Source organism: Calonectris borealis, chromosome 21, assembly GCF_964195595.1.
Source record: "Calonectris borealis chromosome 21, bCalBor7.hap1.2, whole genome shotgun sequence".
NCBI classification, from domain to species: Eukaryota; Metazoa; Chordata; class Aves; order Procellariiformes; family Procellariidae; genus Calonectris; species Calonectris borealis.
This window is the reverse complement of record NC_134332.1, coordinates 1,530,020-1,752,597: the sequence shown is the minus strand read 5'-3', so window position 1 is coordinate 1,752,597 and position 222,578 is coordinate 1,530,020. Positions and strand designations below refer to the sequence as shown.

Genomic DNA, 222,578 nt, shown 5'->3' with positions numbered 1-222,578 from the left:
CAAGCTGTCACTACTGATACAATCCACTGTCCTGGTAACGCTTACGTGAGAGCAGCTTTGCTACCGAGGCCCCAGGAAAGACGGTGCTCCGCCAGCACGCGCCACCACTGGATTAATGGAGTTGTTAAACCGGGCAGGTGATGCGAGTGCTGCCTGGGGCTGAGGGGCTGAGGACAAGAACAGTTCTCGGCCAGAGCAGTGAATGACACCGCGTTAGCTAAAGCCTGAAATATCTGAAGAAATGGAGCTCGAGTTGGGTTAATAAGAACGCGCAGCTTGTTCTTTAGCAACTTGAAGTCAACCGCCAAAACCTGCCTCTTGCAAACAAACCCCGTCACCTCAGCAACTGCAGAACAGCTCGAAACGTTCCAGGAGACGTTAACGAACACCCTCCCCCAGGGAGGGGATTATTCAGTGTCTAGACAAACAGCTCTGGTGCTGCTCTGGCAAACCCACGATTGTACTTTTTGTAACCCTCTGGCCGTTAAAACACTCAAAGCATCTCTATTTCATTTGAAATCTGACTGCAGCCTTGCTGTTCTCCGACTCCTGCAGTAGGCAGGACACACAGCACGTGTCTCAAACGCAGCGAGCTTTGGGACCCACTGCCAATGTAATCTACGTTTCATAGCTGAGCCCTTATCAGTTCTTTCTGCAAATCACTTCATTTTCCCCTTATTTTATCAGGTCCCTTGCAGATTGCAAAAAAGGGGAGATGAAAGAACTGTTCATGCATTGGACTGATGGAGCCAACCTCAGTATTTAGATTATCTGCTTCCCCCCCATCTTCCGGGAGTACTGGGGAGTTCAGTTTACACGAGCCGCTCTTCTTCCCCCGACTCCTCTCGTGCCCAGACTGCGGCCTCATGAACAGCCTGAGCATTTGGATGCAGCTGAGCTGCGATGCAGACGACAAGCACGCTGCACTCACGCTGCAGGCGTCACATCTCAGCCCCCGGAAAGGGGAACTGGCTCTTCCCCCGGTGACGCAGGGCGCAGCCGCACCCCACAGCTTCACCTTCGCTCACGAGGCCACAGCCTCGCTCTGTAGCCCCTGGTGCCGGGGGCACATCTCCACCCTCCCGTACGCTCTGACATGTTCACTGACACAGCTGGCATCGTAAAGCTCATTTTATTTTCTTCCCAGTTATTGCTCAGCTTGGCTTCAGCTGCCAGCCCTCAATCACTCATTTGGTTGTGCTGTTTCTATTTAAAGTTAGCAATGCTAATGCTGCTTAAGATAAATCAAAGTTGGAGCCAGCGGACACCCTCTCCTATTCACCGTTGCCCAAAAATGCAAAGACTAGCAGACTGTTTATAACAGTACTGATTTGTCCTGAATCGACAGGGATGTTAATTAGTGCTGGCAAAGAACAACTGAAATTGTTAAAAAAAAAGCAATCTGAACTTAGGAGAAGGGAAGGAAAAAAACCCACCTCTCTATAGCTGCTTCAAATGAGATCATCAGTCAGGTATCAACTGCTACGAGCCGTTGCAGTACAACTGCAAATCCTCACGGCTCCTGCACGAGGCTGTTTCCAATGCACCGGACTCACAGGTGATGCGAAGCTGTCCAGAAGCTAGCCGGCGTTTTTGTCTGGGCTAGGGAGACACGCTATTCACCAACCCTGCCTATTAAAGTGCAATTGTGAATCTCCTCACCCAGAGTGACAGAAATGGATCTGGTTTTCAGATTATCCAGTGAAGGGAAACATTACCGTGCTTCATACATCTGCATGTTCACGCATGCATGTATGTGCATGCATGCACAAATGCATTATTTGCTAGGCTCGCAACAGGTTTCGTTTTAAAGTATAAACGATCAGTATCAAAAACATCTGCCGAGACTTCCCGTTAAACCAAAGCGTTCGCTAAGGGCGTTACAAGGTTCAGCGCTCCGTTAGAGGAAATACTTTCCCCAAGCTTCCAGTTATGGCCGCCTGCTGAAGTGGGAAAAGGCAAGAACCACCCGTCCTTCCCGAGTACACCAACAACCCCAACCGGAACAGTGCATTTTTCTTTCTCCTCAGATGACCAAATAAAAAACCCCGAACCACTTCAGTCTCTCTTCAGTGCCAGCTGGAAAGGTGAAAGTTTGATAAAATTGTGTCTCAGAGTGACCTGATGGGAAGTAGCTATGTGGGACAGTCACTCAAAGGTACATATTCCAAATATCTGAAAATTCCAGTAGGAAATAATATGAAATAAAAAACAAAATAAAAACCTCAAGTACCATAAGTAAGAACATGTCATCATTCTTCTGAATATAGCAGCTAGGTACAAGCACCGCACTGGAACAGCCTCTTTCTGCTTATTCGTTGTAAATATTACAGCTGGACACAAACCCCAAATCCATCCCATAGCCAAGGAGAATAATGAGGAGTACGAGAGCAGCTTAGGGGAGTTTCGGGCTGTAACACTTATGTCTGGCTGAAACGGTGAAGTCACAGCTAAATTCCCATTCTCAACTGGAAACGCTTGTGGTAAGGCAGAAAGCTGACCGGAGAGCAATGGACACAGCGCCTCGACAATGAGAGGAGCCCCAGCAAAGAGGCATAGCCTTTTTTCTTGGGAAAGAGAAGCGACAAAACCATTTTTCTTCTTCTCTGGATGATCAAAACGGTCCACGGAAACTGTATTTCTGGAATTAAATGTTTATTTAAATATGTGGCCGACTTTCCTTTCATTGTTACAAGGTCAATATTCGCTTTCAAATGGAAGCGCTTTATTTGGTTGAATTCTGTCTCCAGAAATGAATGGGCAACACCAGAACCTTTTACATTGGCAATGAAATCACAACACTGAGATGCCACCAAAATCTAGAGATCAGTGCTCAAACACACATACACACACATATACAAATAAAAAAGTGCTCAACATCATCATGTTAAAATAGAATTTGGCTTCATTTAGGTCTTTTGACACTTCAGGCAGGAAAACAAAAAACAAAGAACAATATGCATCAAACTAAATGAACTTCTGAAAAATACTCAGCATTAAACACAACTTTCAGTATCAGTAAATATGTTTCTTCTCTATTTACAGGTGTTAAGAAAGGGCATTAGAGACTTTTGCTGGGATAATGAGATTTCGTAGGATGTACAGTCCACGCTTCTGGGCGAGATTAGTAAATTCAAGCTGAGTTTTTATAAACCAGTCATATTTAGTCCTTCAGATTTTGCAAAAGGTAAATTCTACAAAAATCACTCATTCATTACCCTGAATAAAGGCAGCAGAATAAAGATGTGTAGGCTACAATACATGACTGTCGCTATTTTTTTCTTGCAGTAAGTTTTAAGATCTGGGCTTTCGGGAACTAGTTGCCAAGTTTATAAAAACTCCATACATGGTCTTTTAATAAAACTTCTGAAGAAAATTAATCAGCTAAAGCTAATGCTCCTTCTAAAGCGCTATTTAGCAACACAGACATTGCAATTGTTCAAATGTTCCACAGAGGCTGACAATAATATACTGTCCACCTAGATTAAATATATAAAAGCAAACTTTTATCTAATTTTTACATGGATGGCACAACAAGTGAAAATGAATTCTTCTAGCTGCTGATTCAACAGTGCATTGGACATGAGAATAAAAATACTGCAGCTAAAAATATTTTTAAGATATTTCTGCACACCTGTTAACTGCTTAACCATTTAGAGCCCCTGAGGACACAACAAAGCCTTTGCACAAGTCCTTGTACACAGCCGAAAGTGCCAGCCGTGTGGATCACATTCCGCTATCGGAGGCTCATGGATCTAAACAGTTAAGTGACCACAGTAGCAGCAATGACAAGGATGGTAATTTAATCGATTATGACCCTTCCGACACGGCTAACACTGTAGCTGAACGGCCTCAGTGCTGGTATCGCCTGCTTCTCAACGCAGGCTCCTGAGCCACTTGAATTAGATTAAAACACATAACCTTTGCTGGTTGATGCTTGCAGATATTAAGCACCATAACACAACAGCTACAGTACTGACTGTAGGACTGAGGGACTTTGTGCTATAAAAATAAAAGTTGGTATCTTAATGGAGAGAAAGGGCCAGAGTTATGAACACAACACGTAGCCTAGCTCAAAAATTACTTCATCCTGAGTGGGGACGACCGAGGCAATCCCCAACATGGAGAGTACTTGATTCTTGGACACATTTCTATACGCTGACCCTGCACAGGAGCACAGCAGGCAGCAGAACAACACACACGTTTGTCTGCAAACTAAACCTGAGAGGTTCCATTTTAGGGTCACAGCCCGTCGTGGCTTCCATATCCACTTTCTCAAAACTTGGGGATTTGAGAAAAGATGAAGTTCCCAAGGAGGGAAGTAGATACCCCCAAATGAGGTGTTGGTCTGTGGATAAATTGGGCCCTCAGGAGCTACTCAGTAGCAACTGACTCTTACAGGGCTGAAACGTGTACAGGATGACTGTAAAATCCTAGCAATGGTAAAGATTCAGGGGAAACCAACAGCTGGAATGTAGATGTTTAGGAAGCAATTGACCCTTTTAGGCAGCTGAGGTCCAGATCATGTGATGTTTGGAGATACTACAGCTCTCTCTCCGCTGCGTGACATGAAGTGCAGCATCACTTATCATGCTACTTCTGCTTCAAAGAAAACCATGTGAGAACAGGATGGCTGACGAATAATCACAATTCCTGTCTGGCTTCTGGGTCGAGGTCCAGTCCATGACAAGGTGGGAGAACGAAATAGAGCGCGGTTTCTTTTTTTCTTTCCTCTTTTTATTTTTCTAAAAAAATTCTGTTATTCAAACATTAACTGATGGGAACGCACAGGAGGTCATGCAAAAGGAGAAGGCAGGTCTGAAATGCTGAAAAACAAACCAACAAAAGAAAACTGCAAAGAGATTAACAACAAAGAGCCACAAAATAACGTGACCCTCAGGAAGGTGGGCGCAGGCAAGGCAACAGGGCGAGCATGCAGACTGAAACGAGAGCAAAACGGAGGTCTTTGTGACAAGCAAAATGGGGCTTCAAACCAAAATACCGGTGTCTCTGTTTGTGTGTGTCTGTGTGTGTGTGAGAAAGAGGAGGGAGAGAGGAGGGGGGGAATAAAGAGGAGGGGGCAGAGAGAACAAGAAGGAAAACAAGCGTACATACGTGAGCTGGAAGGCTTTCAGGAAGCAGCAAGGTCATAGGGATTTAATACTTGGAATGAGCATCAGCCTAGATTTAAAAAAAATAAAGGCTGACAAGTATTAGTGACCTTTTGGGGAAAGCAGAATATTGAATAATGCATATGGATCAAATTTAATATCTGCAAATTCAGAGCCCAGTCCAGCTGCTGTGACACTGTTCCCGGGGGAGGCTCTCCACGCGTATGCGCCTCCTTGCCAAGCTATTTGATGAGACTACCTGCAGGATCAGCGCTGAAGGCACCATGCGAAGTGCCGATGGACCAGTGCACACATTCAGATGGACTGAGGGACAAGGGAGGACAGAAGATAGACCAGTGCATGCTTGGGACTCTCTGGTTCCCCTTTGCATCAAGGGCAGCCAGCAGTTCTTTGACTGGTGTTGGGAGGAATTGGGTGGGGGGAAAGCGATGGTTATGTTTTACGGAGGGGCTGTGCCAAGCTGGCAGAAGAGTGGGAAAGGCTAAGTTAATCTGAGCCACAAGTAGCATGCCATGAAAAAGAGCAAGCATCTGAATGGTACTGGGATGGAATTTAGGTCTGAATTTTTCAAGTGGGAACTCCAGACAAGACTGGGAGTCTGGCTTTCCATGGGTGTGTTTTAACTGCCTGCAGGGTAAACAGACCATTTTGTTTCTCCTTCTGTGACAAGCTCGCCCCGAGGTTCTTGCACCAGCACAAACACCTTTAGGAATCTAAAACATAAGAAAGACAAAAAGAAAGAGAGTGGATTAGAAAGAGGCTGGGGAAAACGGGATCCCTTAAGAGTAGTACTGCCTGCAGGAGGTTAAAGGAAGGAGAGCATCCAAGCGTCTACCAGGTCACACAGGGTTAAGGAAGGCTCCTGAACTCGGGCATACATTGCCAGCACCCAAACAGTAATCATCCACCCTCAGCCCTCCCCTCCAGCCTGGGGATGAGCATCACTGGGGCACGGCTCTTCTCTGGGAGGAGGATGTAAAACCCAGGAGCAGGACCCTGCCAGCACTTCTAGCCCAACAGAGAAAACAAACGGCTTTTTAATTTTCAATCTGCAGCCGAGTACTGTATCTGTTCAAGTGACGGCTCCAGAGGCCACGAATGATACTGAAGAATAACAGAAAGGCTTTGGCAGACGAATCCAGACTAGCTATCCTTTCCACAACAGGCTGCAAAGACCTTTCATTCCTGAGGGACGTGCAGAAATAAACGGGTAAGCGAAAGCAGTCTTAGCCTCTAAGCCCATCCTTTGTCGCGTTCCTGTACCCACAGACTTCTGGCCGAGGGTACGTTTTCTCTGTGGCCAAGTGAAGCTACAATCCAGAAGCGCGATTTGGCCAAAGAGACTGCTGTATGCAGGGGAATACAGGATGAGTCCGAACTTCCCTCGCATTCGAGAGAGCAGAGGAAACCTTCCGATCTCCTTCGCACCCACTTCCATAAAAGAAAAAAACTCCAAATGACAGCACAAAAATGTTTTCATAGAGCCACAACAAAATATTTTTCCTGAAAAGGAATTGCATTTGTACTTAGTGCGGGAAGCAGGTGAAAAACAGCTCTGGGCCATTTGCTCTCCCTTAGTAAAGTTAAACTTAAATGAATTGCCATTAAAAAAAAAAACCTCACAGGAATGAGAAAATATAATGTTTATTAGAAGAAGACACCATGGTACATCAAGCTATAAAGAGATTCCTGACAGATGATGATTTTTTAAAAAATAAGAACAGAAATGAAACAACCACACTGGCCAGATTTAACAAACCTTAACACAAAACAAAAGTTTCTATGCAAGTCCAACCAGATGCAGGCGGTTGAGTAACCAAAATGCTTATCAACATGTGGGACTGAGGAGTTATCAACAACAGCTAGGTTAAGCAGAAGAACAGCCTATAAAACCATTTGTATTTATACATATATAAAAGGATAAAAACAATTCAAATTCAAGTAACTTTAGTTTTTAAGTTATGTTATATATACAATTTTTTTTTTTATACTGGGAGAACTAAGGGCAAGTATTTAACAAAAGGATTTAAAAAAAGCCACGGTCCAGTTTATAATTACTGTTTCCTAAATAATTTGGCAAGCATTAAATAATCAGATATATCCTAGATAAAAAGTGCATCAGCATGGTTAACTTTTACCTATTTATTTATATAAGTCAAGGCTCTGCATAATGGTTACAGCACACAAGCAGCAGAGCTGCAACACTGAGAATCACAGAGCTGTCTAGAAGGATTTATTCCTATAATTGGAGGTGAGGAGGGACAGACCCACAGCGGCAAAGGAGCTGAAATGCTAATCAGCCCGTGGCTCCAAAAGTTTTTTATCAGGAAGCTTAACTTCACAGAACAGCCTCTGTTACTTGCAAGTCACCCAAACAGCCACTCTTTCTGGTGGAAGCGAACATGGCATTTTGTTGGGTGCGATGGAGAGTTTCTATAGAGCTGGTTATTTCATGCCAGTTCTTTTGTGCATCACGCTATTTCCCAACATCACTCGGTGAAAGACAGTTTTGTTCCCAAGAGGATTATGAGGTCCCATATTCAGTAACACAGTATGGTCAGTCTTGAGCAAAAAGGCCCAACTAGTTCCTATATTCGACAGTTGTCAGCACCAGACACCTGACAGAGGCAGAAAAGCCCCGCAAGAAGCTACACCCAGGTGTGCCCAGAGGAGTTTTCTTCCTCGTCCCCTAGCAGTTAGAGGTTGGCATAAGCCCCAAAACGTGAGTTTACATCCAACAGATCCAATTCTTAGTCTGCATGGTTTTTAGCTTTTATAATAGTTTCCCGCATGCATCACAAAGAGAATGAACTGTGTTTGCTCTCATTTATGTTAGGAAGGACAATAATGCTGTTTACAACTAAATCCATACAGTCGGGCCAGTACTTTCATGAGTGGTGATGCACATTTAAATTTCAAGAGGTGAACTTATACATGCATCAGCTGAGTGAATGGTACCTAGCAGAGTCTTTCATTGCTGGAGATAGGACATGTGCATTCATCTCTTCTAAAGAAAACCTTCTGAAACAGAGCTCATAAAACAACCGTAGCAGCAAACCAGTAGAATAAAAGGTGAACAGGCCTATGTAAACCTACTCAGAGATTTTCTGAAGTGATTTGTACACATCTGGAAAAAAAAAAAAGGCAAAACAAGATAGACATTACTGTTCTTTTTTGTGATAGGGTTTGCTAACACCCTCTGACCGGAGGTACCGTTGTAAACTTTACAAACAGCCCTCACAGGTATTTGCGGGAGCACGCAGACCTAGCTTGGCTCCCATGAAGACTACGATCAGGAGGGCGACTGCAGCACACGACTTACCTGTCCTACTCAGCTCGGGTTCGGCAGCAGAGCCCCGACAACACAGGCTTCAGCTGACTGAAGCAGCTCGCCAGCTGCCAAGCGGCTTTTCACAAAGCATTGAGCCGTCGCCCTTCTCAAGCGGAGCCTCCGGCTCACGGCACTGCCACAACCTGGTCAGGCGGGTACGCCCGAGCCAGAACGGAATCTGCTGGCTAGAAGAGTCACAAACGTACTCAGAGCTGGTGTGAATGCTCCCACCCTTCATGCAACTAGCATTTAGAGGTACCAGCTGCTCAAGCTTCTTTCCAAAAAGAGGAAAGGACTGCTGAAGTTTGTGAATGCTTTAGTATTTACAGTGTCGTTTTCAGGAAATGTCGTAGCTTCTGTTTCAAGGATTGAATAAAGTAACTTCTACTAATATATTAAAAATCAAATGAGAAATTTGCAGCTTGCAACAAAGTTTGTCTTTTATACACAGTAGCACTTCCCCCAAATCTTTGTACTGCTACTGGGACATTTTATGGAAAGTTCTCTTTTAGCTTTTCTTTTTAACAGAGAATTGAGAAATAAAAGAGTTAATATTATAGTTCCTCTACATCAGATACGCACAGATACATTTGACTTTGTTCCGGAAATCCAGCAAAATTAATGCAAAAACTTAAAAGGATCTGAAAAACCTCCATCGTTGGTACAGAAGTGGCTGCAACTTTATCAGCCTTCACTCCCAGCACAGACTGCATTTTTACGATCATTCAACATCATCCTATAACTTACCATTACCATACTAATATGATTTTCTGGCTGATATTGCACTACTGCAATATTCTCTCCAGAAGGGTAAATTAAAGACAAACTTTTGCTAGTTCGGTTAGCAGGACTGTGCCAGCATTTCTCACCCCACCAGAGAGATGCTTTGCTTCACTTGCCATCCAACCTGCTGCTCTGCTCCTAAATAGGTGATTTGCTGTAACATTCCACCGACACGAACCATGCTGCGTATCTGAGGGCAGGAGGGCCATGCTTGTTACTTAAGACAGATTTAGATGCCACACTAGCTTAGCTGTTTCAAGCAGCCTACAAACAACAAATTTTCCAGCAGAATAATCATCTTGCTTTCAACTTGCCACACACAAAGCAGTCGGTCTCCATAGGAGAGAACAGGGATAAGAGATGGGATCTCCCATTCTGTGCTTTCTGCCTTGCTCTGAATATGAAGTAAGGAGAATGTACAATCCACGGTCCTCTTTCAAAGGTTAATAAAAGCCGACAGAGGGACTGAGCTTTTTGCACTCTTTTGCATCTCAACTGACCCTATATTTGCCAACAGAAACATAAAACTATCGTATTATGGCAAAATAAAACAAGACCCCAGACTTTCATCTGCAGCAGACAAGGCACCGCACTGTTTCATACTGAATCCAAGACAGTGAACTGATCAAGTTATAGCGTGTGTTTACAGACAGTCCTACTCCTCTCTTCCTACTGTCCATGAATCCCAATGAGAATGGTTCAGTTTTCTTTTAAATTGGATGAGGCAGCTTGTTTCACACCAAGAACTCCAAAGTCTAGGGAACACAGTAAAAATCTGAAGGATTAAGTGACTGAAAAAAACACGTAAATTATTTAACAGTGGACTTCAATCTTAATTTGAAACAGGCCTAAAATCTTTTGATTTCTCGGTGTATTACATCACCAGGTGTTCATGGTGCCAGCATACATTCCATCCAGGATTCCCCTGTAGCACTGCTTGCTTACACAACGCACCTATTTATGAGGAGTTAAAAGCAACAACAAAACAGATTGCTGAGTCTAAGCTCTGAATGTCTGCATTGGTCTTGTGTGAGTAAAACCATTAGTTATGGTCACCTGAAACAGCAAATACATCTTCCGAAGTGTATCAAAGTGGGAAAGAATAGAGGATCTTTCTTAATGTTTTACCAACTAATCAAGGACCACAGAGTGCTGCGTAGACAGGTTTTGGCAAGATCTCTCCTTCCCCTTCCAAACACACTAACTAAATGACGACGAGGTTTCAATCCAAAAGGTCCACAGAACACATTAGGCTCTGAAAAGCTACCACACTGAGACACAAAACAGCAGTCTGAATATTTCCTATGTCACATTCCATTGAATCAGTTTGGGACCAACAGCTGACTTGTGAACGTGTCTGAGATGCCACCTGGCTATCCGAGGAGAGCTCATGTTATTCCAAACGGCTTTGTGTTTCCTGCACTAAGTCGGGTGTGCAATGGCAGTGACAGTTGAACAAGCACTGTCGAGGAAAGGCTGCATTTCCCCTCTAGTTTTACAGTCTACCACACTATCCTCCTCTGATCAATAAAAAGCGTGTTCTGCAGTACAGCAAGCCATATTAGTCCATGTACGACATAATGCACCTTGTGGCATTGTACAGACTTTTAAAAGGCTCCATCTGCAACACAGAGCAGTTTCAGGCTTGGATATCTCTGTGAAAGCAAATAAAGTAATAATAATAGTATTAAATATAAGTCATAGCACCTTTGGCATTTTTGTCCAAATAGACTTCAACATACGACGTAGGGACATAGCCCTCCTCATCTTCGTTCCTTCGGATTCGTGTCCACCCATCACCTTTGTCTTCTTCTATTACATAGAGCATTTCTCCTTCTGCTACAGAAATTGTTCCTTCATTCTGACCTGAAAGACACAGTAAGACAGAGTTTAGGCTGTCCTGCACAATGTGAATCACAGATGCAGCGGGGCACACTCGGACAAAATGCTGATGCAACCTTTGTTGCATCACTAGCAACACGAACAAGAACATGTGATTCTGGAGACAACAGTGTGTGCAGGAAGAACCAGATGAATGTGATCCTGATAGAGTTTGGGGTTTTTTTCTTGCAGTCCATGCATAATGAGAGACAAATCACTTAGTGCCTCTCTAAGAAAAAGAATCATGCCAGAGCCTCACTCGCCCTTTCTTTGCCTATTTAAACACTGCAGGGGTTAAATGAAGGTTTCCCACTTGTCCTTGGCACATGAACTTAACAAAACAGTAAGTGAAATGAGAGCAAAGGTTGAGTTATACCTTCAAATGTATAGAGCGCTTTACACGTTCCTATGGTGGGTAGTGGTTCTTCATCATCAAATTCATCGTCAAAATCCGTTGCTGGTACTTTCATCTCAGTCTCCTGACTTTGCTCTTCTGTGTAACTGCCATCTGGGCTGCTCAAGAGAGGAAAATACACAGCAACTATAGCGACCAGTCTCAGGAGCAGAGAGAACGACTCGGTCACCAGACACTTAAGACAAGGTGAGGAACTGTAGCTGGAGCAGCTCAGCAATTCCAAAGCATGCTCAGAACTGCCTGTTACACCAGCAGCTGTCACAGAGCGATGGGTGAGACCAGCCATTTTTGCCATCAAAAGCTGTAAAAAATGCACCCATCTCACTCACCTTCACAGCAGTGAGCGTGGGGGCTATTACACATTTCATCACATTCAGAAAAGTAGCTCTTAAAGTTGGGATCTTACATATGCTAAAATCAGTACGCGAAACACTTCGTGGAGTGCCTGCCTTTAGCCTGGCTACAGGAGTTTCTGAACCGTGCAGAGCTACAGTTTTCCTGATTAACCAGCGAAGGAAAGCAGGTTCAACTACCAGCCTGAACAGGACAGCTCCGTACAGATACTGTACCTCTCCCGGTCCTGCGCACAGCTGTTCACTGCTGACGTGTTCTGGGCTTCATACAGTCCGCTCTGCCGCCGGGCCTGCTCCGTCCGCACCGGCAGCCTGCCCTCCACCTCCGCCAGCCAGCCCTGCAAGGGACAGCACTCTCATGCATCGCTCACGCTCCGACTTGCAAGGGGGTAACGCTGCTTTTACTTTGCTGCGTCACATTTGACGTTCAGACTATGGAACTAAAACCAGATTGTAAACATATTTACATTCTCCTTTCGGTTGCAGTTGTCAGGGGGAATAGATTCTGTACTTTAAGTGTATATTCAATCTATTGGTCTTCCCAAAAAACACTGGAAAATCGATTCTTTTTTGACACTGGGTGCTGAAAGCACTGTGACCCAAGAGGAGCAGTTAACAAAGCTGTTGGGAGATGCTGCTCTAGTCACAATAAAGTAAAAAAACGTGTGGCAGCTTATAGCAGTCTCAGTAACGCCAGAAACACAGCAATCTCAGCAACTCCTGAATGCAAAAGAGGACTACAGCTGGGGAGAATGAACGACCCCATGATTTTCAAATGGATAAGAAAGCAATGGATAGTAAAGCCCACAACTGTAAGAAACATCTAAAATTAACGGGCTGTATCTATTTATGTACATAGCGTAACTTACAGAATGAAGTCTTTTCTTAGCCCTATAATCCTTCTCGTGTAATTATAATGGCTTCATATATTCCAAATACTCCTTATGCTCTTGAGAGTTTATATCTCTAAGAAGCTTCCTGTTAATGGCAGACTATTCCTTAAAACATATTTTATCTGAAGGCTTCTGTCTTGCTGTTAAGACTATAAATGGTGCTTTACATTTATGTTCCTCTGGTTTTCCACAGACATCTGTAACATGATGCTTCAAATTATTTAATTAATTAAATAAGCATCTGAACCCCTCTGGACAGTCCAGAGAGCACTATATTTTCTCTTATCCACCACTTAGCACAATTTGTCTTCTGTGGCAAATTAAACAGCAGGATTGTTGGCTGACTGTCACAAGAGATGGTGCATATTTCTGCTACACAAACAGGCTCAAAGATCTCAATTAATTCAAGTGCTTAAGTAGCACTTACCCATACATGGTAAGAAAATGCATCCGGAAAAGCAATGAAGCATCTGCTTAGAACTGAGCATATGCTGAGCTACGTTTTACTGAAATGTCTCTTCCCATACCTCAAATTTCTGAACTTCTAATCGTAACTTTTCAATGTTCTGTCCAAGTTCTGCTAATCTGTGGTCCACACTCGCTGCATCTCCCATCTGTGGGTTCTTGATATACACATCTTTCATTTTCGTTAAGGCATCTCTGAGAGACAGAAGAAAAATAACACATAAGTGTTAGTGTGGCTGGGGGCAAATGCCTTTCTCTAAATGAAGGCAAATAAAAGGATAATAAACTGCTGCCTCTTTAGTCTGTGGTTCAAGCCTAATCGGTCACAAAGGTAACTGAGAACATCCAGACAGGGGCTTTTGCCCTGTATAGAAGCAGCCATTAAAAAATAACAGTAAAATCACTTGCTAGAAGAGAATTTACTCTGTCAGAGATGGAAAAAAGTGAGTGACCTTTACCTACAATGTGACGTGACAGAGCCATTGTGCACAACCAAACTCCTCAAGCCCCTACATTAAAGGGAGCCCCTCACCCTACAGGCAGCTGAGGGTTCTTCGCGTGGGCGAGGGTGGCAGCAGGAGCCTCACCAGCGGATGGTGAGGCACAGGAGATGTGCTGTGTCGGTACAAGCACACAACACATGTAGACCAAATTATTCAAGCTCCGCGTGCTCTGCTTGAAGAACCTTAGCAGAAAAATGACTGCGTTCTTGGACAGTGGCCTTTTTGCAAGGCAAAAGGAGGAATTTGGGTTGACTTTTAGCCTGACACATTCTCTTATTTAGTACTATGATTTCTACTTGTTAGCCCTGGGGAAAAAAAAAGTCTCACAACCGTTGCAACGAATGACAGCTTCAATGTTCTAGATGAATATCATCTCAGTTTTTGGGGCACAGACAAACAGTTGCATCATTATTCTCCATCATGGGCTGAAATCCAGTTGAGAAACTGGGACAAAGAGCTGGACGTGGACATATTAATAATAAAAATGGAGTGCTAACTAGAAATTCTCACCCTGCCTGTTGCAGTTTGTCTTTTGCAACCCAAATCATTTGCAAGATATTTATTTCACACTGCTTAAAACGAAGCTAAATCCAGATGGTTTGCATTTGTCACAGCGCAGCGACAGATGGACCTTAGGCCACAAAATGCGACCCTGCATCCTGTTAAGTTATACAGCATTTTTACTAGATTCTTTTGGGGGGGCTGTGTTTCGTATCAACCCAGACGCCAAACGCCTAGGGTTTCAGAGATGTTAATTTTAAAGGCCTGCTATGAACGTGGTACCGTAAGGCCAAGATTAACGTAGTACATGCCTTCATGAGCTCCCGGAGGAAAGCCAGCAGTGTGCTGCCTTTGACCCGAGGCAAGTTGAGGCTGAACTTAAAGAAAAAAGTTATCTGCATGATGATGAACGTTTCAGAGCCTAGAGAAGGGTGGACTTATGAGCTGATTTCCTGTACTACTGGCACAGCGATTCAGCTTTTCTCTAGGCATTACTTGGGGGGTAGAAAGGTTAATGTGAGTCCCACAACTCAAGTTAACACTCTTTATATTTTAGAGTTTCCCACCAAACTCTTGACAATTGCAATCCTGTGCCTGCCTTTGCTTTGTGTGTATAGAAAATGGGAAAAAGTGTGGGTGGCAAGAAAGCGGGACTGCTCTGTGGTTGAAGCCCTAAGGGACAATATTGCAAACATATGAGTCATGACTATTACTATTTTTTAACTCTTATTTAACTGCTGGTGCTACTTCCTCACTCATATGCTATCTTTATTTAAAACAACTTCATTCTGCTCTGATTTCATACCCAATTTTAACGTCGGGTTACCTCAGAATCAATACAGAGCAGAAAGGAAAATCTGTACAGAGACAAATCTAAGTTACCACAGAAGAAAAAAACAAAGCAATGAGAAATCATATAATCACACGCAGTTTTCCTTTCTTATTCATGATATAAAAAATAAAGAAGAAAATTTGGGTTACTAGACCAAATAAACAGTTTTTTCAAAAGAAGTTGGCAGAAAATGTAGGCACATCTGTACAAACGCAAAGCAATATTTAGGGATAGACTAGTACCAGAGAAGCTAAGTTTTGAAATCATTCAGGGAAGAAAAGTTCTGTCTCTTGCAAACAAAACATGCTGAATGTTTAATGCAACTACAGAATGTGAACAAACCCAAAATAACAAATACAGGCTGCCAGAATCAATCAAAAATGTGTAACTAAAATAGCCTTATTCTCAATCAGAATGATAAACGAAGCCTTGCAGAAAAAGCATCCACAAAAGAACAGGAGTTATTATCTTTCTGCTGCCAGGAAATGTAAGCTACAGATCAGAGAGTCTTGAGATACACCCCAATCAATCAGCACTTTTGATGATGTTATCATGCTCATAACAGCCTCTCTTGTTGGGATCTACCCATGCCCACCATGCAGTAAAGGCGCTCTGCTCAGTGCTGAGAGCTCTATGACTGTACCTTTGACTGAGGCTGTATTTGCATCCTCTACTTTCCTAAAAAACACCCTCAGGAATGGGGCACATCAAGAAACAAACTTAGTGTATCTAACAGCAGTCTGCTAATCTGGCTCACGATATAAAACTGCTGCTCTCCCGCCAAAGCCCAAGAAAGAAGGAAAAATTGTCTCTTCATTTACATCATTCCTATCCTTATACTAGGATCTTCTCATCTCATGATTCCCAAGACAGGATATGCATTACACTGGGGTGGGAGACTGGAACAAAGAGAAAGCCAGCTTTTGCCCCAGCTCTGACCTACACGAGCCAAAATTAAATAACTGATTTCACAATCTGAGTTGTGCAGAGCCTTGCATCTCTCAGGTGTTTTTAGCCTCTGGTTCTTTTTTTCTTGGAACAGTACCTTAAACAAACCTAGAACCTTGTCGTTATTTGCTCTTTCTTATATATTACTTGTTTCTGTTCTCCTATATAAGACCACCTATTTCATTCTTCATTGGAGGGGATTGACATACCTTTGATCCATCTCCTTCTGAATGTCTTTGTTTAGTTCATCAACTTTTTGCTGAAGTTTCTTTCTTCTTTGCTCAGGTGGGAGATTGCTGAAGTCCTCTGGCCCTGCTCCCTGCACAGAGTGGAATGGAAGAGAAAAGAAGAAAACTCAGAGTCTGAAAGAATCCTTCAGGATTGCATTTTGAAAACAGCTCACAAAAGTCTGTGCAAAATTACAATGGTCTGAAGCATTGTTATTATTTGTACTGAGAGTTATCTGTTAGCAATCTGGATGCCCTAGAAATAATCTCAGGACCACATCCCACTTTCACAGCAAATGGCTAATGGGAGATCACCGACTAAAGAATTCAATGGCAAAGCCAAGAATCTATTTTTATCCATAGTTATCATCAGATTTTATTAACAGAGTTCCATTTTCATGCTGATCTTTCCTGCCTTCCCTTCCTCTGCTAGAAACACATCCCCATAAAAGCAGTTGCTAGCTTTTACTCCCGTGTCACAGTTGCGCTTCTCAGGTACGCTATTAATTGCTGGCTTGGTCTGCATAGTCTGAGTGTTGGTCCAAAACAGTTAATTTATGTCAGGGCTCTCCTGAACGCACTAAGATAACAGAAGCGCTTCCTCTGGTGTTCCGCAATTTAAAATCATGCTGCATACTTTCCAGGATCCACATTCCATGTCAAAGTCTCTCAATTTTTCCTCTCTCACTTGTTCTAGCATAAAAATGAGAAGTTACATCAAAGCCATAGAATCAATCAATTTGAAATCATAATCAAAGAAAACATTTGAAGACCACAGCGGTTACCTTTGTGTGATTCTGCTTGAAAGACCCTTTTCTGCCTTCAAACTGCTAAGCTGCTTCTTGATTGCCTCAATTTAATATAGCAGATAGACGACACATAAAATACATCCATACTATTTTCTTCAAAGTACCACCTATTTTTGTCTTGCAGGAGGGCAAGGGGGACAGTTTGGGTGGGCTATACTGAACACACATCAATACTAATCAGTTGCACCATAAGGGAGTGAGGTTCTTGTACATTATGTTGAATTTGTACAGGTTTTTCTTGTTTTGGTTTCTGCTCATTCCGCATCTCATTTCTAAGGGGGAATACCGGCCTATGGGAGAAAGAAGGGTAAAAACACAGAGCTGAGTAACCAAATTCAATGGCTCAGCAGCTTACTGAAAGCTTGCGAGCAGAGTTGCAACATTAGTCTTATTAAAATGCCAAATCTGTCTGTGAGAGGAGTGTGATTAGTGGAAACTCTGCCACAAAAGCGGCCCATTAGACCCTTTCAGCTCTGCACTGAACGTGCTCTGAGACAGCGCGCTCTTTCTTCTGCATTTGCAGAACAAGCTGTTTACAAGAAAATGTGTGGGTGTCAGAGGGATGGAGGACAACTACAGACAGGTCATCTTCTCCTCTGGTCTGGCCATTTCAGAATAACAGAACAGGCAAACCTAATGAAATTGCTGCCATATTGATTTTTCAGTAAAAGACGGCATATGCGTCTAGTTAAGCCTTGATCATCTGTGTAATAATACACTTAAAATTCCATTTCATGAGACAATGAGAAAGCAAATTTAAGACAAATGAAGGAAAAAACTAAGTTACACTCATTCTGAAACTTTAACCACATGAAGTCTCAGCAGTGCTTACATTACCTGCTGTGCATGGTACAGGAAATATAATAGTATTTTGCTTGATAGTAACTCCCACATCACATTAGACATGAGAGTGATTCAATATATTTTGAATCCATGCATATCTTTTTAAGGTAAAGCATCTGGATGTAGCTTTGCAAATAAACAAGCAGTTACAGGAAAGACCGTGACATATTCTTCTCAATTCTAAGCAGAAGAGACAGATATGCTTGAAAATATCCCCACCTGTACATTAGGAGAATGCAATAGATGCAGTCAAACAAATTTGGAAAAGCATCTTGTTTTTGATTCTTCAATTTCATTCAAAAGCTCCAGGCTGGACTAAATTCAGTATTGTTGTTTACAATGCTTCAGACCAAAGCATTAGTGTTGCATAGAAATGCATGCCTGAGACTAGGAGGTGATCTCACTCAGACTTTATTCCATGCTCAATAATTTCCCATCATAACAGAAGCTACAGTTCCTCTTCCAAAAGGAAGAGTCAAGAAGCCATTTTTGCACATGCTGGGCACGTTTCATGCTCTCAAACAAAAACACACCTGGGCTCTCTCTCAAGTAGTCAACACTGCCTACATTTTTAGAAATGCTTCAATAGTGAGGTGAGGGGGAAATCTGTGCTATTTTTGTTGTGTTATCAAAGGAGCAGCAGAGCCAGTGTTCACTAGATTTCCTTGCATAAAGATACTGGGATTTAGGATGCAAATTGTCCCAAGATGAAGGACTGTGAAAAAAGAGGCCATATTAGGACCAGTTTCTGGGCTAAAGCTACATATGGGGAAAGCACGAGGTTTATCAGCCCCAGTTACGGCTCTTGTACAGCTAGGATCCGAGAGGAAATTACGAACAAGCCGATTTCTTCCGCCTGAGGCGCACATGGGTCTCAGCCCTCTCTGCACATCTTTTTGATTTGCGGAATTCTTGGGGAAAGGCCAGGTCAGCCATTTATTTTGGGAGGATTTATTCCTACATACGAAGACTTAGCTCAGCTACACAACATACTAGCTCTGTGACTAGGAAAACAACAAATGGAAATCCCTGGTATAAATGCATTGGACTACCAGCCAAAAGAACAAGGTTTGCAAGTAAGCTAGAGATTTCCATCATTCCTAAGGCCCACCACAGGTCTTCAGCGAGAAGCAATATCGCTAATGGAGCCCAAGCAAGTCACTGTGTTGACAGAGCAGCAGCAGGACCTGAAACCTCCAGAGCTACAGCAGGTAGCTTTCACGGCCCGTGCATTTCCTCCTAATAAGCTGCTATGAACAGAACAGGTCCACAATGATGTACCCAAGAACAATGTATGTGTAGGGGGGAGAGAGCACCTAAAGGCACTGACTGGTGAGGAATAAGAAAACTTTCAAGCTAATGCAGTTGAAGTGCTACTGCAGATCCTCTGAAGCCCTCCAAAACTGCAATCAGTCGTTTGCAGCTCTTGCATGCTGGCATGAAGTGGGTCAGCAAACCAGTCGCATTCTCCTTGTGACTGGGCTCACGAAGGGCAAAGGAATGTAGACAGGCTGTCAGGAACATATCAAGGTGTGGAGTATCTCAAGCAGTACGGTACCTTGTGTATGAAGTTCAGCACATAATTTGCTTTCCCAAATATGTTCATCCCTTCCCTTTCCAACTCAGTAACATATTATCTTACCGTAGTCCAAGAAACCTTCCCAGCTGCATCCAAGATAGAATTTTGGATTCACATTATACCTCCATTTGTGAATTCAAAACAGACTGAGTTAACCTTGTTGGTTAAGGTTTACAGAACTTTAATTAATATCATTATTAGTTATTCTGAAGGACTACATAGGGCTGTAAAATGTAGGTGATAACGATGCACATTTCCAGTAATACCTGGACACAGAAAGCAAACTTTGCAGCTATGTTACACAAAAGACATGCATTCCTCTCTGGAAAAGGTCCAGAAGCACGGAGACCTTTATTTATTATTTTTTTTCTTTAAATGTTTTAATGTATACTTACACAGTAGCAGAATTACTTGATACTGTTTTTCTACATTTTCATAGCCCTAGATTATAAAAGTGAAAACTAAACTATGTATTAGAGTTAATTTTTTAGCAGCTTATTAGAAAGACTGAATTCTGATCACCTCTATTAGACTCCAGACCTGTGTATTCAGAGTTATCTGATAAATATCAAAAAAAGCAAACACAGAAGAAACAAATTTAACAGTTAATTTCAGTGTCATGTCATATGTGGCACAGTGCACATTAAAACACACACAGAAAATTGTGATTAAAACACAGGACAGGCATGCTGTAAATGTGCTTACCAGCTTGAGAGAAAGCTTCATGTAAAAATTGGAGAGATACAGGGTGGGGGGAGAAAGAGAAAAAACAACAGTGCATCAGTAGAAGAGGAACTTTTTCAGACTGACGTTACAATAAAATGACACATAATCCCCTTGCTGTTGGAAGGCAAAATGGGTAACACTAACAGATCTGTGCAAAAGTTCACAAGATGGGCCAGCGTTAATCAGTCAGCTGCCATTTCCTTGCCAGAAACAGAAATGGAAGTGTTGTACCTCTACACGTGTGCTTTAGCACTGCAGGTGAGAATCTGGCCTGGATTGCCTTATTTACACGGCTGCAACAACAGAGCGTTTTCGCATTACGGTAACACCTCTGAAGTGGAAAAAAACTCAGAACTTGCAAATGTATGCAAGTCACTTTAGATCAAAAATGTGCTGAAACGCAGTCACGAGCATCAGCGCCTTTATGCAAGGGCTTAAGAGAAGGGGGGATAACACCTAGCCGAAGCTCAGTGAAGAGGCAAGGTACTGCACTTGGCCACCAGCTGCAAAGAGCACGACGGGATCTCCAGCGATCTCCAGCGATTTCCTAGCTCTCAGGCCTACGTCCAAAGTACAACATCTCAAACATCCTTGCTGATTGCGTGCAGTGCTGTCCGGGCAGCCACGCAAAGTCATTTCATGTTCTTGAACAATTCAAAAAGAAATACTCAGTCTCAAACGTTCTTTGGCCATACAGTCAGACAAGGTCAGGACCAGGAAGAAGGAAAAAAAACCCTCTTCTCTTTACACCAAATTGATTCTATGACAGCATAGTAAGTCATTATTCAAGCTCCTTAAATGATATACATGATCTAATTCTTCAAAGGTTACCACGTTTCCTGTTACAGAGCCAAAATATTATCTTTTAGTTACTCTGGGGAAGCAGGAGACTGAAGGGAGGTGTATGCTTAAAGGGCTGACACAGCAGCACGGTTTGCCTTTGCCCCGCATCACCTGCACATACAGCTCTCAACAGCGCCGGAGAGCCCCAGAAACTGCCAGGTGAACAAATGTGCCCGGGCAGCCGACCACCACAATTATCAAAGCCTCTTCCAGCGTTGCAAGATGTTACGACCCCTGCAATTCCGCAGGTTTTCCAAGAGATAGGGAGACTAACAGTGCCACAGTGCTGTGCTGTTCTGTGCCAAGCTGCACAAGTTAGCTGCTGTTCAAGATACAAAGCCAGATTTTAACGGGAGAATCAAAACTACTTCCAGCCTCCTCCTCCTGCAATCCGCACGGTGCCTGTCCTACCAGCTCTTTGGGGACAGTTGTGAAATGCTCAAACTACACAGCAAACTTCTAAGTGCATAAACGCACGTGCTCGGTGTTAAAGGCAGTTGAAACGTAGAAGTTGGAAAACGCCTCTCACTCCAGGCAATGATGTGTACTGAGACTTCTGAACCTCTTTCTGTTCAAGAGTTCTCTGTTATTTTACTACCAACAGCTCCTGAATACGATGCTCTCAAACAGACGCTCCTTTTTTAGCAAAAGCACCGTTCTTCAGGATTGGATTTAAAATAAATAAAGGTGGCTCCACACCTATGATGGTTTTGACAGCATGATTTAAGAAATACACATTTATCAAAAATAACAATTACCATTAGTTACCAGAATTTGTACAGCAACACATGCCAACCATTCAAGGCAAACATATGGCCTTGCAATAAATAGTGAAATACTCCATTTGAACTGATGCCTTCAGTGACAACGCAGCAGTTAAACTTCCCTCTGAAGTTCAGTCCATTAGGAAGTAAACACATGATAATAATCACAGTGCAATGAAGAAATTCACTCTCTCAGCTATGAGGCCATTAAAAAAAGCAAACAAACCCAATCCATTTGAGCGAATAATCATACAGGAAGGAGAAAGAATGAGCTAAAATACGCTGCTGAAGAAATTCAGCGTAGGCAGCTTTTGTTTGCATAATTGCTTTAGCACTCCTGTGAACTTTAGCATAGACATGATCAGCACAAATTGAGATCCTTGTACATATATACAGACAAGACTCATGGTGCAGAATAAATATTTACCTACGAAGCACTCTATAAAAGGCACAAATGTATGCTACATGCGCTAGTTTCTAAACACTACTCACTCTAAAGGCACTATACTACTGCGAAGAATCATCTGCATCAAGACTATTCTTTTGCTGTAAATTCAGCAAATTTGAAAAGGATTATAGACACTGTATGCCGAATTCTTACGCTGTTAAGTATGACAAAACCAGAAAACTTATTAATAGCATTTCCAAATAGTACGTCAGGGATTGTTATAACCAGTACAAATAATAAAGCAGATCATAGACTGGAAACAATGAAATGCTGAAATAAGTTATATTCACAGTTTTCCATTTCTGAAATGCATTCATAATTTTACATGAGAGCAATTCTGTTTCTATAAACAAATATAAGCAGACTGAAAATTAGTCTGCATTAAACACTAAATAACTACTTTTGCCCATTCTGTTGGGTTTTCACAGCTAGAAACTTGCTCACAGCTCCTGGGAGAACAGGGGCATTTTTCCCCCAAATAAACCAGATTTCTCCAAAATGAGCAAATCTGTTTCAAGCTGTCAATTTAAAACAAGTCTAGCTTAGTCTTAGAGGGAGAAAATGAAGAGCCTAAGAGCCACAAGCTTCAATAACACATGAGAGAGCATGAAAGCCAGCAAGTCCATGTGTTATTGGACAGTCACGGACACTAACCTCACTTACAGAAAACAGGGTTGAAATAAATCACTGGACTTCCATACAACCAAGAGGTAATTTTCTTTCTTAGTGGTCCTGTAACAATCTCCCCATACTCTGCTTTATCCAGGTATCAGATTTAGAGGTCACATATCTTGATTCCATGAACTATCATCATTACAGAGAGTTCAGGGAAGCTTCAGAAGGCTCCACGGAGTGCTCCACGACCAAGGCACAGAACGTGTCACCGCGCTGCTGTAAATCAGGGGTTGGCTCATGATGCTCAAGACTGCATTCATAAAATAATTTAGAATAAATGCATGGAACCTGTTTGTAGTACTTGCTCTGAATTTCACAGGTCCAGCTACTTTAATTGTGCCAATTTCAGCATTTCCAGGACTAGCAGACATATCTTTCCTGCACATAACACGGTAAGCTGCAACTTGCCTCCCACCAAATTTTCCTTTTATCTTTTACAAAGCACATTTCCACAGCACACTCTAACGGCGTTGTAAGTGGGGTTAGCGACTGTGTAGCAACGGTATGGGCTGATCACACCATACACGGACTTACAACATATTCCCTAGCCTCAACGGCACACGTGGGTGTCCCTAAAGTCCTCTTCATGAGTTCTTTGTGAATATACAAAGACTGTGTCTGCTGGTGAGTCAGCAAGAGAAAACACACATCCGTTACACTGGAGACAAGCACGGCACCTCTGTGTTTACTGCTTCTACAGCAAAAGACAGCTTGGCGTTTAACTAGCCTTTAAGTGCAAAGTGGAAGCTTCCTAGAAACTAGGCAAATATTAAGAGTTTAGCATTCTCACAAAAATCAGAAAAGACCACATTTTTAAATGCTAGCTTAAACACGCAAGATCAGAAAACTCTCTCTCTCTGTGCTAGAATAAACCATGGCTTTAATGACCCCACCCACCAGAAAATCCTGGTCTTGGCAGAGAGTTATACACTTACGTTAGAATAACAAGTATTCCCAGGGGCAGGGAAGAGAGCAGGTACGAGAGGGGGTGGTTGGTTTGGTCTGCTCTTTCTGCATGCTCACAGAACAACAAAGTACTGATCGCCCAGGCAGGCCAACAGCTAAGCGTCAAGGGAGAAGACTGCACAGTATGTCACAGAGGCAAGACAGGATGGTAAGGGAAAACATTAACTGGTGCAATGGAAATAAAATCACATTGTAATGAAGTCAACAACTTCCACTAAAAAGGAAACCACAAAAGTCCCTCCGTGTGCCTTATGGAACCGCCTGGAGGCTGGAACTTGGGTAATGACAGTAATATCTGCGTCCCAGCTCCCAGACCCATCCTCTCTGCTTAATCACAACCCAGTCTCAGAGGTACGAGAGGAAAGGCAAGTCTGCACAACACTGAGTAAAGGTGTAAGTTCTGCCCCTGGATTTTGTTAGTTCAGAAGTACTGCTCTTTAAATAAAGGTGCTGATGTTACTGCCGCTATAGCAATAAAACAAAAGAACACAAAATTAATATCAACTAGCAGAATACTGAGTCTTCTTTGTCCTCAAAATGGAATTAGAAAAAGCAGAGCAAGCATAAATGAAATTATGACTTATGTAAGTGGTTCCTCATTTTTTTGTGCTCTTCTGGCTTTAACTTCCCTAAAGAGACAGAGTTGATTTTAAGTTATACTACTTTTATACTGCTTTCTTAAAGAGTTATTAGAAACAGCACTCACAAAAACTGTGTAAGACTTTTTTCCCCCTCCTCTTCTAGTTCTGATCCATGACAAGTGCTGTAACGGTTTTACAGTATGTTCTACAATGGACATTTCTGCTGTTGGGGTTAGAAGAAAGCAGCTTTGAGGAAAATACAAAAATGTGATTAGAAAACCATAGAGACTGACATGAGTCAGCATCTAAATTTTTAATATTTTTTTTTCTTTTTAAAAACAGACTAGGATTTCGTATTGGCAGTGACCACTGACACTAGTATTGGCGCCTCTACATTAACCTTGCATCTGTTGTAAATTGTTCAGGCATCTGCTTCCTTCCATGAAAACAAGATTCATTGCATTTTTGGTTTGGAAGCAAAATTAAAACCAGACTGGGCACAGGACATATAATTACTAATTATATAATTCATTTTAACAGTCACCAGTGATTTTTCCGCTTTAGTTTCGTAATTTCTCTTTCCAAATGCCACATAAGATGCTAAACCAAAACTTTATAAGGAAATTGCTAAAACATACTGCCTCTCCAGACATGTTCTGATAGCAAAGATTTCATGGAGGAATTGTATAGGAATCCATTCACTCACTTATGTTTCAAGGGTCAATCACAAGGTGCAGTTCTGCTGGTGGTATTTATCCTGTTAAGGTCTTAGTATCTACCGGACTTGTTCACATTAAGTAGTCCTTTTCATGCACTTCTTCCTTAAGCCAGTGCAAAAAAGGAGCCTGATCCAGCTTCCTCTGAAATAACCAAATTGTTACCCTGGCTTTTGTAGGAGCTAACAGCCCAGTTTATCAACAAACCAGGAAGGACCTGCCTGGCAATTCGGTTGAATACTCTAAAACAATACTTAAAATGCCTTGCGGCCACCTTTACTGCAAGGTGTCTGGCTGGAGTGGAATTTTGTCTCTGAACAAAACCAGCAGTGCGGAGACAATATTCAGAGCAAATGAAATTATTCAGTGTCCAAAGCCAAACACCCGTTACATTTTACTGTCCTGCGGACTCCCTGCACGACCTTTCCAAAAGTTGCTTCACTGATGTATTTCTGTACAGATCAAATGTTCTTCTGTGGAGAGGACGGTTTCCCTCTACGTCCTCCTAATTTCTTTGGTAATATCACAATCCAGTATTTGTAACATTACTGCTTATGCTCCTGAGCAAAATTCAAATGCTTTTGGATTTGGCAGGGGGATGGAGAGGAATTGGGAAACAGAAATCTTACAGAACTTAATAGGGTAAAAGCAGAATTAACAGTACTATCTGGCTGTAACTGAATATAAAGTGGGTCATATCAACCACATCAGCTGAAACAAATGCCAACCACTAATTCATCATCTGATAAATTAACAGGATTTGGGGGTGGTTCTTGATTTTTTCTTTTGCCTGGTTAGAATTATTTTATTTTTGAAGGCCATATGGCATTTTCATGATCTTTCAGTCTGATCATTTGTATAACAAATCACTAAGGACCTATGAAATGTGAACTGGACAAGTTTTCAAATCAGACAGAGCAAGCCGCCAGAGCTTTGCAGCCTCTCCTACTCCATATTTCTAGATGAACCAAGTGGCCTGAATTTGCCCCTCTGGAAAAAAAGACGATGGTCTGAACGCTGGCCTCCAACTCTGCAGGATGAGTCAGGCAGGAACAGTATTTACATACAAACATCCTGGTAGCTAACAGGGGAAGGAAGTGAAATAGAAAGAGAACATAGTGAAAGGTTTAAATGAAGATTTAGCAACAGCCTTTCCTTGCACATTTTTAATGAACGTGTCAGCAGAAATTTGAGGGATTTCAGAGAAGGCTACAGGAAATCGTTCTCATTATTTCACTTTTCACACAAACCACTTAAAACCAATACAGTATGCAGGACTCGTAAGACTGGCTTGGACTTCTCAGACAGTTAATACATAAAATAATGGCATTTCTTCAGGAACTATTAAAGGCAATTAGTCATAATTGCTTATACGGCCAAATACTCACTAAGTAAGAATTTGTACATTTGAAATACAAACTTGTGAAGTGCCCATGGAACTACAAACTAGTATTTTTAAACCAAGTTAGAGACATTCAGCACTACTTTCAATATTCTGTTCCGGGAATGGCACTATTGGAGCACTAGCTTGCAACACAAACCCTCACCTTCAGCAGTGCCTTACTCTCCAAAGCGTCTCCCTGCTACCCCCGTGAAGACGGCTGCCAGATGCCCACCCGTCCTAGCGGGTGCCACCAAGACAGCCACTCCCTAGCACACCCCCAGGTTTGCTGCTAGAGAAGCAGAGCTGAAAGACTGTTTTCCCCCCCATAAAAGCCACTGAGAAAAGAGCCAAACTGCACCTGAGGGAAGGAGGTACATTTACAGAACCTGCCTTTGGACAACTTAGAAACTTCCCGCTTCCCCAATGAAAAGCACCAGAAATGTGATTTTTTGGGTTCTGAATGTCCCATTAAATGGCAATTTCCTAGCAAAGAACTGAAAACCACTCTGTATAAAACATGTTTTTTTTTTTTAAAATGTACTGTCTGCAACCAGATGAGACAAAATATTGTTTACAGCACTGTTCTCAATTCTCTGTAACTAACCACTGAAGTTCCCTACTGAAATCGTCTCTACTTTTATAAAACGCCAGCCCTAAATGTCAGTGCAGTCCCTGGAGCAGAATTTGGGCTTTTTAAAGTAGTCACTTCCTTGATGTTACAGCCTGCTCTGAAAAACGTTTTAAAATACTGAACACTTGTGTCTCCTTCCTGTAATTTTTATAGGAGGAAATAATTCTAAGGACCTTAACCTAGGAGCCAAAGCCATGCTATGCCAGCAACTTCTCAGCACAACTGGGTCACGTGCAAGCTTCTGGGAAGATAAAGTCTTCCTTTTATTTGAAAAATGGAAAATTTTATCTCAGGGACCTGTCATTTTACTTACTGCTTCTGAAGACCACCAAGGAGAGCATTTAATTCAACACAAACATTTCAGTATCAGTTTACCAATATAGCCACAGCTGATGTCAAGGACAGGAACGGAGCAGCTGACCTGGGAAACTCAGGCCATGCTTCCTACGCTACCAGCAGCAAAGGAGACAGGGACACTGCCCTTAGAACAGCGGTGATGTGTCACCAAGTACTGATCCAGTTTGATCTCGACCCCGGTGAATCCCCGCGGTCGGCCACAGAGACCTTCAGCCCCCCTGCACTGTGCAATGCATAAACCAGCACCTAACGCACCTCAGCTGCTGGCAGGGGAAAAACCCGAACCCTAATCTCTCAAAACATCTCATCTATGTTTTGGAGCTTGCATGCTAGACTGATAAAGCTTTTGCAGACAGAATATCATTTTAAACTGTGTGCATCATAGCACTGGGAAGTGAAAGTTCAGAAATGAACAAAATCTGTGGACTTAATGGGAAATCCCAGAAAAAGATGTGCTGGCCTACAATTCTGCATGCTAATGTATGTAGGGAAGGCTGCCAGGACAAGTCAAACGACTTGAAATTTTCTTCCCAGCTTTGCAATGCTTCTTCACATAATGTTTATCAAACTTTTAATTAATGTCTTTCCTCCAGTTTGCAGGAATGGCAGCTACTAGTGGCCGTTACAAACAGTTTTTTGAGTTGGTATTTTTGTGAAGATATTTCATTGACATTTAAAGTGTCAAGAATAAAGACTGTGGAAAATACATTTGAAACTAATTGGAAAAAAAGTTAAAGAGCATGGCAGGGTTTTAAATTCTTCTATGGCCACTTTAAAAGCTGTTTAAGCCACATCATCTGTTCAAGGAGGCCCAAACGCAGACATGATAAACAAACTTGTTGGGAAGCAGGATTTCTTAGGCTCTCTACAGGAATCAAATCAAACCTTCCTATCTTATTGAAACTTCGTGCTTCAGGATGCGGTTAAGGTCCTTGAGAAGTGTCAGCCCCAAATATTTAGAGTTAATGGTAATCAATACATCAAGGTAGCTGCAGGGAACATTAAATTCAGTGTCCCCCCTGTCTCCACCATCATGGCAGCCCTGGTTTAAAGCACACATGTACCATATAAACAACTTTATTACCACCTAGAATCAGTTCATCTTTCACATCTCACCTGTCTTTTTATCTTAAGACTCAGACTTACTAAGCAAGCTAACATTGCATCACTTGAAGCACAAGCTGAGGCCGAGTCTCCGGAACAGAAGTCGCACCCAGAGGCGCACTTGGCCATAAAACACGGGGAAGTCATCTTCCCACTACCCAGCAAGAGGTGTCGGATCTTTTCAGGGATATGCCTGAACTTGCACCAACTGCGGTCAGAAGAATTATCGTCTAGAATCCCTCCTAATTTACTCTCCTCATTCTGACACAGATATCGAGCTGAATCCACCCTGCAGAGAGGAAGACTTTTCACATTAAGGTAGACAACATGCAGCATCAGGATCAGATTAAACCTCTGAATGGTGCTCCTCCAAACCTACTCTCTGCCACAGACATACACAGGGCTACTAAATTAATAACTGAGTTGTACGTGAGTATTACTTAATGTTCAGCTCTTCCTTCCACGCTTTGGACAATCCCTCCTCCCCCGAAAACCAGAATGGTTAATTGCCACCAAATTTCCACCAGCAACTGTACTTTTTGTGGTTTCATTGTGGGGTTTTTGACTACGAATGGCTTTATAGGTTGGGATTCCTTGGATTTGTCTGCATGTTATGATAAAACACAATGGATTCATTCACAAAACAAAACAAGTTTTTACATAACAGAACGTGCAATAAAAGCGCAAGAAAGAAAGAAAAGAGAAAGAAAGAGAGAGAGGTATCCAGAGGAGAACTTACCCCGCGCTTTAGGCTCCTGAAGCAGTGGATTTTGGGTTTGGAGGTCATGAACTCGTTGAAGCGATGGGAGAGGGGTTCCTTTTGCTGCTTGGGAGACTGGGGGCCGTTGGGAACAGCAGAGGGTGAGGCAGAGGCAGGGGGAGGAGGAGGGGGCTGATGGGGGGATGTTAAAAGGGACATAAGCTACGTATAAGAGATGGAGAAGTGACAGAATAAAAACCAAAATAAAAAGATAAAACACAAAACGAAAATAAGCATCAAAACCAATATTTGAAATCCAGAGAAAAAAAAAACCAATTAAATAATTAAATATTAAAGGCCATGGTTCAAAGAGGGGGAAAGCAGTATTTAAGAGTTGTGTTAAATGAAGAATGTGATAAATGGAAGTTTTAGTAAGTGATGCAACAGAAGAGTAACACAAAGTATTTTGACAGGAGGCTCATGCAGACTCTTCCATGCAGCGCTATCCCCATAAATTGCCCTGTTCTCGCTCTGTGGACAGCTCAGAATAATGCATATGGATAGAGCTTTCAAATACCTGAATTTAAATGGATCAGATAAGGAAGGTACCTTAGTGCCCAGTAGCGTTTCTATTATCTGGAAAACAACAAACCACATTCCTTCCTGCTTTCAAATCATACCTCGGTAATGTGCATCACACTTCACTTTTACAAATTATTCTATGAATTTGCTCAGGAGTTAGTCCTGGGGTTTTTTTTCTGGCTACATTGATGTAAGCACCAGACAGCTGTGTTCTCTCATATACCAACACAACAGGAATGATCCATTTTGAACTGGTAGATTTTTTGACTCTGTAATGAGTAGAAGTGGTTTGGTATGGGTCAGAGCAAGGGTGAGATCAAAACAACGAAGCTACTCTGGGCTTCCATCAGTGTTACTGAAAAACGATATAGTCCCGTCACCCTGACACATTCTGGTAACCCCAGATAAATGCTGCCATGCATTATGGTGTAAAATATGACAGTGAAATGAAAAAGGTTTAATGGATACATAAGTTAATATGGTCTTTTTAGAAGTCAACTGCTCAGTTAGTTATGCTCCGTTAGTTGTGCTTAAGAAGAATGAATTGCAGTAATTCCTTGTTCCCAGCCACCCAACTGCTGAACCCAGTGCACAGACTGAAAAGATAACGCAATGGAAAGCCAAGGAGAGTTTTAGAAGTGTCAAAACAGTAATGCCACATTAAAGCTTCCCAAAAGTAACAACGTTAGTTAGCACACATGGCACTAGGTAAGTGGTATACAATTCCTTCTCTGAGTTAGGAAAAGAAATGGACCATGGCAGAAAGTGACAACTAAAGTTAAATTAATACAAAAACTGCAACGTAATTAAAGAAATTATACAAGAAAAAAAATTTAAAGACACAAAGAAACTTAAGTAACCAAAGACTACAACAAAACACCATATTAAGACATCAGTTATTAGCTTTCTGAATCTAAAATTGTCTTTAAAAAATTGTAATTGCCAGGATTACTAGACAAGACAGAGGTTATTGACTATACGCATACTAGCGCCAAGCTCAAGCTTGCAAGTCAGTACCTTATTTTTCTTGATGAATGGCCACAACTTGCCCTTGGATTTGCCACCAAACTTCGGCTCAGACTTCCCATCCCCTCTGGAGTTGGAAAGGCTGGATTCCGAGACAGTCCGCTTCATTGGCTGTGTGAAGTCCTCAAAGTCGATATCTCCCGGAGGCTCGAACCCTGATTTAAAGGCTTCTATTACCAGCTGTGAATCCTGAAATGGGACAGATCCAGTACAAGTATAAACATCTCAGATGAGAGCTGTCACAGAAAAACAGTACAAGGACAAGAAAGTTCGCCTATGAAGGAGCCAGCCTTTACAGGGACCAGTCTCATTCCCGGGAACGAACACCCTTCCAGAGCCCAGGATCATTACAAGTCTCTCCACCTTCTACTCCAAGATCAGGACTCTTTTCTTGGACCTACTTTCACTACCATGATGTGCTTTAAAAAAAAAAAAGCCAACACCTAGGCACAGCATACTATCCTACCAAAACAAGGCACCCTAATGTGTAAAATTTAATACTCCCACCTACTATAGTGATAAATGCAGTTAAAAACACAACCACCACCCCCCCAAAAACAAGTTTCCAACCTATGTCAGTCAGAATGTATTACAACTGGGAACAAAAATGGCTACAATCTCAGTTTCATAATAGATCTCTAAATAAACAGTCAATCTATGGAAATAAAGCAGGTGAGCTTTACTCTCACATAGTCCATTTTTCCTGTTATGAAACTCTAGCCCATTTTGCAAAGGAATCACTGAGACCAGTCATTACTCAAAATACCAACAGATAAAAAGCAGACGACTATGGTCTGTTTAGGAAAATAAAAAAATACATAACTATCATTAAAGCATAGGTGATTGTAGTTAACTAAAGAAGATGCTTAGGAAGAGTAAACCCAGGTCTCCTCACTCCAACCTTCCACTGAGCTGCACAACCCCCGAGTCTGACCACAACCTAGCAATGTTTTCATTCCCTTTGTTTTGTTTCCAATGCAAAAATCGAAATTCTGATACAAACATCTTTTAAAGGCTTTTTCATGTCTATGCTAAAAATAGCTAAGAGCTTATTATTGTTAACTTTACTGACTAGAAAAGCAATCATACTTCAGTAACTGAACAGATAACTTAAGTGACTCATATCAAAGATTGAAGGTATAGAATTGCTGGGCATGCAGCTGTAAGCGTACTAGTAGAAAATCCCAAAAAATACTCCTATATAAAGGAGCACTTGAGTGATCACACTGCCACAAGTTGACAAGTTGGAGCTTGTGAACTCAGCTACAGTAAATGGCAGGAATTTATCTTATGAGCTTTACCTAACAACTGAGCAGTCCACGGTCATGCAAGCAGCCTGACACCTTGGTGCAGGCGGTGGCCGGGAACTCCACGCGCTGTCATTAAAGCCACATTCCTTTGGCACTACTAGGAGTGCTAGTGCAAGTCAGCCACACACTGGCTGTATACTGCGTACAAGGGTTTTGCTCTTTTTTTTTGATAAAGGGAAGAGAAAAAAAATAAATCAAAGCAAGAACAATAAATAGCATTTTTCCTAGTCCAGTCTACAGACACAACTAATTATACGTAAGCTCAAATTCAGACTTCAGCTTGCCAAATGCATTTAAATCTAATGGACTCAGGGAAAAATTTTAGCTTCTCATCTACTTGACTTCTTAGGAAGAGAGCTTTTTATGTTATACCGTTCTAACAGTGTTCTTCTAAGATCGTTAGAGAAACTGTGCCACAGCACGCAAATATCTTATTAGTCTCTAAAGAATCACCATCCTGTTCAGATAAAAAAGATGAACTCGTTCCTTTGAAGGCATTTCACAGATTCTGCTTATGTCCGTAGGTAAAACGCTATTCATGAGAAATCTAGTGGGATATAAACATATCCAGAGGCCAGGCTCAATTGAGCAAAACACAGATATAGGAAAAGCTTTGCAAAAGTCTTCATGGGATCGTGAAGAAAATTAAGGTTTAAGCTCCTCAACCTATCAGGTGCACTGTGAAATTCCTACACAACTTTTAGGGACATAGGACAATACTTTCCATTATCTCATCCTAGTTTGACATTAAAACTTCCTGAGATCTAAACATTTGAAGATATTTTTAATAATAGTCATGAAAGTAAGATGAAGAAGGAAGAGAGAAGAAACTATAAACATACACAAGTTTACATTAAATACTCTATTGGTATTTTGTCCTACGTATGGAGCTTTTCATTTTTTCCTCTTAATTTTACAGTGTTCCTTCCATTTAGTCAAAACATCCTTCCACTACAATGGAGCTAAAAATAACCAGCATGCTCCATATATCACAGAGATAATGTCATAACAGGAACTCCAAAGTCCATAACAAATTAATTTTATCTGCTACTAGAGCCTTCTCAAGCAAGTTCACCTAGCAGTCACTACAGCTTACCCTTGCAACATGACCTCTGTGTTGTCCGAGTTGTTAGAAAGAGGACATGAAAAAGAAGCATATTTACAATTGCATTAGAAACACCAGGGCTAACCAGTATTCCCAGCTAAATCCAGACAGTTTCTATCGTTATTAGCAGGAATCCTATACACTTCAGCGAGGGCATAAAGCAACCCTATTTACACAGTTACAAATTTAGTAACTAAGCCTGAAAGACTGGCCATTCTGCAAGTGGGCATGAGGCAGAACTTTGTAATATTTCAGCTGCAGAGAATACAGAAAGTATTAAATCTGTCCCATATGTCATTCTGGTTCTTAACACTATCCAACGAAATAGGGGCCCTAGAAGAAAAGTGGTCTTCCATAATCCTACTAACACCCCCAGAGGGAGGGAAGACGGAGCTGGCCGTAGAAAGGAGGCCTGTTGTTAGCAGTCTGCACTTCCACAGTTTCAAAGTCGCTACGGACTTACATCCTTCCTTCCTATTGTACTACGCAATTCTGATGCTAGAAATCATGGTGGTTCACAGAGGCCAAAGGAACCGCCGCTTCATAGAACAATGTTTGTCATAAACTTACCTGAAGCTGAATATTGATTGTCAAAAAGCTCCGAGATACCTACATGAAGTGCAAAGTTCTGATGCTTTTATTTTTTCTTTTTTTAAACAGTAATTCCTTACCATCAGCTGGTAATGTTTTACTGACAGCAAAAAAAAAAGCTGCAGAACTTGCAGGTTCTTACATCCTTTCAGCTAGAGTTGACACACAGTTTAGTACTCAGGGTAAATTACTAAGAATTGGTGCTTTCTCTGTAGTTTTTGGTTTTTGCTTTCTTTCTGACCAATACATCTTCTATATTAGTTGTGGTTGTTCCATTTAAAACTCTGAATTGAAGTTACTGCACAAAGAGCACAGCTTTCATTTACCCTCTCCCCTTCTTCAGTAACACTATGTCATAGCTGGGTAAAAAAAGTTAAAATAAAACCAAAGATACCAAGAGCTAAATAAGAACTCCAAATGCATCACTGCCTTTTGTCAGTGTCATAGTGTCTGACCTTATACATTTCAAGTTTGGCGATACTGTACGTTTGTTTATGATTACCAGATCCTGGAGATCTCCTCCCAGCTGGAAAACACATGTCTCTGTGGGCCCAGAGTTTCACACAAAGCTTTTCCTGCTCAGCAGGCTCTTGGTTTTGCTCACCATTGTACTAGCTATATTATCACCAGCTGTCCTTGCATTCAACTTTCCTGGAATCTGACCTCATTTTCAAAGTTGACTACAGCTCAGATCTCGTCGACTTTCCTATCCAAAGTTTTTCAAGCTTGAGAAAGATGAGTAAAGCAGACAACCTTCAATTTGAATCTTTCGAGGAAAAGGAGAAACTCTCCTGATGGTAGCCTAAGAGAGCCCCAACTTGCTTCTTAGAACATTAAGGGGTCAGATGGGAAAGGTCTGCTGTAATGCTCTGCATTAGAGGCAAAAGTAGTACACTACCTGGAAATAGAGAAGGTTCAGCTTTTAAATTGCTACTGTGTTCACCTACGGCCACCCTTATAAAGCATCTGGCAGAAGGGCAGGAACAAACATATCACTTTTATCAGAATCAAGAAAGTTAGAAACTACTGTTCCAGAGATGAAAAAAACCCTTGATGATATTTAAGAAGAAAAAAGAACCCTTTATGGACATAACTGTTTTCCAGGTAGAACACGCTAAATCCTATGTAATTGTTCAGATATAACAAATTTGGTTAAATACATTTTTGTTAGCATGGTGTTTACAGGAGATCCCTTACTTATCAATGCTCAAAGCCACCATTTTCTAATGCCATACTTGTGCACATAAGCCATCAATCTGACTTATCTGTGTGCAAGAGAGACTAACTTGAATTGAAAATTCATGGCGATTCAAATACCTAGCTTAAGCCTTGCGTGTGTTTTGCTAAGACCTCACTTGAAGATTCAAGCAGAGTATAGGCTTTGATATGAATCTCCCCAACACGATTTCACCATGCAGCACCAAAAGCTGTACCTCAAGAAGGGTACGTTGTTCTAACGTGGGAATCTGTGCCCCAACTCCCCCTTCGCCCACCCTGAAAGAGTAATTTTCAGATTCCTTGGTTTCCTATGCTGCTCTCTGTGAGAGCAAATTGCCAAGCAGAAAGTAGTGGATTCATTTCAAAACTTCAGCCTCAGGCTTATGCTGCCAATTAATGGCAGTCTCCAGGCTCTGGGCACTGAATAGCTCAGAAAAGATTCCAGTGAAAAAGACGTATGGGAAATTCAAACAGCCAGCAAGACACATGCTGTTTGTATTTGAAGCACTAATGTGATCCATGAGAAGGCTCAAAGAGCAAGCAGAGACTTCATTTACAAAGGGAGCAGATCATTCTGAAAACAAAATAGAAAACACATTTGCCCTTGTGCTAACTGTACATCAGGAAGCTCAACCGAACTCTTTATCAGCCTTTTTATCAGGAAGGCTTCTTTTTATTCCTGCAATGATGTTCAGAAATCAAGATTTGCGAGAGCTCATTTACAGATTGCTAGCAAACCTCAAATCTGCAAAGAAAGATTTTACAGTAAAGTAGAAATTTTGCCAGAGTTGTTTGCAATAATTTACATAGCCTATACTTTAAATACTTCCACTATTATAAAACTAACTGGAATGAAATAATTTCTGCAACATTCAGTTTTCTGACTATTAGACACAGAACCCATCTGAATAAGAATTGGTCATTATTAGGTATCTGGAATTATGTCCACCATCTTCCTTATTCTGTGCAGAAGCCTATTTTTCAATTAGCGTATTTCAAAAAGTAATTATCCTAGTAAAAGGAGAGACTATTCCTAAAAGGAAAAATAAAAATAAGAAGTGTGGCAGTAGGGACATTTCTGGATGTTAAGTAGATTTGGGAAATAATCTGAGCACATCCTGCCTCAGACAAAGTAGCATGAGACAAGAACCTATTCTTTGTTTTAGTTCTATGACTATAAAGCTCTTGTGCTGCAGCCTGGACCCAGGATTTAAGTCTCCATATATAAGCGATCAATACTAAAGATGACAATCAACAATCCAAACAATGCAATACTTACATTCTTATGATCAATTGATTCTGCAGCCTTTGTTATTTCATCCAGACACTTTCCAATGATAGGGATCACTTGGCGGTCAACCTCTGCAAAAGTCTTCATGGATTCACCTATCCTCACAATTCTTCTCTCCTCCATCTCTTGTATTTTCTAAGACATTACATTTCATTCAGATCAAATACCAAGATTAACTTCACAGTTTCAACCAATTTTTCTCCCCAGCATACAGCATCTGCTTTAAAATTTATGGTTTAAATATATTTTTTAGGAACAGACAAACTAGACCAGCTGTTCTCATCACAGCACCAAGTGATACTGTTCCCTCAAACATCAAAATGCCATTCTAAAAGTAATCTCTGTTACTAGTACTGGGAATTTTTCAATTAACTTTTTATGTTAAAAAATGCTGATTTGTCAAAACACCAGCTTTAGACTTTTGTAAGGATGGGTCCTCAGGCTTTTAAGAGAATTTCTGCAACAATAAATTATTTCATTTTCTGTGCATGTTCGGAAAGATCTTATTTTCATTCCACTGCAGAATCCAAGCAAACAAAAATCTTGATGTCCCCCCTTCTCCTTTTCCCTAGAAGGTAATTTGTGGTTTACAGGCAGTCCTATACATCATGTATTGTTCACACCAGGGCTTCTCAACATATGTTCCCTGTTGCTCAGTGGATTCAGTGCCACGATCTCCAGCATCTATTCCATGGACCTCTCGTTTACAACAGAGGGAAACTGGATGTGGCATAATGCTATTATGACAGATTGTAACAAGATACAGAAGGACATGAACAAGAAGAAATGCCTGTTTCACATCAGACTGCAGGAATCTTACGGAGCATTGTCAACTTAAAAATCCCCATTGCCTTGACTGATCCACAAACAACATAAGTTATTTACAAAACAACTTGCTATTTCAATATCTAAGAGAAAGCACTAGAGCTTACTGGTGCACTGGTAGTGAAAAGGCTATTTCTGCAGTACTGCAAGCATGCTCACCTATGAATCAGAGCACTTAACACTAGATCTGGCAAATACAAATATATTGAAAGAATTTTATAATTGATGCCATAATTTATCTCAAGACATTGGTTTGAAATACCATGAAGCAAAAGAAGAGCTGTCCATTTAGCTAAGAAGTTCCAGCTATGGATAAGAAAATGCCTATTTGCTACTCAAATATCCGTTACTTCTCATCAGATGATAAGCATGTGACATTTTCTCCCTTAAGGAGGTTGTATTTTCTGATGCTTATGACCCATTACAATGGAACAGTCATTTAGAACTTCTCTTCTACTACATTGATCTCTCTTTGTTCAGTCAAGCACAAACTCAGATCTTCAGTCAGTATAATCTGATGGCTTTTTTGTTCTCTCTCTACAGTCTTTCTTTAGGCACCCTAAGACATAGTCAGCAGGCTTCCTTAAACCCTTTGACATTCACTACTGCAGAATTATTGTGATTTAGATTTAAACATCTGTGAAGTCTGATTTGAAAACAGGTTATAAAGGGCTGTGAGGCTTTACAGATGTAATGATGCCCAGCTGACTCCTGCCCCAACAATGCAAATAATGGTCTCATTCCCCAGCTGCATGGACACAAGAGTCTAACGGAGCAAGATAGTGAGGATTCCAAAGACTATCGTAATCTGTCATGACAATTCAATGTCACCTTCCTCATATATATTATTGATCACTTGATATCTAGTCTAAGAGAAAGGGACAATTTATCCTACGAAGCTCTCCATCTCTTGTGTTGGCAGACTGCATACAAAATTTGCTAACAGCGACAAAAATCACCAAAAAGTAAAAGACAGGGTCATAGAATTGAGGCGATGTGCAATACGCCCCTCTGTTCTTATCACAAGATTATGGGCTACTCCAGATCAGTGCCAGTGACCCTTACCTGGAAGATGTTTGGTATGTGTGTATAGTAATGATCATGTTGCTCACTGTTGAACTTCTGTAGAGTGGAGGAGTATTCCGCTTTGCTGTCTTCTGCCATTTGATGTCGCAGCTGGGCTTGCTGTCTTGCCTAAAGAAATGCCCAAAGAAATTTATAATTTATACTACACGGAAAGAAATTGCATTGTGTTACTCCTCATCTTACTATCCTCACCAGTAGGCAGCACAGGAACATTAGCATATGGGTCTCTGAACACTCCAGCTTTTGGTTTACTCCTATGTTGTGAAACAGTTATCTACGTCAAGCGCAAGCCTGTGGTGTGTGTGTGCTGCTGCTGTTCTTTTCTTGTCTTACAACATGCTATTTCCATGGACCGTTTTGCATTCCATGAACAGCCTCTGTTCATACTGCATGTAAAATGCTGGAACAAGTTTGCCCCTCTACTAGCCCACTTAACGGGCATGCACGTTTTCTGTACGCTTGTGGACACTCTTCTTGCTCCACCATAGGCCTTGCTGGATGGCACCTGCTTTTCTCTAATGAACTACTTACCTGTTGGCTAGCAGTATTTTTTGGGGAAAGGGAAACGACAAAAAAACCCAAAACGGTTTTGTCTCATTTCACATGCCTTAGCCAACATAATCATGACAAAGCATCTTAACTCGTGCTCCCACTGTGTTCTCTGGAAAGTCCTTTATCTACACCTCCTTGAATAGCGCTGGCATGAAGTGCACAAGGAAAGAGGAGCCTGAGTAGCAGCTGAGACACGACTGCCTTCCTATTTTTACCCACACAGATGATTTGCTTTGCTACCCAGCGTAGCCGAGCACTGGGCACTTAACCTCCCTTCTTTCCCTAGAACAATCTGTCCCTGAGTGACCCTTTCCTATTTTCTGATTCCTCCCCTTACAATTCTGCTTCCCAAGGCCTTCTGTTATCTGTTTCTCTGCCCAATACTATTCCCGTACTGTCTATCCCATCTGTTTATTTTAGTTGCCTTTTCCTTCCTTGCTGTTGGCCTTCACACAGCAGCTCTTCCTTCTCTTCCCTTCCTCCCCAGCTCCCTACACCCTACACCTCCGCTCCCTGTCCTGCGTCCACTTGTTGAAGCTCCCCCTCTCTCACTCATTCACCGGCCGCAGCTCTGCTGCTCGCCCTGCTCCCGCGCAGCCCCACTCCACCTTGCCCGCTCCCAGCGGAGCCTGCTCCGCGGCTGTGGACCAAACGCTTGCTCCAGTGAGAGCTTTGCCATTGATCGGAGCGAGCCCAGGATTTGGCTTTGTAAATCTAAACTATCCTGGGTTTGCGCTCGTTTTTCAGGCACGCACGGAGCCTCCTCGCCCTCCGCTGCCTACCTAGCCCTGGAACAGTGCTGGGAGTGTGCAAAAGTATTATGTTCCAATCACTCCCTCAATTTCAGAATAATCCCTTTAAGGAAGGAGAAAGACTGCTTTAAAAATTATTTAAAGGATTTTTGGGTGTTTCAGGGAAAACAGCACAACAATTAATTTTGGCATATTCTATGCGGGCTCCCATTAAAAACAGTTCAGAACGGGGTTATTCTTTGAACTGTTCCAAGCAGACAATAGTTTCCTGACAATAAATCCATGAAATACCAATCATGGAACATTTTAGTAATCATAACTGGAAGGTAACAAATTCTGCCAGAAGGTTTCAAATCTCAATTTGCAAAGAAATAGGCTTCCCTCCCATTTGTCCAGCTCGCACATCTCACCTAATAATTTATTTCATCTCAATTCAGTTACTCCGTTTGCAAGAGCAATCAATTGTAGGAATTTCCTAGATTCCCTTCACGTTCCTTCTACAAAAATAATTCAAGCACAATGAGAAAATGCTGGGCACTGAGTGCATAATAGGAGATGAAACAGTAGCATCAAATGGAAAAGGCTGCAACTATAACCAAATAAATAAATCCAATTAAAAAAAAAAAGACAGACTTCCAACTTTGCTTGTTCCCCAGCAGTTTTAATTTCCACTAACTCCTGTAAAGGATGCATTTATAACTTAGAAAATTTACCTGCTGCAGTGAAATTCCAAGAAGACATTATCAATCATTTTTTCTGCCTAAGTGCTATACAGCTTATTAACCTTTATCATCCACACACTCATATATAGCTACATTAAATATGAGTGGAAAACAATATAGCCTTGTACTACAAACACAAATTTGCCAGCAAAACAAAGTCAGCCATGGAAGCTGACAGCTGTAAGGGAACGTACGCTTGTCTCCCAACTCCTTCCTCACGTCCCAGCTGCTACAGATCAATATCCATTTGTGAGGCCCATTCTCTTCATCTACCTAAGAGCAACCCATTGTTTGGGCTGACTTCTACAACTCCCCAGTCCCACTCATACAGCTGTGTCTTTTTTTTTTTAATAGTGCAACTCAGGAATTTGTTCCTTGACTCTATTGTTGAGGCAGAAAACCAAGAAATCCATTGTTACACATTTCCAGGCAGATCCAGCAAACATTAAGCCGTCAGAGTTCACCTTCCTGAGCGAGCTCATTGGTCAGATAGGAGTAAAGTGACTCTGAGCTAAATGTATACAGAAGTAGACGCTCGGTTTCCAAAACTATCTTAACTGGCCCCAAATAAGAGGAGGCAGCAGAATGAGTAAGTAAAATTGGGTACATTCCAAAACCAAGATTTTTATATGAGAGTCTCAGTGATGTTTTGTTTCTCCTGGCCATTTAATGCATTTGGCAAGCTTCAAACAGTTTAAATATTTTTCCAATGAGGTATTTGGATATTAAAAATAAAAATAGAAAAAAGTCTAGAATTTTTTTACTACTTCATTTGAGTATGTCACTTACTCTAACATCATCACTTCCAGTATTAACAGAATTATATTTTATAGCTAGGTTTCTGCACTCTGCTGAAGCACGGAATGATAAAAATGAGTCGATGACATTAAGTTTCACATTCAGAGCAATGGATGCAGTGGCCCGGAGCTGTACAGAGTCACAGCAGCTATTTCAGGAGTTATGTATAGTTGAGCTTCACAGAAAATAAATTCTTGCCTTCTTTACTGCTCACTTGTGCGAGCAAACAGCTTCAGAGAAGGGGGTTTTTTTTGGCTTCTTAGAGTTAATGTTAAAAAATTTGCTCTGAACAGTATTTTCAGGAGGAAAGGCTTTGGAATAATTGGTCTCTGGAAAACCAGACTATGACTTCAGATATAAGAGGATGAAACTGTGATGCAGCTTTCAGTCAACATACTCCCTCCTTTAACTGGGCAGGGATGACTGAGCAAGAGCTCACGTTTCCAGCACCACATGTGAAACCACGATCCAGATCTCCTACAGACTGCCAGATTACTTAATTGTAAGAGATGTCAAGGCTCGGTACTCATAATGCAACAAAAAATCCCATCCCCTTTTGAAAGGAAGAAAGAATGAGGTCACCTTTCAGCATCATGAAAAAGCAGAAAAGGGTATATACATTTGAGGGATTTGTGGGGAGAAGAACAAAAGCAGTTTTCTTTCAAATGCGTGCTTCTGCACACATTTGCAAAAGATACACAGATTTTGCATGCTCCCCACCCCCGCCCAAACTTGTCTTTGTAACATCTTTTTGTCCCCAAATAAACACACACAGTGTATACACATATTGCCTCCTCTCCAAAGTCTGTTTTTGTTAAGGCAGTTCTTTACTGAACTCATATGGCAGCAGCAAAACCAAAAGGTCACATACACCAATGCACGTGTCATCAAGAAAAGCACTCCCAAGAATGAACGATATAGCCCAGTCTCTGCAGCACCATTAACCTTGCAACAAGCATATAGGTAAACTTCAGGTTTCCACTGCCATGGCAATCAGATTTAAACACAATCACACCAAAGGAGTGTTTTCTATAACTAACTCTGAAAGAAAACCCTAGGTAAAGGAAGTATAGCTCTGATATACTGAACTAGTTAAAAGCACACTAGCAGCAGGTAAGGATTATTATGCATGACCTCTTCTCTCACAGAACCTATACAGAACTTCCATCAAACATAATCAAAATCAATCTTTTTTCCTTCCTTTAGACAGCCTTGCTAGTTGATGGTGGAGAATGCAGGGCAGTAGCTAACTGCAGGGCAGTAATAACTTTCAAAATGTTGATTTTTAAAAATCAGTAGAACTGTGGCTGTCTTCGGCACTTTTAAAAACAAAAAAAAAAATCTGGCCTCAACAGCACTTACCTTATGTGAAACACTAAACTCATCAGCCATATGAACTGGCAACATGCACTACAGCTTCTATCTCTTCTACAAGGTAGCAGGAAAAAACCAAACGTTATTCTCTCAAGATTATTTTAACCACACTTCCTGCAGATTTTCTACCTAACCACTAAGTTGCAAAAACCAGACTTTCAAACAGTATCAGAAGTTAGTTCCAGATGTCCAAATGACTCCACCAGGAGTCCAGAGATGGCAGGTTTGAGCTAAGTGACAGATGCCAGCGTGGGACATTGATGCTCTAAAATCTTTTACAACTGAAGTACTTGCGGAAGTATTTCCTTCCCTTTTAAAATAAGAAATTAGAAGAAAGCAAACCCTGCAACCCTTTTACTCTGAAGTAACCCATGTTAGGGAGATATATTTAGTCTGAACCCACTTGTCACCTGCTTGAAAAATGCTGCAGTTTAGCAATATGATGCAACTCCAGTAGCCACTGCATATCAGAATGAGACAAAAGAATTACAGACAAGGAAAGTTCTCCATAGTCCTTGCAAACATGCAGCACTAGTAAAGCTTTATATACTGATCTAAAATCAATCCTAGTACTTTACGCCTTTGACTGGCAGTCAGAAAAGGAAAATTTAACAGATAAAGGGGATACGGACATCTTTATGATGGGCTCTGTTGATCCTGAAGGTGTGAGAAAATGTTAGTAAGCTGCTATGCATTACATGCTGCCTCTTAGGGAATTCAAAAAATAAATCCTTGTATAGTGTTACTTGCATACACCTTCTTCCCCCCCCCCCAATCCGGTTCGATATGAAAGGCAACTGGTGATTAAGTGTAGGAGAAATTTTTAAAAAACAAGTACACTTTCTGCCATTTTGGTCTCCAATACAGAAAAGAATGAAGGATATTTTGCTGAGAACAATTTTCTAAGACACATTCCAGAAACAGCAAGAGGGTCAATAGACACACTGTCTTCTGGGTTTACACAGACAAAAAATGCAGCTCCTCAAGGCTGTTATGGTGGGAGTGATATGAATAACTGAAAAGGGCAGAAAAAAGCTTTGGCTGCTATTCAGCTGATCCACACTAAGTGGAACAGTTCAACTTCTCAGCAGTCGCTCTTGTCCAGAATGGCAGAGTTTCCAGTCAAAACTTTGGTGTAGTTTTCTTTCTTCTTTCTTTTCTCCCATTCCCCCTCCGCCTTTTTTTTTTTAAACCCAGACAGCATGTGAGATGCATCACTGCCAGGCCGCTGCCTGCCAAAATAGATCCGTCTTTGGTAAATCCAAGATCAGGCTAAAATACAAACACAAAAAATCACCCCTGCCCCCCCTCAACTACCCAATCCCTTCAAAATAACTTAATGATAAAGGCAGACTCAGAAACACTTCACCAATTTCAGGAATGCTTTCAATTGCTCACAGATTTTTCAGCTGCAGGCTCTGGTCCTCCCTCCCCAGCCAACCTCACAGAGCCGCGCTCTGTCAGGCGCGGGCACCATCACCAACAGCAGCGGGGCGCCTCTCGGTAGCAGCAACACTGGCGGCGTTTGCAGAATCATTAATAACAGTGGGAATTCTGCCATGGACTTCAAAACAGGGCCAGATTTCAGGCTTTGATTTACATAGCCTCCAAATCAAGCTCCATTGTTTACTATTTTACAATAACCAGTTTGGTCTCTCTGAACTGGCAGGCAGAAAAAGGTTTTGAAATCTGTTTTCCTGAAAGCAAGAAGGTAGAATGGGGGGTGCAAAATAACAGACGGGGGGGGAGCAAAGGAAAAAAAAAAAAAGGCGAAAAATCCTTATTTTTAACATTAGAAGAGGTGGGAAAAAATCTGAGAATCTGTGGATCCCTGAAATCCTTCGGCTGAATATAAAAACCACTGACAGGGGACGGAAAAATCTTCATCACCAGATCTCAGGAGTTGTTATCTGGTGCAGTCTCATTGCACATAGTTCTGCCAGACTAGAGAAGTGCACACTAACAAGAGAGACACCAAAGTAACAAAACACCACTGAAGCTCTAACAAGAAAGACGGACCAAATTATCGGAGCTGGGACAGTAACACAGGAAGCCCGCTGCACGAGGCTCTAGCACGGTTCTTTAATTGCTCTGGTCACATCTGCACTACTAAAAAAAAAATAATCAGATAGCAACAACGACTTGCCTAACTGTGTCAGTCCTATACTCATACAACCAGTCCTGCAGCACGACTAAAAGCACAGTTGCTTGCTGATTAATGGAGTCCGACAGCTAGAGGTTACTTGAAATTTTACTTAAGTGAATGAGCCCAAGACTTCAGTTGCCTGGCTTTAGACTTCAGTTCTGCTGCAGACTCCCTTGCACAAATTTGAGTGCTGTATTTCCCAGTTATAAAACAAGTGTATAACTTTTTCTTTTCTATCGCGTCCAATCAATCACCTCAATTTGGTCTGAAAAGTGTTCAGAGCAGTCTAAACGTGTAAAAGGACCATTACAGAAGAATTAAGAACAGCAGCAAGTGCCACCGTGACATGTGCCAGAGAAGCACCTCTCAGCACACTGCTCCAAGGCCCTGGTGAAATAACTGTGCCTTGAATCCACACATTTGCCTCCTTGCACTGCCATTCTTATGTCACAAATACTAAATATCGAAACTTTCTGGGTGACCAAACTGTAAATCCCTGCTAACATCCAGTAGCTTGCCACACAGCTCAGAAAAACACAGTTCCATGAGGATACCCAACAAAAGTTCATTACAAAAGAACGTGTTCACAGTGCATGGAAGGCTACGTAGACTTGAGGGAGGAGGTAGCAAGAAAAGATGTATTCAGAGCAGTGGCCAACAATGTTTAAATTATTTCTGGAGATCTGTTTAGTTGTATTAATATAAGCAATTAAATTCTGCGGTGTATAAATGTAAGTATTGAATATAAATAATGGAAATTATTTCAGGACTGTATAATAGATTGCTTAGCTCATGCTTTGAATACTGGGCACAGTTCTAGTCACCTGTCTCCAAGAAAGACTTTACAAACACAGCCAGTGCAGAATGGAAAGTCAGGGTTGAAGAAAGTTACCAGTATGAATTGCTAGCCTTTAAACCCAACTTTATGGGTACAGCACATTCCCTTAAACTGAACAACTTACAAATAAGCTAAATTCTGAGGTCTTTGCTTTATTTCCCCTTAGTTCTTAAACAGGTGAAGATATCTGTTCTAATATTTTGACAGAATAAGAATGACTATAAACAACCTTTCCAACTGTGTAGCATAAATTAATTGCTTTGCATTAGCTAAGAACGCTGCTTATTTTACACTTCTGATTCAAACTGCAGTTGATCCTTAATTCAGAAGTTGCTCCTTCACACCCCCTTTCCCTCCCTAACTTGTTTGCTCCTTTAGCAATCTACCTCCCAATAGACTTGTGTTGTTACGAAACTCAGGCAAATTGCTACGTAGAGCATTACTGCGGAGCAGTACTGCCAAAAGGAAATGTAAGTTCAGATGGATTTCCTTATCTTACACTAAAACCAACTGGTGCTTCTGTTCATTCTTCATTCATACACCAAACACAGTGTATGCATGAGATACATACGGATATTTATTAAGTCTTCCAGCCACTCCTGCTATAGTCATTTTTGACTAGAAATGACTATATATTTTGACTTTATTGACTAGAAATCAAAACTCCTAAATTAGTCATGATTCCAAAAGGGAAACAGCTGCTATATACAGACGGCAGGTTGTAAACAAGGCTTACTCTTCCAGAAATGCAAATGACTGTCCTAAGGGACTCCCTACGTTCACACTCTACATCATCCATTAGGCAGGAAGCACTTCAGGAAGGAGACTGGGGGTCTGCATAACGCAGAGAAATAACGGTAGTGTGCATCTAACGGCCTTAAATCACATCACCAAGAAAAGACCGCACTTGAATTGATGGGAAATTTGACCCACATCACAAGCAAAGTCAAAGTCAGAGAAGGGTTTAGCCAGCTGCATCTGTGGAGCAAAAGAAAAGCAGCTCCTAATCGAAGTATGTAAAACTCGCCACCACACAGAGAACAGGGGAAAATCTTATGCAATATCTAACTCTCAAGCAAGAGGTCAGGCCCTCTTGCACTTACGCACCTTGCCTGCGTATTTCACTGAGACATTGCTGCTGCACTTTTATAAATTCACAGCAGAGTATAGGAAAAGCAAAGCCTCTGGAACTATTCACTGCAATAAGTATTCGCCATGTTAAATGACACAAACATTGTAGAGCTTGTCCACCTTCTAACATTACCTTTGCATGCCACTATGTTTTCCAAAATGCTGAGAAGTTCATTATGCCAGAAAGTGCCTTGAGGTGGGCAGGAGAAGGAGGGGATACAACAAGCCACAGGGCAGATGACTCAGGATCTCCTGAAAAATTAGGCCCATTAAGTAGTTATGGCCTGCACAAGGCAGGCACCCACAATCTCGGGTTATGCTGCAGAGTTTACTGCTGACAATCTTAATTGACTAAAACCTCAGTGACGCATGATGCAACAACACAGCACTGAGCTGGCGATGTTCCTCTATGGTTTGTCTGTGGGGTTTCAGTGCACGCTGCGTCCGGCTCCGTTGTGATTTGACCGCTGTTCGGACAAAGTATGCTGTAAACCGTGTATGCAGGAGAGTGCTGAAACACAGATCACAGATTTCTCCAGAGCCCAAGTAAAAATAGCTTAGTGCACCCTTCATCGTAGGGATGTGCAAATTCTTAATGAAGAGATTTGCGTCCCGCAGCGCAGCAATCTACAGACTGCAGAAGCAGTTTACCACTTGACAGCATAACTGCGTCTGCACAGGCAGGAAGATCAGCTTATTCCAAAAAACTTTCTAAGTAGCAGTATTTCTACATTTACGTTCAGTAAGACACTGCCATGATTCAGCTCATGACTACCCAAGGCAATGTAAGTGGACGTGTCTTCTATGGCTGAAGAGGGAGATACAGACTCTTTACATTGCACTGAAATTGATGGTGAGCACCCGGGGAACATGGCATAAGAAAAGAGAAAATGAATCTTCAAGCGTGAAACGTCAGTATGTCTCTGCAGTTACATTTACAGACTAGAAAATTAATGTCATGGTGATACTGTATTATGAGGTTTTATGCCTTTATGCAAATCTTAAGCTATTCTGGGACTCCAAAAATCTTGGGTACAGCAGATATAACCTGATCTGAAAGTCACAGAGCATTGTGGAAAGCTCCTAGAGATTTCAATAAACTTGAGATTACTTCTATTTCCCTCAGTTTCTCCACTTCAAAAGCAAAACAAAAGCAAACAAACAAAAAAAGGCCAATACATCTAAAACTCCTAAGTATAGAGGAATAGAACCATCAACTTTTTCATTTGTTTTTAGTTATGACATAGGATTGGGCAGGGAAGAGCGGAAGGAATCAAATGATAATTCTGTAATAATAATTTTGGATATAAGTTTGGATAATTTTGGAGTAATTTTGATTTCAAACTGACAGCTGACTTGCAACAAGCTCAAGCAGCTGTAAGCATGTAAGAAAGCAAATTCAGTAGGAAAACCCCACTGCCCCAGGAAAGATGTCTCAATATCACAGGATACAAATAAAATCTTAGTACAAGCTCGTCCTTTCTGGGTGCAGGTTGAAGACTAAAGATGAGTCAGTCAAAAACCCACAGCAAAACAAAATACCCACCCCATGTTTTTAGCCATGTCAGAAGCTTCTTGACTTATGAGAGTTAAGGTCAAATTTGCACTTTATGTCTTTCTAAATCTACTACTACTAAACTACTTTCTAAATCCACAACACATTTACATTAATCTCAAAACCACTCAAGGTGGAACCCTCCTAATGTAACAGGAACAAAAATCAGAACAAGGTGATGAGCCCCAACTTCAGGACAGCAGTTCTGGGAACTCACGCAGAGCTCATTTTTTACTGCTCAAAGCTGAGGCAGTTTTCTGGCAAAATTATTACCTAGGACACCAACGTACGACCGTGCCACTCTTCAGCAAAGGGACTGATCCTGCCTGACACCGAGTACCTCAAACCACTGCCCTCCCCCTCAACTGCTGTGCAAATCAAGAGGCAAAGCATTCGCCCCTTCCCATGGCTGGCCCCAGCCACTTCCTCTTTAAAAACAGATTCTGAAAAGCCTATGTTGAAAATAAACCTTTAGAAAAGCCAGCTGATTTTTCTTTTTTTTTTTGAATTGCAAGAAGCCTGCAAAGGCACCACGGGGTACATTATCTCATAAAGATGTCAGCTTTTTAGTGATTGCAGCTCTAAAGAGAAGGAACAAACAATAGAGCGCTTCCTTATATGTACACCGGCTCTGCGCTGGTGACGGAGACCATTTCCCCAAATGGTCAAAAAACTGAAGCAGCTCCACTGTGGTTTTTGAAAGAGAACTGCTTTAAAGCACACATCCCACTGCGATCCAAACGAAGCTGAAGCTTACGGTGATACCTACAAGGCTTCCCGGTGTTAGCATCAGCGTGTTGCACCATTTACTTAGTTTATACGGATATTTTCACAGTACAGTTTTCTGCAACACAGTAAGCTTCCTACCCTGACTTTGCTAAACTGAACTGACAAAACCTTTGTGCCAAACTGCACTTTGTGTTGACAAACATCTCTCTGCAAATGTCGGCTGCTGGTAATTTAGAGGCTCAGTGCAAACACAGGAAGGGAGCTCAGGGGCCCTAATCTGCTCTCCTTTGATTCCTGCATAAAGACCATGACCACTGCAGACTGAGCACAGCCTTTTGCTCCATGTTCCTACCACCAAAAAAGGAGATGGGAGGAAACAAAGCTGAACACCCTGCTCTCTCCAAGGTCAGCTACCAGACTGGCTGGCTGCAAAGATGATCACAGAATCATAGAATAGTTTGGGTTGGAATGGACCTTTCAAGGTCATCTAGTCCAACCCCCCTGCGGTGGGCAGGGACATCTTCAACCAGATCAGGTTGCTCCGAGCCCCGTCCAACCTGACCTTGAATGTTCCCAGGGATGGTGCATCCACCACCTCTCTGGGCAACCTGTGCCAGGGTTTCACCACCCTCATTGTAAAAAATTTCTTCCTTGTATCTAGTCTGAATCTACCCTCTTTTAGTTTAAAATCATTATTCCTTGCCCTATCGCAACAGGCCCTGCTAAAAAGTCTGTCCCATCTTTCTTATAAGCCCCTTTGAAGTACTGAAAGACCACAGTAAGGCCTCCCTGGAGCTTTCTCTTCCCCAGGCTGAACAACCCCAACTCTCTCAGCCTTTCTTCACAGGAGAGGTGTTCCCATCCCTTTGATCGTCTTCGTGGTCCTCCTCTGGAGCTGCTCCAACAGGTCCACGTCTGTCCTGTGCTGAGGACCCCCGAGCTGGCCGCAGCACTGCAGGGGGGGTCTCACCAGAGCAGAGCAGAGGGGCAGAATCCCCTCCCTCGCCCTGCTGGCCATGCTGCTTTGGATGCAGCCCAGGACACGGTTGGCCTTCTGGGCTGCGAGCGCACATTGCCGGGTCACATCCAGCTTTTCATCCACCCGTACCCCCAAGTCCTTCTCGGCAGGGCTGCTCTCAATCCCTTCATCCCCCAGCCTGTGTTGATACCGGGGGGTGCCCCGACCCAGGTGCAGGACCTTGCACTTGGCCTTGTTGAACTTCATGGGGTTCACACGGGCCCACTTCTCGAGCTTGTCCAGGTCCCTCTGGATGGCATCCCGTCCCTCAGGCGTGTCCACTGCACCACTCAGCTTGGCGTCATCTGCAAACTTGCCGAGGGTGCCCTCGATCCCGCTGTCCATGTCATTGATGAAGATATCAAACAGCACCAGATCAAGCCCATACTGGCCACAGAAGGCATGTGCCCTCTGCATATCAAACCTGAGCTGGTCCTACAGAAGGAGTTTGGACCTAGGTGCAAGATACCCGTACTGCACATCCAGCCCTGCTCTAAGCACACACCTGAGGCCCTTCACAAAACAATCCTGGAGAAATAAGGAGGAAAGTAATTCTTAATTTGCTTTCCTGCCACTATTCTGGTTACTTAATCCTAGCAAACTGTAATACCAAGAGTTACCCCTTAGGCAAGGCCATGTTAAGTGCTGGTAGCTGGCAGCTCTGCCACAGAATTTCCTGCTGCAGTTGTCAAAGGCGACAACGACTGAAAGACTGAGAGATGCGAGCGTTTCAGAGCCTCATACAGCTTAGCATTAGGGAATTGCAGCTACATATCCTTTTGATTGCATGTGTCATTGTGATCACTGCAGAACTTTAATTCCATTACTTTATAATGCATGATGCAAAAAATAGCTCTAGTGTCTGCTGATATTTGCAGGTACAAGCTAAAGTAGCCAAGGTGTCAATCTCAAGCCAGAGAAATGAGGGCAACCGATCCCATTGCTTGAAGAACACCTTGTTCCGCCTAAGTGAATCCATTGGCTCTGAACACAGCCAGATTGTCTGCTTTCCTGGCCAGGCAGACTTTTGGGAGCTTTTGGGAGTAGGAGCGCAGCAGCCAAGCCATAAGGGGCAAGAGAAATCAGAACCGCTGCAATAGAAGGAGGAGGTAAAAGTCATCATATTGCTTCATTTGAAGCTGAGCAGTTTCTGCATCTCCCTGGAGCGAGTCGGCGAGAGCGGCCCCCAACAGCAGCCCTTGGCTAAACAATATCCTATTTTCCACTCGGGAGTTATGTAAGAGCGGTCCCAGTCACACGGGCAGAGGGAAGCAAAGAAAGGCCATTATTCACAGCCTGACATGGATGAACCCAGTTTAACACATGCACTTGGAAAACACTGTGCTCTCTGTTCAGTAATATTATTTCACATTCCACTCGTTTTGATAACCTCTTCCTTGTCCATCTACCCCGCTGACTGACTGGAAAGTCGACTAATGCCTTCTCCTGAGATTAGCCAACACAAATAACTGCAACAGATTTTTTTTTTTCTTTCACAATACCACTGAGCCTCATTTTGCAATAAATAATTTACAAGTACATACAATAAAAAGCTAGAGAAATTTAGAAGGGAAGCCCCTCTACTTCACTTTATAGGGGAAGACCAGCAGGGTAGGGATTGCTTCCCAGAATTTACCTAACGCTATCAGATTGATATACCACCAACATGCAGCCTTTCACTCTGACCAGATAAGGCCAGTCTTAGAAACGGGTTTTTAGAAACAGATGTAGAAGTAAGGAGTTTCAGCCCTCTATTTCAAATAGGAAGTTATGTCTCTGAATCCCTTTGACATGGCCTCAGCTTTGAAAAAAATCTAGGGCAAGCCCTAATTTTATCTATGAAAAAAAATGTATTCTAAAATCACTTTATACAGATAAAGCAGAGATGATCATCCTCTGTCAGAAAAACCCACATGTGGCGTTACATCTTTAACAATCCTGTACATGCATTCATCTGTGAAGTTCTCTGGCAAATCCAGAAGGCAACAAAGGATCAGATCTGCATGGTGAATTTACAACTAATAAGCAAATTACAAGATCACAGAGGTATTTTTTCCTTTGATATGCAATAGCACTTTGGGGAAATTTTCTGAGCTTCTTTTCCATTTACTGTCCTCATTTCTAATAGCGTCCTTGATGCTATCTGCTACGCAACCTCCATGATGCTCAGTATACTAGAAAGATCTTAATATCCCACAGATGTAAAGAAAAACTTTTATTTGATAGCTTCCCAGGATTAAATTAACTGAGATAGAATGAAGCAGACCTCTTGAGGAGCAAAAGCTACATTTTACAAGGGCTATCTTGGACTAGAAAAGTTCCTTACCTATAATTCAGTTTCCTTTCCTGACCTTGCAACAAAGTGTTTGGTATAACTTTAAGCTTCAGCTTTTTTTATTTTCCCCCTTGCTTCTTTTTATTGCCCCTTTTTTTTGTTAAAGAAACAAACCTTTTCAAATGTTCTGGCTATTTTCTACCTATGCAAATCAGACTCAAGGAAGACAAAACTGCCCTTATGCATTGTAATATGATGTTTCTGATCTACATTATTGCATCTTCTGAGCAGATGTGTAACACCAAAAAGAGAAGCAATTTAAACACGCTTTCTCCCTCTCCATTGCTTCCTTAAGTTACAGGTACATCACTGGACTTGGACATTTAAACTTTAAGCATCCTTCTGCACATCCAATTTTGAATCAAACTAAAGAGAGAAAATATTTCAAGACAGATATGCTGAAACAGAAGTGTATGTTTAAAATTCAGCATAAGTTCAAAAGCTTCACTGAATGGGGATCAATGTATAAAACCCACAAACGACTCTGTAACCAGACAGCAACTGAGCAATAAAAATAAAAGCTATGTGCCATCCGTAACAAGCATGGATTCCAGGATTCTGTGTAACATGAAAAGCTGTCCTGCTGTAAATCTAGGACCATGAACAACCACCCTGGTAATACTTCAGTGCCACCAATGACATCGGGACATCTTCGAAGTGTTGCTCAAAAGGCAGCAAGTTTAGTTCTGGGTAGATCACAGAGCGACCAACAACGTGTGGTAACTGCGAGCACCCCTCAGGGAGCCCTCACACAAGCTTGACTGTCACAGACTCTGGGGTATTAGTTAAAAATAATTTTGCATAAGCTCATTTAGAGCCATGTCAGCTATGTTAAACTCAGACATCACCTTACTGAAGAAATCTAACTGTATCTGTTTAGAATTTTTATGCAAATATAGGTCTCTGCAGAGATCTCCCTATTTTTAATTAACCTACGGACTGACTTAAGTGAGGCATCAAGCCTCAGAAGGTGTAACCTACGAGCAGGACTGAGAACTAAACCTACCACATCCGTGTTTACAAACAGTCTCTCCACCCTCTGGCTTACCTTTTCAACATCTGCTTTTGTAACATTGATGTCAGCATCCATTTTCTCAAAATACTGCTGTGCTCGATCAGCTTCTTTGCAATCACGTTCAAACCGCCTTTTACTCTGAAAAGGAAAAATAGAAGCCTTCATTATGGGAAAGAAACATGATATCAAATCATGTACCTAAAATCAGTACCTGCCCCTAAAGTAATCTGCTGTAACTACTGTCAGATTTCAGGACTCGCTTGCTTACACTGGAATACATTTCCGTATTAAAGAACTTCAAAAAGCAAAGTTACCAGAAACACATTTTTTGTTCCGTTCTTCAGGCTGGTTGGTTTTACCAACATCACTAGTATTTCAATATTTTTCCCTTTTAGCATCTCTTCTGCTCTTGTAGACCAAATCACTCCCCTCCAACACTTAACTCACTTTTATAATGCACAACAAGGGAGTTACTAAGATTCATGCATTTGCAAGTAGGACTTTTGGTTACTGACGTTCCCCTTCTTGATCCTCTCCTCTACTTACAGTCTCACTTTTCATTCATTACACGAACAACAATTCCGATGTATTTACTTTTGAGAAACAGCACCCTGCTCAAGAGATGGTCCCATTCAATTTATTCACGCAGTATGAAGCTATTCAGCTTACAGTGGAATATCTGAATAAGACCCTTAGGGACTCTGCATTTCCAGCGACACTTAGCACACTTTTCAAGTCATATCAAATGAAATGCTACTCATGATAGACACAGATCCCACAGAAAGCCAAACGTACTATTAAAACAGACTTTTTCATATCTACCAGTGTATTTAAGACAGTGGAGTTTTAAAAATCCCGTTTCTACAGCTTTTATACATACACCCTTTCTTTTCCAAACATAATGTTTGGAACCATCTCTATGAAAACAGTATAAAAGTGACTTAAATGTCACATCTGAGGAAGTTTCCACTTACTGCTTCAAGTTGTTTCCAGCAAGTTTCAATATGTTGTTGTGCCTTTCTGCCATCGTGGAAGTGCTGTTTAGAAAAAGAAGAGAGAAAAAGAAAGCATTTTGAACAACAAAAGAACAAACAGTCAATTACGCTCAATGAGTTCCAGAAAAAAACCCAGAAATTATTCTGACAGCTGTGTTCTGCAACACTGGTAAATTGAGCAGGTGTATGATGACTATCTAATGTCTCAGCAGGCTGCAGATGTATATTTGCATCAATTATAGTGGTTAGTTAGACTAAGGCTAATTAATCCCTTTAGCAATTCTACCTTGTATTGTTCACTGCATCTCATAATTATTGGTTTCCCACACCATGAAATCTGAAGCACTTTATCTGAAGAGTATTTTTTTGGTTACTGACTGAACACTAGCTCTAAATTAAAATTTCTCTCTACATGGAATTTACCAAGATGCCCTTGATTGGCACATTCTAACAACTGATGTTTGTCCTGATTTTCATTCAGACTCAACATAAAACCCTCTTCTTCCTAGTTACTGGCTGTGTGTGAGGCCAGCTGTTCATTTCTCTTCAGAGATTTTCAATTCTTTGGGTCCCTCCACAAACCCTCGTCTCCCACACATTGGGTGCATGCGTGTGTGCACACACTAAGGTGTTACAGAAGTTATAAATATGAGATGTCAGCTACATACTAAACGACAAGGAAATTCTCCTGACATGGCTTTCGGAGCAAAACTCGTAATGGCAGTTAGTTTAAATAACCATTCTTAGCCCTTACACAATGCTCTTCATCAGAGAATCTAATATGCTTTAGATACTACTCCCTCTATCTTCCGTATGCCTCAATTTTCCTCAGGATAAGCAATTTGTTCGAGATCATTGCCTAAGTCAATGACACAGCTGTAAATAGGAATTTTAACATAGCCCTCAACTGACTGCTAGAACAGGTTGCTCCCCTTACCAACCACCTTGCATAATAAATAATGCAGCAAACTACAAATAGGAAGAGAGATTCCTTGTTTACTGGCAATTAGGATGTTTTACTCAAATACAGGTATGATTTCACACAGCAAACTTGAAAAATAAAGGTCTGATATTACCAGATAATCCCACTGCAGCTCACTATAATTCATGCATTCTCAGGCCTGCACATAATCAAACATTAGATAGATCTTAAGCAACATGATATCAACAGTCTGTTATGGTAGAAAAGCTCCAACTTCAGAACAGTAGCCTGCCACAAACTGCCAAAGTTAGAAAAGAAATGTGCCTGCAAGCGCTTTGTAATTGGCAGCTACTTGGTTTCCTGCATCTTCCACTAAAGCAACCGGTATTTCCCTGTCAGCGAGGCAGGTTTCTGGAGCAAACATGCGAGTGACATTTCCTAACTGCCTTTCTGGCTCCCCCAGACACGCCAGTAAAAAGCCCCAAAACTGCAATTCTCTGTCAGGCCATGCCCAACAATAGACTTGTATGGCCCTAAAATCACACTAACCTTCAAGTTGTGAGAACAGAACACCACCACGCCATCCTGAGTGCTCTGGATGCTATTACCCATGGTCCCAAACGCCCGCTGTTAAGGAGGGATGCTCACCTATAGTTGAACATAGGGGCACTCTATAGCTTTAACATTTTGGAGAGCGTTTACACAAAAACTCTTGAAGCAGAGAGGCACAATGTCAGTAATGCCTTTAATCCTGGGCATGTGCCGCGCTCAGCTCTTGACTCTACTCCTTCCTACCGAGAAGGGAGAGCGTGCAGCAGCCGGGCCATCGAAGGGAGCGCGGCTGACAGCCTGGCACTGCTGCAGCTGGGGAGAGACACCTTTTGCCACGAGCTCTGATGCTACTCGTGCAGTTCAGACCTCTGCCCACCATGCTAGGCCTCTCCAAAAACTCAGTCACCGCATTATGACATTAAAAAAACCCAAACGTAACTGTAAAACTGCTGGGGCGGTGGGGAAAGGCTCCAAGTTGATTTTGGTTCCTTTTGTAGATTCCCATTTCCTTTCAACTCTGCGTGTGACAGATGCTGCATCTTCCTTACCAGGGGGCTTTGAAATGCTCCTCATTTCAGGCTTGCTTTTGTAATTGAGTTTAGGAAAGCAGTCCCAAGGAGCAACACAAACAGTCCCAAGAACAACTGTAACTTAACACTGCATTTTTCAACATTTTGCTAACGAGCATGGAATACGTGGAAATCTCTAATAGTGAAGTTGCAAGTAAAATTACTTGGCTGTTTTCATACTGCACTTCCAGCCTCCACCAGCCTTTGTTTGTGTGCTTCCCTCTTCTCCGTCTCTGACTTTGCCGGAGTGTAGGAAGGGACTTGATTTGGGAGCAGCTGGCCTGCATGAAACCTAATACTGTCAATGACCCATAAACCTTGGGAAAACAAGATGCCAGTTAATTTAACAGAACACAGTTGTATATAGGGGCTGAAGGATGACTTGGAATCAAAAGCGGACCAGATAACAGGACTACCCTGAACTCATCTTTTTTAAACCACTTTGTAGTTAATCAATAATGTAATTTTAATTTTGCACAAGCCATCCCTGTTATTTCCAAATTTGCCTTCTCTGTAAAATAAACTCTACAAGCTGCTGGAAGTACATACGAGAGAAGCAGTAAGCCTGAGCAGTATCGCTGCATCTTGTTCAGATTTTGCTACATTTTGCTCACACCCCCCCCCCCCCCCCCGAGAAGCTCTTTTACAGAAATGGAGCACTGAGATGTAAAATGGGCATTACTGAGGTGACAGTTTGATAAATACAGGTGCATCACATTTTGGAGATTTCACTGTAATATTGCTTTTTTTTAGTTCAACCATTTTCTAAATATATTTATAACCCCCAATTCTTGTTGTGTTATCCCATATATATATCCTTGTTATGAGAGATAAAGCTACACATGATAACAGATATAATATGTATTGAGAGCACTTGCGCTTTTGCAAATCTTTTGCCCTCAAAGGATGATTTCTGCCTTCCAAAAAACTCATTTTTATACAAAGCAAATAAGTGGTACCTTCCAACTGCCTGTATTTCTTCACTGCCCCCATTTTATGGGTAAGTAAATCGAGACAGTATGGTTAAGTGATCTGCTCAAAGTCATACAGGAAGCCTCCGGTTTCCTCAAACCCTGTACTATCTTCAACTTCCGCAAACTCATTTCCTTTACTTTAAAATCTTCTTAAATAGCAAAAGCCTTTTAGCGCCTCCCCCCCCAAAAAAAATTAGCAAAAATAACTTTAAGATCAACTCTTCCTTGATTTTTTTTTTAATCAAATGAAATAATTAGTTATTCCACACCTGATGATTCAGCAAATCGGAACACAACAAATGATTTAGCAAATCATATGGTAAACTACCATTCTTAATTAGTCACACACGTTTCAGCAGCACACAGTGATGAATTTAGAGTAGTTGATACAATATCGACTTCCCCTCCCCCAAACTGAATGCCCAAACTAATGCACTCTAATCAGGCTTTCTATTTAAAAAACTCAGATTACGAACAAGATACCGAATTAATGAATCACACTTCAAGCGTGCCAGTAAGACATTTGCAGCAGCGGTGGCGATTGTTCACATGCCATGATTTCCTCCAGACATTTCAGCCATATCCTCAGCATTTGAAGCACACATTAAAAACACAGTAAAGTGAAAGTTTTGTTACTCTGTCTCCCTAAATCACCTTTTAATCTATACTTTGGAGTCTTAGACTAGCAATCACCATGCCAACTTTAAGATTTCCCTGAAAAATATTTTATCCAAGCATTAGACCTACTAAATAGCTTAAAACATAGCAGCATTACCCAGACCCGAACCATACTGGCTACATGACCACGACTGTCCTTTTTTCCTGTGTGTTAAAGCACAAGGCAGATAGGATGTCGCAGGGTGCTCTGAACAATCCACCACTGCCCTTGTTTTGACTGGATGCCTCCATCCCCTCTACGCTCACAGGGTAAGACCCAATAATCCAGGGTTTAGAGGATCTCACGGGAGTTGTTAAGACTTGAGAGATTTTCAGCACAGTATTAAGTTGCTTGTATGAAGACTGTGGATTAGATCAACTTTTTAAAAAGCATTCATTATATTCTAAAAACTCCCAGCTCAAGGAATACTCAGCTACAGTACAGGAAGAAGAGTTTCAGGAAAAGCAGGAAATCCACATAAAGACACACTGTATGCGTGAGATTTCTTCCTTTTTAAATCAAATCAATCGATGTGCTCTCCTCATTACCATGCTGACTGTGTTTGTAACAGCTGGGGAGAAATCCTGGCTGCTGCGCAATCAAAGACAAAACTCTCATTGACTTTTGTTAGGCTCAGATTCCACCCATGTTGATCAAAACACTGGGAGCAGCGAGCGAGCTACCTACAATACAGCGCCTGTTACTGCCAACACTCTTACAATACGTAGCAGCGGGATATTTTTGCAAAACTTTCTTGGTATGCAAGAGGGTTTACATAGCCACATAGCTCACAGAGCAGACAACAAAACCTTGTTAGAAGATGCCTCTTACCTTCTTCCTGACCTTTTGAGAGGAGTAGTAGAAAAGCAAGATGTAGTTAAAAGCATCTTATGACAACAGGGCTGCTTATGCTGTATCAGAAACTGACCATGTGAAACATTTTAAGGGTGGCTGTTACAAGACAGCCTTGTTTTTCTTAAGGAAGTAAACAGCAATTGATTGCACAGTTAAATATCTACAGTCTGTTTCTATTAGAAACAGTCAGAAAAATTTATACGCACAGCATATGGTTCGTTTGACAACATCCTATTTAAGGATTTTCAAAAAAGAGATATATGACAAGGCTGCTTCATTCTATTTTCAAACCAGATAATGTAACACACTGAATAAACAGTAACCTTCGACTCCAGTAACTGGCACTCTCAGCTCATATTGACAGTCAATATAAACACAGCTCTAGCAATGTAGTACTTCCTCCTCCAATTCAAACTCTATCTCCATTTTTGTTAGTGATTCCTAAAATAATGGCCAGTGATTAAAGCATACCAGAGACGGAAATTACAGAACATTATTTTTTCCTCAATTTTCTCAGCTCAATTTGCAAAAAGCCTTGTCAAATGTTTTTCTTTTCCTGGCCGAAAAGACAGGAAACAGTCTCCTCAGAAGAAATCTTTGTTTCCAAGAATAGCAACATGCTCTTGAGGTCTTATCGCTCTTATTTGTAATAAGAGTAGCACAAGACAGTCCTGTGAACGTTGACATGAAACACATGACTATCTTCACACACGTTCATCAGTGCTACTTCTTAATATTGTGGCATAACCCTGTTCTCCTTTGCAACCTTCCACGTGAAGGTTGTTCTTAACACATACCTATCAACCAGGTCAAACTTGAAACAGGTTATACAAGTATCTGTTCAAGGTTAATGTGAATTTGACTTGAATTGTCTCCTCCTGAAGTGGTGCATTCCAAAGGAATTCCAGTTACAGACCACTAAGACTAAAGTTTCTCAGGCTTCAGACAAAGACCAGCTCAGCTGCACAAGACAACCAGAACTAGCTGCTCATGCCTACAACAGAATGGTGGTGATTAGCATAAACCTAGAAGACACTGTGGCAGTAGTATTTACGGTAACTTGCCTTTTCACGCTACGTACGACAGATTAAGTCCTTATACTGGGAATCGTAACTTAGAACCGAGTAACTTCTTCTCGGGCAGAGAGACAACCGTGCATCGTGCTCCCCTCTCAGCAGAGCAGCACCGCACTCCTACAGCTTAGCAGGACAACTCCATGGGAGCAAAGCTACAGGGATCCTCGAGAGCACTCTGCCACGCTGGCCAACGCTTCGAGCGGTCCTGCTGAACCATCTGGCTTCAGGGCAGCAGGCCAGACGGCCCTGGATTCAGTGAGCACAAACAGGTATGACAGGTTGTTTGGAGATCATGTACCCTGGCATCCACCCTTGGGGGCTCATCACGTCCTTAAAAGCCTAGCTGTGCCAAAGTGCTCTCGGAGAGCAAACCCATGGGCTTTTCAAAGGGAGATCCAACATTACTACTAAAAACTGAGGTATGAAGAAAAGACATTTGTGGTTTGTAAATCCTTCAACGAGAATAAAGGAGCATGCTACTCTAGCTTCTACCTCTTCTAGTTCCCAGTCTCGTCACAAAGCTTTTCTTCCACTGATCCACAACCAAGAAATGCTATCTCAACAGAATGTCTCCCCCCTCCATAGAAACGGTCTGAACAGTCCCGTACAACTCTTGCAGTGATAAGAAAACTAGAAGATGTACAAGTTAATGCCTCAACAGGCAAAGAAATACTTCTTATTTCTTTAAATAGCTGCAACCTTTCAGCTGTTTACATATACCTGTGGGTATGCATATACCCACACACAAGTATTAAGACCTGCATCAGATATATAAAATATTGCACGTTAACTAAAATGGCAGCTAACTATACCCACATGTATCATGTACCTCAGTTAAGGCATGCTCTACTAGCATGGCTTTCTTGTTGCTCTTCCATTTTAGGACGATCTCTGCGGTTGTCTTGATAGAGCACAAAGGAAAAAATACATACATGGCCGATGCTCAACCCCTCTCGCCCTCGGGCATTTCACAGTCATGCACTGGAGCAGGAAATGTTACTCTCTATAGAAGACATCTCTCATCTCGTCCCTCTAACAGGCTGTGCTCTGCAGTGCAATATTCAGGCTAATTCACAGAAAATGTAAGTACATTTGTTTGTAACCATATTTTGTTTCCCAGTCAGAATCCTTCACGTAGTAAACAGAAGCCAATTTATTTATTTGAACTATTATTTCATAGTTCAATGTATCCATTCAAAACTGGGTAGAGCAGGATATTTAAGTCCAGTGGTCTCAACTTGAACCCTGCTAAATCCAAAGTTCACATTATACCTTTCAGCTGGATGGCATATTATTACTAGTTTTCCACACAAAAGTGTTCTTGGAAACTTTCGTAATAAGCACTTGCTTTTTCCATCCCAGAACAGTCCTTCACAGCACGATTAGATGATACGTACAAATATTTAACACAGTTTCATTAAATTTGTGCCATTTGTGCCAGAATTTATGATGATCTTTCCTACACAATCTTCTGCATTTTTTCATTTCTTATAGCTACTTAACACTCTATTGGTACAACTTAACTTAATGAAATACAGCTGAAATATCTTGTAAGACAGAGAGGAGGAATATGTGGAGTTGGGTCATTGTGCAGTGTATTTATCGAGCACAACAAAATCTCCCATAAATGCCCAGAGTTTTCCTTCTGTTCATAAATAGCTCCTGCAAAGCTTCTACCTGGCAACATAACTGTTTATTAATGTTTAATTTTATAGCTTTATGCTTAGATTAAACCTAAATACTTCTAACTCCATTCATGGGGCAGTAAGCTGGAAGTGGGTTAGTCACAGAACACGAGCTGGGGAAAGCTCAGCTTGAATCTCGTCAACCTGAAGTTTGAAGTTTGGCAAATCACTTCCTTTCACTGTCTCTCTTTTCCTCTTCCTGCTACCCGCTTTGCCATTAGTTTGTCATTTCTGGAAGGCAGCAATGTCTCTTTGCACCTCTGCAGCACAAAGCACAGCTGTCCTCCAAACACACGGACACCTTGAGGCACATCCAAAATGCAACACGGAAAAATCCATTGTGCACTTGACACGGTCGTATTCTGCCATCCTGTTTCATGCTTGCATGGTGCATTACGCCGTGAGAAATCCTGTTGAAAACCACAGGACTATTTGCAGAACAGGGCACTATTCAGAATGAATGAACATGGCAGAATTCCTCCAATTATTTACTTTTCATCAACACCTGAGAGTCTACAAGAAACAGAAAGTTCTCTGACATGTGGACCCCCTGTATGAATACACACAGGGAGGGCGCACACGCTCCACCATAAAGAACCAGACCATTTTTGCCCTCACGGTACCCATAAGGATGCATTCATTCCCCGGTCCCCTTCTATCCCGACACAAAATGGAACGTATTGACATCAGGTAAATTCTCTCCCAACCACAGAATCCCAGTGCTGCACCAGTTCAGTCTGCAGCAAAGCTCTTGGCTTGTACTTGACTTTTATGCTTGATTGTACGGAGCCAGCCTACCCTCAAGGGGAGGTGGAGGTAGAGGTGAAAGCAGCAGCAGTAATAAGAGGGATAGTTCACGACTCCCAAATACATTTCTAGCAAAGCTGACACGAGCAACAGCTACACAGAGCAGCTGCTGCCAGAGGAGACCGTGAGTCAGACCTAGTTTGTGACCACAGATCTAAATCAGAATTGTCCTAGGAATTAATTCTTGAATTTCTATCCGGACAAACTACACTATTGAGGGTTTTCCTCAGACACAGTTGAGAGAATACCTAAACCAAGCTATATCCCGTGAAGCTTTAAGAAAAAAATGAAATTCTCAATGCTTGGGCCACACTGGCTACATGTTGGCTCAGAAGTCCTCTTAGGCGTCACCCAAAAGGAGGGTAGCAAAAAGCCCCCAGTGTCTAGACTTTTTTTTTTTTAATAGAACAAAGCATGCTGAGTAACTTGGCAGGCGCAGCAATGCGGAGAAGCAGATTCCTTCACCTAAGCAATCAAAATGCTGGTGGTCTTTCTCTCATATGGAGAATAACTGGTCTGCTTAGAGCTACTATCACAACCAGCAACAGTCACAACGGGTGGGAGTAGAAGAACTCTTGAGTACATTTCCAACCTGGAAACGTATTACCTGTTAATGCTCGTGAAGTCAAGTCCAAACACCCCTCTTGACACTACTGGGATCATCTCCTCCTCTTTTGTCACAGACAAGCAAGATTAAGACCCAATTTTGTAATACTGCAGGGCCCCAAGCTCAAACTTGACACCTTCCACAGCTACTCCAAAGTAAGGTTTTGGTGAAATTGGGGTGGCACAAAGAATGACTGCAGAAGCAAGTTCTCCCCCTGAACCGCTCTGAGAGGCGATCCCCAACTCATTTGTGTGGCTTGGTGATGGAGGTCTTCGTACAGTGAAGAGGAATTCAGTCGCATGCGTCTGGCCTCAATAACCTCAAAAGGAAGGTGGATGGGACATGACCTTCATGCATAGAATAGAACTGAAATTTTAGCTTTGCAGCAGCTAGCAAGATCCTGGCTGAAGATGGGAATTACTCACATGGGAGCATGGACACACTAAGATCAAGAGAATACAAGAAGTTGTTGAAGTGAGGAACTGTACTCTAAAGAGTTTCACTTCACTAGGCAGCTGGGAAGAACTGAAACAGCGCAAGGAGTTCTCCCTCTCACAGGCACACACGTGTGTGTGAAAAGCAGGCTGGGTGTATGCCTAACTTCAGTGACTGTGAGGGCGAAACAACTCATCTGGTACGGTGATAACATCAACGACGGCTGTCCTATGGAAGAGGAATGTGCAATACGATAAAGTTTAATGCACTGATTGACCTTTGTTGCTAAAGATACTCAAGTTTCACAAAAAGAGTCTTCGCCTGATTTTTCCTACCGTTTTCTGATGATCAAAAACCATCATGCAACAAAGCACATGATCTGTAAAAACATAAAAGTAACCCAGAACTCTCCCGAGCTCCAAACCAGGCCAGAGGAAAGAGGAAGTATCTGTCTTTTGAACAGCGCAGAACCACTGTGAATTTGCAAATCATCCCACTTGTCCAACCTCAGACTGTCCTGCCTGTTTTTGATTAGCTGCTTCTTCCCTTATTTTCACCGTTAGCTACTCTCTTGTATGGAAAAACATGACATAGGCAGCCATCAAATACACCTTTCACAGTAGTCAAACAAATCCAACATATGTAAAAATTGCATGCCAAATGAATTTTATCCAGCATAAAACCAATGTAAGGCTTATATATACTATCAGGTTCTGCCCTGCTTACAGGCCACGGGCTTGTACTTGTCAAGGGAAAACAAGTGTGATTTATTATTGTGTGACCCCAATCATCTGCTGGTGTAATTCCACTTTAATCAATAGAGCTAAATGAGCATGAAAACAGAGTAATGGAGGCATGCAGTGTTTAAAGATCACCACTGTCGTGGTTTAACCCCAGGACAATCACCCTCATGCCCCATGACTGTATTAAATGCACAATTCCTATTGCATATCAAAGGGGTTTCCAAACTCTTGTCCGATATATTTGCCTGACTACTTTCTGCTGTATTTGAGTCCATCTTTCACACATTTATTCTTATGACACCTCTGTGCATCATTTCCATCTTCCAGGTGGGAAATTACAACAAAAAGAGCAAGGGTGATGATCTCTCTCAGTCATACTGAAATAACTGGAAATTTGTTCCATTTTACAGGTATTTGAATGACTTAATCCAAATGATACAAGACACTGTGGACAAGAATGTGGGTCTCCCAATTCCTACGTGTGGCCCTAGGCCCAGAAGTGATCATCTTTTCTTACAGCTTATAGCAACCTGGTGGACTTGGTAGTGTTAGGTTAATGGTTGGACTCGATCTTAAGGGTCTTTTCCAACCTAAATAATTCTATGATTCTATGAACTTGTAGCATAACAGCTGATGATGTATCAAGCAGCGAGCACGAGAACTCTGGTAGCAAAATTTCTCGAAATACCAAGCCATTCATCAATTCGTATCATAAAAGGTTTTGCCAAAGCATCAGTCGTCTGTGATATTTACACAACCACCACCTTCCCCTCCCGCAGATCCCAGCATGATTGATGCCTTTGTGTTTTACAGTATGAAGTGAGAGAAGCTACGTTAAAAAAATGCCTGAAGGCGGAAGCAGTTTCCTTTTCAAAACCATTTGCTCATAAATGAGATATCTACAGGACTCAGACAAGTAATTCATAGAGTTTATATTCATGTTACAAGAACAGAACAACCAACCATGACTGACAACTGTTTTCTGTTAAAGGTTAAGAATTATCAGCAACAGCAGGTAAATACACTGTCAGTTGTTTTTTTTGCTGTTCCCATGCTGTTATCACTCGACCAACATTAAAATAATTTTCCTGTCACTCACCCATTACTTATAAGCCATATTTACTACAAAACTCTACAAACAAAACAAAAAAGCAATACAGTTACTTCTCATTCTTTACAAGAAAGATAGCAAGCCCTCTTTCATTATACTTAAAATGTCTAATAGATATTCCAAGCACCTTATACGCCCATATAATTGAAAAATTAGGTAAAAACATTAGAAGTGACAGAAAAATGCCATACTACAATCCTTTTTTTGCTTTGCTTATTTACAGAGTCCATGTGAATAAAAGGTCATAAAAGTCGCCGAGAAAACATTCTCATCACATCTTTCCATGTTGCTGCCAAAATATTATGTCCCTGAAAGATTACACACCATTCTGCAAATTAAAGGTATGCCTGTTGACAGATTTACCATCCTAATACTACACTTGAGAAAAGATGGTAATTTCCAGGACTCTGATCCCGCACAGCACTTCAACAGTTGCTTAACGTTTAGTGGGACTATTCATGAATGCCTAAGTTTTGCTAGACTGAGCAAGAGTACCTTTGTACTTTCCATAATGGACCAACAGTCTGGAAATGAAATATACTGCCCTGATGCTCCCCTGCCTTGTTGCATTTTACTTAGTCATTTTACACCTGTGTTACAAGTATTTGTAACAATAATGTTTAGAATCATTATTTTATGCCCACTCATGCCAGGGATAAAAGGGTTCAACTATATGCCTTTCAGAGCTGGTGACATGCAAATTAATCACCTTTGAACATTTACTGTAGCAGGCACATAGGTTCCTAAACTACCAGCTAAAAGAGAGTACTAACATAAAGCTCTCAATTCTACCAGTCTTGAAGGATAACAGGTTGAAAACCAGATTCCCCACCATCACAAAACGAGACAGACCCCATATTTCTCATTAGGATAATTTTTTAGAAAGTTCTCTTGACCAGATCTGGCTGAGAAGCAGGAAAATGTGAACCAAGATCCTAATAATTCTCTCAATCAGTCTCAGTAATACAGTTTCTCTGTTTATTTCAGACTTTACACAGTGCTGCTGGACTCTTCCCTAAACAAGCTTTTGGCTAACAGAGCCTTAAGCACAGATGGGTCTCTGACCTTATTTAGCAGGAATTCTCCTGAAGGCATTGCTGTCTGCTTTTATAACATTTGATTCAAATGGTTCAGTGACTTGGCCAGGGCACGTAACCCGCTTTTTTAATGCTTGGTTCATTATCAAAGCTCATGTTTATTAATTACAAATAAATTTTGCTTAACATTGAACTCCCCTACTACTAATTATCTGTCTTAAATAGCAATGAATTGTGAATAATAAAAAATTATCAATTACCGATTTCCTCTCCTGTTTCAGCTCCTGCACATAGCGTGTTAACTCTCCAGTGATAAGAGAGGTCATGTTCTCTGAAATGACCTCATGCTGTCCGGCATAGTCATTCATTTCATTTAAAGTGGCTAGGAAGGCTCTAGTTGATGTGTACCTGCAGAGGACAAAAACGCATTCTGCTTTTAGTCTCTTTCTTTTCAGAAAGACACACTGCAAAGGGAGGTTGTATCCTTCAGCATTTAGTATTGCTACATGAGACTGAATATGGATTAGCACAGATTCACTTGAAGGAATTTCTCAAAAGGAAGCCTATCCCACACACTGACAGTTGTCTGATAAATTAATCTCAATTTAGACAGTTTGACATTGGCTCTTAAAATATCACAGTTTTAGAGTGCCAGGTTTTTTTATCAGCACAGCTCTGAGACTTCACTATTCTAATCTCTATTCACCAAACATTTCTAGTTATACTCTTTCAAGTCCTACAATTCAGTGCACAGAGTCATCAGTGTACTCTACCTGGCAAAATCCTGTCTAAGCAACCAACTTTTTGGCTAGCATAGTACAGAAAAGAAAACTTTTCATGGTGTAAATTGGATTTAAATCAGCTATAGTTGTATAAAGTTTTCAAAAAGGTAGCGAGTTTACTAACCAGATGTTCATTGTGAACCCGTATTTTTTAGTACCTTCCATCGCAAGGTTTATTTTTCATATACAATAATCTCCTATACAACATTCCATGTATTATTAAAATGAAGAAACGAACATCTGTGCACACAATCTAAAACAGCAGATTATGTCACTAACATATTCAGCACAGAGCTAACAGAGCTGCATTTAAATACCCCAGCTGGCTGTGCTGGTCAGCTGGAAAACAGCAGCTTTGAAGCACTGCACTTATACATACTAGAAAAACTATTGATATTACATGGTGGCAGTCTGCACTGATAGCATGACCTAAAGGTGAAAAAGCAAAGCAAAGAGGGAGAGATTTAGAGTGAATAGAGGGAAGTGGTACAAGTAGGGATGAAAAAGGCAGAGAAAAAAAACACAAAAAGAAACTAAAAAAAGAGACTAAAAATATAGTCCAGTACAAGCAGCCACATTCAGAGTCAAGCTGTGGTGCCTCAAGAGAAATCCCAGTTGCGAAAGACAGGGCATCAAAGCCATAGAACTACAGACTGACAATAAGCTTGAAAACAAATCATTTTTAGACAGGCTGTCTCAAAGCAGCATCCGAGGCACCCAAAGGTTGCATGACAAATCCCCAGACATTGTTTAGAGACACGAGGAAACTATACTGAGGTGAACGCTCTATTTAAAAGGGCAAAGGATACACAGGATCTTCTGTGCCACATCAGGTGAATCGTTTAACTCCAATATCCTTTTCCAGCAATGAAAGATGTGTCAAAAAAGGTTGTAGTAAACTCAAAATACCCATTTATGGTATAGCTACCCAAAGACAGATCTATTCCTAATCCCAGGTACAGACCAAAACAGCTGATGTGCTGGTCACATAAGCTTCCATGGGTAAATATCAATATCTCAGGAAACAATGGCATAAATGATTCCCAAACAATGTTACTAAAAATAAATGAAAAACTAAATGAAAAGGCTGTTATCTCTGTTAATACGAGCCACTACAGTAGCTGTATAAGCGGCTTGGGGGTCTGACCCAAAAATCTAAATTAATATAACCATACAGTTGAACCCGTATGCAAACTCATTTGAAATGTTTCAAATTTCAAGGTCAAGGGTTTGAGTCTGCTGCTGGGCTCTCCAGAGGCAGAGCAGCCTCCTGCAATACAAGGCTGCAGGGTCAGACTCTGCAATGCCTTTGTTCAAAGCATTACAAAACACTGACGTTGAGAAACTTCAGAGTCAGAGCGCTCTAAGGAAAAAGGTTCTCGCTCTGGCTCATAGCTTGTCTCTTAGAAAGCTCCTCCTCTAGAAAGTTCTCTTTAAAGAATATCTTCAATCTCATCAAGGGCAGGAATGTTCTTAATGACATGTGGTCTATCATCACTCGTATCCATGTCCGCAGTGTCACTCAGTGAAGGAGCTGCAGTCGCTATCTGCAAGCACTACATTAGTCCCCTGCCACCAGGGAGATACAGTCTGAATAGGTGAATCAACAGCAGACAGCTGAGGCCACGCAACGTACTGCAACAGCAGCAAGTCATGCGTCGATCCATCCCGGGATACTGGGAGTACAAACTACATCCTCCACCTTACTCTTCAAGAACCACTGGTTTCTCTGTGGCGTTATAACATTATCCCTTTACTAATCTGTGTTGTCAGTCCATTTGAGTAATTTAATACTTACGCAAACTGCTCAAGTTTCATGCTAAAATTAACAACTGTTTCTGTTGCTGAAAGATCCTCACTTCAAAGAGCCAGGACTTTAAGCACAGTCTGGCTTAAAGTTTTTAAAGTACATGAAAAAAACAAAACAAACCCCCCCAAACCAGGCATCCAGAAACCACAACATATAAAGGGAATTGAGTAGTTACAGACCGAATCCAAACTTTGAAAATCTACTCCTTAGTATCTACCATATCAGCCTGTTTCTGCATGTATAATTTCTATACTCTTTCACTTGACTTTAAAATCTTTGGTTTACAAGCCAAATCCTAGTTGGTAACCCAACCTCTTCCCCTTCCTCCATCAACACATGCTCACCCAGCAGTGGATCATGAACATACCTGTATTCCTCCTCTTCTTTGGAGTTCTTTTTGGGTTGGTATTTCTTCGAAAGATTCCTAAAATTAAAAATACATATATATAAAATTAAATTTAAAACGTCCTTTAAATTAACTGGATAATCTTTGCATGCACACACATTCTGTGGGGCTTCAGTTTTTATTTGCAGTGACTAGACACCTTTTCAGAAGTAAATGCAATTAGGCTTTCATTGCATTGTAGTAGCACTCAAAGAATGGGCTGCACAGTGCTTCAGTCTCTATAACTGCAATAAAGTAAAAGATTCTGAACCCAAGAAGTTCATAAATTAAGGTCATGAAGTCAATATACCTGAGTTCTGGTTCTGCTGATGCACAAGTCTCCTTCACCTAATCTAAAGGAGAAACCCTTTCACAGTAAAAATACCAGTCCTTAGACACACAGACATGCTTCACAAACTCCACCCCCTAGAAGGTGCTACTCCATATCCAAAGGTCAGCCGGCTCATTAAAGTGTGATTTGCTGCAGCAAATGACACTCAGGGCCAGGCAGATTTGCCTGCCTTTAGCAGGATGCTTCCAAGGAAAAGAAAAATCTTCATAAAGCTGTGGGAAGCTGCACTGAGGTGATAAAAGGGGGACCATTTTATGATTATCAACTGATGCTGGGAGAAATGTGAAATTTGATTATCCCAATTAGCACAGATGCTTGCATCTCTCATTACCCCACATCCAACTAATGATTTAATTTTAAAATATTGATACGCTCTTCAAGTGATCGTAATCTTGAATAAGAAATTTGAACAGCACATTTGACAGCTAGTATATAGCTTTCATTGTCCTGAAAGCACTGCCTACGAGCCCCCAGCCAGCAGCACATCAGGGGCTTAATGGGTATGTGCTGTCCACCTGACACCGAACACACCTTGCTGATACTTAAAGCTCAACATTACGATGCATATTGCCCTGTAGCACAATACAACACCACACATCTTTTAAGCAATGCAAACTAGAGAGCTGACAAATCTTACTCAGCAATTTTAAAACCTTTTCAGTGCTACAGTACTGGGGTCTCCTCTATTCTAAACTCAGCCCTATTGCTATACGCCTTCCTGCAGCCTGTTACCCTACTGTGAAATGGAAGCCATTTGTTTTAGCTTTACAAGGCTGTTTCAGCGATTAAGAATAATACACAAGTGGTATTTATGGAATCATTGTCCAAAGGAGTACCAAATTTCATCGACCTAGCTGTGCCAAACTCTTTGGAGGACTGCCAGAACACATCCAGTTGAAAAGAAACTGCTTTTTCAGAGGTGTAACCCGCTCCCTGGTGCATGCTGGTTTCGCTGCTAACTGGGAGACAGCAGGGCCTCTTGTCTCACATATCTTATTCCTTTTGTTCTCCTTATGGAATTAAGAAGCATCTGCCCAAACAGAGTAGTAGCCAGAAGCCTGGCAGATTTGCACAGATAAACATGTGTTTCTCAAAATTTAAGTATCCCTACTGGAAGGGATCCAAATGAGCATCGCCTTTCCAGTCTCTGCCTTCTCCGAGAAGAGGATGCTCTGAAACAATGAACTTTTCTCTAGTTCTGCGTACAGCAGCTTCAACCAAAGAATACCAGCATGGCAAGGATAATAGAAACTGTTCTGCATGATTACAGTAAGTCTTACAGCACTCTTCGTATGCCATGGGAATGCCTCCCTCCACACACCTGCTTAAAGAGGAAAAGAAAAACCACAAGAAAACATGCACAGAAGAATACATTAATAGGGCATTTTCACACACACTCAAAACGTGTCCCTGCACTGACATGCTGCCCAATTAATTCTGACATACAGAGCTACTGTCTTCTGGTGAACCTTTAAAGGTGTAGAAATGCTACAGAGCCAGGGCAAAAAAATCCAGACAGGATGCTTTCACAGAAAAAAAGATTCTGAAAGCATGTAACAAGGCTTAGCATCTGGGTTAAACATGTTATTATTTTCTACGTGCTTTATAAAACACACAAAAAACGCAGAAGTGATACTGAATCCAGAAGTGATACCGAATCCAGTAAGAATCAATGACTCTCACACGTTGAAGTTCAGCATGCAATCATGCAGCGTCATGACCAGAACACCGGCACTTCCCAGGTTCAAGCTCAGGAAGCAATGACACCTTCAGAGCTAACACTGATTAAAGAGGGAACTAACACATAACAACAAAGATCAGCAGTAAAATAGCAATTCTGGAAAGATTCTGTGCTAGCCTGGGCACCTGTCTCCAATTCATGTTTTTATTTGTCTTTCACACTGCATCATTTATTTCTGCCTTTCCAGCTTGTTTTTCTGCTCCCTTATTTCCACTACTTTGACATCTTGCTCTTTCTCTCACATTTATCATCCATCACAGGTTCCTGATTCTCAGATTATCATGATATCTTAAGCATTTTTTTCCCCAATATGTCTTCCTCAAGGCTATCTATCCATCATCACATTAGGCAAGGCTTTTGACACACTTTTTGATGCTCAAGGTGCGTGTGCTGTAGGGTCAGTAGTGACTAGGGAAGGAGGACAACGGAACACCGCTTCAGCACTCGGAGCATAGCGTCCAGCACGTCACATCCAAGGGAAGTTCAGAACAAAACGCAGGAACGAGTGAACACACTACCATAGTTTCTGCATCCCTTCCTTCCCAGCCTAGTTTAATGCCTCAACAATTATAAAGAAAACAACCATGTCAAATCTGAGCTGGACTCTCAAACCAGGACTGACTGTAAACAGTACAAGCAGGCGCAATGTAGAAGGTATGTGACATTGGGGAGTTTCTTCCACTGGTTTCACCAGATAAATTTGATGCATCCTGCAAGTATGTAGAGCTAACTTAACACTTTTAAAACAAAATATTACAAATATATATCTGCAAAATTATAAAGAGGAAGGAAAGAAACATTTTTAAATAGAAGACAATTCAAAAGATGCCCAGGCTGAGATGCAGATAGTCAGACAGTAAGAATAGCTAGCTAGGGAGCCCAGAGACCAAGCAGAAAACACAAGTTTCCCAAAAGAAAATAAAGTTCAGCAGCTTTACTTACACCGTAAATAAAACTTTGAGTTGAATCCACAGGAGTATCTTGTGTTAACTTGTCCCTTTTTAATAGTATGTCTGCAAGTTATGACATGCACTGATACACTGCAGCCCTTTTACACCAAATGGATGTGATACAAGAAAGGTTTGCACAGGCTTGAGGAGACATTAAAAGCAGATGCATGATTTATTTTTATTTTTTATGTCCAGCACTGTTTTACCTCAACATTTGGCAAGTCTACTTTTTTTTTTTTTCTTTTATACCTCTAACTTCTTAGATGACTCCAAACAGCATTGTGTTTAAGAGCTCCTCAGGGATGGATGTATTTGTCCTCAAGTCATACCCGTGGGTGGGGTAGACAAATGCAGCTATGCATGGGGAATTAAAATACAGAGAGAAGAAACAAATTGACCAAGTTTGTTTTGGAAGTCTAGGACAGAGTAAGAAATAAGACTCATGAGTTCAGAGTTTCTAGATAGTCACAGGTAAAGCTATCTCCCACTGTCCTTAAACATTTTGGTTTTGTGTTTATTTCCATAATTACACTCTTTACAACTGAAATTTGTCATCCTAAGAAATTCACGGAGTCTAGTGTGTGACTCTTCCTAAGACAGGCCTGCTCACACAGATACTCTGCTGGGGTTTCCCAGTCCAGTCATACTCTTTCTTCCAGCTCATTTTGCCTCTATAATTCAATCTCTTCTCATCTCCATAGGATGTGAGCAATTTGTTCCTGCACAAGTCATTTTCTATTTCCTGCTTGTCTATAGCAGAAACCCTGGGGAATCCTTGTGGCATTCCCCTGAGAAAGCACAGAACCATAAACTACCAGCTCTTTGTAAATAACAGGCCATTGTGCACCTCAAATCCATTCTAACATAAGCATCAAAAATTCTAGATTTTTTTTTTTTTTTAAACATACATTGTGCTTTAGATACATACAGATCAACTAGAACCTCAGATCTCAATCTCTATAAATACTGAGAAGATGGAAGGAGTTCTAGTGTGTATTATAGTCTTGCAAAAACAGGTATGGATTTACTGGAAGGGTTAGGAAGGATTAGCCCTGCACTCCCTCCCCAGTTAGCTCCACCACCTCCAGTTTATCACCCTGGACACTAGTGGCTGACAACAATATTGCACCACAGCTCTCTGCTGCAGCAGGACTGTCTGTGTTGTACTCCCTTCTAACCCCTGTACACCTCTTGTTTTTGCTACCCTATTGAGAAAAGCCGGGTAAGAGCTACTCATTGTGGAGGGTTCTTAGCAGCCCTTCCCTTCCCCCTTTGCCATTTACACTGGATCTGACCTGAAGGAATATGTTTTCTGGGTCTGGTTCACATACACTCATCTCTTTACCTACAACCTGATGGTCGAACCAGACATGTAGAACGTACATAGCAGGAATTTCCAGTAATTTAGCTACTTGAGATAAATTCACAGGATCTCTGCTCTGTTCAGGAGACACATCCCAAGAACAGTGGCAAGATTATAAAACTGTCAAAATTCAAATCTCAGACTGCAACCTGGCTAACTACGCAGACGAAATTTCCAAGGGCTGAGATTGACCTTCTGACCTGCAGTTTCTCCAACACATGTTCATAAAGAGCCTAAACTTTGCCTTGCAACAAATGCTCATTATTCTGCTGAATTCTTAAACCCTTCAGCATTTATGCACAGCAGTCCTAATTTCATGGAAAACATTACAATGCTATCCTCAAAGCCTGAGCCATTAATCATGCATAAATCGTGAGTAAGCCCTTGTATGCTTCTCAGTCACCTAAATAACCGTTCTTTTTGCAAAGCGTGTGATTTTTTTAGCAGAGATTACAAACCAGTATCTTAAATTAACTTTAGCTTTCCATTCTCTAAATTAAAGCTATTCTCTAAAAGCCATTATTATAAACCAAACAAATTACCACTAATGAAACAGTAAACTTACAAATGATTACAGGCTCTGAACAGATGCAACTCGAAGTCCAGAACTTCACATATCAACTTACCTAAGCTGCTTTGCATAGCTGAGTTCGATCTCTGTTCTTTCTTTCACAAACTTGATGTATTTTTCCAGAACATCAATACCCCATTGCGTGTGTTTTTCTAAGTTGTCAAACTGGTCCTGCAAGGAATCAAAAAAATAGTTTCGTCTCACTGAACATAGAGATAACTAAAAATAATTTCCAAACTGCATATCACCATGAAAAAAGTGTTATTAATATTTTCCATTACCACAGTTAGACATTTTTGTAGTGACACAGGTTTTTACATCGATGGAAATATGTCTTTTAACATGAGACCAATTCAGTAACATTCTTCATTCCTCACTTCTGAATCAGTTTCATCTCAGAAATCCTGGCAATTCTACTGAATACAATCTTCTAACATACAGACATACTTAGACGAAGGATAAGAAATAGATACTCCTGCCAGTATTTCATTTTACTCTGAAAAGTTAATAGAAGTTCCATGAATTAGAGGTCTACTCCCAATTAATAATTCTGAATTTCGTCTGAAAAACATAGATTTATACTCAAGTTTTGCCCGTGTTATGAATTTAAAATATCATTTAGAACAGCTAACAATCTTTTTACAGAACAGAATTTACTTCCTCCGTAGCCTGTTTTGCTCTAAAACACAACACATGCTAACAAATGATGCCACACAAAATGACATTAGCTATGTTTACAGTAAGTTTTCTTGTCTACCTCCATTTATATACAGATGCTACTTTGTTCTTCAAATATTGTTTCCCTCAAAAACAGTCACACATGTTTTAAATAAAATCTTTTTCAATCAAGAACATTCCACAAGTCAGCTTGGGATTTGCAAATGCCAAGAGAAATTAGGCAACTCTAAACCCAAATTAATTATCCAAGCCAGCTTATTACTATCTGCAGATTTAACCTAAAATTACCTTATTTTTAAAAATGTGGTTAGTTCAGCAACACTCAATTCCATAATCATCCATTCGACACAACATTTCAGAAGTTAATGTTTCTACAAGACTCAAAAAATACTTTTAAACTGTGATACACTGAATACTTATCCTGACAGAAACAGAATGTAAACAAGGTCTTTTAATATCAGCCTGACTTATTTGGCATCGGGTTCCATTATGGTTTACACGGAAAATAGAAAGTAAGTTTGTATACCTGCAGTACAAAGGTTAGATTTACAACATTTTCCAAAGAATTGTACACAGCAATAGAACTGGGTCAGATGCTCAGCTGCCACAGAAGCGATGCTTCCTTCTATCTACCCGAGATTTGGTCTTGTGACTTTCAGTTTGTACAGCTATCATCCAGTGTTATCAGAGAAATACAAGCCCATTTCCTTAGATGCACAGAGTAGAAAAATAACAGAAAACTACTAAAAGCCTAGTTGATGAATATGATGCTTTTAAGCAAACACCACTTTCTACTTTGTAGCATATCTGGCTCCGACAGTAAGTTAGATCAGCATCAGGAGAGATTCTTCCAGATTGAACAAAACAGTCACGTACACAGGAGCCGCTCCTTGCTAACAAAACTGTATTTTGGAGGGGAGAAATACAAACCATGTTAGAGGAGGAAATTTGCAAAACCCTAGCAAGAAGGAAGTTAAACCAGCGGACAATATGGATGGAATAGGACACACAGGATTTGTGTACCTGCGTATTTGCTCTGGTTTAGTACAAAGTACTATTTCAAACCAATTCAGCCAAACCAGACTAGGCTTCAGTTTAAATTATGTCAGTATTAGTCAATTAAAGAGGCATTGGGGGGAGAATAGCAAAAGGGCAATAGTATAAAGATACAAAAATAGTAAAGAACTTCTAAGCCCCATGCTCCAGGAACTGAGAAAAAGTGGTTAAGGGCAATGGAAAAAAAAAAAAAATTCAAAATACACAGAATAAACCCCTGACTTCCAGCAATATAAGTCACCCTTAAAACAATGTAACATCATTCACTCAAAAGGAGGATGTAGGTATCCTGCAGAAAGGGAAGACGTGTACTAAGCCAGTACATATTTGCATATAGACAAATCCTTGTTTCAGACAATTTCACAGGTGGGGAGAATAGAAAGACAACATGGGTAACATCATGGACCTCTCCTCCTCCCGGAGGGCTCAGATCAGGAAGGAACACGGTGTGCTGTCTGGAGTACGATGCCAGCACAACGAGGCACCTTCTGCTCTGCTTCAAATATACAACCTCTACATCCCTAAAATTATGCTGGCGTCAAGAAAGTGGAGCAAACATGGCCTTTTTAAGGTTTCTGATAAAGAGGCCTTGTAGCTATCCCACACCCTACTCTTCCACAATTTACATTATGTAACATAAACACATGCATATAAAATAAATACCCCACGAGGCAGTCCATTGCTCACAAGTTTACATGCATTCACACACACTCCCAACTTTGAGAAGGGAAATCTCCTGGAGGGAAATCCACTCCCTAATCCCTGTAAGCAAGTTAAACCAACTTTATCAGATGTACTGTACGAGTAGCAAGAAACTTAGCATCCTAGTGTAACCCCATTCAAAGAGGAAAGGTCATGGTTTCCCACAGGAAACAACGCCTTTCAAGGAGATCCTACCCTTTGAGAGAATTCAGACTGCTGACTGCACAGAAAGATAGAGCAGGTTCACTCTGGAAAGGCAATGTTGTTCAAACCTCTTCCACCACCATCACCACCACCCTCACTCAATTCTCAGAGCATCTTTTAGATCAGAGTATGAATAAAAACCTGAAAATGGCTCCAGGTAGCTGCCTCAGTTTGGTCTGTTATGCCACAGATGGATCTGCCGGACTGTTTCAGCGGCCTCACTATGTCAAATTTGGCGAAAGAAAACTCCATGATGTGCAGCGCAAAGGCGAATAACGGCGGTGCAGCTGTCAGACAGACCAACTGTGTGAAGACGCTAACTTTCTATTTATAAAGTGAGCAGAGACACTTGTCCTGCGCCAAGCTGTAACCAGAAGAACCTCAACCAGATAAACTACAAGCATTGACCTCCGCTCTCAAGAAGCGAGGCAAGGTGAAATTTAGCTTTCTGCAGACTTTGCTACAGAGAAGAGTTTCTGTCCTTTTCCGGGCATGGAACAGTTTTGGCCCAAGTGCCATTCCACTAAGCAGCCAACGCCCCACAACAGTGTGTAACACTGGGGTCATGTATTCCATTATCCGTTCTCTCTTCTGTGTTCCTTAAGGATGAAAAAAGCCAGTAAAATTGGCAACGCCATCACTGGCTGAGCATGAGATTCCAAAGGAAAGGCAGCGCGGCCAGAGGGACCTAACACAGATGTGTCCTCCTTGTTTCATGGATCTGCTCAGCAAGCTGAAGGTTGGCAAAGGCTCTGTGTTAAAGCTAATGAATCGTATGGATGACAGAGTACATAGAATGCTTTGATTGTAAAGCATAACCTTTACTTCATGGAATCCCGAAGTCCAGGGATACATGCAATCAACGCAAAAACAGAACTTCTAAAAAGGAGATTTTTGAGAGTAGTTATCAACAATGTCATCCTTCAAACAATGAACACTTAAAAGATTTTTTTTTTAAATTGATTTAGTATTTCCAAAGTTTATTACAAAAATGCATTATCACATGGTATCTGAAAAGTTAAAAAAACCTCAACTATTCAGTAGCAAATTTGGTCTAGTTCTAGTATCCCTAACAATGAGATTTTCACCCTTCTCCATAATAGACTGCTTCCCATAAATGATTTCCCAGAAGCAGATCGCTAGAAAAGTAAATTCTTCATGAGACTCTCAAACACCAGTATTATGTTTCATTTCACTTTTCACTGAACTCCAGAATAATTTTATAGCTTAAAACAAGCTCTTCACAGAAATTAATCCTAGTAAAAAAGATCTCATGAAGAGGGCAATGCCATCAGTAAATTAGCTAGCTTGATTAACGTAAGCACTTGTAGCACTGGGCATAGGAAGCTTCTCATACTCAAACGCAAAGATCAAGGTATCAGTGTTGCACTGAAAGCCAGCAAGAAGCTGGTGGCTGGGGAAGCATCTACCTTACAAAAAGAAGCAAGAGTGCAGCTTGTGAGGATTTATCTGTTTCTGCTCTGAAGGAACTTGGCCTCACAACCAGAAGCAGCCTAGTCAGAGCAGCACATGATTTCAGCACAAAGCCCACCATCCCTGCCAGTGACTAGATCCAGGTTTAGCAGATGAAGTGTGCCACTACAGCTGTGCAGGTTCGGTCATCAGCTGGAAGTTGGCTCAGGTACCTCCATGAGCTGCTCTTTCAGCTTTTGATTTCAATGTACAACTTCTCCTCTGTTTGTTTTTGCAGCCTCCTCACCCTTCCAGTTAGGGATAGCATTAGGAAACAATAAATTCCACAAGGCTTTAGCATTCTTCAAGAAAAGCAAGAAAACAAGACAAGAAGCATGACGCAGTGTTCAGTGAGAATGCTCCCACCAGACCATAGTGAGGGGGGAAACAAAAGGTCACTTTGCACCTGTTTTCTCTGAAAAAGAAACACCAAAACATTTTCTAGAAGCATTCACGACTTTCCTCTGACTCAGAGACTGGTTTACATATAAGAACACTGTCGAGCAAAATACTGCACTGACAATGAGTTGTGGATCTCATCAGGCTACCACCATAGCCTTCACGTTATTGTCTATGTCCTTCGGCCTTCCAACCTGCCAAATCTCATGTTCTCCCTTTTCAAGTCCCTATACTTACTTATTGTGATAGCAACAGCTTATTAAAAAGAACAGACTTTTGACTGACAAGCAAGATATGCACATAATTAAAGAACTCATACAGCTGTAACTTATTCCTCTTCACCAGATTCCACCGGCTTCCCAATGACAGCAGCACATGCCAGTACAAACACTTCATGCCTTCCCAAGTGATGGAGGAGTTTCAATATACGAGCTGACCCGCTTGACTTCACGTGGGTGGGAAAGCAGAGCCTCTGCTGAAGCTGTTTGAAACAAACAGCATCTTCGTATTTGTTCAGAGCTTAACACATTCTTGAGCATGCACACAAAAATGAAAGCTCAAAAGAGGAAAGAAGAACTTTAGTCATTAACTTGAATGGGAATTGGACATCCAAGTACCCAGAAAGCTTTGAAAATTTTATCCCTAAGGCAAAGTGTGTTTCTAACTTCATTTCTGTTTCCATTGATTCTACCCCGGTATTTTTACCCCTGCCCAAATAACCTCACATTCATGCATTCTTTCTGAAACTCGGCTCCATGCTTGTTACACTGACAATGCTTAAAATGGAAATAGTGCTGCCTATTTGCTTTTCCTCATTTTAACGGCTACTTTAACCTGTCAAATCCCCTCACTTCTCAACTGTTCTCCTGAAGTCACATTCCCCAGCTATGCAAAGTATTTTTGGGAAGAAGAAAGTTAGCAATTACAAAAAAAAAACACCACAAAAAAACCCAAAAGAAAGATAAAGCTTTCTTCCCATTTCTAAGCCACATAACATGGAGTACAACCAATTATTGAGCAATAAAAAAAGTGTTATTCGTGTGGTCTTGAAGATCAGCTCAGTAAGATATTTCTTTCTCTTTCAAAAGTGCTTCCATCTATTGCAAAATAGTTCAACACAAGGCGCGTTCGATGGATGAGACCTCCACCCAGGGGCTTCAGCATTAACATCTACTGAAATAAAGGGGGTGGCCTCACTCTTCTTTTGAGTTACAGTCTCCGCCTCTCTGCAGCCAGACACAGCTCACGCAGGTCGCTGTACTCCCCGTGTCTGGTCGGCGCCTTTCGCAAACAGAAAATGACGTGGAGTCCAACTCCACCACACAGCTAGGCCAGAAGTCCTGGGATTTCTATTTGGATTCAAGTGTGAACGAAACATTAGATTCTGGGAGATTTTACCAATTAATTCTGCAATTTTAATCATCGTGTCAAACTTGCTCAGATTAGACTTAGGTGGCAGTGTTTACCACGCCAGCAACCAGGCTGAACTGTCACTCTTTCTGCTATTTTCACAGGCAGTGGTGCAGGAGTGTGAAATTAAGAATGCTAATACAGAGATAAGTAGGGAAGAAAGAGTATGCTGAAAATTCAGATGCTAATAACAGAAAAACAAGCCTTTATATTTAGCATATTCCTCCTACAATTCTAATCTGGCAACATAATAAAAGACCCATGATTCTTAAACGTTAAGAGTATTTGAAGATTTCCTACTGCCTCATTCTCTGATTGAGTTTGATTCCGTTTCCTCCCAAAATTACTTGTTTATCCACTGTCCTAAAACCATAAGTAGGAATAGGGGAATTAAATGCTAATTTTCACCTCTGATTCATACGTTCTCCTCCCACATCCCTCTTTTTCTTTTTTTTTTTTAAACACTCTCACCCATTTCCATAGGCAAAAAGGAATTAAAGTGAAGATCAAGAATACATGACAGTGTTCAAATTCTAAATGACTTTTTTAGATTCCATGGTTTAACAACTTCAAATTATAAAAATAATTAACATGATGATGAGACCTTCATAGGCTCGGGTAAGTCCCATGTGGCACTACAGTGCTAGCTGAATACAACAGAATTCAGATCACGAGATTCCTCAGAGACCTACAATAAAGCTATACTCAAATGTTAACAGTCTTCAGGCAAATTAATAATGAAAGAAAATGCATAAAGTACAGGCTGCCACTGCAAGAGCCTTCCAGAAAACACGAGAGCACCTCAACATCTGTTGACTCAGCCACTACTGATGAGAGACAACTTCCCACACAAAACTTGTCAGCTATAGTCAGTGAAATCCTCAGTTAATGACAACTAAACAAACATCCGTGTTTATACATGTGAAGTATATTAAGTATGAAATGGAGTACGGGACACTAACCTTTTGCTTCATGCAGCACAGACAAGGAGGACTAACAGCACCATGGAAGACATACCGATGAGACAGGGAGATCATCTCTTTCTGGTTTACATTCAAACGATGCTGTGGCTTTACCAGTTGTTTTATGAATCCACCCTTCCATCACCCCTGTATATCCGGTTCTTGTTCACAAAACTATTTATGATCACACGCATTTTTCATGCGGATCTCCTATTCATCCACGTGCTTAATTTCATTTTACCCTTTAAGTATTAAATAAATTCTTCCTGACCTTTCACCTTAAACAGGCGTATTTCCACTCAAGCTGAATAATAAATACCAAAGAAAAAAAATCCATCTTACTTTCCTACCTCCATTTTCCCTTCATCACCATCCCTTAAACTGATTTTTCCATAAAGCCCAAAAAGTTTTTAACTATTTTTTATCTCCTCAGAATGTCATCTAGTCAGGAGAAAATAGAAGCAGAAATAAGATTCTTTACTGCATCATTAGGCAACTGAGTGCATTTGAAACTGGGGGAAATCCCAAAAATCAAGAGTGGAAACAGACTATGTTTTATGTTGAAATACCTTTTTTGTTGCTACATAAACTCACCTCTAATTGTCCTACTTGTTCCAATAAACATTATGAATTAAGCAGTTTCTGGCCTATATTTCAGCCCTGAAATGCTTACTCTCTTCAGCATTTTGCTGAAGCTGCAAAGCAAAATAAGTTCTAATATTTATGCCAGTTTTAATTTGGATTTAAAATAATGTTGCCCCAGTATAATAGCAAGGCCCTTTGCACAGTAAAGTGTAGCAACAGGGAGTAACCTTCTTAATTGCTCCTGAGACCAACCACACTCATCCCCACCCAGAAAACCACCTTCCACAAACTCAAGAGTGACCCCTCCTGCTAATTAAGCAGAAGTGCTCTCTTCACAGGCAGGTTTTGGCCATACCCTAACCCTACCTTGATGGAAACTTGACTGAAGTCAACCAAGAAGTGCTTCTGAAAAAAAGCCACCTGAGCATACGGCGCAGAGGCCAGCACCTGGAGAGCAAAACGAATATTACAGCCACGCTGAGGCAAGGCCAGTTCTGGGAGTACAACCAGATCGTCAGGGTTGACAGGGAACAAATTAAACAGCAACTTCTAACAAAAAGACCCACCTGCAGTAAAGCAGCTGTACATCCCCCACTAACTAAAAATAACTAAAACGCTGAGCTTGTCTTCATACTTTTAGAACAACCTTGTTCTGGAGAAGGTGACGCACAACCCCAGACTCTAAAACCCAGCAGTAGGCTACAGAGAGCACGACAACAAACTGCAGCGCAAAGCCAAGTAGCAAGCTTTGAAGCGGGGAAGGGAGGGAGAGCGACTGCCCCAGCAGCAGCACAGAGCATCGGGTGGGCAACAGGACACCTCCGCCTGCCTGACCCGGCACCCGGCACAGCCCGAGCACTCGCGTTGGTGACCCACTTTAACACCTATTATGGAAGCCTTGCAAAACCTGACATGTGGTTCACAGGAGGACGCTTCCCTGTGTGAGTACAACCACTGTCATCAACGGCCAAGACGTTCACACGCACACACTCTCAATGCCCAGTTCTCTCTGCTGACAGCTTAAACTGTGAACTGAAACTACTTCCTGCAGCAGCCAGAAGCCTCTGAGTCACTGCTGCCGCCCGGCCGCGGGTGCAGGAGCGGTGGAGCTCCAGGAGGAGCAGGTGCTCCTGCAAGAAACCTCCTGGTCTTCGCCCCAGGGCTGCTCTTACTTCTACAGCAAATAGCCTTCCTCACCGGAGCCCAAACCTATTGGAGCCCAAACCTATTAGACCCCCAAACCCTCCACCTCTGCCATCCTGGTGTCAAACCAAGCCTTCTCCTCCCCCTTAGCCTGTCGTATCCTACAAAGGATGTGGTAAAGCAGAACTTGTGGTCCCTCTATAGCAACAGGGCACGTAACAGTGCTAACACAGCAGCCAGGAAGGAAGGTGCGAGAGAGAATGTGCCATACGAGAGAGGATGTGGTTGCTGGTACTGCAGCAGCTTAAAAAGATGCTGCGAGAGGTAAGACAACAGAGAGGAATGATTAATTCTGGGGAGTGGGAAGGCAGGAGGATGTGAACAGCTCAACTGGAGCAGGACAGAGCTGATGAGCAATAGGTGATTAAAAGAAACAGCAACTGAATCAAAGGATACTGGATAGTTAGGGACAAAAGATGATCCTTTTGCAGCCAAAAGGCTAACGGGAAGCCTGGTTTTCTTGGAACAAGGGAGATTTTTATGTGAAATTATGTATGTTACACGCCCTGGATGGCACATGTGGAAGAACATAAGTCCACCTAGTGTAGAGCATTACATAGGTGCTGTTTCATTTTTATTCAAACAATTACCTGAAAAGGCCATACAGAGGCGTTAGAGCCTTGACACAAGTCATCTGCTGTTATCAGTGGGAGACGCTTCTAAGAAAGTTGTGTTACATCTCTTGAAACAGGAAATGTGCATCTTAGAGGTGTCAAGATGTCATGCTTTTGAAAATGAATATTATAGTTTTCTTCGAATAAGGAAAAGGTAAGGCTCAAAAAAACATTGTTTGCAATGTCCAAGGATACTTTTCATGGATGGCCATGCTGCAGCAGCAATTCATTTCCTTCAAATACGTTTAAACGTTTTGAGGTTTGAGGCACTGCATGACTTCGCCACAATGAGAACCATCTGTCATAAGCAGACCATTCAGAAATGAACACTTCTTTTCAAGCATACAATTCTGCTTATAAAATACATGCAAGAAACCCCAGAACGGGACTCAGTTTTGTTTCAAAATACATTATAATGTGCAAATTACAACCCAGGATGTAAGAAAGCTCTTAAAGAGCAAGATAATAAGAGAGAAAACTCAACTAATGCCAGATGTAAGGTCAGAAATACCAACTACTTTTATTGAAGGACTGAGTGCATTTCAACCTTTTTCTGTACATGTTCAGTTACTTAAACTGAAGACAAACATGCACATGCTGCTTCTCCTTTCGGTGACACTACTGCAATTCAACCGATTTAAGTGAACTTACTCCTACTAGGTATGGAGATAAGCAGCAGAATCTAGACCTTAAAATCCAGACTCATTAGCTAAGCAAAAGCTAAGCAAAGGCTCATAACCACCAAAATCTACTGGGGCCCAGAGAGATGATGCATCTCTACCATTAGCATTAATGGTACCCACGAAACTCATTTAAAAAACAAAGAAACAAAACAAAGCAATGCTAACCTCTTCCTTCTGCTCATCCTGGGAGAATAGGAATGGGACAAGGATTTGGTTTTTGCTGACAGTATCCAGAGCTGCAGACTGAAAGCTGCACCGACCCACAGGGATTCACTGTTCTGTTCTGTGCGTTGCAAACAAGAGCTTTGAAAAATGAGCAGATTCTGGTGTGTATCGCTCTGCTGCTGGGATGGTATAAATCATGAGCCGCAGCAGAGCTCCAGATCCCAGCTGCCTCCCTCAGGAGTTGCAGCATGGTAACAATGCTAAATATATGCTGCTGTTGTTCCAGTAAGGTTTTTCAGTTGACAATGTTGCAACTTTTCACTGTTCCCCAGCATCATCCCACTTCCCCGATTTAATACACACCCATTCTTTTATTCTGAAATAATTTGAACAAATGCAATTTTAGAACTAATTCCCAGTAAATCTTTTGGTGCCTGGCTACATCTTTGGATTAGCTGTTGACTGATTATCATCCTCTTTTTTTCCATTCTGCGAAGCTCTCCCTTAATAATACCAGCTGTTAAAACAAAGATCAAGAAGATCTCTTGCCCACACAGTTTCCCCTTTGGGCAGCTGTGTACTAATTATTAAAAATGAACCATTCAGTGTTCCTGCTTATTGCACGGATAACTACAATAGAAAAACAAACAAGCCTGCTGATCCATTTAAAAGAAGGCACACACACACAAAAAGGGCAATTCTGTCCTCTTATCCAAAACCATGCTGAATTACAACAGTAGAATCTTATCCACAAGAACAATACTTCAAACTGTAGTAGTCTGTGGGAATGTATTTTGGGGAAACTAGCTTTTTGCCCAACTTCTTCATAAACCAATGCCCTACTGGATTCGTCACGTAGAACATCCAAGCTGTTCTATGCATCCTCAAAGTACATGATTTTGTTGTTAATATCAAACCTTTTCAAACACAATACTGCTCTAAGCACGCAGCTGGAGTTTAGGAACTCCTGAATTTCAATCCCATTCTATTGAATTCTTTGGAAGAGTAACATTTGGGTGAGGGTTTTTTTCCTTTGGTTTTGGGGGGATTTAATTTGATTATTTTTATATAACCACTTTAAAAAAAAAAAAAAATCAGTGACGTTGTTGAACTTTGCAACATAAGAGTCCTTGATATCCCTCTATCTAAATGTAGCCCATATGGGCTACATTTTAAAAAAAAGTAAAGGCCTTGTCAGGTATGCCTGGTATTCTCAATAGAAAAACTTCTGATCTTCTCATCTCCATTAAATAAATCACCTGTCAGGTGCAGAATGGTGCATGTGTGTGAATCTCTTTTCTACACAGATGCTAATGCAAACATGTATTTATTTATTAAACAGAAGAGAACAGCCTTTACTCCTCTGACTCATTTTTGCCTCCTCCTCCAGCTGTGAAGCCCTCAGAATTGACTACCCAACTCCACTGCAGGCACGGTGTCCTTATGGGATGTTTATGCAGACGCTTGGAAAAGAAGAATGTTGTAAAAGTCACTGTAATTCTGCTTAGCTGGAGGCTGCCTCCTAGAATCATTGGAGCAATGGCAATACATAGCGTCAAAAAATAAGCCCCCCCCAAGCATGTCCAAAGCCTGTCCCTAAAGTTCAAATAAAAAGTGAAAATCTGTAAACGGACTGTTCCCTCCTCTCTTTTCCAAATTAAATGGAACTAACAGCTGAAAGACTAAAGACTCCTTTGCACTCAGGGTTCAAAAAGCATTTAATATCTTAAATACCACGACATTACAAATACAGTCCTAGATTTTCCAAGGGCCACTTCACACTCTGGACCAAGCAAGATTACTGCTGTGCCTTAAGTATTTTTATCTGCCATTGCATTCCATTTTTAACCCAGAAATTAGATTTGGTGCTTCTGCTCTGATCCAAGAAATAGTTAAGTTTCCAAAACAGGAGACTTCTCAAAGAGATATGTATGATTCAGGAAATCTAATGCAACAGTTAAAACAACACTGTCATTCTGCGTAAATAGCATTTTAAGTGTCCGCAAACCCAGGCATAAATTCAACTTAAATTTTAAACACAAAGTTGATTACTTCAAAATCTGTTAACAAACTCCGTTCAAAGTGCATTTCATAATTCAATATTATCCACTCATACACCTCACTGTGGAGTGAAGCAGTCCAGCAACACTAGCAAAAAAATATATTAATTCTGGAACTAGGCCAGAAATAGAAAATAAGCCAAGAGCTGAAGAAAAGCTGAAGAGACCCTATTCCTTAAATCATCTATTGGGGTTTGTCACACAGCTTTTTTATTATAGTAAGACCCAATCTTCCTACAGCTATGAAAACGGCAACCAAGGCATTCAGCTAACATCCTGTCAAATATTTTCCTATTACCTATTACCTTTCTCATCTCAGCTTTTCAGCTGATAAATGCTTCAGAAAAGGGACTAACCCCTGCTGCATTTGCACACACTTTGCCGTACTTTGTACAGTCAGGCCATTTGTCTTGATTTTAACAACAACGTTGTTTCAGACTGATCCCACTTGCATAAAATACCCAAACTTTAAGCTGAATCTTGCCATGCCCCTTCTCCTCTGCAAGAGGCGAGATCACCTGTATGGCCACAGAATTAATCTGCGATTAACAAACTAAAATATGGTCAAACCAAAACTAATGTGGCAACTGTACTGCTGACATGTCTTGCTAGGGATCAAAAACATCCACCTGTGCATCAAAGCAGATATTGCTATCAATAAACAAGGCTTCTCTGATAACTTAAGTTTCTTTTCCTTTGGAGGGAGAGAGCATATACTCATATTCTCACATGCTCAGTTCTATTCCACTTCTATGAAGTTTATCCTCAGGTAACAACTCCCATTAATTATAGTGTGAACTCGTGTTAAATCAAAGTTTAAATCTGAGGAAAAGTAATCGCATTTCCCTTAACCAAATAATCACTGCATAAAGCCTCTCTGAAACTCTATTGGGTCTCCCCCCTCCTCCCAACAGAAGCCTCTCTCAGTTCTCCGTAATAAGATCGCAGCAAAAATAAATGAATGCATCGAAGTAGGTGGAATAAAGAAGGGGAAATACTGTGCAAAATGCTGACCCACCAAAAGCATACAAAGCGTTTGTTCAGTAGTGAGAACGAATAATTTAATCTGAGGCAAATTACCAAACAAACATCAATTAAATTACATGCTAGAATACAAGAGAAAGTTCTCCCACACACATTTCAGGTTTGCAGAGTCAAGAGAGCAGCACGCACACAGCCAAGCACAATGCTCTGCGGATTGTGATGGAGCCATCCCAGCTACTCGCTCAAGGATGCTTGAGATTCTCCACAGGACATGAGACAATTACAAGCATCTAAAGAAAAAGAGGTAAATCGAACTCCCATCACACTAAACAAACATTCATACAAGAAAAATAGAGATCATGTGTCACCAAGCTTTGTAAAATGGGAAGAAATCAGTGTTTCCTACCCTATAAACATGACATTCATGAAAGACACAATTATCTCTACCATTCATAAATTTTAAGTGCCCAACCACCTGATCAGAAAGCAGTTGAAGCAAGTTGTAGCAGCAGCAAAGATCCTCCAGCTCCAACAGCAGCCCCGTTGTGCTAAGTGCTGCCTATGCAGCCAACAGATCTGAAATAGGGACCAGTTCACAAGAAATCAGAGACAAGCGGGGAACCGCAGCGCAGCGAGCGAGACACAGTGGTTTTGCTGACTGTCCCACAAAGATGCTGTAGTAAGGCCACACTCTGAGCCCCAACGGACAAAGCTCAAGTTCAGTGCGCTAACCATACTGTGCTAACCAAGATAACCTAAAATTATAGTTTCTAGACAGGAGGGCATCTACTGACTGACTGTACAAACCACCTAGGCTCCCTACAAAGCCTCCGGCCTCTCAAAGTAAAATAGAACATTTTATGGAAACAAATCAACAATTACATTCTCTTTTGACCAATGTGCCTTAGAAACTTAAGCAGCAGGAATTAATAATGTTTCACTATCCTGAGCAAGAAAAGCAACATCCTTTGATCCTTTAAGTAAGGACTGCTTTCTTCAGCAAGGATATTCTGCTCATAAGCTGGATAGGCAAGTCTAGCTGAGCAAAAGGGGTAATTCAGTTTTCTTGCAACAACCATCTCACGTCCTTGGGTTCCAAAAAAAACATGTGAGTATTTTATAACACACGCTATAACAGTGACAATGGTACCATAATATAGATTTCAAGCCTTCACAATGCTTGAATAAGCACGCATCTTCACAACCCTAATGGGAATTCCATCAGTAAACAGTCTTTTTCTATTAATCTAGGTTTTAGACAAAGACAGGAGGAAAAGCACTACCCAATTTAAAACAGTGCTTATTGGAGCTAAGATTAAAAGCCACACGTATGTCACACCAGTCCGATCACTTCCCTCCACCCATCCTATCTTCCAGTACTACACGCTTGCCTAAATCCAGTATCAGTGAAACGAGGGGCAGCACAAAATGTTTGGAGTGTTTGGTTGTGTTTTTTTAAATTCCATTCCTAAGCATGCAGCTTTATATTCACTTCTCAGTTCTGAACAGTCAATCAGTACTAGTTCATACACCTCAGACAGAAGCTGTGCTGCAGCGAGTAATAAAATTGTGCTTTACCCATGTAGGCAGCTTTTACTAAAATGTTTGGGTTCAATCTCTGAATAAAAGCATCCATTTTAAAAATAGACTTCTAAAAAGTTTGAAACTTTTTGTACTTTTAAAAACCCCATTCATATCCCTCTTCTCCAAGAACTGCCCGACAGAATACTGTTATGGTTGGTGGGGTTTTTTGGTCATTTTTGTTTGGTTGGGGGGGTGGTGGTGTTTGGTTTACCACACAAAGAGAAAAAGGAAAAATGGTTTTGTGTCATATCAGTTCTACTCTGGCATTTAAACACCAACTTACAAACTTAACATGGAACTTAAAGTACACATGAAAAAGTCAGATTGACTGCATCCAAGCCTCATTAAAACCACATATTAGTTTACCTAACTGTAAAGGCAACTATTTTTCCAACATAAGTCCTAGACTGTCCATTGAGATTAAAAGCATATCAAAACATGCAATAAATGTATCCACTGGCATTTAGATAAAAGCACTAACAGGAGCCTCATATAATAACGAGCTATACCATAAAACCTAGAGCACAATGAAACTCCAAGGCCATTAATATCACCAGGAAAAGATTCTTATTAACTTTGCTAAGCCCAGGACGCACAACATTTTTCAAATACAGATCTTGAAATTCTTTATAAAGCTGGTAAGGCTACGGCAAGCAGACAAGAATTTTAAACTCTCTTTTAAGGAGTTTAGAACCAACAAAGCTCCTGGTATTTTAGTGACATTGCAGGCTCTTGTAACACTGCAGGCATTTAGAAGTGCTAGCAAATTAATATGCTGCACCAACTCATTTGGTGAACAATCTCATTCAGATCTTAAGCTGCTTGTCCTGTGTTCTGAATGTGTTAGCAGGCTGAAAAAATCTGAGGCGCCAAAGATATTTTCTGAAAGGGTGCTACAGTTTTTCCAAGCGTAAAGCCGCTTGCTGTACTTTGGACTGGTTACTGGGACAGTGATAAAAAGCATTCTGTCTTGAAGACAAACAAAAACAAGACCACCACACCACATAAACCGTGATGTTATTAGTTAAAGGACCAACACAAACTACGGCTCAATGTTATTAAGTCTTCATAATAGAAGTAATGGAGAGCTGCTGGTCAAGTTTTGAGTCGGTATTGTACCACAGCATGTTTTACAGGAATAGTTTTTAATGAATTGCTTTAAGACTATGTCATAGAAAAGTGTGCTGTGCACAGAGCACATGCGGTGAAACTACCCAGCTACACAATCCTGATTTCCACTCTTCTCACGTTCTTGGAAGATCAAGTAGAAGGCTACCACAACCAATAAAAATAAAAAGGGAACGCTTACATTATAATGCATTACTTGTGTTTTCCTATCACAGCAATAACAAACCACGAAGTATCAAAAGAGGATGGCAAGCACAGTGCTGCTCTTTTCTACCACTATTGTGGGAGGAAATCTAACACACGTTAGTTCATTTCCAGCAAGTAATGGATTCCCCAACTCTACAGGTCTATTTGGAATAAACAGTGCCCACAAGTTATATGCAAATCTGTCACCAATTCACTTCTCCATAAGCCCCCCCATTCAAAATAAGCAGCTGATAACATAGCAATAACAATAAATAGAGCCAGTTCACTTATAAAAATACTGCAAACAGCTCAAGAGTAGACTGGCATCTCGCAAGAGAACCATAAATTTAGGTCAGCTTGTAGCTGTGCTGTTCCAGCAGCAGAACAGGAAACAATGTGATGTGCAGAAGATGTCGGTCACTTGGGCGCACTCTTTCCTGAAGCAAGAGAAAAATTACAGCCCACTTTCAGTATTACTTCTGCACGCTTGCTTCAACTGGAGGAGCCTGCCTGCTGAAAGGTGAGGATCAGCTCATCTCCTTCAGGAAACAGAAACTCCCCTTCTGGTAACGTCCAAATGTGTATTCACGGTGCAACGGCCTACAAAGAGATGAAGCTGTTTCCTTCAACCCATTATTTTTGAGCAGGGCCATGTAGGGCATCTCACAATTACATCTTTAGGGAGTAAGTAATTAACTCCTTAAATGAAAAGAAAACACAGACACACACACATTCCATCCCCTCTTCATCAGGGATGTGTGAATATCACGCCCACACAACTTCAAAAGTCTAGACCAGGAGGGTTTTAAGCAGATGCCATTAAATATTGATGATGTTGTATTTCATTTTTTGCCTGACTATTTATTTGAAGGGAATTAATTAGTACATTGGCAAAAATAATTCTTTGAAGTGTGGCTGTCAGAGATACAGACTTTTTATAGAATTCAGTGAACACTGCAATTCTAGTATAGACAATCTATTTTCGGTATCTATCAGCATACTATATTGATTTTCAATGTAAGAAGATACAATAAAATAGATAGCCCCTATTTTACTTTTTAACTTTGTCTCACAGTACAGTAACTATTCTGTAGTTTACAATTTCACAACACATAAGAACTGTCATAACAAACGTGGGTGCAAGAGAAATTACTCTCTTTTTCCCCAGACTGAAGGAGTCATGAGATTTCATGAGAGTTTGAGACCTGTGTACGATTTCCATGTCCTTGAGTGACACGCGCTCCATCCTTCCAATCTTGACTGTCTTTGATTTGTATTACACAATTTGCAAGACAGGGCCCATCAATGCCCGGATTGCACAATGCCTACCTAGCACAACGGGGATGGGATCTCCTTCAACAACTGCTATGACAACTCCTCCCAGGTTCATAAAATAAATAAATAAATAAAAGTAAGTGGGACTTCTGGAACGGCACACTTTAAGCAACGCACTTATTAAAACAGCAGACATTTAAGTGGTACAAGGGTTGACATCCTGTAAATTACAGAAGGGCACTCCTCAAAAGTCTTGCTAGATGCACTTCTAACTCATTTATTATTGGAATGAGGTGGTATTAGAGCATTTTGTTTCAAAGCAGAAGTTATTAAATGCAAAGTTCTCATTTTTTCTGTAAGAGATGTTAGCTTTGGATATTACAGTTCATCAGAGCAAATGTAACCTGGGAAAACTCCCCACTTCAAAACACTTTTTAAAAAAAAAAAGTCTTGCCATTATATTACAATACCAAGTTACTATCAGCAAGCCTCCTTCCAGTGCTCTGGAGTCTTATAAGTGAAGTTATTTGCTGCTTCTGTGACACTTGGTATATTCAATTGACCTATAAGACACCTTCCTTCATTAAACACGACACTTCCTGAGCTGGCACTCAAGCCTGCCAGAGGTATCACCTTACGCACTTTAGTTGACATCTTTGGAAACATACGCTGCAAATTCTAGAGTACATGGTGAGATGAGTTAAGCTTATGAGTAATGCAAGAGAGAGACAAAAAAGAACAGTGTCTTTGAGAATAAATAATCTACTCATGGAAAGTAAGACACATGGGAGGACAGCGGAAGATAATGGGATGTTAACAAAACAAGTGGTCTGCTGCAGAACATCAGAAAAGAGAAAATTTACTTTATCAGAGCTCAAAACCAAGGCATCTGCATGTACTGGAGAAAAATTTCTTACTTGGGATACTAGAGACACAAATGCTTTAGAAAAACACCTGCCTGAAATGAGACTGAAGGTTCTGAACATTGCCCTGCCTTGCACAGACATTGATGCAAACAGTGACAGATGTTCGGCGAGCAGAGTCAGCATTACTAAATTAAGCACAATGATCTAAATTTCTTATGAACCTCAAAAAAAAGCTGAAGATATAATGCAGACAGACATAATGGATGCATAAACAAAAAGCCCAGGGCTTCAGCTCTTATATCTGCACTGAAATAATTGAAATTACTCATGAAGGTAAGGGCTGAAGAATAAGGTTCAGTCTTCTATAAAACGTGATTTAGTTAACAATAGTACAAAACACAAGCAATTGCTAAAATAACAGATACACTAATAAAGAGAAATAATCTGAGCAACATTTTACACCAGTGCAAGTGCTTTGTGAGACGAAGCTTATCGTATTAGAAGTGATAGCGGGGGCAAGGTAAAAATAAATCTCATGAGTTTATCCTCTTTCTAAAATTAAAAAGCTGTAATTTAAGCAAAAATAATAAATTTCCCTACAGATAAAATCCCCAAAGTTATAGAAACTTCTCATATGTTTGCTTTCTTGTTACCTTTATAATTCCTATTCCATTGTACTTTTCTGCTTAGGCTGAAGAAAATCACATGGTTTACAAACTTGAAATCAAATACTTCAAAACAGAGATGTTAAGTTAGCCATATATTGTCTCATTTATACAACAGTAATTAACATTTTATCTTGGGGCAGAAAGATCAAAAAAATACTCCTTGTTCTATTTTCTTTTTAATGTGAATGCAAAATATAGGATCAGTATCATCTTCCAAATCTGGACTTAAATACAATTCTTAGGTAAACTGAACTGCCCTAGAAAAAAAGAAAAAAAAAACCAAAATAAATCTTCAGAATGCCCATGCTCAGAAACGCTTACCCAGAGAGCAATTTCAAGAAATAAGAGCATCTATCATATCCAAAATGAATGAGTTACTATCGTAAGCATCCAGCAACATCATCACAAGCAATCCAGAGCAGTCACACGGATTAAACCGCTCTGCAGGACTGACAAACAGGAGCTCGGATGTTCGTAAACTTTGCGAGACGAAGAGCCCACAGCTGAAGGGTGACTGCTGCAGCAACCCCACATGACCCCTGCCACAACAGGACCAAGGATTCCCAAAGCTTGCAGTGGACCTGGAGGCTCTAATCTCAATGTACAGCTGCTCCTTCTGAAAGAAAGTCTACCAGTCCCTTGGCAATCTGTATCAACTCCCACTATTAAAAATAACGATGTGCCAGCCTTCCTCCTCTTCCCCTTTCACTCTTCCTCGTATCTATGCTTTGCTTACTTCAGCTTTCATCCTTTACATTGCTGCAGCTTTGCCTGTTGGATTAAAGAGCACTCAACGACGGAAGAAATGGCTTTGTTTGAAGAAGAACAAACAGGAACCTCCTGTCCAACCTCTGACTTGGATGGATCAGAGCTACTGATCTTCATACAGCAACTGGAGCTTCTGGGCACAGTTCCCTGAACGTCCCATGACTCCCCAAGTATTTTATAACACAGGGATAGACCATTTGCTTGATGAGCAGTTGGATCATCTAAAAAGTATGAAAGAGGATATTGACTTGAATCTACTAAATGTTTTATCTGCCAAGCAGGGAAAGCAAGCTTGGCCTCTGAACCAGACTGATACAGAAGAGGGGGAAAGAGGAAAGTAAATGCATGCTTACATATGTACACAGAAGGTGAGCGAATTTCTCACAATTTGACAAGAACATCCCCTCCCACAGCAAGGACAATGAGGTCATTCGGTGCTCTTCAGTTGTAATGACAATACCTTCCACTTAAAAGGGTCTTTGGAAGCTACAACCCTAGTCCAAAGGTTGACTGAAACTGCTATTGATCTCAGCCAAGAAAGGGAAAGTCAAGAGTTTATTTTTCACAAACCCTAAAGTTTAAACCTATCTCCCCAAATAATGGAGTTTTGGCTGCTAACACAAACTGATGGGCCATGAACCAGTAGGATCAAGGAAGTTTATGTTATGGTAGAATACTTCGGCAGAGCATGTCTGAAGTCGGAGGTCTTCAAGATGAGCGCATGTGCCAACTTCTACCAGGGACATTCAATACGTTTTCACAGACATTATTAACAAAGAGTCACCCTAAAACATTCCAGCTTTTATAAAGTCCTCAAGCCTTCTGGATATATTCGTAAAGGATTCCAATATTCTGAATATTACTACTTACCTGACTTGGTGTGCAGACTGAGATGGACCGAGACAAAGCGACTAAGAACTAAGAGCAACACTGAAGAAACGTCATGTGGTCTACCCCACTTTTTTTTTTATAGTACTTCTGTATATGAATGACATTCATAATGATCAGTAAGCATATCCAGCAAGGTTACTGACATATTATAGTTAATTCTTGCTTATGAGCACTTAATATACAGACTGAAGCTCAGTCATACTGTTTCATTCCTCATTCAAGTTAACAAAAGGATTTCCAGAAAAAGCGAATGCAACCATGACATTTTTATCCTCAAGAAATTTGTGCATAATTGTAGCCTCTGTAAATGCATGCAAGTAAACACAATCTTAAAATTTTGCAAAATTAAGACATAATACAATACAATAATACAATAGGAACCCACATTTCCTCAGTAGTGACTGTTGTTAAAAATGGTGTATTTCCTGGCTTTAAGATGCTTATTTCTACTAATTTAGTATTTCTGACCATATCTATTTCTGGAACGGCTATGGAACACATACACAAAGGATAGAAAACAAGCTATAAATGTAATGCCATGAATAGAGCTATACAGTTCATGCATTTTTTCTTTTCTTCCCTAAGAGAATCTGAGCATTAAGCACTGCACTACACAAATAAAATGTATTACAGTCCCCCTTTTTAAGGGTGATTTGAGCCTGTGGCTTTTTTCTTTTAGTTTTGGGTTCATCTTCTGATTATTTTCAAAATTCTCTTTACCCAAGAAAGCCTCTTGAAGTGCATTAGGGCTTACACGTTAGTCCCAGACTGTTTAATTTAGCCCTAATACCTTGAGGAAGCTTCAGGATGGATTGTTGCTGTTCTGATTAAGGAATCAATCTCACCCCCTGCTGAGAAGGTTAGATGAATGCCTTGCCCCCAGAGGGAAATCAATATTGCTCCACTGACCAGCAACTTCCAAACACTGCATGTGCCGATGTATCATGAAGAAAGAAAAAAGCACTTAATTCTTGCATTCTAATTATAAAATAGGTTCTGAATTTCTGCTATTGTGACAGTTTTTTTACTTGTTCAACTCTTCAAGAAGCATGGATTCTAGCTTTTTATTACTCTGTCAGTATTCCAGCTAATTTTTGTTCCCAGGGATTAACCCACAAGCAAACCACAAAAGATAACTACACCAAGCCAACAACAGATTCGAGTCAATACAAATTGCTGTAATCGTATGCATGAAAACCTTACATATCGTATAAAAAAAAATCTTCTGACCTTTGTGTGAATGGAGTGCACTACTTTGTCATGCTGTTCCTAACCATCAAGTACTTCAACTCAACTGCTAATAACCAAGTGAAATATTTATATTTATATTGTTTAGCTCAGCGAAGGCTTTTGTTAGCTGGAACAATTCAACACACTCCCACAAACATTAAATGTTGGCACTACGATACACAAGCTTTGTATTCAAGACTAAGTATTTTTGAAAACCATCAACAGCTACGCAGATCTCAGTCTCCAAAGATGCCTAAATTAGGTGCATGTGTTTCGCAATAGCACATTTCTTGCAAAAATTGTCTTCTTCCAACAATTACAGCTTTCCTATTTCAAGGTAGTTTCATGTCAGTCATACTGAACCTCTGGAAAAGGAGCTTTCAACAATTTTATACATAATACAAGTATAGGATGACGCCGACAAGAATCAGAGCAAAAGCCACAAAGCAAAAATTAAAAACAGCCCACAATTATCCAGAAGAGGAGGTGTAGAGGTGCTCGCAGTTCATATCATGCTTTACTAGGAACGGATGCCTGCTTCCACCCTTCCAGGATTGTTTCTAGGGCTACTTCATGCCATCTCAGAAGACTGCATGCAGCCACACAGCCAGAGAAACATTGTTTTGTCTTTAAATAGAGTTGGAACCTGGCTATCCCCCCCATTCCAAAAATAAGGCTGTAAATCCCCAGGGCACTGATTTAAATAGGAACCGAGTCACACATGTCATGTGATACGCATTCTCATTACCTAAAGGATAGGCTGGTGCATTTGCTCAGCTTACAATTTCGGTTTTCAGGTAAAGCATGCAACAATAATCTTCAAGCGTTGAATGCCTTGATCACCGTGGGTAGGCTGACTGTCCTTCAGGAGAATGTCACCTTTCTGATCAGCTGATGACAGTCTTTGAGCAAAGTAGCAAAGAAGCCACTAACCAATATATACAGTACTGAAATGTTTGCTTAGAGGTTTTTTGTACACCAAAAACTAAAGTAAAGCTGCGCTACACAGTTTTTCAGCTTTTACATGTTAAGTTACGAACATATGCCAAAAAGCATCCTCTGTGAAACACAGATGTTTCACAACTCTAAAGAGTTGTAAAGAAATAAAGGCTCTTGAACAGCATAGACAATTCTCTCCTCCCACCCTTTATTTTCAGGCTTTTCCAGTGACAACATAGGAGCAAAAGTATCTCAGACTGTTGCACTTGGGAGAGACAGGCAGGATAGGCGAAAAAAATATGTATGTAGCACTCTATAACAGCTCTCCCAGTTCATCCACTGCCAGTTTTTCTTTTACTACAGCAAAACCTTAGTTACACATTCTTAATGAATGCCACTCCTATAAGACCCACATTTGACAGATCAACAGCCCTCAAGAGAGCAAGAAATATTTCCCTTCCTCATTTAACTTTTGTTTGACAAAACACACTTCCATTCACTCACTGCTGCATGCCAATCATTTTTTTCCTTTTGTAAATACAAGATAAATGTGTTAAAGCATTTATCTCTGCATAAGAGAAAGCATAATGCAGAGTGAAAAATATTATCTAAATGCATTTTAAACCTATTCGCTAAACAATTCCTCAAAGCTTTCTGCACAGAATGAGTGGATGAAAAACAGCAGGGCACACACTTCTGGATAAAGCTCTCATTTGGGGATGTGGTCAAATATCCTTCCACAGCGAGTGAAGATGCAAAATGCAACCACAGAAATCAACATACATACATTCAAACCAGTAAGTCAACTCGACTTAAATATTACATGGAAAAAGCCATGTAAAAATAGCAATGCTACAAAACCAAGCATGCAAAAGAGGACAGCTAGGTCCCTTCACTACTCTTCTGTTTTATTTATCATCTAATCTTCATCCTTTGCCCCATGCTTCTTCCCTCCCCTTGTGCACCCACGACACTTTCTCCTGATCCCATCAGCCTCTTGACTTGCCGTTCCTAATGCACTAATCCCATTGCACGTCCTGTCTGACAGCAAGCCGCAATCCCACCTGTCCTACCCAGAGTCCAACCCTGCTCTCCCCACATGCTCTTTATCCAAGCTATTTCCTTGTTACTGGTTCCTTGGCTTTTTTGTCTGAACTCCCTTTCTCCTCCTGAGCTCCTTTCTGCTGCTCCCTTTGCCCAGTTAGGCCCGATTCTCTCATCCTCTCCGAGTTCGCTATCAGAACTGCCAACTCAAATTGTCTCTCCTCAAACAACCCCATTCCCATCATTCTTGGCACTCCAATCACAGGAACGGTTCCTAGACAAGCAGCTCCAAGTTTCTGTAACTAGATCCTAGTCTGAGCTCTACTTCGTCCCCACCACATTTGGTCTCTTGAATCAGCTAGGTTCCTCTATGACCACAGCATCTCTTCCCCCATTCCTCACCTGCGGCTGAACATAACAAGAGAAGAACCAGTCCGTAACAAGAGAAGAACCAGTTTGCTACCGTCAAGGAAGCGTAAGTGGTCAGATGGACCTTTAGTGTGACTCGGTGCAGCCATGCCTTTCATCCCCCTTCCCTCCTAGCTGTAGTCCACTTTCTCCCAACTCACTGGCCCACCTTATCCTCCCTTAATACAGCCCAGACCCCACTCGTGCAGGACTGTGTTCCAGCCAGCTTCCTTCTCCACGCCGCTGGGTGCCAATAAAGCAGTCTGAAAGCGCAAGAAGTTGTCTGACTCCACCCTGGCCTTGAGCAGCCATGGCACGGAAGGTCTGGCTGCGCTCTTGCAAGGACCGGACTGAGGCGCGTTCAACTGTTCTGTGGGTGACTGCACCCCCAGACTGTGGGGTCCCACAAAAACCCCTCCAAGGCCAAAACGCACTCAGCACACACTGGAACTTCTGAAGACTTCAGCACAAATATCTTCACCGAGTACTTGCAAAGTGATATTTTTCCAAAGACTTACAAGTTTGCCTAATTTGGGCAGATTTTCTCAAGAACAGCAGAAGGCATATCCCTGTTCAACAGCTATTGTCTGCCAAATTTCAAAACCTTGCTCCAATGAATAGGAGGACTACAGCTTTCCAAAACTGAAGAGGCATCGTGTATAGTATGTGCAAGACACTGAATAATCCTGACTTAATCTGAGACACAAAAAATGTGAGGCAGGTGCAGAAAAAAAGAAAACTGCAGTCTGAGCAGAGTGACTTGGAAAAAAAATTTAAGCAGCAGAAAATAGATTACTTCAACAGAAAGCGTTAAAAAAACTTCATAATAAGAAGAGCTACCAGCTCAGGCTACAATATAGGCTGAGACAGAGAAAACTGACCAAGAAGCAATTTCTCAGAGTTCATCGGAGCTGAGCTGAACTGACTCCAGGAGTCCAGCTAGTAAAAAGCAGTATTCTCAATATCTCTGCAAGATAATCATTCTCCTGTCACATCCGTAATACTCCTTTATATGCATATCCACAGACTCAGTTCAACGAAAGTAAAATTTTTGAGCTATAAAATGAATAATTTATGAGATAAATTGTACCTGCTGTTCACAGAGGAGCAAATCTAAACACTACAAACTACCCTTCCCCTTCAGATAATACATAAATGCTACTAGCAGCACTGACACCAGTCTCACTAAAATGGTAGAATTCAAGGATTTGCTTTAAAACCTTTTTAGGTACCAAGCAGAAGGACTTGAAAAATACTGAACAAGCGACAGCCAAGTGACATTTAACATAAGAAACCTATGTTATTTCAGCTACAACAAGAAGAATGATAATCCACTATGGCATCTCCTCAGGATTAAGGACTACCTGGATGACTTGGGGGACCATCTTTCTAAACCAGGCATTAATTCCTGAGATACTCCATTTCAAGTTTTACTGCTTTACTGCGTTTCTGAGGCTGTCTGGGGGATTGCTGTTGTTCTTTTGGTTGTTTTTCCAATTAGGCTGACTCTTCCCCAAATAAATTAAGGGCAACATTGCAACAGAACTGCTTCTCTACGTGCTTTACAACATGCATGTCTGCTTCAGTGATCAGCAATGAACACTGGGCAATCAACATTTCATTCTCGCACTTTAACTGCACTGCTCTGTGCTGTAAGTAATCTAGAAACCCCATCTACATTTTTTCCATTTTTAGATGCAAAAAGAAACATTTTATTTAATAATGCCAACAAACCATTCTTAACAAACTGAGCCAGAAGAAATTATTGACCAGGTTAATAACGTTATCCAGAGAACACAGAGGCAAAGCAATACGTAAAAATTCCAAAGGGATCCAAATCACCCTTACCACATCTGCTTGAGAAGAAAGACTGAAACCATTATATCCTGTACATACATATGCACGTATATACAACATATATACTACTTTTTCCTGTTTTGTATTTTAGAGCCAAAGCCATTGTTTGAAAAGAAGGAAAAAGACTGCAATATGCCAAGAGACAACAGTGTTTTTCCTCTCACCAATTTAACCAGCTTATTGTTTAAAAAAACAAAAAGTGAAATAGAAAAGCAGTGTTTCTAGGGGTGGAAGGAGGAAGACAAGTTTCATCTGAAAAACGTACGATTATATTGAAAGGGGAAGTTATTTTAAAACATTTCTATAAACACTAAGGAAACTCAACATCGCATTGGATTTTGATGGCTGGATTGGATTCAATGTATAACCAATCTCAGAAGCATTATTCCAAACAGGATGAAAGTGAATTTCCAAAAATTTATTAGCAGGTTACCTTTCCAGCAATCAACAAAGGCAATACTGCAAAGCACGTTATTAAGTTACAGTGCAGCAGTGGCTCCTACTCTTCATGTGGAGTATGGCTTTTGAAATTCTGCTTTAAAAGAATGTTTCACAACATGAGTAACACTAATGAGCTGCAAAGAGTCCAGAAAAACATGTCTTGTGTTTGACTGCCTTCCCAGATGGTTCAAGAAAGCAGGGGATCTTGAACAGCCACAGTACAAATGGGAAGAGTCTGTGACTGAAAGGGAAAAGAAAAAAAAAAAAAAAGAAAAGAAAAAAGATATTCTACAGTCTTGATTCATGCTGAAAGACTGTAAATCCCCCATTCTTTAATGAATAGGTGGGAAATATAAGAATAGGTCAGTGACAATATTATAAAAATCCTCTTTCTTAAAGCAAAGCAGAATTGTAAACAAAATTACTCAGACATTCATACATTAAAGACCCAGCAACTCCTTCAGGTATCAGAAGGGAGTCTTTCTACTCCTAGTGCCTGGAAGTACCAAGGGGTGTACACAGGGACCTCACACAAAACCCCATTCTCCTACCGACCAGCTCCTGCGAGCAGCAGGGGAGTTCCCACACCACAAATCTTAAAGTTTAAAAATCAACTACTTTTAAACTAATGAAAAGGACTACAATAGCACTAATTTTAAAATGCACATACTTACAGGCTGCAGCAGCCCGAACTACCATCCTGTGCTGGGCAAATGCACAAATGTGTGCGCTGCAGCATTAAGATACTGTGTAATGATTCGACTTCTATGAACAATTTCTCACTCAGTAACCTGCATATGCAGGCTGACCACTTAAAACAATGAGTGATCCACTGTGAAATAAGGAGGAGATATTAATGTCAGACAATTTTGCTACCTCAAAACTGTCCAAATAACTATGCAGAATACCTAGCTAATGAAAAGTGTATTTTGCTTTGAAGCAAAGCACTCTTTGTCCAGCACTCTGTATACAACTTTTACTAAGAGCCTTCGAATAACCACGCCAAAATTATAAATATGATGCACTTATTCCTAACCTCAGCTTTTTTTCCCCAACCTCTCACTGTATTTGCTTTTAGGGTGCCTTACTCTGGGAGTATATTTTTGAGGGTGAAATTCCAGTCTCTTTGAAATATACAGAAATTTTAACATGTTACTAAACAGAAACAAAGATTCTACTAAATACAAAGAGAAAGGGGCCAGGGATACACAGTTCTGCCTCTTGGAGTTGTCTGAATGATGCCAAATAAGTCGCAGCAATTCACAGCCAATTTACAATAAAACACACTTTTCAGAAGAGCATTTCCTGTCACTACAGAAGATTTTCTAAGCTGCAAACAATTCATCCACCCATCTTTGAAGGTTAGGCCCATTACCTTATATAATGGAAACTCTCAACCCATCATCTGAGTTAACTTGTGATTTAGCACGCAAGACTAAATACTTCTAAATCTGTGTCCTTGTCCCATCAGAAACCAGCTCCTTTTCCTTTCAGTCTTGGAGAGTAACAGTTTAAACACCCAAAACCAAAGCAGGGGGGTGAGGGGTGGTAGGGGGTGTGAGAATGGGATGGGTGGGATGACACACACACACAGATTTCTATTGTATGCAATCAACTATAGTGGTGCATACAATACACTAGATGTTGGCTTAAGAAAAGAATCAATACATCAAACCTAGATCCAGTTCTGCAGATCCTCTTATAGGGAACAAGCCGACAAGAACAGAGCCTTCATTTAAGATCACATTTGACTACTGTGCCCAGATAACACCGCCATGTAATGCCACCAAGGTCAAAATCACCTGAGTACTCCAGTTTCCGAATGTGAGTCACCACTCGCAACACCCATACATTATAAATACTATTGAAGAACAATATTGCATTCAAGCAAATTTAAGAAATGCAAGCTCACAGCTGTTTAAACAGAAATTCTGCTGATGAAGTAGAGACACAAGTACTGAAAGAGGAAACGATTTATCAGTTACAGACAGCAAGCGGGGCCTTCACGTTCGACTCAGAGTTGCACCCATGTTTCATCGTCTAACAATGAGGACGTAGTTACGAGAACATGGTCTCCAAGAATCCCAGTTGTTTTAATACTGTGAATTAAGAAATTACTATTACGGAAAATAATAATTTTCTAAACCATAAAAAGTTTAGAGACAATTCACAAGTGGAATGAACTTTATAAGGCAAAAATAACCATATCCACAGATTGTATTTTTGCATACTAAAGCGTACTGGAACACACTACAAAAGGCACAGTCCCCAAAGTATCAGTCACATGAGGAGTTGGCCAACAGAGCCCTTGCATAAGGACGGCAAATTAAGTCCTTTGCAAACACAGAATATTCACCTTCTCACAGGTTGAAAGGACAGTGACAGCTGTTAGCAGACACTCAGCTTTTCACAAAGGTCAAAGAAAAATTTGATTAAATCACCTTCCTCCCCAGTTTTTTTTTAAACTTTACATTGAATGTGGAAAAAACCCAACAACAAACGCACAGCGTCTGCACCTCTGAAACATTCATAACAAAAAGACTAATCTTCTCACATTTAATCACTTGCCATGCGGTGTGACAGTGTTCTGAAGAGACAGTTTTTCCTGGACCACTTAACCACAAACTTACAAGTAGCTCCCCCAAACTACATACTGTACCAAAACTCATCATCAAGAAAGTTCATTCCCTTCAATATACCAACCATGCAGCCACAGTTTTTTCTGCTCAAGAGACGAGGACCGAAGCGCTGAAGTTAGTTTTAGCGCAGTTTGCTATGTAATTCCTACCACTTGCTTCAAGGGCTTCAAACCACACAAAAGGGCACTGGTGGGATGTGCAGCACACAGTAGCATTTTGCTAGCTAAAGCACCCTTCTGAATAGCTGTATGTGCCCTAGTCTATGTTCTTCCCCATTACCCATCAGAGGAAAAGCGTGAAAGAGATCCAAGTATGCTTTTACAGCCTATTGTCCCCAAAGCGTAGTTGACTGAAGGTACAAGTTGAGTCTGTACACATAATCTTTACTTACCACTTATATTAGCTAAGTATTTGGAAAACATTGCCAATTTCAAGAATCAGACATGAAATAAGTACCCATTACACCCTCCTACCTGTTAGCCCTTAATGCTACTCTTGAACTGCGGTGAAAAACAAAATGGTTCGGTCCTATGACTGTACTTTGTCCTTCACCCACCGCTTCTTCCTCCAGCTCCTGTACGTTTCAAGTGTAACGGGCAGAAAGACTTTTGCAGGGGTTGGGCAGACTGACAAACTGCACAGCGCAGCCGCTGCCACCCTGTACAGCGTGCTTACACACAGGAAACTCGCAGACGGTTACATGAGACCTTCAGGTTTTGCTCTGTAACGCTGGATTGCTTGGAGGCCCCAGATGATCTCATTATCCCGAGCATTTAGCCTCATATGGGATAGAAATGCTGCATTAGTACCTCTAATAATTCTGCTGGTTATGGGTCCATTTACACTCACAGGGCCAATCCTAAAATGAAACTCAGAAGTCTAGATTCAAGTGAAATATCAATCGGAACTCTGCAATAGGTTTTGCAAGCCAGAGGCACAGAATACACTCACATGACAGCACAGGGCTAAAAATCTGTCTTGGGAATAACTTATATGTTGCCGAAGGGATTTTATTGCTTCTGAAGTATGAGGCTTTCTGCAACCAGCTTTTTTTCCAGGAATGAAGGGAAATTCTAGATAAATCCATGCACATTAGCATTCTACATGCTCTAAAGAGCAAGCTTGATTTTACTTCCCCTTTGCTACATTTAAAGGGGTGAATCATGAACACACATCCAGTCTGATAGATCAGCACATCAGAGATAAAGGGTGAAAGTCAAGCCTGATCAAACAATGCTAGTCTTTCTAGCAAATTTCAAACTTCTAAACTACAGTTGGGAACACTTGTTACTGCCTCAACTTTCAGTCCACCAAATGATTGCATCAAATTATATACCGGTCACATCATAAAAGAAGCATTTGTTGCTTACACCACCTGTTTCTAAATACCTATTCCCTGACTACTAAGGTAAATGGAAATTTAATTTCGTTAAAAAAAAAAAAAAGCATGCCATGATCAACAAAAGGAGGCAGCATATATTAAATACAGGTTGGTTGTGTGGTTTCCTTTCCCAGTGAAAGGGAGAACATAGAGAGAGAAATCAGTGTTTTGTCCTAAATACCCAGAGCACTGGAAACTGATGCATTTTCAAAACTCTGCCCAATTTAAAATAAAGCAACTCCTGCCAATTTTGTATCTAGAATAATTCAATCTGTTGGTCCAACCCTTTTCTTCAGTAACCTGCTATTCTTCTCAAAGTACTACATTGGAGACATGAAAAATAACACTTTGATGCTGCTGAAGACAATAATTTCACCAACAAAATTTTCCAGGGAAAAAAAAGTATGTTACAACAGCAGTTCATAACTGTTACAGAAGACAAATATATGACTGCATACACACCTGCAAAAACTACATAAAACAGAAAAAACTATTTATAAGCACTACTCTACTACTACTGTTCTTGTGCAGAAACATCTCGGTATCGCTTGCACACTTTTAAGAATGCAAAAATAACTAAGTTTATCTTGAGAATTCAGAATGTATTTTCCTGTGTCAAAACTGCTATACTAATTATATTTATATAATAATTATATTATTAATAATACTGCATTATATTGATTCCACTCAAATTATTTCATCTCCCCCCAAAGCATCCAAGATGCAGAAAAAGAAGGCAACTGCAGATTTTCCCATAAACACTCCCATGCAGCAGAGCTGTTTATATACTGATGAATCAATATAGCATCACTACAATATTTCATCGGTATGTATCACCTCTCTTTCTCTGGAATACACAAACATACCACAAGAACCTCTCAGTAAGCTTTTGCTCCCTAATTTGCTGTCTAGTTCTAACCAGATCTAGCTATAACGTGACTACAATGTCACAGCAAAACGGGATGCTTACTTAACCGTCTGCCAGAACAGGCCAGTAATGCATCCAGAAAGGACAGCAATTAGCACATCTAAAATAACCATTTCTATACAGAGGCAGTTTAAAAGCTTAGATATGTTTAGATCTTAACTCTCACCGGTTACTAGCCACAAACATGAGTACAGGAGCGAAATCCTGCAGTGCTTTGCAACCCAGATGACCCCCTGCCACTCATTCTTGACTTCTCCATTCAAAACACTATTTCCGTTTTCCTCTTGCCCCGCTCCCGAGCACAGATTTGTCCAAAGATTTTTAGTGTCCTACAATTAAATTAACAACCGCTTGCACATTCTCCTGTCCACTATTACGAGCCCTCAATAACAGGTTTTGCTCCATGCTCCTCCATCACGCTGCCAAACATGGCTGCATCATGTCCTTTGTGATTGAATATGTATATCTCTTTTGCCTTTCAAGACTTCTTTTATTTGCCTACCCTTATTTTCTCAGATTAGCAAGGGACCATTTCAAATCGCTATTACCCACTTTTCATTCCTTTTAACAGTTTGATATTTTCCAGTAATGCCCCGTCGTAAACCAAATGCATTTATACTTTCCAGGTTCACTTCAAAAACAATCAAGGAGCTTTATATATTGAAACCCTCCTCACCATCAAAATGTACTTATTTACTCACAACAGAAAACTCTTCTAATAAAAACCTCCGCCCTTCAAAAGAAGCGTGGAGAGAAACCCCTTAACAACAGCGAAAGGAAATTTTATCATCTGGCTTTTCTTCCCTGCAGCTCCCTCTCCTGAAATTGGACCCCCTCGTATATAAATCCACCTCCTCCAGCCTCTTGCAGGAGCCACACACCAAACCCACCCCAGCCTTCGCTTGAAAGCCTCCCTCCGCTCTAGAACCGCGGTAGCTTTTCGTGCTGTTGAGCATTTTTTTATTTTACTGAAGAAAATAAATAAAACTACTAAGTCTCCGCTGGGATTTCCCTGCGGAGGCTACACGTGAAAGTTTCTAGAAAGGGGAGACCCCCCCGGAGACGGCAGCCCCCGGCCAGACCTCCCCCGCGGTGCCCGCACAGGGGAACCCCGGCCCCCCGCCCCGCACCGCAGCGGGGCCGGCGCCGGCCCCTCCGCACGGACCGTTATGACACGGGGCGGGCGCGGCGCTCCGCGGTAACCGCCGCAACGGCGACCCCGCTCCCTCCCTCCCTCCCTCCCTCCCTCCCTCCCTTCCTTCTTCCCTCCCTCACTCACTCACCCACAGCTCCGTGCCCCAGCTCATGGCTCCGCCGCCCCGCCGAGGGCCGGCGCTGAGGGGCGGGCGGGGGGCGCTCGGGGTCTCTCTGTCCCCCGGCTTGGGCTTCCTTCCCCTTCGCTCCCCGCGCACGGAGGACGGGGCCCCGGCAGGGCGAGGCGGGGGTGCGGAGAGGAGCGGGACGGGGACGGGGCCGCGGCCGGGCGCTGCTCACCGCCGCTCCCGCCTCATCGCGCCGCAAAATGGCCCGAGCGGCGCCGCGCGGGGAGGCGGTGGCGGAGCGGGGCGGGGGGGGATTGACAGCTCCGGCGCACTGCGCAAGCGCGGTCCGCCGCGGGGCGGGGGGGGAGGCGGGCGAGGCCGGCACCGCGCAGGCGCGGCCTCCAGTCAGCGCGGCCCCGGTCCCCGCTGGCAACGGCGGGGCCGCCCTGGTCCCTGTCCCGGGGGTCCCGCACGGGAACGCGGCGCGACAGGCAGTTCTCAGCCCCCCCGCTTTGAAGCGCGGAGCGGGCCGGTGCGCAGGCCGGCGGGAGCAGCCGGCGGGGTGAAGTGGGCGCTCCCCGCCCGGAGGGCAGCCCCGGCGGTGATCCCCGCCCGCCCTCAGGTGTCGCTTCCCCATTTCTTACCGCCCATCCCCGAGCGAGGTGGGGTTTTTTTTAAGCAAATGTTCCTGTTTTGACCTTTTGGAAGTGGGGCAACCGCCCTATAGAAGAAGGAAACCCACACGCTTAAAACTGACTGCAAGGGCTGACTTCTTCAAACTCAGCTACCCAAATACATAAATATAGACACATACCCCCAAAATAACTCAAATCAGGGAATGTCAAGTCCACCATCTGTCACCAACATGCTCAACGAGCAAGCAAAAAAAATAACCAAATTATCTGCCTTTGCATAAATGTGGGTTATTGTAGCAATTATGCAGGCCTTGCAGAAAAGGCCCTTTTCCTTGCTGCACTTGTCTTCCTCTGTAACAGCATTTATTTGAACTGTGTCACTTAATCTGATTTTACATTTCTGTTTTTCAGCTACAAGAAATGTAAAAAGAGCTTTAGACTGATATTTTATATTTATTTCTGCATCTGTTCATGAAAGATTTACATGGGGGGAAAAAAAAGGGAAGCACGTTTATTCACCTGAGGAAAAAGGTATCTGCTTATAGAGGGTGGGGATCCTTTTGATGTCAGAAGATAAAAATTGACCAGCTGCTACAAGCGTTATCTCCTTTAGATTAATGCACTTCTTGCACTGACACTTGGCTATAACCCTACATGAGAAAGGGCAAGAATAACTTACTAAGCAATTCCAACATTTAGAACAACAATGAAGACAAGCGTTATGTTAATAACTGAATTGCATTTATTTTTATCCTAGTTCAATTGATTTGAACATGACAAACACAGCTGTCTTTGAAGGGAGGCAGACAACAGGCAACGCTTTTGTTCATCATCAAAAGTTATTACTTTTAAGGACTGACTTCATAACAGCTAAGAGACACGCTGTTCAACTCATTTTACAGAGTACTTCTTCCTGCTACTGCCAACATATTTAAATAGCTGAGCCTGCCATGCTGCCTAAAGCACAACCACAATCTTCCAGGGGTTTGTGCTTCTACAGACTCTCAGGGAAGGGGCACCAACGCCTGCTGTCCTTAGACCTACGTCCATTCAGAGCGCGTTGCAAAACCAGCCAATGTGGTTGCATCACGACTTTTTGAGAGCTTAATCCATAAATACTTGAGTAAAAAGAATGTACAGGGACCAAACAGAAAGCAGCACTAGTATCATCTGAGGTAAATTTGCTGTGGAATTTCCTTTTGCACAAAGAGCTGGGAGGGGAACAAGGCAAACCTGTTACACCAGCACAGGCAGGGAAACCTGTCCACACTGAAAGATAAAAATACGTAACCAGTTACAGAAAGATAAAGGCCAGAAATGCAAGTTTTGTATTATGATGGTACATTAGAATCAACCACGCCAAAACCTAAGAAGAGTTATTAAAATCTGTGTGCACAAAGGTTCAAGACAAACACTAAATAAAATTAATTCCATATATTTCTGGAAGGGGACATTTTCCTATCTTTGATTGTCTTTATTATTTACCCTGAAACCCTCCCAAGACAGGGACTGCCACTTACGTTATTACTTTCAGTTATGCAGTGCCCAAAACAGCAGGGCCTGCAGCTTGGTTGGTCCCTAATTACTAATGTAATTAACAATGATGGGAGCATTAAGAGCTCTTTATGCTGAAATGCAATGCTGGAAAGCTCAGTAGGTCCCAGCCTCAAAAGAGTAATTAAAAATGACACTTAGAAATTATACTATCTATCACCTCATTACTTAATTCTCACAATCCAAATCTGAGCCACATAGAAGCTGGTGGGAGTTTTCCTTCAGCTGTACTGAGAACAAGACCATGCAGATCTGTTATCTAGATATGGGCCTATTCCTGTAAATTTTCTCTATTTACCTCTCCTGTTGTTATGATTCAAAACACTCCCAGAGGTAGATCTTAAGCCCAACTAGAAGCAATTCCCTTTCTAGAAGGCCAGAACTTTGTTTAGGAAAACCCAATCCCACTTGAAAACAGCCAGATTAGCTGCTAAATGATTCAGAAGGTATTTAAAGAAGATGAAATAAATCCCTAAATTACAGTTCAGTCTAAACCCTTTTCTCTGGTTTTGTTTACTCATGCAAAGCAAGAAAAATCACAACTTTCAGAACACATAGAAGCATTTCTAGCTTCCAGGGTACAAGAGGAAGAGGACCCACCTTTCCCCCCTGGAGTTATCACCCTTGCAGCTGCTTCCTTTTTAGTTGTATAATTCTACCCAGATCATCCACATCCAAGACAGGGAATGTAGATGTCGCTTGTAACCTCTCATACACTGGGACTGAAACAGCACCAGGAAAGGAAGAGGACACACCTTTCCCTAAGGCCATCACCACCACAGCTGTTTCCTTTCTGCTGTTACAACACTACACCGATCATTCAGACACACAGCAGGGGACCTTGGTTCTCTTTAAATGCCCTATCAGGGCCCAGAGGGGCCTAATTAAGCCTGATTAAGACCTGATAAAGCTTAATGGCCCTGACCAGCTTCACCTGTGGCCTCCACCTACACCCTCTGCCCATGGACTCAGGAGCCCTATCTAAGCTTTGGCCTGAGGATTCAGTCTCTGAGCAGTGTTGTAGGGGGACTGGTCTCTGGCTCAGCCACAGCTATGCCTGGCTATAGACCCTGTTGATGTGGAGCCTGGCTCACGTCTGGCCTTATCTCAGACCTGCCTCATCCCTGTGGACCTGTCCAGCCATCACTAGACTGTGTCTGACCTTGGTTACCATCACCTGAACTGCAGAATGACTTCTCAACTCAGCCTTGCCCCCGTCTCATTGCTACGAGCTCGCCTGATGACCTGGACTCTCGGCTGCTCCCAGCTGCCATCCCTGGGCCTGCTCCGCTTGCCTTGCTTGGGGACTGTGGGACTGCTCCCTGAATGGTGAGGCTCCTGCCCTCTTGGCTGCGTTATCATGTTCATCTCCCACCCCGTGTCCCTCAGGGAACAGCCAGCCCTTGCTACTTCACGACATGCCCCTACGTTGGCTCATGGTTTACATTAATAAATTGACACCTAATCTGCTTCAGTCTGTACTGAGGTGTACCTGTAGGCTATCCCTATGCCAAGATTTTTCTCACACTGCTGATGCCTTCCATCCAATCTCAATAGTTGCCCATGATACGCTTCAAAAAAAAAAAGAAGAAAAAAATCTGTGAAGGGTTCTAATTAGGTGTTTGGGTACAATGAAGGAGTAAAGGAAAATGATATCCAGGCTAAATATGTTTAACCACAGCTGAGAATAACTGTACATGCTAGGAAGAGCACAGTTACAGCAAGGCAAATCTTGTCTGGAAGCTACAATGAAACGTATTAATGTAACGATGAGAGTTGGTATTATAGCATATTCATTACAGACAGCAGCCAGTTTGCATATTGATAGTGATGTAAATTTAAGTACAGACATCTTTTAATATACAAGTTCTTAGAAAAATGCATAGCCAAAGAAAGTAAACGTGTTATAAATTCTATTTTTGAGATCATTTAGCCTAGGCAAGTGAGGAACTTACAGTTACTTCAATATCCTAATAATTGGTGGAGAGTTACATGAAAAAAAAAAAAGATCTTCAGACAGTTTCTAGTCTCTAGCATAGAAATCCCTGATTGCTATTAGGAAGCATCTTCAGACTAAGCGACGCTCTTCAGCTGAACCAATCCCCAGAATTATAGAGGAAAACCTCATGCTATTTGACCACTGAAGTAGTCAAAATGTGCCTGATATTTAGTAATGGAGCAAGGCATGGAAGCCTCCACTGCAGCGGTGGTTGCAAGCAGCTAGTTCTCAGGAGTCAAAAGTCTCTAGGTTTCCCAGGTGGTCCATGCACAGGAATTATTACAAGATTAAAAAAATTAATTCCAAGAAAATATCTAGACCACAGTTATCTTTTCAGAATAAATTATCTGATGTTCATAGTTACGTAGGCTTCTTACAACCTGCGGGGTGTAGCTACGTGCGCTACAAGGCCTGATGCTGACAGGACATCTAGCGGCATGTACCAGCTACTGCCCGAGAAAGAACCCTACCAGGAAAACACAAGATTGGTTTTTTTAATGCTTCCAGATATTTTCTGGTACCAGTCCAGGTTTCTCTGGCTGATTTCTGTGTTTATTCAATTACCTAAGAGTATAAAACAAAAAGAAAGAGGTAACTGATAACATATAGTAACATCTGAATTACCTCTGTACAAAGATGTGACATTCTACATAATCTTGCGAATATAAAGGTCAAGACTATTGATTTTTCTCTGCCTATTCACCCTTGCTTGCGTTTTACTACTCGCCTCATCCAGTCCAGTTTTTTATCTGGCTCTAGAGGAAGAAACTTGCACAGCTGTTACTCCATACACTGAAAGGGAAAATCAGAATGCTTGCGTTCCAAGAGCTGACAGCACATGACTCCACACTAATTCTTCAGTGTGAATTTATTTTATTTTATTTATTTTATTATAATTTATTTATATTGATGGCTTCCTGTAAGGAAGACACATTGCATAGTCTTTCAGAATTTTTTTTAGCAGTGTGTTAGCCTAAAAGCCATTTTAATTGCCGCTATTTATGTTCACTTTACTTCTTGTGTTACTTTCAATTTGAACAACAAAGAAGTCGCTGAAGTCAGGCCCAATCTGCTTGTCGTTTAATTTTTAAGTGGGACTACAGCTTCCAGTTTCAAATAGTTCAATAACTGCAAAGCTATTCTAGTAAGGAAGCAGAAAGCCTTTTGTTTTGTTACATATTTTTTTGTGATATTTAAAATTAATACTCTAAACCCAGCTTTAAATAGAGAGGCAGTTTTTCAGTTGTTGGACTACCTGATGCTCAGACACCTGCTCTCACCATAGCTCCCAGGAAGATGCTGAAACGGCTGAGCTGGAAGCAACGACGCCAAACCTGCTATGAACTATGCTGCATGGCTGAGGGCTAAGGCGGGAAGAGTCCGGCCTTCACTTGGGGGACAGGGCAGCTCTGTGGCGCCTCACCTCAAACCAGGGCCCTGCTGAGCACCTCCACGCAGGGTGTTCTCGGGAAGGCTCAGGGGTTGCCTTTGGCCGGTGTCCCCCTGTGAGAGCAGCGAGGGCCATCAGCAAGGAGGGAGCTGCCACAGGGCCCCGGCCACCGCCATGGCCCTCACCGAGGGGCCCGGGCCAACCCGGGGCCACCGCGGGAGGCAGCCTCCGGGCGGGGGGCAGCCCAGAAGGGCCCTAAAGGGAGAGAAAAGGGCTGGGAAGCCACAAAACCCCAGTGACAAGGGAGAAACCCCGGTGACAGGGGACAAACCCCGGTGACAGGGGACAAACCCCGGTGACAGGGGAGGCCCGGCGCTGACAGGGGTGAGGGACAGCCCCGCCCCGCCGCGGTCACGTGCCACCGCCCCTTGACCCCGGAAGTGGCGCGGGAAGAGGATGCTGATGCTGGAATAAACATGGCGGCCCGCGGCGCTGGGGCCGTGCTGTCGCGGGCCGCGGTTGTGCTGGGGCTGCTGCTGCTCTGGGCGGGCCCGGCCGGCGCCCGTGTCCATCACCTCACCCTCAAAGTAAGGTCTGCGCCGCCCCCGTCCCTGCAGGCTGGGTCCCCCGCCGCGCTGGCTCCCTCCGGGACGCCTGAGAGGAGTGGCGGGGCCGGCCTGGCCCTGCCCGCCTCCCGCGGTCCGGGTCTCTCCTCTCCTCCCCGCGCCTCCGGCTTCGTCCCGCTGCCTCCCCCCCGGCACTTCTTCCTCTTCGCTGCTTTCTGGGCTCTTCCTCTGTGCCTCAGCCTGCCCGGGCCCCGCTGTGTTCTGCTTTTCCCGTTATTTCTCCCTGCATCCCCTCAGCCCCATCCCTGCCCTTTTGGCCGTCTGTTCCTTAGTCGTGGGGAAAGTGTGTGAAGGGGCCTCAGAACTGCAGTGGTTTGAGGGTGCAAATGCTTCACGTCCTGTTAAAAGCGAGGCAGTGTGTGTGATGAGAGAGGGTTGAACATGGGATGGGAGGAGATTTCTGAAGGCTGTTTGGGGTTGTTTTTGCTTTTAATTTGCACTTTGCAGATCTTCCTGTCCTGATCACTGGTCGTTTGACTCTAAAAGGCTGGGTGGCTGTCTTATTGGCCTTCCAGATGTAGTTTCTTTGCACTAATGAAGCGATCAGTGGAGACAGAAGAAGATATTGATGCGGACAGCTCTCTATTTCGGTTTAATAGACTTCTGGTTGTGCTTTGAAAGAGTGTTGTGTCATCCAGTGCCTATATTTGAGAAAAAACTAGTTATTCAGGGTAGTTGGTGGGAAGTGGTGCAGATTGTGGTGAGGATTTGCAGCTCCAGAGTGCTCTCGGTTGTGTTTTAAATCAAAAGCTGTGCAGTGGTTTTGTGGCAGAGGAACTGTGTATTTGGGATGGTGCTTTTTAAGGGCTTCTGTGTAGTTCATGAAGTGCTCTGTAAATCTTCAGAATTAGGTTGCTAATTTTGTTCTTGTTGTCAACAATATTCAATATTTTGCCAATAGAAGTGTTGGAAGAAGTTAATAAAGTGGTATATGACTAGGACCAGCATTATTGTGTTCTTGTAGCAGTTTAGTAAGAGTGCCAAAACTTTGCAGGAGCTCCCCTTCAGCCTTTGGGATACAGTGAATGCCAGGGGGACATTCATGACTTATTTGTAGGGAATTTTTCAGACTATGAGTTGTCTAATGTGCAACCCCATGAATATTGTTCTGCTTCAGGAAAAGTAAACTTTTCTCTGAAGCAATAAATTAGGAGGTTTGTGCTGGTTACATTATTGTTTTGAGGAATTTGTGACCAACAGTTGAGTGCTGGAAGAATTTCTCCTGGGGTGATACTTTTCCCTTACATAGAAAACTTTCAACTGGCCTCAAGCAAATGTTCTCAGCAGCAAACGTATGGCTTCTATTTCCTATTGGGGTGTCTCTGAACTGCCTGGATCAATTACTAAGCTGTGGTTGCTGATTTTTATAGTCAAAGAGGGGTACGGTTTTAGTTTTGTAGGTATTTTGTGTGAGTTGCAACACTGACCTACCAAGTGCTGTGGAAAGTAGAAATGCATTAATGCCTTTGGCCACCTCCTGTATAAACATGAACGTCATTGTTAGAGCACGGTCTCTCCCTTTCTACTTCATTTTCTGCTTTACAGCATTTATGTAAACATTGGGCTCCAACAACTGTACCCTTTTCAGTTAAATCTCCCTTCTAGTGTTCTTGCCGTTGGCTCCTTGCTTGTAAGTGTGCTTTGACGCTGTGCCAAGCGAAAGGCCACAGCTTTGTGTGAGTGTTTGATATTAGGTTTCCTCAAACAAGCTGTTATTGCTTAAGTTAGAATAGCCTCATTCTTTTATCTTTGTAATTAGCGTACTAAGGTGAAGCTTTTTTTGTTGTCAGAAAAGCAAGCCACAGTCTGAGCAGCTTCCTGTTCTGAAAATGGCTTCTCTTATTTTTATAAAAGCATACAAAATGATTTATTTCTTCCGAGTTAGAAAAATGAATCTTTTGAATGAAAATGAATGTTTGAATCTTGCTGTTGGACTAACCTTGTCAAAGGAGACTCTCTACCTTAGTGGCAATTGTTATCAGCTTCATTAGTTTAATGAAATATGTTTCAAACAAACAAAACCTACAAAAGTTGAAGTTGTAGAAGACTGATGGAAACAATTTTCAGAGGTTTCCAGAAGTAGCTGGTAGTTGGAATGTTTCTTTTGACGAAAAATAAGATTTTTGGTTGTCTTAATAGTTGAATGCTGTAACATTGAAGCCTTATACTATAATATTGAAGCCTTATGTTTTGCATAATGCAATGGCAAAGCGTCTCGGAGAATGAGGAAGTTGGTCTAAACGAGGCCTTTGTCAGGCACGCAGTTAAGTTTAATGCTAGCGAATAGCCAAATGTACTGGCTTCAGGAGGAACCATCCAGCTGACAGTGCTGTGGAGCAGCTGTGGTGTTAGTTTCTGATTAAAGTATCTTTCCAATTAACTGGCTTCCAAAAGGGAAGTAAGATGTCTCCTATTTTAAGATACTGTCAAGATTGCAATTTCATGTTAAATTATTATTTGGAAGATGTTATTTTTCGTGGTTAGTTGTAAATACTTGTGGCCTTCTAATGTTGGTAGGTCTCAGGCTTCAATTGCTCAAGGTGAAAATACCTTTCACAATAATTCATTTAGTCTTACACAAATTATAAGTCTCGCTATTAGTGTCACACGAATAATAAAATTCCTTCCATGTAAGGATAAGCACTCTCTGATGAAACTTTCACTGTACTGATAGCGTGATCCCAATTAGATTTTGAGTAAATGTTAAAGAATATTTTTCTGCCCGTTCTGGGCTACAGGATCTTGGATACCACTTTCCTGTAGTCTTATTCAAATGTTGCAGGATCAGTTTTTATCCTAAAGGAGTGGAAGAAGTGGGGAAGATTTTTATGGAAATAAGCTGAGAACTTACTGTATTTGTCTGACTGTAACCTGTCAGTAATGAGTCCCAGATCATCCGTTCTCAAAGGGGCAGACTCAACCATTAAATGCATCCTATGTAAATTAAAATAATGTGTATGCTAACAACTCGGATGCTTAAGCGTTCCCCTATATGGGTTCACACCTTTGTGGTAAGCTTACAATTGAATATTTATGAATTCAGCAGTTGAGTGATTATAAATAAAAGCCAGATTCTTCCAACCTGTTAAACCTTCTGTGAGAGGTGAGACAATTATTGGTAAGCCAGTATCTTTAAGCTGTCAATATGTGGAGCAGTAAAAGCTCTTGGAGGGCGTGCTGTTGCTTGGTGGTAACTGGTGACAGTGTGTGTGGGATCATGTAAAGCTGAAGGATTTGTGAACTAAATCTGTAAACTCTAAGCACTCAAAGCTGAGGTAAAACCAGGGAGGAAAGTGTGTGTGTGTGTTGTGTATTAATTATCTTTTGTTGGTGGGGGCATATTAGTAAACTGGCAAAGTAAATAAACTTAATTTGAACTGAATAGCTTTTGCAAGTACTCTGAATTAAGCAGCTGTCTCTGGTCGTGTTTACAAGGTGCAAAACACCTTGTGGCTGGATGACACTGTCCCCCCCCTCATATTCCCCTCTACCTAATCACCCAGACAAATGCTTATCTGTCCAGATGTGGTTAAATACGTATGATGTGCTATGTAAAGAGCTAGTATTAATCTTCTATTCTGGCTGGGAAATTACATTGAAAGCAGTGTTAAAGGAAGCAGATGGGGTCTTGTTTCAAGCACATTAAGTGACCTAGAACCCGAAGGCAGCACAGCTATAATACTGTGTTGAACAAAGCATCTGCTGTGAGCCAAGTGTCACTAACTTTTTTCTTCCTTTTCTGAGCATTAAGGGAACATCTGGCTATTTGCCAGGTTAACTTGATTCTATTAGGGCGATCTTATTACAGCTACATTACATGTTAGCTGTGTCAGGATTAGTGTCCTGCTATTACAATGAGTCATACTTATGTGTCAGGGATGTTTTATGCAGAGATGTCAAAATTAATACTGGGGGTAAAGGAAGAGAGAACTTATTGTACTTCTACAGTTCTTAGCTCAGTTTTCCAGTACCTTGTCCAGAACAGTTTGTTTGCCTGTAGCAGCTGACTTCTCTGCTTAGAATATTCTGCAATCTGATTATCTTTTCCTAGAAGAAATAGGAGGAAGAAACAGTTTTCTTATTTTTAGTGACAACTTGTAAAAGTGCTTTAAATCACATTTTAAACTTGTTTTTTAATTTTTGTTGCTCTGTTTCTGCTTTTCTTCCAGTTAGTGATTTAGTAGGTTTGAGGGTCCAACTGCATACCCACTTATTGATTTATGAATGCAAAGTAACAGGGATATGACCTTTCCTCATCTGATGTGGCAACTGTGTGTAATATTTACTACTTTTCATATGAGGTCCTTCATGATCTCTTTATTTAAAAAAAAAAAAAGCAGCTTACTATACTTGAACCTTTATCAGCTGAGCAAGGCATGGAAAGGGATCAATTTCTATGGTTTCCTTGCCAGACTGAGAGGAAGTAAATTATTCTGCAACTAAGACTGGGAGCAGAGGAAGGGATTGGAATTTTCCTGTTAGAGAAACTAACCCAAGTAATTCTGTTTGAACACACATATCCAGTTTTCGGTATTTATCCTACTTATAAGATGCAAGGCCTTGCTAAAAATGATTTGGAGGAATGGGACTACATAAGAAATGTTCTCATCTACACCATACGCACAATTTTCCAGCGTGTTAGATGTTTGACTGTCCAAACATTGACTCTGCCTAATATAGATCTGATGAGATGATAATACACTGTGATACTTGTTAAACACTTGGCCAAAACCAAGCTCTCAGTTAGGTAAGATCACTATAGTCAACTAATTCCTCTTCAGTCTGTTGCAATGGCAGTAGCTAGTGTTCAAACAATATTTGTCTTGATTTGTCTACAGTCTTTCTTTTTTTGGTAGCAATATTTTGTTTAATCACTGATGCCAGATATTTAATTTCTTCCAGACTTTTTTTCTTGCATATTTCTCATTAGTATAGCCAAGTAATTAGCAAAGACACATTTATTTAAAGTTCTTGCTGTTCAGGTTATTGGAAGAGTTGGTTGATTCCAGGGTAATAATTGGTTATATCTGAAGGTATCCTAAAGAAATTTGCTCTTGGTATGATCAGATGGATGTTTTGCATGAATAATTAAATAAGTGTCAATCTCTGTCACCCTAGTTCCTGTTTGACTGCTGCTGCAGATGACTGTGTATGTGATTTGTAAACTTACTTTCCTTTCTTACAGGATGATGTGAGGCAGAAAGTGCACCTGAATACCTTTGGCTTCTTCAAGGATGGTTTCATGAAAGTCAATGTCAGCAACCTTTCGCTGAAGCCACCTGTGGGCTCTGATGACAAGGGTAGCTTATCAGTAAGTTACTTTGAGTCCAATGACTGTATTAAGCTTCCTGTGAAATTGCCCTTGCGCTGGATGCCTTAACTTGTTTGAGGTTTCGGGTCCTAACTGGTGGTGCTGTTGGCTTTGCTCCCCACTGTTTGAGCTGTTTATGAGGATACGTATATTGTGAGATTTATCCTTGAGCACTATCCATTCTGCTTTAAGGATAAACTTCAACTTATCGGATCCTCTGCTGAACTCGATGCACACATCTATAGCCTATATTGAACATAAGTTTCCTAAGCAGTCCTCTGATGTGAGATTTTCACATTGTTGTCTTGTTGCATTGCAGTGCATCTTGTAATCATTATATCTGCAGGTTTCCAGAACGGTGACTGTCTTATTTTTAGAGGACTCTAACATTACATGTTATATATCACATTATATTAGTGATTTTAATAGAGTGACTGAAATACTAGGGTAGAAAAGAGACCTGTGTTCTTACTCTTTGCACAGTTTGACCTCTTTGTTACTGAAAGTATTAAATGTTTTCCTCAAGCAAAAACATCTGGAAAAATACTGAAATAAGTTAAGAGGTTCAGAGACAGAAGGTACTCTAGATTAGTTTGGGTTTGAATCAGTATATATTTTATTCTTGGTGGATATGGATGAAGCAGCAAGCTTATTAGATTTGAATAATTTTTTTCTGTCTAATTAGGTAATGAGAAAAACACCTGGATTCTGCCTTAAACATAGGTTAATTTGTTTAGAGAGCAGTATCTTTAACTCTTTCAGTGATGGTTTGGCTTCTGATACTAGGGGGACCTGAGCTGTTTTAATTTGACAGATTCTTCTCAATTGTTTCATAGGTGGGGTTCAGTTTGGATCGAACAAGGAATGATGGATTCTCCACTTACCTGGTAAGAGTAAGAGATGCGGACTTACTTTTCTAAGCTGGGACATCTCATAGTCTACCTTACTCCAGCAATGGTTGGAAGAAATAAAAAAAAGAGGGGGGGTGGGGGGAGGGGAGCTTTTAGACATGAGCAGGTTGTTAAGGGTAATTCAATTTTACAACTTGCTGGACTAAGAATGGTAACCTCTACCTGGTGGGGAACGTGTCCCAGTTCTTATAAACAAGAGGACTCTTCAAAGATGTTTTGCTTATATTACCAGGATGAAGAAGTAGATTACTGTATCTTGAAAAAGAAACCAGAGCAAGATGTGTCTGTTGTAATCTTACTTCTGGACTTCAAAACTGAAGTGTGAGTAAATAGTGTACACTAAATTTTAAAGTTATTTCTGTAGTTGAAGGTAACATAACACTTGTGGAATTTCTTTAAGGGCTTGGAAAGCTGCTGTACATGTAGTTTATTTTTTAATGGGTTACATGAGAGTTGAGGGGAGGTGAGAGTGAAAGAAAAATCTGGTATAAAATGGTCCAAGAATTCTTGCTGTATGTTGGAGGGATAAGGGGGCATAGGGCAAAAGAATCATACCTTAATTGTGCTGAAGGCATGCACTTGAAGTCTTGGGTCACTTCTGCAGCTGTTGCACTGAATATGCCATTTTATTGTTTGTCTTGAATTATTTGTTTTATGGAAGTACCTTCGAGGCTGCTTTGCTTTCTTTTGCAAGAACAACTGTAACTGTGTGGAGACATAATTTCTAATGAGACTCTGGTTACCAAAACTGAATAAACTTATTTTTCTTCATTTGTTCTTGTATTTAATGTAAACATATAGAGTGACTTCTCCCACAGCGATCAATCATGAGGCTGCTGTAAGTCGTGATTTGGTGCTTGCCTGTTCTCTGTGGTAAAAAAAAGTCAAGACAAGTTGATTTTCCTTTATTGGGTATACGTAGGCTATGACAGATAGCCTCTTTATAAATGTTGATTTGTTTTCATTTTGTATAAAAACTCTCTGTTTATTTAGTGTGAAAGTACGGTTCTCTGCAGAAGCTTCTTCTTTGTTACCTAAAATTTCATTCCTGTCTGAGGAAAATGTTACTGCCTTAAGTACCAAGCCGCTAAAAACTTCTGAACAGAGCAGTGATTCTGGTAAAAATCCTGCAAATACCAACCAAAATACAGACAGCAAAGGTAAGCTGCTAAACCTGACCTATATGTTCTCTCACTGCTAGTAATTCGTAGATGTGCATCCAGTAGTGTGTTGTGGTCATGTTCTGGGGTCCCCTCGGGCTAGAACTTGACGCACAGTCTTGTGTAAAGCTGTGCGTAGAGTACCTTTTGGGCTGGAGTCTCTCCTGCTCAGTGACTTGTGTTAACCAGTTCTGCTGATCCAGCAGAGACCTAATGTGACTGTTGGAGACTTACAGTACCTGTGAGGAGGGGTTGAGGTACTTGGTTGTCTTTTCTCTGGCAAAAAGAAGGCTTAGGGGAAATTTGGTAGCCACCAACAACTAGTTGAAGGAAGATTAGAAGGACAATGATGCCAAGCTATTTTCAGTAGTGGCACACAATGCAGCCTGTGGCTGTTCCCCCTTATTAAGGGGGGGTGTCTCAGATTGGATGTTAGGAGGGAAAATAAAACTTTCCTAGGTAGGTGTTCCAGCATTGCAGCAGATCATTTGTGGAAGTTGTAGAACCTCCATCCTTTGAAGTTTTAAACACTTGGCTAAACAAAGCCAGGGCCAAGGTGATATAGTATTGACAGGAGGCATGCTTTGAATCAGAAGTTGCATTAAATACCTCCACAGGTCCTTTCCAGCCAATGTTTGTGTGAGTTTGTATGTATGTATCTAATGAGTTGAAATCTAGTCTGTCACTTAGAAGCTATGGGGATGGAGAAGTAACTGTACCAGTAACCTTTCTTGGAGGCACAAATCTTTGTCTGGCTTCCAGACCAGCAGACAAAACAATTTTATAATCTCAACTCTGAAGGGATTAGCTCTAAACAGTTCATGTTATCCCTTGCTGGAAGAGTTTAGACTTCAGATCAGACTGCTGAGCAGTCTGATCTGAAGTAGTCTGAGTCTGTCTTGGCCTGTCATGTTCACAAGCTTTGATATCGTTGAAAACTTTGTACAGCTGTTCTAACAAGTCAAGAACTAAAGCTGGATGGCACTGAAGAGAATTGATCTGACAGCTCTAGTTTTGATTTTTCTTGCATTAAAATGTATAGCATGCACACTCACAGTGCACTGAGGTGCGGGAGCCAAAAGCAAAGCTTAAATGTTGAATTTTTGCTTCCTGGTAGAATGGGATGACCTTATGTTTGAAAAGCTTCTTACAGGAGTGGAGTGAAACTGTGAACTTGATATGCTGCTCTATTGAAGTCTCCTGTGAATTTAAGTTTCTCAGGTTCAGAACAGATACTGTCTTGGCAGGTCCCCTATGCTTTTGTTTTTTGTTTGGTTTTTTGTTTGTTTGTGTTTTTACCGGGGCCTTGCTTAGTAGAGAGCTGAGAACTTTTTCCTTCCCCAGGGCTAATTAGGACTTCCATATGTTTGTCAGGCCATGTATTAATGTCCAGATTAAGATTAGTCAGTGAGATTAACAGTACTCGGACATAACGTTAAAAGTCATAGCTGTAAACTGTATGAAACAAGGCTATAGCCTGCATCTGGTATAGGTCATCTGCCTCCTGCATCACTGTAATTGGAGGGGTTGGAAAGATTTCTTGGCTAGGCTTTTGTAGAAGGTGTAATAGTAGAGAAGCCTATCCTAGCATTTGAGGATGCATTCAGAATGAATGCTGGTTGTAGAAAGTCCTGGGAGAGTAAGGAGGGACTGGGAAAGAATCTCTGTTAATGATTACCTAGGAAACTGCCACGCAGACAAGTATAGGAAGATTTAAGTAAGGTATTGGCAATGTGTAAAAGGTGGTAGTCTATAAGGATGTCTAAATGCAAACTCTCTAAATGGTACCATTAATACTTTTTATCTCTAGATAATAAGTCCAAACGAAGTACAACATCCTCCCAGGTAAGAAACTATCTGCTGTTCTCTTTCAGAAAGAACCTGGGGGAATATTCCAGTATAAGCATACCCAGAAAGTGGAGAGTATTATTTTGTATTGCTCTCAGCTTCCACTGTAAATATACAGAATGCAGTTTTGATTGTCTGGATAATGTAGCCAAATGTGGTAGTTACCTGCTTAAAAAAATCTAAAAGTCTCTTTTCCTTTTCCCAGAGCATAGTAGAACAAGAACATCCTGTTCACAATGACAGAGGAACTTTTTCATTTCAGGTAGCGTGTCTGTCAGTGTCTAGTTTTAATGTGTGCGGACAGTTCCTTCACTGTACTAATTTGTGAAAAATAAAAGTCTGTTGCTCCCTACTGTAATCCCCATTTTTTTGGTATAGATGCCTTTCTGATAGCTCCATAAGTTTTTGAGTGGACTCTTGTTAAGAGTAAGTGCTGGAAATCTTCCTTCATAAGGTGTGGGAGCTGTTTTAAACTGTCTTTGGTATGATCCAGTTCTTGTAAATATCTTGGTCTGTGAGCCTCAGCATATTAAAGTTTACTGTGATGCGACTAGTGCATACAGATTTCTAACAACAAATAGCTGTGACCTGACTGATGACTCACTTAAGGGGAAGATATTCTGTATGAAACCAGATCAGCGCTTTGTTTCAGCACACTGGTTCACTTGTGATTGTTGGTTACTACAAAACAAACGCATTTAAAATTCTGTTATGTGACACAAATCTCATTTCCATAGCTATCACAATTTGTATAGTTGGGGGAGGAACAGAATAGCTGCTTATGCTTTAGGGCAAGTATGATCAAAATTTTATGCTTCACCATGTTAAATATACGACACTTCTTGTTATCTGTTCTCTGTGGCAAACTAGGTTAAACACTGATACCTAAAGGTCTTTGATAAAGGGCTTGGATTACCGAAGTGCATAATCATAGACAGGTACAATGATTTTGCATCTGGAATTCTGCTGAAACTTGCAGATATGCTGGTATCCTCAGAACAGTATGGTTGCTGAAAGGAACCAACTGATTCTAAACAACTGACTTTTTTTGTGCTTCAGTAGAGGTGGCTTCTTACCAGGGCAACCCTGTTGTGAATGAGAAGAATGCTGACTTTCCTATTCCTTATTTTCAGTTTTTTTTTAACATCAGCTCTGATAACCAAGAAGGTCTCTACAGCCTGTATTTCCATAAATGTGTTAGTGAGGATGGGCCGACTAATGATCAGCAGCTATTCAGTCTCGATGTGAGTATAGCTTCTAAAGTATAATTAACTCATTCACTTAGTCTGAAATACACAGCTTTCAATTCTAGCTTGTATACCAAGCACACACTGTATTTGAGTGCATATATGGGATGGGAAGCAATTCAGAGTTGTGCATTTAATCTCTGTAGTAGCATTTCTGAAGGAAGCAACTACAGTAAGAAGAATTAAAATACTAGTTTTGGAGAAATGTCTGGAAATCTGAAGACTGTGTGTGGGCTGGGTTCAGTCTACACAGTTGTGACTAGATGCTGTAATGAGATGGGAGCTAAAACAGCTGTTCGTGTTTTGCTGCACTCAAAAATCACTTTTTCTTTACACAATTGCAAATATTAAGGCTGTTGCTGCAACCTGAATTGTTGGTATTTGTGAATTCGGTGTTTTTGCTTTTTCTGGCCTAATTAAAGATGCATTTTTACAGTGTTAGATGCACATCTTAAAGGCAATATATTATAGCAAATGTCTTCTCCCTTTTAACATCCAAGGGTTCGGTTCTATGCTCTTTTGAGCCAGAGTGCATTATCACAGCTCAGGCTTTCCCTTCTTTCTCTTTCCTGTGCTCATGCTGGCATCTATGCTGGTGATGTAGTGGATGCAGTTTGTTACAGTACCTATTATTTTATACTGTTTGCTTAAGATTTGTTGCTTAAAAGTTAGGTAACTAGCAGGTGTTGTGTTTGGTCTATAGTGAGCTATTCTGTAATGAATCCTCTCATTGACCAAGGTAACTCAAACAGATTAGACCCCTGAACTGGTTTTTACATGATTGTGCTGACACTACTGCAAGGGAAGAGCAAGGGAAACATGTAGGTGATAAAACTTAGCAGCCCTAACTTAACTCAGACTGGACTACTTTAAATCTGCTCCTGAAGTTGTATGTTTAGAAGATCAAGTTTTTGAACTGCTATTTGTTGCTTTGACCTGCTGAAGAAATAGGAAAGAGAAGAAAACCTGGATAACTAACCTGCTTGGTTGTATTTAGATATGCAGGAGAGTTTCAGTACTGCAAACTAGTCTTGATGCATTATTTTATTGAAGTCCTAGCACATATAACCAAGCCGTTTAGGGGCATATATGGGATGTTAAATAAAGCTGCTCTTTTCTCAGTCACAGGGTAATAAGGCTTGCAGCAGAGTGCTTCCTTTCTCTTGGCAGGTGAAGAAATCCTCTGTAGTAAAAACCTAAGAGTGAGGTTTTCAGCTATGTACGACTCTCTCCACACCTAAAATCAGGACTGTGCTACAAAATCTGCTTGTTTATGCAAGGTTGTAGATACTGTTTCTGAATCAAAAGTGGGCAAACTCTGTGAAGTTTGGTATAGAGAACAACTATTGTTTGGGAAAATTACTTTGCCTTTCTGAATTATGTTGCATAACTGAAGCACTGGAAGGAACCTCTGTCCTTTTCTGCTTTTCAAGGCAATTATTGTTGTGGGTGTAATTTTGCAAAATGTTTTGAGATTCTGGAGGACGAAGAGTTGCTTTTATTTTTTTCTTTAAGAGTCTCATAACAGTCACGCTTCAGAAAAACTAATTTTAAATGAGCAAATATCATTGTGGACTGTAATTGTTAACTCGGTGCTTTAACAAAATGGTTTTGCAACTGTACACATAATACACTTTTAATATTCAGATAGAAATTACGGAAAAGAATCCTGAAAGCTACCTCTCAGCGGGTGAGATCCCACTGCCAAAACTTTACATTTCCATGGCTATCTTCTTCTTCCTTTCTGGGACTGTATGGATCCACATACTTCGTAAACGCAGGTAAGCGGACTAGTTTGGTGTCAGTGACAAGTATGGGCCTACTTTGTTTGATTTTTAATTTTTATTTCTCCTCTTGTAATGCCCAATTCACAGTCAGAGTTAATCACAAAACCAAATCTGGCTCAATATTGTATGCCTAATACATACAGTTTATAGTTGAAAACAGCTACTTCCATCGGTATCATTGTTGTAGACTATTGTTCTAAAGTTGTCAAGTCTTAGGTTAAGAAATTCTTCATGTAGCGTACGTATTAAAATATATTGTGGCAACAAATAAACAGGAAATTCCTGTAGTTGATGACAAAAGGAGAATGCTGTTTGAAAATAAATAACAAGAAAAACCTGATCAAATTTTTTTTCATTTGGGGAATGGCAGCTTATGGCAGGGGAGAGCCATAAACATTTTGATTATAGTCGAAAGTGGTAGGAATTCCTAATTGAAAACTATGCTTCTTAATAGTTAAAGCATAGCAGCAGAAGCCAGGAGCACCTATGATTCCATTTTGGCTTTATCTCTGACTTACCTGATCACCAAGTGAACTTCAGACTTACTTGGTAGTCTGGAGTTCACTTGGTGGTGAGGTATAGTGACTTGGGGGTGGAGGGTGGAGTAATACATGTTTGAATTGTTTAGCAAATTTTCTAACAGCTGTGATCTATATATGCAAGATGTTCCTATAAATTACTAATTTTAATTAACCGAAGTATTAAAAATCAGAGTTGTAGAACATGTAGTTGAAGTGTTGTTCAGGCTGTTGCAAAAACTTGGACTGCAGCATTAAAGGGAATTCTTTTACACTAATAGTCAGCTCAGCCTGGGAGTTACTGTTTAACATTCATAGGTTTTAAAGAAATACCTTTGGGAACTGAAATTTTTACTGCTGGCTTTTAATTGATGCTCTTTCTTCTTTTTTTCTTCCCAGAAATGATGTCTTTAAGATTCACTGGCTAATGGCAGCCCTGCCTTTTACAAAATCTCTGTCCTTAGTCTTCCATGCGGTACGTATAATGTTTCTGCCTTAAGTTGTTCAGCTAGGAAGTAGAAGCATGGAATCCAGGGCATGTTGTTAGAGAATCTGCTTTGGGGGGGAAGAATGGGAGGGAGAGAGAAGTATCTTTCATATTGAAGCCTTGGAACTGAACTGCAGCTGTTTGGTGGAAGTGATTCAGTTTTCATCAGCAAATTCTGACTTTAAATACAATTGAGATCATGGCCTGAAGTGGTGAAGCAGCAAGCATATATGAGAGTTGAATGAGTTCCATGAATTCTGGTGTTTTGGCCATCTGAGGCTGGCCTGAAAGCTTGAGCTATGGTGCTGCTTCAGCTGCGTGGCTTGCAATAAATGTTAATAAATGGAAATCTTGATGAATGCTTGTAAAATTCAAGGGCACTACTTTGGATGAAGTATTATGGTGTACTGTAACAGACCTAACATTATAAGCTTTAACACTTTCAATACATAAAGTCTCTGTTGAATTGTATTGACTTTACCTTTGCACTGTAAAGATCTCATAAAGGTTATGGCAAGCATTTAATCCTTCAATGTTTGTGCCAGCCGTGATCTTCACCTTCACGTTCATAAGTGAAGATAGGATAGCTGCTACAAACATTTTTGGAGTCTAGTGAATTGAATCTGGTTTCCAGTGAAAGTGAAACTAGAAAGCCTCTAGTCACCTAATGCAACTGATCTTGAACAATGAATGAATAAATGGGTTACAAATGCGGTTGTTTAACTATAGTTAAGTGTGGGTTACAAATGCAGTTGTTTAACTGTAGTTAAGTGTGGGAGCTGTGTGGGAAGGATGTAGATTGGATGAGGTATATCCACTAACACTTAGGAAATACAGCAAATGGAAATGACCTCATTGTTGCTAAACAAAAGTAGAACACGTTGGCAGGAAGTATTCTGTAAGATGTAATAGAGCTGAGTTTGTACACGCTGATTGGAAAATGAAACTTGAAGTGGCTGTCAAGCAGACCTATTTTATAGACATGGCTGGGGTGCTGATGAGCAGCTTGTAAAGTAACAAACTGTATTTTCTGCTTCCAGATCGACTATCACTACATTTCTTCTCAGGGATTTCCTATTGAAGGCTGGGCTGTTGTTTATTACATCACTCACCTGTAAGTATGTCAGAAGATTGATATGATAGATTCAAACAATGAAACTGAATTCCCTGTGGGGCTGCCTCCCTCCTGAGCAAACTGGAAAATTGCTGATTCTTTGGTACTGTGGTCTGAATGACAAGACAACAATCAGCCCTGTGTGAAGGGGAAAGCTCTACTTATAGAAGGCAGCTGCACGGAATTGGTACTTATCTGGGTGGAGGAGTAAAAGGAGAAGAAATGCTTTGCTTTTCTTTGTTCATACTAATATTTAAGTATCTAATTTGCTCTTGGTGTGAATGGTAAGAGGGTGCAGCTGCCAGCGTTTTCTCCTGTTCACGATGGTGAATGGGTGACTCCCCCAGGAAAAGATTGCATGTATTGACAATTGTGAATGAAGTGTAACATTGCTATGTGATACACAGCTCTAAGCGAGTACATCTGCTTCACTGTTGTAGGATAAGCACTTGCCAAAAGTATGAATAGCAAGGCATTTGTTTGGGTTTGTGGCTTTACTGACTGTAGGAGAGAACCTGGGCAGAAGAGGAAGTGTGAAAAAATAAAGTCTCTCACTGCAGTATCTGTTTCTCTTTCAGACTGAAGGGTGCTCTTCTGTTCATCACTATTGCCCTTATTGGCACAGGCTGGGCTTTCATCAAACACATCCTGTCAGATAAAGACAAAAAAATTTTTATGATTGTCATCCCACTTCAGGTGAGGACTGAGCTGTGTCAATACTTACTATCTTGTGGGAGAGCTGCTTGTGGAAACTGTAAAAGGCTGTGAATCCATCACAAAATATTGCATAGTTACTGCTTGTATAAGCCTATTGATTACAACTTCAGTTGAGCTGGAATTTCCTGCACCAGAAGTTACTGCTGTAATTTTCCGCACTTTTCTGCCTATATTGAGTGTGAGGTAATGGTGATCACATAGTGTCAGCAAATGAACAACTAGCTATAAGGTAGATATATTCATGCTGGGGCAAAACTTGGGCTGCAAAACAGTACTAAACTACTAAGCAGAGAAATTGAATGAAAGCTGTCGCTTCTGAAATGCTTGCTGAATGGGCTTAAGAAAAAAAAAAGGGGAAAATCGACACTTACAGGTCCCATTGGGTCTGAGGAAACTTTCCCAGTGTGTTCAAAGTGATCAGTGCTTGTCTCTTACTCCAGGAACTGAAATAAATTGGAAGGGCAGCACTTCTATTTGTTGTAGACAGAACAGCTTTTCTGCCTTTCTGATTGGAATCCCTTACCCAGCTGCAAAACTGGAAGTATATAATCAGTGTTTGAGGGTCTTACAGAGCTCGGTATGGAGTACAAAATGGGGTCAATGACCAGTTTGAATGATTGGCTTAATTTAGAATAATGCATTTAGACTGTTTGCCATCTGTGCATATGTGGAATCCTGTTTCTGTATTTTTATAAATAGATTTTGCTCTTTTTATCTCTACTGATACAGTAGATTCAGCATAGTACATAACAGAAAAGGACTACTTCCTGAATGTCGGCAGAAATAAGTTCCAATCAGGTTTATCTGTAAATCCTGTGACGACGCTGCTGAATGTGTGACTTTCTTGACATAGAGCTGCAGAATTATTATTGATGTTACTGAATGGGCTCTTTCTGCAACTGTGGGACAGCTTTTGCTGAATTGGCAGCCCACATCTAATATCTCCTTGGAAAGCTTCTGAAACCATAAAGCATGTTTTGTCCTGTAGGTACTGGCAAATGTGGCATACATTATCATAGAGTCAACAGAAGAGGGGACAACTGAATATGGACTGTGGAAAGAAATCCTCTTCCTGGTGGACTTGCTATGTTGTGGAGCTATCCTATTTCCAGTGGTATGGTGAGTCACTCTGTGTTGTGTGGTTTCTGAGCCCATAGCTTGAGTTGTTTCTGAACTAATGAGCATTGGCTGCTAGTTAGAACTAAAGATACTGCCAAAGCAAAAAAAGTCAGTCCTTTGGAGTCAAGCGTTCTGTTAAATTTTTTTTAAACTATATCAGTCTTAACACTTCAATCTTGTGTTGTGGAAGGTACCTTATCCCCACTTTAACATCCCCAAAACAAGTAAGGTGGGTGGCGATTTAAGTGTGGCCAGCACAGCGCAGACTATAGGTGCTTTTGAAAATTGGGATTTTGCAGAAATTCTGACTCTCTTACATGGAGAAACAGGATTTTGCTTTACTGACTGAGGTTGGAAGCTAGGCTGTTAAATTCTGAAACAATAGTGCTGTCTAAGATCGGTGCTGCCTTCAAGCAGAGTTGCTGCATTTTTGCTTGACTGTTTAAAAGAAGTAATCCCACAGGGAGCATTTCCCTGCCCGCTCTTCCACTCTACTTGGCAAGGAATAATGTTGATTATATAAAACTCGACCAAAACACAGATAATTCAGATAAACACAATTGTTGCTTCTTGCCAGTTAGTCAGAACATTTATCTTCTAAATTCATTTTAGTCTTAATTGGATAAACAGCTGGATTTAAAGGAGGATATGAAGGAGCTTCTGGCTCCTTGGTTAGTAAACACAGAATATTCTTCTTTTTCTCCAGTAGCTCCAGTATTTTTTCTTGAAAGGCAGAGTGAATATAAATGTCTGTCTAGTAAACATGTCATCACTCTGGAGTGTGTAACTCCTGAGTGTTTCAAAGAACTGCTTCATGATGCGTGTGTGTGTGTAAAGACACACATACAAGTTGCTTCAGCTTGACTTGTGAGGGTGGGTTTCAGCTGTCCTTACCTTCCCAATTGTCCTCTGTATAAGGGCAAAACCCTACACAGTCTTGGTGGCCTTCTGCCAAGGCTGGGAAATGTCTTCCAAGAAACTTGCACTACCCACTTGTCCCTTCCCCCACTCCAGTCAAAATGCTGCAGCTCTTCTGAGGTTTGGGTATGGTATGCTCTCTTCCGAGAGCATTTGGGTATGGTAAATAAAACTGCAGGAATATTAACTTTAATTGTAGAGAGACTCTGATTTTCTCTGATAAAGGTGACTTTTACAGTCGCAGCTCTTATACCTAATGCTAGAATCCGTATGTCCTACCTAATGATATGCTGGTACAAAACTTGCTTTCCATAAAGGAACTGTATCTGAAGAGCAGATGCGTTTGGGTGAGCTGTCCTGTAACTGTTCATAGTGTGCAACCAGGGTTCCTGCATTGTCATGGTACCAATATAAACTGGCAGTGAAGCCCAGGACGTAAAACCCTGCCCCTCTTTCATCTGGATAGTGTCACTGCAGCTGGTGGGATGACTCATGTGAGCAAGGTGACTAAGACTTGGCCCTGAATTTACATTCTTGCAGGGTAGCTTCTGTTACATAAGTTGCCTATGTAGACATGTAAGCTGTAATCAACTATTTAAATGAAAAGAGCTTAAAAGAGCAGTAAGATGCCAAATACTTGGCAGTACTCTGAATAGTAGCTCAGCTTAATTGTACAAGTGGAAAGCATTGTGCTGGAAAATGCCCCAGTTTCTCACTCTGCTCCCTCCCTCCCACAAAGCTTTCTGTAGGCTGAAGTAGGCTTTGGCAATCGGCTTTAATCACAAGGAGATACAGATACTTGAGCTAACTGCGCAAGCTGGGGAGATGGGGGTGAAATACGTGCAGTGCCAAGCACGCTAAGCATGGTTAATTATGAGCACACCCCAGCCATAAAGAGCTAACAAAACTTGTCAGTGTTTTAGAGGGCTGCAGTGAAAAGGGAGTGCAAAAATTATAGCTAATCTACTCTTTTTTTATCTTTCAGGTCAATAAGACATTTACAGGAGGCTTCAGCAACAGATGGGAAAGGCAAGTAACCTGTAATTTTTTTCCGGTTTATGCTACATGCTGTAAGATAATGCTAGAATTTCAAACACATGGTGCTAATTTAAAATATGTAAACTAAAACTACAAATCTACACTTTGTTGTTGTCGCACTGCTGCTTTTCCTCAGTGGGCTTGTGGGAATAGCTTTTGGAAAATGAACTTTTTCATGTATTGCTTTGACTGTCAGAACTCATACGTGGAACCCATTCTCTGGTACTTGCACAACTCAGTGCTCAAGCTAGACACGACATCTAGAGCAAATAATGGTGACAGATTTGCTGCATTTTCTCAGACTCGAGTGTTCAGAAGCGGAACTAAAAATGAATTCCAGAATTGCTGACTATTAGTCAAAATAGACCCCCTTATTTCAGTTTCTGCAGAAATCTGTTCCTGCCAGAATAGAGGGGAAAAACCTCATTATGAAATAAAACATAAATTGGCATTCAATGTAACACAGTTCTTGACTTGTCCATGTTTGTACAGCAGCTTAAAGGACTGCTTGTGTAAAGTCGAGTTATGTTTATTGCAGCAGTGAAAATGAGATGATGGATGGAAAGCCAACACAAATATGGCTTCTGTAGTGTGTGCTTTTCCTGCCTTATCCGCTCACTTCTGAAATAGTTCCTCAGTTGGCTGCAGATGCAAGCCACAGAACATAGCACTGGCTTCCTTGGAAGCAGGCAGCCATTTCAATATTCTGTCATTTGATGGCTTACTCTCCTTGAAAGTTTTATTTGTAGAAAGGCCTTTGTTGGCAACATCTTTTCAACCCAGTCTTATCCCTTAACTCTGGTCTCTCCTTTCTGGAGATAGCCTCCCCTGGACACTTCTTCTAGCCATTTCCTGGCTTCCACTGAGACACTCGCATTTCAGTGCAGATTGCCTCTGTGGTCTAGTAGGTGAAGTAAAAGGCTGGGTACTGAACTCAGCTCTGTGCAGACCACAGATTAGGTCTTTTCTTGCTATCTGTTAAAATTAAACAATAATGAAAGTGAGCCCAGCATTTTTTTGAGATTCAAATTTGTTTAAAAAAACCAAACAACAACCATACACACACAAAAAAAATCCCACTCCAAACCTAAAGGGAGGGAAATACTAATTTCTGAAAGAAACCAATGTAAGAGGTTAGTGTTGATAATGTAAAATGAATGTTATTGGTAGCTTTCCGATCAGTGTCTTCACATGGGTTCAGTGACATTCACTGAATTTGTTGAATTTGTTTTACCTTGTCCACTGAGCATATGTTCTGGAGTATTTATGCTCTTACTGTCACAAAGTCATCTTAAATTTAGACACTCCTTGAAGCAGTCCCTTTCTTCTGAACTGAGGACTTCACATACGTAAGGCCTGCTTCTTAGCTGAAGCCACCGCATGTGATGGCAAATAGAGGTCAGCTTTCCTGTAACTAAGGCAGAACTGCTGGGTGGCAATGGAGTTTGACTCTTCTGACGCTGAGCACTCAGCAGCTAGTGCTCCTAACTGAGACAAACCCTCTAGATCTGTGTGGCCTCGGGTGATCACCCCGTCCCTACTTTGCACTTGATGGTTCTTATCACAAGATGGTGCTATGGAGTTTGTTTAACTTCAAAACATACTGAGTGAAGGAGAAAAGTAAGGTGGCCAACATCAAGGGTGTTGTTCAGCATAGACTCTGGACCTGTCTGCTGTTCATCCTGATGGGTGGAATCCAGATCTATGTAAAACCAAGCAGTTCTGAAGGATGTGTTGTAGTGTATAATGGAGGTAAAAGAAAATGGTGATCTGAGAAGGACTGGTTGTGTCTCTATAGCTAGTCAGTGATACGCACAATAGCCCCTAAGGACTGTTCTTAGTCCTCTGTTTTGTGGTGTTCTCCATGGGTAATGGTGCTCTTTATCATGGATGTTGCTTGTGGATCACCTACTGCCATTACCATGCTTCCTTGTGCAGATCCTGCAAGTTCAATAATTGTGTGTTGAGAGGGACTTAGCAGGTGTGTTATGCTACGCTAATAATAAAAGAAACTGAGGAAAAAAAGTTTCAGGGAAAACATAGGCACCAGATTGTGGGCAGGATAGCCACAGTGCTGGGACTCACTTGTGAAATACAATGTGGTTAGAGTATTTAGAGGCTGTTGATAGGAGCCCATGGGGAGCGAGTGAATAGCAATGTGATGCCAGAAGCAGAATGTTACCTCATGATGTCATGCTGCTACTGTGCCTGGTTGAGAAAACCAAAAGTGGTATGGTTGCACTGTAATAAGGTAAAATCATTCACGTTAGGCTTATAAATGGTCTTGACTAGAACCACGTGCACTTAACTCTGTAGGTTTCCCTTGGAGGCCCTGTTCTGCAGAGGTGCTGCACAGTGTCTTAGCTTCTCATCAGAAAAATAGGACCAGTGCTAACTAAAATCGCCAGCCTGTTTTTTGTTTTTCCAAAGATAAAGATTTTCTTTTTCATGAAGTGGTGAAAACTACTGGATCCTTTCATATGCAATTTAACAGCTGCACTGCCTGTCCTGTGGTTAGAGCTGACTGAATCTTCTGCAGACAGTTCCGGCTGGACCGCCTATTGCTTGCTAGGATTTATTGTCTAGTATTACCTCAAAGGCTGCTTTCCGTGTTCTCTCACATAGACTTCATTAACTTATAGGGTGTCTTGGGGAATTACATGCTATAAATTCAGTAGCTGTTTTTCTGGGTACTGAGTCTTCTGGTGACTTTCTCGCTGGTGAGAAAGACCTAAGGTAAATTATTTTTGCTTCCTTGCGTCTAGAGGCTCACTCAACTCGTGGTCGTCGGCCTCCCAGAAGAGGACCTGGCCATGGTTTCCGCTCGGCCGAAAGCCATCGCCAGGAGAAACGTGGCAACCCAGACGGAGCCCCTGCGCAAACACACATCTATCCAGGTCTCCGGCTGCAGGGAGTGCCTGAGGCTGTCCCTTGTACAGGGGGGCAGCAGAGAGGACGCCTGTGTGCGCTGCGACCAGGTGGATGATCTGCTCAGCCTGGTGGCAGAGCTGAAGGAGGAAGTGGAGAGGCTAAGGAGCATCAGGGAGTGGGAGAGGGAGATAGATTGGTGGAGCTGCACCCTGCCGTCCCTGAGGCAAGGGCAGCACACGGAGGCTCCGCAAGAAGCGGAGGAACCCCTGCCCTCTTGCCACCAGGCAGAAGGAGGGGACCCAGGCGACGGGGGGGAATGGACACAGGTCCCTGCTAGGGGTGCCAGGCGAACCCCCGCCCGGCCTCCCTCACCTCAACCTTCCCAGTTGCCCCTACACAACAGATATGGGGCTCTGGAACTTGAGGGCCAGACGAACGAGGATGCAGATGAAGGCCCATCCAGGGGGTTGCCCGAGGTGAGGCAGCCAGCCCCACAAATTACAACTGCCTCCGCTAAGAAAAAAAGGAGGGTAATTGTTGTTGGTGATTCCCTTCTGAGGGGGACGGAGGGCCCAATTTGTCGGCCAGACCCATCCCACAGGGAAGTCTGCTGCCTCCCTGGGGCCTGGGTGAAGGACATTACTAGGAAGCTCCCCAGTCTCGTGCAGGCCTCCGATTACTACCCGCTACTGGTTATACAGGCTGGCAGTGAGGAGGGTGCAGAGAGAAGTCCCGAAGGGATCAAAAGGGACTTCAGGGCACTGGGGCGACTGGTGGGAGGATTGGGAGCACAGGTAGTGTTTTCCTCGATCCCTTTAGTGGCAGGGCGGAATACCGAAGGGAACAGGAAAACTCATCGGATCAACACGTGGCTCAGGGGCTGGTGCCATCGGCAGAATTTTGGCTTCTTTGACCACGGGGAGGTTTACATGGCACCGGGCCTGCTGGCGACGGACGGAGTTCAGCTGTCTCACAGGGGGAAGAGGATTCTCGCGTATGAGTTGGCGGGGCTCATCGAGAGGGCTTTAAACTAGGTTTGAAGGGGGAAGGGGGTAAAACCAGGCTCACTAGAGAAGAGCCTAGGGACCGCACGCCAATGTCGGGGGAGAAATCGGCAGCCCAGCTCAAGTGCATCTACACCAATGCACGCAGCATGGGCGGCAAACAGGAGGAGCTGGAGGCCATTGTGCAGCGGGGTAGCTATGATTTAGTCGCCATCATGGAAACGTGGTGGGATGAGTCTCACGACTGGAGTGCTGCAATGGATGGCTATAAGCTCTTCAGAAGGGACAGGCGAGGAAGGAGAGGCGGTGGGGTAGCCCTGTATGTTAGGGAGTGCTTCGACTGTCTAGAGCTCGATGGTAGTGATGACGAGGTCGAGTGCTTGCGGGTAAGGATGAGGGGGAAGGCCAACAAGGCAGATATCCTGCTGGGAGTCTGTTATAGACCACCTAGCCAGGACGAGGAGGCAGACGAAATATTCTACAAGAGGCTGGCAGAAGTCTCCCAGTCGCTAGCCCTTGTTCTCGTGGGGGACTTCAACTTTCCGGACGTCTGCTGGAAATACCACACGGCAGAGAGGAAACAGTCGAGGAGATTCCTGGAGTGTGTGGAGGATAACTTCCTGACGCAGCTGGTAAGCGAGCCCACCAGGGGAGGTGCCTCGCTTGACCTGCTGTTCACGAACAGAGAAGGACTGGTGGGAGATGTGGTGGTCGGAGGCCGGCTTGGGCTTAGCGACCATGAAATGGTAGAATTCTTGATACTTGGTGAAGTAATGAGGGTGGCCAGCAAAACCGCTACCATGGACTTCCAGAGGGCGGACTTTGGCCTGCTCAGGACACTGGTCGAGAGGGTCCCTTGGGAGACAGTCCTGAAGGGCAAAGGGGTCCAGGAAGGCTGGACGTTCTTCAAGAAGGAAGCCTTAAAGGCGCAGGAGCGGGCTGTCCCCATGTGCCGTAAGAAGAACAGGCTGGGAAGACGACCGGCCTGGCTGAACGGGGAGCTCTGGCTGGGACTCAGGAAAAAAAGGAGAGTTTATCACCTTTGGAAGAAGGGGCAGGCAACTCAAGAAGAGTACAGGGATCTCGTTAGGTCGTGCAGAGAGGAAATTAGAAAGGCAAAAGCCCGGCTAGAACTCAACCTGGCCACTGTCGTGAGAGACAACAAAAAATGTTTTTACAAGTATATTAATGACAAAAGGAGAGCCAAGGAGAATCTCCATCCTCTACTGGATGCGGGGGGGAACGTTGCCACCAAGGATGAGGATAAGGCTGAGGTACTCAACGCCTTCTTTGCCTCAGTCTTTAGTAGTCACAGTGGTTATCCTCAGGGTACTCAGCCCCCTGAGCTGGAAGACAAGGATGACCAGCAGGATAAACCCCCATAATTCAAGAGGATGAAGTTAACGACCTGCTTTGCCACCTGGACGCTCACAAGTCTATGGGGCCGGATGGGATCCACCCGAGGGTACTGAGGGAGCTGGCGGAGGAGCTTGCCGAGCCACTCTCCATCATTTACCAGCAGTCCTGTTAACTGGGGAAGTCCCGGACGACTGGAGGCTCGCCAATATGACGCCCATCTATAAGAAGGGCCGGAAGGAGGATCCGGGGAACTACAGACCGGTCAGCCTGACCTCGGTGCCAGGGAAGATCATGGAGCAGTTCGTTTTGAGGGCGCTCACGAGCCATGTCTGGGACAACCAGGGGATCAGGCCCCGCCAGCACGGGTTCATGGAAGGCAGGTCCTGCTTGACCAACCTGATCTCCTTCTATGATCAGGTGACCCGCTAGTGGATGAGGGAAAGGCTGTGGATGTGGTCTACTTGGACTTCAGTAAAGCCTTTGACACTGTCTCCCACAGCGTTCTCCTAGAGAAGCTGGCGGCTCACGGCTCAGACAGGTCCACTCTTCGCTGGGTAAAAAAAACTGGCTAGACGGCCGAGCCCAGAGAGTTGTGGTCAACGGAGTTAAATCCAGTTGGCGGCCGGTCACGAGCGGTGTTCCCCAGGGCTCAGTACTGGGGCCGGTCCTGTTCAATATCTTTATCAATGATCTGGACGAGGGGATCGAGTGCTCCCTCAGTCAGTTTGCAGATGACACCAAGCTGGGCGGGAGTGTTGATCTGCTGGAGAGTAGGAAGGCTCTGCAGAGGGACCTGGACAGGCTGGATCGATGGGCCGAGGCCAACTGCATGAGGTTCAACAAGGCCAAGTGCCGGGTCCTGCACTTGGGCCACAACAACCCCAGGCAACGCTGCAGGCTTGGGGAAGAGTGGCTGGAAAGTGCCCGGAGGAAAAGGACCTGGGGGTGCCGGTTGACAGCCGGCTGAACATGAGCCGGCAGTGTGCCCAGGTGGCCAAGAAGGCCAACGGCATCCTGGCCTGTATTAGGAATAGTGTGGCCAGCAGGAGCAGGGAGGTGATTGTGCCCCTGTACTTGGCACTGGTGAGGCCGCACCTCGAATACTGTGTTCAGTTTTGGGCCCCTCACCACAGGAAGGACATGGAGGTGCTGGAGCGTGTCCAGAGAAGGGCAACGAAGCTGGTGAAGGGCCTGGAGCACAAGTCTGATGGGGAGCGGCTGAGGGAACTGGGGGTGTTCAGCCTGGAGAAGAGGAGGCTGAGGGGAGACCTCATCGCGCTCTACAACTGCCTGAAAGGAGGTTGTAGCGAGGTGGGTGTTGGTCTCTTCTCCCAAGTAACAGCGATAGGACGAGAGGGAATGGCCTCAAGTTGCGCCAAGGGAAGTTTAGATTGGACATTAGGAGAAATTTCTTTACTGAAAGAGTGGTCAGGCCTTGGAACAGGCTGCCCAGGGCAGTGGTGGAGTCACCATCCCTGGAAGTATTTAAAAGACGTGTAGATGAGGCCCTCAGGGACATGGTGTAGTGGGCATGGTGTGTTGACGGTTGGACATGATGATCTTAGAGGTCTTTTCCAACCTGTATGATTCTATGATTCTATTAGAACTAAGAACTCTAGGACTTCATGGCTCAGTATCCTGGTGGTGTTTCCTGACTGTGTCTGTCTTGTCCTGTTCCAGCTACTTCACAACCTGTTTATTAGATAGCACTCCCTTGGGTCAAGTGCAGCCATGACTGCAGCGTGACTAGACTGGAAATGAAGCAGAAGACTGGTCGGACTACTGGTCTTTTAGTCTGTTACAGCTGTCCTTGCCATAGGCCTTTGTATTAGCAATGTACAATTATTAAAAAGGCTCGTTATAAGTAACAATGATTTGGAGTCACTAGCTAATGGTCATTTAAACTTGATTTTTTTTTTGAGATTATTTTCTAAAGTGGGAAAACTAGAGGAATGGGTCTAAAGCCATAATTATCCAGGGAGACCTTACATGCACAGATACTGTGGCTTGCTAGCGAAGATAGGCATGGCACAGTGATACAGCTGAGTTTGAGCTGCCTGGTTGTTTGCTTTTTTTCCCTTGAAGGTGATCTTTAACTCTAAAGCAAAATATCTGACCTACACAGGCTTCTTATCTTGCACAGCAGTGGGCGTAAACGTCCCATTTTTAGAAGCTTTTTTCTTCCCCTTTTGAAATCTCCACCTTCAGACTTAAGCAAGTGCCTAGCTGCAGCTCTTTGGTCTGTCACTATTCTTTCAGATGGGAGCGTGCTCTCTGTCCATTTCTAGATCTGCATTACAAATATCTTGCTTGCAGGTTTAAGGAAATCAGCCTTGCAAACTGAGCTAGAATTGTTTGGGCTGGAAAGCTGCTCAACTACCACTGTCTTGTTTACAGGCATCATGAGAAAAGAAAGAGAGGGAGTATGTTGTAGTGAACTTGCTTATTTTTGTTTGAAACTCAAAGTTCTTGGTCACTGGACCTCTCAAGTCTCATAACCCACTCTTGTGTATCATGTCATCTGTTGTTTGAGGGAGGAACGGAGGGCTGGAAACACCACTGCAGTTTTTGTTCTGCTTGTACCTCTGTGTGTGTGATGAGAGATGTGAAATTCAGTGCAGTCTGATCACGAACGGTTAGCTATTTTCCTGAAGCACTGCAGCATGTCATAGTTGGCAGCAGAATTGAGGGAAATACATCGCAGTGTGTGGCTCCCAGGCAACATTCCCTGTGTGCTGTGCAGTGGGCAAATGATGATTAATGCTTTCATGCTTGCCCCCATGTCAGGAAAAACCATTTGCTGTATTCAGTGTCTTCCTGCTTCTGTACTGTGAAAATGCAGTGAACAAAGAGGTTGGTCCTGCGTGGTGCAGAACACCCTCTGCTTAGCTGAGCTCAGCAGACGCTGGAGGCGATGGCTCCGTGGAGACCCATGCTAAAACACCTCCGCAGCTCTCCAGCGAGGAGGAGGGGGTAGCGCAGGGGTAAACATGCTTGAGGCAGTACATGGGCATCTCAAACCTTGAGATAAAGCTTAGTGATTTAAGTGTTGAGACCTCAATGGATAGCACTGGAGAGTTGGGAAATGCTGAGAAATGAAATAGGCCTATTATGTTCCAGTGTACCACTTCCAGGCGCCCTAGATAGCTATCCAGGGTTGATGTAGCAATTGTGTGTTGGAGGTACATTGCTTATGCTGTACTTTGGACATTCCTCTGACCCTGGTGGGGAACTTTTGTGCCAAATGGCTAATGTGTTTCAGAATATTCAACATTAACTAATCTGTGCCACCTTCTCATGCATGACACTGAGAGTTGCTGTATCTGTTTGCTTGACCTCTTCTTTCTGGTATAGGAATGCTTTTAAGCAGAGTAGAGATTATAGGGCCATACTTCTCAGAGCTGCTCCTGGAGTTGCTTTTCGAGATCTAGATCTACATGCATGCCTTCATTCTTGGGAGCGGAGAGGGGGGCGAATAGTAGACTTCCATTTACTATTTGGTAATGGCACATATAGCATCTCAAATGCACCAGAGTTAGTATAGCATGCAAAGCACTGTAGAAATACTCTTAGCTGTACTTCAGCATGTTCACTCAAGATGCGTTATGGTTTGTATACTATATTATCAGGGCTTGAGCTCCCTATGCCCTCGGCTGCAGTCCTCTTGTTATTACATACATATTCTAAAAAGGTCAGATTTAGTCATCAAGAAGCTATCGTCTGATGGTGTGCAAGGCTGTAGTGGATGGTCTGACTTTTTTTCCCCATCTTATAGGTTGTCTCAGCATTTGAAATTAGCACGGGGGCAATCTGAAAAAGAGACTGATTATCAAAATTGTATGGTATGCTATCTTTTGATCGATGCAGATCAGGCTATTGCAAGCATAAGCTGTTAAAGCAAATAGTGATAGAGAGGGAAAACTGAGGGAAGCAAGGTATAGATGTTATAAAACTTTCTTGGAGGATGGCTTTTGTTTTTAATTACTCTGTGAAAGAGGTGGAACACAAATATGAATTAATTTGTAAAACCTTTGGTAGAAAGTCTCTAATGTTTTTTGCTTCTTTTGTTTTGTTGTTTTTTAACCTTCTCTGTAGTGAAGTACTGTTCCTTGAAGTATGGTTATCATACTTGAAACATAAATTTACCCAACCTTTACTGCATGCTGTGATTGCTGCTGTGTAATTACAGATTTAGAGGTTGGGGCCGCAAGTGATTCACGTTGTAAGTGACAGCTGCTGGCCTAGTCTCTCTTCTTGCAAGTGTTGCTGTCAGTGTCTGGACTGCCAGGCTAAGGTGAATTGAAGTCTTAAAGTGTCCAGCATAGCAAGACTCAAGTGTTACTGCTTGGAGCACATTCAGCCTGTGAAAAAGCAATTCGCAGGCTGCTGATGCCAAGCAATGATGATTTTAGACTTTCTCCAGAACAGTGTGTGCTGTAACTTTGAGCTGTTTAAGAAAACTGGCAGAATTTTGTAGATGTGCATTAATACTGACTTTAGTGTCTGATAGTGGAGGGATGTACCCCTGAAGTTGAGGCAGCTAGAGGAGAGCACCTAGTTGTGATAAATAAGCAAGCCAGCTTCCAGAGGTGGCTCTTCAGTCTTTCTACTTGGTGGTGATTGTCTTTTTTTTTCCCTCCCTGCACCCTTCTTTCCTATGCTCAGCCATTCTAGATATCTGGATGTACCAACCTATGACTCTTTGGTATTGATTATCATGATGAGTAGGTGAGATCTTGAGATCTTGAGCTCCGACAGTTGGGAGAGGTGGCATTGTGACACTTCAGTTGGCAGCCAGATCTTTGGCTTCACTATCCTTTCCTCCTATGCACTGCATGAATCCCACAGAAATGACTCCCCAGCTCACTCGGTTGTTGACTGTAAAGCGTTGATGGACTGGCAGTTTGAATCACAGCTGTTGAGTTGGTGTTCCTTTAACTACAAAGCCTGGTAATTGTCATGGCCTGTCATTGCACCAGTTGGTGGCAGTTCTTGAAGATGAATGCGTTGAGTTCAAAATAGATCCTTCTGTGTACCAACCGGTGTGTGGTAAATCACAAGATTTTCATGGTCACACTTAATGTATCTCTCCTTTAAATAGGACAATATTGCTTCCCTGCTTCACGATTTAATGAGCTTGCCCTGCATATTTACACGCTTTAATCTTTCTCCAACTGTATTATGAAAAGCTTTCAACATTAGGTTATCTGGTAGAGCACTAGACCCATGAAAATCCCTCAGTTTTTGCTATTTAAATGTGGGAAACTAGCTTTTGTGAGGGACAGAAATGAGGGAGAAGTAGCTAAACCAATGTCTTAGGGCTGATTTAGCTACCAAGGATTTAGTTAGATTCTTGTTCTAGCAGTTCCAAATCTTGCCATCTGTTGCCCAGTGAAGTGCTCTGTGCTTCACTGCTGGTACTCTACAGATGCAAGTCTAGAGCTTGGGCATTGCTTTCTGGAGTCCAGAACTGTGTGTTGCAAAGTAGATGCTATTCTACGTTCAGTGTTTCATATTGCAGTCCAGAAGGGAGCACCCTCCCAAAACTGAGAGCTAGTGTTCCTCTGACGTACTGTGCCATAAGACTGCCTCCATGAGCACAGTCTTGCCCAAAGCCAACCCAGCTTGACTGCTGTTCAGATGAGTGTTGCACAGTATGAGCTTTAGCTGCATGGAAACAAACTTGGTGTTCCTTCACAAATACGGTTTGCTTTTTTCCTCTTGAGATCTGGCTCTGCTTTCTCTTACTGACATGCCCTGTGCTCTATCAAAAGTTAAACATACCATTTGGAAATGTGTCCAAGCCACTAGCCAGCACTAAATCAGAACTACTCTTAGCTTAGTTTTATCCACTTCTCAGGCAGTTTATGCCTTGTGTTAGTCAGGTGCTGTTGTTTATAGTATGTCTGCTGGAGGAGGGTTTGTATCTCTCTCAAGGTGTTTGTAGCTTTCAGTGGTTTTCCTGGAACACTAAAGGTAAGTTTTGGAAAGTGACTCTTGATCTCTAGATTATACAAAGTAGGTTTATAACAGAACGTTGCCTGTCTTCACTGTAGTGGGAACCTGTAACAGTTTGAGTGGTGCATTTGATATTGCCTTTCCATAAAAAAAGCTTCATTGTTTTTGTCATAGGAAGTGAAGCATTTTTTTGGTAGCTATTAGCCCTCTTCTTCCTGGTGTCTAATACTGTATTTTGCACTGTTGTGGACCTGGAAGACCTTATATGCAAATACATGCAGCCTTTTATAAATCTGCTTTTTGCAGTGGGTGATTTCTGTGAGGGAGTGCAGGTGAACTTCAGCACAATGTGTTGCACTTCCATATATGATTAAAAAAATATATATATAAGGAGGGCTTGGAGGGATACCGGTAAGTATGTGGCAGTATTTTCTAACTGGCAACTTATGTTCATTGTCTCTAAATTGCATCTCTCTATGCTGTCAACATGTCTTAGACTCTTTGCCTCTCATGTTGTCACAAAAGCACCAGTAGTCCGTATTTGTAATCCTGCTGCACCTCTTGACTCTCAAACCAGAGTTGACAGCTGTACCATCAGTTGTTGACCTCTGCTGGTTCACATGAGTATCTGCTCTGTTCCTCAAGAGCTGATGTAATCTATCCAATAAACAAAGGTTAGCCTGGGGCCTTAGCTAACACAGTTTGTGACTGAAACACATGCATTTGCCATGAGAACTATTTAGTATGACTTCCCATTTCACTTGTAAGTTGTGACTGAGCCACGCATGATAGAGGATACTGCGTGGATGGTAAAATACTCCTGCTGCAGTTCAACAAGATGCAGTGGTTCCCAGAGCTGTGGTTACCTCAAAGTCGCTCAAGTCACCTGAAGGCGCAGAGCAGGTCAGGAAGTACTCTAGAAAAGGTATGAATCTTCTAGGAGACAGTGTCAAGTGGCATGGCCCTTCTGGCAAGAGTGAGGTGACAGTATGGAGTTGGCTATGTACATATAAGCATTAGAGGAAGGCTCTATATTGCAGAGTGTGTGCATATAAAATTTAGCATAAAGGTGATGTCACTGAGTTGCCTCAGTGGGCATTCACCCCAGCCTAGGAGTTGCCCAGTATGTAGACAAGCCAGACTGGCACTCCTCAGAGCGCCCGACAGGCTGTGGGACAAATCCTTCTAGTCTGGGATTACCTGAGTCCTAGTTTTGACCACTTGCCTACCTTGCAGACAAGCATCAAAAGAAACTCCGTCTCATTTTAACAATTTTCTGATGGACTTTTGTGTTCTCTTGATAGCTGCCATTAACCTAGCAAAGCTGAAGCTTTTCAGACATTACTATGTTATGGTAAGTAAAACACATGTACGCATGCATACAGAGCACTTAAAAGCCATTCAAGTCTTTTGCTGGATTACTTGTTGGAAGCTGCTATAGCTGGTGGATGTGGTGGTGATGTTCCTAGTTCTGTGGCAGTGCTGTGCTTTGGCATCTTGGTCAACTGGGTTACAATCCTCAAAGCAATTTCCCTTCTTTTCCTAGTGGTTGCATCCTTCTATCTTTAAATTGGTTCCAGCTATTTGTAACGCTTACTAATTTCCTCTGGAGACAGCTTGAGCTGCCAGTTGAATTGATGGGCTTGAATAACGTACTGTAAACTTGCTAAAAATTAAACTTGGGACCAAATGGTGCCTTGAGATGCATGTGTGCAGTTTCTGATCAAGTCAGTGGGAGCCATGAGCATACCTCCCAAGAGAGCATAGGCTTCTTAATGATTTCCAACAGCCTCATTTCAGACTCTTTTAAGTGGTAGGAGTAATAAATTACAATCTTGATTTTTCAAGTTCTACAAAATCCTAACACTTAAAGCATTTTCCTGCTATAACTTAAATACGTTAGCAATAGTTTGAGTCATTTGGATGTTCAACAAGCAGCAGAGCCCTCAGCCTATATCTGCCATGTTTATCAAGGAGCATAATAAGGCTAATCTGACATGATGAGTTGCCTGGGAATTGCTTGAGCTATTTCTCTGGAAAAAGAGGTTCTATAAGGATGGTGCTATTGTTCTCATCATGCTTTCTCCTTTTCCTTCCCAGATTGTGTGTTACATTTACTTCACACGGATCATTGCAATTCTCATAAAGATTGCTGTTCCATTCCAGTGGAAATGGCTGTACCAGGTATTTGCCAGCGAAGGAAAATACATCCATTCCTTGATTTTTTTTTTCTTTTTTTACTATTCTTTAAATATAACTGCACCAGGAAAAAAAAAAATCCATAAATCGTTCCTCACGTTGTAGTGGAACATCTTGGAGCACAGTGCTGCACCCTGTCTCCTGATTTCTATCACTGATGTGCCTAAAGTGGCAGGAATATATTTTTAGTTTTATGTTTGTCCAGCAAGGCTGCTGGATTATACATGAGATGTCTGAAAGTAATTGCATTATTGATTTTTAGTCTTTCAATTTAAAAATGTCTGAAGGAAATTAATCAAGAACATAGAAAGGAGAAAAAAATTAGTCAGGTTTGCCGTGTGTAATTGAGGCCCCAGGGAGCCAGTGAAATAGGCTTTTGCTCTTCCATCTACAGGCTTTATTTGCCTAGTGACTTTTAAATACTTGGTTTCTTAACATATAATCCAAGTAACTGTGCAGGGAGTCTTTGGAATACATTAACTGTTGAAAATACCAAACAATGTAGGGATGATTCCTGCCCCCCCCAGTTAAAAGCCAAGTCTTGCCGTAGTTATTTAAAAGCACTGGAGTGATGGCTAGAACTGTAACTGTATTTAAAGTGACAGGGAAAGCTGAAAGAACAAAGGGTTTGACAGCCGTTAGCATGGGATTAATGATAACAGGACAGGAATTGCTTTGTTATTTCTGCTATGGCACAGACTTCTTGGCCATTAAATCTTGAATCTTATGAATGAGGAGAAATGTTTCATGACCATGAAGGATTCCAGGACTGAACTTCAATCTTGTGTTTTCACTTGCAGCTGCTAGATGAAATGGCCACACTTGTGTTCTTTGTCCTCACTGGGTACAAGTTCCGTCCAGCATCAGACAACCCTTACCTACAGCTTTCTCAAGATGATGAGGATGACTTGGAGATGGAAGCTGTGTAAGAACCCCTCCCCTGCTTTTTTTACCTTTTTACCTTTTTTCTCACTTGATTTGAGAAAAATAATGTTTAAAAACAGTTTACTCTAATCTCTCTAAATGCTTCTTTGAAAAAGATTAAGATCTGCCCACATGTTTAAAGATGAGGTGTCTATTTGGTGTGTGTTAAACTACCGAAGAGATTTGTGGTATGCATAGGAGTCTCTGAGCTGGATATTGCAGTAGTGTGGAAACAATTGGTAAAGCTTTTCAAGGGGCAACAAGATGGCCATGAAAATATCAAATAAAAAAAGCTTCTGTGTTTATCTGTGTTGCTGAACACCAGTGAGCCTCACAGATTGTCATTAATGCTTCACATTTAAAAAAAAAAAACCCAAACAACCAAACGAATGACAAAACCGAACTACCTGTTTACAGAATATAAATGAACATGGTGTAAGGTCACTTCTACCTTGAAGTTCAGCCTGTAGCTTTGCAGAAAGTAACACTGAGCTGAGGAGATAGATTTTTACCAATACTCTTCACTGTTCTACTCCTTCCTGCTAAACCATGAGGCAGCACAAATGCAGTAGGACCTGAGATAGTCTGGAGCTCCAAATTATAAAGTGGGGCTCAGCCTAAGTCCCTGTCATTTTCTTTGCAGTGGTTTTCTGAGGACTTAGAAAATGAGTGGCATTTCTGAATCTGTAACAGAAACTGCCGTAAGAAATCCAGCATGCTAGGAGTGTTGAATACACCTATAACTGCCACCGACTCTGTTGCCTTAATAGGAGCTGAGCTAACCTAATCTCTTTAGTAGTTACACACTTCATGCATAATTGCAATTGATGTACAGGCTCAGAACCGTGTTCCTAAGAGTTTACCTCCAGTTTGGCAAATCTCCTTTACCTGATGCTGGGTGAAACAAATCAACACTCCAATTTTTATTGCAGGGGCAAAAAAAAGTCAGAATGTGGTTGTCCTCACAGTTAGCTCAAAGAAATGGAGCTTACTGGGAAATTGCTACAAGGAGGTTTGAGGTAGAATCCAGCCTGAAATGTTATGCAAGGAGTTTAATTTCTCCGAAATGTCTCTAGTAAAAAAGATATTCGTTCCAAATGCTTAGTTATTTTTGCTTTGGGTCCATAAAATCTGTCTTGTTGCAAGCGGAATCAAACTAGTGGGTAGTGACCCTAAAATTGCTATCACTTAAAGGTGTTTAAATGGTTTATGTAAGAAGCTGGTTTCAGTTTGGGAGCTGGTAAATGAACATCCACATTAGGAAGGCAGTGTTTGAACTGGAAGATGTGGCAGCATTCGTGATTGTACAGAAAAGAGCTTTTTTCCTACAATCCGTTAGAGTGAATTTCAACTTTGCATGACATGCTTAATGAATTTTTACTTGGGTTTTTTTAGGATAATAATATGGCACCTTTCACATGTAGTAATTTCAGTAAATTGGAGAAGCTGCTAAATTTAAGAGAACCTGCCAGATATAAGCTGGAGAAAGTTTAATGAACTAATTAAGTGATTCACATCCTGCCATAGCAAAATAGACATTACGGGAAACTCAAGGATCAGAATTCCTTGTGACCCTTTTCCTAGTAAGGCATTTTGCTCTTTGCCTTGGGAGTTTCCATTGTTGTGCCTTGTGGGTTTGTTCGTCTTAGCCTTGCTTGAATTTTTCTCATCTGATTCACCAGAAGTTTTACTCCATTTGGGCACTTGGCAGGGTTTCATCTGTAAGAGTCTTGTTCTGCCTTCCCCAGCTGCATCAGGGAGGTTAAGTTTGCACACTTTTGAGGTGTGGTGTATACACATTCTATGACAGGTGAAGCACTGCAATGAAAGTGCATTAAATTTCTTGTTGACTTGGTCTTGCTGGTCCTGTTTTTGCTTTTATAAATATTAAATGTTGTTTCTGTGGGGGAAAAATATTGAGGCTTATTTGAGCAAGTGACTAAGTGCCTGACAGCATCCTGACTAACCATTGTATGAGCGTGTTTTGTCTGTCACGTGAGAAATACCTGCTTGTCTTCAGAGGCTAGGGCAGAAGTTAAAAGCCTGCAAACTTCATGGTGTTCTGCCGTGTCTTATTGCCAGGTTTTATGATTGTTTTCCTCTCTCAGAGGGTTTTTGTTAAAATCAGGCTCTTTAAAACATTTGCTGCAGAAGCATTCAGTTTCTTTAGACTCAACATTTCTATGAGCCAATGGAGGGGAGAGCTGCGAGGTCACCAAGTTTTCCAGGCTTGCTTGTCTTGCAGCAAAAAATAGTACATTTTAAGTACAGCTCTCTAGCTTATGCCTGTTTTCATGCAGTGCAAACTATACAAAGCTGAGTCTGGCAGTAAATGTAAATATTAAGGACAGTGTGGAAATCTGCAAAGTTTCAAGAAAAACCCAAAGACTAGGTGTCTGTGACAGAAGCAACGTAAGGCACAAATGCTTCCTCTGTAAATTCTTGTAACTCTGAAAAATAAAATACAATTCAAGAACAGCAAAGGTAACTTGTAATATGTCTTTTCAACTAATACACCTCTGTCTTGGGATAGGACTTTCTCTCCAGTTAATCAGACTCAATAGCAGTTGTCCTGGTGGAGGGGAGAGTATGACTAAACCTGAACCAAGGACCAGTCTGTTCTTTTTCAAGTAGGGTCAGTCACCATTCATCAACAAAGTGGCTTTCTGTGTATTCTGTGCTGGGCAGCCTCTTGAGCCCCTTCTGTCAGTACGTGGGCTTGTCGCTGACAGTTTGTTAGATTTAAGTACTCTGTTTGAAAAAGTGCAGCCACACTTGGCAGAAAGAGTTGTCAGGCTTCCAGTCCTAATGCCATTTCTGGGGCACGAGCACAAAAAAAATGAACAGTACAGTAGATGAGGTGGGGTGAGGAAGGGGAAAGGAAGCAGTTTTGGGGTTTTGGTTTTTTTTCACTCTTGCAGTAAGTTATTTCATTAGCTCAGTAAGTTTGCTTTAAATGTTAGGTACCAAAGTGCTCTTCTACAGATCTTGGTTGAGAATGATGTTCATACATGCATGTGGGGTTAAGATATTTCCACTGGAGGAGGAATTGCAGGAAAAGCCATTAATGGTTTTGTTATTAATTCAGTCAATCCATCTTACTGAGTGCGTGGAGACTAACTTTGTTTTTTCTTAACACCCAAACCAGCCTCAACATAGTGAACTGTTGTGGTAACACTGACCTACCTTTGCTTATGCCTTGGGATCTGGAGTTTCTCACTGTGTTATGAGGCAACCTATTCTGTGCTGAGACTTGAAGTCCTGGTTGGTTGCATTTCTCTGCTTTCTCTCAGGTTGTGCTTCATAGCAGACTGGTTTGTGATGCTCTCCATTAGAAGTGATTTTCTTCACCTGACACATCTTTCCCATGCGGAGATCATCTTTTTTGCTAATGGCTGATCAGTTTTCTCTCCAGTTTGCAATAGCTTGTAAAGGCTGGCTGCTGCCAGTATCACAGCGTTTCTTGCTGGGACTATAGAACAAAAAACAGGAGAAAAGACAGCTGAGATCCACCACTGTGGAGGGCTGAAAATGCTTCTGAATGTTTAGCCATCTCTGATACCTTGGACACAATGCGGGGGGGGGGAGGGGGGCGGGGGAGGAGGAGAAAATGGTGAAATTTCTGCAGCACATACCACTGTGCAATGGAGTGTTCAGGAAACTCCTTTTGTGCCTCATTTGTGAGAGGTATCCCTCTGACAGCCACAAAAATTCTCTCTGGAGAGAGATGGTTTAGTGAGAAGGCTCTGTTGCATTTTAGCTACTGCTAGTTTGTGGGCTAGAAATGCAGTTCAGCAAACTTCAGTTGAACATTTACTTGCAGTATTGCAGGTCAGAACTGAAGTCTTGAGGCTGCTCAGAGGACTAGAATGAGAATTGCAGTGTGCTTGGTCTTAGTGCTGATACCCTTATTTTGCTGGGCACTAACGTGTGGCTGAACTGATTTTGAGAGGGAGAGGAATTGCCCATTGTACATGAACAATACGAGAAAATGAGGACTCACGAGCTACGCCATACACTTGCCATGAGACAAGAATAGGGCTCATCAGATGGACTTTAACTTTCACTGTTGAGGAATCCACCCTGAAATCTCTCCCCAGTTCTTTGCTATTGTTGCAGGGTGGGGGACAGTGAATGGCCTCTCTGGTAAATGACATGACTTGACCTGGCTGCAATTTCCGTGTGTAGCTGTTTGTCCTTTCCCTCCATGAAAGTGGATCATTCCCTCTTGGCCATAACCTCTGATCATTTTTGTCATCATCTTGGTGTATAATGGATTTGTAATTGTATTAAAGTGCAGTGCTAAAATCTAGACTGTGTGCCAGGTGGGATCTTACTAGCTGTGAGTCAAGTGTTAGGACGACTATGGTATCATGTATATGCAAAACACCTATTTATATATCCAAGTATGTCTGCTGTTGCATTGCTATGTTAGTGGCTCATTTTTGGTTTGTAGTCCATTGTAATCTTCAGCTCCTCCCTGAAGAATTGATACTTAGCTCCTTATTCTGTAATTACAAAGTTTAGTCTTCAGAAATAATACACTTTGTAGTTATCTTGCTGCATTGTCCCATATTTTTCAGACCATTACTTTGATTTGCCAGAATCTTTCTGCATTCTAGTCCTGTTCTTAAATATGTAGCTCCTAGTGGTGTCTTCTGCAGATTTAATAAGCAAGTTCTCTATTCCATTACGCAGGCAATTACTGAAAATATTGAGTAGATGTGAACCCAGGACAGACCTCTCTGGAACCATGCTCAATGTTCTTTCATTTTTGACAGGAAACCATTAAGTACATCTCAATGCATGCTTTTCCAATTAGTTATGCATCTACTTTGATGGTTTTGTCTAGCTCATGTTTCCCCAGATTTTTTTCTATGTGACTGTACAAAAACCTTTGTCAACAGGGAGAACTTAGGAGATCAACGTGTTCTCTGTGCTGATAAGCTTGATGTGATTTCTTCCAGGCAAATGTTTACTATTTACTAATGCCCTCTTTCTCCTTTAAGCAACCTGCTTACTTTTCTCCTCTTTTTTTATTTCAACAGGGAGTGAAGTTGCTATTTGATCTGTACTCTCCTGACTCTTTCCCTGTTCCCTTAAACAAGCTCATCTAGGCCCACTCTAAAGTGTCTGAACCACTGACAGTCCCAGTACTGCCACTGCTAGAAAGTCACTGAACACATCAGTTTGAGTAAATTATTTTTACAGTACATGTACAGAAGCTGATATCTAATGTGGAACTAGGGGCATTACCAGAAGCATGTATCTGAAGATTACTACTTCTCTTGGGTGATACTGTGAAAACGTTAGCTAGTCTGATCAAATAAAATAGCCTTACATGGCAAACTGTGCTTTCACCTGCTAAGACTGACAGCGGCATCTTTGAACAGGACAGTTTTATGTATGTTTCTAGGCATCCCTTGTGAATGCATTGAGCTATTGGCACTCTTACTTTCAGCATCCAAAATAACCTTTGTAGCACATTTGTGGGGAAAAAAATACCTGCACAGTATGAGAATAATATTGTGCAAAAGCAAATGTCTTGTGCATGCGAATAGCCTGTTTTATAGAGCAACAGAGAAAGGTACTGGGTTGAAAAGCTTGTTGGATAGCCAAGGTAGTTCTGAGAGGAACGGTGCTGTTCTGGCTGGATAAACAGTTCAGTCTGCCTAATGTTTGATCGGTGTTATGAGGCTTTATAGTTCAATGGTCAGATTGCCATAACAAATCCAGACTTGGATGGTATAAAAAGGATGTTTTGTTGCTGTTCATTGAGTAGTTTTGCTATTAACAGGAGTTGGTGTGCATTAAGCTAATAAGGTTCATTTGGGGCACTGTCCACTGTGTGTGCGTTTGTATAATCCGCTGTACCTATTAAAAGCATTGCAAATGCAGAAGAAAGTATTTAATGTACAGAATTAAGGATGTTCAGCTGTACAGCAAAATGTTTTTTAAGCAAGCTGCTTAAACTTCAGCAAGTTAAACACCTGCTTTAACCATTTAACCACCCCTGCTATGGTCTTTCAAGTATGAGCAAATATTATTTGCTCATTTAGTTTAATGATAGATGGGGAGGGCCTTGAGGCTGTCAAGTACAACGGCCTTGGTTCCACCACCCATCAGTGTTGTGTCCAAGATGATACCTGGCCTGCAAAATGGTGGTAATAGGAAAGGCTGCTAGGTCTTGATAATGAGACACTTGAAGTGTTACTTGACATGTGCAGGAACACAAGCCTGGGCTATTGGTCAAATGGATGGTACAGTTCAAGTTCGGTTCTCTGATGTTTCTCCCTTCTCTTCCAGGGTGACGACTTCTGGAGTAATGGAGGGCATGAAGAAGGTCAAGAAAGTGGTGAATGGTTCAGCAGAGCCACGGGGCGAGTGGGAAAGCACGGCATGACGGACTGGACTAAGGCAGCACTTTCAGAGAAACTTTTTTAATTTATTAATATTACTCTCAGTGGAAAGGGAGCAACTAGCACTTCCCAACACTGAAACTGCAGAGTGGGGTGTGTCTAGGGGGAGCAAGGCAGTGCAGAAATATAACTATTCCTCTGATCATAAGAAAATGGGATCTCTTGGTACCTGCAAGGAGTGTGAAGCTTTCCTAGGGATTTTGGGTAGCTTGTTCTTTTTTTCCCCCTTTCTGGATCGGTTAAGTATTCTGAATTGTTTGCAGTTGCGTTCTTCAGAATGTGTAATACTAATGTGAAGAGAGACCTTTAGTGTGTATGTAAACTATATATTTTATATAATGCGCATATATATACACACTTGCTATGTAACATGTATGCTGGGAATTACAAAGCGTGTCAGAAGGTGCGAAAAGAAGATAAGAGATGTAAGTATTCTTTTTTCTTTTTATAAACTCTCCCTTTGGCTTGGACAAAACATTGCAAAACAAATGAATAGAAACAACTGCAGTTATTTGAGAGACTAAATGGGGTATTGGACCAGATGACTTCTGCCACTACTCACATCAGTGGGAAAGTTGATAAGTATCTTCTTGTCTTACCCATGCGGGTATCCACTTGAATGTGTCAGGTTTTCAAATGTATTGCTATACAGGAAGCAAGTGACTGTTCTCCATTAAAAGCACTAGCCTGTAGCGCAATAAGCGTTAATGTAAATTCCCCACTCTTCATGGAATTGCTCTTGATCCACATCCACCTGACAAGAAGTACACAAGAGGTGTAAGACTGATGCTTGCTTTTTAGGGGTCTGCCATGCTATCTTAAACATTTAATTTCAAGCTGTCACCCAGAGCACTTTGATCTGCTTCATAAAATATTTTCAAAGTATTTCAAAAGACACTCCTGTCTGGCACAGTATAAACAGTACCAGTGGAAATCTGGAAATCTCCAGTGGAAATCTGTCTAGCAGATGTACTGCAGCATAAACCTCTGGTTCACCATTATCCTGAGTTACTTAGCCTCTCTGGGTGGTTACTTGTACCTCTCTGGCTATGTAGGATTAATGATATTGCTGTTTGACATGGGCTGAACTGGTCAACACGGTATTGCTGCCAAAACCAGGTAACTGCAGCTTCCGGTCCTGAAAGGTTTTTGTCAGGAAAGGAGAAGATTATGGCCAGAACACGCAATGCAGGAGAATACGGAAGTCTTAACTATTAGCTGCAAACTTGCAGTGGAGTCTTTAGAGGCGTGTTACAAATGCTATGTGCATTTTATCTGTAGTATTCTGCTATTGTTAGTAAGGCAAGCTGGTGCCTGCAGCTGTGGTAGTAAGGCATAGCAAATGATTGTTAATTTGGGGAAGGATGGAAGTGGTTTGCTGATGTCATGAGGATAAGCTTTAAGAAAAATAAATCAAGTATAACTCACTGACCCACTGAAGCCTTAATATTCATGTAGAGACATTGACATATGGTGCTGTCAAGCAAAGTGCTTCTGTCAGGGTGACAGGGATAGTCATCATCACAGAGCTTCGGATGTGCCAGCATCTTCTACAACCTCACTTGGGAATTGCTTTTTTGGCTGAAGGGACTACATCTCTGGGGCACAACTGATTAGAGGACTATTAGCCACTTTTTTTTTATTCTTTAAGTTTAAGTTTAGGAGGGGGATTTTCTTTGGAACCTTGAACCACTTCTTCCTCAGTCTTGAACAGGGTTTTCAGAGCTCTTAAATGAGCAGCCTGTACCAAGACTTGCTGTGTGAAGAGCAGCATTGTTTTCTCTAGTTGCCACTTCTTTTCCCAGATGTTGGTTCTATGCATCATGGAAATGGTAGAAATGAATCTAGCTGCTTTTATACCTGGAACTGGTTTCTCTTCAGATAAAGCATGAGAATAGCCCTCTTCTCTGGGTACAGAGCCCTCTTCTAGGTTTTCCTCCTCAGCCGTAACTGCATAGTAATTGCAGCAGTCATGGTTTGACTTTTGCTGTCATTGTTTTGCAAAGATACAGTTTTAGTGAAAACAAAGAAGCCTACACAACTAGAAAGGCTGTTAGGTGACCTATGAGCCTTTTAGACCTTCCGTATGAGGAAATCTTCTGCATATTAAGTAGCTGAGGTGTGAAAAATCGGACTATAAACAAACATAGGCAGTCCCAGCTCATCATATGCTTAATACAATACCTGAAAAAACTCATCCTCTCTCTCTGCACGGTTACTCTGTCCCTGTGGAAATGTTACTGTCTGCATCCAAAGGGCTACTCAGACAGGCTGTAAACTTGTTCAGAGTAGTCCACTGGAGACTCGAACTCTATTGGCACTGAAGTATGTAAAGGATAAAGATTTGCTGTCAGGAACAGAGGTGCAATAACAGTGTTAATCCAGATATGATGCTGTCTTAGAACCTGTTAATTTGCGAATGAGATGTAAAATTCTGATGGCTGTGGCGTTTCACCCAAAAACAAGAGGGGCTGTGCCAAGATCCCAGCGTGGGCTGAGCTGGTTCCAAACAGCTGCCTATTCCATACCTCAGCATCAGTGGAGGTGCCGATTGGCGAGTGCTTTTACCCTAGTCTCAGGTTTCTTTTCTTATATGCATTTTTTCGCTAAAGTTGCGCATGGTGTAGGTTTATCTGCCGAGTCCCTGGCTCAATAGTCAAAGGCCAAAAAATGGGTGACTCTTTTTTGTCTTGGCATGAAAAGCCATGGCAGTACTCCGAAGTGTTTTTAGAAGAGCTGTTTCCAAGTTCAGACCTGAGCTTCAGCAGTCAGCTATACAACGGACTTCAGCTGGCACTTAATGCAGGATGCTAACCCGCAGTACAACAGTAACTAGTCAGACCTAAGCATTAGTAAAGAAAATGAATGTGGATGTACAAGTCAAAAACCAGAGTGATAGGAGGTTCTTAATGCAGCCATTTCCAAAGTAAATTTCCACTTTCTTTGGTGGAATTCCACAGAGCAGGTTGAGAAATCTGTCTTGCAGGGTTGTATGATGGATTGGACAGTGGCTGGGGTGCTAGAGGATGGAGAGGATGGCTGCAGCTGTGCTTCTCACGCAGCACAGTGTGTGCTGCACTGCAAAGCATCAAAGGGAGGGCTACTCCCTCCCCCTTCCTCCCTAGGCAAACCCACATCTGCGTGACTGGCAAGTGCATGACTCTGTTGCTGTGAAAAGTGGCAGTTTAGAGCTGACCAGGCAGGATAATCGCAGTGCTTGCCCTTCAAGTGCTGACGGCTCTCTATCTGGTAGGAAGCTCTGTCTTTCACGGGGAGGGAAAATAGAAGAGCTGCATGTGGCTTACAGATCGTTTTGGGATACAACCTTACTTTCCTGTCTTTGCCTTTTGCTGAAGTGAGCAACTAAAACAATCACCCTGTTAGTACACAGCGGTATAATGACCAGAGTCCTGGAAAAGCAGGTCTGGTGCAATTCAGAATAAATGGTTTTGAATGCATTCATGTATGTTGCTGCAGCGGAGTACTTGGCACCCTCTGCAGACAAAAATGAGATTGGTACAGTCTTCAGTTGTAATGCAGGTTATGCCCCAATAAATCCCTGTTGATGATGACGTGCAAATGCCGCTGATGCACTCCTCCTTCCTGCTGTAACTGTTCAGCAAGCTGTCTTCCATAGGAAACCTCCTTGCAGTGCAACTGCCACACTCTTGCATTCTTCAGGCTTGAAAATGTTTTCCTTGATGGTTCATCAAGAGATGTGCTAAAAGAAAGCAAGACATAATGGGGTCATCTGGAACACTGCTGCTGCTTGCTCAGAATGTAGCAGTTTGAGTTGAAGAAGCCACATGCTGTCCTATTAAGATGCTCTTTCATGTTGTCATCTAACTCAGCATGTCATGATCTGTGCAGTGCATTGTTCAGTGTTTCTCTCCAGCTGAGTGCCCTGTTCCTGGATTTCCATGCTGGCATACCCTGGGAGCAGGTTGTAGAAATTTGCTGCATTGCAGTATTTTGTCTTGGAGGTAGTAATGTGGAAGATGTATTTTTCTAAGCTAAGTGGGCTCTCTCTAGCATGACTGTGCATCCACCATGTATCCTTAAGCACTGTAACATTCCTTCTGGCCATGAAAAGGCATGTCCTAATCACTCCAGTGTGCACATTTGGTGAAAGTCCAATGGAAGATTTTTAGTGTTAAGTCTTTTTTTTTCCTTACAGTATGCTCCTCTTAAAGAAGAGAAATGCAGTCTGGCTGTTGACAATCAAATTGACAAGAAAGGGGGTTTTTTTGTTGTCTATTTGAAAATTGCTTGGCTGCATTTGAAGCAAATATTGGATATTTGTATGTTCTGTTGAGCTCTGAGAACTGAAGTTGCTTAGCTATTAAAAAAATAATTGGGTAGTAGCGCAGATATTGAAGGGAAGGAAATCCTTCCTGCTTCAGTCTACCTGGTTTGTCTCCTTCAGTTTGACCTGTCATGATAGCTAATAGACTGCTGTTACTTTGAAGCAAATGTGTTTTATTGATTCTGTGTTATGATCTCCAATCATAAAATGTTTCCCCATTTTTCACATTTGTAAAAAGAGCATGGAGCTGGTGGTCTGCAGTAGATAGAAGGTACAGTGATATTTGAAACATAGCGGGACTTACACTGTCTAAAACCTGTGACCTTGTGTGTCACTTCAGTAACCTGAATGTTTCATGAAAACTGAGGTGGTGCTGCCCAGAGACACTTGACCAATGTTTTTGTGTTCCCTGGGGTTGATTTCCTGGAAAACGTTGTTCTAAATTGGATTAATCTGGCTTTTCTTGTAGCCGCTGGGTATGATGCTGTTTTGGGCTTATTAATCACTTTTACTTAACAATATTGGGAAGCTGTGTATTTTCCCCCTTGTAGTTTTTTTTCCCCCTTGTAGTTTCTTGCTTGGTTATAGCAATGATCCTGCAAGAACTCTGCACAGTATGTACTTGCAAGTGGCTGGAACAGGATTTAAGAAAAATAGAGATATTCGCTTACGTGAGGTGATGGTACTGGAAGAAAGTGGCTGAGAAAAGTCACTCCTTGTAGGTTGACTGGCTCAAGAACCCATTTATGTTTTGACTGCAGCGATCCTGTAGAAAGGACAATTCTTAATAAATACTTCCCTGTGGGATTTCACTTGGTGTTCTGCTCTCTGTGTAATAAAGTAGAGCCTGACCTCCACATTATCAGAAGCACTTCGTCATCTAGCTAGGATACTGGAGCGTTGGGCTGGTACCTGTTCTGTCAAAACAGAGTATGGGTCTAAATAGCTTCCCTTTTCCTTTAGTAACTATTAATAATTAATTCTAGATCCTCTTGTGTCATTAAGCAGCTTTAGGGCACCTTGTACAATGTAGCTTTGAAGTCATTTAGTAAATGACCTCCAAAAGAACTCAGAAAGACTTTCCTGTGTACAGCAAGGTCCAGTTCCAGGGTTTTTGGTGATCTGTAAATATCCTATTCCTCAGTTCATGTTCAGATGTACAAATGGATTTTTTTCAGTATTTTTTTAAACTTTCTTTTAATAAAGAACAACGAACAGTATTTGAAGAGAAGCAAGGTAGATACAAATCAGGATGGTCTGTGTAACTTGGTATCCCTGCTGTGATGCAAATGTGTAAAATAAAGGTTGACCAGAAAGAAGTTTAATGCATCTCATTTTCTGCTTCTGAACTGCTAGCAACCAAGCTGACCCGTTGATTCCAAAGTCAGCATTTCCCCATGCCTAATTTCCATTTGCAGCCATTAACATATGCATCATGGGTGCAGGGCTAAATCACAAAAATCTTGTGTACCCATAATTAATCTATGGGAAAAGCTTTCCTGTCGGTGACCCACAGCGGGGTTCACTGAGGTGCCTTTCCTTGAGCTGAAAGACTTCCAGGTACTACAGCTGTGCCTGTGTGTGCCTCGCTCCTCTTTTAGCTTTGTAAGCTGAACTACTTCGGTAGTTTATGGACTGAGTCTCAAAGGGATGGAATTGTGTCCTGTAGCCCTGTTTCTCACAGCCTTGCAGGAAGGCGGGTGCATCCAGGGCCGCTTGCTGCTAGCCAGCGTTGTGGTCTCCCCGTTGCACAGGGCTTGGTGTCAGCTGGCCATGCAAGGGAGGACAAGGAGCTGGTGCTTTGAACCTTGGTGACCAGATACACGTTTTTCCCCTTAATTTGTATTTTAAGTAATATCCTTTGTGGATCTGGCCACATTATCTCAAAGGTGCAGGTCCTTGACCTGTTTGTTTTAGGCTGGACTGAGGGTGATTTAGGACTTCTGTAGTTGTTCTCCTCCTGAGATGTCAGGCTCTAACCATGCGTTTCAGTTCTGCAAACTGCTTGGGTTGGCAGGGATGAGGAGGGCAAAGTATTTCTGTGAGGTGCTCTTCCTGATAATCTCCTGCCCCTCAAAAGTCTGTCCTTTATCGCAAAATGTAGGTTTTCAAGATGTTTCTTACAGTATAGCCTATAGTTCTCATCCTACCACAGAGGGGTAATACCAAAAATAGCCTGTTCTCTACCCTGCAAATCCCAAGCAGCCAGTTCTGCATTGCCTCAAGGCTTTGGGTGGGTGGTATTTTACCAGGGAACTAAACTATAAAAAGTACATTTGACCTTACTAATACCCTGCTGTAGAATAAAACAAACTTGATGTGATGGAGATGATGGCTGGTTGTTGCACTGGGGTAGCCTATATCTATTTCATGCAGGTAGTTCTTGGATATTCAGTTTCTCCAAACTGAACATTCTCTGCTTTTTCTGTCTGATGTATATTTGGCTTTAAAACACCTCCCCTTAAAGTGACAGCAGCCAAACTCATCCCTGCTGTAAGTGCACAGTGCCACAGTGGAGTTAGCTGCACTGGGCAAAAAATCGCTCTGCTGTAATGAAAGGTGAAATGTCAGGGGAGGGGTGTGTAAAGTGGAACTAAATTGTGGGAAGACTCACTTGAGATTGAGACCAAGTGTAGGTTATGTGGGAAAAATCTTGATTTCTGACTGTCTTTTCCAAGGAGAGACAGAAAGAAAAAGCCCCTAATTGCAACAGAGCTCCTAGTATTTAAGGTCTATTGCAAGTGGAGATTGTCTGGTAGACTTACGTAGGGGGGAGAATAAACAAAACCAGAGCCCTAACAAAGCTTTCCTCAATCTGCTGTGGTTGGATGCAAGTTTGTAGGTGTTTTCCTGTCCAGAGGAGGTAATTTGTTTTACCTGCTTTAAGGATTTTCTTCTAGTGTCTGAAATTCTGAACTGTCTCGTTCATTTGCTGCTCCTTGTTGCAGTCGAAGATGCCCACTGTGAATGCTCTTGCTCTAGCAAGATTATCTTCATGACTGCAAAGAGCTGCCTTCTCTTTAAATCTTGCTTTTACCTTCCTTTGCCATCTGACTGACAGACTCTAATGAGCAGGAGTGTGTTGTAGTGCCCTGTATAGTGAATGGTCAATAAAACCAAATTGCTTTGTGCAGAAGAGGTAATAACACAGCTTGTATTGGCACAGCTGATCCTGATACTGGGGTCCTCAGTTATGAAACAAAGGCTTCCGTGTGTCTTAAGTAATAACAATGCATGTTATCCCTTTCTTCTCTCCCCTCTCATCCATGGAAAATAATGTAACTTGGGGTGACACTGCTGACTCATGACTCTTCTCCCCTGTGGAATATTTTTAGTGGGGTGGCTGAGATATAATGCATGAGATGGCTCTTGAAAAAAAATAAACAGGCATGCAAGGTGAGGCTGTTAGAGTGGTGGTAGGTGGCATAGGTGAAGATCAAAATGTAGGGGATGGCTTAAAACTCCTTTTACTCCTCCCTCTTGGGATGATTGCGCTGAGCTTGGTAAGAGACTTCCAGCATCCTCCAGGAGAGGAGCTGTTAACAACATGGGTCTGCAGCAAGGGTAAATATATTAATGAGGGTTTTTTTTGTCCCTGAGGACACTGTTCTGAGTTGCTGGTCTTCTTCAGTCCTGAGTCGTTTTTGTAGGGTGGCACGATATCCCCTTGCAGCCTATCGCCCTAAGAATGCGGATGCACCCACCACTTACGGCGCGGTGTGAAAGAGCAATTGTTAGTGCCTCGGCTGCCTCTTCCCCTGCGCTGCTCGGGGTGCTTTGTTCTGCTGGAGCTCTGTGAAGTCAGAAGGAATCCCACACCCGGCACGGCTGTGAAGGTATTGATCTGCATCCCCTGGGAGAAGCCAAACTTGTTCGTTTTAGGATGGATCTCATACCAGGAGGCGGTAGTCAAATTGGAAGGGCTACAAAGAACAGCTGCAGTGACCGAGACAAGAGAATTGGGCAATGAGAGATGATTACAAGAATTAAAGCTGTAAGCCTGACTAAGTGATGATTGAAGAGAGCCAAGAAGACGTAGCACGCTACAAAATGGCTGCATGGGGGGGGGAACCGCAGGAATGGGTGGGGAATTAATTAGTGTGGCTCAAGGCCTGAGCTGTGGAGAGGTGAGATGAAATGAAAGCAGAGGAAAACAAGATGTTCGGAGAAACCTTTCGCCAATGAGATGGGTTTGGCTGCAAACAGTCTCCCTGGAGAAATGGAGGCAGTTCTGTGTTGTTTTAGGTAATCAACACTGGACTGGACAAATCACTGCTAAATATACTGTAGGGGACAACCCCTTATTGGCTGTGAGCTGGACTAAATGCCTGAGCCAGTCTTTTTCCATTTGCTTATCTCTGTGTGAAGTATATTGTGTGCATAATTTCTGGTTTGGGGGTTCATTTTTGTTTTTTCTGTTAAACCTTGTAGATTCTTTGAGTGAGCTTGGCTGCTCCATAGGAGGAACATAAAAGTACTATGTTAAAATGAAGCCGGTACGTGCATGCCCTAATCTGTATTCATGGTAAGTCAGGGTTTTAACTGTTGTTGCAAAAACTGAGCAGGAATATCTGCTGGGATTTACCAAGTGCACAATGCCTGTGTGTTGCCATGAATCAGAGCAGCCTTGTGGGAGGCAATGGTTCACCCTCTTACGGCAATGAAATTTGAAAAATTAGGTACAGGTCGATTTTGTATGTTTTAATGTTTTTTGGGTTTTGTGGGTTTTTTTGGTTGTGGGTTTTTTTTTTACTTAACGATTGCAGGGTGGGGTTTGGGTCGACAGACATCACTGCTGACAGCGCAGTTTGCTTGCAAAGCTTGCTCAAGAGGCTTGTGTCTCATCTTAAAACCAGACCAGGTCAGCAGTGACCAGCTCCTTGGGCTGCTCCACGGCAGCGTCCGTGGCGCGGTGGTGTGTGCAGCAGCCAGACTCCATGCACCGAAGGCTGACGATCTCGTATGACTCCCGAGTAATCTTTGAAAGAGGCTGACTTCTGTCTGGCTCGTGGCATGAAAACCACCACTGCAACTGTTCCCCTTGCCTGCTGTGAGTGCTCCCGGGTCAGCATTGAATGGACAAAGACACCGAGCTACCTTCAGAGCGAAGATTTGGGCAGGAAAGCAGACAGCTGGCAGCTGCATACCTTCCCTTTATCTTGAAGGTTCTTACATGTATATATTTAAAAAAAAAAAGCTTTGTTCTGCTCCAAACCTCAGTCCTGCAGTGTTAGGGACACTTCTCTCAAAGAGGTTTTTTTTGAGTAAAAACATCTGCTGAAGCTGGGCAGCAGAACTGGTGAAGGGTGCTCAGGTAACTTGTACAGTGCATCACTCACAGCGTGGAGAACAGCCTCTCCAACCCCTCTTCCAGCCCTGACGGCGCTGGTGGATGCTGCGAGGCATCTTTGCTGCAAAAAGCTGCTGCTACCTCTGCAACTGTGATTTTACCTCACGCAGACACAACTGCGCAGCACTTGCTTGGTTGTCGTTATGAGGAGTCTTTTATTTTCTGTCCCTGAACAAATGCACTGCCCGCTTCTAGTAGCGAGCCTTGTGTGAAGGCTCAAGGCGGCTGGGCTGAGCTCTGCAGTTCCTGCGCTGCAGGATGAGCGTGGCAGGAGCAGAGAAAGAAGGTGGTTTCCCAGTTGCCAGCTGTGATTTGTGACGTGCCACAAAGGAAGATCATAACACCTCCTCCTGCTTGGCTTTGTCTCAGCCAACTGCTGGCTCCACACGGCAGGCAACTGGGAGAAGAGCTGATGAGTTCACCACAGCCACCCTTTCCAGGTTCCCACATTAGCATAACAATTACAGCCCTAGAGGCTGTAAAGAGAATAGAGTCTTTAAAAAAATATACTAGAATTTAACAGAGAAATTAATAGTGTAGCAAATTGTAACGCTCAGCATGTTGGCTGCATGTCACTCTTGAAAGACAGCTGTATGTGCAGCCTTGGCACCGTTGTGCTGATTTCCAGACCTTCTTCTGCATTTGGCCATCATTAGAACATCTGCAATTCTGTTTCCTGGGGAAAGAGCCTGCAGGGCACCATTCCTGCTGCCATTTACCCAAAAACCTGGTATGTTTGGTTTCTGTTGTGTTTTCTCTAAAGCCATGCTATGTATTAGCACTAAAATGCTGTGCTAGCTGAAATTAATTTATAATGGTCATAGCCAGTAGGGCTGCTAGAGTTTGAGCCTCAGTGTGTTTTGGGTTATAAATCTTGACTTCTGAGGCTTTCTTACTTAGTTATATACAGCTCAGTTATCAAAACAGTTACGACGGTAAGTGCTTGGTATTTGCTGTGGCCCGCAGTAAAACCAGGGGCGAGGAAAGAGCAGCACCGCTCACATCTTGTCAAGCTTAAAAGAGCTTCAGGATCTGGTTGATGACCTCAAAGCTGCGGAGTCCCATTTGAAGCTGCCCACAGTCTTGAAATGATGCACGTATGTGAAATTGTTGTAATCTGAGATTAGGGTGATGCCTGGGAAGCCGAGGCACGGGCGAGGATGTCCCCAGGACTAGCGGATGCGTTCCTGCATTCCCTGTTTGTGGCTGTTGCACCAGGATGTTGAACTCGCTCTACTGGCATTTTTTTCCAAAACCCCTCAAAAAGCAACTATTTTGGTGGCTCTCCGTGCCAGCGGGGACCATGGCTTGTCTGGTGGACCAGCCAGTGCTGATGCCAATAATTTCTTTGGCTCTTTTTCTGACTGAGTCAGATCGCTTAAGTATTAACGTTAAAATAGCCACTATTTTTGTAGTTGATATAATTAATCTCGTCTGTGTGTGTGTATGTTCCTTCCCCATCCTCAACTTTTGAGGCTTCACCACTCCCCTGCTGATCGACTGCCTGCTTTGGCACAAGAAAGCTGTTAGCAAAACTTGGCTTTTTCACGAAAAAGCACAAAGTATGGGCTGTGTGCACTCTGCTCGGTGAGTTCACTGCCAGGCAAAGGCTGTTTGTCTTTGCTGCTGCCGTCTCCAGCGCCAGATTCCTCGCTCACATGGTCGGTTGTTTTTGGAGCACCTTCTCGATCTGCTTTTGCATGGGTGGATGTGGAAGGGAGATGTTCACAAGCTGACAGGTCTGGGGGTAACACTGCAGCAACAGACGGATGGATGTGTGGGTTTAGCGATGCACTAGGAAAAAGGGGGTCGGTGAAGCATGAGTAGACCCTGTGTAGGCCCTCATCCAGCCCTGGGAAGGGGAGGAGAGAGGCAGGGGCTGAGCCCGGCGGTGGATCTGCCGCCCAGCTCAGCTCAGCCTGTCCCCTGCCTCCCTCCTCCCCTTGCCAGGGCAGCTCCTACCTCAGTACACATCCAAGAGTGCAAGTGTGGGACACTGGATACTGCCCCATCCCCATTTTCCCAAGGTGGGGGTCCAGAGGATACTGTGCTTTGGCCATGTTATGCCACTGATTTTTCAGTCCTGAGCAGATCGGCAGGAGGGAGGAAGGGGGAAAGAAAAGACCTTTTGCGATGAAGCACAGAGAGCGAGCGCGCGAGAGCGAGGGGACCGAACCTCGCTGCTTGCCCGCAGCGCTATTTCCATGAGGTGACTGTAATCCCGACAGTTAAATCAACAACGATGCATTGGGGAAAACCCCCGTGATGGCGTCTGAGGATGCTTATTAAATGCATGCAGCATGGTGAGCCCACAGGGAACAAAGGCTGCGTGGCTGAGCCTGACAGGCTTGCTGTGTCCCGGGGAAAAAGAGCTCGGTGGTTTTATTAAACACTTTTGAGTAAATACCCGAGGAAGGAAGAGCTTTCTGCAGATGCAGACTCTGCTGCGCAGCCCACGCAGCTCCCAGCTTTTGCAGTCAGACCGTGGAACGTCCTCTGATCCCATCCCAACCTCCGGCGCTGGCGTGGCAGGAGAGGCAGCGGCTTCCCTATCAGCAAGACCCGGCTCCAACCGCGGCGGCAACAGCAAATATCGCCCAGGGAATGATCATTTCCATGGCAGCGCATTGCAATATGGTGAACAGACGGCGGATGCACCGCAAGCAGCACACGCAGTCTCTTAATAAAAAAGCCAGCCCGGGCCGGGGCTGGGCAGGCTGCAAGCTCGTGCTGCAGTCGCTGGCGGCAGGGAGATGTGAGCTCTGCCCGGGCTGCCGAGGTCTGCCTTGGAAGAGAGACGCAGGGGGATCTGCAAAGCAAAGCTGCTCTCAAGGGCTGGCCCCACCTTGGATTTTCCTCTCTTAGCAAACAACCTGGCTCCTTCCCTGGCACTCTGACCACATTGAGCTGGACAGGATTGTTTTCTGCCCCGGTCAGTGTTAAGATTTCAATCCTCCCAGCCCCGGAAGTCTTTCCGGGCTGGGGCTGTGTTTCTCTGGCTTTAGAAAAGTCAGTGCTTCCCAGAAAATGCCACTAGCGGTGTTATTTAAACAATAATGGGGTTAAAGCTAATAATTAGGAAGAGAAAGTGACTGGCTTGCACAGTTTCCGATTACTTTTCTCCTCGTCTGTGTGATTTGAGCTCTCTCTTCAGCGTTCCCTGTGGTGGAGGCAGGGTAGAGTTTTAAATAGAATTAAATCTCTTCAACATCAGTTTTGCAGCAGCAGAGCTTGTGCTAAAATGCTTGTGCTGCGCGGGGAAGGTTTGGGATGTTGCTGATCACCCCAGCTGGGCATGGGACAGGTCGTGCTCTGCACTCAGCAGGACACCCCTGCTGCAACACGGTTACAGCTCAGTGACCACGGATGAAGGGAAATGCCGCAAAAACTGGTATTTTGTTGATGGGCAGCAACGGAAGGGGCTGCACAGGGCATTTTGCAGCAGATTTGGGGACCAAACTGAAATCTGCCGAGGCCTATGCCTGAGTCGCAGGTGGGCCTTTGTCCCTAAAAGCTGTGCAAATACTGGTAGCGGCTGGGAGGGTCGGGATGCTGGAGGGAAGACGCGAGCCTCGCAGAGTTCTCGCAGCCGTGTGCTGCAAATCCCCCGTCGCTCGGTGCCGTTACTCCTGTTTGTCCCCCGGGCTGTGCCGCTGATGGGTGCCCGAGCTGGGAGGTGGTGAAGGTGTTTTTATACTCTTCTGCCTTAATGAGCTCGTTTGTGGAAGGCTGGGTAATAGAGGACTATGCATTTTAGAAACATCTACCTGGGGAATGTATCCCCGGAGAAGGGAGTGTCAGGCAACCCTTTGCTGGTAGAAAAAAAAAGGTGGGGAGACCAGCATTGTATCAGCTGTGCTCCTTGTCCCCTTTGCAAATACCGCGTGTGTTTTGAGTTGTGCTCTCTGCAGCCTTGCAGACAGGTTTTACTGTATCCAAGCGCAGGTTTTTTTCCCTCCTTGGTTGCTACCACAGAAGTCCAGGCATGTTCGGGCAACTCCAGCGGGGCCTTCATTGCAACATAGGCGGGAAGAAAAATGTATTTATCGTGTGCATCGGTACAGCTAATGAATGTGTGCACACATACACAGAGAGCTTTTGTAGAGGCATAAAGCCCTGCGTGGTTTTGAGGTGGAAAGGAGTTGAGTGCCACTGCTTTTAGTACTTGTATGGTTTCCTGGCTGTGCCGCAAACCTGCTGTAGGTTGAATCTGTGGGGTTTTTGAAGGGACTGAACTGGGTGTCTGTATGCACGTTGCGGAGAGCGAACGGAGGCTCACGAGAGCCCTGAAGATCCTGGGGTGGGAGGCACAGACCTGCCTTCAGCTGGGGGCCTCCAGGAGTTGGGAGATGCTTCTACCGTTGAAGGTGTTGGTGCCCCAGCAAGGTCACCCCAGGCCCTTGCTCCAGGCTGGGTGTTCCCACCGCCAGCTCCCCTCTCTCCCCATCCTCCTGCTGCCCATCAGCCCCCCAGGCAGGACCACGACCCCCACCGACGGGGAGGGCTCGACAGGACCCCGCCTGAGCATCGCCCCGCCTGAGCATCGCCCCCCCTTCCGCCTCCCGACATTTTCCTCCGGGTTTTCCCCGCTGATCCCTGCGGAGCGGCTCGGGGGGGGGGGCGGTGCGCGGGGCATCCCCGAGGCGGAGGCCGGGCTGGGATCCCCCTCTCTCCCGGGGCCCCCGCGGTTTGGGGCAGCGGGGCCGTGCCGGAGCCCCCCTCCCCGCCCCCGCCCGGCTCCATCCCGCAGCGCGGGGCGGGGCGCGCCGCCCCTCCGCCCCTCCGCAGCGCCCCGCGCCCCCGCAGCGCGGCCGCGGCCGCTCCGCGCCTGGCGGCGGAGGGCGGGGAGGGTGCGTGTGACCGGGGACACGCACACACACACGCACACGCAGGGCGGCCCTGCAGCGCCGCGCCGCTCGCCTTTGCGGCCAAGCCCCGGCAACAAAGACACCCCCCCCCCCCGCCCCCAGCCCCCCCGGCTTTGCTGCGCGGCGCTGCCCGTCCCCGCCGCGGGATGTAGCCCGGCCGGGAGCTGCCACCGAGGCACCGCGGCCCCCCCCGTCCCTCCATGCCCCCGCAGTGAGGCCGGGAGGCGGCGGGCGAGCCGGCGCTGCGCGCTCTGCCGGGGCTAACGGCGCTGCCGGCCACCATGGGCAAATCCAACAGCAAGTTGAAGCCTGAAGTTGTGGAGGAGCTGACCAGGAAAACGTACTGTGAGTGGAGGGGCCTGCCTGCGGGCGGGGGGCTGCGCCGCGGGGGTGCTGCCCGCGGGCCGCGGGAGGCGATGGGGCCGTTGGGGGGGTCGCTGGGGTCCGCGGCCACCCCTGAGACGCGGTGCCGGCCCCGGCCGCCTTCCCCCGGCCCGGCCCCGCGCTGGCAGCGGGCGCGGTGGTTCTCCGGGCACCGGCGCTGCCGGGGCCGTTCCCCGGGGGAGGGCGCAGGCTCGGCCGGGCTTTGTTGCAAGAATTCAGAGATTAGCCTGGGAGGATAAAAAAAACCCACAAGGCAGCAGAGACAAGGAAAGGGGTAGGGAGCTAGAGAAAGACTCTGTTTTCTTATAAAAACAATTCTCCGTGGCCTATTTCTAAGCCTTCAGTAACTGTGGGACCAGGGCCGCATCCTGCCCGCCTGCAGTGCCCACCCGGAGCGATGCGCCTTTCTTTTCCTGACCCCCCCTCCTGCCCCTGCTCGGAGCATCCTTTCTCCCGGGGCTGCCTGGCCCCGGGGTTTCGCTGCCAGGCGGGTACCTGGGGAGCGGCCGCGGTGGTTGTCCTCCCCTCGCGGCTTCCCTGGAGCCAGGCAGCTTCTCCCTCAAACAGGGAGCCAAACCGTCTGGGTGGCTTTCAAAGTTTGGGTGCATTAGTTGGAGGGGTTTCCTTTGTTATTATGCTCTGAAGTGGAGAGAAGAGCCCGACAGCAGAGAGTTCAGTATTTTTCTATGAGTATCACGGTATCGGTTTAATAACCTGGTTTTCTAAGTGGGTGGCTTTCCTGTCTGAACCTCCGCTGTAATCTTATTAACGTGGCTAGTGCCTGAGCCATCCAGTTTTAGCAAAATCAGTTTTTTTTCTGAAGGATGCACAAAGGAAACAAAGGCTTTAGTGGTTCAAGTTTGCCTCGCCGCTCGCAGGTCGGAGATATTCCCCCTTTGCTTCGCCAGAGAACTGCTAACGTGTAGCAGACCTGTGAGCTCTCCCCGCTGTCATTGCTGCAGTCCCACGGCAGCGCTTACCCAAAAAGGCAATAGATGAGGATGCAGCAAGTTCTCCCATATGGAGAAGAGGCAATACTGGTGCATTGCACAACCCTACACGCGGGGTTGCTCTCTCGTCGTGGCACAGCCGGGAACAGGCAGGAGGAGCGCAGGTTGCGGGGGCCATGGCCGCATAGCCAAACCGCGAGTGATGGTAGGAGAGGTTGGGGTACCGCGGCTGGGCTTCCTCGAAGTGGCTCGGGGAGAAGAAATAGTGAGAACATGGCAGTGCCGGCTGGGCACAGACCCCGGCTGGAGCTGGAGCTGAGCCCTGGGTTTTGGTGTCCTCACTGCAGCTGTGACCCACGGTGGGTGCAGCCGCGCTGGGCCAGGTACGGTTATTCATAGAATCATAGAATAGTTTGGATTGGAAGAGACCTTAGAAATCACCTAGTTCCAACCCCCTGCCGTGGGCAGGGACACCTTCCACTCGACCAGGTTGCTCAAAGCTCCATCCAGCCTGGCCTTGAACACTTCCAGGGATGGGGCATCCACAGCTTCTCTGGGCAACCAGTGCCAGTGCCTCACCACCCTCATAGGGAAGAGTTTCTTCCTTCTATCTAATCTAAATCTACCCTTTTTCAGTTTAAAGCCATTACCCCTTATCCTATCGCTACACGCCCTTGTCAAAAGCTCCTCTCCAGCTCTCTGTCAGCCCCCGTCAGGTACTGAAGGCTGCTATAAGGTCTCCCCGGAGCCTTCTCTTCTCCAGGTTGAACAACCCCAACTCTCAGCCTGTCTCCATAGGAGAGGTGCTCCAGCCCTCTGATCATCTTCGTGGCCTCCTCTGGACCCGCTCCAGCAGGTCCGTGTCTTTCTTATGTTGGGGGCTCCAGAGCTGGCCGCAGCACTGCAGGGGGGGTCTCACCAGAGCAGAGCAGAGGGGCAGAATCCCCTCCTCGACCTGCCGGCCACGCTGCTTTTGGTGCAGCCCAGGGTACGGCTGGCCTTCTGGGCTGCCAGCGCACATTGCCAGGTCACGTTGAGCTTCCCATCAACCAACACCCCCAAGTCCTTCTCCTCAGGGCTGCTCTCAACCCATTCTGTGCCCAGCCTGTATTTGTGCTTGGGATTGCCGTGCTGCAATCGCCCGCTCAGTTTGCAGCCGCCGCGATGATCCGATCTCCGACGAAGAGGGATCTGGGAAGAGCCGGCCCCGGCGCAGCCTCGTCTGCTGGTGATCTCCTGCGTGCTGGGCTTTCTGCACCCCGGGGTGGCCCCTCTCTGCGCGGGGAAGGTGCCGACCCCAGCGGGGCAGGCGGTGGGGCACACGGGCAGCGATGCCCCGTGTCTTACCGGCAGCCGACGCCAAACAAACACAGCGCCGGTGAAACCCTGGTCTGCAGGCACGGGGGTATCTCTTTTGCTGAGTGAGGCCAGCAGAGGGTCATTGCCTTTTGAATCACCAACTTTCTGCTCCTCTCCCTTGCTGCCCTCCTCTTTCCACCACACCCCCTCCAAAAAAGGCTCCCGTCCTCCGATCGCTCCCTCGATGGGTTCCCAACCTGCCTGGGGTTTAGCCTGCTGGCTCTGGGCCTCCCGCTGACTCTTTTTCACCGTGCACCGGACCCGTGTACCTGTGCAGGTGAGGCAGCAGCGCCCGGGCAGCCGTGCCACGGGGCAGCACGGGGCCCTTCGCGTGGCCGGAGCCCGGTGCAGCATCCCAACGCGCCTCGGCACGCACGGCCGGCGGTGCGATGCCTGTCAGGGAGAGCTGTTGCTAATACCAAGCTCAGTTTGTTGATCTCTGCTCGTTCCACCTCCCGTCTCTGGGATTAATTACTTTTGCTGAGTGTTTCTGCCCCTTTTCTGCAGCTGTCAAGGCGAGCGCGCGTTCCCTTGTCTGGCAAAGCACTTCACAGGGCCCTCCCAGGCACGTCTGAGAGCCTCTGATTTATCTTCAGACCCTGGGAGATTGGAAAGGTATTAATTCCCATCTGCCTTTCGGGGAATCCGGGCAGCGGAGATGCAGGTAGGAGGGCAGGGTTGCGCTGAGCGCAGCGGGAGGGACCGGTCCAGACCCCTGTGCCATGGCTCGTGGACCAGCTCGAGCAGAGGATAGTCGTACCCGCAAATCCATGGCATACTCAGGGATTTCTGGGGGTCTGCTTGGGAAAGGCTTTACTCCACGGCACCGGGGTATTTCGGCACCTTTCTGGCAGACCGGCGGTGACCAACCTTCGAAGAGCATCCCCGCTGCGTGGCTGCCCGTCCCGCGTGCTGGCTGCCGCGTTACCGAGCGGGCGCTGGCCCTGCCTCGTGCGTCGTGCTGTTCTACTGCTGTTAAGCACATCTGGGCAGATGTCTCCGGCAGCCCCTAACTGGCAGCTAATGACGGGGGACCCGCTTTTGTCCCGGGGACGTTCCCGTGGCAGTGTGAGCCGGGGCTGCGGTACACGAAGGGTTTCTCCCGTGATGGGATTTCCTTCCATTGCATCATTTTCTGTTTGTGTGATTTCGAAAGAAAACGAAGCAAATAACAAAAAGCCCCTTCTTGGTTCTGCTGGGATGGGCGGGATGGGGAGGCTTCACCTCCTCTCCCCGCCCCACGTGGCTTTGGTACAGATTTGTCACGTCTGTGGGACACAGAGGACCCGCAGCCTGTGCCGTGTCCCCTCAGTGCTTTTCCTATGCCTGGTGGCTTCTTGCGTCCCCCAGCCGCTCTGCTCTCCCCATCTCCTGTTTGAGGTGTTTCTCTGGCCCTGCCTCAGTCGCAGCAATCTCGGGACGAGCCGTCGGTGGGAGCAGCCGGGAGAGGAGCCTGGGACCGCTCGCGTGCCAGGGCACGGTGGCCGTGCTGGGGATGCTGCAGGGTTGCCGTCAGGGGCCTCCATGAGATGGGAGAATGATTTCACTGCAGGTATTCAGAGCAGGTTGTCCTGGGTCCCGCCGGGAACCGGACACGGAAGGGCAGGAGCCTGGAATTCTCGTCTCTTGGCTCCCCTCCCCACTCTGCTCCTGGCTTATGGTGCCGGGGGCCAGATTTTAATGGCACTCGGACACCTAAAGGCACAGAAGGACGTCCGAGAGCTTCTTCGAAGTGCCGGCTGCCCAAGTCCTGTTGATTTGGACCCATCACCGAGTGCCTTTCAGCATCTCCGGGCACCCGAGTGCCCAGGAATATCTGGCAGTGCCAAGCTCACCCGTCTGCCAGGCGCGGGAGCGGCGCTGGCAGGGAGAGCCTGGCTGCGGGGCGAGGATTTAACCTCCTCGGAGGCCAGGCTGGTGCCGTGTAGGAGCGTGCGGGAGAAGCCAACGCTGAGTTATAATAATAATGAATAATAAATTATGTAATTCCTTGTACTTCCATAGAGCCTTTCATCCAAAAGCTCTTAAAGTGCTTTATAATCATTAATTTATTAATCTTCCTGATGCCTCGTTGCGGTAGCTCGGAGACGCAGTTTTGGCCGCTGGGTGTTTTGTCCCAGGAGGTGATAACGCGCGAGACTCGAAGGAACCACCGTCCTCCCTGGATCGCGTCTGCCGGCCCCTCCTCGGCGGGGCTTTAAGCCTGGGCTTAACTTGGGCCAGGTGCTTGCGGCTCAGGGCCGCCGTGGGATTTGGGATTGTGCTTAAGAGCCTTGCGGGGCCGCGGTCAAAGGGTTCTGCTAAGCTGGAGATTTATGAAGGTCCTGGGGTATCGCCGCTCCCTGCAGCCTGCATAAAGTTGTGTAAAGTGCACGTGCGCAGCTGTGGGTGCAGAACGTGTGTCGTGGGTGGACACGGCTTGACGTGGGCTCCTTGGGAGCGGAACGCGGGCTGAGTATCCCTGCTTGCAGCAGTGCTCCCAGGCCAGCCCAGCCACGGCACTGGCAGCCCTTAAAATCATGAAACAGGCTTAAAAATATGAGGTTGTTTCAGAAGAGCACATTTTAGCTCCTTTTTTTTAGTCATTTTGGGGGGATTGGATTTCAGGGTTCACTTTTCATACCTATTGCCCGTGTCCAGAAGTACTGACACTATATTTTTTTTAATTTAAAAATTAAATATTAAGCGCTGCCCCTGCAATAGCCTTGCAATCCGGCGTGCTCGGAGCCACGTAGGTGCAGCGGCATCGCTGCTGGGACCGGGCGCGGGGTGAGGACGACGGTCGCGGTGCTCCGGAGGCCGCAGCGAGGCTCTGGTGAAGGCGTGGGAGTCGCGGCGAGGGTGCCAAAACGACGCCCGCGGCGCTGGGAGGCCCGGGCTGCAGAGTGGGCGCGGGGAGAAGAAGATGCTCTTTCCCCCCGAACCGTGTCCCACCCACTGTGATCTATTTTGTGGATTTTAAACTCACTCCGGCATCATCATTTTCTGCTCTTTTACAATAAGCTGCAAAATTGGCTCTGTTGCTCGCCAGTAATGCATTGAATTAATGGGCATTAGTTTAAGAGCAAACTACAAACGTATCGATTTGTAGTTCCGGGGGTACGTAGTGGCGGGTTGAATTCTGCGGGGAAGGAGAGAAAATTCTCCAATTGCAGCAGTTTTCAGCCAGGAAAATGGGTCGATTCCTCACTGGGGGCACCAGTTGGGGTTTTGCTCCCTCGTGCCGCCCCGGTGCTGGGGAGATGTGCCGGCCGGGGCGGTGGGCAGGAGCGGAGGAGGGACCTCGGTGGCTCCCCGCTGCCGGTCTATTTTTAGCCTCCGAAGTGTTTGGCCCCGGGCGCTGGGTTTCTCTGCCAGGTTGGTTCGTGTTGAAATCCCTCCTGTTGCTCATCCCGCAGAAAGCGGGGCCGGGTGCTTACGCACCCGTTACCCCTTGGCGGCAAATGCTGGGTGAAATCCCTAAAGCCCAGAGCCCCGAAGCCAGGCTGAACCGCGGCTCCCTGCCTGGGTCTGGCAGCTGCCTGCGCTCACCTCCGCAGCACCGGCCCCTACCCCCTGGCTCCGCGTGGCCCTACGAGCACCCGTTTTGGGGCTGCCTGCACCGCCACGGGCAGGGAGCCGGTGGGCAGGATCCCACCCTGCGGTGGGAGCCCCGTGGGACCCGCTCCCGGGCGAGGGGCACCGGGATGCCGAGGCGGGCGCACGCCCGGTGTGTAAAGCCGAGGCTGGGCTGCTGCTGGCCGCTTGACCCGGCGAGCGTGCCTGCCTGCTCCGAGCGCTCTCAGCGGGTCGCAGGATTTGCAGGACCCCAAAAGGGAAGTTTTGGGGGGAGGAGGAGAGCACCTGCCCAAGCACCCTGGAGATGCACGGGGGAGAGGGGAGCAGAGCGGGTCTGCCGGGCAGGACGCGCCGGAGGGATGCCCAGGGGCCGGCTTTTGTTTGGGGCCTGTTTTTACCGCAGCCACGTGCGACGCAGAGCCGCGAAGGCGACCTCGGTGGGACCTGCTGTGCTGCCTCCGGAGGGCTCTGGGGGGCTGGAGGGCATCTCCAGCCCCTTCCCCAGGGAGAGCCCAACCTGCTCCCAGCAAACCTCCTGTCTGGGTACCCCTGTGCGCATGGACCTGGTGCTCTGCGGGGAAGCGCAAGCGAAGCAAGTTTTGGGGTAGCAGAAGCAAGTTTTGGGGTGTCCCTGTGGTCACTGGGAGGTGCTTGCAATGCGGGGTGGGAAGGGGAAGACGTGACCAAGGGTCCCTCGGGCTCCCTCTGCGGCAGAGCGGAGCAGCCGTCCCTGCCGGCCGCGCTCGTGCCGCTGCCTGCTGCTGCTCAGGCATCAGAAGAATCACATTTCATTTATCCCCTGACATGTTAATGGATCTGCTTAACCACTCTCCCGACCTTTGCTGCTGCCGCTATAATTAAGGTTGTGAAACAAGAAGCTCTGAAGGCATCAAAGGAAGCGGCTGCTTCAGGGAGGAGCCCGCGGACGTGCTCGCTCCGTTATCGGGGTGACATTTGTGGGGTCGCTTTGTTTCTCCCTCCCCTCCTCAGCCTCCCGGGTCTTCTAGGGAGCTGGATGGGAACGGGAGCCAGGGTCCGTGCCCCGCAGCCCTGCCTGCCCGAGGGCAGGGGTGCTGGGGGCGCCCAGCCCAGCGCATGGTGACCGCCGCTGTGGTTCCTCGGTGGCCGCTGCTGCAGGTTCCCCAGCCCGGCAGTGCTGGCACGGGGCTCGCTCCCCACACCTCCTGCGCGTTGTTCTCCCTCCAAGGCACGTGGTTTGGTTTCACAGAATCGTAGAATCATTAAGGTTGGAAAAGACCTCTAAGATCATCGAGTCCAACCATCAGCCCAGCGTGGGTTTCTACCTGGAAGGAGGGCTGCCTGCGCCTTGTCCACCCGTGTTTCTCCAGTGTCTCCTGATCGATGGCCGGACCCCATGGAGATGTCCTAAATGTCCGTGCTACCCCCCATGGAGGAGCGGGTGTTCGGTGCCTCCAGCACCCTCCGCTTCGGCAGCGCTTGGCGCGGCCCCATCCCTGCGGGCGAGACGGGGAGGGGGCAGAGGCGGCCCCGCTGCCAGCGAGGTCCTCCTGACCTTCCGTGGCTCCGGGGTCCGATGGCCGAGCCACAGAGACCTCCCTTCCCCTGCCCGCGCGGGGGCCGGAGGGGAGTTTTCTCCTCTGCTCGGGGCAGGAACCGCTCCCTGGGTTGGGGACAGCACCGTGGAGTGCCGGGCCGGGCCGAAATCCCCGTAGCCGAGGGGAGGACTGGGCAGGGGGGAGGACACAGCCGCCCCCCGCACGGCCAGGGCAGGGGGGCTGCTCCATCCCTGCTCCCGGCAGCACCGGGGCTGCTCTGCCCCGCCGCGGGGGATCGCTGCGTCGGCTCGCGGGGAAGCCGGGATTAAATCCAGCCCGGGATAGACCTGCCGCAGCCATCGGCTCTGCTGTGCCTGTGTTCCAGGCTGATGCATTAATTTCCAAAGGAAGGCGCTGTCCTTTGCCCTTCCTCTGCTGCCTTTGCTGCAAAGAGCGACTGCTGCTTTTTCCCCGAACACAATTTTCAAAGCCTAATGTCGGGCCCTTAAATATTTAATAAAGTCTAAAAAGGATTTTAACTGCATATTGGCTTTCCTGTTGGTACCAGCCCCGGGGGAGATGAGAACAGAGCTGCTCATGGACCTGTTTATCCAGTCTGGGAGCAAGACAGACCACTAATGGCAACTGCCGGCGAGAAGAACGCCAAACACACATGCAGTTCTCTCCGCGTATTGCTTCGTATCTCAGCAGTAACAAATGAAACCAATAACACTGTCGGGCTTGTGCTCTGAACATCTCGGAGGCTGCCGGACCCGCCGTGGTGCTGGCGATGTCTGTGTCTGATGGGGAGAGAAGCCACATGGGCAAGTGCACAGGGAGATGGGCAAGCTGGGGTGGGGATGTCCTGCTCCGACAGGTAGGCAGCTCTGGCTGTGTTGGTGCCCGCGCGGTGAGGCTGCTCCGACATCCCTTTGCGGTGGGGTGTTGCAGGGACGGGTACGCGCACGGGGACGGCTCCGGCGGGGGGACACCCCCGGCACATGGGCTGGGAGCGGGGTCTGGGCACCGCCGGCGTGCATGGGGCTGAGGTGGGGGCGCGGTGGTTTGGGCAAGCTGCTGCTGGTCATCTCCGGGAGCAAAAGAAAATGTCATCAGGCAGGCTCTTGCTGCGGTTGTTTCCATGGGGGGTGACCCTGGTGCTGCAGCCGGGTTTTGCCGGGGTCGTGTTTTAACGCTGCTTTCCCAAAGCCAGCCTGGTGCCGGCCCCGGAGCGGGAGCAAACCCCAGCCCCGGGGCGGTCTGGTGGCCCCGGCGCGGTCTGGTGGCCCCGGCGCGGTCTGGTGGCCCCGGCGCTGGGGCTGAGCCCCGGCGGAGGGCAGGAGGCCGCTGTGCTCTGCAATGTTTAACCAGGGCATCGGTTATGTGGTTAAACCTGAATCGCGATGAGACTGAGTCGCCAGGGCCAAACCACCCAGATTCCCAGAGTGCTGACCTGCGGCGTATCTTAAAAGTTACCGTCATCGAATGGGGACCCGGGGGAGCTCTGAGGTGCCCCAGGACGGGGTGACGGAGGGTGCCGGGGGAGGACTGAGCCCGTGGTGGCCCGGGGGGTGTTTTCACCCCTTCCCCCCCGCAGTGCAGCTCCCGCAGGCACTGGGCTCCGTGCCGGGGGTTTGGTGCCGGAGCCGGGGGAGCGCGTTGCTGGGGGAGTCTCGTGCCCGCGCTCCAGCCGTCCCCGGGGGCCAGCGGGTGCTTCCCCCGGCTCCCGCCTGCACAAAGCCACCCGACGGCCCAGATCGTCCCAGACAGCCCCGGCACGCAGCGGGTCCTGCCCGCGGGGCACCCTTCCCCTCCCCGCGGGGAGATGCCCCTTCTGCACCAAGCGGGTGCTGCCCAGCGCCCGTTTGGGTGCTGGATGAAGCCAGTACCTCCAACAGCTTGAGCTGCGCCGTGCTCTTGGCTACGTGTTTTGTAGGGCTGAAGTTGGTAATGACTGCTCAGGTTGCGATGCGGTTACCCTGAGTAACCCGCCCTGCAGCGCCGGGGCTGGCGCTGGGGGTGGGTCCATCTGTGCCGACGGATGGGACCTTCTTGGGACCGTGTTTGCAGGAGCAAGGTGTGAAGTCTGCACCGAGCATCCCTTCGGATCGCTGAACCGAGCCCTGTGGTGGCTCAGCGGGGACCAAGGGCTGGTTCTGCGGTGGGTGTTTGTTCGGGCTGGGATGCTGATCCCCAAATCTGGGTCCCAGGGGCAAGGCGCGCAATCCGAGCGAGCGCACGCAGACGCTGCGGAGCCCCGTCGCCCGCTCGGCGGGGAGGGAGGGGGGAGCTCGTAGTTGGTGAATATTAACGTGGTGATGATGTTGAAGGCGGAGTTTGTAACGGATTTGTGTTCAGACAATTCTTACATATGTGTTTCGCAGAGGGGTGGAGCGTGTTGGGCGTAAATTGGAGGGTGCGCGGGGTTCACCCCGGAGCGCTGGGGTATTTAACGCATGAGGGACCTATTAGCTCGTGCATGAGCACCCCAATCATTTCCACACCAGGACCCAGTAAGTTCACGCATGAGCACCCAATTAATACACACATGAGCGCACAATTAATTTACATATGAGCACCCGATTGATTTATGCATGGGTGCCCAGTTAATTTGTGCTGGATCGCACACTGGTCCGTGCATGAGCACCCTGTTAGTTGATGCATGGGTGCCTAATTAATTGGTGCATGTGCCTCCAATCAGTTCATGCCTGAATGGCCAATTAATTTATGCATGATCCATTCACACCTGAGCACCCAATTAGTGCATGCACAAGTGTGTTATCTACTAATCACACTAATTTACACAAGTGTGCAATTAGTCCATGCAGGAGCGCCCGGTAAATTCATGAGCGCCCAAAAAATTTATGCATGAGCACCCAGCTGGTTCACGCATGAGCGCCCCTTTCATTAACGCCTGAGCACCCAGGTAGTTCATGCATGAGCACCCAATTAGTTCACCCAGAAGCACCCAAGTAATTTATGCATGAGTCCCCAATTAGCCCGTGCATGATCACCTGGTTTATTTTTGCATGAGTGCCCATCTAGCTCATGCATGGGTGCCCAGCTAGTGCATGAGTGCCCCATTAATGCGCGCCTGAGCACCCACTTTGCTCACGTGGGAGCGCCCGCTCTGCGCACACATGGGTGCCCGGTTTGCCCTCGTCTGGGCGCTGCGCTGAGCACCCACAGCAGGTTTAGGCAGCCCCAAGCCCGGGCGGGAGCCCCAGCGCGGGGCCGTGTGCCGGCTCCCCCAGACCGGGATGCGCGGGGACCTGCGGGGACCCCGAGAAGGAGCCGCAGCGAGTCCCTGGGGGAAATAAGTGCCGCAGGACCGCCACCGCCACTGCCACCGCCACCGCCCCGCCACCACCACTGCCACCGCCACCACCACTGCCACCGCACCGCCACTGCCACCGCACTGCCACCGCCACCACCACTGCCACCGCCCCGCCACTGCCACTGCCCCGCCACCGCCCCGCCACCACCACTGCCACCGCCCCGCCACCGCCACTGCCACCGCCACTGCTACCGCCACTGCACCGCCACCGCCCCGCCACCGCCACGGCTACCGCCACCACACCGCCACCGCCACCACCACTGCCACCGCCACTGCCCCGCCACCGCCCCGCCACCACCACTGCCACCGCCCCGCCACCGCCACCGCCACTGCCACCGCCACTGCTACCGACACTGCACCGCCACTGCCACTGCCACCGCCCCGCCACCGCCACCGCACCGCCACCGCCACCGCCCCGCCACCGCCACCGCACCGCCACCGCCACCACCACTGCCACCGCACCGCCACCGCACCGCCACCGCACCGCCACCGCCACCGCCACCGCCCCGCCACCGCTACTGCCACCGCCCCGCCACCGCCACCGCAACCGCCACCGCCACCGCCCCGCCACCGCCACCGCCCCGCCACTGCCACCGCCACCGCCACGCCACGCCTCGTGGGCGATGCCGGACCAGTTGCCCGGGGGTTGGCGGTGGAGCCGACGGCCTGGCGGGGCGGGAGTGCCCTGCAGCAGCGGGGGAGCCGCTCTGTGCCTGGAAATAATTAACCCTGGTTTCCCTGATAAGGCGGCGGTGCCCGTGGCCCCGCGGCATCAGGGTGCTGTCGTAGCGGCTGGAGCGAGGGGGGACGTGCCGGGGCTCGGCGGAGACTCCCCGCTGGCTGCTGCGTGGGGACGGTGCTTGCCGAGCCCTTGGGAGCCCGAGCCCCCCCGAGGACAGGCCTGTGCCATGGCCGTGGCACACGGGAGCAGGGCTGAGTGTGCCCGCTCCCGCTCAGGATCCGGCCCTGCAGCTGTGGCTGAACCCCTGCCCTTGCGCAAACAGGGGAGGGGGCGGCTGCGGAATGGGAGGGCAGCACAAAAAAAGCCCTGGGGGGCTGGAGCATCACCTCATGCACCCCGCCGTGGCCAGGCGGTCCCCAAAACCGTTCCGAATCCGGCCACCTCTCCTGCACTCCCGACTGCCGCCCTGTCCCCGCCGCGCTCCAGCGAGCAGCGAGCTCCCCGCGGGCAGGGCCACCGACGGGCGTTCGCAGTCCCGGGTCCCTCCTCTCCTCGCTGCCTGGCACACACAAATTAACGGGCTGGAGCGCTAATTAACCAGAGCTGTTTCTCGCTGCGGTGGCAGCTGGGTGGTGGGAAGAGAGGGGGCACGCGGAGGGCGGGTGGTGACGGAGCTGTCAGTCCTCGCCTGTGCCGTTGGGGATTGATGGAAAGGTGGGGGTAGAGGGTTGGGGGTTTTTGGGTACCGGTAGCTGGGAGGAGGGGGCTGGGGGCTGCTTGCAGTGCAGCCGCGGCGGGCAGTCCCTGCCCCTCTGTGCTGCACGAGGCGTGTGGCCGAAACCCCCCTCCCAGTGAGACGGGAGCGGGGATGGACCCACCAGCGCTGCGAAGGGGCAGCGAGGGCCCGTGGCCGCGGCTTGGCCATGCGGGGCTGCTCCTGGGCTGCCTGGGGTGACTGCCTGCCCCTGCTGCCTGCCCCTGCTGCCTGCCCCTGCTGCCTGCCCCTGCCCGCGGCGCGAGCCCTGCGTTTCTCCGCGCTTTGCTAAGAGCAGCGGAAACAAAGACGCTGCCGGCAGGAGCTGCCGTGCGGCGTTGTGCGTACGGGAGGGCGTCTGCGGCGCGTAGCCGGGGCTCCCAGCCCGGCGATGCCTCTTCCAGCGTTGCGGTTGGTAATGAATGCTAATACCCTGCCTTTATTTAGCGCCTTTCAGCCCCAAGGATCCCAGGGCATGCTGCGTCCGCTAACAAGCTGCTACGTGTGCTGTTTATAGCCATCCCCATAGCGGCGGCGGGAACGGCAGTCCCTGAGGAGCACGGCATGGCACGGCGAGGGAGCCGGCCCTGCTCCGGTGGGATGCTGCAGTGGGGCTGCTGTGGGTCATCCCCTTGTCCTTGAGCGCTCGGGGTCAAATCTGGCCGAGGTTTCTATCACTGCAAATTGATTTGCATCGCCTCAGCATCGCGCCGTGATCGATGCCGGGGAGGGAAATGCAGCAGCCGCTGCCGCACAGGTACTTTCTGTGAGCTTGGCTGGGCTCTGCACGCTGGGGAGCTGCAGAGGATGGATTGGGGAGAGCGGAGGGACAGCCCTGCCCCTGCCTGTGTCCCCTGTCCCCAGCCCCGGGACGGGTGGCTCAGCTTGGCCAGGAGAGTGGTGTGTCCCCAAGGCTTCCATGGCCGCAGGTCCCTGCTGCGGGGACGGGCGTTAGCATCCCTAATCGGTGCCACCCGGAGCGTTGACACCCAGCGAGGTGGGAAGTGGTGGCCGCGAAGTCGTCATCTGTCTCGGGTCTGTAACTGCAGGTACGGGGGGGCAGGTACCCGCTCAGCCCCAGCTTGCCTGGCCGCAGTGATGCTGGGCGCGGGGCCGTGGTGTTTCCCTGCACTGGGAACACTCCGTCCCGGGGAGAGGGAAGATTTGGTGGCGGCGGAGGGACGCACCCAGAGGTGGGTGGTTTTCCAAGGGCTGGGAGCCGCATTCCCACCCCAGGCAAACCCCACAGCTTCCCCTCGCACCCGGGCAGGAGGAAGGGCACCGGTGCCAGTGCGCTGGAGGACGATGGGGCTTTGCATGGTCCCGTTCCAGGGATGCACATTGACAAATCCCACCTCGGAAGCCCCGTGCCAGTTTTCGGGCTGGCACCTGAACAGTCCCCTCCATCGGAAAAGCCTCTCCCGGGAGCACCACGCATCCCTCCCGCGGGCACCAGGGGAGCCAGCTCCGTTCCTCCCCTCCCACCCCAGCCCGAGCGTGTCGTTACCAGCATTTCTCCTGTACTAAAAAAAGCACAAATTTCTTAATTGTTTCCTGCTGGAGTTGAAAGGCAGCTCCCGGGCCTGAAATAGCACATTGGGGGAAACACAGCCGAACGAGAGAGAAAGCAGAAGTCGATTCGCCCGGTGGGGCTGAGCCGAGCCCCGACCGCAGCCCCGGGCTGCTGCCGTTGCCCCTTTCGCCTGCCCCGAGGGCTGCCCGCAGTCCTGCCGCTCACCCTCCTCCTCCTCCTCCTCCCACCCACCTTCATCGGTGCCTGCGGGCGATCGGGGCTGCAGAGCTGGTGACTGGGGCATCCCTGGGCATCCTGGGCGGGGGGTGGTCCTGGCCGGTGTCTCGGTGCTTGTGGGGAATGCTGCAGGGAAGCCTGTTTCTGCTAGAGACGTCCCTCGGCATCTCTGTTTTGGAAGGAAGCTTCTGTGCAACCTTTTTTTTTGGGATGGGGAATCCTTCGGGACTGGCACGACTGTTGTTTTTGCCCGCCCCAGCTCCGCCACTGGACACAGCGTGTCCCTCCCGGCTCCCTCCTGCCAGGAGACCTCTCTCCTTTCCCCTGTCCGCTCTCCTCCTGCCAGACAGCCCTGCCAAAACAACCCTCCAAATCCCTCCTGCGGCACCGCCGAAGCCCTCGGTGTCCTTCAGCCCAGGTGCCGAGCATCCCTGCACCCTCCTCCCTGCTCCGTCCCCGGGTGCTGCCGTCTGTAGACATCCGGCAGCAGTACGGCGGGCGCTGCTGCCCTCCCGGCACGGCTGGTCCTGGCATGGCCACTGCAGCCCTTTGCCAGCTCCCCAGGGAGGCAGGCGGGAGAGGCTGCCAGCCTCTCTGCCCCATGCCGAGCCCTTCCCGGGAGGTTTGCAGGCTCTGTCCCTCCAGCGGTCCCCGAGCTGGGATGGAGGGACCCCCCCATAGGCACAGGGACGGCCTGGGATGCAGCGATTCCTGCCCCCGGGGACGCGGGAGCCAGCGGCCGGCCGGCTGCGAGGCGGGGGCCAGCGTGTGCCCTCTCGGCCGCCCCACTGCTGCCGCCTGCCAGCCCTCGCCTTCTGCGGTCCGCACCTTCTGCCAGGCACATTATAAATCTTTCTGATGGAAAATTGCTTTCTTTTATTTGCCATCCAAGGTAATTGGCATCTGTTGATGTGTCTTAGGTCTCTATTTTTATCAGCCGTTTGCACATTGACACATCTCCACTCCGCCTCGTTATCCCAGCGCGTTTCAGACCTATTGCTTTTTTATTATTATTTAGATGCACGATGCAAAGGAAATGACTAATGAGGCCGTTCCCCCCGCGCCTGCCTGCTGGCACCGGGCTCCCCGCTGGCCAGGCACCGCTCCTGCAGCGGGACACGCGGGGACGGGCACCAGCCCCCCGCCCCATCGGGCTCCCCGGCGTCCCGCATCCCATCGGAGCCTTTTCTCTGCTGAGGACATTTGCGATCTCAGCAGCTGTCCCCGGGCTGGGGACACTGGGGGTTGCCAACACTCGCCATTTTCTAGCTTGTCACGTTTTTGGGGTTTCTCTGGAGCCGCGTAAAGTTTCCCAGGGCCCTGGCGTGGGTTTGATGATGTTTCTCCATGTGGTTCAGAGGCAGCTGGTACCCGGGGGGATGCCGGCCCTGGGCTGTGCCCATGCCCATGTTCAGTGTGTCGGGGCCGGGCAGGCGCCTTCCCCAGGCTGCCTCCGGGCAGATGTTTGGGCAGATGTTTCCAGGGATGTTTTGGCTCTGGGGAGGTGGGAGGGCAGGGCCGGATCCTCCCCAGGCATGAAACAGCCCAGCCCCTGCGTGGTCCATAGCATCTTGCAGCGACGATGCTGCGCTCCCCTGGCAGGGAGCAAAACATCTGGGTGGGCTCCCTGGTTTCGGGGCCGGAGGGGCCCCAGGACCTGCAGCCCCGGCCCCGTCGACCGCCCGGGCTGGCCCAGGCTCTGCCTCGAAGGCGGCCGCTTGCCTGCGTGGCAGCGCGTGGAGCGAGCGAGCCCCGGGGCATCCCCCCCCAGGGGGGGCCACTTATGTGAAGTGCAGAAGAGCAGCCATCGCTGGGAAAGCGCTAAATTCCTTTCTCTTTTCTTTTTCTCTTTTCTCCTGTTTTCTCTTGCAGTTACGGAGAAGGAGGTGCAGCAGTGGTGAGTGTCCGGCGCGGCGGCGCGGCGGTGAGCTGCCGGGGCGCGGGGCTGGCGGGCGAGGGGGCGGGAGGTGGTGGTGCTTGGCAGCCCCGCCGGCCGTGCAGAGCAAGGGGGTGCAGGAGGGTGCGCCTGTTTTGGGGTGCAGGTGTTAGCTCATAGAGGGGAGACCAGAAAATAGAGGGTTTTTTCTTGCACACCTCGTGCGTGGTGGGGCTCGGCTCCGGCTGCTCTCGGCCGCCCCTGTGGCACGGTGCCCGCTCCCTCTTGCCTCTTCCCTCCCCATATGGGTGGCCAAGGGGAGCGGGGACGTGGGGACTGTCCAGCTGGTGGCCATGGCCCTGGCTGCGGGAGGCCGGTGTTGTCCCAGCCTGTCCCTGTTTGCAGAGGCTGGCAGGGGCCGGGGCCGTGGTGCCTTGCCGGCAGCGCGCTCTCGCCCCGTCCCCTCCGCCCCACCGAACGCGACGCCCTAGAAAAACCACGGCTTCCCTTTCATCTCCCTATCCCACCAGTCAAGGTTTGCTTTCTTTATCTCTTTCTCTCATCCTTCCCCCCCCCGCCATGAGTCATAGCTGCAGCAGCGTGAAAAAGATGTCACCAGCACTTCGGTTTCCCACCTCGCCACCCCCTTCCCCTCCTCCTCCAGCCCTCGGCCCGCTGCAGCGGGTGCCTGACAGATCTGGGCGACGCGTTGCATAATGCTCACGCACCCTGCGTGGTCCCCGCGTGGTCCCCGCACCCACGCAGCCGGCGAGCCCCTTTCCCTGCGCCCTCCGGGGTGGCACTTTGCACCATCCAGGTCCAGCCCGGAGCTGGGACCAAGGGCTTTGGGGGGGGTTTTGGGAGATTTTTTTGGGAGATTTTTTTGGGAGATTTTTTTGGGAGATTTTTTTTGAAGATTTTGCCACCCCGGGGACGCAGTAACCCCACTGTGCCCCCCAGCTCCTCCAAACAGCTTTCACTTGGGATCATGCAAAATCACGGAGCCTTGGCTGCGCCGGGTGCTTCAGGCCACCGTGCTGATGGTTTTTACCAGGGCCTGCCTGCAGCACGTGCGTGCCGAGCGGTGGGTTGCAAATTGTCTGTGGGGTTGCTGTCGATCGTGAGTCCCTCCCCCGCAGTGGTGCAGCGGAGCTTCCCCAGCCGCCTCCATGCCGGAGCGCCGGTCGGGTGCGCCTGGTGCTGCAGCGGCGGAGCGGAAGGGGAGCTCTGGCCCTTGGGTGAAGCTTTCCCTTCGCAGCTTCTTGCTCGGGAGCCGCGCGCATCCGAAGTTCCAAGCAAAGGATATAAACGCTCTCCCGCTGGCCCTGGGACGGCTTCAGGGCCGAGCGAGGCATCGCCTGCCCCGGCACCTCCGCCTGCAGCGTGGCCGTGCTGGCGGGAGGTGACTCCGTGCAGAAGGCTTTTTATTTTAAATGAGCTTTAAAAGACTCCCCCGGGTGCTCCGGGCCGGGCAGTGGGTCCCTGTCCCCTCCCAGCTCCTGGGCAATGTTCAACCTGGTTGTGGCTCGGTTGCCGCTTCTGGGCTCGCAGTGGGGTTGGGGCAGCGTGGTGGGCACCGCTCGGTGTCACCGGTGCCGCTCGCTGCTTCTCCACGCTCTCCCCGCTGCCACCCTCGCCGCGGTGCTCGCAGGGACCTCGTCCCGTGGGGCTGGGAGGTTGCAGGCGGGCGATGGGAGCGAGACAGGGAGCACCCGGGGACCTTCCCGGCTCCCACCCGCCGCAGCGCCGGGAAGAGCTGCCCCCCGGCTCCGCAGGGCTTGGGGGGCTGCGTTCAGCAGGGGGACCCGCCTGGTGCCCATCCTCTGCCCTTCCTCCGCAGGTACAAGGGCTTTATCAAGGACTGCCCCAGCGGGCAGCTCGATGCCGCCGGCTTCCAGAAGATCTATAAACAGTTCTTCCCCTTCGGCGACCCGACCAAATTCGCCACCTTTGTTTTCAATGTCTTTGACGAGAACAAAGTAAGTCTGCAAGCCGGGGACATGGGCTGGGGGGGTCGGGGCTGGGCCCGCGGCGATGGTGGGATGGGTTCAGTAACGCGGCTGCGCGGCGCCGGAGGAGGAAAATATTCCAGCGCTTCCTGGGGCGTGAAATTAAAGTGGCGCAGCTCTAGCGAGCGAGCCCCGGTGCTTATTTTAGTCGCCGAGAGTCACGTGGGGAAAGGCGATGAAGTGGCAAGCGAGAGAGGAGCAATGCGATGTTTCGGCGCGGCTGACAAAAGCCCACCCGCGCGGTGCCCCCCGCGCTCCGGAGTCGCTCCCGCCGGGATGCTCGCCGGCAGGCTGGGCACAGCGGCCGGATCGTGCTGCTGGAGATCAATGTGCATCGCTCCTCCCCCCCCCCCGCCGTTCTGGATGTGCCCCCTACGAGCACCCAGCGTCGGGCACGCACGGGCAGGGAGGACTTTGCGGGGTGGGGGTGGCAGCAGCACCCTCACCCCCTCCTTCCCCGCCAGGACGGGAGGATCGAGTTTTCGGAGTTCATCCAGGCGCTGTCGGTCACCTCCCGGGGGACGCTGGACGAGAAGCTGAGGTGTAAGTGCTCCCCACGGGACACCGGTGGGCTCAGCCCCACAGGGGGGCTGGGGGGTGGGACGGGGGTGGTGACGGGGTACGTGTCCGGCCGGGGGGGCTGCGGTCCCCAGCACCTCGGCGTTGCTCTGGCTTTGCAGGGGCGTTTAAGCTGTACGACTTGGACAACGACGGGTACATCACGAGGAACGAGATGTTGGACATTGTGGACGCCATTTATCAGATGGTGGTAAGCGGCGGGGGGGGGGGCACGGGGCGAGCAGCCCCTGGGGGTCCCCGCTGGGCTGGAGCCCGGCTCTGCAGGCAGGGGGGCTGCGGGGAGGATGCTGAAACACCCCCCCAATTCCTTCCCCGGGCTTTTTCGATGGGGGGTTGTGGCCGGGACAAGGGTCTGGATCTGGCCGCCGAGGACGGCGCTGGCACCAACGCCAGCCCTTGCGCCCTGTCCTGGTGCGGGGGGGGCAGGGGCGAAAGGCGCGTCCTCGCCTGGGGACACCGTCCAGGCAGGGCACCAACGGGTGCGTGACTGGGTCCCGAACTGCCGCCGCAGGGAAACACGGTGGAGCTTCCCGAGGAGGAGAACACGCCGGAGAAGAGGGTGGATCGGATTTTCGCCATGATGGACAAGGTGAGGGTACTCGAGTGGTTTTTTTTCCTGGGGCCAAGGGATTTAGGAGGCAGTTGTGGGCCCCCTTGCCGCGTCTCTGCTCTTGCGGGTGCCTCCTTCCCCCGCCAATACAAGGTCTCAGTGCTGCTGGGCTCGCTGCAGACCCCCACATGCCTCCGGGATCCCCGTATCCCTTTCAGGGTCCCTGAGATGCCATCGCACCCTGCGTGGCACCATCCCCGGCTGCAAGTGTGGGTGGTTTGATGGGGAAACTGAGGCCGCGGTGGTGGTGGGGACCCAGGTGGCTGTGCGGGATGGCGTGGGTGCTGCCGGGGCCCTGGGGTGCTCGCTCCCGGGGTGCTCGGCGTCTCCCTCGCCGGGGCGAAGCGGCGCTGCAACGGGAGTGTTTTGCAGAACGCGGACGGGAAGCTGACGCTGCAGGAGTTTCAGGAGGGCTCCAAGGCCGACCCCTCCATCGTGCAGGCGCTCTCCCTCTACGACGGGCTCGTATAGTCCCGGGGCCGAGCGGCGGTGAGTGCGGCACGGGGGGGTCCCGGGGTGCCCCATCTCCCACCCACCTGATGCCATTCCCACCTTCCCCGGGGGCGGGCGGCTGGTTCTCCTCTGCTGAAGCATCAAAGCATGGGCACCCCTCTCAAATCCAGCTGGGGGCGGGGGATGTTGCCCCCCACACCGATGGGTTTCTCCCAGTCCCCCCCTGTCCCACAGAGCACCCCAGGACCGCAGCCCACGAGGGTGCAGCGCAAGCCCCCCAGCTGACAGGCGTTTGCCTGCAGATGCGGCTGCAGAGGAGGCAGGGAGGCAGCTGGCGTGCTGGGGGCATGGGGGTGCTCCGGAGAGAGATTATATTAAATGTTTTATTTATATTATATCTTATTACATTATGCCCTGGAGCCTGCAGGGTTTGGCACGGCGGTGTCAGGGACGTGTGGTTCGCAGCACCCCGGGGCCGCTGGGCTGAGCACCCCAAGGTCCTCACCATGCGCTGCGGGGCCGTGCAGAGGTGTCTCTTGGGCTGATTTTGGTCATCGCGCTCCAGGCAGTGTCCGACCATGGGTGGTGGGGGTCTTTTTAGCTACGCTGGTTAAAATCTTTATTGTGTTTCCAGCTTTGCCCTTCCAGCTGCGCTGGTGTCGCGCGAGATGGCCGCAGGGCTTTGTGCCCATCCTTCTCACCCGATTTTCCTTCTCCCCACTCTCTCCTGCAGATGCCTGGGGGAAGACGCTCTCCGTGCCATCCGACCACCGCCGCGCGAAGCTTGCCTGTCCCTCTCGGCCTTCCTTTCTGTTCCGCGAGCAAAGGATGCCCTCGAAGCGCGAGCTCACTCCCCCTCTCTGCACTCTGAACCAGCCGCTGCCATTTGCCAACTTCTGCTTTTTGAAAAAAAAAAAAAAACAAACCCCGCGACGGACCCCGGTCTGAGCGGCAGCGAACGCCCGAGACTTCAAGACCGGGGGAACGGGTCGAGCATCGCCGAAGGCAGAGCCCCCCCCGGCGTCCTCGCCCTCTTTGCTCCCCTTTCCTACGTTTTCGGATGGGACTGCGGATGTGCCGGCACCGGCGTGGTCCTCTCCCGGGAACCGGCCGGCTGGAGACGGAGCCCAAAGGTACCGGGGGGCCACGCACCCCGGGGTGCTGCCTGCGCGGGGCGGCCGGGGAGCCGAGGCACCGACGGCGATTGGGAACACGGTCCTGGCGTCACCTGCGATGCCGCTGGCAGCCCGGCCCGGCTCACTAGGGATATATATTATTATATTATTATTTTTTTTTTTTTTGTGAGACAGTATTGTGCTTTTTCTTTTTTTTTCTTTTTTTTTTCCTTTGGTGGAAAAAAGTGAGGCTTTTTTTTATATGCCTATCTCGACGATCGATATCCTTATTTATTTGTTGTAAATGTTGCTGCCGTGTTTAGTCTCTCGTGTGTGTGTCCGACCACCTAGGTGATGGTATGTAAGGTTTACATGCTTGTACACTATTGCGGGGCACCGGGAGCCTGCAATAACACTGAAGCCAAAAATCTGCCTTCCCCCCTCTCCTCCCACCCCCCGTATCCCGAGCTCCGTGGGCTGGCTGCTGTTTCAAGGGGATGCTGTAGCTTCTTTTCCTCTTCCCGTTCCCCTGTTTCCTGCATTTTTCTGTTCACCCTTCCCTTTGCAAGCGCAGCCAAGGCTCACTCAGCCCAGGCTCCGAGCAGTCCGAGCCCGCTCCATCCCTCAGTCGGGCAGGGCGAGGAAACCGCTGGGCACCAGAACGTCCTTATTTCCATTTTTTTTTTTCATTTTCTCACTGCATGAAAAAGTATTAATGGAGGCGAGAGTTGGATTTTGCTTTCAAGCAAATATTCCTTTAATATTTTCTGTTTTGCAAACAGTGGGAAGGTCTGTTTGCACCCCAGGGAGGTGGCTGGGCATTAGCCCCTGTGCTGCGGGGCTGGGGGAGCAGAGGCGATGCCCGTGGGGACGGCTCGCCCTGTCCCCCCCATCCCGGCTGGGGCGATGCGGCAGCTCCTGCCTCGGGGGTGCTGGGCTGGGAGACGCGCAGCTCGGGGTGTCTCCTTACCCCCTTGCTCCTCGTTTAGGACGTGGGAGGTTTTGCTGTAAACCAAGGACACGGCCCCAAAGCGGAGCCGCTTGCGCCCGCCCCGGGGGAGGCGGAGGGCTGGGGAAACACGCCTGGAGACACCCGAGCGTGGGGCTTGGAAACGGCCCCCCAGCCATGAGCGGTGCCCGGGTGGCCTCTCCATCACCCGCCACCGCTCCGGGATGTGCCCAAGCAGGGCTCAGCCCCACCGGGACACACACCGTGGGACAGAAGTTGGGATCGCTGCTGGAGGACGAGCGTTACGTGGATGCTGCCGCAGCTCCGTCTCCACCCGCCTTGGCCCCTGCCCTGGGGAAGGAGAGATTTGCATCTCCTGGGGAGCAAAGCGCAAGATCCCTTTGGGACCCCTAAAGCCAGCCGGGGTGCAAACCCCTCCTGCTCCGACGTGGTTTGTTCCTGGCCCAGCAACCCCGATGCCGCTCTCCCGCCACCCTGGGGGCTCACCCCTCCATCCCTGCTCCGGCTGATGGTGGTGGCATCTTTCCGCCCCGCTGTCTGCCGGGATGTCTGCAGCTCCTGCAGCCGAGCCCAGCCAGGGCGCTGTCCCCACGGCAGTGGGAGGTGACATCTGGACGTGGAGGATGTTCTCACAGGTGTCCCACGATGCAGGAGACAAGAGGGTGCCCCGGTGGGCTCTGAATCCTCCCGGTGTGGCAGGGACAGACTCCAGCCAAGCGATGCTGGTCCTTTGCCGTGCAGCCCCGCTCCCCAGTTTCGGGGCTGTGTGCTGGTGGCACTTTCTGATGCCCATAAAAAACTGCCCTTCCCCATACCCAAGGAGACCGACCTCACGTCCACGTGCAATATTTTTGCCTCTTCTGCGGTTCCAGTCCCCGAGAGTGCCCATGTTTCCTGGCTGGGGGCTCCTGGAGGGTGTCACCTCGCTCTCTCTCATGGAAACTCCTTTTCCTTGATGCTTTGTGGCCAAAACGCAACTCTCTTGGATAGATCTTTGCAGTGCCTCCAACTTCTCTAATGCTCGTCTGCCAGACCCGTCCCTTCCCGGTGCCAGTCAATGTTCCCAATGAATGTGACACTGCTGTAATCGCCTCCGCTGATAAATGATGGACCCCGCGACGTTTGACATAATTCCCAGGCAAAGGCAAACCTCATTTGCTCCGACACTTTCCCCTGAAAGGCTTTTAATTTTCAGAGGACCTGCCATGCTTTGAGCTCCGTCGGTGCTCGCCGATGTCTCACCGGGGAGGCACCCTGCAAGGGTGGGGTGAGGGACCGGCGTTGGCTTGGGAGAGCTTCAGACCCCAGAAATGCCGAAATTCAGTGTCCACCAGGCCGGTGCTGCCGTTGCTGCCAGCGACCTGCTGGTGCTGCTGCTGCTGGCGGGCTCGGGATGGAGCCAGGGCCTCGTCCTCCCTCGCCCCTTGTTAAGTAGTTGCGCATTAGGGAAAAAAAAAAAGAGCAAAAAGGAAAAAAGGTTTTTACCTGTATTGAGAAGCGCTGTGCCGGCTGTGAGGACCCTGTTGGTTTGGTGGCGATGGTGAGTTGTCCCGGGCAGAGGCCCCTCCTGCAGGGTCGGGGCTGGCTCTGGTCCTGGGTCCTGGCTCCGGCCCCGTGGTGGGTCCCAGTGCGGGGTCTGTCCTGCCCTGCTCTTGGCATGCTGAGCGTCCCCGAGCAAATCATTTTGGCCCCAGTATTCCCCCCTGGCTGCAAATTTGAGACCCTGGCTTGGATGCTTCTAGCCTCCCTCTGGGGAGCACCGATGGCCCCCGACTCCTCCTGAACATCACCAGGATCTGCAGCTTCTTGGTACCGCTGAAAATAAGGCTTGAAGCATCTCACGCTTGGAAATGTTGGCCTTAACCTCCTCGTGCCTCAGTTTCCCCATCAGCGAAACGGCCTGGGTCAGCCATCCCCCCTCTGGGGAGCGATTCAATGCCTGTGCCCAGGGCAGCGCGAGTGCTGGATACGGCCCACGGCTGCGACCAGGCGGGTTTGGCAGGACCCACCCAACATCAGGCACGTGCGGAGCGCCGGGAGCGGGGCATGAACCGCTGGGTCGGAGTTTACATCACCGAATAATTAATTTCGGTCTTCTTTTTACACCTGCTCATTATTAAAAGCGAACAGCCGACAAGACCTGATTTGTTTCTGTTTATACTCGGGTTCCTGATGCCTGTCTGAAATAAAGCCGGCTGCAGCCCTGGCGATGGGAAGGGGACCCGAAGCACAGGCAGAGGCGAGGGTCCGGCCCCGGCGACTGCAGCGTGTCCCCCACCTCTCATTTGTCCCCGTCGGTGTTGCCCCATTAAAATGCCGTGTCTGTACTTTCCTTTCTTTTCATTTTTCTGTTCGTGTGCTGACTGTTGCTGCTTTGTAACCGTCTTTCCTTGAGCTCTGGGGCTGGGCTGGGCTGAGCTGTTTCCCCCCGAAAGCAAGGACGTGGGAGAAGGCTTTGGGGGCAGATTCCCCCCCGCCCTCTCATCACGGCACAAACCAGGACCCGAGAGAGAGAAGCGAAGCAGGTTTTTTGTCTGGAGCAGCCCTTTAATTGCTGTGATTTGTAATGAGACTGGGCAGCGCCCGGGATCGCTCCCCGCGAGGTTCGTGGAGGGGGGTGTTTGCTTATGGGAGACCCCAGACCCTGTTTGTGCCAGGTACCAGCTGCATCTCACCGGGTGCCCGTCGGTGCCTGCTTCCCACACCGGCAGGACACCGCATCCCAGTTGGATGGAGGGGGTTGAGGCTGTGGGACCCCCATCCCAGAGGCACTGCTCCCCCCGAGCGGGCAGGGGTGCAAGTAAGCGTCTGCCACCGGCTGCTGAGGGGCTGCGCTAACCCAGGGGGTCTCAGGGTCTCGGGCTCTGGGGCCGAGCCCCGCTTGGAGCAGGGCTGGTTCGAAGCAGGGCCAGGCATGGCATTGGGGCAGCCGGAATCGCTGGCAGAGCTGCCTTTTTCCCATATATTTAGGGTCAGGGGGGTTTGGACGGGGCAGGTGGGTGACCTGCAGCCACTGTCCCATCGAGCCCCAGGGTAAAGGCGGGGATGTGGGGCATTTTGAGAGGGCATCAGCCACCCCCCCTTCACGGGGGCACTGGAGGGGAGGGGTCCGGTGGGGCAGGATCGAGGGCTGGGGGCAAAGGAGGGAGCCCCCAGTCTCAGTGCACAGCTTGGGGGTCTCCTTGCAGAGCAGTTTGGGGGTCTCAGTCACACGTGCCAGCCCCGACTCCGTTCCAGCGGCGCTGCAGGAAAGCCGTCCTTCCCTTCTCTCTCTCTGCTCCCGCGGCCACCAGCCCCGGGTTGGGTGCCACGTCCCGCGGGACCCCTGCCCGGGGGCAGCTGAGCCCCGGGCTGAGAAACAGCAGCTCCAGCAAAGAGCCTTGTTTGTAAAGATGAAGCCTGTTTGTGCGTCCGTGCCGGTGTCTCGGCTTGCATGCCCTGCTGCCTTGTCTTGAGATGAATTCAAGAGCAAACCAAGCAAACGAAACAGTTTAAAAACAAAAGAAAACAAAACAAAAGCCAGGAACTTTGTGACAGTGGAAATAAAAGCTTAATGACAGTAACGAAGCACCCGTGGTCTGTGATGTGCTGCGGGGTAAGCGGGGGGAAGGCAGGCAGGCTCGGGGGGAGCACGGGTCAGGCTTGCTGCCTCCTGCAGCCCCCAAAGCTGCCCCCGCGTTCAGGGGGGCCCGGAGCTGGGCTGGGGGACGGGGGTGCGACCGTCCGGCGCCGCGTGCCCCGGGCGCGGGGCTGCAGTGGCACCAGCAGCGAGCGGTGCCCGGGCTATGCCAGCGCGGCTGCAAACGGGGATGCACTGAGCTGTGTCGGCAGGCAGGCGGTGGGGCACTGTGCCCATGTGCTGTGATGAGCTGTCAGGTCTCAGCTCCAGGCCAGGGGCACATCAGGGACCGTCAACCCCTGAAACACTGCTCCTTCCACCTCCCTTTACCCAGACACAGCTTTTCTTCTGCCAGGTCCTATCCGCCCCAGCACCTGCATCCTTTCTTCTATTTCTCTTTTGCAGCAAAGCCACTGGCAGCCGTGCCATGCCCGCCTGCGCCGTCCCCGTCTCCTCCGAGCCCCCTTGTTGATGCAGCGGGCTGGGAGCCGTTGGGTGCCTTTTGGCAGGCAATGGCTGCTGAGGAAGCTTGATATTAATATCTTGTCATTGGGCCTCACAGCCCGTAACGGAGGTGCCCCTCGGCAGCCCCCCCTGCGGGTGGCTGGGCGAGCAGGGGGGCTCACAGCCTGGATTAGGCTTTTCACGTGCCGTGGGATCGCGTTTGCCATTCTGCCCTGCCAAGTCTTCTGGAAACAAGTGCCACGAGGCCTCCCCGCCAGCCCATCTTCGTTTGTTTGCTCTCCTAATGAGGCTGACTAATTATTTTCGGGAGGCCAGAGGAGATGCCCTAACACTCTAAACAAGGAGGCTGTGTTTGCACAGGAGGGTTTGTTCAGAGGTGCCTTGTGCCAGCACATGGTGGGGGGCACCCGGGGATTTATCCCCCGTGCTGGGGAGTGGGCGAGGGCGGGCGCAGGCTCCAAACCGCGCCCAGAGGCTGTGCCTGGCTTTGCTGTGCTTTAACCCCCAGCGAGGAAGGGGTTAAAGCCCAGCTAGTGCAGGTGCTCCTGGGACTGGGAGCACTGGTGGGTGTGGGAAGGGCTGGCTGGGATTAATTTGGTGATGGGGAGAAGCTGTTGGGGTTTCTTGGTGCCAGCAGCGCTGGAGAGGGGTGCTCCCTGCTGGGGTGCAGGATGGAGTCGGGGTGCAGGGTTAGTGGCTGCGGTAGGTTTGGTGACACCGTGGGGTGGGGGACCTTCCCCCCGCCCGAGCTTGCAGTGAGGGTGGGGCTGGGGGTGCAAAGCCTGGGGGGGACAAGGGGCTGCAGGTGAGCACCGTGCAAGCCTACAGCCCTGGCTGCGGGGCAGGAGGGGGACGGGCCACCGGCACAGCTCACGGCTCAGCCCCGAGGGGCAGAGGTGCCATCTGGGTGCCCCGCTGCAAGGGGGTGTCCTCGCCCCCCCTGCACAAGAGGGTCCCACTGTCCCCTGTGTGGGGATGTGGGATGGGTGGTCCCTAATCTCCCCCCGCCCCTGTGTCTGGGAGGAGCGGCCATGAGCTCAGCTCTGGGGCAGGATTCGGCCCTCGGTGCGCAGCCTCACCTGGAGCCGGCCCTGGGCCACGGCCTCTCCCTGGGTCCCGCTGCGGGGGAGTTGAGCAAGAGCAGAGCATCCCCGCGCCCCTCCAGAGCCCCTCGTCCCCCCCAGCCCCATTGCGGACCCCTGTTCCGGGGAGAGCCCTTTGCCTGGCGGGGGGGGGGGGGGGGTGTTGCTTCCTCGGGGTCCCTTTCGCAGCTGGCTCTCCTCCCCCCCGCCGTGGGTTTGGCAGGGTTTCCCCGCAGGCGCTCGGCTGCGAGCCCCCCTGTCCTCCCCTAACCCCCGGCTCCCCCCGGCAGAGCGGGGGGTCTCTGAGCTGGGGGGGTCAGGGCCGGGGAGGGGGCCTGGGCAGCGTTTCTGACAATTCTATGGGCTGCAGGACCTGCTTCCCAATCCCCACGCCCCCTTCCTCCCTCTCCCACCCACCTCCCCGCCACGCCGCTGGCTCCAAAACTCCTGTTTTCCCTCCCTTCCTCCCAGAAGTTGAACACTGGAGGAGCAGGGCCACACTGCGGGTGGTGGGCGTCCCCCGACCGGCGTCCCTGCTCTGGCCCTGCCACACGTGTCCCCTTGCACCCCGTGTCCCCTGTGCGGCGACGGTGCCCAGGGCATCTGGGGGAAGGAGTGGGGCGAGGACAGAAGGGGTGTCCCTGGCACTCAAAGGTCTCCCCCACGATGCCACCCCATGGAGGGGTGTTTGTGGGTCTCTGGCTGCTGCTGGCCCCCAGTCTCACCAACATCCCCCCCCCGGCACAGGGGGGGCCACCCTGGCCTTCGTCTTCGATGTCACCGGCTCCGTGTACGATGACCTGGTGCAGGTGACGGACGGGGCCTCGCGCATCCTGGAGCGGACGCTCAGCAGGAGCACGAAGCCCATCAGCGACTCCACACTGGTCCCCTTCCATGACCCAGGTACGGCTGGGACAGGGTGAGGGCACGTGTCCCGCGTGGGGATGGTGCTGCAGGGAGCTGGGGTGCAGTTCTGGACGGGTTTGGGGCTGAAGCGTGCACTTCCCAAGTACCTGCACTGTCCCTTCGCCACCTTTTTAATGCCCCAGTGACCGCGGCGATGGGAACGCCAGCACAGGATGAGCCGCAGCTCGAGGGCACGGTGCTGGGCAGGGGCTCCCATCCCCATCCCCTGCGCGCACGGTGCAAGCCGTTTCTCAACGGATTAGTCCCAGTGATGCTGGCACCCGCTTGTGGGTGGCTTTTCTACCTCCAGCCTGCCCTAATCTCCTGGTCTAACCATGGGGGGGGGCATTTCTGTACAAGTCCACAGCGTGCTTTCAGGTTGCCTCCATAAAAGCACCACTTGCTAAGAGGTTTTGGTAATTTACTGCAATATCAAAATCGTTTCTGTCTGTCCCAGTCTTTGCCTTGGGATTTTTGTGCACACCCATAAATAGCAGCTGCTTTCCAAAAGAGCCCCGAACCCCTACAAGGAGGGCGGCACCGAGGCTTTACTTTCAGCAGAAACACTGAATTTGAATGAAAATCGCTGGAGCCAGACAGGGAAGGAGGCAGGGGCAGTAAAAGGGCTTCTGCATCGCTTTGCTGGGAGCCTCCCCCAGCTGCAAAAAGGGTTTGCAGCTCACCCTGGCCGAGAGCTTCCCCGGGGCAGGCTGTGCCCTGCCCAAAACCATGTCTCGCTTGGTGCCAAGCCAGGGTAGATGCTTAACCCCGAGTCTCGCAGGTCCCGTAAGGGTGTTTAAACCGGGGCGGGTACTTGGGAGCGCCGGCAGCATGGCACCGGAGAGGCTGGTGCCGGCGGTCGGGGAGGCTGAGGCAGTGGTACTGGTGTGCTTGCAGAGGTGGGACCGGCCACCCTCACCGCGGACCCCCGGCTCTTCCAGCGGTGCCTGCGGGAGCTCCATGTCCGGGCAGGCATCCTCAGCCCCGCGGCGATGCTCCACAGCCGGCTCCGTGCGTGGCCCTTGGCACTTGGTGGGAAGCCTGGCCCTGCATTCCTGCGTGGTGGTGGGTCCCGGGAGCAATCCCTGCTCCCCTCCGGGCCTGGCATCCCCCGGGAGTGTGGCGGGGGCTTGGGGCTAAGCTGGGCTTGCTGGGGGCTGGGTGCAGGTGGGAGGGGAGAGGGTGGGTAACGCTGGTGCTGTGTCCCAGGCTCCTGTAACAGGGCAGAGCCCTCTCAATTCACAGCTCTTGTCCCAAAGTGGGAATGCTTTCCCCTGGAAAGTTGGCACAAACTCCTCATGGAACCAAAAATCTGTTCTAGAAGTGTTGTTTGAAAATTGCTTCAATTTTAAAATTTTTAAAAAAAAATATTTCAGCTGCATTCTGCCAGCTGAAACGCTCTCTGGGAGTTTAATCATGCTTTATCCATTCCTGCTCCAGCCCTGCCTCCCTGCATTGCTAAATCCCTGTGGCGTTTCCCTTCGGATGCCACTGTGTTTTGGCGGGAGGTGTAAAGCTGCGGCTGCAAATCATTTCACAGCCCTCCGGGGTGCAAAGCCCCGTGGAAGCAGGAACTGGTCCTCGCTGTGCCTCTGCACTTGCCTGGGGTGGCCGGTTCCGCTGCCATGTGGGGGGATGACGGGCTGGGATGGGCACGAATGTGCCCACTAAAGGTGTTCATGGAAAGCCAGCGGCTTCTGTGAGTCTGGATCCCTAAATGGGTGGTTTAATTAGGTGAGATGGGGACGGGTCCTCGTGATCCTGTGGTACCACCATGCTGCTCTGGCTGTGCTTGGGCTGACTGCAGTGAACTGGTGCAATTCCTCCCCATGAGCAGATCCTGGGTGGGATCCTGCCAGGAGCCCAGCAGGGAAGGGCTGAGCACCGGGTGGCTTGGTGCCTGCACCACATCCCTCGCTGTGTGCTGCAGGGCGGAGGGGACTGCCCGGAGATAAGCGTGGGAGCCATCAGGCTGGCCGTGGAGGTCTCGCACCCCGGCTCCTTTGTCTATGTCTTCTCGGATGCTCGGTCCAAGGACTACGAGCAGCAGGAGGAGCTGCTGCGGCTGCTGCAGCACAAGCAGACCCAGGTGAGCAGCGCTGCCCACCGGCCTCTTGCAACAGCCAGCTTGGGTTGAGACTGCAGCAGCCCAACAGCAGCTCCTGGCAATGAGCCGCAGCAATAAACCCCGCTACGCTGCCCGTTAGCGGGGTGAATTCTGCATCCCCTGGGCTGGCTCGATGTACTGGTGGATGCTGGCTGCGTCCCCTCCTGGGGAGGGACAGACCCCCCACGGCTACGTGTGATGCTACGGGGAGCGTTGCTGTGGCAGGTGGTGACCGTGCTGACGGGGGACTGCGGGGACAGGAGCCACCCCGGGTACCGTGTGTACGAGCGCATCGCCACCGGCTCCGGGCAGATCTTCCAGCAGGTGACAGAGGTGAGTGGGGAGACCTGCAGGAGCAGGGAGGGGGTGGCCGAGGTGCGTGTGGTCCAGCCCAGCTCAGCTGCTCTTATATTCTCCCCGGTTAATCCTCGTGCCCAAGGCACCTCCAGGTTGCTCTGGGAGCCCTGCTTTAGCCTGAAGCCGAAGCGAGGGCTGGAGAAGGCTGGTTGCTCTCGAGCTTGCTGGTGGGCTCCTTGCGTGATCCTTGGGATGAGCCGACTCGCCTGCCCCCGCGGGGGGGAGGTGTCTGCTTGGGGCTGAGGCTGGGGTGCTGCTGTTGCTCTCAGCACCCTGGGAATCAGGTGGGTTGGCCTCAGGGAGAGGAGCCTCTCTGCCCATTCCTGACCTTGAAGGTCTGGACTGGTGCACCTGTGAAGTCTTGGAGACCTGAGGAAGAGTAAAGTGCTTTTCTGCTCATTACCAAGCAGCATCTCCCAGCAGACCCCCAGCAACAGCCCCTGCCCAGCCTCCGGCAGTTGCGTGTTTTAGTGGTTTCTATTCCCATGAGCGAGCTGGGGGGTAATAACATGGCTGCTCCGAGCGGCTGAGCAGGAGCCACCGGGCAATAACAATTGCACCAAATTACTCAATTCCTTTTGCACCTGCTTGTAGCAAGGGGGGCTCAGCCAGGACCGTCACCTCCTGCCCACCCGTCCTCGTGTTGGCACCCACCGGACCTGGCTGGGGCTGGTCCCTTGCCCGGGCATTGTTTTGCAGCCGTGCCTGAGACTTTGACCCAGTGCAATACAGCCCTGCTCCTGAAATGGTCCCAAAATAGCCGTGCCTGGCAGGGCTGGGAGAGCAAATGACTCGCTGCTCCAGCCTTGTTTCCGTGGAGGTCTAAGACCTAAAATGAATGAAGGGAGGGTGGGGGAAGGCAGGACAAGGAGGAGCACCTGCAAGTAGGAGCAGGAGCAGGTAAGTCAGCTGCGCATCAGCCTTGTCCCTTTGCTTAGCGAATTTACAGAGCGAAGGAAACACTTGTGCAGTTATTCCGCACGCGCAGCCGGCCTGCAGAGCCGCTGAGGGGTCTCGCGGGGGGAGCGTGCAGCCAGGGCAGGGCGAGCGGTGCTGGGTGCTGTCAGCCCGCGGGTCGGAAGCGGAGCAGACCCCCGGCGGGTGCGGGCGTCCTCCGGCCAGCCCGGCTCTCGTGCTGTGGCACAAGGGCAGCCGGGCAGCCCCTTAATTCACAGCAAAACCAAATCGAGTCACGGCCGTGCTCGTCTCTAATGCCTGGTGCCACCTCCCTCGGCCGCTCCAAAAGTGCTCAGGGTGGGTTGATTAATGACTTGGGCTTTATAGGAGGAAAGGGATTTCCCCTGCCCAGCCCTCTCTGTTCCTTCTCGTTCCCGAATGACCGGCTTTGCAGGTTTTCTGCAAACAGCCCTGCCATCCTTGCACAGGCTCTTGACTCGCCCCGGCTGGGGGAGGAGAAGTCGGGTCCTACTCGCCTGTCTGGGGGTGGGAAGGGATGGGGCTCAGATTTGGGTCTCTCCCAAAAGCGCAATGAACTGAACCTGTTGAGTTCTGTGTTGTGGGGATTCGGGCCAGGGTCAGAGGAAGATGAGCAACACCTTCTCTGACTCTGCAGGACTTCTAGTGCGAGGGTGGAGAGGTGTCTGGTGAAATCTGGGCTTTGATGAGTCTCTGCATTGTTCTGGCCGTGGCTTGAGAGGGGAGGCTGCGGGGAGCTGCTCTGCTGGCACCCAGCCCGAGCACCCAACACCGTGTCACCCCAGGGGAGCAAACTGAATCTGATGGCCATGACTTCTTCGAGTGGTTCAGGCAGCGGCCACCGAGCCGGCGCTCACCGTGTGGCTTCTCTGGCAGGCTCGCAGGAGATTCACATCGATGAGAAAACGGTCAGCCCTCACCTCAGCCTGTCAGAAGACAGAGAAACCCTGACCTTCAGCGCCAAGAAAGCGAAGGTGGACTTGGACTGCCCCGAGCTATTTGACCACTGGCCCAATGCTTTGGCCACTGTGGGTTTCCACTCGGGAGTCTGCGCATGGAAGATCAGCATGGAGAAGAGCTGCGCCTACAAGCTGGGGGTTTGCCACAGCTCCCTGCTGCGGAAGGGGTCTGGCAACGAAGCCCGCCTGGGCTTCAACGCTGCCTCCTGGGTCTTCTCGCACTACGAGGAGGAGTTCGGGTTCCTGCACGCCGGGCACCCGCAGGCGGTGGAGCTGATCAAGTCTCCGGCCGAGATCGGGGTGCTGGCTGACTTTGCAGGGGGGGTGATTCCTGCGCCATCCTCTTCTCCCACAGGCAGACCTTCGCGGAGCCGCTCGATCCCGTCTTTGCTGTGGCACACCAGAGCACCTCGCTCGTCCGGTGACCCCCGTCCGGTGAGCGAAGCATCGTGCTCACTGGGGCCTGAATATAATTGTACATACAGTGACTGTATATACACTATACAGGACATTTATGGGGGAAAGGAGCCCAGACAGGGCTACTGGCTTGCGTACAGTGGTGTTCAGACAAGACCTGCCTTCAGGCTACATCCGTTCTTCACCTGTTTTACGGCAGCTTTCCTCCCCTGGAGGCTACACCTGTGTCTGCTGTGCCAGGGCGAGGGGTCAGGGCTCTGCCAGCCGCTTTTAGGTGAATCATTTAATTCCTCTCCGACCAAGGGCAGCTTTCCAGCCTGATGGTGGGCTTCAGAAAACAGGAGCAGCATTAAGAGATGTGTTTGGAGAAACGGCAGGGAGAACACACATGGAAAGAGACATCACTGGGACACAGCTGGAGACACACTTTTGGGAGGAGCAGGGACAGTGCAAGGGGCTGTCACCCGTGGGGGACCCATGCCAGGGCAGGGGCACCCCTGAGGGGCTGTGGCCGTGGAGGAGCCTGTGTCAGAGCAGAGGAATAAGAAGCAAGTAGCAGCAGAAAGATACCTCACCTGAGCTGCTCCTCGCCTCGCCAAAGGCAGCAGGGGGCTGAGCATAACGTGGCGAAAACAGGGGGAGCTGATGCTAGGCAGGGAGGAAGGAGAGGTGAGCCAGGGAGAAGGGCAGGAAAGGTGTTTCCCTAACTGTTTAAAATTCATTATTTCTCAATACCCAAATCAATAAAATTTGTTAATTGGCAATATATTAAATTAAGTGAAATTGCCCAACTCCAGACTGTTTTGCCCACAGCAGGCCTGCAACTGCCTCCTGGCCACCGCTGTCAGGAAGAGGGGGATGCTGGGGTACACCAGTGCGGGGGCAAATCTGGGGTACACCAGGGCGTGCAGGGCCTGTGTGCAGGTTTCCTGGCTGCTCTGCACAAGCAGACCTTCCCTGGGACCGGACCAACCCCAGCTCTGCTGATGCGCTTGCACGGGGGGATGCTCGAGCCTCTCCCTGGGGTGACCGAGAAGGGCTACACCTTTATGTCTGCCTCCATCCCTCCTGCCAGGAGCCTTCGAAAGCGCAGCCTGACCCAGTCCCCAGCTCCATTAGGGGAAGACACCACTGCTGACCCCGTGTTTTTTGAGCTAAGACAGACATCAGCAGCAATGCTGAGCGTCAGACACATTTTATTGCATTAACACCCCTCCTGCTCCGCAGGCAGCACTGCTCCCTGCACTCAGAAGTGCTCGCTTCTTTTCCCTGCCCAACCAGCAGCAAGAAATCCTACGCCAGGACCAGTTCACTGCTCAGCAGCAGTGCTGGTCCTCTGCCAAAATGCATTTACCCCTTCTCAATAAGAGCCAGGAGGTGGCTGAGTGTGGGCAGGAGGTGCTCAGGGGGCACCTCCGGCTCCTTGCCCTGCCCGGCAGCCCGCAGCAGAAAGCTGTGCATGCCCACGGCTCGGGCTGCCTTGTAATCCCGGGTGTAGTCGTCCCCCACGTGAGCCGCCTGCTCCGGGGGGACCCCGCCGAGGCGCAGGGCTTTCTCGAAGATCCTCCTGTCCGGCTTGGCAAAGCCCACGTCCTCGGAGGTGATGACAAATTCGAAGTGGTGCCGCAGGCTGCACTGGGAGAGGATGTCTTCCAGCCGGTTATCGAAGTTGGAGACCACCCCCATGCGGAAGCCGCGCTGGCAGCACCGGCTCAGGGTCTCGCCAGCTCCCGGCAGCACCTCCCAGTTGTGCGCGCTGCAGAAGTCGCGGTACAGTTTTTCCGCCATCAGCGTTAGGACTCCGTCTTCGTGCACGCCCGAGAGCCTGAAGGTCTGCTTCACAACGTCGACCCACCACTGCTGGGAGCTCAGCCCCTGGCCCCGGCCGTAGTTGGGGAAGAGCCGGCTCTGGGCTCCGTACGCCTCCCGGAAAGACTGACCCAGAGCCGCCGGCTGCACCCGGAGCCCGTGAGCCCGGGCCTCGGCCGCGTAACTCTCCCCCACCGGCTGCCGCAGCCGCAGCAGCGTGTTCTTCACGTCCCACGTCAGTAAGCGGAGCCTAAGCATGGCTTCAGTAAAGCTCAGGACTAAGGGAAACCTAGAACAAACAGGGAGGCGAGAGCCAGATGCTCTGCTAAAAGCGGGTCGGTACCGAGCGTGGCTCACGCCGGTCGTGTCAGAGGGCTGTGGGCACCGGCCCTTTGTCCAGGTCACACCCACTGGTGTCAGTGGCCCCCGTGAGGGGCTCAGGCCCCCTCTGGGGTCTGCATCGAGATATGGCGGGGGAGGCAAGGCCCTGCTCCGAGCCCCAGGGCGCAAAGCCTCCCAGGCCGGGGCAGCTGCACCCCTCCGTGGGTGCTGCAGCGGGGCCCTGCGTGGGGCTGCTGGAAGACGGGGAGTGGGCGCAGCTGGGGCTGTACCACAGCGTACGGGGGCTGGGGGCACGGGGTGCACCCGTGGCACATGGGGGGCACCCGGGGTACACGGGGGGCACCCGGGGTGTCTGGGGCGGGTGTCGGGGCGCACCCGTGGCGCGTGGGCGAGTGGGGTCCGCCCGGGTGACGCGGGGGCCGGAGGTGCGGGGTGGGGCCGGGGCTCACCGGGCCGGGGTCCCGGTGCACGGGGGCTGTGCGGCCGCCGGGGCGGCCGGCTGGGGGTACGCGCGGTCCCGGGGCCCACGGGCGACCCCCGGCCCCCACCCACCTGCGCCGCTCCCCGGCCGCCCCGGAAGCCCCGCCCACAGCCCCCGGAGGCTCCGCCCCGTCACCGGAAGCCCCGCGCTCAGTTCCGTCCCGCCGCCGCCGCCGCCTCCCTCAGCCACCGCAGCAGCTGCGGCGCGAAGTAGGTGATGATGGCGTCGGCCCCTGCGGAGAGACCAGAGGCTGGAGCCGCGCCGGGGACGGGACACGGGGACGGGGTCGGGGCGGAGAGCAGGCCTCGAGGCCGCCCGCCTCACCTGCTCGCCTGAAGGCCGTGACCGCCTCCATGACGGCAGCCTCTAGGCTGAAGGCCCCGGCCTGGGCCCCGTGCCACAGCATGGCGAACTCCCCCGAGACGTGGTACACGGCCAGCGGGTGGGTGGGGTGCTGAGGGGAGCGGCGGGGAGGGAGGTCAGCCCTCCCCACACACCCCAGTGCTCCCAGAGGTGCTCCAGCACCCACCTCCACACGTGAAACCCACAGTCGCACCCCCTGCGGTTTGGATACCCAAATCGCCCATCCCAAAGGCACACCTCTGCTCGCCCTCCTCCTCCAGGGACACCCTGTGCCCTCACTGGCATGCAGAAAGAGCTTACTCGAGCCTTGACGTCCCTCACGAGGTCCAGGTAGGGCATCCCCGGCTTCACCATCAGCATGTCCGCTCCCTCACGCACGTCCCGGTCCTTTGAGGGGAACACGCGCGCAACCCCGGCAACTTGGGGTAGAATAACATTTTCCAGCAAGTCCACAGTTGGTTTTCGCCAGAAGTTTTGACCTGATGGTTGGTTATCCCAGGAGGGATGACAGAAGGGTCTGGTGAGCCTCTAAGGGCCACAGGAGCCCACAGACGGGCTGTGATGGGGGAGAGCCGATGCTCCCCTCACCATAAGCACAGTGCCTGGGGAAAGCAGGTGGCTGCATGTCCTGGGACCCGACACCCTGAGCCACAGCGGGGTACGGGGTCACCAACTCCTCGGCTCCCAGCGCATGGTCCTTGGGCCCATGCTGGGGACCAGCTCTCCGGCAGGCTGATGGGCATCACATTTCTCTCACTTGAGAGGGAAAAGCCTCAGCCATTTTGGCTGGCGTGCCTCCTACCGCCTTCTGCCTCCAACACCCCTGGGCTTACTCTCCCCAAACCCACGACCCTTGGTGCTGCCCCGGGCAGCCTGACCCCAGCTCACTCACCACAGCGCGCATCGCCAGGCCCCTGGCGCCCGGGGGCAGCTGGTAGCATCGCCTATCTCCAAAGGCAGGTTTGGATAGTGCAGCATCCCTGGTGATGGGCAAGGCAGAGAGCAGGGCATGAGGACCAGTATGGCTCCCCATGCCTCTCGCCTCATACAGCTTCAGAAATGTGAGGACAGACTCAGACAAGTGCCTGAGCCATCGGGGGCAGGAAAGGGGGGTCTCTCCCAACCTGCCTCAGCGCCCCAGGATCACTCTGGGAGGTCCAGGCTGCCCTTGGGAGCCGTGCTTCAACACCTGCTACCCTCCCCTGGAGTCTGGGGTAAAATCATGTCAGACATTTTCTTTCTGCTCTTTTCCGAGGCAGGTCCCTCAGGGATGCCCCATCAGGGTCAGGCCTTTCTTGGGACAAGGTCTACTAGCTGACTGAGCTGAGGCTTGTCTCTAAAGCCACCCTTTGGGGCAACACTGGCTCCTGTGACTCCCCTCCTCACTGCTCCTGGCAGCTGCAGGCAGCTCCCTCTCTGCCTGCCTTGCCACCAGCACCCAGGATGAGCACGAGGTGAAGGGGTGGGATGGAAGATCACCCAAGGTTATCTTCCCACCAGCCAGCCTCTCCCGGGCAAGGTATGTTTGTCTCCCTTTTGCACCGGGAAGTAGGAGGAGAGCGCTCCAAAGCGACCAGCGTGGCCCCAGCTGTGGCCTGGGCTCTGGCTGAGCCCCGTTCCCAAATAACTATCTGGGGACGCACCTCCCGGCCAGCCCGGCGCTGGCTGGGGATGCTCCCAGCTAAGGGACAGACCCACCTGAAGGGGCCGTAGAAGCACGAAGCAAACTTGGCGCTGTAGCTCATCACCGAGACCTGCAGAGGAGAGCAGAGCCGTGAGGGCCAGAAGCTCGGTGCTGCAATCCCGCACCGGGGCAGCGGCAATTCCCTCCCATGGCTGTTTTATACTCTGCCCCACATCCCCCTTCCCCTGCCAGAGGCCTGGCACCTCGCTGTCCCCGTGTCCGGCTAAGGACATTCCCTTCCTGTGTGCAGTGGGGCAGGGAAATGCCTGCGGCATGTCCTGGGCAAGGCTGGGGTTTGCTTCTCCCACCGCTTGCCCAGGACCTGTTCTGGTGCAGCCTCCCTGTGGACGTCGCTCCTGCCTTTGGCACACGCAGATCCCGAGCTCACCTTGTTGCCCAAGTCATTGGAGATCAGCGCCTTCTTCATGGCCGCGATGCGCCCATCCATCATATCTGAGGGGGCAACGATGTGGCAGCCTGCAGGGAATGAGCAGAGATGCCGAGAAGTGCCCGAGGCCGTGATTCTGCCTGCAGGAGGAGGTGACCCCAGGGCCAGGGTGGCCCCGGGTGCCTGCAGCTCCGCCGGGGCCAGCACGTGGAGGGCAAGGGGAGCCTCCCGTGGCTCGGAGCAAAAGCACTCCCAGTTGGAGCCAGGCCCAGTTTGCTTTTGGGCCTGCTGAAAGTGAGAGGGGGTGAGTCTGCGAGAGTCAAACTCAGGTACCGCTGCCAGGAGACTCCTCACCTGCTCTGGCATAGGCCAGCGCCACTTCTGCCAGCCGCAGGCAGCTGATCTCGTTCTGGATGGTGCCGTCTTCACGCAGGATGCCTAGGAGACAAACCTGGGGTTATGTGAGGGGCTGGTCGGCCGGTTGCGTCAATCCCTAGGGTGGGAGCATGGCTCTCGCTACACAGAAGCTCAGAGCAACAGTGGGGAACATGTTAAGGGTGCTGGATAAGGACCAAGAGACCAACAACGCAGCCCTTCAGGGACTCAACATATGGGTGCTCCAGGGAAGGGAAGACAGAGATGGGGTACACAGACGGGTGCTCAGACAGATTCAGATGGCCAGGGAGTGGGTGCCTTAACCACTCGTGCCTCCCACCCTGCTCTCAAAACCTAGGAGACGTCTCTCAGGCTCAACTGCACCAGTACTGGGGAGTCAGGTCTTGGGGCAGGACCTGGCCAGGCCCCACCAGCACCCGGAGCTCCGCAGCAGAAAACAGCAAACCCCCAGAGACTCCCGGTCCTGGGAAGGTGCCCGAAGAGCAGCCCGGGACCCCAGGCTGTGCACTCACCGCAGTGCCCGTGGGAGGTGTAAGGGCACAAGCAGACATCACAGGCTATGAGCAGCTCTGGGAAGGTGGAGCGGATCTTCTTGATTGCCTGGATGGCAGGTGTGTCCTCTGCATCAGCAGCAGAGCCTCTCTCATCCTGTGAGAAGAGAAATGCTTCAGCATGCAGAGCTGAGGGTGTCCCACCAACTCCTCCGTGGCAGCAGTTCTGCCCAAGAAACATTTTCTGAACTGCTAGACCATGTAATGCAGGGTGGTGTGACCACCAACAATGGAAGAGGGTGACAGAGTAGTGCCTCTGAGCATGAGTGCACCTTGGGGCCACCTGCAACAGCTCCCAGCGCAAGGCTGGGTCAGGGGAAGCTGTACAGGAGATAGTCTTCTCAAGTCATCCACCCTGCTTTCTGCAGCACAGAGCTCCCTGTTCTCCTCTGCCCCCCAGTGACACACCGCTTCTTCAAAGGGACAGAAGACACCCAGAGTCACCAGGAACATTTCGGGTGTCGCTGCAGTCTCCCATCCCCATCCTGCTCTGCTGAGTGGGGTGCAAGCACACCCAGAGACCCTGAACTGCTCCTGTTTGATCAGGAGACCCCCCTGGCCCCACACTGCTCTCTCACACCCCTGTGGCTACCCCAAGCCCCCTGCCACCACCACGCACACTGACCTTGTGGACCTTGCTGGGCACCCCGAAGATAAGCACACACTTCAGACCATCTTCGACGAGGGGACGCAGCATCCCCTCCAGCTTGTTGACTCCGTACCTGAGAAGAGCAAAGGGAAGGGGGCTGCCAGGCACCCAGACCTGCTCTGTGGGGGAGCTGGTCTGTGACTTGGATGCTGGTCTGTGAGCTATCCAGCATCCACAAGCATCCACGCCAAGCAGCAGCTGGAGGTAGAGGGGAGGTGTTGCCTGAACATTGGGAGGAACAATCCAGGACCTTATCTGGGGCTACAGGAGCATTATCTACTCGGCATGGACACTCTTTGCTCTGAAAGGATGAGCATGCCCTGCCCTTGGATCCCTTATCTCGCCTTCCTGGTTGCAGATCCAGCCCAGCTCCCCACAGGACCATCCCCCTGGGGCCTCTCTGACCACAGCCCTGCTAACGTAGCAGCGGATGAAGATGGGAGCTGCCAGTCCAGCAAGATCTAATGCAGGACCGGAGCCCGTGTCCTTGCACAGGTTTTCTACCTGCTGCTGGAAAGCCCATTAGCTTCCAGCGTTCCTGCGTGCCCAGCCCACACAACGTGCAAGTGCTCTGGGACATTGCAAGACCCTGGCACTATACCTGCCAGTACTGGTACTTTCCCAGCATCCCCAGTATGATTCCCTCCACTTCCATGGTGGACGAATGCTCCCGCCCTGCCTGATGCTGGGGGATCCCCAAGGCAGGGACCCACAGAAGGTTGGAAGCATCACCCTGGCTCATGCTCATCTCAGGCCATACACCAACCCTGCTCAGGCACGGGGCGCAGCAGTGACTGGCACGCAGCTCGGAGGGGCTGCGTTCTTACCTGGCTTGTCCAGGGAGGCTGGGGATCGGCTCCACTGCATCAGGGCTGTCACTGCAGGAGGTGGATGGGACAGAGACATAAGGACTTGGCATGAGAAGGAAGCCCCTACCCCAGACTCATCCACAGGGAATCTTTTGGGGAGTCTGAACCTATCTAAGAGCTCAGGGAGCACCTAAGCCACTCAACCTGAGCTTGGTCCATCCCTAACCCAGAGAACCAGGGCTCACTCACGTGACAAAAATGGGGTAGATGAGGTTGGAGGCATCGAAGGTGGTTGCTGTACACTGCCAGGAGCGTAGCACAGGGTGGAAGTAGCCGCTGTGAAGAAGGGAGTCTGCCTGCATCTTGGGCGTTCACTAGGAGGCTGTGGAATGAGACTCTGAAACACCAAAAGAAACCGGCAGGCTGGTTTAGTGGCAGTGTCCTGGTAAGCCACGGCTATTGCTGCGTGCGAGGAGGGTGCTGAGATCCAGACAGCCACTGCAGGACTGTCTCTGTCCTGCTCCAGGCACACGCAGGGAACATGAGCTGCAGCCCAGCCAGCTTCAGCCCCGCGCCAGGTGGGTGTTGGAGGACCCCGCATCAGCAGTCACAGCACAGCACTTCCCGTAAACAGGGATGATGCCGACTCCTCCGCACAAAACGTCCCAATTCTGTGCGTGAAACCACCAATTTACAGCCATCAGTGTCCTCCCGCAGCAGAACCACGTTCACATGGTTCAACAATACCACCCTTGACAGGCTCCGTCTGTTTTAGCTTGCGTAGCTGTAACAACAGTTTTCTAATGATAAGTTGTCATTGCTTAATTCATTTTAGTTTTGCTTAACGCTGTGTAATTGTGTGATACAGCTTTTGTATACAGAGTAGCAAAAAGCTGCTCTGCGTAGCACAAAGTATTTGTGGCCACGGTGTAAAGATGCAGTTACAGAAGAGCACGGGCACTGGATGAGAGAGTGGTGCAGGATCATCCTGAAGACACCAGGGCTCTAAACCCTGCTGTCACACAACTCCAGTGGCCACTTACTGCTGGATAAAGAAAACTTGGGAGTTGGGCAAAACTGATTTCAGGGGTAACAAAGAGAAATTACTCAATACACATAAATGAAGCGTTAGCTATGTTATTGTTGAAACTTTTTCTGTAGCAGTATTTTCTTCTTCTGTAAGAGTTAGATCTAGTAATAATTCTGCGATTAAACCATTAAGATTTAAATTTCCACTAGCGCTAAATTCTCACCAACATGTGGCTGGTGAGAGCACGACGGAAGGGGCCGGGGGAAGGCGGCTGCAGCATTTGGCTGCAGCACAGAAGAGAGCAGCTGTTACGGCTGGGACACGCAGGGAGCCACAGCCTGAACAACAGACTGTTTGTACAGAGCGGCTTCAAGGACTTCTGCTGGCTGCACACACAGGGCCGCATCCCACAAACGCCCCGCGCAGAGGAGCCGGGGGTGCCCCAGACAGCAAACAGCAAAGTCTCTGCTGGAAACCATAGATTTTAAGAGCTGAAACCAGAGGCAGGCGGGTGGGAGGAGAGCTGGAGACGAGCTTCTGAAAGAACAAGCGGGATTCCTCCGCTGGCACCCTCAGGCGGGGCAGGGCTTCCCATGCGAGACAGAACGGACATGAGGATGGGACCTGTCTCAGGGGAGCAGCCCCGCAGTCCCCAGTCTCATCCCAGGAGGGATTCCCCAGCAATAAACCTCGCTGCCCCGGCTCTCTCCGGAGAGCAGACGCGGCTCACTTAGCATCCCAGGATGCAGTCCAGGGGAGACAGTTTTACAGCAGCACCCGCGACAGCAGGAACAGAGCTGGGCAGGAGATGGCTCCACTCTTCTGGAAAACCTTTAATTTGAGGTGTTCACCTACTTTACACACTCAAGACCCTTCAGATATTCTAATGCTGAGCCAAATTCTCAGTCTGTATCAGGTCACCCCAGTCCATAGGGTACTTGTAATATAGGGGCATCGTGTTCAGTCCGGGGCTTGAACTGAGTCTCCTGTCCCCCTAGCAATCACTTCTGCTTGGGGATGGGGGAAAAGGCACCTCTTGGTTACTTACAGGCTTACGCTTATAAAAATAGTGTATAAAAAAATCAGATGGTGCTTGTGGGGGATGCAGACCAGCTGACAGGCACACTGGCAGTGTCACGGCATCACCTGGCAAGTAATTTTTAGTCCTGGAAACCTGCTGCTCCAGTCCTTACTCGCAGGGATGGGGACAGCCCTCCGGTGAACTGGAGTTGGCAGTCCCAGCGCAGCGGCTGGGCTGCTCAGGCTGGGCTCCAGGCTGGGCTCCAGGCTGGGCTCCAGGCGGCAGCGATCGAGGACAAAGGGCTCAGTGAACAAAACCCACCTCGAGAATCCAAAAAATGCTTTAAACAGTTAATCCCGCCGGAGGAAGGGGAGGGGGGATGGCGTGGGACCAGAGGCACCTGACTCTGTATGGGACAGATAGAGACCGCAGCTCCAGAAACTGCCCTCTCCGGGGAAGGAGGAGATGGGCACCCGGCAGAATTGCAGAGCGGAGATAACATCCAGGACGGGTGGGCCCCAGCAGAACGCCCGTCTGCTGCGAGGCCAGGGGAGCCAGGGCCCTCCTTACGAGCCCCACGTGCAGGAGAAGCTGCCGCCAGCTGCGGGCTCCTCTTGCCCACGCAGGGCACCCGGTCGGATGAGGGCACCGGGGTCTTACAGCCGCAGAGCCGCCGCACGCCCCACAGCTGCCCGACAGCCGGGGAAGGACGGCAGGGATGCAGAGCAAGGACTGCTAGAGTGCCGCGATAAGGGGACGTTGCACCACACGCGCTACGCCCTAGAACAGGGCTGTTTTCCCCAAGATCCCCTTAGGGCTCCCAGCAGAGCACACGCGCCTCTTTCGCCAACATTAAATGCCCAAATATGTATTTCTAAAGCAATTTGCTTCATGCACACCAGAGCATCAGTAAGGACAAGTTCAAGAACAGCCCTGCAGCGCTCTCCCGAGCAAATGGCTCCGCAGCAGAGTGGTTTCACCTCTGCTCCTTCACACTGGGACTGCTCGAGGACCAGCCCAAACCTGCAGCACTCGAACTGGCGCCTTTGCCCAGCCCGGGCCCACCACAGTGACCCCGGCTGCCTCGCTGTATTTGAGAGGAGAGAAGCAACTGCAGAACGAGAGAACCACGGACACGCTGCCCTCCCGTTTGCACAAATGAAACAAACTCAGTGGACGGGCTGAAGCCAAACCCAACGCACACCAACGGTGCCAAAGGTCTGCTCCAGCTGCTCACAGCACCGCCGAGCTGGAGCTGCCTGTTCTCTGCTGAGAGACGAGGAAGTCGCTTTCCAGCATTCTGATACAGAAACGTATGCGGCCTCATCCTTAGCTGCACAACTATTTACCTGAAGTCCTGGAGACGCGCAAGCTCCCAAAATCCCAGGTGGGAGCGGGGTTGGACTGGAGCGTACTAGGAAAGCAGAGCTCCCCAGGGAGACAACGGAACTGCGGGTTAATTAACAGTCACTAACAAAGGTCAAGACGTTAATGAAGATTTCCTCTTCCAGGTGGGATCTGGAAATGGGGATGTCTGGGGATGCTCGGGGGGGTCTGTAATTACACCGCAGGATGAGCGTGGGCTCAGGACCGACGCCAACCCGCAGCATTGCACGCTGCTCGGTGCTTTCCCCACGTTTGCCACGGTAACTGCGGGTGACCGAGCAAAAACCGGGCTGCCCTTGCTGCCTGCACCCTGCCTGCACCCAAGCGGTGCCTCCATGCCCGGCCGGGCCCTGCCCCTGGAGTCGTCCCGATCTCCGGCCTCCGGACAGCCCTACAAGAGGCCGGGGTCGGGGACCGGCCACTGCCCCGGCTCCGGCCCCCCGGTCCCCGACCCCGGCCCCCGCACTCACCTTCCGCCGCCGCCGCGTCCCGCTCCGGCCGTTCGACTCTGCCCTGAGTCCTCGCTATTTGCATAATCCCGCCCTCTGATTAGCATAGGCCCGCCCCGCGGGAAGACGGCGGGAAGTCTCGCGCGGCGGAGCGAAGGAAAGAGATGGAGGCGGCGCGGTGGGGAGGGGAGTGCGCTGCGGGGAAGGAATAGGCTTTTGGGGGGTCTAGGGGCCTGGAGCTGGGTTTTGGGGTGCTGGATCAGGATTTTAGGGTGCTGCGGAGACCTGGAGCCAGGCTTTGGGGTGCTGTGGGGCTCTGGAGCAGGGCTTTGGGGTGCTGGGGGGGCCAGGAGCATGGCTGAACGTGCTGTGGGGCCATGCAGATAGGTTTTGGGGTGCTGCAAGGGGACCTGGAGCCAGGCTTTGGGGTGCTGTAGGTGCCTAGAGTAGGTCCTTGGGGTGCTATGGGGGACAGGAGCAGGACTGGTGGCAGGCATGGAGCCAGGTTTTGGGGTGCTGGGGGGGCCTGGAGCAAGGCTTTGGGGTGCTGCAGGTGCCTAAAGCAGGTCCTTGGGTGCTGTGGGGGACAGGAGCAGGACTGGGGGTACTGTGGGGGGCATGGAGCCAGGTTTTGGGGTGCTGCAGGGGCCCGGAGCAAGGCTTTGGGGTGCCAGGTGGGCCTGCCAGGCCAAGGGAGGCTGGAGCCACGCCACAGCCTGGCAGCACGCATGCAGGACATGGTATTCTCTCCATCTCATCAGAGCATGGGGATGCACGATCGGGTTTATTGCATGGCGTTCTGCAGCCCCCGCACAATAACATCGTCTCCTTGGCCCGCTGCAGTGCATAAGCCCAGACCCCGTATCTCTCCTCTCCTTCCCCGCAGCCTAGTGCTCTCACCGGGAGCGAGAGCAAGGGGAAGGCTCCTTCCACCAGCCGTACAAACACCAGCACCCAAACCTCACTTCTCCGATAACTGGAAATCTCGTTCTTTCGAGTCTCCACGCTTCCCTCGCTCCTCTTGCACCAAGGCGGGGTTGCGGCAGCCTTCATCCTCCTTTCGCCGTCAGCTGCCCCGTAAGCAATTTCATAGCGAGTTTGCTTCTGCCTTCGCTGCACGCTCAGATGCGTGCTTATGCAACCGCGACCAGCTCATTTTATCACTGACAGAAATAAGAGACGCCATTTCTGTAAAAAATCCAGCTTTTATTTAGATATTGTTCCCTTCCAGAATATGCACCCCAGATACGTACTAGAAAAGGAAAAAAGAAAAAAAAAAAAGAGAGAGGAAAAAGAGCTAGAAGGCAGGCCTTTTTTGTTATTGGAGATCTTGGGAAGACATCGTCAGCTCAGTCTTTTCATCTGTTACTGACTGCACACCAGTAGAAACTAGACAGCAGAAAATCTTTGTTGATTCAGTTCTTTTCAGGAGCTGGGCTTCTGTGTGCAAAAAGCCATCGCGCCATAAAAGCATAAAGGCAGGGTAGCTCTGCATCAGTTTTTTGGTGAAAAGGACATACTAATCCTCACAAGTGCTATTTTAAAGCTGCACATCAGCAAAAGTCGTGGGTTTTACTTAAACGTACCTAAAACTTTCCTCAAGTTTCTTTCACCAGACCTTGGTTAAGTTCAAATATTAGGTTATTAGTCTTCAAAAAGATAGTCAAATAATAAAGCTTTTTTTTCCCAAAAATGAGCTTATTCTAATAGATACTTTCTCAGAGAAGAGAAAGGAAAGGCATCAAAAGTAAGAAAGTATAAAAGAACAAACCTATAGGAGTACTAGGAATACAAACAGCTTGTTTCAACCCATCTTTCTTGAAGGAGGTACTTTAAAAACCACAGGCCTGAGGCTGGCCTTCCTAGGTAGGAACATCCTGTCCCCACTGCCCTCCTGGAGCCCATCACACTGGGGGGCAGTCCGCATCTCTGGAATGACTGTCGAAGGCTAAAGAGGGACCTCTGATGTAATTAGTCCATTCCAGTTGGAAAAAAACAACCCCACCAAAATCCACCACTCTATTCTACCGCATTTAAACTTGCTGCAATCACCAACCTGTCTGCAGGAACTGCAGCTCTGCAAAGGAGGGACAGGAGGTGAGACCATCAGATCCACTGCTGCCCACCGCTGACCTGCAACAAACGTACCACTTGATATAGCTGCCTTTTATCATCCTGATACACATTTTAGCCATTAATTTTGCTTCAGATTTTTCACAAAATTCCTCTTGGTCTCCCAGGGCTTTAAAGACACAAAACAAGCACTTTTGGTATTTAGTTTAGATTGTAAGTGCTGTGGAGTTTTTTGATTTAGGTTGATTTGGGGGAGAAAGTCAGCCGAGTGGACCACTGGTCCTTGTACAGTTGCACTGTTTTGCTGCATAGGACTGGCAAGGTTGAAACACGCAGTATCACTGTCACAGTTACAGCAGGAAGAGAAGGCACAGCCAGAATGCAAGAAAATTAAGGAAAAAAAGAAGTCACTTGGATAAAAAGCTTAAATGTTCAGCTTCCAAGCCTCCTGACATCCTCATGTAGATTCTAAACCCCAAAGGGTTAATGACCTATTTGATTCAGCCCCTGACTTGGTTTAACGAGCTTATTCAAGAGTCTCTCAAGTTCTCCTGGCCAGCTTCTGTACTGAGCATCCGACATTTCTTTTTTCCTCTATTTCAGAGGCAACCCAGCATAAAAAGCCCAGTCCCACTACTGCCTGTTCAGAACCTGGGCAGGGTGCCAAGCCCCCTGTGCACAGGGAGGAGCGGTCCTTCCACGAGAAAAGCTTTAGCAGAAGTCCTTTATGTACAAGTTAAAGCCAAACACAGAGGAACAGTACAAAGCTCTACTGGAAACAAGAGGGGACACAGCAAGGTTGATTTACAGCGTTTAAATCCCTCTGAACAAAACCCAACCCCTGCACACATCTCATCAGCAAGCTCAGTTGTCCACCTCTTCCTCATCATTTTGCTCTTCTTCCTCCATCCTTTCGTCATCATCATCATTCTCTTCCTCTCGGCTCTTATCTTGCTCCTCTGAGTCTGCCTTCTTGTCTTTATCTTTCCTTGCTTCTTTCTTTCCTTTCTGTTCACGCCTGTAAACTAAAAAAGAAAAAAAGAGAACATTGAAAAATTGCAAGCCAGCGTTTCCACGGCATGAACAGTACAGTAGCTGAAGTCCAACGTCCACTTGCTCTCCAGGCTTACAAGGGGAGCAGTGAACTCAGAGCAGCAACTCACCCTATTATTTGAGCTGTGCTGACCAGCTCCATAGGAAATCAGGTTAAGTTTCAGCAGAAAAATGCTGAAAAGGACGCAGGAGTTCACATTTACAGGCAGCACCTAAGACTTTCCTTAGATAAACATAATAGGGGAGTGATAGCAGATGAGACTTTCCCAATCCTCATCAGTTGTGAAATAATGTTATCCCAGTCCTGTTAAGGTGCACATTATTTATTCCCCAGGCAAACTGCAGTGTAGGATGCTGGGCAAAGAGAAGAGAAACAAGACAGGCAAGTAAGTGTTGTCCAGTGTTTGAGGAAAACAGGACTTAGACTCCCTGCTTAGACTCCCTCGACAGGAACTGAGGACGATACCTTCCAGTGATTCTTTCAAAGGGGCTACAAATCGCTGAAACTCCATTTCCTCCATGGCAGAGAGAACATCGCCAGCATTCAGCGTTTTCCTCTTCCCCTTCACGGCAAAGTTATTTGCACTACTCAAGAACAAGAAGGAAAATAGAGTTAATTGGTACTATCACCAATTTAGTCTTGTTTATTAAAGTCACAAGCAACTTCAAAAAAAAAAAGCCATCTCCTAAACATTCAGGGTTTTTTTAATCACTTACTACCAGTAGTTTAAGATAGCTTCTTGTTTACATTGGCTGTTTGTGCTTTCATCTACTTGCATTGCTTTCCCGCAACGTTAGTTTTCTGCTTGCACGGACCTTTTCTACAACTGGGTGGAAGGAGAAAGTCTGAACGTTGGCTGTAAGGTGACAATTTCAGAAAGCCGTGTGAGAAGTGACACCAGAGAAGTGACTGCCTGCACAGCACGGCCACCCCAAAGACGTGACTGTGACCTCTGCGACCAGCTGCAAGGCTGACTGGGTTGGCTCACGCTTGCGCTAACGCAGCCACATGGCGAGTAGCTTGGAAAGTGAGCAAAGAGCTCTCGCCTTTGCCAGGGAAAGCCACGCAGCCGTATTCTAAGGCTAACAGCAGCTTGGGACCCCTCCTGTCCCTTGTGGGGTTGGGGCACCTCTGCGTACAGAGCCAAGCTGCCTTCCCCACAGGTTGTTAAGGACAGCCCAAACGCAACTGCTGCAGTCTGGGCTACACTAAAGATTGTTTTATTTATATAAACAGACAATACCAAAACAAACACTGCAAAAAAATCTCCAGGACAGCCAGCAGAGAGGTGAATTATAAATCAACTGCACTGGTCATCTGACGCAACAAATTCTTACCATGATGTTGCATAAAGCACAAACACACTTGCCGCTCGAGATATTGCGCTCCGAGCTTCTTTGGAAATGTTTACTCCATCAGGAAGCTGAAAAACAAATTTAACTTTTATCAGCAGCTGCTATAAATGACTTAAACTCGCATAATTCACGTGTCAGTTCCATTAAGGCATTCAGAGGGCTCAGCACAACTGGAAACTAAACGTTGACCTCAGATGCTAACACAGAAACTTTGATGCCAGCTGAAAGCCAACCACGATCCAACGGTGTTCTCTCAAAGGCAGTAAGCTACGCCAAGCAAAGTAACTTCTGGGTCAGCGGTGGGCCTGGCCACCATCTCCGGGGCAATTCATCCGACGACCGTCAAATTCCTGACACGGACCAATCACCCTGCCATACCCAGACCCATTCATCGACGTCTCACGGCTCAAGACCAAACATATCATTAAATTAATGACTGGGAATTATCCTAGACTTTTACAGAGACGAGGGATCGCTTCCGCTCCGATTTCGCTTGCTGGTTCAGCGAGTCCCACTGCGAGCCTCCGCTGCCTCGGACCGTGACTGGGAACACGACCGCGGGGTTCTGCAGCCCGGACCGGCCCTCCCGCGCCTGGAGGGCCGCCTGTCCTCGCAGGAGGCCTGGGGGACACAGCACGGGCGCAGCCGGCACCGCCGCCCCTCTCCTCGGGCCCGGGCACAACCGCGGAACAGCCCGGCGGGGGCTGCCCGGGGAGAGCTCGCCCGCCCGCAGCCGCCCCCCGCTGGCAGGGGCCGCTGCCGGTGCCGCGCTCCGCCCCGCCGCGGCGGGAGGCCCCTCGGGGCCGCCGGGACCGGCACCCACCGCCTCCTTGATGATGCGGGTGATGACGGCGTTGGGCAGGTTCAGGTCCTCCGGTCTCTCCGCCATCCTGGGCCTCCTGCAAGGCAAACGGGGCGTCACGGGGCGCGGGCGGCGGCGGGGGCTGGGGGAGCCCGGGGGAGCCCGGCCCGGCCCGCCCCTACCTCGCCCGGAGCGGCCGCACCGAAGCGCGCGCTCAGCCGCTGCCCCCTCACCTCTGACCCCTCCCGGCGTGCAGCGCGGCCCCTCCCGCCCGGCACCGCGGCCGCCGTTGCCAGGTGACGGGAAGGCGGCGGCCGTCAGGGAGCGCGGGGCGAGGGGCGGCCTCGGGCTGTCGGTGGGGGACAGGGACAGGGACAGGGACAGGGAGTCAGCGGGGGCCTGGGGGCGCGCGTGTGGCGGCTGGGACGGGCAGCCTGGCGTGTGCGTTGTGGGGCAGGTGCAGGCAGGGGTATACGGGGTGAGCGGGCGGGAGCCTGGGGGGGAGCGGGGGCCAGGGCAGAGGCGGGGAGCCTGGGGGGGGCCCTGAGGGCGGGGGGTTGGTGCCCATGGGGGCAGCCGCTTTGCCCCCTCGTGGTTTCTGGGCTCTCCCCGCAGCGCTGCGAGGGCGCGCAGCCTGCCCGCCTGCCGTCAGCTGAGTCGTGGCTGCCCCGCGGACCCCAGCCCCGTGCCTGGCCCAAGCTTCTGGTTATTTCACGAGACTTCATCGCTGTTGAAAACTGACAGGGTAGTTAAAGTAAGCTCGGAGTGCAAGAAGGGAATAGATTAATCTGGTACTGTGTTGGGGTGATTTTTGAAATTGAGAGTAGTGATTGACAGTGCAGCTTTTTTCCATAGCAAGTGTATGTTTTCCAGTAGGAAGGGCAGTGTTACGGTAACGGGGATAGTTTACAGACATTCGTGAGACAAGTTTGTAGGTAAAGGTTATTGTTCGTATTAGACATAATAGTATACAGCATTGTGAGTACACAAAGGTCAGACCTGAAGAAAGGCTTGTGTGCGTGAGAGCTTGATGACTTTTCCAGTTATTGGATTAATAAAAACTGCATGTACAAATTGTGTCTCCTGAGTCTCATTTTTAGCACGCTTTAATGTATTCTATTGTTAACTCTATGGTCGCTTTATGGCTCTTGGCGGTGAAGTGCTGCAGCGGCTGCTGCATTACTTTTTAATGAAGGCCATGACTGATTGTAAGCGGCGCGTGTGTGCCCCGAACAGACGGTGCTGGTGTCGGCTTCTGGCGGGGCTGGCGGCGTGCTGCCGTGAGGGGAGCCCTCGGAAGCCGCTGCAGCTTGTTTGGTTTTTTCGGTTTTGCCAGAGGGCGAGGTTGTTGGAGGAGGCCTGACCTGCGAACAAAGCGCGGCCGGGCTGGGCTGCTGCCTGGGGAAGGGGGTAGGGTGGAGCGGGGACAGGGATGGGGTACGGCCCAAAGCTCCTCCGCTTGCCGGCAGAGACTGGGCACTTACTGTCAAGTCGGGTGTATCTTCTGATACGACGGACCCCCTTCTTTCTTGGATGCTTTGGTCACTAGTAAAATAACAAGTAATATGGTTTGTGCATATATTTGTCTTTAGTTACAATATCTGGAGGGTTGAAGTACATCTATTAAAGTATTAATTTGTGTTTTCGTGAGGTACGGAAGGACAGTAGTGTCATGCTTTTTGCTTGTCCACTCAGGCTGGCTTAGCCAAGCCACTGCTCGTGTGTCGCTGTATTTATACCTGTGCTACAAATAGCAATTTTTTTGTACCAGTGTAAAATGTGACTTGCAGTAGTAAGCTTGACTACTGCAAGCCATGTTTAACATGCTCCATGTTTTACGTGCGACAGCCAAATGAGACTAGAAAGCTGTTCTAGTATAAAAGGTCTGGAGCTACAGGATGTAAGGCCAGGTTGTCAGCCTGCCGTGACCTAGGATGTACCCAGACCTGAGGACAACCCACGGACTGATTCCTCCACAATTTTGTTCTGTTGACTTTATTTCACACTGCATACATCCTCAGTGTTTTGTTTTTTTTCTGCTGAGTTAATTTGCACAAATTTTCTGTTTTGCAGGGTGTATAAATAGATGATACCATCTTCCTGCTCTCCCTGCTGGAGTGGTTGCGAGGATGATGACTGCAGATGTGAGCCAGTGGGATGAAACTATTTGTGGTATGGTTACTTGTCAACATCCACTGTGCTGGGATACCCTAAAAAGAACTGAGCAGCGACATCCTTAGATCCGCTTAGGAAAGTAAATTTTTAGAGCCTTTTTGGAAAGGGAAGGTAAAGTTATGGTTATTGTCACTAAAAAAGGGAAAAGAGCATTCTTACTCTTGAGATAACTGACTTGGAGTCCTAGTGAAGTTAAAGCAGTTTTTGGTTTTCACATGAGGTGGCTAGTCAAGTTGAACACTGTTCACAGATATTTAGATTTTTAAAGCTGGAAGTGATCAATAGGTTGCCTAGTCTGAGCTGTATAATGGGTGACTTCCCCAGAATTAGCTTGTTCTAATAAAGCCTCTCTGCTGTAAGGTAACTCAGCTTGGATGGCTGAAGTCAAGAAAGAGAGAATGTGTTACTTTCCTTGGCAGGTGGTCTCAATGGCTTGTTGTTAAATTTAGATGCTCAATTTCCAACATGATTTTTTCTCATGTATATATGTGCATATAACCTCACTCACTAATGATTTTATTCCATCTGTGGATCTCAGCAACTTGTTCTAGTTAAGTCCTTGAAAGTGAGGTTTGTATATCAGCTGCCTGGAACTTGCTTTATATACTCACTGATCGCTTCTTTCTAGTGTGTGCCTGTAGGTGTGATCTCCTGTTTAACCAGCTGATTGATCAATATTAGACAAATCTTGCAGTCCTATCCTTAAAGGGTTTTCTGCTGGCTGTCAACAAGAACTGGGTCACTATGGACAGATAATTAAGAAGAAAGAATGGTTATATTTGCCTTACTAGAATTTCTCAAGACACACAGGAGTCTGACCATGTGCCCTCCTCTTCTGTAGCTGGAGAGAGCCCTTTAATGGCGATGCTGAGCAGCACAGTGGCTGTTGGGGTTGCAGTAACCTCCGTGCCCTTAGAAGGAAGGGTTCAAGCTCTGCAGGTCTCATGCATGGCTCAGCAAACACTGTGGTGTGAGAGATGCATTTTTGGCACCTTATTGCTGTTGCTATAAGGTAAATTCTTGTTGTTTGCTTAGCTAGAAATTCTGGCTATTGTTAAATGGAGCCATCGTGCCAGCGCACTCTATAATTTGTAATTTTCAGGTCCTCGGTGTTCATCTTGCATTTGCTTTACTTTTCTTAGATGAACTTCCAACACTGAAAATAGTAAACATCTCCCCCAGCCATTCCTCAAGGAGGTAGATTAGATGTTCCGAGTGTCACAGGACTCCTTCCACCTCTGCTGCACCCTCTCTTCTGCGTTCTCCGATACAAGAAAACTCAGAAGAAGATACTGATGTCAGGAGAATTACACTGAAGGCCTATCTGTGAGTTTTAAACCTGCAGTAAGGGTGGGCACTCTGATAATAGCCTGCTTGTTTTTCTCAGGATTTCACAAAAATGTTACATTTTTGGTCCAGCTGCAGTGGACACACAGCTTACCAGGTAGCGTTTGTACTGTGCAGAACACACTGTTAGTGCTGATGGGTTTGAATCTTGCTTAACTTTATTTCTGTGAAAATGATACTTCAGTATCATCATGACCAAAGAAATAATAAAGAGTACAGATTATTCCTGCACAGAGTAGTCATCGTAGAACACCTATATTGTTTCCATCATTCTTGAAGACGTATCACGATAGGTGCGATACAAGTCCTGTGATAACGAGGCTGTTACTGCAATAGATTCACCTCTTCCTCTTCTAAAAATGGGGGAGGAAGCATGCCAGAAGGTGGTACACGTGCAGGCTGATGTTCTGATCTGCAAAACCTTCACTCTGGGCACTGAAAACAATCCTGTAGGGTCTGCTGGGAATGCTCTCGAGTTGCCAGATTAAATGCAGACATAAGGCTCTGCGAGGTCTTGAGCCTGCAAATCGTTAAGCAAGTTCCTAACCCGGGCAGGCCTGTGAGCCACTTCACAACTCTTCCCCCTCATTAGTGCTAACTGGATCCACCCTGGGCTGCTATTGAGAGCAAGTTATCGCTGAAGGTGAGTCAGAGGGGACAGCGAAATGCTCCAGGCTGGAGTTAAGGGCATGCCCTATTAGCTATCAGTGTTTGTAGCAAAACAGGAAGAGACCGAATGTTCACAAAGCTGAAGGCAGGACGTAGCTCCACAGCTCAAACTGGAGTGGCTTCTGTTGGTGTGGGATGTTGTTATGGGTATTTGCATTTACTGGGATCCTTTTTCACCATAAACTAATTCATCAGTTTTGACTATCAAAAAATTGCCAGCCTAAAATTCTACTGATTGAGTGGACTTTCCTATCTGACCTAAGAAAGATATTTGGACAAATTATGTGTACCAGTTAAGGAGCTATTTTCAGCTGCGTGGACCGACTATTACATTAATGCTAACTTTGTTAATTCACTTTGGAAAGTGCTTTGAAAAGGAAACCTGTAGGGTAACCTCTGATTTGCCTTTCATGCTGTTCATTTGCATTTGTTTCAGCATGAATCTTGCTTCTATTTGTACTGTGGTTCAGAAGACCTATTTTTCCAGGCCTGAACTCTGCAGCAGGGTCAGACATTATCTCACCTGGACAGATGAACCTCATGCTCTTTAATAACATTGTAAAAGCGAGTGCTTGCAGCTTGGAGGGAGGGGAATGCCTTTCTGACTACAGGGAATATAATAATTGTGAAACAATATATGCAATAATCAGGCTGTGCTCTGCTAATTGATTCAGAATGCAAATTAATCCACAGAGGTGGCTTAAAGTGACCACATTAAGGCTGAACTAACGGTGTGCCACCACTCAAATGGGATCCAACTCCTTCTGTGGCTGCAAAATATACAGTAAGGTCAAGTTGACCCTATTGTAGTGGAAAGTCCTTGAATTGAAAATTGTTAGGGGCTGGACAACTATTTTGGGAAAACATCTCATGTGCCTGCTCTATTCTTGTGTTCTCCCCTAGGCATCACCTTCTGACTGCTGTCAGAAACCGGATACCGAGCTACACAGACCTTTGTCTGACCCAGTATGCCTGCTTTTATTTTCTTAAATATTCGTAAATTCTATTAGGAAAAGGTTCGTCACTGGGAGGGTGGTCACTCACTGGAACAGGCTCCCCAGCGAAGTGGTCACTGCACCAAGCCTGTCAGAGTTCAAGGAGCGTCTGGACGATGCTCTTAGTCATATGATTTAATTTTAGGTAGTCCTGCGAGGAGCAGGGAGTTGGGCTCGATGAACCTTCCAACTTGGCAGATTCTATGTGCCTGCTCCCATGCTTGGGCAAAAGCGGGGAGTCAGGATCGTACGGTTATGGGGAGACAAAAAAGGCAGCTGCCCTTTCAGCAGCAGCCTTCAATTAAATTAGCTTAATCTGAACATGAAAGTGAGGAGAACTTTGGTACGTTTTACTTTGCATTTGTTCAGGCTAGATGTGGGACTTCACCAGATGACAAAGGAGATCTCTGCCAACAAAAGGGCAACTTAGCCCTTTCCATTGTGCCGTTTCCGGCATTTGATCTCTGTCTCCCCCATCACATGCCCTGGCCAATTCAGTTTGCTATGCCAATGCCAGAAATAGTTCATTTTCTACAAAATTAGTGAGCTAAACTGGCTCACTGAGAGGTTGAATAGTGCCAGACTCTGGGTGAAGCCCTGGAAAGCAGAGCCCAGGTGCATGGTGTCAGCTAGCTCAACTATTTCATGTAGATGTAGCTTCAGACTGTGCACACAATTCAGCTCAGGTGATAGGCAATAACGTTTTATGCAGTTTTAACTTAATTACTTTTGTCTGTGTGACCATACTAAGGTGAAAATCATCATTCCCAAGAGATCTTTTGCTATATTAAAACCTACCTCTTCTATGAGAAGTGTCACTGAAATTTTTAAAGGCCCAGCTTGATTATTATATTATTTTTACTGCATTAAAATAAATCAGCAACAGCTTAATACTTAGCATTTGTCAAAATCCAGTAATCCACAGCAGCACTGCAGGCTCAGAAAAGCGTACCTCTTGAAGTGTCTAATTGTACCCTATCTGTATGCTAGCTGTGAGCGTTTCATTTTCCTGAGATAGCTGCTTCTAAGCAGGGTTACTGTTCAGACAGTGGAAATCTGGTTGTTACGCTGGTCCCAAATAGACATCAAAAATATCAAAAGCCCAGACTTTTGTCCAGGAAGCAGTGTCAGAGTAGGTAACGTACACAGAGGTTACCGCTGCTCCGGCAGCAGAGTGCTGGATCCCAGCTCTGTGCGCAAGGCAGCAGGGGCCGAGGGTAGAGGCTCGGCATCGCAAACCCGGAGGTCAGGTAGCCCCAAGTGGCAGCAGTGACCTGTGGGACTAGGTAGTCCTTGTCCAGGATTGCTGTACCTCACCAC

The 222,578-nt window shown here is 46.5% G+C and overlaps 7 protein-coding genes across 42 annotated transcripts; 3 read left to right on the top strand and 4 right to left on the bottom strand.

Annotated features, from left to right (window-relative positions):
- Positions 1 to 2,703: 2,703 nt before the first annotated feature.
- Positions 2,704 to 112,950, bottom strand: FNBP1 (formin binding protein 1). 27 transcript variants are annotated; one of them, XM_075170283.1, is made up of 20 exons: positions 77,151 to 77,235; positions 74,425 to 74,540; positions 69,375 to 69,431; positions 66,676 to 66,823; positions 54,364 to 54,426; positions 53,423 to 53,527; positions 38,404 to 38,532; positions 36,502 to 36,648; positions 30,990 to 31,187; positions 29,430 to 29,612; positions 23,486 to 23,572; positions 20,201 to 20,215; positions 20,018 to 20,053; positions 16,247 to 16,356; positions 13,316 to 13,448; positions 12,112 to 12,233; positions 11,504 to 11,640; positions 10,954 to 11,112; positions 8,455 to 8,648; positions 6,761 to 8,259 (listed from the first exon to the last, which is right to left on the bottom strand). In XM_075170283.1, exons 4-19 carry the CDS (start codon positions 66,781 to 66,783, stop codon positions 8,611 to 8,613), a joined length of 1,770 nt encoding a protein of 589 aa, XP_075026384.1. In that variant the 5' UTR covers positions 66,784 to 66,823; positions 69,375 to 69,431; positions 74,425 to 74,540; positions 77,151 to 77,235; the 3' UTR covers positions 6,761 to 8,259; positions 8,455 to 8,610. The 27 variants fall into 27 exon arrangements, with proteins under 27 accessions (XP_075026362.1, XP_075026364.1, XP_075026374.1 ...); XM_075170261.1 differs by lacking the exons at positions 6,761 to 8,259; positions 8,455 to 8,648; positions 20,018 to 20,053; positions 23,486 to 23,572 and adding an exon at positions 2,704 to 5,845 and having other exon boundaries at positions 11,504 to 11,643; positions 77,151 to 77,231; XM_075170263.1 differs by lacking the exons at positions 6,761 to 8,259; positions 8,455 to 8,648; positions 20,018 to 20,053; positions 23,486 to 23,572 and adding an exon at positions 2,704 to 5,845 and having other exon boundaries at positions 77,151 to 77,227.
- A 99-nt stretch (positions 112,951 to 113,049) lies between these two features.
- GPR107 (G protein-coupled receptor 107) lies at positions 113,050 to 153,247 on the top strand. Of its 2 annotated transcripts, none has more exons than XM_075170246.1 (18): positions 113,050 to 113,207; positions 118,432 to 118,557; positions 119,394 to 119,444; positions 119,701 to 119,789; positions 120,462 to 120,628; positions 122,439 to 122,473; positions 122,682 to 122,738; positions 123,610 to 123,720; positions 125,371 to 125,504; positions 126,428 to 126,503; positions 127,556 to 127,629; positions 128,208 to 128,325; positions 129,335 to 129,465; positions 131,369 to 131,412; positions 143,918 to 143,967; positions 144,714 to 144,797; positions 145,613 to 145,737; positions 152,043 to 153,247. In XM_075170246.1, exons 1-18 carry the CDS (start codon positions 113,097 to 113,099, stop codon positions 152,137 to 152,139), a joined length of 1,680 nt encoding a protein of 559 aa, XP_075026347.1. In that variant the 5' UTR covers positions 113,050 to 113,096; the 3' UTR covers positions 152,140 to 153,247. The 2 variants fall into 2 exon arrangements, with proteins under 2 accessions (XP_075026347.1, XP_075026348.1); XM_075170247.1 differs by having other exon boundaries at positions 113,131 to 113,212.
- Positions 153,248 to 166,610: 13,363 nt separating this feature from the next.
- On the top strand, positions 166,611 to 192,143 carry NCS1 (neuronal calcium sensor 1). 4 transcript variants are annotated; one of them, XR_012676739.1, is made up of 9 exons: positions 166,611 to 167,024; positions 182,843 to 182,867; positions 184,687 to 184,825; positions 185,320 to 185,398; positions 185,536 to 185,624; positions 185,946 to 186,023; positions 186,417 to 186,533; positions 187,231 to 187,630; positions 188,602 to 192,143. XR_012676739.1 is itself a non-coding variant. In XM_075170243.1 (8 exons), exons 1-7 carry the CDS (start codon positions 166,961 to 166,963, stop codon positions 186,513 to 186,515), a joined length of 573 nt encoding a protein of 190 aa, XP_075026344.1. In that variant the 5' UTR covers positions 166,611 to 166,960; the 3' UTR covers positions 186,516 to 186,533; positions 187,231 to 192,143. The 4 variants fall into 4 exon arrangements, 3 of the variants coding, with proteins under 3 accessions (XP_075026344.1, XP_075026345.1, XP_075026343.1); XM_075170243.1 differs by having other exon boundaries at positions 187,231 to 192,143; XM_075170244.1 differs by lacking the exons at positions 187,231 to 187,630; positions 188,602 to 192,143 and having other exon boundaries at positions 166,614 to 167,024; positions 186,417 to 186,543.
- Positions 192,144 to 198,740: 6,597 nt separating this feature from the next.
- BSPRY (B-box and SPRY domain containing) lies at positions 198,741 to 199,438 on the top strand. The gene is given in 2 exon segments (XM_075170968.1): positions 198,741 to 199,335; positions 199,338 to 199,438. Coding segments are annotated over 2 exon segments (579 nt in total). The 5' UTR covers positions 198,741 to 198,857.
- Positions 199,439 to 200,609: 1,171 nt separating this feature from the next.
- HDHD3 (haloacid dehalogenase like hydrolase domain containing 3) lies at positions 200,610 to 201,497 on the bottom strand. Its single transcript, XM_075170241.1, has one exon. The coding sequence runs from the start codon at positions 201,495 to 201,497 to the stop codon at positions 200,781 to 200,783; it is 717 nt and encodes a 238-aa protein (XP_075026342.1). The 3' UTR covers positions 200,610 to 200,780.
- Positions 200,610 to 210,882, bottom strand: ALAD (aminolevulinate dehydratase). Of its 3 annotated transcripts, none has more exons than XM_075170239.1 (12): positions 210,810 to 210,882; positions 207,152 to 207,299; positions 206,921 to 206,971; positions 206,070 to 206,166; positions 205,406 to 205,541; positions 204,852 to 204,935; positions 204,498 to 204,586; positions 204,124 to 204,179; positions 203,318 to 203,405; positions 202,663 to 202,812; positions 202,387 to 202,516; positions 200,610 to 202,294 (listed from the first exon to the last, which is right to left on the bottom strand). In XM_075170239.1, exons 2-12 carry the CDS (start codon positions 207,262 to 207,264, stop codon positions 202,212 to 202,214), a joined length of 1,077 nt encoding a protein of 358 aa, XP_075026340.1. In that variant the 5' UTR covers positions 207,265 to 207,299; positions 210,810 to 210,882; the 3' UTR covers positions 200,610 to 202,211. The 3 variants fall into 3 exon arrangements, with proteins under 3 accessions (XP_075026340.1, XP_075026341.1, XP_075026339.1); XM_075170240.1 differs by having other exon boundaries at positions 202,726 to 202,812; XM_075170238.1 differs by having other exon boundaries at positions 202,387 to 202,812.
- A 1,091-nt stretch (positions 210,883 to 211,973) lies between these two features.
- Positions 211,974 to 216,309, bottom strand: POLE3 (DNA polymerase epsilon 3, accessory subunit). 4 transcript variants are annotated; one of them, XR_012676738.1, is made up of 7 exons: positions 216,255 to 216,309; positions 216,094 to 216,169; positions 215,253 to 215,338; positions 214,381 to 214,499; positions 213,738 to 213,886; positions 212,845 to 212,921; positions 211,974 to 212,736 (listed from the first exon to the last, which is right to left on the bottom strand). XR_012676738.1 is itself a non-coding variant. In XM_075170235.1 (6 exons), exons 2-6 carry the CDS (start codon positions 216,157 to 216,159, stop codon positions 212,895 to 212,897), a joined length of 447 nt encoding a protein of 148 aa, XP_075026336.1. In that variant the 5' UTR covers positions 216,160 to 216,169; positions 216,255 to 216,308; the 3' UTR covers positions 211,974 to 212,894. The 4 variants fall into 4 exon arrangements, 3 of the variants coding, with proteins under 3 accessions (XP_075026336.1, XP_075026338.1, XP_075026337.1); XM_075170235.1 differs by having other exon boundaries at positions 211,974 to 212,921; positions 216,255 to 216,308; XM_075170237.1 differs by lacking the exon at positions 216,255 to 216,309 and having other exon boundaries at positions 211,974 to 212,921; positions 216,094 to 216,240.
- Between the last annotated feature and the right edge of the window lie 6,269 nt (positions 216,310 to 222,578).

What these genes read in the sequence shown, in the direction of transcription:
- FNBP1 (XM_075170265.1), bottom strand. Translation starts at nt 81,328, where the DNA reads ATGATCTCCCTGTCTCATCGGTATGTCTTCCATGGTGCTGTTAGTCCT. An exon ending in AGCTATGCAAAGCAGCTTAG is followed by an intron (nt 69,432 to 74,424) that starts GTAAGTTGATAT and finishes TTTTAATTTTAG; the next exon opens with GAATCTTTCGAAGAAATACC. An exon ending in AAAGAAGAGGAGGAATACAG is followed by an intron (nt 66,824 to 69,374) that starts GTATGTTCATGA and finishes TGTCCTCTGCAG; the next exon opens with GTACACATCAACTAGAGCCT.
- GPR107 (XM_075170246.1), top strand. Translation starts at nt 113,097, where the DNA reads ATGGCGGCCCGCGGCGCTGGGGCCGTGCTGTCGCGGGCCGCGGTTGTG. An exon ending in GAAGTACAACATCCTCCCAG is followed by an intron (nt 122,474 to 122,681) that starts GTAAGAAACTAT and finishes TCCTTTTCCCAG; the next exon opens with AGCATAGTAGAACAAGAACA. An exon ending in ATCCTATTTCCAGTGGTATG is followed by an intron (nt 129,466 to 131,368) that starts GTGAGTCACTCT and finishes TTTATCTTTCAG; the next exon opens with GTCAATAAGACATTTACAGG.
- NCS1 (XM_075170242.1), top strand. Translation starts at nt 182,305, where the DNA reads ATGATGTTTCTCCATGTGGTTCAGAGGCAGCTGGTACCCGGGGGGATG. An exon ending in GAGAAGGAGGTGCAGCAGTG is followed by an intron (nt 182,868 to 184,686) that starts GTGAGTGTCCGG and finishes CTTCCTCCGCAG; the next exon opens with GTACAAGGGCTTTATCAAGG. An exon ending in ACGCCATTTATCAGATGGTG is followed by an intron (nt 185,625 to 185,945) that starts GTAAGCGGCGGG and finishes CTGCCGCCGCAG; the next exon opens with GGAAACACGGTGGAGCTTCC.
- HDHD3 (XM_075170241.1), bottom strand. Translation starts at nt 201,497, where the DNA reads ATGCTTAGGCTCCGCTTACTGACGTGGGACGTGAAGAACACGCTGCTG.
- ALAD (XM_075170238.1), bottom strand. Translation starts at nt 207,264, where the DNA reads ATGCAGGCAGACTCCCTTCTTCACAGCGGCTACTTCCACCCTGTGCTA. An exon ending in ATCTACCCCATTTTTGTCAC is followed by an intron (nt 206,972 to 207,151) that starts GTGAGTGAGCCC and finishes CACCTCCTGCAG; the next exon opens with TGACAGCCCTGATGCAGTGG. An exon ending in CACCTCCCACGGGCACTGCG is followed by an intron (nt 204,936 to 205,405) that starts GTGAGTGCACAG and finishes TTTGTCTCCTAG; the next exon opens with GCATCCTGCGTGAAGACGGC.
- POLE3 (XM_075170235.1), bottom strand. Translation starts at nt 216,159, where the DNA reads ATGGCGGAGAGACCGGAGGACCTGAACCTGCCCAACGCCGTCATCACC. An exon ending in TTTGAAAGAATCACTGGAAG is followed by an intron (nt 213,887 to 214,380) that starts GTATCGTCCTCA and finishes TTTCTTTTTTAG; the next exon opens with TTTACAGGCGTGAACAGAAA. An exon ending in AGCAAAATGATGAGGAAGAG is followed by an intron (nt 212,922 to 213,737) that starts GTGGACAACTGA and finishes CGTTTGTTGCAG; the next exon opens with GTCAGCGGTGGGCAGCAGTG.